This window comes from Rhinoraja longicauda, chromosome 30, assembly GCF_053455715.1.
Source record: "Rhinoraja longicauda isolate Sanriku21f chromosome 30, sRhiLon1.1, whole genome shotgun sequence".
Taxonomy (NCBI): Eukaryota; Metazoa; Chordata; class Chondrichthyes; order Rajiformes; family Arhynchobatidae; genus Rhinoraja; species Rhinoraja longicauda.
Window position 1 is genome coordinate 3,027,299 of NC_135982.1, and position 288,358 is coordinate 3,315,656.

The following is a 288,358-nucleotide window of genomic DNA, read 5'->3' on the forward strand; positions in this document are numbered from 1 at the left end:
TGAATCTACCTGATCTCCCGGTTGCTAAACACTTTAATTCTCCTTTCCATTCCCCACTGACCTTTCTGCCTTATGTCTCCTCCATTATCAGAGTGAGGCTAAATGCAATTTGGAGGAACAGCATCTCATATTTCGCTTGGGCAGTTTACAGCCCAGTGGTATGAATATTGATTTCTCTAACTTCAAGTAATTGCGGCATTCCCTCTCTTGCTCTATCCCGCCCCCACCCTAGTCGCAGCAGTTTCTTGTTTTCACCCAACAAACAGCTAACAATGGTATAAGAAAATAACTGCAGATGCTGGTACAAATCGATTTATTCACAAAATGCTGGAGTAACTCAGCAGGTCAGGCAGCATCTCTGGGAGAGAAGGAATGGTGACGTTTCGGGTCGAGACCCTTCTTCAGACTGATGTCGGGGGTGGGACAAAGGAAGGATATAGGTGGAGACAGGAAGATAGAGGGAGATCTGGGAAGGAGGAGGGGAAGGGAGGGACCTGTTTCCTTTATCATCGTAACTTTTTTGTATATATTTCATTTATTGTTCTTTATCTCTCTACATCATCAGCTATATCTCTGGTTTCCCTAATCCCTAACTAGTCTGAAGAAGGGTATCGACCCGAAACTTCACCCATTCCTTCTCTCCAGAGATGCTGCCTGTCCAGCTGAGTTACTCCAGCTTTTTGTCTATCTTCGATTTAAATCAGCATCTGCAGTTGTTTCCTACACATCTTGCCTGTAACTTAATAAACTACCTTCCTCTCTACGATAAAAATCCAGTACACAGACATTTTCCCTTCTCCCAAGATCCTAATTGTTGTTCTACACACATCCCTCAACACCAACTGCACCAAGAATGCGGGTAGTTGTGACGTCCTTGGAGCCTTAAAGATAATGCCTCTTCAGACATAATTTCTAAATTGCTGAATCAGATTGTGAAAATGAATGGGGCAATGGCAATCTCACTAATGCGTGTAGTTGACCAGCTCTAGACGGTGTCCATAATTACCCAAACTGAGGGTGAAATTAGACCCAATGGAAGACTAATTTCCCGAATGTTGCTGTTCAGAAAATGGTCGACACAAGCAGCATGTAGGTTACCTTTGCGAATCTTAGCAGTAAGCCGTCGAGTTTGGTTGACCCGAAGCGTCGACATTAGATGGATGTAACCTGCAGAGTTTCCATGTTTCTTTTCCAGCCGGGGTGTGGTCGCTCGTCCGCGGCCGATGCCAGTCGGGAATCGGGATGAACAGGAGCTGCCCGGACAAATGTTCGCCGACGGGGACCGGTATCTGGCGGGCGGCGATGCCGCCACGGCCGCCGCCTGTTACACGGCAGTTTTCGGGCGGGACGCCGAGGGGACGGTCCATCACCTGCGGCGCCTGGGGGACCCCGGCATTGGCAGTATCGTGGCCGTGCTGGAGAGCTGGTGCGTTGGACACACCTGGGTCCCGCCCCGGGCCGGGTGCACAGCGGACAGCGAGGCTCCCGTCAGCGCCGGGGTGGCCGCCGTCTTCCTCCTGCAGTTGGAGCCCGGCAACCTGGTGGCGTCGGTGCTGAGAGTGGAGGCGCTGCTGCGGGGCGGGCAGCACGACGAGGCGGTGAGCCGCTGCAACGCCCTGCTCAATGCGCACCCGCACCACTCGCTGGGCCTGCTGCTGACCAGGGCGCTGGCCTGGGTCCTGTCCGACGGCCATTCGGGCAACGGCGTCGTCGACTACCTGCAGGCCTTCGCCAAGCGCCAGGAAGAAACGGTGGCGTTCGTGAACAGCCAGCAGAAGGCCGAGGTGCCGCGCATCATCAGCGCCTTCCAACGTTACCTGTGCCAGCGGGACACGGCCCCGCGCCGGGAGCGCGCCCACGGACCGTTGCTGGGCGACTGCCGCCGCTTCCTCGCGGCCCTAACGGCCTCTGAGGCCGCGAGCGGCGTGGACAGCGCGTGCGCCGCGCGCCAGATGGCGGAGCCGCCCGCTGCGGGGAGCGCGGGAAGCGACGGGCCGCCACCACCGCCCGGCCCCGGCCTCGCCGACACCAGCCCTAGCTACCGCACCTCCGGCCTGGTCAGCCGCGCCGCCGCCCAGTTCGCCATGGGCAGTCGCCAGGGACAGGTCATTCGTGACCTGGCCTCGGCCTTCGAGAAGGACCCGGTGCTCGCCAGGAAACACCTGGAGCGGCTCTTCTCCCCGCCAGCCGCCGCCGCCCTCCTCCAGCACGTCAAGCGGTTCATCGAAGCCCAACTGGCCGAGTATCGGGAGACGGTGTGCCGCAGGCCGGACCTCCGCTCGGACGCCGGCGTCGACCTCTTGCTGCCCGTCCTCGACGCCCTGCAGCTGCGGATACAGCTGGACACACAGGCTGGCCGGGACACGCGGATCCGCCTGGCCGACTGCCGGCTGCTGACTGGCGATGTCCGCGGCTCGCTGGCACTCTGCCAGAGCCTGGCCACTGCCGACCGGGGCTCCTACCCCAACACCGTGCTGGCCCTCCGCGCCATCTGCCACCTCCACGCCGGCGAGCAGGCACTGGCGCTCGCCGACTGCCAGGCCATCGTGGAACACGAGTTGCCGCATCCCGACACTTGCGTCCGGGCCATGTGCGGCCGCGGCCTGTTGAGGCTACTGGACGGCAAGCCCTACCTCGCGGCGTTGGACTACATCACTGCGAGCAGGTTGCGGCTGAACGAGACCGCGTTCTTCGTTAAGGCTTACGTGCCGTGGAACCAGAGAGGTCTGTTGTACAAGGTGCTGCAGGAGGAGGGAGAGAAGATGGTGCGGAAGAAGCTGTGCAGTCCAGCCTCCGGCACCGGACTCCGCAGGAAGGCGGGAGAGACAACAGCCCGCGCTAGCATCAACAAAGAAAAGTAAGTCCTTAATTGAAGCAAACACGCACATTAAAACCAGCAACAGGCAATTCGATTTATTTTGGAAATTAACTTATTGGGGTGTTAGCTCAGAGTACCTTTGGACATGATTTGACACGTTAAGATTACTTGGGTAAAATCGTTTAATGAAAATATTTATGACCCTTACTGCCATTTGCTTGCCAATCCAAAAATGACTCTTCATCCCCGATTCCTATTTTCCAAATTGACTCCTCTTTCAATGATGCTATCAATGTTGCTTTCAAATCCACCAGCGACGATCAGGTAGATACAAAATGTTGGAGTAACTCAGCGGAACAGGCAGCATCTCCGGAGAGAAGGAATGGGTGACGTTTCGGGTCGAGACCTATATAGTGCCTTATCGAAATGCCGGTTTAACCATACTAAAGTTGCATTTCCTATCTTGATGATCTGTATCTCGATGGCGAATGCATTATTTGTAATTGCCAAATTACATAAATTAAGGAGAGGTCACAGGGGGTTGAAAAACTGTAAATGTACTAAATTATTCAGGAACGTAGGGAGATGGAAAGAAGGTAATCATAGGCTAGTTAGCCTGGTATTTATTGAGATAATGTGGGAATCCATTATTAAAAAGGTCTTGGCAGAACATTTAGAAAACAAGTCAAGAAGGGTAGCCATGTTTTTTAAAAAAAGTTGAGTTTTTCTCATGAGGAGGTAATAAAATAGGGTAGATAAATGGGAAGTAGTACATGTACCGATAGTATTGGATGGAGGATAACATGAGACAGGCAGAGGAGGCTGCAAAGAGATGAGAAATTAGAGAATTTCACTCTTTAGTTCAGTCTAGTTGAGTGTATCACACAATATGTGCCATAAGAATGCAGAAAGAAACCCATTAAATCTCACAGAATAACATCTTAAACCACGAGAGAAGGGAGAGATATACTCATAGAAATATTAACACCCGAAAGACGTATGACAAAAAGAAGGCCAAACACAAGCAGACAAGACTTATCAGAAAAATCGCTGGAGGCTGGCCTGTCAAATCGTGGGAGCACTGGGAATATTAAATTGTACTCTCAGCAAAGAGAAAGAACAGGGACCCTCCCACACTAAACTAGGTACTGTCATTAAAGTAGACCTCAACAAATGTGAATCTCTAGTGGGATGACAGATGGTGATGAGAAAGATTGAAATGGGAAGAGGAAGGGGGGGGGGGGGGAGGATGGTAGGGTGCATCAAGATTGAGAAGCAGTGACCTGGAGGAAAGTGTGAGAGAAATTAAGGATTTCTGCATGTTGCCAAGTTAAACTGATAGCATCTGCCTGTACATGATCCATATTTCTCTTTCTTGCACTTCCATGTGCCCATCTAAAAGCCTCATAAATGCCACGATTTTTGCCTTTGTCACCACCCCTGGCAATGCATTCCAGACCCCCACCACTCCGTGTAAAGGAAACATTTGCCCCACGCATCCCCATTAAACTTCCCCCACTCACTTTATAGATATGCCCTCTTCTGTTGGATGTTTCCTGAGGATAAAAGGTCCTGACTGCCATCTCTGTTGTGAGGGTAATCTGACATCGCCAAATTATCTAAATTTAGTCGTGAATTTCAAGATCAAGAGGTGCTCTGACAATGACCTGCCCAGATCACCATCACCCCGCTTCACTTGACTAGTCCTTGCACCTCAGCCACATGAAGAACCATTCTGCACATCCCCTCACATTTACTTGCAGCAGCTGGATGGTGTACACCCTTGGAATATACACTCAGCCTGAGAGTCTAATAGGAAAAACTTTAGATGTCACACCATTAAAAAGGTTCTGTTTCTTGAGTAGTCCCTTGTAATTGAGGATGACCAAATCTACGTTAGTTTTGTGGGTTCTGAATGGTCAATCAGATCAGCAGGGATGGGAATAGATGGTAGCTCCTCTGGATAGGTGGGTAGCTGTGCATTTGATCCATTCCTTCTGCCACGGGGTGTTTTGTGCTCCCAGATAGTATATTTTTGGCATAAGGGAGGAAAATAGAATCTAGGAAAAAGTGGGATGGTCACAGGGAGAACATGCAAACTATATAGATAGCACTGGAATTCAAGATTAAATCCAAAGCTGTGAGGCAGCAAAACTAAACAGTTTATCGCTGTCAGTCCTGAGCTCTTTATCTTCATATTGCCTTTTGTTTTGACTAAAGGATTCACCACGTTACTACAGAAGGTAGAGGTGGATGGTTTGGGGGAAATTGCATATTACCATGGATAGCAGAATGGCTAACTACTAAATGTCCAAATTGGAGTTCATGGGTCATTTTTGGATTGGTAGTCAATAACTACTGTGGTGCCACAATATGGTCCATACTAAAACTCAGTTATTTACAACATATATAATAATTTGTTGGATGAAGAGACTGTCTGTGTTGTAGTCAAATTTGCTGATGATACAAAGTCTCTACAGAGACAGTAAAGCTTGTCCTACTCTTAGGAAATTAGGAAGGACAAGTGACTGAAGTGTTGGTGGGCGAGTCTTTTGGGACCAGCGACCACAATTCTATTAGGTTTAAAATGGTTACGGATAAGGCCAGAGCTGGTCAATAAGTTAGTTCTGAATTGAAGCAAGGCTAATGTTAATGGTATTAGATAGGAATGTTGGTTGTAAGGTACCTAAGCAAAGTATGGGGTGTTGTTCCACCACTTTTTATGTGGCTTCATGCTGGCAATGGAGGAGGCACTAGCATTGGAAAGGAAGTTAAAGTGGTTAGCAACCGGGAGATCCAGTAGGGCTTGGCGGACAGAGCATAAGAGTTCAACAAAATGGTCACTGAGTCTACACTTGGTCTTGCCAATGAACAGGAATGGGAACTCCTGCAGTAGAGGAGGTGCACGTGAACTTCTGTCTCACTTGCAAGGACTGCTGGATCCTTGGAGCAAGGAAGACTGGATGATGAGAGAAATTGAGGCTCTGGTCAGGAAAAAGGAGGTATGAGGCAAGTATAGGCAGCTGGAATCAAATGTATCCCTGGAGGAGTTTTGAGAACTGAGGAACATACTGAAGAGGAAATCCGGATGGCAAAAAGGATAACTGGCAGATAAGATTAAGGAGAATCCAAAAATATTTTAGAAATACATAAAAGTAAAGAGGAAAACTAGAGAGAGAATAGGGCCCCTCAAAAACCAAAGTGTTCATCTATGTGAGGAGCTGCAGGAAATGAGCAAGGTCTTCAATGATTTTACTGTGAAGAAAGATATGAAGACTGGGGAACTTGGGACAATTAATGGAGATCTCTTGAGGATGGTCATTACAGTTGAAGTGCTGGATGTCCTAAGGCGTATGAAGGTAAATAAATCTCCCGGGACTGATCAGATATATCTGAGGACACTTTGGGAAGTTAGAGAAGAAATTGCTGGAGCTCTGATAGTGATATGAATTAATCGTTAGACACAGGTGAGGTACTGGATGACTGACGGGTAGGGTCATCACAGCGAATGGCAGGGCCCTGGGGAGTGTTGTGCAGAGGAATGCAAGTGCACAGTTCCATGAAAATGAAGCCACAGGTAGATGGGGTGGTAAAGAAGGATTTTGGTACATCAGTCAGGGTATTGAGGTTGAAAGTTTGGATCATCTGTAACAGTTATACAGATGTTGATGAAGCCGTGTTTAGAATATTGTGTTCAGGTTTGGTCACCCTGCCATAGGAAGCATCATTAAGCTGGAAATAGTGCAAAGAAGATGCACGAGAACATTGCCAGGACAAGGATCTGAACTGGGAGAGACTGGGGAAGCTAGGACTTTATTCATAGGAAGCTAGGATAAAATGGGCATTTAAAAGTGGTTTCTTGGATCATGAATAAAGTACATAGTACACTAAGTCTCTGGAGGCATGTATACAGAGCCTTTGTATGTACCAGAACCTCCTGGGGAATCACTACTTAACACTGACAGTACCGTAGTGTTTACGAAGCATTGAGCCATTCCATCTGAGAGGGCATTGAATATGTTCTGCTAATTATTTACTACCCATTAATGGAAGAAAGTTACAGAATTGCTTCTGAGATTTTGTGTGTTCCCCACAGCAAGTCACACTTATATTCATTCTAAATATTGGTCTTCTGAACTTGACCCAAGATAGTAAATATAAGGACACCATACAAAAAATGATGCAGCATATGAATTTTAAAGGAGAAAAACTTAATAAATGCAAACTTATTTTCCTTTTTTCCCCCCTCAGAGATGCACTGGGTGTTCATTATTTGGCTTTGCTGCTGTTAGAGCTGGACCCAACAGACGAGGTTTCCCGAATTTTATATGCAGATGCTCTCTACCAACTAGGCCGAATAGAAGAGGCTCATAAAACGTTGCTGGTATCACTTGGGATGAACCCTTGGTGTTCCCCGGTCTTGGCTCGGCTCACCCTACTTCAGTTGAAGAAAGGCTGTACATGTGAATCCAATCAGGTACAATATTTGATGCGCAGCCCCAAGACAGAACAATCAAATGGTAATTGCCTTATCCCCACCTTCACCTTGCATCTTCCCCTTTATACCTATGTTGATTAATACAGAATTGTCTTGATCTCTGCACAAGGATGTAGTACGGATTTTGATAATTAGCATATTCCCTGAAAACGATGGAAATTGGAAGCAAGATAATCGATTTTTTTTGTTCTGTACAAGTGCAGGAAGCAGCACCAATTCCACCATCAATGTAATGGAGAGAGTTGAGGGGGTTGGAGGTGGTTCTGTGGAATAAACTGTTCCATGTAGGTCAGAAAGCAAGTTGTGATTGAGCCACAATTTGTATTGAGTTAGAAATTGGTTTTGTGAATAAAAATTGGACAGATGCAGTACTATTGGACAAAGATTAAAGAATGCTCCTGTACAAAGGATCTAGGGATTCTTACATAAAGCAGAAAACAAAATACAACAATTAGGACTCAAATGGAACATTGGTCTTCATTATAAAGAGCATGAAGTATAAACAGTGGCAAGGCTTGTTGCATTTGTTTGTGAAACTGGAATATTGTGTACAGTTTTGGGCTTGTTTAACAAATGCTATATGTCTTGGAAACAGTATAAAGAAGATTCATTAGGTTGATTCCAGGAATGAAGGGGAATGGAAAGATTGGGACTATACTAAGGGAGCCGAGAAGAATGTGGTCATCTTGAAAGTTTGAGAGGCAGTTTCTCCTTGAGTGTTTGGGGAATGACTGTAATGAGAGTGGTCCTAGTTTTAAAATAAAGGGTCATCCATTTAAGATGGAGTTGATGAGGGCTTTCTTCTGAAGGTTGTGAATATTTGGAATCTACTCCAGAAAGCTCTGTACACCGCCAGTGAATCATGGTAGAAATATTACTATGATAGCGAAATCGGGGATTATGAAGTTAAGGCCAAGATTTGTCTGAATGGTGGAAAAGGCACAAGGAGGCATAATGCCTAGACACGAGGAACGGCTGATGCTTAAAAAATATACAAAATGCTGGAGTAACTCAGCAGGTCGGGCAGCATCTCTGCAGGACATGGATTGGTGACATTTTGGCCAGGATCCTTCTTCAGGCTGATGAAGGGTCCCCACGCAAAATGTCAACTATCCATGTCCTCCAGAGATGCAGCCTGACCCTCTGAGTTACTCTAACATTTTGTGTCTTTCTCTTTAGCCTGCCCCTGCTTAGATCTATCTGATGGTCCCAACTTGGTGAGTTGGATGTGTATTTTGATTACTCATTTGAGTTTGTGCTGTGCTAGTCTAGCTCTGTGTCATGATAGAATACTTTGCTTCATATTACTGAATTGACCTCTGCTCTTGATCAGTGTACATAAGTGGAAAAATAAGTAAGTACTTGGATTTGTTTAAATTCAAATTGGCCTGGATTGGGTCAGACGGTAATAAGATTTTTAATTTTAACCCTGAGCAGTTTCTATTTTTATTAATTCATTGACCACTAGATGGCAGCAAATCTCTAATTTCTTCAGGCAGTCAGAAATATTGGCACAGATTTGGTGGACATTGGTCTGGCATCTGAACTTGATGCCATGTTCTCTCCTCCCTTGATCATATTTAGCTAAATGTGGATGGATTCTTTTTGTTTGCCCTAAAGGTTCTGGAGTATGTGTAGGAGCAGATCATTGAATGAAATGACATGGGCATTTCATTGGCAGTGAAATTCCTGTTAGATCTTTAAGAGCTGGCACACTTCACTCCAACTTTGCTGGCTGCGGTTGTAATTAAAGTTCATTAGGTTTTGCTAATTGCTCTTGTCTGCCTGATGAAGATACTCCCTTTCTTTTGATTTGGAGCCAGTAATGGCAAAACAACATTTCCATCAGGTGGTGTCCAAGTTGCAAGGAAATTGTAGGAGGCGGGATTCCCATGCTGTTTATTTTGGCAGAGGTTGTAATTTCAGCAAATGTTAATAAAGGAGCCTTGTTATTTAACCAGTGGACTTTGTAAATGGTGCACACTATAGATGTGGTACATTGGAGAAAGTATAGGAGGCTTGGTTAATGTTAGGGATGCTGTTTCATTCTGGACGTTGTCACACTTCTTGAATGCGAGAGCAGCTTTCATTTTGTTTGCAATTCTGCAAAGTCCATTCACCCCCTCTGCACACTCGGCACCAACCCGGACATTGTGTCCCTGCTGAGAAGGGAAGTGCCACTATTTGCTTCAGACTAACCGCAATCATGCTGAGGCCAGTCGCCAGCTTTCGGACACCTCGTCATAGCCACCCATTGACCACAACCCCACAGACAAACACCAGGCCATCATCTCCCAGAGTGTAACCGATCTCATCACCTCTGGCAATCAACCCTCCACAGCCTCCAACCTTGTTCCCAGCCCTGCCCTGCACTGTCTGCTTCTATCTCCTTCTCAAAATCGACAGTCAGGCAGACTCATTGTTTCTGCCTGCTCCTTCCCAAAGAACTCTTCTCCGTATACCTTGATTCCATCCTATCTCCTGCCCCACTGTTCAGTTTCCAATAGCTTCCAATCTACATCCGAGGTACCTCGCAACTCCTCAATAACTTTCAATTTTTAGGGCCCTGTTGCCTCGCCTTTACCATTGACATCCAGTCCCTTTACACCAGGAAGGTCTCAAGGCTCTCGTGTTCTTCCTTGAACAGAGACCCTATCAATAGATTCAGGATCAGTTCCTGTGGATTGGAGGATAGCTAATGTTATCCCCCTTTTCAAGAAAGGAGCGAGAGAGAGAAAACGGGGAATTACAGAGCAGTTAGTCTGACATCGGTGGTGGGGAAGATGTTGGAGTCAATTATTAAAGAGGTAATAACGGTGCATTTGGATAGCAGTAAAAGGATAAGTCCAAGTCAGCATGGATTTATGAAAGGGAAATCATGCTTGACTCACCTTCTGGAATTTTTTGAGGATGTGACAAGTAAAATGGATGAAGGCGAGCCAGTGGATGTAGTGTATCTAGACCTTCAGAAAGCCTTTGATAAGGTCCCACACGGGAGATTGGTGGGCAAAATTAGAGCACATGGTATTGGGGGTAGAGCGTTGGCATGGATAGATAATTGCTTGGCAGACAGGAAGCAAAGAGTTGGTAATACAAAATGCTGGAGTAACTCAGCAGGTCAGGCAGCATCTCAGGAGAGAAGGAATGGGTGATGTTTCAGGGGTCGAGACCTTTCTTCAGACTTATGTCAGGGGGGCGGGATAAAGGAAGGATGTAGTTGGAGACATGAAGATAGAGGGAGAACTGGGAAGGGGAAGAGAGGGACAGAGGAACTATCTAAATTGGAGAAGTCAATGTTCATACCGCTGGACTGCAAGCTGCCCAAGCGAGATATGAGGTGCTGTTCCTCCAATTATCGGTGGGCCTCACTATGGCACTGGAGGAGGCCCATGACAGAAAGGTCAGACTGGGAGTGGGAGGGGGAGTTGAAGTGCCCAGCTTGAAGAGATCAGGTTTGTTAAGGCGGACTGAGCGAAGGTGTTGAGTGAAACGATCGCCGAGCCTGCGTTTGGTTTCGCCGATGTAAAGAAGTTGACATCTATTGTATCCGCTGCTCTAGATGAGTTACTCCAGCATTTTGTGATACCTTCGATTTGTACCAGCATCTGCAATTATTTTCCTACACTAAGCAAAGAGTTGGAGTAAACGGGTCCTTTTATAATGGCAGGCAGTGGCGAGTGGAGTGCCGCAAGGCTCGGTGTTGGGGCTGCAACTATTCACCATATATATTAATGATTTGTATGATGGACTTAGAAGTAACACTAGTAAGTTTGCAGATGACACACAGCTGGGTGGCAGTGTGAACTGCGAAGAGGATGTTAGGAGGTTGCAGGGTGACCTGGACAGGTTGAGTGAGTGGGCAGATGCATGGCAGATGCAGTATAATGTGAGGTTATCCACTTTGGTGGCAAAAACAAGGAGGCAGATTATTATCTCCATGGTGTCAGGTTAGGTAAGGGGGAAATGCAGCGAGACCTGTGTGTCCTTGTACACCAGTCACTGAAGGTTGGCGTGCAGGTACAGCAGGCAGTGAAGAAAGCAAATGGCATGTTGGCCTTCATATCGAGAGGATTTCAGTAGAGGAGTAAAGAGGTTCTTCTGCAGTTGTATAGGTGCCCTGGTAAGACCACATCTGGAGTATTGTGTACAGTTTTGGTCTCCTAATTTGAGGAAGGACATCCTTGTAATTGAGGCAGTGCAGCGTAGGTTCACGAGATTGATCCCTGGGATGGCGGGACTGTCATATGAGGAATGATTGGAACGTTTGGGCGTGTATTCACTGGAGTTTAGAAGGATGAGAGGGGATCTTATAGAGATATATAAAATGATAAAAGGACTGGACAAGCTAGATGCAGGAAAAATGTTCCCAATGTTGGGGGAGTCTTGAATCAGGGGCCACAGTCTTAGAATACAGGGGAGGCCATTTAAAACTGAGACGAGAAGGAACTTTTTCACCCAGAGAGTTGTGAATTTGTGGAATTCTCTGCCACAGAGGGCAGTGGAGGCCAAATCACTGGATGAATTTAAGAGACAGTTAGATAGAGCTCTAGGGACTAGTGGAATCAAGGGATATGGGGAGAAGGCAGGCACGGGTTACTGATTGTGGATGATCAGCCGTGATCACAATGAATGGCGGTGCTGGCTCAAAGAGCCGAATGGATTCCTCCTGCACCTATTTTCTATGTTTCTAATTTCCCTCTACTAACAGGCTCCTCCACCTGGCAGAACTTGTCTTCACCCTCAACAACTTCTCCTTTAATGCCTTTCACTTTCTTCAAGTTAAAGCTGTAGCCATGGGCACTCGCCTGCCTTACGTCGAACAGTCTTTGTTCCAAAAGCACACTGGCCCTATCTGCCCAACTCTTTTGCCATTACATCAATGACTCAGGGCTGCCTCCTGCGCCCATGCAGAACATGCTGGTGTTATTAACTTTACCATTAACTTCTACCCTGGGCACTTGGTCTATCTCTGATAACTATCTCCCCCTTCTTGATATCTGTCTCCATCACAGGACAGACTATCGACTGACGTCTAATACAAACCCACCAACCCCCTCAGTTATCTGGACTACACCTCTTCCAATTCTTCCTTTTGCAAAGATGATATCTCCTACTCTCAATTTCTATGTCTCTGCTGCATCTGCTCCCATGATGATACTTTCCATTCTCTGACATCTTTCTTTAGTAAACGTGGTTTCCCCACTGCTGTCATAGATGGATCCGTCTCCCGCGTCTCCTGTGTCCTGTAGTTCTTCTCTTGTTCCCACTCCCCATAGACAGAACAAAAGTAGACTAGTTTGACTGTCCTTCTGATAAAATTTTACTTTTTATGCCTTGTTGTCACCTTCCCCTAGCTAACAATTAACTATTCTACATTTTCCTTGACTGTCCCCTTTGATCTCTCATTTTCACACCATACCTCTGTCTCCCTCTCCCACGACTCTCAGTCTGAAGAAAGGTCTCAACCCAAAACATCACCCTTTTTCTCGCCTAATGCAAATTTCTTTCAGTTTCTCTACCCCCCTAGATCCTCTGTCCTCTAGTACATCTGGGAGATTGTGTCTTCCTTAGTGAAGACAGATCGAAGTACCTGTTCAACTCTTCTGCCATTTCCTTGTTACCCATAATAATTTCACCCGTGTCTGCCTTCACGGGACCCACATTTGACTTTGCTACTCTTTTTCTCTTAACATATCTAAAGAAGCTTTTACTGTCCTCCTTTATATTCTTGGCCAGCTTCCCCTCATACTTCATCTTTTCAGCCCGTATTGCCCGGGCTTCTCTGGTGATGCTCTGCATCCATCTGATTGCAGCCATCTTTAGCTTATGCTTGTTTTGGGTCTACTTCCCTTCAGTTTTCTCTTCAGCATATGAAAGGCATGCTCAATTGGATTCAGATCGGGTGATTGACTTGGCCACTCAAGAATTGACCATTTTTTAGCTTTGAAAAACTCCTTTGTTGCTTTAGCAGTATGTTTGGGATCATTGTCTTGCTGTAGAATGAACTGCTAGCCAATGAGTTTTGAGGCATTTGTTTGAACTTGAACAGATAGGACTTCAGAATTCATTATGCTACTTTCAGCAGTTGTATCATCAATGAAGATAAGTGAGCCAGTACCTTCAGCAGCCATACATGCCCAGGCCATAACACCCCCTCCACCGTGTTTCACAGATGAGATTGTATGCTTTGCATCTTGGGCAGTTCCTTCTCTCCTCCATGCTTTGCTCTTGCCATCACTCTGATATAAGTTAATCTTCGTCTCATCTGTCCACAAGACCTTTTTCCAGATCTGTGGTTGCTCTTTTAAGTACTTCTTGGCAAACTAACCTGGCCATCCTATTTTTATGACTAACCAGTGGTTTGCATCTTGCAGTGTAGCCTCTGTGTTTCTGTTCATGAAGTCTACTGCAGACAGTGGTCATTGACAAATCCACACCCAACTCCTGAAGAGCGTTTCTGTCGGACAGGTGTTTGGGCGTTTTTCTTTATTATAGAGAGAATTCTTCTGTCGTCAACTGTGGAGGTCTTCCTTGGCATGCCAGTCCCTTGGTGTTAAGTAAGCTCACCAGTGCTCTCTTTCTTCTTAATGATGTTCCAAACAGTTGATTTTGGTAAGCCTAAGGTTTGGCTGATGTTTCTAACAGTTTTATTCCTGTTTCTCAGTCTCATAATGGCTTCTTTGATTTTCATTGGCACAACTTTGGTCCTCATGTTGATAAACAGCAATAAACGTTTCCAAATGTGATGGAAAGACTGAGGAAAGACTAGGTGCTGAGAGCTCTCTTTTTCCTGCATTAGGGAGGCAATTAAACACACCTGAGCAATTACAAACACCTGTGAAGTCATGTGTCCCAAACATTATGGTGCCCTGAAATGGGGGGACAGCTGTAAACACAGCTGTAATTTCTACATGGTGAAACCAAAATGTATAAAAATACCCTTTAATAAAATCTGACAATGTGCACTTTAACCATATCTGATTTTTTTTTCTCTATTACAAATCTCAAATTGTGGAGTACAGAGACAAATAAATAAATGATGGGTCTTTGTCCCAAACATTATGGAGGGCACTGTATTTAACCTACATGGGTTCTTCCAGAATGCTGCACAATGTATTGGCATCCTGTTCTTCTGTCCTCCTTGTACTGAATCATCAGTATTCTACCAAACTCTAACTTTCGTCTGCTGCATTAAATTACTCTGCCATTTCACTGCAATTTAATTAGCAGCAATTCTTTAAAGATTAGCCTGTCGTTCATGAAAATATTGTGTGCTTTTATGTAGCTTTCCTGCCAATTCCCAGTGGTTTGTCATAGTTATAGAATCACATAGCAGAGAAGCATCAATGTTCTATCGATAGAGGTTCACCACTGACAGCTGGCAATTAGCTTTATTACAAAGGCAAATTAATAGAATGCACAACTTGCATTGTATACTGCCTATCAAGAATTGAGGTGACCAGTTTCAATCAGATTTGTAGTTTCCTTTTGTAAGGGGTTTCTGCGCCGAGCTTTCGCCCGACCTAAGGTCTCCGTGCCTTGCTCTGATCCCTTGACCAGGCCGTGCACACTGGTTCCCCGTGAGTGGTTCGACCCACTCACCCCTTACGGTTCTAGACACTGGACTTGGGTGCAGGAGCGTTTATGGTGCAGAAAAATTCAACCAGACCAGATTTGAAAACCAGGGTTTAAATGGAAAAGGCTTTTATTTAGCGCTTGGGACTATTGTCCATGAATACTTATACATTTCTATACGACATATCTATAAAACACATATTGAATCACATGAATACCTTTGACTTATGAATCATAAAACGCACAGTTCTACAAGACATATACACGAATACCTTATTCTCTGAATTCTTAAACACACAGTTCTACAAGACATATACACGACTGTAAGATGGGGAACGTACGACACATCGCAAAGTTGACCAACACACATTTCTTTACACACCCAACGTTTATTCAAACCACCCTCCCCTCTACACTAAACTATGTCCAGGATATGCAAGATCTGGGTGCATGCTCACCATGGGGCTATTACTGGGGTTACTGGCTGTTCGTTTTGCAGTATTTCTCCTTCAGTTGCGTGCCTGTTCCTCTCTCTTGCATCCGTTCTTCTTGCCTGTCTTTTCTTCCTCCTGCATTCGTTTTCTTGCCTGCTTGCGTTCCTTGCAGTATTTCTTCTTCACTTTAAAACCCAAAAGTCGTGGCCAGTTATACTATTCTGACCCGTCCTATCTCCCGCCAGATCTTGGAATCTCTTTGTTTAAAAAGATATGTATGAGTTTTCTCTTTGATCTGCGCTTATGTCCGGGGATACCGGGGGGTGTTAATTGGTATTTCGTTGCAAGGTGATGGGTTTAACTGGTTTCCCATCACCTACCAGGTAGTTTTCTATGGGCTATTGTGCCCCCTTAACGAGATGAACTGTTTAGGTCGGCTTGGGGCATTGTGAGTATGCTGATGTCAGTGCCCCAGTGTCTGGACTTCGACCTGGTTTCGCAAGCTTCTGCATGGCCAATACCCATCCATTGTTCTGGCCGTGGCTTTGCAGAAACCTAGAGACTGGGTTGTAAGGTTTTTTTACCTTTTGTGGCTGGTCACGAGGTCCTGCAGCCATCTTAGGACCCACAGATTGTGACATCCTTTGGTAAACTGACTGCAGCCTTTCTCCGCTATCAGCCCCAGTCTCCCGTTTAAAATGTCCAAACTGCAGCTCTTTGGTTTGGTGTTGCTTTCAGAATGAGGGAAAACTTCTCAAATCTTACAGTCCCTCCTGTTGATTTGCATAACCCCAGCTTATCGAATCAATTAAATAATGTGGTTGAGCAATGTTTTCCCGATTCTCCACATCCAGACCCCTGAGGTTTTAACTAAACTAGTGTTCCATTGCGAACGTACAGTCCCCATCTTTTAGGCTGACCTTTACTGGCCGTGTCCCGGGCAAAACTATATTACAAGTATGTACATTTTCATGTCAGACATATACACCTACACCTTGTCCCAGGCCGATGCCTCGGCCATCCTCCTACTGGTGTCAGCTTTAATGTAGGACATGAAAACAACACAACAGCAAAACGATACATTTTGTACATCCCTTCACAATCAGTATTTATACAATTTTGAAAAAGATAATACAAAACACAGTTCACTCGGTGCGGAGGGGGCCCGTCCTCCTAGCAGCTTGCAGCTGGGTCCTGGTCGCCCACCCGCACGTAACGGTCTCTCCATTCTCCTTGATATACCCGGTTAGTCTTTCAGTTTCCCTGGGGCACCACTCCGGCAACCGCACCTCGGTGAGGTTTAAAATCACCGAGGCTACTGCGTAGTGCACCCCCTGGTACAATACCTGGTCAGTAGGTATCAGTACCAGGCCATTCCCGGGTCCCGTAGTGGTTTTTGGGCACTCACCCTCCTGTGCTACTGCCAGCGGAACTGTGGGAGGTGTCGTGCGTGGTCGTGTGATGAGTTCAGTGGCGTTTACCGGGATCGGGGAAAGGGGGACCCCACAAGCCCGCGAGCTAACATCCCACCTCATCCCCTTACCGTCATCCTGCCACTGTCTCTGGAAAAATATGCTGTTGCCCGTGGGGCAGCGATACCTCGAACCCCACATACACATATAAATCCCCTCATCCGGTTCCCACCATTTGTCCCAACACACACTCAACTGTTCATTAGTCCCAGAAATAGTTCTGTGAGTGTCGTTGTCAAGTCTCTCCCACTCAACAGTGGAGTTGGCCATTGTCCGGCTTGTTTTCCTCAGCCACCACCGCCTGCTCACGGGGACCTTCCCCGTGCATACCAGGCAGATCCTTTTGCCAACGGTGGCGATTACCCTTTGGGCGATGATCTTGACTCGGGCACAATAACGAAGTGTCCCGATAAGCAAAGCCCGAGGCGCTGGAATACTCTGAAGAGTTCGATCCCAGCCACCCCGGCCACCGGCCTTCATGGAAGTGAACTGCGGTCTCCTCCGCTTCTCTCCTTCCAGTCCCATCGGTCGCGATGGGAGCCGTATCCCCGGAGCAGCCGTAAATGATGATGTCCTTGGTGCGGCCCCGATAGGCCCACCCACATCCGATCGCCGTGACAACGATCCACCATACGAGTGCCTCCTTCCACTCCAGAAAACAGATAAAATATGGTATAGCCAGTCTCTTGGGGAGCGCTTGGCTTTGTTAACGCCTCTGCGGGCGGGTCTCTTAACCCCCAGCCTGCAACCCACACCCACACATCCTGGACGCATCAACTTTATTTACAACTACCTATCCCCACAAAACTTATCTAAAATACTTATCCTTATCTAAAATACCTATCCTTATCTATATTACCTAAAATATAATACAGCGCCGCATTCCCAGGCCGGCTCAGCTAATCCCTGTCAGGGCTGCAGCGGGTCGTCTCCTGCGGCTGCACCACGCTGTCTCCCACCTTTGATCCTCCGCAGCCTGTCGCTGCCTGTCGGGGGCTAGGCCTCCTCTGAAACGTTAGCTCCCTCCTCCTTACTTGGCTCCCGTACTTCGGGGCGTGATTGACCTCTGGCCAAAACTTTCTACGTTGGGGTTTCCTGCTGGACCTACGGAGGATCACCTTAGGCACTGCCCCCTGGACAGTCTGGCTGAGGACCGGTTCCTGCCGTGCCGCAGCTCGGGTACCCCCCCCCAGCTGCCGACCCTGGCCCCTCCTCATCCAGCTCTGCCCCCTTGGTGCTGGGTATACCCGCGGCATCCGGCCTCACCCTGCCTGTACCTACAGGTGGTGAGCCTTCGCCCGCTACCCCCGCCTTCCTGGTGCTTGAGTTGAGGGCGTTACTGTCGTCCCCCTTCGACTCCTCCTCCTCCGTAATGGGATCCAGCCCCTGGTCGAGCTGATCAGGCTCTTCCTCGTTCGAGTCCCACCCAAAACGCGAGACTCTCCATTCCTGGAGAATGTCCTCCCCCCTCACGCAGGCAACCTTGCCTGTCTGCGTGACCTGCCTCATCCTTGGCTGTGAGTCCCCACTCACAGGGCTGGCCCCTGTGGTTGACCCCTGTGCTCCAGGCCACTTCATCCGGATACACTCCCATGTGGTGCGGAGTGCTCCCAAATGAATGGACAGCGGGATGGAACGCGCGCCAGCCTGTTCCTTCCCTGTGAACCCCGCCAGTGCGAAAGGGACCCCTGTGGACAGGGGAGAGTCAAAGGGTTCCTCTGTGTGGACCACGGTGCATGAAGCCCCCATGTCCGACAGATAATTGCCCCTTTGCCTCTCCACTACCATCTCCACAAGCGGCCTCTTCCACGCATCGTAGCGGAGAGGACACAGATAGGCAGGCTGCGCGGGCTGATGTCATTGGGGAATGTCCAGTGCCCCCCCCGCACCCGGGGAGTCGGTAGCGACTGCCACCTTCCCCTGTGCGGCCATGAGGGACCGCATCACCTCGATCATCGTTTCGATAATCTCGGGCTTAACTGGGACCTCGGCGCGCTGGGTGGTGCCAACCCTATCTTCCTTGGTGTGGGCCCTGCAATCCTTCCGCCAGTGCCCCACCTTACCACACCTGAAACACTTGGACTGTGCGGTAGGGTTACCCTCCTGTCGCCACTCCTTTTGGACCGGTGCAGTAGCCTCCGCCACGTGCACCTTCCCTGTTACGAGTCGGGTAGATGTGCTCCGGGTGTTCCTATACCCTACCGTGAGATGGTCCAAAACCGCCTCCTCCGTGCTATTTGTGGGATCAAACCAGGCTTTCGCCTGCTCCCTGACGGCTGCCAGGCTGTTTGATACCAAACATCGGAGCCACTGGGCTCTCCCATTCCCGACCAGGACATCCCGCGCGGGGACGTGCGGGCAGCTGCTTTGATACACTGTCCACAGTCGCGCCGCAAAAACCCTTGGGGGTTCTCCCTCCATCTGGAGGGTCCTCTCCAATCGGGCAAATGGACCCTCATCGCCCATCCCCAAGACTTCCAGGACCTCGTCCCGCAGGAGATCGTAGGTCCTGGTCCCTCTTTTACTCTCATCTGAGAGGCATTGGAGGATCGAACTGTCCAGGGAGAACAGCAACAATTTTGCCCGTTCTCCCTCGTCGCAACCGTTGATTGCGGTGGTTTGTTCTATCTCCCTAAAATGCAGCGAAGGGTCCCCTGATTCGGACAATTTAATTACATGCCCGATAATAGCTCTTAACTGTTGGGAGCTGTGGGGCACCACGATCTCGCTCTGAATGGGTCCGGCGTCCCCATTCAGCGCGGTGGGTCCCCGTCTGGTTTCCAGGACCTGGCACATGGGCGCCGGTGTGGAGTCCTCGACCGGGAGCTCCTCTCTCTCTCTTTCCCCTACACTACCCCTTTTCCAGGATGCCTTGTAGCTAGGGGAATTGTGGAGTCTGGGGGCTGAAGCCACCATGGTCTTTCTAGGGATCGGAACCGGGACCTTCGCACCCGCTAGTGACTGGCCCGCGGGGGGGTTCATCAAACAGACCAGCCCGCTTGCTTTATTTAAAGCACCCCGCAGACCCTCTATCTCCTGCAGGCAGGCCCCGTGGTCGGCCCCTTCCGACCTGTCCTCCAAAACCATTTTATAGGCTGCCCTAACTCCCTTAAGTTTCTCTTCCTGGGTCTCCAGCTGGTGGCTCAGGGAAGCGCACTGCTCCCTGAGCTTGCCCTCACTGAGTATAGTCTCAGTGATCTGACACTCCATCAGCTCTACCCTGGCTTCGTGGCGGTTGGTCACGACCCGGCGCTCCTTGTTTAAAGAGTCCAGAGCCTCAATCAACTGGTTCCCACCCGCAGCCTTCTCTACTTCCTCCTGAAGGTCCCTGATCTGGGCTGCCTGTGCCACAACCACGCGGTCCAAAAGCTGGACCTGCTTTTTATAGCAGGTCAGCCAGACCGCCTTCTCTACAGATCTCTTGTGGGCTTTACTGGCCGTCCACCGGATCGCTGCATCCAGTGGGCGCTTGTCATCTAATAAAACACACATCCATTGTTTGGTGATATTCACCTTGCTAAAAACATAGTCCGCAATGCGCTCGTCCATTACATCCCTAGTTTTAAAATCCTTTTCTGGTACACTATCATCCTGCTGCCAGTGTCCCTTCGTGGTCGCCATTATCTGTAAGGGGTTTCTGCGCCGAGCTTTCGCCCGACCTAAGGTCCCCGTGCCTTGCTCTGATCCCTTGACCAGGCCGCGCACACTGGTTCCCCGTGAGTGGTTCGACCCACTCACCCCTTACGGTTCTAGACACTGGACTTAGATGCAGGAGCGTTTATAGTGCAGAAGAATTCAAGCAGACCAGATTTGAAAACCAGGGTTTAAATGAAAAAGGCTTTTATTTAGCGCTTGGGACTATTGTCCATGAATACTTATACAGTTCTATAATACATGTCTATAAAACACATACCGAATCACACGAATACTTATAACTATGAATCATAAAACACACACAGTTCTACAAGACATATACACGACTGTAAGATGGGGAACGTACGACACATCGCAAAATTGACCAACACACACTCCTTTACACACCCACGTTTTTTCACAACCACCCTCCCCTCTACACTAAACTATGTCCAGGATATGTAGGATTTGGAGTACATGCTCACCATGGGGCTATTACTGAGGTTACTGGCTGTTCGTTTTGCAGTATTTCTTTTCAAGTTGCGTGCCTGTTCCTCTCTCTTGTATCCGTTCTTCTTGCCTGTCGTTTCTTCCTCCTGCATTCGTTTGACTTCCTTCTGACTCTCTTCTTGACTTGCTTCCTTGCATCCGTTTTCTTGCCTGTTTGTGTTCCTTGCAGGTTTTCTTCTTGCAGTTTAAAACCCAAAAGTCGTGGCCAGTTATACTATTCTGACCCGTCCTATCTCCCGCCAGATCTTGGAATCTCTTTGTTTAAAAAGATATGTATGAGTTTTCTCTTTGATCTGCGCTTATGTCCGGGGATACCGGGGGGTGGGGTGGCCAGACGGTGTTAATTGGTATTTCGTTGCGAGGTGATGGGTTTAACTGGTTTCCCATCACCTACCAGGTAGTTTTCTATGGGCTATTGTGCCCCCTTAACGAGATGAACTGTTTAGGTCGGCTTGGGGCATTGTGAGTATGCTGATGTCAGTGCCCCAGTGTCTGGACTTCGACCTGGTTTCACAAGCTTCTGCATGGCCAATACCCATCCATTGTTCTGGCCGTGGCTTTGCAGAAACCTAGAGACTGGGCTGTAAGGTTTTTGCTCTTGTGGCAGGTCACGAGGTCCTGCGGCCATTTTAGGACCCACAGATTGTGACATCCCTTGGTAAACTGACCGCAGCCTTTCTCCGCTATCAGCCCCAGTCTCCCGTTTAAAATGTCCAAACTGCAACTCTTTGGTTTGGTGTTGCTTTCAGAATGAGGGAAAACTTCTCAAATCTTACACTTTTGATCTCTGAATCCAGGATCCAAAGTGTTGTTCATAGGCTCTCGTATCATTCCCCTTTTCCGTAAGGTGCCAAGACCCATTTTTATGCTGTTCCTCTGTTCTCCTCCAATAAAGTAGTACAACCTTAATATTCCAGTCCACATCCGTCTATTTCTATTTTTTCTATTTTGTCTATCTTCGTCCAATTGTATCTGGGCTATTGGTTGCTGCACCACCATCTCCATTTTCCATATAACCGATTGTGTAGCATCTTATTTATTGTTACTGAGCCATTCAAGCACAGAGAAACATGGACACAAAATGTTGGAATAACTCAGTGGGGCAGGCTGCCTCTCTGGAGAGGGAATGGGTGATGTTTTGGGTTGAGCCCCCTCTTCAGACCCGAAACATCACCCATTTCGCTCCAGTGATGCTGCCTGGCCCGCAGAGTTACTTTGGCAGGCATTTTGTCTCTCTTCGGTGTAAACCAGCACCTGAAGTTCCTTCCTACACAGAGGAACATGGAATTGATTGCATCAGACAGCTTCTCCACAATGGTCTTGTGACCAGGTCTCACCATCGCCTTTTTCCATATCACCGATTTCATGTTCTTGTCTTGTTTATCTTTAGTTTAGAGATATCATAACCAGCTCAGCTGCTTGGTGTTGAGACCTTGCAGGCCATGGAAGAAGTTTTCAGAGAAGATCTAATACTTCATATCTCCCTCCAAACACATGGCTGCTGTCATGATGTTTTCAGTTTATTAGGTCTTTTGAGACCTTGAGTTCCAAGTGAGAATAATGTGAATGAGAGCATGTTGCTTTGCCTCTTTCCTTTTATCAAATTAAGGCCCAGCTTCAGTCTGTAATTACACTGCAGAATAGAAATGAGTGCCATCGATGGCTTCTCAAAAGAGTTCGTTTCATAATCATTATCAATCTCGTATTTTACCGGCCTTGGGAAACTTTATGGATCCTTAACTGCCCTTTTATGTGGCAAATATTTGTTCAAATTGAAAATGTTTTGTCCATTCTCTTGTTTCGGGATACATGTTTTAACCACTGTGACAACCTCATGGCAGCATCTGGCAAGTGCTTATCTATAATAATCCCATATTCCTGAACTCGGCAAGTCACCTTTTATGTCATGTTTCTTCCAAGTGTTTGTCTCAATATTTCTTAAATGTGTGAGTACCTGCCTTTCTGCCTTTTGCAGAATTCAGTCACCCTCTAGGTGGAGATGAGGAAGAACTTTTTCAGTCAGAGGGCGGTGAAGGTGTGGAATTCTCTGCCTCAGAAGGCAGTGGAGGCCAGTTCATTGGATGCTTTCAAGAGAGAGCTGGATAGAGCTCTTAAGGATAGCGGAGTGAGGGGGTATGGGGAGAAGGCAGGAATGGGGTACTGATTGAGAGTGATCAGCCATGATCGCATTGAATGGCGGTGCTAGCTCGAAGGGCTGAATGGCCTACTCCTGCACCTATTGTCTATTGTCTATTGTCTATAAAAGATTCTCCCTCAAATATCTTCATATTTTTTGTATACTTGATTCGATTACCCCTTTTTGCCTTCGCTACTCTAACAAAAATTCAGCCCATGTAATCTCGGGTAAGAACAGGGAGGAAATGGAGGGCGGAGAAAGCAGTGGAGGTGGCAGACTCGCGCCTAAGACAAAAGGCATTGGTGGGAGTCGTAGCAACTGGCAGAGCGGGCTTGGGATACTTCCCTAAGACCCATGTTGGCAAGACCCAGGGCAAGGAGAGACATCCAGGAAGAGGTCCGAGCAGGTGTGGAGGAAGAGCGTGTGAGCAGGATGGTGGGGCTCAGGCAGCAGGTAGCGTGGACAGGTGGGAGAGCATACCGCAGTGCAGGATTACCTGGTCGAACATCATGCAGGCAGATTTCCAGCGCGTCCGGTTCCTTGTCCATGCTGTCTACGATGCCCTACCAAGCCCAGCAAACCTCCACGTTTCCCCATTCTAACTGGAAACTAAAATGTATTTGCTCCCTGCGATGGCCTAATACATTTTTATCCAATCGCTTTTCATGGTTTGCCTATATTTGTAATTTTGGTCTTAAATTGGCAATAAATTAACCTTTTTAATGTCATGAACCCTTTTTAATGAAAAGGAAATGGGATTTCAGGGTTAGACTTTTCAATGGACAATATTCCTGTCCAAGGGCAACATGTGCATTAAGTCTACGGTTTAGTGCATATTTTACAAATTTTGAATTTAGTCTGTATCAAAGAACCTCACCAGATACATACATATGAGGAATTGGATAGGCATCTTAGTACAAAGTGAGAGGTGTAAAACGAACTGTGCTCAGTGGAACCATCGGTTTTCACAGCATTTGTTATGTCACCCATGACCTTTTTTTAAAATTCTATCCTTTTAGCTCGTTGGGATGGGATTTGAGTTCTTCAATGGAGATTGTAAATACCTTTAAGTCTTATTTGCATAACTGCATGAATGTTTTCAGGCAGGGAAATTATATGGCAAGGACAAAGAGTGTTTTGTATTTCCCCAGTTAAATAAAGTTGGGGTGAAAGAAAGAAAGATTTGATGGTGAGCTATAAAGGAAAATAGGATAAAATAATTCTTGGACAGGCCAGATAGTTCATCGTGATCGTTTCAGATCCTAAAAAGATGCTATTTTGTTGAGAAAGTATGGATGAATTAGTCTCTACCCATTCATTGAGATCTTTTTTTGTTGTTTTTTTCTAGTTAATAAAGAAAATTCTTAAGATTGGGGATACCTCCTGTCTTCTGCCTATAATGGACATCTTTAAAGAAGGAGATCGAGACCTACTGCAGCAACATTGTCATTCCAGTGCCATGTCAATCCTACAAAATAAGGAAGGTGATACCTATGTAAAGGAAGCAGTGGCATATCTCTCTTTGGCTATCATAACATCAGGTTAGTGGCAGTTGTATGATTTTTCTTAAATGAAATTTGTAGTAGTAACCAAACCTCAATCAAAGCATGACTACAGTTGGGGTTAGTGTATGGTGAGAGGGAAAAAAATTAATTAGTCCAGAAATACTTGGAATTTTAATTAATCCAGAAATACTTGGAATTTCATGTAGTTCAACCAGTCCAATAACTGTTGGAACCTTTGAGAACTTTATCCATTAGCCTACTTGAAAGCATGGTATTTGTGCTCTTTCATTTTGGTCACTAAGTTGGTGCAATAATCCATATTGGGAACATTTAGCACTGATGTGGTAATTCACCCCCTTAATTAACCATAGTTCAGTTAGTTCAAGAATGAATTGTCTATAGCTAACCAAGAACTGTTGATTGCTGTTTTAATCTCCATTTGTTGCAGCCTCCACTGCTTTGGAGGAGTACGAATTCTTCAGTTTGATCACCCTTGTTGTGAAAAGTAGGCTTCCTCATTCCCCTTCTGAATGGGTTAGCTTCAGTTTTAAGAAATATACTGTTGTTCTCTTTTTCTCTTGCCATGTGTGGAATTTGAAGTTCCTTCAGAGAAATAAAAATGCGTGCAAGCCACTGGAAGCAATTTCAAGAGCACGATTTATTGAAATAAGTACTTGGAGCTTCTATAGTATTTAAAAAATTAAGCCTCTACAAAATGATCTCACCAAACCATGAAGGGTTCATATTTATTTCCTGATGTGTTGAGTTTGATGCTTTAAGATTATGGCTGTGCTTGCCATTGGAGCCTCTGATTCTGGAAGAAAAATTTACCAAGAACGTGGATAACTAAATCATGAAATGATTCCTCTCAAGTTCATGCATGAATTATAAGGTTGACACAAAATGCTGGAGTAACTCAGCAGGACAGGCAGCATCTCTGGAGAGAAGAACTGGGTGACGCTGCGGGTTGAGACCCTTCTTCAGTCTGAAGAAGGGTCTCAACCAGAAATGTCACCAAATCTTTCAAGAGATGCTGCCTATCCCGCTGAATTACTCCAGCATTTTGTGTCTACCTTTGATTTAAACCAGCATCTGCAGTTCGTTCCTACTCATGCATGAATATACAGACGCTCTCCAGCTTGCGATACTTCGACTTGCGATATTTCAACTTTGCGATGGGGCAAAGGTAGTGAGCCACAGCTCGCTTCCGGCCACATGATCAGGTGTATTAAATGCATTTCGACTTACAATATTTTCGGTTTGTGATGGGTTTCTCAGACAGAACCCCATCGTAAGTTGAGGAGCACCTGTATTGGGCAAGGACAAAATGAAATGTTTTCTTGTTTTTCCCTATCCATAAATCTAATAAGTACTAGGATTCTGCAGGGAGCTGATAAAGGAATACTCCAATGTATTTTAAAACATCCTGTGTCATATTTCATCTCTATTAATTTGAAGTGTTTAAGCCTTAAATATTTGGCAATTTGTGTTAGCTTTGAGTAATGGCCGTCTTTCCAAGTAATCTGTTATGCCGTATAAGATTACCTTTTCTAACAAGCGGCTGTAATATTTGATTTTAAATTTGCCAGTGAATTGGGTATCCCTATTGAAATTTGCATCCATACCCTTGCCACTTTGCAGCAATGTGGTTCCGCAGGGAACAGTGCTAGCGCCATTCTTGTTCACCCTGTACATTGCGGACTTCAGGCACAGCTCCGCAGACTCGTATCTACAGAAGTTCTCTGACGACTCTGCCATCGTCGGCCTCATCACGGGCGACGAGGACAGGGCGAACAGAGAACTGATCAAGGAGTTTGTGGACTGGTGCCAACGGAACTGCCTCCGGATCAACGCGGGGAAAACCAGGGAGATGGTGGTAGATTTCCGCAGGTGCAGCCAGGTCCCCCCGACACCGGTGAACATCCAGGGAATGGACATCGATAGGGTGGATTCTTATAAGTACCTGGGTGTCTACCTCAACAATAAACTGGACTGGACTGGACTGAAAACACCGATGCGCTATACAGAAAGGGCCAGAGCAGACTTTATCTGCTAAGGAGACTCAGGTCCTTTGGAGTGCAGGGGGCACTCCTAAGGACCTTCTACAACACGGTGGTTGCATCGGCCATTTTCTATGGAGTGGTCTGCTGGAGCAGCAGCATCTCAGCGGCGGAAGGGAAGAGACTCGACAAGCTGGTCAGGAATGCCAGCTCTGTCCTGGGTTGCCCCCTCGACTCAGTGCAGGTGGTGGGAGAGAGGAGGATGATGGCAAAGCTCACATCGCTGCTGGACAACGACTCCCAGGACAACGACTCATGCAGGACACTGTCACTGCACTGAGTAGCTCCTTCAGTGACAGACTCCTTCACCCCAAGTGCGTGAAGGAGAGATATAGGAGGTCCTTCCTTCCCGCTGCTGTGAGACTGCACAACCAGCACTGCTCCCAGCAGACGAGTCAACAATAACAGCTAAGAACACACAGAAAACTGATGACAATTTATGTATCTTTTATTTATAATGAATGATCTCTTGCTCTCTTGCTATCCACTTTGCTGCTGTAACACTGTAAATTTCCTCGGTGTGGGACGAATAAAGGAATATATTATTAAAGCAAAGGGAGCTTTGATCTGTAACCAAAAGTTTGGGAATTCCAGTGTCATGAATCTGCATGATTTTTAACAAATGTTTTCCTTTTTGCTGCATTACATTGCCTTGAAAATGTTCATCTGAAGCTATCTTTAAAGACTGTTCATGCCCAACAGGAACGATTATTCAAATGGCACTTCAGTTCAGCCATTTGCTCATCATTTCAAATCATGATGCTAACATCCAGGTGTCATTTTTGATCCCTTACCTCATTTCATTGTTATACCTAATGCTAATGGTACTTTCAAAGCTCAAGGTTAGCTACCGTGAGAATTTAATGAGGCATTTTCAAAAGCAGGCAGCAATGACAGATCTTTCATCCAGAAAATCTTAAAGAGGGGCACTAGCAAAATAGCCATTGACCGTGCAACAGTAAGTAACCTATGGATGAAATTACAGCAGTGAATCTTCACAACTCCCACGGGTTGACATAGCTGGAAAATCTCTGAGAGGACATTATAAAGTGGGTAAATAATGCTGGCTCTGATACATAACCGGGGCAATATGGAAGGGTTCTTCAGCTCCGGAAAGAGCTTACAAAAAGGAGAGCTGCTGGAAGAAAACAGTGGGTCAGGCAGCATCTGTGGAGGGAAATGGACGGTCAACATTTCTGGTCGAAACCTTTCATCTGGAACTTTCTCGGGTGGGGGTGGAGATTGGAGTGGGTGGAGGTAGTAGACAAATCAATCGTCTTCATGTCATGTTAGCAATTAGAAATGAAAATATTGAGACAGGATAAAAGGACAGAGCAGTGTTTCCAAGAGGAAGAGGAGTGTTGGAGGCACCAGCCAGGGTCATCGGGGGGGGGGAAGGGGGTTGAGGGCTCATTGCTAAATACATAGGCATGGAGGCAGTGATAGAAGATGAACTCAACATCATGGCGGACTTGGAGTATAGGCAAATATAGTAGTCTTGGTAGAATATGGAGGGTTTGATGGGAATGTAATGCAATTTAATGTGGATAAGTGTGAGGTTATCCACTTTGGTGGTAAGAATAGGAAGGCAGATTATTATCTGAATGGTGTCAAGTTAGGAATGGTGTCAAGTTAACGTAGGTTTACTAGGTTAATTCCCGGAATGGCGGGACTGTCGTATGTTGAAAAACTGGAGCGACTAGGCTTGTATACGCTGGAACTTAGAAGGATGAGAGGGGATCTTATCGAAACATATAAGATTATTAAGGGGTTGGACACTTTAGAGGCAGGAAACATGTTCCAAATGTTGGGGGAGTCCAGAACAAAGGGCCAGAGTTTAAGAATAAGGGGTAGGCCATTTAGAACTGAGATGAGGAAAAACTTTTTCAGTCAGAGAGTTGTGAATCTGTGGAATTCTCTGCCTCAGAAGGCAGTGGAGGCCAATTCTCTGAATGCATTCAAGAGAGAGCTAGATAGAGCTCTTAAGGTTAGCGGAGTCAGGGGGTATGGGGAGAAGGCAGGAACGGGGTACTGATTGAGAATGATCAGCCATGATCACATTGAATGGTTGTGCTGGCTCGAAGGGCCGAATGGCCTACTCCTGCACCTATTGTCTATTGTAATGAGAATAAAATGGAATCCCATTTGAGTAAATTCAAATAGCTGCTTAACAGTTGTCATGGACTCAGTGGACCAAAGGGTCTGTTTAAATGTTGTAGAGCCCCATGACCAGAGTCAAGAATGTATTAATGGAGTATTTCATTTGGCTCAATATATTAGATCCACTGCAAAGGAAAGAAGTAGTGGCTACTTGTCACATAATTGACTATTGTCCAGTGATTCTCACATCCACCATCATGAAATGCTTCAAGAGGCTGGCGCACATTAATTCCAGCCTCTCTGCCAGTCCTCATCCACTGCAGTTTGCTTACCGTAGCATCAGGCCTACAGCAGACGCCATCTTCCTGACTTAAACTCATCTCTGGAAAGCCAAGGACTCCTAAGTTAGTGTCTTAATTATCGACTATATTTGTACCTTCAATGGCATAATCCCATCCAAACTTATCTCCAAACCCCTGGATCGAAGAATCAGCAATACCATTTGCCACTGGATCCTCAACTTTCTGACCCACAGACTATAATCAGGGAGGATAGGTGAGCATGCCTTCTCCACAATAATTCTCCACACCGATGCCCCGCAATGATATGTTCTCAGTCCCCTTCAATACTCCCTATGCTCTCATGACTATGTGGCTAAATTCAGCTCTAACTCCATCTACAAGTTTGCAGGACATGGAGTACTAGAAGGACATGGAGAACTTAGTAATACAGTGTCAAGGCAAAACCTCACCCTGAATTGTCAGCAAGATGAAGTTATTGACTTTGGGGAATATACTCCACCACGCTACCCAATTTGCATTAATGGTGCAGAAGTGGTAATTGATACAACAGCCAAGAAGCCACACCAATGCCTCTACTTCCTCAAGTGACTGACGAAATTTGACATGTTTTACCAACTTCTACTGATACACCATAGAGAGCACACTGTCAGGCTACATCGCCAGCTTGGTTTGGGAACTGCTCTGCCCAAGACCACAATAAATTGCGTAGAGTTGTAGATGTAGCCCAGTCCATCACATATACCAGACATCCCAGATGGACACTGTGAGATCAAGAAAGGGGAGGGAGGTGTTGGAGATCGTCCAAGTGAAATAACCCACTGACTCCCACAGTTATCTAGACTACACTTCTTCCCACCCTGCCTTTGCAAAAGACCCTCTCCCCTACTCCCAATTCCTCCATCTCCGCAGCATCTGCGCCCAAGATGAGGTGTTCCATACCAGGCCATCTGAGATGCCCTCATTCTTTAGAGAACAGGGGTTTCCACCTCTCAAAAATGAGGACTCGCACATCTCCTCTGTATTTCATAGCTCCTCTATTGCTCTCCCTCCTCCCAGTCGCAATGGGGAAAGTGTCCCCCTAGTCCTCACCTTTCACCCCATCAGCTGTTGCATACAGCACATAATTGTCAGCACATAATTGTTGCCACCTCCAACATGATCCTGCCAATCGTCACATCTTTCCATCTCCACCCCTTTTTCTGCAGAGTCCTTCCAAGTGAGGCAAAGGTTTACTTGCACCTCCTCCAACCTCATCTACTGTATTTGGTGTTCAGTATGGACTCCGATATCTCGACGAGACCCAGTGCAGACTGGGTGAACACCTATGCTCAGTCCACCTTGGCCTTTGTGATCTCCCAGTTGCCAAACATTTTAACTCCCCTTCCTAATCCCATATTGACCTTTCTGGCCCAGGCCTCCTCCACTGTCAGAGTGAGGCCACAAGCAAATTGGAGGAACCATGCCTCATATTTCGCTTGGCAGCTTGCAACCCAGTGGCATTAATATTGATTTCTCTAACTTCAAATAACCCTTGCATTCCCTCTCTTTTCATCCCTCCCCCACCCTAATAGTCAGGCTAGTTTCAATGTTTGTACCCCTTCATTATCACCTCGTTTCCAGTCAACAATGTAGGCTCCATCTTTCCTGAGTCATCGATGCAGGCTCTGCTTTGTTCGGTGCTGTCCCATACCTCTAGATTTCCCCCTCCTACACTCAATCTGATGAAGGGTCTTGATCTGAAATGTCTCTTATTCGTTCTCTCTAGAGATGCTGCATGACCTGCTGAGTTACTCCAGTATTTTGTGTCTATATTGCCACTTTTGATTCCATCTACATTTCATGGTGCCTCAGGAAGGCAGTCAACATAATCAAAGACGTCCCAACCTGGTCATTCTCTCTTCTCACTGCTCCTGTAGCGGCCAGCTTCTCGACTATCAATTAGCTCCCAAGCTGCCACTTGCATAGACCGGGTGAGCGATAAGCTTATAACTCGAGCTATCAAGAACAGAGACCCTCCTGGACATTTGAGTAGTTAGTCGTCTTTATTTGAAGGTGCAATAAACATATTGGCATATCTCGTCATCGACAGGTTATTGATTTGCTAGGTAAAATTCCATATCTTACCACAGTCTATGCGATCGATACGAATTGCCAGATATAACTTTGGCGGAATCTGTATTCATCTTCTTGGCAATAGAATCTACAACCGATTACATCTTGGCTAATGAATCTTTTGGCGGAGCCTTTGGCTGAACCTCTGTCAGCACCTCCCGGCTCACACACGCTGTCAGCACGTACCCAACTGCCCGCACTCTAGCTCCGCCCCGCCCCTACGTAAGCATCGCATTAACTCTATAGTACAGCAGGATACAAGGTAATAATAATAATATGCAAAAATAACTAATAAATGTAAAATGGCTCCTAAAGCTCCTGTTGGACAAAATGTACAGAAGCTAGAAAGTGTGCGCCATCAGACTTGGGAACAGTTTTTTTCCTTATTATCAGGCTTTTGGACAATCCTTTCCTAAGCCAGGGTACTGTCCAATTCACTTTTACCCCATTGCAGATATTGGACTTTGTTTATAGAATTATTGCGCTACAATGCCTAGAACTATATTCTGCACTTTTTCCATCATCCCCTTTGCTCTACCGGTTGTACTTGAGTTTGACATGTTTTTAATTATGTGTGGTATTATCTGATTGGATATCATGCAGAACAAAGCTTTTCACTGTCCCTCGGTACACGTGACAATATTAAACCCAAGGAAGAGTACTATTTTTCCATCATCCTTTCTGTTTGGTAACAAAGCAACCAAATAAATGTGTCTTGTCTGACGTGTTTTCTTTACAATCACAAGCCATGTTATTTTTTTATTTATAGCATGTGTAGTTATTGGCACCAAATATATAATTGGCCCTCGGGGCACCTTCACAAATACTTGGGTTTTGCTGCAAAGAGGTTGTTTCTGGAAGGGTGAATCATGAGAATTCCTTGTGATTATTGTCGATATTGGCCTGAACATGCTGATCTTAAGGCTCGTGATTCAATACAGAACTGCTAGCTCCCTTCAATACGAGGATCATTTTTTCCCCCCTCAATTATACTCCTGCTTATTGTCATACAGCAGTGAGGATAGTGCTGGAGATCTGATGCCAGTGCAACTGACTTCCTACTCTGCCAGTAGAGTTCATGGGTGAAACACAAATCTCCTACGGTGAAGGGCCACACTTAGTATACACTCAGCCCCTCAGCTTTTGAATGGGGTCACCATCCTTGATTAAAGACACCAGAGCACATCTGTGTTTCTTATTTATTTTATTTATAAGCAGAGTTTTAATTTTGAATTGTTTAAAAGTTTATCATTGGAGTTTTTTGCTAACTAAGGCTATCCTGCTTGTTGGTAGCTCTACGATACCAAAGCTTCCAGTACCACTGAATCTGCAGGGCCACCAAAAGCAATTGCACTCATGAGAATAATGTAAGCAGTGGATTGGACTGAAACTATTCCAACCTGATATCCAGTGGAAATGTTGGTACAGTGTCGCAGCTGGTAAAGCTGCTGCTTCACAACACCAGAGGCCCTGATTCGATCCTAACCTCAGGTGCTGTCTGCGTAGAGTTTCCACGTTCTCCCATGGATTTCCTCAGGGTACTCCGGTTTCCTCCCACATCCCGAAGACGTGCAGTTTTGTACATCTGTATCGGCCCCTGTATACATTTCCCATAGTGTGTAGGTAGTGTTTGACAAAGTGGAATCACATTGACCATCACATTGAACCTCACATGGATGTTCAATGGTCGGCGTGGACACGGGGCTGAAGGGCGAGTTTCCATGATGTATTCTTCAATTGATCAAATTCAATAACCAGCATATGAAACAGTTAAAGATCTAATTAATCAGCTGGAAAAGAGGTGGTGAAAATGCCTCTGGGGATTACTGTGTGTTTCACTCCCATTTCTGCAATTCTTTGAATACTAAAGTAACTTGAGTTCCATATCTGGCAACACACAGACAAATGATAAGTAATACGTGTCAGGCCTCTGTCAAAATTGCTCATGACACTGCCTTCTCACTATCTTGAATTGAAAGAAAATAAATCTTTCCATTTACTTGGTTATGTTACGGCAAATCCACTCCTGTCTCAGAATGACCTGGATCTGCTTCAATTTGCCTATTGCTATAAGTCAACAGTATCCAATCTGCTCTGGACTATCTGGATAATAGGAACACGTAACAGGAACAGGTTACTATTTATTTATTACAACTTATCGTTCAATACGATCATCCCCTCCAAACTCGCCACCAGGCTCAAGTCAAGTCAATTTTATTTGTATAGCACATTTAAAAACAACCCACGTTGACCAAAGTGTTGTACATCAGTTCAGGTACTAAGAACGAACATACAATGGCACACAAACATAACAGCACATACATTAACAATTCACAGCGCCCCCTCAGAGGGCCTCAAACGCTAGGGAGTAGAAATAGGTTTTGAGCCTGGACTTAAAGGAGTCGATGGAGGGGGCAGTTCTGATGGGGAGAGGGATGCTGTTCCACAGTCTAGGAGCTGCAACCGCAAAAGCGCGGTCATCCCTGAGCTTGAGCCTAGACCGCGGGATAGTCAGTAGCCCCAAGTTGGCCGACCTGAGGGACCTGGAGATAGAGTGGTGGGTTAGAAGATTTTTGATATGGGGGGGGCAAGCCCGTTTAGGGCTTTGTATGTGAATAGGAGGAGCTTGAAGTTGATTCTGTACCATACTGGGAGCCAGTGGAGAGAGGCCAGAATTGGGGTGATGTGGTCCCTTTTACGGGTACCCGTCAGGAGTCTCGCTGCGGCGTTTTGGACCAATTGCAGATGGGACAGGGATGATTGGCTGATCCCAGTGTATAGGGAATTGCAGTAGTCTAGGCGGGAGGAAATGAATGCGTGGATGATTTTTTCAATGTCGTCAAATTAGAGGAATGGTTTGATTTTAGCTATGGTACGAAGCTGGAAGAAACTGGCTTTTACCACAGCGTTGACTTGCTTGTCAAACTTTAATGCCTTTGAATGATTTGGCCGAGGGGGAGCATGTACAGAGAGAAGAGAATGGGGCCTAGGATGGAGCCTTGTGGAACCCCGCAGGAGAGGATAGCTGGGGAAGAGGAATAATTGCCTATGTTGATGGAGAAACACCTATTTCTGAGGTAGGAAATGAACCAGCTCAGGGCAGTGCCATCAACGCCAACCCCGTACCGGAGACGGTCAATAAGGATGGTGTGGTCCACTGTATCGAACGCTGTGCTGAGGTCGAGGAGCAAGATTGCACAGTCGCCGGTGTCAATGGCGAGAAGCAGGCCGTTGTGTACCTTCAACAAGGCAGACTGTGCTGTGGTGGGCCCTGAAACCTGACTGGAAACTTTCCAGGATGGTATTTTGGTGTAGGTAAGGCAGTAGTTTATTTAGAATTACCTTTTCAAGGACCTTTGACAGGAATGGCAGTTTGGAAATGGGTCTGTAGTGCTAGGCAAGGTGGGGTCTAGGTTAGGTTCTTTCAGGAGGGGCTGGACCACCGTGTGCTTGAAACAGGTTGGAACAGTGCCAGTGGCTAGAGAACTGTTGATAGAGAGGATGCTGGGACCGGCTATTGCAATGACATCCTTCAGAACGGCAGTGGGGACAGCGTCAAGGGGGCAGGTTGCAGGTTTCATAGCGGAGACAAGCTTTGCAAGGGAGGATAGAGTGAGGGGTTGGAAACAGTCCAATTTAGACGAACAGACCAGTGAGACAGCTAGGTCACGGGTGGGAGGGGAAATATTCATTCTAATGTTCTCAACTTTGCTAGTGAAAAATTTAGAGAATTCTTCGCACTTAGCAGGGGACCCAACTAAGCTGGTACTGGGGGCAGGACATATGACAGAGGTAATAGTGCTAAATAGGCCCTGTACTGCCTTTTGCAACTGGATCCTTAACTTCCGCATTAGCAGACCTCAATCAACGTTGATCGGTAACATCTCTTCACTGACCATCAACACCGTTGCACCTCAAAGTTGTGTGCTTAGACCCCTACTCTCTTTGCACCCTTGACTTTGTGGCAATGCAAAGCTCCAATGCCAGCTATAAATTCACTGATGACCCCACTGTGGTTGGCTGAATCTTGAGTGGAAATAAGTAAGTGCGCTGGAGGGGGCTGGAATAACTGGTTGAGAGATGCCACAATGGCAACCTATCGCTCGTTGTCTTCCAGGCAAAAGAACCAATTGACTTCAGAAAGGGAAGTTGTGAAACCAGAAACAAGTTTTCATTGGAGGTGGAGAGGGATAGCAGCTTCAAATTCCTGGATATAAATTCCATGTCAGTGCATAGAAGTAACCACGATAAAGGTGTGCAAGCTTCTCTACTTCAAATAGTTTGATAAAATTGGGCATGTCACCACATTTACAAACCTCTGCAGATAAACTATAGAAAGTAACCTAACTAGTTGCATCACAGCCTGGTATGGCAATTCCAACGCTCAGGAACACAAGAGGCTGCAGAGAGTGATGGACTAAGCCCAGTCAATCACAGGCACAGCCCACCCCATTGTTGAAAACATTTACACTGCCTCAAGAAGGCAACATCTTTCATGAATGATCCCCGACATCTATGCCATCGCCCCCTTCCTTTCTCTCTGCTACCATCGGGCAGGAGGAACTGAAGCCTGAAGTCAGATACCACCAAGTTCAAGAGCTGGTACTTTCCTACAACTATCAGGTCCCTGAATTCACCCACACAACTTTTATCATACCCAAAGATTCTAGAGGAACAAGATAAACCACTCAACCCTAAAAACAGTAGTATGTCATGACGCCATTTTAGTAGGCAGAAACTTGCAGAAACATTTAAAAAGAAAAATAACAAAAATCTGTGAATTGATAGATGAGATATATTCTGCATTTTAATGGTATAATCACACATACTGTTCCCCCAAAACACTGATTACACTGCGAGAGGCATAGCGAACGGTGGGTTTTGCCTACTAAAATGGCTCCTTTGCGTACTACACTTCAGTATAGGCGATTTCAACGGAGTGGTCCATCTTGTTTTACTCTAGTATCTTTGATCGTACCTGAGCACCAGAGCAATAGAGCACCGTGAAACTTCTCCTGTAGTACCCAGGACTTTTGTTTTCTGATTGTTTTGCACTAATGTTTTTTCTTTTGCACAATTTTTTTTCTTTTTACTTTATTCTTTTCAAAAATTGTCATTTATGTTCCTATGTGTTTGTCTGAGTCTATGTGCCTGTGATGCTGCTGCAAGTTTTTATTATACCTATCTCACCATATGTATGCATATGACAATGAACTCTGCTCATAGAGTCCTACAGCACGGAAACGGGCCCTTAGGCCAATCTTGTCCATGCCGACCAAGACACCAATCTACATTAGTCCCATTAGTCTGCAATTGGCCCATATTCTCCTAGACCTTTCCTATCCATGTAGCTGTCCAAATGTCTTGGTGATCCAAAGACGTACAGGTATGTAGGTTAATTGGCTGGGTAAATGTAAAAAATTGTCCCTAGTGGGTGTAGGATAGTGTTAATGTACGGGGATCGCTGGGCAGCACGGACTTGGTGGGCCGAAAGGGCCTGTTTCCGGCTGTATATATATGATATGATATGATACAGTACCTGCCTCAACTACCTCCTCTGACAGCTTATTCCATATTCCCACCATCCTCTAGTGAGGAAAAAGTGCCCCTTGGGTTCCTATTAAATCTTTCTCCTTTCACATTAAACCTAAGTCCTCTGGTTCTTGATTCCCCTACTCTGGGTAAACAACTGCATTCACCCTATCTATTCCTCTCACGATCTTATACACCTCTCAGATCACCTCTTGGCCTCCTGCTCTCCAGGGAATAAAGTCCTAGTCTGCCCACCTCTCCCGTTAGCTCAGGTCCTCATGTCCTGGCAACATCTTTGTAAATCTTCTCTACACTCTTTCCAGCTTAACAACAACCTTCCTATAGCACAAATACCAAAACTGAACTGTAACTTAACATCTCAACTTCTAAATTCAGTACCCTGACTGATGAAGGTCAATGTACTGAAAGCCTTCTTGACCATCCTATCTACCTGTGATGACACTTTCAAGGAACTATGTAGCTGCCCTCCTGAATTCCTTTGCCCGATAACACTTCCCTGGGCCTTCCCATTCAATGTGAACACCCTGCCCTAGTTTGACTTCCCAAATGGCAATACCTTGCATTACCTGCATTAAACTTCATTATCTAATCCTTGGCCCATTTGCCCAACATATCAAAATTCTGCTCTAATTTTTGATATCTATCTTCACCATCGACAATACCACCCACTTTAGTGTCATCTGCAAACCTACTAATTATGCCTTATACATTCTCATCCAAATCATTGATATAAACCATAAGACATAGGAGCACAATTAGACCATTTGGCCCATCGAGTCTGCTCTGCCATTCGATCGCAGCTGATCTATTTACCCTTCCCAATCTCATTCCCCTGCCTTCCCCCTGCAACCTTTGACACAACTACAAACAATGGGCCCAGTGATCCCTGAGGCACACCACTAGTCACAGGCGTGTAATCCAAATAACAACTTTTCACCATCATCCTCTGCTTCCTTCGTTCAAGCTAAATCCCTATCCCATCAACAAGCTCTCCCTGGATCCCATGCGATCAAAACTCGACTTGGTCTTGCTCAGCCACCACATATACTTTTCTAGTAAATGTTACTTTGACCAAATGTGCAATCAAGGAACCTTGAAAAACTGAAGGGATTGGGTATTGTGGGCTGTTAGTTTGAGGGGTGGGGGTTATTGGGAAGAACTTTCCAGTGGTTGGAGTAAATTGAAAGAAGATGGTTGTGGTTGTTGGAGATGTTGTTTTTCAGGAGTAGGCCATTTTCTTAAGGAACTCTTGCAAGTGCCCAGGCCCAAGCATTGTCCTTTGATCTTAAGGTTGGAGTTGTTATGTTTGCTGGTTATTGCATAATTCTAAATCACTTGATCATAAAATTAAGAAAATTACCTTGGTTACAGACCAGGTACCCGAGGAAATGGTTATTCTGTTGCCAGTGACCTGCCTCTGGATGTTCCTTTGCCTTCCCACCAAGTAGAGTCACAAATCAGGAGTGTAATGGACGACTGTCCTGTTGGCTGGAGGAGTATTGATCCTGCAAGATTCAAGAAGCTCTGTATTACTTGGGTCACAGCAGCCACTTGCTAGGCAAGCCATCTATCATCTGAACTTTCACTCCACCCACCTCTTCCCCACTGTGGCAGCAGTGTATGCTATCTACGTCATGTATGTCACACTCTATAAGTCAGCACCTCCCAAACTCTTGAACTCTGCCACCAGAACAAGTGCAGTAGGCACATGGAAGCTGTGCCATCTCATTTTCCACCCAAAACACAGACTGGCTTGGGACTACACAAAATGCTAGAGTAACTGAACGGGACAGGCGGCATCTCTGGAAAGAAGGAATGGGTGATGTTTCGAGTCGAGACCTTTCTTCAGTCCCATTCCTTCTCTCCAGATATGCTGCCTATCCCGCTGAGTTACTCCAGCATTTTGTGTCTACCTTAAACCAGCATCTGCAGTTCTTTCCTACACATACTGACTTGGGATTATATTGTACACACAAGGAACTGCAGATGCTGATTTACCAAAAAAGGCACAAAATGCTGGAGTAACTCAGCAGGTCTGCCTGACCCCATGAGTCACAGCACAACTTTGTGTCATTCTTGAAATTATATTGCTTTTCCTCCACCTCTGCTTGAAATCATGGAATTATTATTGATTATCTATATACAAAAACTCTCGTTTGTTTGTTTGTTCCTGAACCACAGCCAAAACGGTACACGATAGCACGACAATTTTAGGCCCACCTTACTCACTGTCGTACCTTTGGTGCCAACGGAAGAAGTTTCATTGAAATCGGTGTTATATTTTTTAAGTTATTCACATTTTAAAGTTTAAATCTATCTCCTAGGGGGGGTGGGGGGGATGGAGGGATGGAGGGGAGGGGGGAGGAGAGGTTTGGGCCCAACAGGTCCAGGTCTGGTATACCATAATATTGAATGGAAAAGAAGCTCTAAGCAATCATTCTCGCTCTCTAATGGCTTCAATGTGGGTGGGTGAATGCAGCTGGTTGAACTACAATTAGTGACTTATAGACTGTTAAATTGGGCTGTGGAGAAATAAGTTTTTCAATACTATCTGCAATAGCAGTCTCAATTTTAATCTGATGAAATCTGTATTAATGAGTAACACTGGTACCAAAATAATTCACTAAGCTTGCCACACTAAACAGCAATGATTGATCGGTTGTGACTTGAAATGAGGCCTCCCATCGGGTGTCTGGGACACCTGCCGAATGGCATAATAATTGCTGTTTTTAGATTAAAATGGATGTTGCGTTATATTTTAATTTATTCTTACAAGGGTTGAGAAAGGAATGAGGACGCAGAAGTCAGAAAATTGTTGCCGAGGGTGGGCTAAAGGAAGTGGGGAAAGCACTAGAGGCTAGGCAGGAGGAACAGTGTTACAGGGCTAAAAGAGATTAGAGATAAGGAAGGCTATGAAGGGCTTTGAACACCAGGATAATTACTTAAAGATTGAAGCATTGATCGACTGGGGGCTGTTTCTGGTCAGTGAGCACAGGGATCATGGGTGAATGTGTCAGGAAGTGGAGAATGTACTTCTGGACAAGCTCAAATTTATGTTGGATTGAAGGTGAGGGGCTAGCCTGCAAACCATGCAAATAGTTGGGTCATTGTCCTTGTAGCTTTAATCTGAACCATCAATCACCCACTCTTTTATGACTGGGCCACAATCTAATTACTAGCTGCACATAGCTTTTGAATTTGAAGCATTTAATCAAAACAAAACGGAAGCCAATAGAATGGAAATTGAATTGTTCTCTTATCTGCCAATGTCAGTGATTATGGCCTTGTTTGAATTTGAGTAGTTTTTAACAGCTGGCTAATGAGAGAAATGCTTCAGTTTTATGTAATGCATCTCAGCTGTCGGAGATGCTTCCAAACACTAATAAATTAGCTGCATTTAATGATGGGAAAATAAGACTAGCAATTTTTGTATGGCTGGGGTCTTGGTGAACATATTGTTAGTTAAAGTGTATGATTAATTCACATTTTGTCCATTATCTCAAATCAAATCCTTTTATAATACATTCCAAAAATGAAGATCGCCATGCTGAGGCATTCAGTTGGAAAAGCAAGATAATGCCACGTTATCTAACTTGATCAGATTTTTTGATGAGGTGACAAATGTGATTGATGAGAGTAGGGCAATGGATGTTGACAACATGGATTTTTGATAAAGTTCCCTATTGTAGGTTGATCTAGAAGATTAACACTGACTTCACCATATCGATTCGGACCTAATTTACCGATAGAAGACTGAGGGTTGTGTTGCATTTATATAGATGACTTGGACATAAACATAGACGGATTGGCTATTAAATTTGCAGATGACACCAAGATTGCTGGGGTCGGGGACTGTGAGGAAGGCTGTAAAGTATACAGCAGGATGTAAATCAACTACAGAAATAGGCAAAGAAATGGCAGATGGAGTTTAATGTGAGGTGTTGCACCCTTAACAGCAGTGATGTACAGAGGGATCTTAGGGTCCAAGTCCATAACTCCCTGAACATGGCAACACAATTAGGCAGAGTGGTAAAGAAGGCATATGGGGTGCTTGCTTTCATAGGTCAGGGCACTGAGTATGAGTCAGGAAGTCATGATGCGGCTTTTAGGACTTTAAGGCCGCATTTGGAGTAATGTGTGCAGTACTGGTTGTCCCATTACAAGAAGAATGTGGAGGCTTTGGAAAGGGTGTAGAGGAGGTTTACCAGAATGATGCTTGGATTACGGGGTGTTAGCTACTGGGAGAGATGGACAGGCTGGATTGTTTTCTCTGGAACACCGGGGATTGCGGGGAGACCTGATAGAAGTATATAACATTTTATGAGAGGGAAAGATAGGATTAACATTCAGAATCCTTATTTCCCAGAATTGAAAATTCAAGTACAACAGTGCATCTCCTTAAGGTGAGAAGGGCAAAGTTTAAAGGGGATATGCAGGGCAACCTTGTTACACAATGAGTGGTGAGTGCCTGGAATATGCTGCTAGGGTTGGTGGTTGAGGCAGATATGATAGTGGTTTTTAAGAGGCTTTTTTATATGAGGAAAATGGAGGGATATGGGTTATTTTCAAGTAGATAAGTGATCGGCACAAGCATTAGGGGCTGAAAAGCCTTTTTCTGTGCTGCACTGTTCTATGTTCTATTATAGCTGTGTCATAGTGGTGGTCAGTCAATAAACAACAGAAATTGTATCCAGAATGCTACATCAAATTAAACCAAAGCATTACAACATACCAAGGATTCACACTTGACGGCAGGGGAAGAGAAAAAGACATTCTGGCCTTCCATCACAGTGAGGAGAGGACTGGAGGAGACTCACTGTGATGGATGTTTCTTTTGTTTGGTGTTGGTTATGATTGTGTGTGTTATTGCATTTTTATTGATTATTCTTATTGGTCTTATTGTTGAACTGCGGGTAATTTTTCATTTCACTGCACATTTATGTGTATGTGACAAATAAATTGACTATTGACTATTGACTACTGGTAACTTGTTCTCCAATATAAAAGTGGAGATGAGAACTTTAGTCCCTTGTTGTCTTATTATCTCCCTCCCTTTTGAACCTTTGAATTAACTTCAGATACTCTTATGAACTTTAATTTATTTTTTAATCGAGAAAGGAGTGGGAGCAAAGCAAAATGGTTTGAAGGGTCTCAACCCAAAACATCACCCATTCCTTCTCTCCCGAGATGCTGCCTGACCTGCTGAGTTACTCCAGCATTTTGTGAATAAATGAATGATTTACAGATTGATTAAAAATGCTAAATTATTGCCAATGTAAAAGGAATATTTGAGAGGTTATATGATCCAATCCCTTCTGAAAGTCAAAGAAGATGCAACTTCTGTTGTTGTTTATAGACTGACACCACTATGACACACTCATAGTCAAATCACTTAACAAACACACCATCGCCGAGGCAGAATCAAAACGTCTGGATGGGCTTCAACGATTCCCTTCCATTAAAATGAATAACACTGCAAAATTCAACAATAATTTTCATGGATATTTAAAGATGGCAAGGTTGTTCAAATAATATTCTTGCCAAATTTTTCTGGCAACTAATTCAATTTTTGAAAACAAAGTTGTGGCACCTTCACGCCCACGTTGGTTTTGCATACAGCCTGTCACCGCTGGCGACTCGCCAGCAACCTCACGAGTAGGTCCAGCCACAAGAGCTCAATAACAACTCCAAGGTCAGACGCACTAATTGGCCTTATCTGCACACGGGTTATGATTGGTGAGAATGTAGGTAAAAGGGGCTTCTGGAGTAAACGTGACACAAGGTGTCTGGCTCAGCCAAGTGTTACTTTAAAATTTAATTTTTGTAAAGCTCTGAAACATTATATTTGTATTATTCTAGGGGGTATTGATGAAGCTTCATTACTCACCAGAGCTCGATGCTATGCATATCTTAATCAGAAGAAAACAGCAATCTTTGACTTTGGCACCATCTTAAAGGCAAACCCAGCCCATGTGCATGCAAGATGTGGACGTGCCTTCATGTATGTAGTCCTAAATAAGCAAAAGGTAATTTGAATTCTCTTATGTGGCTGTGATTAATGAAAACAATCCCGATCAATTACTAATGTTTTTTTCCCCTAAGGTTTGTACTGTTGTTTCAGAGACTCGGTTTGAAAATATAATCTTAATATGTGGATTTAACATTTTATATCTGTTGCGAAAGATCTCTTGTGCCGCATCTAAACTCCTGTATATACATTTTATGCTTATACTGACTATTTTTGTCATTCTTGCATTAGCTTTTTTTCATTTCTTATTTAAGATATCATGTCTACAATCTTACATACTCCAGTGAAATTAGTTTTGATTAAATAACTGACTGACTAAATGGTGCCAGAACAACAACCTTGCTCTCAACGTCAGTAAGACCAAGGAATTGATGTGGACTTCAAGTGGAAGAACAAGGATCCACAAACCTGTCTTCATCGACGGGACGGTGGTGGAGAGTCAAAAGCTTTAAATTCCTGGGCGTGCATATGTCTGAAGATCTGTGCAGGACCCAGCACATTGATGTAATGATAAAGAAAGCCCATCAACGCCTCTACTTCTGTAGAAGATTGAGGAGATTCGAAATGTCAACGAATACTGTCTTGGCGTCTACAGATGTACAGTTGAGAGCATCTTGACAGATTGCATGATGGCCTAGTTCAGCAACTTGAATGCCCAGGAATGAAGAAGGTTGCAAAATGTAGTCCACTGCCTAGTCTATCATGGGTACTGACCTCCCCACTATGAAAGGGATCTACAAGAGATGCTACCTTGAGACGCCACCTCAAAAAGCAGCCAGCGTCTTCAGAGACTCACACCACATTCATTTCACTCCAGCCATCAGGAAGAAAGTATAGGAGCCTAAAAACTACAATGTCCAGGTTCAGGAACAGCTTCTTCCCTACAACCATCAGGCTATTAAACACTACACCCTCCAAATAGACTCCGAACTACATAGACTTGGGGACATTATGTTTGAACTTGCACTGTTATTGTCTATTTATTTTCTGTTATTTATATATATTTAATATGTTTACTATATCTGTTGTGCTTCTACAAGTAAGAATTTCATTGTTCCATTTCTGGACATAGGACAATAAAACACTTGACTCCTCTTGACTAACCTGTTTTCAGAACTGAAGTCTTTCAGAGTCTGCAGGTATTCACCTTGATCCATCGCTGTTATAATTGTGGTTGTGTGCATAGCAGTTTATGTTTCAAGCTATGCATGTATGTATGCTTTCTGATATGCATCTGTTTCTTAACTCGGCCAATCATCAACTGCTGATACCTTGGGTGTGTTGTTTGCGCATGAAATAAATTGATCCACACCAAAACTACTTAATGTGTTAATGAGTTGCAGGTCAGGAATTATGCATACAAATGCAAAGCTATACACATTTTACATTGTGTAAGCCTTTGCACATAACAGAAACATCTGCATTACACATTCACTGTGCAAGTCGATGGCTCTTTCTACACAGGTGGCCTATAGATGCTGGGATCATGAGCAAATATCTGACTTTGAGAAACTCACTGTGTCAGATAGCATCTGTGGGGGGGAAATGGGCTGCAGTACGTGTTGGGACCTAAGATGGTAACATAGAACATAAAATGATATCGCGCAGTAAGGGGCCCTGTGGCCCACCATGTCTCTGTGAACAATGATGCTTTTTAACCAACATGATACTTCTATCAGGTTATTCCTCAACCTCCTTTACTAGAGAGAAAAAAAACAAATTTTCTCCAGCCTTGTAGCTAAATAAGACGCTTATCACCAGACTCCAATAGCTAAAAAACTTCAATCTCTGCAAAGTCCCAGTGGACCACTTCTGTACATCTTGTCTCCATATCTTTTTTATGGTGACCAGAACTGCACAAAATGTTCCAAGTGTGGCCTAGCCCCAATGTTTATACAGCTGCAACATAACTTCCTGACTTTTGATACTCCATCCCTGACCGATGAAGACAAAAGTGCTGTATGCTGCTTTTACCATTGTATCCACCTGTATTGTTTCCACTTTCAGTTAGCTGTAGACTTGCACCAAAAGATACCTCTGGACATCAGTGTTGCTAAGGGCCCTGCCATTTACTGTTTATTTTGCTCTTGCGTTTGACTTTCCTAAATGTGTCACCTCACATTTGTCCAGATTAAATTCTGTCTGCCATTTCTCTGTCCAAATTTCCAATAAATCTGTCCTTCGATATCCTTTGGCAACTTTCCCAACTATCCACAACTCCACCAATTTTTGTGTTGGCTGCAAACTTACTAATATAAATCCCAGCACTGATCCTAACGGAACACCACTAGTCACAAACTTCATTTTAGAAAACCGCCCGCCACCATTACCCTCTATCTTCTGAGTCAATTTTGTTTCCAATGTACAAACTTTGATCCCTTGTGATAGTCTTCTGGACCAGTTTGCCATGAGGGACCTTATCAAGGGTTGTCTAAAGTTCATGTATATAACATCCACTGACTTGCCCTCATCAAGCATCTAAGTCACCACCTCAAAATAAATCTCAATCAAACTCATAATTACCCCCTACACAAAGCCATGCTGGCAATCCTACGCTTCTCCAATAATTTTTTTACCATTTCCTGTCCTGTCCTGACCTTTCCTGTCCTGTCATCTCTTCCTCCAACCCTCCAAGCTATTCAATCCTTTCAATCCGCCAAGTTATTTGTACTGTTCTTTAGTCTTTAATTTTTACGCATCAATTTTAATAATCCCCATTAGAGGCCATTGTTATAGCCACCCAGACCCTAAACTTTGGATTTCCTAACGCAAACTTCTCTACCTTTTATTTCTGACCTCCTTTAGTATCATCAAGCCCATCTCCAACCAAGCCTTTGATCCCGTTAATTCTCACTGCTTGATATTAGATTTTGTCAAAACATGAGGAACGTTTTGTGCATTAGCAAATGTACAAATGTAAGTTGTAACAACACTAACACTGACTCATCATGTGAACTCTTTTCATTTCTTAAGCTTTTGAATATAGTGTATCCACGATCCTTTTCCTTTAACTAACAGGAAGCAATTCAGGACATTGCAGAAGCCTTGCAAAGAGATCAGAAGTTGGCCATACAAGAAATTTCATCTCTGAAGCAGGAAGCTCAAAGTCTGATTTGCTGTTGGCTGCATGAATATTGTGTTAATACCCTGACTGGAATGGTGGATGTCAAGGAAAAGATCAGTGAAGATGATGTTAATCTACCTGCAATTGGCCAATCTCTACTCTTGATCAATGGGAAAAATTCAACCTGGCACATCCTGTACATTGATATATTGATTGCAAAAGGTAACAATCGTTTTTTTTTCAATATGTTCAGGCACTGATAACAGGGATCACTTTATATAAAATAGACTTGCAAGAAGCCAATTAGAATCATTAAAAAACTACAGCAAAGAAATGGGCTTTATGGGCAAGCCTCAGCCATGCTGACCATGATATGTATCTCGGTGAAATCCTTTTATTCACACTTAGGCCTGGATCACTCTCGACTTTCCTATCTCAGAACTTGTCCAAATGCCTTTTAAAAGTTAATATTATCTCCCTCTACCATCACCTCTGGCACATTGTTCCAGATATTCAATTTGCCAAAAATGTGCCTCTGAGATCACCTTTAAATTTCTCTCCCCTCAGCTAAACCTGTGCCCTCTAGTTCTTGACTCCACCGACCTGGAGGAAAAATATTCAGAATAAACCAATTAATGGCCCTCATAATGTTATAAACCTCAATGAGGTCACGCTCAGCCTCTTATATTACAGTGAGAATAAACCCAGCTGTCCATTCTCTCCTTTTAATGAAGGGCCCTCCAGACAATATCCAGGAGAATGTCTTCTGAACTCTCTTTTGCAAGGTTTATTATAAGGTGTACCGAGTTGCAGTGATGAGCTTTTGCTGCATGCTTTCCGATCAATTCAGATAATACTATACATAAATAAGATCAAGCCGCACTCAAGTATTCCCATGAAGACAAAGAAAAAGATAGAGTGCAGAATACAGGATTGTAATGCAACAATTCCTGAGACCAAGTCTAATGTCCGGAATGACATAGAAGGGAAACTTTACCCTAACTTATGCTAGGTGCAATTCAGTAGCATGGTAGCAGAGGGGAAGAAGCTGTTTCTGAGTCTGGTGGTGCGCACTTTCAAGCTTCTGTATCTTATGCCCAACAGTAGCAGGGAGAAGAAGGAATAACCAGGGTGGGACGTCTTTGATTTCTTAAAGCAACCTGAAGTGCAGATGGAGTTATTGTTGGGGAGTTTGGTCTGTGTGATGAACTGGGCTACATTCCCAACTCTGCAATTTCTTACAATCTTGGGCAGAGTTCCCAAAGTAAGCTGTGATGCAACCTCACAGTATGCTTTCTGTGGTGCATCTGTAGAAGTTGTAAGAGTCTTTGGAGATCTGCTGAATTTCCTCAGTCTTCTGAGGAAGTAGAGGCATTAGTGCGCCATCTTGGCTGTCACATTAACATGGTTGGTCGTTCACCGTCACATTAACATGGTTGGTAATATTTGTGCCATGGGATTTGAAGTGCTCAACCATTTCCACTTCATCACTGATGCTGATTGAGGCATGTACTCCTCCACACTTTGTGAAATTGATAACCAACTCCATTGTTTTACTGACATTGAAAGAAAGTTGTTGTCCTGAAACCATGTTACTAATTCTCTCCTTCCAACACCAACTACTGGTGTTGTTAATCCAGCCCACCATAGTGATGTAATTTGTAAACTTGCAGAAGGAGTTGGAGCCGAATTTGGCCGCACAGTCATGAGTGTACAGGGAGTATAGTGGGGGACTAAGAGTGCAGCCATGCACGGCACTGGTGTTGAGAATTATTTTGGAGGAGTGTTATCACCTATCCTCACTGATTGTGATCTGTGGGCAGAAAGTTGAGCACCTAGTGGTCGAGGGGAAAGCAGATTCCTCGGTCCCAGAGGTTGAAGATAAGTTTGGATGGGATTATGATGTTGAAGGTGGAGCTAAAGTCAATAAAGACGTTGGTGTCCTTGTTACCTAGATTTCCCAGAGGTGAGTTTAGGCCAGGGAAATGGCGTTCACTGTGGACCTGTTGCGACGTTAGGCAAACTGCAGTGGATCAAGACTGTCTAGGAGGCTGGATGCAATGTGCGCCATCACCAGTCTCTCGATGCACTTTACAAGACCGCGTCATCGGTGCAGAATTAGGCCATTCGGCCCATCCAGTCTATGTGCCATTCGATCATGGCTGATATATTTTTCCCTCCCAACCCCATTCTCCTGCCTTTGCGAACATTTGGGTCCTCTAATTGCATTACCTTGCACTTACCTGCATTAAATTCCTTACAGCATTGCTCATCACAATTACCTAGCCGATCTATGTCCGGCTCTATCCATATACAATCTTCATCACAATCTACAACTCCATCAATTTTTATGTATTCACACAAAGTAATTGTGAGAGACCTCCTTTAGAAATTGGAGAAATTTTCATTAATATTCTCAAACAAATCTTTATTGTAGCCTCTAAATGATTATAAATGCCCTGATTTATGTAAACTATTATCATCAATGCTGGAAATCAATACATGCGAATCTTTTCTTTCTGCAGAAATGTATGATGATGCCTTGAAACATCTGCAGGAGAATTTTGGGCAACCACTTAATGATGAAGCTGCCATGTCCAGGCATGGGCTCATTCAGATGAAGATGAAGAATGCACAGCTTGCCATTCAGAATCTGAGCATTCTTGCGGAAAAGGATAACAAAGCCTTGGAATTTCTGTTAAAATTCCTGGATAACAAACAACTTCACACTGTAGTTCAGGTAATGTTTTTACTCAGGATAACATGTGTATTGACTTGAGGAGTTCGGCACTCTCACCTGTCTCTGCCACAAAGAGAATTCTACACACAAAACATAGCAAAGCAGATTTTAGTAGCTAACATTATTAATAAATAATCATTATTGTTTAATCTACTTGGTGTTGGAAGAGTTATCAAGTGTTACCTAAATTGGTTAGCTCTACTCGATTAGTGTTGATTTACTTCACTCGAAAAGTATTGTTCCCACCGTTTTCCCGTACCTAGCGATGTTTTCCAACATGTGATGGTGGACAGCACTCAGTATGAAGTTTGGAATATTGATTAGAGATCAATCACGGTTAGAAATCCAATTTCAACTGGCGTGGTTTATGACTGTCCTTGCATGTTCTGTTTATGCAGCTGGATTTTTGGTGGTTTAGTTTTTTTTTCCTTTTATCCCTTAAGCCTGCTCTTGATTCCAAATCAGTTCAGACTAATGAAAATGTGTTGTGGGTGGTCCACAGCAAGTTAAGTATACTGTATGGTATATTGGAACTGGTATGGCCTGTAGTTTCAAGATAAGTATAAATTTAAATACTATTTATAAGAACACTCCTTATAATCAGAAGTTGACACCAATTGTGGTATTCCTTGTGAATAGCAAAAACATTCAAATTCCTTTTGGATGTAATAATGGAATTGATGGAAATCCATTATCGGCAATCCGAAGATCGGACTGTATCTTCCATGTGTAGACATAGAAAATAAGTGCAGGAGTAGGCCATTCGGCCCTTCAAGCCATGATCAATATGATCATGGCTGATCATCCAAAATCAGTACCCCGTTCTGGCTTTTTCCCCATATCCCTTGATTCCCTTAGCCCTAAGAGCTATATCTAGAGTAACTCTCTTGAAAACTATCTGCAGTATAAAACGTTTGTGAAGACTGACCTTTAAGGAAAAATCTAAAGTTAGAATTATAGAAACTACAGCACATAAAAGGGCCCTTACGGTCCACCTAATTCATGCCTATCTACGCTGATCACATTTGCCGATATTAGGACTATTCCTCTTGCATTTCCCATCAAAGTATCTAAGCATCTCATCTAAGCAACTTGTTTCAATTTTTCACCACCCCCTGAGATCTCCTTTAAATTTCTCCCTTCTCCCTTTAAACCTGTGCCCTCTCATTTTAAACACCCCTACCCAGGACAAAGATTCTGATTATGCCCCTTGTTATTTTGTGAACCTCTAAGTTCACCACTCAACCTCCATTGTTCTAGTGAGAATAAACCCATGTCTCATTATAACTACATTCCTCTATTCCAGACAGCATCTTGGGAAGTATTTTCTGTCGTCTCTCTATTATTGCCACGTCATTCATGTTGTGTGGCAGCTAGAACTGTACATAGTACAACTGTACAAGTGTGATCTCACCACTGCTTTGTACAACTGCATCATGAGAGTTCCTAACTCTTATGCTCAATGCTTTGGGGAATGAAGGCAAACAAACTAAATTACTTTTTCATTATCCTATCCTACTGTTAAGCAAGGCACTTTGAATATACTATGGACATTGACCCCCAAATCTGTGCTTACATCAATACTCTTTAAGTCCTTGCTATATACCCTGCAATGTCCTAGACAAAAATGTAATGGGTTGTTGAGTAAGTTTGCTCTAACATGACAATGACCCTAAGCACACAGCCAAGACAACGCAGGAGTGGCTTTGTGACAAGCCTGTGAATGTCCTTGAGTAGCCCAGCCAGAGCCCGGACTTGAACCCTTCTCCCTTTAAACCTGTGCCCTCTCATTTTAAACACCCCTACCCAGGACAAAGATTCTGATTATGCCCCTTGTTATTTTGTGAACCTCTAAGTTCACCACTCAACCTCCATTGTTCTAGTGAGAATAAACCCATGTCTCATTATAACTACATTCCTCTATTCCAGACAGCATCTTGGGAAGTCTTTTCTGTCGTCTCTCTATTATTGCCACGTCATTCATGTTGTGTGGCAGCTAGAACTGTACATAGTACAACTGTACAAGTATGATCTCACCACTGCTTTGTACAACTGCATCATGAGAGTTCCTAACTCTTATGCTCAATGCTTTGGGGAATGAAGGCAAACAAACTAAATTACTTTTTCATTATCCTATCCTACTGTTAAGCAAGGCACTTTGAATATACTATGGACATTGACCCCCAAATCTGTGCTTACATCAATACTCTTTAAGTCCTTGCTATATACCCTGCAATGTCCTAGACAAAAATGTAATGGGTTGTTGAGTAAGTTTGCTCTAACATGACAATGACCCTAAGCACACAGCCAAGACAACGCAGGAGTGGCTTTGTGACAAGCCTGTGAATGTCCTTGAGTAGCCCAGCCAGAGCCCGGACTTGAACCCTTCTCCCTTTAAACCTGTGCCCTCTCATTTTAAACACCCCTACCCAGGACAAAGATTCTGATTATGCCCCTTGTTATTTTGTGAACCTCTAAGTTCACCACTCAACCTCCATTGTTCTAGTGAGCTTGATTTGATTTAATTTAATTTAATTTAAGGGATTTGAGTTAATATAAAGGGTAAGCCATGTCAGCTGAGATCGGCCCCGTGGTTTGCTCATCCTGTAGCATGTGGGAAATCAGGGATACTGACGGTGTCCCTGATGACTACGTGTGCAGGAAGTGTGTCCAGCTGCAGCTCATGGTAGACCGCATTGAATGGTTGGAGCTGCGGTTGGATTCATTCTGGAGCATCCGCAATGCTGAGAAAGTCGTGAATAGCACATTTAGTGAGTTGGCTACACCACAGGTAAAGGTTAAGCAGACAAAAAGGGAAAGGGTGGCCACTAGCCAGCGTAGCATAAAGAAGGTAGTGCAGGAGTCCCCTGCGGTCACCTCCCTCCTAAACAGATATACCATTTTGGATACTGTTGGGGGAGATGCCTCATCAGGGGAAGGCAGCAGCAGCCAAGTTCATGGCACCGTGGGTGGCTCTGCGGCAAAGGAGGGGAGGAAAAAGAGTGGAAGGGCTATAGTGATAGGGGATTCGATTGTAAGGGGAATAGATAGGCGTTTCTGCGGTCGCAAACGAGACTCCAGGATGGTATGTTGCCTCCCTGGTGCAAGGGTCAGGGATGTCTCAGAGCGGCTGCAGAACATTCTGAAGGGGGAGGGTGAACAGCCAGTTGTCGTGGTGCACATTTGCACCAATGATATAGGTACAAAACGGGATGAGGTCCTACAAGGTGAATTTAGGGAGCTAGGAGATAAACTTAAAAGTAGGACCTCAAAGGTAATAATCTCTGGATTACTACCAGTGCCACGTGCTAGTCAGAGTAGAAATAGGAGGATATTACAGATGAATACGTGGCTTGAAAAATGGTGCAAGGGGGAGGGATTCAAATTTCTAGGACATTGGAACCAGTTCTGGGGGAGGTGGGACCAGCACAAACAGGACGGTCTGCACCTGGGCTGGAATGGAACCAATGTCCTTGGGGGAGTGTTTGCTAGTGCTGTCGGGGAGGATTTAAACTAATATGGCAGGGGGATGGGAACAAGAGCAGAGAGACAGAGGGGTATAAAGTGAGGGTAGAAACAATAGGTAGCAAGGTGAAAAGTAAAAGTGGCAGGCAGACAAATCCAGGGCAAAAATCAAAAAGGACCACTTTGCTATATAATTATATAAGGGGCAAGAGTGTTATAAAAACAAGCCTGAAGGCTTTGTGTCTCAATGCAAGGAGTATTCGGAATAAGGTGGATGAATTAAATGTGGAGATTGTTGTTAATGATTGTGATGTAGTTGGGATTACGGAGACTTGGCTCCAGGGTGACCAGGGCTGGGAGCTCAATATCCAGGGATATTCTATATTCAGGCGGGATAGACAGAAAGGAAAAGGAGGTGGGGTAGCGATGCTGGTTAGACAGGAGATTAACGCAATGGAAAGGAAGGACATTAGCTCGGAGGATGTGGAATCGCTATGGGTAGAGCTGCGAAACACTAAGGGGCAGAAAACGCTAGTGGGAGTTGTGTACAGGCCACCTAACAGCAGTAGTGAGGTTGGGGATGGCATCAAGCAGGAAATTAGAAATGCATGCACTAAAGGTGCAGCAGTTATAATGGGTGACTTCAATCTACATATAGATTGGGTGAACCAAACTGGCAGGGGTGCTGAGGAAGAGGATTTCTTGGAATGTTTGCGAGATGGTTTTCTAAACCAACATGTCGAGGAACCAACGAGAGAGCAGGCCATTCTAGACTGGGTATTGAGTAATGAGGAAGGGTTAGTTAGCAGTCTTGTTGTGCGAGGCCCCTTGGGCAAGAGTGATCATAATATGGTGGAGTTCTTCATTAGGATGGAGAGTGACAAAGTCAATACAGAAACAAGTGTTCTGAACTTAAAGAAAGGTAACTTTGAGGGTATGAGGCGTGAATTGTCCAAGATAGACTGGCAATTGATGCTGAAAGGGTTGACGGTGGACATGCAATGGAAGGCATTTAAAGGTCGCATGGATGAACTACAACAAGTGTTTATCCCAGTTTGGCAAAAGAACAAACCAGGAAAGGTAGTGCATCCGTGGCTAACAAGGGAAATCAAGGATAGTATTAAAACAAAAGATGAAGCATACAGATTAGCCAGAAAAAGTAGCATACCAGAGGACTGGGAGAAATTCAGAGTCCAGCAGAGGAGGACAAAGGGCTTAATTAGGAAAGGGAAAAAAGATTATGAGGGAGAACTGGCAAGGGACATAAAAATTGACTGCGAAAGCTTTTATAGATATGTGAAGAGAAAAAGATTAGTTAAGACAAATGTAGGTCCCTTGCAGTTGGAAACAGGTGAATTGATCATAGGGAACAAGGAGATGGCAGACCAATTGAACAAATACTTTGGTTCTGTCTCCACTAAGGAAGACATAAACCGTCTGCCGGAAATAGCGGGGGACCGGGGATCTAATGAGATGGAGGAACTGAGGGAAATCCAGGTTAGTCGGGAAGTGGTGTTAGGTAAATTAAATGGATTAAAGGCAGATAAATCCCCAGGGCCAGATAGGCTGCATCCCAGAGTGCTTAAGGAAGTAGCCTCAGAAATAGTGGATGCATTAGTGATAATTTTTCAAAACTCCTTAGATTCTGGAATAGTTCCTGAGGACTGGAGGGTAGCTAATGTAACCCCACTTTTTAAAAGGAGGGAGAGAGAAAACGAGGAATTATAGACCAGTTAGCCTAACATCGGTAGTTGGGAAAATGCTAGAGTCAGTTATTAAAGATGTGATAGCATCACATTTGGAAAGTTGTGAAATCATCGGACAAAGTCAGCATGGATTTACAAAAGGCAAATCATGTCTGACGAATCTTATAGAATTTTTCGAGGATGTAACTAGTAGAGTGGATAAGGGAGAACCAGTCGATGTGTTATATCTGGACTTTCAGAAGGCCTTCAACAAGGTCCCACATAGGAGATTGGTGTACAAACTTAAAGCACACGGTATTGAGGGTTCAGTGTTGAGGTGGATAGAAAATTGGTTGGCAGACAGGAATCAAAGAGTAGGAATAAACGGGTCCTTTTCGGAATGGCAGGCAGTGAATAGTGGGGTACCGCAAGGCTCAGTGCTGGGACCCCAGTTATTTACAGTGTATATTAATGATTTGGATGAGTGAATTGAATGCAACATCTCTAAGTTTGCGGATGGCACGAAGCTGGGTGGCAGTGTTAGCTGCGAGGAGGATGCTAGGAGGCTGCAGAGTGACTTGGATAGATTAGGCGAGTGGGCAAATGCATGGCAGATGCAATATAATGTGGATAAATGTGAGGTTATCCACTTTGGCGGCAAGAACAGGAAAGCAGAGTATTACCTGAATGGTGAACGATTAGGAGAAGGGGAAATGCAACGTGACCTGGGTGTCATGGTGCACCAGTCATTGAAAGCAAGCGTGCAGGTGCAGCAGGCAGTGAAGAAAGCGAATGGTATGTTGGCATTCATAGCAAGAGGATTTGAGTTTAGGAGCAGGGAGGTCCTACTGCAGTTGTACAGGGCCTTGGTGAGACCGCACCTGGAGTATTGTGTGCAGTTTTGGGCTCCTAATCTGAGGAAAGACGTTCTTGCCTTAGAGGGAGTACAGAGAAGGTTCACTAGATTGATCCCTGGGATGGCGGGACTTTCATATGAAGAAAGACTGGATAGACTAGGCTTGTACTCGCTGGAATTTAGAAGACTGAGGGGGATCTTATAGAAACATATAAAATTCTTAAGGGGTTGGACAGGCTAGATGCGGGAAGATTGTTCCCGATGTTGGGGGAGTCCAGAACCAGGGGTCACAGCTTAAGGATAAGGGGGAAGTCTTTTAGGACCGAGATGAGAAAACATTTCTTCACACAGAGAGTGGTGAGTCTGTGGAATTCTCTGCCACAGAAGGTAGTTGAGGCCAGTTCATTGGCTATATTTAAGAGGGAGTTAGTTTTGGCCCATTTTGCTAAAGGGATCAGGGGGTATGGAGAGAAGGCAGGTACAGGTTATTGAGCTGGATGATCAGCCATGATCATATTGAATGGCGGTGCAGGCTCGAAGGGCCGAATGGCCTACTCCTGCACCTATTTTCTATGTTTCTATGTTTCTAACCCGATCGAACATCTCTGGAAGGATCTGAAAATAGCTATACATTGACGCTCCCCATCCAATCTGACAGAGCTTGAGAGGATCAACAGAGAAGAATGGGAGAAATGACCCAAATACAGGTGTGCCAAGCTTGTAGCGTCATACCCAAAAAGACTTGAGGCTGTAATCGCTGCCAAAGGTGCCTCAACAAAGTACTGAGTTAAGGGTCTGAATACTTATGTAAATGTGATATTTCAGTTATTTCTTTTTAATTACTTTGCAAACATTTCTAAACACCTGTTTTCGCTTTTTTAATTATGGGGCATTGTACATTGATGATTTTTTAAAAATTCACTCCATTTTAAAATAAGGCTGTAATGTAGCAAAATGTGGACAAAGCGAAGGGGTCTGAATACTTTCTGAATGCACTATAACTACCTCCCCCTAACATCTTGACCTGTCCCTGTTCAAACAATCTTAACACTTACAGAGCTGTGATCACAATCCCCAAATTCCTCTTCCATCTCAACACCAGTCACATGGCCAAGCACGTTTCCCAGTACAAGGTCCAGTATGGTCCCTCGAGTGAGACTATCCGCATACTGTTTAAGGAAACCCTCTTAGATGCACCTAACAAATTCTGCCCTATCTAATCCTCTTGCACTGAGTATGTCCCAGTCAATATTGGGGAAGTTAAAGTCACCCATGACATCAATCCAACGGTTTTTGTATCTTTCTATAATCTGTCCAATATTGGTCCTCTGTCTCCTGCTGACTATTGGGTGACCTGTAATATAATCCCATAAGAGCAATTGCTCTTTTATTATTGTTGAGCTCAACCCATAATGGCCTCTAGACAAACCTCCAGTATGTTCCATAGAAACATAGAAAATAGGTGCAGGAGTAGGCCATTCGGCCCTTCGAGCCTGCACCGCCATTCAATATGATCATGGCTGATCATCCAGCTCAGTAGCCTGTACCTGCCTTCTCTCCATACCCCCTGATCCCTTTAGCAAAAAGGGCCACATCTAACTCCCTCTTAAATATAGCCAATGAACTGGCCTCAACTACCTTCTGTGGCAGAAAATTCCACAGACTCACCACACCCTCTGAGTACTGCCATGACATTCTCTCTGAAGCAATTTCTCAGCATGTTGAGTTGTCAGTTGTGTCCCTCTCACAACCAAATTTCCCATATTTGCCTCAAAATCATAATTCCAAACACTGATACACACTCTAACTGCATCAGCTTTATCCACAATACTCCTTACATTGAAGTAAACACACTTCAATCCATCATTATCCCCATAGTCATGAACCTGTCCCTACCTGTCCTTCCTTTGAGACTCGCTTGTTATAACCTCCTCTTTCTTATCAGCCCTTACCTTTGCGACATGCTGCTCTGGTTCAAACCCTTCTGCCATTCTAGTTTAAATTTACCCGTGGCACTAGCAAGGATGTTGGTGCCTCTTGTACTGGTGACTGTCCTAGAAGAGATCCCAATGGTCCAAAAATCTGAATCCTGTCCCCTGTACCAACTACTCAGGCACTCATTCATCTGTACTATTTCCTATTGCTACCTTCACTAAAATGTGGCATTGGTAGTAATCCAGAGATTATCACCTTCGAGGTCCTGCGTTTTAACCTTTTCCCTAACTCCCCATATTCACCCCGCAATACCTCATTTCTTTTCCTACCTATGTAATTTGTGCTGATGTGCACAACAACTTCTGGCTGCTCATTAAACCCTTGAGAATGTTCTGCTGCGGCTCCGAGACATCCTGGACCCTGGCACCAGGGAGGCAACAGACCATCCTGGAATCCCAAAGATAGACAAAGTGCTGGAATAACTCAACGGGTTGGGCCGAATCTCTGGAAAAAAAAGGATGGGAGACGTTTCAGGTTGGGACCCTTTTTCAGACTGAAACTAGAGGCTTGGGAGGGGGGGGGGGGGGGGGTAATTTCTGGGGGTGAGAAAATACCAGGATTAATTTTGGCTGGCAACAAATGATCTTTGGCAAAGTGGAGCCCTGGTAGGCCCATTGTTGGCTAGTGATCTCAAGAGGGTTTCAATGTGGTGAATAGTGGAACTGGTTAAATGACTTGGGTAGAGGAAGAGGGAAATGGGGGAGGGTAGGGGAGTTTTAGTAGAAGTTACTTAAAATTAGAGAATTCAAGTTTGTACCGCTGGGTTGTAAGCTACCCAAGTGAAATTTGGAGTCAAGGATGGAGGTATTATTCTGACTGCCTCGTCCATCTATGCCTCACAATTTTATAAACATTATCATATTTCCCCTCAATCTCCACTTCAGAGAAAGCAATCAGGTTTATTCAACCTCTTTACCCTTTAATCCAGGCAACTTTCTGGTAAACCTCTGTTACACCCTTGCCAAACTTGCACATCTTTCCTGCAATGGTGCTACCAGAAGTGCATTCAATATTCTAAATGCAACCTAACCAAAGTTTTATAAAGTTACAACTTTTTCTGACTCTTATATTCAACGTCCCAATTGATGAAAGCAAGTATGGTGCATTTCTCTTACTGGCCTGCCTACTTGTGTTGACACTTTCAGGTAAACTTTCCTCTGACATTTAACTTCCTAAAGTGCAACACCTCACGCTGTATTCTTTGACAATCTTTCTCACTATCCACAAATGTTATGCTATTTACAAACCTACTAATTGACCCACCTATATTTTCATATATGTATTCCAAACACCAGAGGTTCCAGCATAGATCGCGTGGACACCACTGCTCACAGACCTCCAGTCAGAATAATACCCCTCTACCACTACGCCCTGCCTTCTTTGGCCAATTTTGAATCAAATTTACTGTATCCATGTCCCATGTGCCCATATATCTTCTAGATCAGCCTAGCATGAGGGAGCTGGTCAAATACTTTTATTACATCCATGAAGACAACATTTATTGTCCTATCATCTTTGTCACCTTCTAAAAAAATGTCATTCATATATGCAAGACATGACCTCCATTGCAAACCATGCTGATTATCCCTAATTAGCCATGTATTTTCAGAGGTGGGTTAATTCTATACTTAAGAATCTTCTCCAGTAATATCCCTACCATTGATATGAGGCTCATCGAACTATAATTTGCTGGATTATCCCTATTACCCTCTTTAAATAAAGAAACAACATTAGCGATTTTCCAATCCTCTAGGTGCTGGTGTACAATATGCAGCCTTTGTCCTTAAATAGAAAGAAAAACCTTCATTGGGGGTCAGTGCAGATGTGTTCTACATTGATATTCCTGGAGAGAAGGGATTGATGGTTGAGGAGAGATGAAGCAGACACTTGATGGGTCTGTACTTGGTGGAGATTAGAAACGAAGATCTAATGAGAAGATTCAGGAGAATATACAGCATGAGTGCTGAGAGAATATTTTCCCTACGGAGCAGTTTCACAGTAAGAAGTCATCCATTTAAGACCGAGATGTGGAATTATTTCTCTGTCAAAGGGTTGTAATTAAATTTTATACCACAGAGAGCTGTCGAGTGGGTATCATCGTATTCAAGACAAAAATTAACAGATATTTGAAATACAAAGGAGTTGATGGATATGGGAAGAAAGAGGTGAAATGGTATGGAGCCAAAGGTTTGGTCAGCTAGGGCCTCGTTGAATTGCCGAGCAGACTCTAGAATCCATTTGACCAACTATTTCTTGCTTGTGTTCTTTTGTCTTGGAGAGTGGCTAAGTTTAAAGTTTATGAAGCTAAACAAACCGCCTGCTGATATCATCAGCTCAACTAATCACCAACATCCATTTCACTAAAATTAAGGGCGGCACGGTAGCGCAGCGGTAGAGTTGCTGCTTTACAGCGAATGCAGCGCCGGAGACTCAGGTTCGATCCTGACTACGGGTGCTGCACTGTAAGGAGTTTGTACGTTCTCCCCGTGACCTGCGTGGGTTTACTCCGAGATCTTCGGTTTCCTCCCTCACTCCAAAGACGTACAGGTATGTAGGTTAATTGGCTGGGTAAATGTAAAAATTGTCCCTAGTGGGTGTAGGATAGTGTTAATGTACGGGGATCACTGGGCGGCACGGACTTGGAGGGCCGAAAAAAGGCCTGTTTCCGGCTGTATATATATGATATGATATAGAAACAATTAAAAATAGGTGCAGGAGTAGGCCATTCGGCCCTTTGAGCCAGCACCGCCATTCAATGTGATCATTGCTGATCATCTAAGATCAGTACCCCGTTCCTGCTTTTTCCTCATATCCCTTGATTCGTTTGCTTTCCCCAGCAACTGCAGGGGATGCAACAACTGTCCCCATACCACCTCCCTCGACTCAGTCCAGGGACCCCGACATTCCTTTCAGGTGAGCCAGAGGTTCACTTGCAACTCCTCCAACCTCATCTACTGTATCTGCTGTTCCAGGTGTGTGCTCCTATATATCGACAAGACCAAGCGAAGACTGGGCAATTGTTTTGCTGAAAACCTTCACTTAGTCCACCTTAGAAATATAGAAAAATAGATGCAGGAATAGGCTATTCGGCCCTTCGAGCCAGCGCCATCACTCAATATGATCATGGCTGATCACCTAAAATCAGTACCCTGTTCCTGTTTTTTCCCCATATCCCTTGATTCCTTTAGCCGTAAGAGCAAAATCTAACTCTCTTGAAAACATCCAGTGAATTGGCCTCCACTGCCTTCAGTGTCAGAGAATTGTACAGATTCACAACTCTCTGGGTGAAGAAGTTTTTCCTCATCTCACTCCTAAATGGCCTACTCCTTATTTTTAATCTGTGACCCCTGGTTCTGGACTCTCCCAACATCGGGAACATTTTTCCTGCATCTAGCCTGTCCAATCCTTTAAGAATTTTATATGTTTCTATAAGATCCCCTCTCGTCCTTCTAAATTCCAGTGAATACAAGCCCAGTCGACCCATTCTTTCATCATATGTCAGTCCCGCCACCCCGGGAATTAACCTGCACTCCCTTAATAGCAATAATGTCCTTCCTCAAATTAGGAGACCAAAATTGCACACAATACTCCAGGTGCAGTCTAACCAGGGCCCTGTACAACTGCAGTAGGACCTCCTTGCTCCAAAACTCAAATCCTCTCGCAATGAAGGCCAACATGCCATTAGCTTTCTTCATGCCTGCTGTACCTGCATGCTTACTTTCAGTGACTAATGTACGAGCACATCCAGATCTCTTTGAACCTCCCCTGTTCCTAATCTGTCACCATTCAGATAACTTCCTGTTCTTGCCACCAAAGTGGATAACTTCACATTTATTCACATTATACTGCATCTCCCATGCATCTGCCCACTCACCCAACCTATCCAAGTCACCCTGCAGCCCCATAGCATCCTCATCGCAGCTCACGCTGCCACCCAGCTTTGTGTCATCTGCAAACTTGGATATGTCACATTTAATTCCCTCGTTTAAATCGTTAATATATTTTGTAAATAACTGGCGTTCCAGCACCGAGCCTTGTGGCACCCCACTAGTCATTGCCTGCCATTTTCAAAATGACCCGTTAATTCCTACTCTTTGCACCTCCCCTTAATTCCTACTCTGTCTGCCAACCAGTTCTCTATCCATGTCAATACCCTACCCCCAATACCATGTGCTCTAATTTTGCACACTAATTTTGCACACTAATTTTGCACACTAATCTCGTGTGTGGGACCTTGTCAAAGGCTTTTTGAAAGTCCAGATACACCACAGCCACTGGCTCTCCCTTATTCATTCTACTTGTTACGTCCTCAAAAAATTCCAGAAGATTAGTCTAGGAATAGACTAATGAAAAGATTAGTCAACCCTTCATAAATCCATGCTGACTTTGACCGATCTTGTCACTGCTTTCCAAATACGCTGCTATAATATCTTTAATAATCGACTCAAGCATCTTCCCCACTACCGATGTAAGGCTAACTGGTCTATAATTCCCCGTTTTCTCTCTCCCTCCTTTCTTAAAAAGTAAGGCTCCCCTCCAGTCCACAGGAACTGATCCAGAGTTGAGAGAACATTGGAAAATTATTACCAATGCATCCACGATTTCTAGGGCCATCTCCTTGAATACTCTGGGATGCAGACCATCAGGCCCTGGGGATTTGTCCTGACTAATGTGGATTCCCTTCAGTTCCTCCCTCCCACTAGATCCTCAGTCCTCCAGTATTTCTGGGAGATTTCTTGTGTCTTCCTCAGCGAAGTCAGAACCAAAGTACTCATTTAACTGTTCTGCCATTTTTTTGTTTCTCATTATAAATTCACCTGTCTCTGATTGTAAGGGACTTACATTTGTCCTCACTAATCTTTTCTTTTTTACATATCTAAAGAAGCTTTTAGAGAGTTTTTATATTCCCCGCAAGCTTTCTTTCATGCTCTTTTTCCCCCTCTTAATTAACCCCTTTGTTGAGTTCTAAATTTCTTCCAGTCCTCCGGTTTGCTGCTTCCTCTGGCCAATTATAGTTAATTAGTGTGCCCCTTATGGTTTAGACTAATGTAAATGGATAATAATCTTTGAGAGATTGATCATTTGATATAGATTAAACCATTGAAATGTAAAAACGGTTGTTTCTTTATTTGGGTCTCTACAAGCAGAGGAATTATCTGCTACTCTGCACACATTGGAGACTAAGAAAATGGAGATGACAATATTAGCAAAAAACATTGTTACATTCAATCATATCAGTCATGTTGAAGTTTATTTCTGCTTAAGCCACCAGAGGAAAGCACAGCCCTTGTCTTCAGGATTTCGTTCTTTGTAAATAAGAATGCTATAATCCATTCCAAAAGCAAGATTACATAATGGAAATCTTGCCAAATTGCCAATCTTAAATGGCTTCAAGGAATTTTTTGCTGTAAATATTTTTTCTTCATCACAAAAAATGGGTGTTGATGGGCTTAAATCCATTAACCAGTAAAATAATATTTCATATTGTATTGGCAAGAAAGCTCATTTTACTTTGCACATTGTTCTATCGTGACATTGATCATGAAGACAAAAGCCACGTGGCCGCCTCATTAATCATAAAGTCTGAAGCTACCACTTTAACCTTAATATGAAATGCTTTTTTGATTATCTCATTGCAATGCTTTCAGTTAACAACTTGTAATAAACAGAAATAATGAAAAGTGCATTATCTGGCATAGTAACTCAGTGCCTTAATGGAAAAGCTGCAACAAGTTTGTTTTCAATAGCTGACAAATCTGGAAAGCCTTATTCTATCACTAGATTTCAGCAATTCTGTTTTTTCTGCTTTTCCACCACTGATGAAGCTGTGTTGGACTATATTCCGGGCTTTTCTTTAAAGTGGGGGTGTAGTGGTATCGGTGCTGATATTGATTTTGGATTTTGTGGCAGAAATAGTGGCTTAGGGGTACAAGTGGACTATCAATTTTTCAAAGGAAAGCTACTATGTCCACAATGTGTCTTTTGTCAAGAATGTCATGTTTGAGTCAGATGGGCCATTAGTTGCAGTGAACTGAATTTTGTTGTTTTTTATTGTCCTTAAATGTTTCTCATAAGTGGGGAGGAAATAGGTGGGGAGGGAAGAAGGCAAGGAAGGATTTGATTTATTAACTCCTTAGCTTTGATACTTAAGCTGTAGATAGTTCGTATCAGAATTGTCTTTGAAGCTGCCCCTACTCCACTGTCCAACTACACACAGTTGAAGTTTGTTACCTTGGGGCTAAGCTATTACAAAAAAACTAGATGATATCATTTATCATAACAAAAAACAAGTAAAACATGAGCCTTGAATACTCTTCAATCATAATTGCTAAAATAACTTGATTTATTTTCCTTGGATATGTAAGATGTTTATATGGAGAATGGGTCCATATCTGGTGCTAAGAGGTTTCCTGTAAGGATGGTCGGCTTATATATGTATTAAATGTTGGTGTGACTGCAAGAAATTTTGGATTTTTAAGCTAACTTGAAGTAACTTCAATATTTTTAGCAGTCCACATATTTCAAGTTCAAATGCAGTGTAACTTATTGGTAAAGAAAGATCCCGACCCAAAATATCACCTATCCATGTTGTTTAGAGATGTTGCCAGATTTGCCGAGTTATTCCAAAATGTAGTCTTTTTTTGTAAACCAGGATCTGCAGTTCCCAGTGTCTAATTTATTTGTGCAGTGATTCAGACCATAATACATGAGTGGGTTCTTTGCTTTGGCATCAAGGATTCATGAGAAGACTAATTCACAATTAATACAAATAGTTACTACCAAAAGTATACTAATCAACCCTAGAGCTAGAATAAGAAAAATAACTCATGATACTGATTGCCTTGAGAATAGTGACTGTACACATTGATGGTTATCGGGTAATGTTGGCAAATGAGGTAATCAAGTAACTAATGTAGTAAGCTGATGGAGGAGCTTCTGATAAAGCTGACTATGACAGAAATCTCTTTCTATACGTTTTGATTATTCTATGGCACTGTATATATCTTTTGAACAATACCTTAGACCAAGGTCTGATGCTCATAGAAACATAGGAAAATGGATGCAGGAGTAGGCCATTTGGCCCCCTTGAGCCAGGACCGCCATTCAATATGACCATGGCTGATCATCTAAAATCTGTACCCCGTTCTTGCTTTTTCCCAATATCCCTTGATTACTTTTACCCTAAGAGCTAAATCTAACTCCGTCTTGAAAACATCCAATGAATTGGCCTCCACATTCTTCTGTGGCAGAGAATTCACAGATTCACAACTCTCTGGGTGAAAATAGAATGCTCACAATAGAAAAAAGTATTGTCATGTTATTTTAAAGAGGAATTCAAAATCACCAGATGTCCTTGCTGGCTTCCTTTAATTTTGCCTCTCAGCTGAGGGAAACAGGTTTGATTCTTACTCCAAGTGCTGCCTTTGAGAAGTTTACCTGCTTTCTCCATGATGGCATGGAGTTCCACCGTTTACCTCCCCACGACCCAAAGAAAAGTTGGTAGGTTAGTTGTCCAGTATCAAATATCCCTTACTGTATTTAGGTAATTGGCAAGATCGAAAGATAGATGGGCGCCTAAGAAAAAAATAAGGAAAACCAGGAGATGAGGAGGGAATGAGACTGGGATTACGATACAATACGATCCGATGGAAGTTTATTCATCCTAGGAGGGAAATTGATCTGCCAACAGTCATAAAACACAAGAAACATGAAATTAAAGTGACGAGTGTAAAAGATTGGGGACGTGCAAAGATTTGGGGTGGCGTGGGGGGGGGGGGGGAGTCAGTCTATCCAATGACAGAAGGGGGAGGAGTTGTACAGTTTGATAGCCACAGGGAAGAAGGATCTCCTGTGGCGTTCTGTCCTGCATCTTAGTGGAACCAGTCTGTTGCTGAAGGTACTCCTCAGATTGACTAGTGTGTCATGGAGGGGGTGAACTGTATTGTCCAAGATGCTCTGCAGTTTGAGAAGCATCCTCCCCTCCAACACCACCTCCCATGAATCCAACTCCACTCCCAGGACGGAGCCATCATTCCTGATGAGTTTGTTAATCCTGGTGACGTCCGGGACCTTCGCCCTGCTGCCCCACCACCCAACAGCGAAGACAATGGCACTGGCCATCACCGATTGGTAGAACATCTGCAACATCTTACTGCAGATGTTGAAGGAGCGGAGCCTTCTCATAAAGTACAGCCGGATCTGTCCCTTCTTGTACATGGCCTCAGTGTTCCTGGACAAGTCTCATTTACTGTCCAGGTACACTCCAAGGTATTTGTACTTCTTGGTAAACTGCACTGATGGAGACAGGGGACAGGGGTGTTCCTCTCCTCCTAAAGAACACCACTAACTCCTTAGTCTTGTCGGTGTTGAGCTGCAGGTGATTCACCCCACACCGCTCAACAACGTCGTTGACTACACCTCTAAATTCAGCTTCTCTCCCCACACTGATGCAGCCCACAATTGCAGTGTCATCCGAAAACCTCTGCAAGTTTGAGTTTTATCTGAAGTCCGAGGTGTAGATGGTGAACAGGAAGGGAGGAGGACCGTCCCCTGTGGGGCCCCTGTGTTGTTCACTACCATGTCCGATACACAGTTCAGTAGCCTGACATATTGTGGTTGTCCACTCAGGTAGTTGGTGATCCAGGACACCATTGGAGCATCCACCTGCATCTTCGTCAGTTTGCTCCCTGGCAGTGCAGGCGGGATGGTGTTAAAAGCACTGGAGAAGTAAGAAAACATAACTGTTGGGAGCCAACAAGGATCCTTTTGGCTTAATGGTCTCCTCCTGAGTCATAGATGAAAACATTGTCAATGTCACTCAAAACAGATTATCTCATTGTTAATACCTTCCTATTTGCATGGGCCTTTCTTGTGCAAAATGGCTGCCTTTCTTGCATGTAGTAATAATGATTACTTCCTCTGTTACGGGGATGCCAATTAATCCCACACTCCTGCTTGTCCACCATATCCCTGCCATTCTTTTATCTCAACTATTCAATTCCATTCTGAAAGCTGTTACTGACCTTGTTTCTTTCACCTTGAAGATTTTGTTTTCCCCTGTGGCCATCCCTGCAGAAGATCTATGCTTTCTGGATTTCAAACCTTATTTAATTTGCTCTAAGCTTGTCATGATTTAAAGTATCTCAATCTAATCACTCTTTAACTTTCTTTAATTTTAAAGATGAGATGGGCCAAAATAGACCAAGTTAGGCCTTTAAGTTTCATGATGAAACCACCCTATAAGTGGAAGCCTGTAGTCTCTTGGACAAGAGGCAGAAACTTTTAAAAGGCGAGTGAAATTTAACTTGGTTAATAGTATATAGAGCACAAATGTAGTCTTTAAAGTGCTTCTAGTGCCTTAAAATACCGAAGTGAAATGATTTATTAAGGAATTGACACAGGAGAGCTGACGTTTGACAACTCTGGAATATATGCTAATTGGTTTCAGGGTTTTAGTTCTGGTGAACACTAGCCTTCCCCATGGACTAACAATCATGAAATCTGTAGTAAACCCACGACCTGTTGTTTTCAATGGGAAGTTAAGCTGGCGTGGAGGATAGACCTGAGAATTGAGTCGCTACTATTGGAACCCTGTAGCTGGCTTCCACTTTTTGGCAGCTCATTGTCAGCTGCTGTAAGTTTATCTATTATCGATCCGCAACATCTTTGGCCCTGTTTTTCTCTGCCATTAGCACAACCTAATCTGCTGAGCATGTCCTACAGCCTTGTGCTTCGCAATATTTTTAATTCCCTTGATTGTATTTTCAATCTTGAACTTAATATCTTTCATTTTTTCTCTCCCTAACTGCCCCATTAATATATTGAGTGGATGACTTCCACAACTTATCTCCATAGTAACCATGGCCTCACTTAATCGGGGATATTTCCTATGTCCTATCCACTCTGCTCTCCCACTTGAAACTAACTTGTTTTCTCAGTTTTCCAATTCTGACAGAAGGCATTTAACCTGAGAGATTAAATCTGGTTTTTTTCCATGGCAGTTTTTCTAATTTTACTTGAGATTTCCAGTGTCTAGTTTATCTGATTTCCTTCTTGGCAACTCAACTTTTTCACTGGGAATTTGCAGTTATATAGAATCATTATTGTAATTCCCCAGTTGTAACACGTGCATTAGAACCATGAGTTATAAATGTAAACCATTGTTTATTAACGGAAGTCTCTTCTACTCAGTGTGGATTTGATCACTATCTCTTTCAGTATCATGCAGACATGTACTATAAGAAAATAACTGCAGATGCTGGTACAAATCGAAGGTATTTATTCACAAAATGCTGGAGCAACTCAGCAGGTCAGGCAGCATCTCAGGAGAGAAGGAATGGGTGACGCTTCAGAAGGGTCTCGACCTGAAGCGTCACCCATTCCTTCACTCCTGAGATGCTGCCTGACCTGCTGAGTTGCTCCAGCATTTTGTGAATAAATGCAGACATGTATTCATCATTGACATGGGACAGTAAGCTTCAGAATTCTTCCTACCTAGAAGCAACACATTACCTGTTGGTCAAGGTCTCTGTCTTCCTCCGAGGTTGGGCAGCGTAGGTTCACGAGGTTAATCCCTGGGATGGAGGGACTGTCATATGAGGAAAGACTGGAAAGACTAGGCTTGTATTCACTGGAGTTTAGAAGGATGAGAGGGGATAAAAGGAGGGGATAAAGGATGAGAGACGTATAAAATCATAAAAGGACTAGACAAGCTAAATGCAGGAAAAATGTTCCCAATGTTGGGAGAGTCCAGAACCAGGGGCCACAGTCTAAGAATGAAGGGGAGGCCATTTAAAACTGAGGTGAGAAGAAACCTTTTCACCCAGAGAGTTGTGAATTTGTGGAATTCTATGCCACAGAAGGCAGTGGAGGCAAATTCAATGGATGAATTTAAAAGAGAGTTAGATAGAACTCTAGGGGCTATAAGAAAATAACTGCAGATGCTGGTACAAATCGATTTATTCACAAAATGCTGGAGTATCTCAGCAGGTCAGGCAGCATCTCGGGAGAGAAGGAATGGGTGACGTTTCGGGTCGAGACCCTTCTTCAGAGCTCTAGGGGCTAGTGGAATCAAGGGATATGGGGAGAAGGCAGACACAGGTTACTGATTGTAGATGATCAGCCATGATCACAATGAATGGCGGTGCTGGCATGAAGTGCCAAATGGCCTCCTCCAGCACCTATTTTCTATGTTGTCCCAATACCTGAATTACCTGCTTTGTACTCATACATACAGCTGCTCATCTGTATACTTGCTCTTTCTCGGCATTCATGCAATTTTTTTCCTCCAATTATTATACATTAAATGTTATCCTGAAGAATTAAGTCGAGGTTCGTTTGCTATCTGCATTAGATCATTCTTGTTCCAGGCAGTATAACATAGAATAGTTTATTTTGTGCTGTTTTAAGTCTTCATTGAGGAACACTGGCTTTATTTCATTTGATATCCTACAAACTGAGGACATATCAGAGAAAATCTTGGATTATAAACTTGTGCATGCATTTGTGCGCCTCTTCTACATTTACTTTTCTCGTCTTGATAGTGCCACCATTTGCTTTGATTGTGTTTCATTGAATTTCAGCAGGCTTTTCAAAACCCCAGTGTAATCCACATGAGCACCAAACAATTTTTAAATTGCTTCAATATTGAATTGTCAGTTTTGAATTATTTTCTAATTCTCTGCCAGACTTGCAGATTAATAAAACCTGTTCATGCAGTGACTACTTGTGCATACATTCAGCTTATGTATAAACCTTTTAAATTGCATCCTAGTTAGTTGCTGCTTTGTAAAATTTGCAAGTTACAGTTGCCATTTCCATTCCACTAAAGGCAGGGAGAAACATGTTTACACATAATTGCCATAAACAATCACTCAGGCTTCCTCCGATGGATTTCGAGAGTGCATGTGGACAAGGCAAAAGTAAATGGATTTGTAACCATGGTGTTGTGGCTTTCCCTTACCACCCAACGGTTGATATTTTGGAACATGTTATGTGATCAATTGGAGATGGAGCTCCAATTGATCACATGATTCACAGGTGACAGGGCATGGAACAACTTTCAGTGAAGACTAACTTCAGAATAAGCAAGGCCTCCCTGAGTAACGGACAGATGAGCAATTCTGGACCAAGCTGTAGCAAACCCAGCTTGTATTTTCAACTCTACATTGGTGAGAGCAGGTAGAATTTTCAACTCTATAACAATCTTGGTCCCCTTGCCATTGGACGAGTCATTTTCTATTAAGGGTTAGGTGAAAGTAGTTGCACAGCCACCCATCAACATTTTTAAAGGAACAACATCTGCCAATATTTTTTCTTCAGACCTTCATTGATAGGCTTCTGGTGGGAGCAGAATTTAGGTTCCAGATGCTGCTAATCGCAAACTGCGACTAGGGCAGCAGTGAAGAAGGCTGTCCAGCATTTAGATGAATTGGCCATGTTTCTCAGCAGCTGTATTTGCAGCTGAGCAGGCCTCTTCACAATCTGTTCTGAAAACTCTGCAAAGGAGGGTGTTAATAAAATATAGTCTCATCTTTTTCTGACTGGTTAATTCGACTGAGGTCACCTTTGCCATGATCAAAATTAGTAAATTGCAAATTCTTCAGTGAGACCTTGAAGATTAGGATCTTCATGGGCATCTCTTGTAGTGAATGCCTAGAGTGCAGTGATAGACACAAAGTACTGAATTAACTCAGTGGGTCAGGTGAGGTTTCGGGTCGAGACGCTTCTTCAGACCCGAAACCTCATCCATCCCTTTTCTCCAGTGATGTTGCCTGACCCACTGAGTTACTCCAGCATGTTGTGTCTATCTTCGGCATAAACCAGCATCTGCAGTTCCTTTCTGCACCCAGAGTGTAGTACTGCAAAAAGCTTTAGTTTCCAATCAGATCAGAAACTACTGTACATAAATACAATCAAGTCAAACTCAAGTACAATAGAGAGAGTAAAGGGGAATATAAAGAATGCAGAATATAGTTTAAAACATTGTAGCACATCAGTTCCATAGACAAAGTCCAATGTCCACGACGGGGTTGAGGTGAATTGCACTGTACAGAAGCCTGAGAACAGAGGGGAAGAAGCTGTTCCCAAGCCTGGTGGTGCAAGCTTTCAAGCTAATTTCCCTTTGGTGGATGGTAGCAGCGAGAAGGAATGGCCAGGGTGGGACGTCTATGATTATGTTGGCTGCTTTTCTGTGGCAGTATGAAGTGTGGATGAAGTCAATGATGAGATATCTGATCTGTTTGATGGACTATGCTACATCTACTACTACTCTACAATTACTTGCAGACGGGCATATCTGTTCCCCAACCAAGCTGTGATGCAACCTGATTGTATGCTTTCTGCGGTGCATTTGCAAGAAGAAATTTGTAAGAGTCTTTAGGAAATGTGCCGAATTTCCTCAGTTACTGTACATAAATACAATCAAGTCAAACTCAAGTACAATAGAGAGAGTAAAGGGTGAGCCATTGGTGTGCCTCTGGCTGTAGCTTCAATGTAGTTGATTCCCGACAGGTTGTTGGTAATATTTATGCCAAGGAACTTGAAGCTCTCAACCATTTGCACTTTGATGCTGATTGGGACATGTACTCCAGCATGCTTTGTGAAGTCAATAACTAGCTTCTTTGTCTTGCTGACGAAAAGGAAGAAGTGATTGTCCTGACAACATGTTACAAAATTCACTATCTCCTTCCTGTACTCTGTTTTGTCATTGTTCATCATCCAGTCCACCACAGTGGTGTCATCTGTAAACCTGTAGATGGAGTTAGAGCAGAATTCGGCTTCACAGCTGTGATGTTATAGGGAGTATAGTAGGGGATTGAGAACGCAAACTGCGGTGTTGAGAGTTACTGTGTTATCATTTATCCTCACTGATTGCAGTCTGTAGGTTATAAAGTGGAAGTTCCAGTGGCAGAGGCAGGTGGGGGTGTTGAATCCTATTTCCACGAGATTGCAGAAGAATTTGGATGGAATGATGGTGTTGAAGGCGGAGCTATCGTCAATAAATAGGAGTCTAACATAGGAGTGCTTGTTGTCTAGGTGTTCCAGAGATGAATTTAAGGCCAGAGAGATGACATCTGCTGTGGACCTGGTGGACTTTTTGTGAATTATCAGAACTATCTCCTCCCTTTCGGTGAAACAAGGAACTGCAATGTTGCTTCTTCAGTCTGAAGAAGGGTCCCGACCCGAAATGTAACCTATGTTGTCCAGAGATGCCGCCTGACCTGCTGAGTTACTCCAGAACTCTGTGCCCTTTTATGTTTCCTTTTTTGTTTTGGTCCTTTTAAAATCATGAAGTGCGTTGAAAGACAGGCGATGGGACACATTAACTCCAGCCTTCTAGCCAGCCTTGATCCACTGCGGTTTGCTTACCCTTGCAACAGGTCTGCTGCAGATCTTCTTGACTCTTAAACAAATCTTTGGAACTCCCAGGCAGCAGGCACCACCAAACTCATGAACAACTTCTGCTCCTCAGTTATCAGGCTTCTGAACGGCCCTTCTATCAGCTAAGGTACTGTCCGATTCACCTCTACTGCATTGTGGTCATTGGACTTTGTCTGTGGAACATGCGCCACAATGCGGAAAACTACATTCTGCACTTTGTATCTTCCTCTTTTCTCTTTATTGTATTTGAGTTTGACAGTTGTATTTACGTATAGTATATCTCTGCATGGATAGCGTGCAAAACAATGTTTTTCACTGTACTTAGGTTTATTATTGCCACATGTACCGAAGCAAAACCTAAAAATCATGAAATTTATTCCCAACCTTGATCAATTTCAAATTACGCCTCTAGATAATGGACATAGCTATATCTGTCTATTAACTGTCTATATCTGTCTATGTTAGATAGAGCTCTAGGTGCTAGTAGAATAAAGGGATATGGGGAGAAGGCAGGCACGGGTTACTGATTGTGGATGATCAGCCATGATCACAATGACTGGCGGTGCTGGCTCAAAGGGCCGAATGGCCTCCTCCTGCACCTATTTTCTATGTTTCTAACTCTTGTGAATTTTGATGTAAAGTCCTTTGGTTTTACTTTCTGCTATTTTTCCCCTTGTCACTTGTCGTTAATGTTCTCTTACCTTTAAAGTACATAAAATTATGAGAAGCATATATACCATCTGTATTTGTTTACGACGTCAGGGGTGTCTAAAATGAGAGAACAGGTTTAAAGTGCGAAGAAGGAAGTTTAAACGCAATCTAAGAAGTAAATTATCTTATACAGAGTAGTTGGTATTTGCAATGAGCTGCCAGAGGTGGTGGAGGCAGGAACAGTAACAACATTTAAGAAGCATCTTCCCAGGTGCTTGAATAAGCAGGGCATATAGGGATCTGGAATTAATGCAGCCAAGTGGGATTAACAGCAGCAGGCATGATGGTCAACATAGACATGGTGGACCGAAGAGCCCACAACTCTGTATAACTCTGACTCCAGAACATGTATAAAAAAAAAACCCAATCGCCTTCTCCAATCAAATACAAACATTGAAACAATGATCATCCTACATTAATTTCTCTGACCAGCCATTGTCCAGACTTGTGAAGCGTGCCCTTTTTTTGCTGATCTTAATCATAGTGTAAACTTGGAGAAATTACTAAACACTGAGGGTGTTCTCAAGGCATGCCTGAATGCAGCCTCAAAGGATCTTCCTAAATGGACTGGGAATGCTGAGAGAATTGCAACACCTTGAAACATGTCAAACATAAATCCATAAACTATGTGGAGTGGGTGAGGTTGTAGGCCAACCCATAAACTTAAATAAAAAATGCATGTCCAAGTTGCAACAGAATCTGGAAATCCCAGATCACCTTTTGCAGTTGCAGGTGAAATATTTCAGGAGAGCTCTCAGGAAATTTGTGATGAAAATTTGTGATTTGGATTGGACAGGCTTAATGTTTTGGGAACAGAATTGGTAATAACTTTGAAAAGGGAACAGATAAATGACAGAGTCTGACGAAGGGTCACGACACAAAATATCACCTATCCATATTCTCTAGAGATGTTGCCCAACCCATTGATTTACACCAGCACTTTGTGTTCATCAGATAAATTACTATGGGGAAAGAGGACCAGAATTGGTGTGTGGTATTTAAATTTAGATTTATTGACATTCTAATCTTCTACAAAAAGCTCTTTTTATTTCACTGGTCTTTGTTTTAAATTTTGAGGTGCCAATTGTTTGCACATTGTTGAAGGACTGCTGCCCAGAGAAAACACAAAAGTAAGACTGAAAGAATTATAAAGACTTATTTGTTTAGAGAAAGTTAATTTTTATTCTCTTGAATTTTTAAACATAATGATATCCTTTGGCAGGAAGATGCAAATCTGTTGAATAGATTGGCCTCTGAGCAGTAATTACTGCTGCTCTGCTATTCTTGATGTGGTAATGGACAATGGTTAACTGTAACTTATAAATATTGTAGTCGAGTAGCAGCTGGTTGTTTTGATTTGGAATATTTACAAATGACCTCTGTATGATTGCTGCTTTTAGCTTAGCCATCTTTCTGCATATTTGATTTGTTGGTGAATGGATATGTTTCCCTGCTCTCCTGTTTTCCCAGGGGAATGAGTCAGGTAAACATCTTGAAGACCGTTACAACAGTGCTGTTCTCTAAAAGGTCTGTGCTTCATTTACCATTATCAACATTTAGATGACAAGATACAAGGAACTGCAGATGCTGGTTTACAAAAAAGCCACAAAGTGCTGGAGTAATGCAGCGCGCCAGGCAGTATCTCTGGATAACATGGATAGGTGATGTTTTGAGTTGGGACCCCTCTTCAGACTGACATTTATTTAGTTGAATTACTAGCTTAGTTATGCAATGGCTTGCTACTCCATTACATGGGAATTTGGGGTATGGAATGGGGCCCATAGTTTTTTTTTAAGTCATTCTTTCCAATTTAATCGCTGAAACTCAAACAGAATTCCAATCTGACAAGAATCACAATTTCATATCCATTCAATTTAAATTCTGTTTGAATTTAATCACAGAATGGTGCCATATGGTGACAGACTGTACGACCATGATGAGTGAAAACTGCTAAGAGCATTCATGTCAATTTCTGCCTGCCGTCTATAGTACAAACATTGAAAGGGTTGATCATCCTACTGACCTCCTCCGACCAGCATTGTCCACTGATAGTATCAGGGAGAGGTCTACATTCTGATCATCCCACAATGGCATGGTAAAGGGAAGATGTGGGAGAGCAGGTGCAGGAAAGGCTGGAGGAATAAGAAAATGCTTTGTTCTGTTTGGGGAAAGGTTTGCCACAAAAAAAGACAAGCTAATTGTGATTTGGAAAATGGAATTGCATTTTATCTATTCAAAAACCTGTAACCTTATGAAGTTTTTTTTGCCCTCATGCATCTACAAGCAGTATGCGCAGTAAGAATAGAAAAATCTTGCTTTTTTTGGTCCCCTAATAAAAGGTCATGAGAGGAATAGATCGGGTAAATGCACAAGAGTCTCTTGCCCAGAATAGGGGAATTGAGGACATAGGTTTAAGGTGAAGGGGAAAAGATTTAATTGGAATCTGAGGTGTAACATTTTTCACACAAAGGGTGGTGGGTGTATGGAACGAGCTGCCAGATGAGGTAGTTGATGCAGGGACTATCCCAAGTTTTAAGAAGCAGACAGATGCATGGATAGGAATGGTTTGGAGGGATATGGGCCAAACACAGGCAGGTGGGACTCTTATAGCTGGGACATGTAGGCCGGTGTGGGCAAGTTGGGTTGAAGGGCCTGATCTACGCTGTATGACTGACTATGACTATGAGAAATTTGAAAAATATTTTTACTCCTTGTTGGCTCCTTATTCCTTTTTCAAAAGCAGAAAAATGGCTATTGCATTGCTGTCCTGGGATACTATGCATGAATGCCTTCTCATGTAATTTTCTACTAGCAGGAGGCTAAGAGTGATGTATAAAATCATGAGAAGAATTGATAAGATGAAAGCACAGTCTTTTACCCAGGTAGGGGTATCAAGAACTAGAGGATAGGTTTAAGGTGAGAGGGGAAAGATAAGAATTTGAGAGGAAAGTTATTCACTCAGAAGGTGGTGGGTATATGGAACAAGCTGCCGGAGGAGGGAGTTGAGGCAGGTACAATAACAACATTTAAAAGATACTTGGACAGATGCATGGAAAGGAAAGGTTTAGACGGATATGGACCAAATGTGGGAGAATGGGACTAGCCCAATGGGACAAGATGGGTCATCTTGGTTGCCATGGGTGAGTAGGGCCGAAGGGCCTGTTCCTTGCTGTATGACTCTTACTCTTATTTCACTGTTATTTATTGCGTGGAATAAATTTTGAGATTTGAGATAGAAAATACTAAATAAATACTTTAAAAAATATGTTTGTTAATTATTTCTCTTTGCGCCATGAATGATTTCAGAGAACTATACCTGTTTGAAAATTCAGTTTATAAACAATTTTGTGGTCTGTTGAATGAAAGTAAATGCATTTTCTGGTTATTAAATGGTTAGCTGTGCCTCAAATGTGGCAGCAGAATTATTATTTTTCATCCTTTACAACCTCTAATTTAGTACTCATTTTTGGTGTGAAAGGAAAGTGTGCCTCCTTTTATTTTCCCTTCTGCCTGCCAATAAATTATCTTTCATGGGAAAGGAATGATGCGCTGTCACTTTCTTTTACAGATAGCATCACAGGAAGCCATTGCCTTGGCCAAAGGGAATCAACAGGAGAAAGCACTGAAACACTATACACTGGCTGTCCTTGCAAGTAAAAATAAAGCCAAATATGTTCGTCTGCGTGCAGCATGTCTGACCAGACTGAAGCAATATGAAAGAGCACTAAAGGACCTGCATGAGGTCGTCATAAGAAGCACCAACAGAAACTCCTCAGACTTGGTAGAAGATTATTGTTCCATAGGATATATCCAACTCCTTACCCTGAGGGATGAAGAAGCTTGTGCGAACTATATAAAAGCATTGCAGTTAGACCAGTCTTTAGCATTAACCAACATCTCCAGTAGGCCAGGGCAGTTCAGCTTGTCTCAACACTTCCAGCGAAATGCTCTCCAAAACTTTGAACAGCAGCATTATGAAGAAGCTTGGAATTTAGCAGAATATGGACTGATGATTGATGAAAATAACAGCGAATTGAAGAAACTGAGAACTAGGATTAAGCGAGAGGCATCAGGGTGTATTGTTCATTAGCATTGTACATCATTCAATAATTAACAAAATATTTGGACAATGTGCCTTTATGGTGGCATACTGTTACTCCATGAAAGGCTGAGGTCAAAATTGGAATTTTAGTAATTACATTTTGGGCATAGATTGCAGATTGAGCTGGAAATGACAGTATTAAGAATCATTATGAGCATGATGTGAGCAAACAGAAACATTTAAAAGAGAGTGCCTTTATATAAATTGCCAGATCAAAATTTTCTTTCAACGAACTCCTTGAATTCAAATTTCCTTTGAACTGGTTCGGACGGTACGTCAGAATATTGTTTGATACTGCACTTCCGGTGAAATTATGGGAGTGGAATGCCAAGGAAATCTTCTATGTTTCATTGCAATTCAATTTTAAGATGTTTTAATCTACTTTTAAACAGGAAATGGGATGGTTTCAAGTTAACACGAGGCTAAAGAAAGCCCTTCAACAAACTATCTGCTTTGCATACATATGGGCAGTCATTTGTGGTCTATTAACTTGTTAGGAATTTGGTACTGATCTTTGCAAAATATTACTTTTTAAATAAGGTAATTTTAATCTCCTCTTGCCATTAAAATGCCTGACATTCACTTTTAAAGAGCTGTGTTGGTATAATTGAAGGAAAGGCTTAATGGCATATTCTGTGACAGAATATACAGAGGAGTATAAACTAATGAGTAGCATTGGAGTCTAAAGTTGGCTACTTCATTAAAAAAAAATCCTTCCTGTACATTTTGGTCCTTTGTATTGGAAACATAGGTACTCTTTCACCTGGGGTCTTTTAGCACAGGGAAAGAGATTGTGAATATTGCTATTACATATATACGTTTTTGTTATAAGTACAATAAACTGCATATTTAATTAATTTTATTAAATTATAACTTTGCTGGATTAGTAATTGCATTTGGAAATACAACAAAAGTAATAAGAATAAATATGATTTAATATACAGTGCCCTCCATAATGTTTGGGAGTTTAATGCTGATAAGTGTGAGGTGCTGCATTTTGGTAGGACAAATCAAAATAGGACGTACAGGGTAATTGGTAGGGAATTGAGGAATGCAGTGGAACAGAGGGATCTGGGAATAACTGTGCATTGTTCCCTGAAGGTGGAATCTCATGTGGATAGGGTGGTGAAGAAGGCGTTTGGTATGCTTGCCTTTATAAATCAGAGCATCGAATATAGAAGTTGGGATGTAATGATGAAATTGTACAGGGCATTGGTGAGGCCGAATCTGGAGTATGGTGTGCTGTTCTGGTCGCCAAATTATAGGAAGGATGTCGACAAAATGGAGACGGTACAGAGGAGATTTACTAGAATGTTGCCTGGGTTTCAGCACTTAAGCTACAGAGAGAGGTTGAACAGGTTGGGTCTTTATTCTTTGGAGCGTAGAAGGTTGAGGGGGGACTTGATAGAGGTTTTTTAAATTTTAAGAGGGACGGACAGAGTTGACGTGGGTAGGCTTTTCCCTTTGAGAGTGGGGAAGATTCCAACAAGGGGACATAACTTCAGAATTAAGGGACAAAAGTTTAGGGGTAACATGAGGGGTAACTTCTTTACTCAGAGGGTGGTGGCTGTGTGGAATGAGCTTCCGGTGGAAGTGGTGGAGGCAGGCTCGATTTTATTATTTAAGAGTAAATTGGATAGGTATATGGATGGGAGGGGATTGGAGGGTTATGGTCTGAGAGCAGGTAGATGAGACTAGGTCAGAGAAAGTGGTCGGCGTGGACTGATAGGGCCGAACGGGCCTGTTTCCGTGCTGTAATTGTTATATGGTTATATGGTTAAGACCCATCATTTATTTATTTGCCTCGGTACTCCACAATTTGAGATTTGCAATAGAAAAAATCACATGTGGTTAAAGTGCACATTGTTAGATTTTAATTAAGGCCATTTTTATACAGTTTGGTTTAGAAACACAGAAACATAGAAAATAGGTGCAGGTGTAGGCCATTCGGCCCTTCGAGCCTGCACCGCCATTCAATATGATCATGGCTGATCATCCAACTCAGTATCCCGTACCTGCCTTCTCTCCATACCCCCTGATCCCTTTAGCCACAAGGGCCACATCTAACTCCCTCTTAAATATAGCCAATGAACTGGCCTCAACTACCTTCTGTGGCAGAGAATTCCACAGACTCACCACTCTCTGTGTGAAGAAATGTTTTCTCATCTCGGTCCTAAAAGACTTCCCCCTTATCCTTAAGCTATGACCCCTGGTTCTGGACTTCCCCAATAACGGGAACAATCTTCCTGCATCTAGCCTGTCCAACCCCTTAAGAATTTTGTAAGTTTCTATAAGATCCCCCCTCAATCTTCTAAATTCCAGCGAGTACAAGCCGAGTCTATCCAGTCTTCATATGAAAGTCCTGCCATCCCAGGAATCAATCTGGTAGAAATTTCACCTTGTAGAAATTACAGCAGTGTTTATACATAATCCCCCCATTTCAGGGCGCCATAATGTTTGGGACACAGCAATGTCATGTAAATGAAAGCAGTCGTTTAGTATTTTGTTGCATATCCTTTGAATGCAATGACTGCTTGAAGTCTGCGATTCATGGACATCACCAGTTGCTGGATGCCTTCTCTGGTGATGCTCTGCCAGGCCTGTATTGCAGCCATCTTTAGCTTATGCTTGTTTTGGGGGCCAGTACCCTTCAGCTTTCTCTTCAGCATATGAAAGGCATGCTCAATTGGGTTCAGATCGGGTGATTGACAAGAATTGATCATTTTCTAGCTTTGAAAAACTCTGTTGCTTTCGCAGTATGTTTGGGATCATGATTTGCTGTAGCATGAACCACTGGCCAATAAGTTTTGAGGCAATTGTTTGAACTTAAGCAGATAGGATGTATCTGTACACTTCAGAATTCATTATGCTTCTACCATCAGCAATTGGATCATCAATGAAGATAAGTGAGCCAGTACCTTCAGCAGCCATACATGCCCAGGCCATAACACCCCCACTGTTGTGTTTCACAGATGAGGTGGTATGCTTTTGATCTTGGCAGTTCCTTCTCTCCTCCATACTTTACTCTTGCCATCACTCTGATATAAGTTAATCTTCATCTAATCTGTTCACAAGGCCTTTTTCCAGAACTGTGGTTGCTCTTTTAAGTACTTCTTGGCAAATTGTAATCTGGCCATCCTATTTTTTCGGGTAACCAGTGGTTTGCATCTTGCAGTGTTGCCTCTGTATTTCTGTTCATGAAGTCTTCTGCGGACAGTGGTCATTGACAAATCCACACCTGACTCCTGAAGAGTGTTTCTGATCTGTCAAACAGGTGTTTGGGGATTTTGCTTTATTATAGAGAGAATTCTTCTGTCATCAGCTGTGGAGGTCTTCCTTGGCCTGTCAGCCCCTTTGCAATCGCTCACCAGTGCTCTATTTCTTCTTAATGATGTTCCAAACAGTTGATTTTGGTAAGCCTAAGGTTTGGCTGATGTCTCTAACAGTTTTATTCTTGTTTCTCGGTCTCATAACGGGTTCTTTGACTTTCATTGGCACAACTTTTGTCCTCATGTTGATAAACAGCAATAAAAGTTTCCAAAGGTGATGGAAAGACTGGAGGAAAGACTACGTGCTGAGAGCTCTCTTATACCTGCATTAAGGAGGCAATTAAATACACTTGAGCAATTACAAACGCCTGTGAAGCCACGTGTCCCAAACATTATGGTGCCCTGAAATGGGGGGGACTATGTATAAACAAAGCTGTAATTTCTACACGGTGAAACCAAAATGTATAAAAATACCCTTTAATAAAATCTGACAATGTGCACTTTAACCACATGTGATTTTTTTCTATTAAAAATCTCAAATTGTGGAGTACAGAGGCAAATAAATAAATGATGGGTATTTGTCACAAACATTATGGAGGGCACTGTACATAATTAACTTCTTGGAAACAAGTTACTGGGACAAATAGTTTAAGTGCAAAATTGATGTGCTGTGTTAGATTTTTAAATAAAACTTTTTTATCATTATTAAATTGTTTTCCTTTTTTTTCTGAATTTCAATATTTCCCTTCAGTAGGCTTAAGTGTTTTCTTTCAGAGATGTCAACAGCATCAATAAATTCTATCACATTGCTCTTCTACATGTGATTCCTGAGACCTGATGTTAGCAGGCATTCAGTGGTAGGAGATGTTACAGATGTTACAGACCTTGGCCTTGATTGGATGTTCACTCTCACACATTATTCTGCAGTAGTCGCTGGTCAGCAATCAGTTATTCAATTATTCCTGTAGAATTTTCACGATGACAGAGAAATTTCAAAACAATTTACCTTGAAAATGTTACCCTTCATTGTTTCCTACTTTAAGAATAAAAATATCCATGATGGAATTCATAGTAGATTGTATGTCAATGATGAGCAGAAGAGTTGTGGTTTTGAGGACCTAACATTTTCTCAAATATTAGCGAGACTGGTGGCAGGTATTGTTCATGTGACTTTTGCTCTTTTGTTGATTCATTGATTACTCTTCCACTGAAAACTGCCTAACACTGGGAGAATGTGAAAACGCCATCTATTGTAGTTAGGAATATATCTAACGTATTTAAGATAATGGATTTACATAACCTTTGTGTTGGAAAAAAAACTGCAGATACTGGTTTAAATCAAAGGTAGAAACAAAATGATGGAGTAACTCAGCGGGTCATGCAGCATCTCTGGAGAAAAGGAATGGGTGACGTTTCGGGTCGAGACCTTTCTTCAGACTGAACCTTTGTGATGATCTTAGTAGGACTCTTAACCTAATATGTGCAATGATTTTTTTTTAAATAGACATTGCATTATCCCATATACAATTTCCTGGAAGGAACAAGGAACTGCAGATGCTGGTTTACAAAAAAACAAACGACAAGGTGCTGGAGTAACTCAACGGGTCCAGTAGCATTGCCAGAGAACATGGATAAGTGATGTTTTGAGTAGGGACCCTTCAGACTGATTGTAGGGGGCATGAAAGAAAGCTGGAAGAGAGGAGGGGCAGGACAAAGTCTGACAGGTAGTAGGTTGATACAGGTGAGTGGGGTTTTGATAGGCAGATGATGGTTGGACAAAGGCCTATCACATCTTTCCATCTCCACCCTTTTCCGCCTTCCTCAGAAACCGCTCCCTTCCATCATGTTAAGGAAATTAATGATGGGCAATCAATGCTGAACTGGCCAGCTAAGCTACTATCTTGAAAAATTAAGTAAGGTACAGAAACACAAATCAATAAAAATGATTATGGAATGGAATACTTTATGTAATGGAATGGAATACTTTATTGTCACATGTGACAATGCACAGTGAAATTCTTTGCTTGCATACCCAATGTATACAAAGATTAGGTTAATCCATTTAAAAATAAAACATTATGTCTGGAAGGATACAAAATAAGAAAAGGATTTGTTAAAGTTGTATTGAATCCTGGTTTGTGCACGATGTGTTCTGCATCAGTCTTGTTTATATTTGTAAATAACATGACTCGGGAGCTGTCAGAGATGTTTTACATATCAGGAGAAGTTGAACAGGCTGTGGCTTGTTCCCTTTGAAACAAGAAGGGTGAAGGTGACCCAGGGAGGGACTTTAACATTATGAATGTATTTGATAAAGTAACTATTGTGAAGATATTTTCCTAAGTGGGAGATCAGTACCATAAATGTAACATATCCAAATTCAATCAGAAATTCAGGAGAAAGTTCCTTAACATAAGAGAGGGTGGCACGGTGACACAGCCGTAGAGTTGCTGCCTTGCAGCGCTTACAGCACCGGAGACCCGGGTTCAATCTCAATTATGGGTGCTGTCTGTATGGAGTTTGTACGTTCTTCCCGTGACCGCGTGGGTTTTCTCAGAGAACTTTGGTTTCCTCCCACATTCCAAAGACGTACAGGTTTGTAGGTTAAATTGGCATGGTATAAATTCTCCCCAGTGTGTGTAGGATAGTGTTATTGTGCGGGGATCGCTGGTCGGTGTGAACACGGTGGGCCGAAGGGCCTGTTTCTGCGCTGTATCTCTAAACTAAACTGAACTAAGAGTTAAGGTATAACTTACTACCACCAAAAAGTAGGTGAAGGAAGTACACTGATACAATTAAAGAGAAGGCTGGATAAACACACGAGGGAGAAAGTAATAGGTTATGCCTTGTCACGCTTAGACATGGGCAGGTGATGGTTGGAGCAGAATATAAATTCCCATTAATCAGTTGGGAGAATGATCTTTTACTTCACTTTATATTCTATGCAATCAGATCTTTTAAATAAATGTTTACGTGTGAATTAAAATATACATATAATGTGTAAATATTTAAATATGTCATTACTCACATTTATTATCCTGATGTTTTAATTGATCGTCGTAATCGCAGGCAGCTGTGGAGCCTCAGTAATTCAATCTAATTACAGTGAGTGGCAAATGGGGCTAATGAGTTGCATGGCCTCAGCACAGCAGAGGAAAGGGCAAATCAGTCACAGCATAGACAGCAAACGTGCTGATCCTACATTTTGTTTTCTCTGTGAGAGAAATTTCTTTGTCAAAATGAATCTATCGAGCAAACGCACAAAGAAACAAAACAGTTCAGATGAGCTAAGGGTTGTTATTTGATTATATTGGATTGTGTCAAAGCTATGCATTATTAGATAACCCACAGCTGTACATGGGTCCCAATTAGAGTAAAACCATTGTGTTTAATGAATGTTAAGCATGAGTTGGATTTCAGACACCAATAATTTAGAGCAGAAACCTTTTTCTCGTAGTACAACAAAACATACTATTCCATCTGCCTATTCTCCTAACTAAAGAAATGATAACTGAGTCTTAAATAAATGCATGTACATTTCCTTACAAAAACCCAATATTGATGAGGAAATACAATTTTATCCTCGACATACTCCGGTTTGAACCATCCTGTTGGGTAGATGTGACCTGTAATATGCCAGCATCCGTTCAGTCGATAATGCAAGTACCCTGTTATATAAAACACATTGGCTATTTGGGCAGTTTGGTAAATTCCTAATCTGATTTTAACAAATAAGAAATGATGATTCAATTTACAAGAACCACTTGCATTTTTATTGTACCTTTAATCTGGTGCTTAAGCAGGAATGGTGTTCATTTTTTAAGTTGGAATGTTAAATGTAGCTTTCAATGGAGCAGGGATCCTAGCAGGAATGACGGTGGAACAGCAATGGCAGGAATTTCTGGGCATAATCCGGAAGATGCAGGATCATTTCATTCCAAAATGGAAGAAAGATTCTAAGGGGAGTAGGAGGCAACCTTGGCTGACAAGGGAAGTTAGGGATGGAATAAAACTAAAAGAAAAGATGTATAACACAGCAAAGAATAGCGGGAAGCCAGAGGATTGGGAAACTTTCATAGGACAACAGAAGGTAACAAAACGGGCAATACGGGCTGAAAAGATGAAGTACGAGGGGAAGCTGGCCAAGAATATAAAGAAGGACAGTAAAAGCTTCTTTAGATATGTTAAGAGAAAAAGAGTAGCAAAGTCAAATGTGGGTCCCTTGAAGGCAGACACAGGTGACATTATTATGGGTAACAAGGAAATGGCAGAAGAGTTGAACAGGTACTTCGGATCTGTCTTCACTAAGGAAGACACAAACAATCTCCCAGATGTACTAGAGGACAGAGGATCTAGGGGGGTAGAGGAACGGAAAGAAATTTGCATTAAGTGAGAAATAATATTGGGTAGACTAATGGGACTGAAGGATGATAAATCCCCTGGGCCTGATGGTCTGCATCCCAGGGTCTTCAGGGAGGTGGCTTTAGAAATAGTGGATGCATTGGTGATCATTTTCCAATGTTCAATAGATTCAGGATCAGTTCCTGTGGATTGGAGGATAGCTAATATCCCACTTTTCAAGAAAGGAGCGAGAGAGAAAATGGGGAATTACAGACCAGTTAGCCTGACTTTGGTGGTTGGAAAGATGTTGGAGTCAATTATTAAAGAGGTAATAACAGTGCATTTAGATAGCAGTAAAAGGATAAGTCCAAGTCAGCATGGATTTATGAAAGGGAAATCATGCTTGACTAATCTTCGGGAATTTTTTGAGGATGTGAGAAGTAAAATGGATGAAAGGGAGCCAGTGGATGTAGTGTATCTAGACTTTCAGAAAGCCTTTGATAAGGTCCCACACGGGAGATTGGTGAGTAAAATTAGAGCACATGGTATTGGGGGTAGGGTGTTGACATGGATAGAAAATTGGTTGGCAGACAGGAAGCAAAGAGTAGGAGTAAACGGGTCCTTGTCAGACTGGCAGGCAGTGGCGAGTGGAGTGCCGCAAGGCTCGGTGTTGGGGCCGCAACTGTTTACCATATATATTAATGATTTGGAAGAGGGAATTAGAAGCAACACTAGCAAGTTTGCGGATGACATAAAGCTGGGTGGCAGTGTAAACTGTGAAGAGGATGTTAGGAGGTTGCAGAGTGACCAGGACAGGTTGAGTGAGTGGGCAGATGCATGGCAGATGCAGTATAATATAGATAAATGTGAGGTTATCCACTTTGGTGGTAAAAACAAGGAGGCAGATTATTATCTCAATGGTGTTAGGTTAGATAAGGGGGAGGTGCAGCGAGACCTGGGTGTCCTTGTACACCAGTCACTGAAAGTTGGCGTGCAGGTACAGCAGGCAGTGAAGAAAGCTAACGGCAGGTTGGCCTTCATAACGAGAGGATTTCAGTATAGGAGTAAAGAGGTTCTTCTGCAATTGTATTGAGCCCTGGTAAGACCACATCTGGAGCATTGTGTACAGTTTTGGTCTCCTAATTTGAGGGAGGACATCCTTGTAATTGAGGCAGTGCAGCGTAGGTTCATGAGATTGATCCCTGGGATGGCAGGACTGTCATATGAGGAAAGATTGAAAAGACTAGGCTTGTATTCACTGGAGTTTAGAAGAATGAGAGGGGATCTTATAGAAACAAAATTATAAAAGGACTGGACAAGTTAGATGCAGGATAAATATCCCCAATGTTTGGGGAGTCTAGAACCAGGGGCCACAGTCTTAGAATAAAGGGGAGGCTGTTTAAAACTGAGGTGAGAAGGAACTTTTTCATCCAGAGAGTTCTGAATTTGTGGAATTCTCTGCCACAGAGGGCAGTGGAAGCCAAATCACTGGATGGATTTAAGAGAGAGTTAGATAGAGCTCCTGGGGCTAGTGAAATCAAGGGATATGGGGAGAAGGCAGGCACGGGTTATTGATTGTGGACGATCAGCCATAATCACAATGAATGGCGGTGCTGGCTCGATGGGCCGAATGGCCCCATCCTACACCTATTGTCTATGTTTCTACGCACAGGTTTTCAGTACATGCTGTTGCCAGTGTGGTTCTTCTTTATTTCACAAAAGTACACTGTGCATACTCGCACATATTCACGAGACTGATGATATTGAATATATTACATGGCACAAACATACCTTTACAGCACTCAGTTCATAAAGTTACAGTTACCATTGTGTACAGATGCTCCCGGCTTACGATGTTTCAACTTCTGATATTTTGACTTTAGGATGGTGCAAAATTCATACACATTAATTAGAAACCGTATTTTGAATTTTGATTTTTGAGTGAGCAGCGTCACTCAAACAGCCTCCCGGGTGCATGCGCTGGGTAGCGAGGAGGCTTCTGGGAGTATTAAATGCATTTTTGACCTACGATATTTTCGGTTTACGATGGGTTTGTCGGAAACGTAACCCCATCGTAAGTTGAGGAGCACCTGTACACTACAGCACCTTGAGTATTGTGTGCAAATTTGGTCTCATTTGAGGAAGGACATTTTTGTTATTGAGAGAGTGCAGCGTAGGTTCACCAGGTTAATTCCCGGGATGGCGGTATTGACATATGATGAAAGAATGGGTCAACTGGGCTTCTAGTCACTGGAATTAGAAGGATGAGAGGGGATCTTCAAGTGTTTTATTGCTATATGTCCCAGATAGAACAATAAAATTATTATTTTTTAAATGTTCAGTGTGTATATACACATACAAGTACACACACATGAGCCAAAACATTATGACCACCTGCCTAATATGCTGTTGGTCCTCCGTGTGCCGCCAAAAGAGCGCCGACCCGCCGAGGCATAGACCCCTGAAGGTGTCCTGTGGTATCTGGCACCAAAACATTAGCAGCAGATCTTTCAGGTCCTGTAAGTTGTGAGGTGGAGCCGCCATGGATCGGACTTGTCGATCCAGCACATCCCACAGATGCTCAATCGGATTGAGATCTGGAGAATTTGGAGGCCAGGACAACACCGTGAACACTTCATCATGTTACTCAAACCATTCCCGAACAATGTGTGCAGTGTGGCAGGGCGCATTATCCTGCTGAAAGAGGCCACTGCCATCAGGAAATACCATTGTCATGAAGGTGTGTACCTGATCTGCAACGATGTTTAGTTAGGTGACACGTGTCAAATTGATGTCCACATGAATAGCCGGACCCAGGGTTTCCCAGCAGAACATTGCCCAGAGCATCACACTCCCTCTGCCGGCTTGTCGTCTTCCCACAGTGCATCCTGGTGCCATCACTTCCCCAGGTGAACAGCGCACACAAACAGCTCTCCCCACGTTTTAAGAAAGAAGGGAGAGAGAAAACAGGGAATTATAGACCAGTTAGTCTGACATCGGTGGTGGGGAAGATGCTGGAGTCAATTATAAAGGACGAAATTGCGGAGCATTTGGATAGCAGTAACAGGATCGTTCCGAGTCAGCATGGATTTACAAAGGGGAAATCATGCTTGCCTAATCTACTGGAGTTTTTTGAGGATGTAACTAGGAAAATTGACAGGGGAGAGCCGGTGAATGTGGTGTACCGCGACTTTCAGAAAGTCTTCGACAAGGTCCCACATAGGAGATTGGCGGGAAAAATTAGAGCACATGGTATTGGAGGTAGGGTACTGACATGTATTGAAAATTGGTTGACAGACAGAAAGCAAAGAGTGGGGATAAATGGGTCCCTTTCAGAATGGCAGGCAGTGACTAGTGGGGTACCGCAAGGCTCGGTGCTGGGACCGCAGCTATTTACAATATACATCAATGACTTGGATGAAGGGATTAAAAGTACCATTAGCAAATTTGCAGATGATATAAAGCTGGGTGGCAGTGTGAACTGTGAGGAAGATGCTATGAGGTTGCAGGGCGACTTGGACAGGTTGTGTGAGGGGGCGGATGCATGGCAGATGCAGTTTAATGTGGATAAGTGTGAGGTTATCCACTTTGGTGGTAAGAATAGGAAGGCAGAGTATTATCTGAATGGTGTCAAGTTAGGAAAAGGGGACATAAAACAAGATCTTGGTGTCCTAGTGCTTCAGTCACTGAAAGGAAGCGTGCAGGTACAGCAGGCAGTGAAGGAAGCCAATGGAATGTTGGCCTTCATAACAAGAGGAGTTGAGTATAGGAGCAAAGAGGTCCTTCTGCAGTTGTACATGGCCCTAGTGAGACCGCACCTGGAGTACTGTGTGCAGTTTTGGTCTCCAAATTTGAGGAAGGATATTCTTGCTATTGAGGGCGTGCAGCGTAGGTTTACTAGGTTAATTCCCGGAATGGCGGGACTGTCATATGTTGAAAGACTGGAGCGACTAGGCTTGTATACACTGGAATTTAGAAGGATGAGAGGAGATCTTATCGAAACGTATAAGATTATTAAGGGGTTGGACACGTTAGAGGCAGGAAACATGTTCACAATGTTGGGGGAGTCCAGAACAAGGGGCCACAGTTTAAGAATAAGGGGTAGGCCATTTAGAACTGAGATGAGGAAAAACTTTTTCAGTCAGAGAGTTGTGAATCTGTGGAATTCTCTGCCTCAGAAGGCAGTGGAGGCCAATTCTCTGAATGCATTCAAGAGAGAGCTAGATAGAGCTCTTAAGGATAGCGGAGTCAGGGGGTATGGGGAGAAGGCAGGAACGGGGTACTGATTGAGAATGATCAGCCATGATCACATTGAATGGCGGTGCTGGCTCGAAGGGCCGAATGGCCTCCTCCTGCACCTATTGTCTATTGTCTGTCTATTGTTTGTGGTGATATGGGCTCAATATAAATGAGATAAGCAGAGCAAGTTTTTTTTTACACATAAGAGTGTAATGGTTGAGCTGACACAATAGTGGCTATTACAATAATGGTCTTTTAGATGGCATTAAAATATGCAGGGCTTTGAGGGATATGGATTACATGCAAACAGAGGAGATCAGTTAACTTGGCATGGTGTTCGGCCTAGACATTGTGGGCCAAAGGCCTTAATGCTGTACTGGACTGTTCTAGGGAACAGCTTGTGGAGAGAATGAAAGGCAATGAACTGGCGTTGAACCATGGAGAATGAACTATGTTTTGTTGAGGAAACGCCCTCTTCATTTGAAAACAGCCGAGTCAGATCTGTCGCAGGATCCAAGCTTTCATTGTTGTCTATGTGGAGTGTTGGGCAATAATTGGGGAGGCAAGCAAGTTATTTTTAAAATATTTTAAATTGTGTACAAATATTTTTGTGCATTTTTAGATAACATTTTGATATTTTATCTTTTTAATATTTACAACTATGTGATCAAATCATGCTTAGGTGGCGAGCTTCGGTGATGTTATTGGCGTCAAGGGCCACAGATAGGTTGCAATGGCCAAGGACATTGTGAGCAACATAAAAGAAGATCTGCAGTCCCAATATAAACATTATATTTGCCATGAGTTTTCAATGTTCCATCTTTTATTCAGAAACATCTTAGAACACATGCCTGTGACCACCAGGACATTCTGGTTCATTATCCATTCTCCGAGGTTCCATTGGTCTTAATTACTTTGTTTCTTTGTTATGATAATATGCATTCATATTGATAGTAAAGTAGAGCTGAAGAAAGCTTACAACTTCCAAAATGTCTGTTTAATTCTGCAGAGGTTTGGCTGCCCTGGATAGTCACAAAAAGCTGGAGTAACTCAGCGGGACAGGCAGCTTCTCCAGAGAAAAGAAATGGGTGACGTTTCAGGTCGAGACCCTTCTTCAGACTGCCCTGGGTCAGGTAAATGAACAAGAAATTAGCCCGTATTCCTGCTCATCACTATACAACAACTTAGCAAGAATAAATGTTTACTAATTTTGGGTAGGAACAGAATTGGGCTGGACCATGGTCAAGCACAGTCAAATAACTAACTCACTGTCTGATTACACCTCTCAAGAATGGCCATGTTGGCAAGGATTACTTGCTCTTGTGAAATAAAATAACTGTTTGATTTGCCACTTTAGGAGTTAAAATCAAGCTAACAATGAAATAAACTACATTAAAAACGCTATTAAATACCCAACAGAGAGTTTATGTTTTTGTTTGTAAATGCATTTGGCACTTTAATAATAAGGTACTAAGTGTGTGCAGGCAAGTGTGACAGACACAAAGCCACTGTACTCATTACAGTATGTGTAAATCATTTCAACCCATCAGCCGAGCCCTCAGTCATTACACCCAGAGTTCACTTGGCATTCTGAGCCACCTGAACTGAGTAGCAATCCGCTCTCCCCTCACAACATAACTTGCTGAGGCAAGGTTGTTAGGGGATTTACATTTCAAGACGTGTGCCTAATTCATCACCATTAGTGATCAACATCAAAGGGAACTGGACTGATGAACTGAATACTCTGAGAGTATTGCGCTAGAACACATACCCTTCTCCATTTGCAGATTCCTTCTACAGGCAACACCACGGCAGCCCATGTGAGTACAGAGATCAAAATGATTTTTTTTTATTGTAGTTTCTCTCTTTTCCTTCCTCCCCATCCCATTTCTCTTTTTTCCTATCCGCTGCTCCGGAACTGTAGAACACTGTGCTCTGTTTTTGCAGATTGCATTAAACACTGTGCAGGTTAGTTTTTATGAAAAATGTATAAAATAATCCTCCACATGAAGTTGAAAAATGATTTGGTGCAAACTGTGCAAAAAATTGCCATCATATTAGTGACTCCAGATATATTTAATCTTCGAAAATTTAATCCATTATAAAAATAGCAGACATTTGTTGAAGGTGCGATCGTGGAAGTACAGCATTTGATGGCTTGATCATGGTACAGTACAGTTTTTCTGACAGATGCACTAATAAACTCATAGTATTTTATAGGAAGCAAAACTATATTTAGCATGAATGATGGAACTTAAGATGGTCCATTAAATTGTATAATTCCTATGTCTCACTGTGATGTTAGTTCTCAGCGATAATAGAGGCTGTAAATTTAACTCTGAACAGCAGATAAAAATGTTCCATCAATGCAGGGTTCAAACAACAACATAGATGGGACGTTTCCTCAGGCAATGAATCACTTTTGGTGTTCTGCACTTAATCTACAGCTGCAGTTACTGCTAGAACACTGATAGCAAGATGAAAGTGTTTAATTAAAGAACACAGAAGAAGGTGATTCGGCCCATTAGGTCCATACTAACTCCCAGAGGAGCAATCCCATTGTCCGACTATCCCTCACCTTATTTACCTGTATCCCTACAATTTATTCTCTCTCATGCCATTCAACTACCCTTTGAATATTTTCCGCATTAACCGACAATAAGAGGCAATTCACAATAGTCAATTTGCCTGGCAGCACATTTTTGGGATGTGGGAAAAGACCAGAGCTGAAGGAAAACTATATTCTCCAAACAGAAAGCAACTCAGTAATGATTAAACCAGCATCCCTGCATTAGTGTCTGCCGCAGAGATCTTCACTGACCCCGAGCTTTTGTGAGTGTTCATGATTATTCCACGATCTTTTCCAGAGTTGCAGCACTTTTCCTCTGAATCAAAGAAGTTGTGTGTTCAAGTGCCATTGAAAGTACAAATTTCAAGCTATACTGATGCTACTCCATCAAAAGGCGCATCATTCAGGTGAGAAGTTAAACTGAAGCACCTCAATGTTTATTTCTCAACCAACATCAACATAAACAGGTTTTCCGTTAATTATCATGTTGCCTTATTGCTGTTGTGGAATCATGCTGGTTGGTGACTTATATATAACTGTGATTACACTTCAAAAAGATCCAATTGGCTATGTTATTTTCAGATGTCCTGTGAAGGGCACTGAATAAGTCGAATTCTTTCTTTCAGCCATGTTCTTTATATCAAAGCAAAGTAGGTAACATGACATCCAGCCATTAATATCCAGAATATATCACTGCCTGTGTGTTCACTCTCATCCTGAAAAGATTAATTAACTCAATATAATCTAAGTAGCCACACATTTCCATACTGAACAGTAGTGTTGCTCAGTCTTCAGGCAACATATGCCTAGATATTGTATTAAATGCTTACAAAGATATGTTTACAAATTAAAGAAACTCTTCTACCACAATGTTGAAGGTAGCCCAGAATCTTGTTGATATTCAACAATGGCCATTTTTTATATGACAGTTTCTGCACTAAAAAACATTTTTTCCAATAAACCTTTAGCACATAACCTTGGTGGAAAGATGTTTTGTTTTCAAACAGACGTGAAACATGTTTATAAAATAGATAACAGTGCAGTAACTAACGTAAAGTATCCCAATACACTTCACGTGATAGGAAGGGTTTTCCTCTTCCCATTGATGCAGTCTGACCTGCTGTTTCCAGCATTTTCTATTTTTTCTTCAGACTTCACAGGAGTTGTCAGTGAACAAAAGTCTACACTGATCTTTGTACGGCAACAGTAGAATAAGTGGCCACAGAACTGCATTTTAGGAAGCATTATAAACGGTGAGCATGAGATGGAAAGGTTTAAAGACAGAGATTGTAGTGCTTTGGCGTTACTGAAGAATGAGCTACTAATGAAGAGCTTGTGCACACGAAGAGCTCCAGATATTCATTTAATCATAGGAAACGGCAAAAGTTCTATATAGTTGTTGCCATTATATTAATTCTTCTGAATAGCTATGAATCTTCCTCCTTATACATTCCTTTGGGATGATGTTTGCATGCTTGTTATGTGGGTTAGGAGATGGCTGATGAAAGTGATGTGGACTATTTTAGGATGTGGTGCACTCCTTACACAGAGATACTCTCCGCTCCCGGTGCATGGAGTTGAGTTTTGATTCCCATTCCAAATTCTCCTCTACTTTGATAAATCATGGGCCAGAGGTTCCAGGAGTCGGTGGGAATGTTGCATTTCTTCCAGGAGGCTTTGAGTTCCTCTGGATCGTTTTCCCCCTGTCCATCTGGTAATTTTCCCTGCTGGAAATAGTATTTGATTTGGTGTCCAACAAGGGCAATGCCAATAGCATCCCTGCCCAATATAGCTGACTGAGACTAGGTGGGATATTGGCCTGGGTGAGGACACTGACCATGGTTTGCTTACCCTTCCAGTCAATATGTAGGCATTTGCAGAGACACGGTTGATGGCATCTCCCCTATGCTTTAACGTGCCCGCTGTGCACAGTCCAAGCATTAGAAGCATATGCAGCAGCATGGGTCACTGTAGCCCAGTAAACCACATAGCAGTCGTAATAACAAAATAATTAAATCTTGTGGCAATAGACAATAGACAATATACAATACACAATAGGTGCCGGAGTAGGCAATTCGGCCCTTCGAGCCAGCACCGCCATTCACTGTGACCATGGCTGATCATTCTCAATCAGTACCCCGTTCCTGCCTTCTCCCCATATCCCTTGACTCCGCTATCCTTAAGAGTTCTATCTAGCTCTCTCTTGAAAACATCCAGAGAATTGGCCTCCACTGCCTTCTGAGGCAGAGAATTCCACAGATTCACAACTCTCTGAGTGAAAAAGTTTTTCCTCATCTCCGTTCTGAATGGCCTACCCCATTTGATGTAGAGCATGGCCATGGTCCAGGTACTTTCACGTAATGGTTTCATCATTGCCTGATGGATGGCTGGATAACCATCTTACACATGCCATCTGTGGTACCACTTTTAGATGAGTTCTTAAACTGAGATTTTGTCTTCTATTTCAGGTGAATTTTTTAAAAATGCCCAAGAGGCTGTTTTGATGATGAGCAGAAGACCTGTCCAGCCCAGTTATCTGGTCATTATTACACCAATTTTTTTTTAATATATGGGATCTTCCTGTGTACAAATTGGTTTTGGATTTCCTTTATTCAAATGACTACACTTAAAGGAACTACAGTTGCTGGTTTACAAAAAAAGACAAAGTTCTGGAGTAACCAGTTCAGACAGCATCTCTGAAAAAAATAGATAGGTGAAGTTTTGGGTTGGGACTCTTCTTCAGACTACACTTCATAAACTACCTGATTGATTATGAAGTGTTTTGTGATGTCCAGAGGTTATGAAAGGTGTTATAGAAATGCAATTATTTATTTATCTTTTTTGAATTACAGCAGCATTAAAATATCCTAAGCTGCAAGCTTTCTGGTCATTAATGAACTCATCACAGGAGAGGCTGTGCTCCTAATGATCTCCATTTGTAGCAATGATGGGTTATTAAGCATGAATGTAAGATTAAATTGGGTCTTTCTTAAAGCAACATTACCACTCGACTCCATTGGATGGACCAAGCATAAAAAAACACCATTTTTGCAATTCCAGACCCAGAATGGATTCAGGATAAATCCTGCGAGGTTGTATTTATTGAAAAACCCATAGTAGCATGATATTCCCCAGCTTAATTTCTTCTATATAGAATTGTAACAAAATGTCATGTAATATTCTAAAATTATCAGACTTTGTGGCCTAACCCATACTGAACAGGCAACATCCCACAGTTACTGAACTGTGGAAAGATTAAACTCCAGGACAAGCTCGAAAATTAATGAAGGAACAAGGACCTGCAGATGGTAGTTTACAAAAAGAGACACAAAGTGCAGGAGTAACTCAACGGGTCAGGCAGCATCTCTGGAGAACATGACTAGATGATGTTTCAGATCAGTCTGAAGAAGGCTTCTGATCCAAAACGACACCTATTGTGTTCTCTCGGGATGTTGGTCTGACCTGCTGAATTACTCCAGCACCTTGTGACTTTTTTAATGGAAACATTAAACTTCAGGATTAGGTCAAAAAAATAATGTCCCGTATTCATTGAGCTTTAGCTGCTTCTCTGAATATTGAACGGTATTTTCTAATATTTGTTTGCAAATATGAAGAAATAAAGGCTAAAGAAAACCTAAACGCAAATAAATGGGTAACCTCCTTTTACTAATCTTCCCTCAGAGTCCTGGTGGGGATCACACTAACTCCTGCGGTCCTGGACTATCTCAAGCTATTGTATTGGACCAGATAGTTGAATAATAATAATAAGCAGCTGAAAAAAATATTATAGACAATAGACAATAGACAATAGGTGCAGGAGTAGGCCATTCAGCCCTTCGAGCCAGCACCGCCATTCAATGCGATCATGGCTGATCACTCTCAATCAGTACCCCGTTCCTGCCTTCTCCCCATACCCCCTCACTCCGCTATCCTTAAGAGCTCTATCCAGCTCTCTCTTGAAAGCATCCAACGAACTGGCCCCCACTGCCTTCTGAGGCAGAGAATTCCACACCTACACCACTCTCTGACTGAAAAAGTTCTTCCTCATCTCCGTTCTAAATGGCCTACCCCTTATTCTTAAACTGTGGCCCCTTGTTCTGGACTCCCCCAACATTGGGAACATGTTTCCTGCCTCTAATGTGTCCAATCCCCTAATTATCTTATATGTTTCAATAAGATCCCCCCTCATCCTTCTAAATTCCAGTGTATACAAGCCTAATTGCTCCAGCCTTTCAACATACGACAGTCCCGCCATTCCGGGAATCAACCTAGTGAACCTACGCTGCACGCTCTCAATAGCAAGAATATCCTTCCTCAAATTTGGAGACCAAAACTGCACACAGTACTCCAGGTGCGGTCTCACCAGGGCCCGGTACAACTGTAGAAGGACCTCTTTGCTCCTATACTCAACTCCTCTTGTTACGAAGGCCAACATTCCATTGGCTTTCTTCACTGCCTGCTGTACCTGCATGCTTCCTTTCAGTGACTGATGCACTAGGACACCCAAATCTCATTGAACATCCCCTCTTCCTAACTTGACACCATTCAGATAATAATCTGCCTTTCTATTCTTACTTCCAAAGTGAATAACCTCACACTTATCTACATTAAACTGCATCTGCCATGTATCCACCCACTCACACAACCTGTCCAAGTCACCCTGCAGCCTTATTGCATCTTCCTCACAATTCACACTACCCCCCAGCTTAGTATCATCTGCAAATTTGCTAATGGTACTTTTAATCCCTTCATCTAAGTCATTAATGTATATCGTAAATAGCTGGGGTCCCAGCACCGAACCTTGCTGTACCCCACTGGTCACTGCCTGCCATTCCGAAAGGGACCCATTTATCCCCACTCTTTGCTTTCTGTCTGTCAACCAATTTTCTATCCATGTCAGTACCCTACCCCTAATACCATGTGCTCTAATTTTGCCCACTAATCTCCTATGTGGGACCTTGTCGAAGGCTTTCTGAAAGTCGAGGTACACCACATCCACTGACTCTCCCCTGTCAATTTTCCTAGTTACATCCTCAAAAAATTCCAGTAGATTTGTCAAGCATGATTTCCCCTTCGTAAATCCATGCTGACTCGGAATGATCCTGTTACCGCTATCCAAATGCTCAACAATTTCGTCTTTTATAATTGACTCCAGCATCTTCCCCACCACTGATGTCAGACTAACTGGTCTATAATTACCCGTTTTCTCTCTCCCTCCTTTCTTAAAAAGTGGGATAACATTTGCTATCCTCCAATCCACAGGAACTGATCCTGAATCTATAGGACATTGAAAAATGATCTCCAATGCTTCCACTATTTCTAGAGCCACCTCCTTAAGTACCCTGGGATGCAGACCATCAGGCCCTGGGGATTTATCAGCCTTCAGTCCCATCAGTCTACCCAAAACCATTTCCTGCCTAATGTATTCAGAGTATGTTTCATGAAAGTTCACCTTTTTTTCTTCCTTTACCTTGAGGTTTGTGACCATTTCTGTACTTTGGAATTCATGAATGGAATTATGTGCTATTTGAAGCATTTTGAGAAATGAAGGTGCATTATTTACAATGACATAGGTACATAAATTAATGAAGGAGCTGAATTAGGCCATTCAGCCCATCTAATCTACTCCACCATTCAATCATGGCTGATCTATCTTTCCCTCATAACACCTTTCTCCTGCCTTCTTCTAGTAACCTCTGACACCCTTACTAATCAAGAACATGTCAATCTCCAGTTTAAAAATACCCAAAGACTTGGCCTCCACAATCATCTGTGGCAAGAAAACCACAGATTCACCTCCTCTGGCTAAAGAAGCTCCTCTTCATCTCCTTTCTAAAGCTGTGCCCTTTTAGTCTGAGGCTGTGTCCTCTGGACCTAAACTCTCCCATTAGTGGAAGCATCCTCTCCACATCCACTGTATCCAGGCATTTCATTATTCAGTAAGACTCAATGAGACCCCCCCCCCCAAAAAAACCTTCTAAACTCCAGTGAATACAGGCCCAGAGCTGTCAAACTAATCATCCCCATAAACCTCCTCTGGATGCCCTCTAAAGCTGGCACATCCTTCCCCAGATGTGGGGCCCAAAACTGCTCGCAATACTTCATATGCAGTCTGGCCAGTGCTGCCTTATACAGCCTCAGCATTACATCGTGCCTTTTATACCCCACTCCTCTCAAAATGAATGCTGATATTGTATTTTCCTTCCCGACTACCGATTCACCCTGCAAATTAACCCTTTGTGTTCCTTTACTTTTGCATGTCTTTGGGGTTCATGTCATGTCTGCATGCACCAAGGGAATTGGAGTGCTGGGTACAGCGTTACAAAGAAACCAGAGCACAGTCATGAAGAGGTGATCTTCATTTATGCATAAATGAAACTGGAGACATTAAACTGCCAGTACATCGCTTGATATCCACACCCACATTTAACACGCTTCAAAGGAGAAATGAAAAACAATTTACCTGTTCGGAGAGTTGTATTTATATTTTTTAAAAGGACAAAAATTGATAGAGTAACTCGGCAGGTCAAGCAGTGTCTCTGGAGAACATGGACAGGTGATATTTCTGGTTGGGACCCTTCTTCAGTCTATTTATGACTTTCATGACTTTAGAACATCATAGCATTTCACAAAATGCTGGAGTAACTCAGCAGAATTACTGCTGAGTTACTCCAGCATTTTGTAGAAAAAAAACTGCTGAGTTACTCCAGCATTTTGTGAATAAATACCTTCGATTTGTACCTGCATCTGCAGTTATTTTCTTACACTGTCATAGCATTTCAGCTCTTTTCATAGGTACCCACTATTACAATGGGGCAGCTGCAGCCAATTTGGGAAAGCAAAGTCCCAAAACATGGATAAGTATGAGTGATGTTATTTTCACTTGGAAGATTTGTTGGATTCGGGTGGATTTAAGGTGAATGTTTCTAACGGTATAGTTTTAAATTGCATCAACAAACAAGTAGCATTTGTCTAACGTGCAAGAGGTTTGTGAGAGCAGTGATGGCAGAGTGGGTGAATAAACCTGCACGCTGTTACACAAAGGCCTTTAAGCAGGGGAGGCAAACAAGGTGGATGAATTATTGGTCCATATAGAAACAAATGTGTACAATACGATCATCATTGTGCAACCAAATCTTTGTAATGGCACGGGCGGCACGGTGGCTCAGTGGTAGAGTTACTGCCTTACAGCGAATGCAGCGCCAGAGACTCAGGTTCGATCCTGACTACGGGCGCCGTCTGTACGGAGTTTGTACGTTCTCCCCGTGACCTGCGTGGGTTTTCTCCGAGATCTTCGGTTTCCTCCCACACTCCAAAGACGTACAGGTTTGTAGGTTAATTGACTGGGTAAAATGTAAAAATTGTCCCTAGTGTGTGTAGGATAGTGTTAATGTGCGGGGATCGCTGGGCGGCGTGGACTCGGTGGGCCGAAGGGCCTGTTTCCGCGCTGTATGTTTAAATCTAAAAAAATCTAGATTGGGAATGATATATTCTTAACTTTTGGAGGAGTTGGGCAAAGGAGGTGGTATAGTCCTAATTTTAAAGAATGGTATGAAAAGGAAACCTTGCTCAGTACTCGTGTAGAATCAGTCTGACGAGCTAAGAAACAACAAAGGGCAGAAAACGTCGGTGGGAGATGTAAATATGCTCCCATACATTAACGATAATGCAGGGTATAGTATAAATCATGAAAGCAAGTGTTTTAATAGTTATTATATAATAATGATGTGAATTTTGATCTATGCATAGATTAGGCAAATCCAATTAATAGTAACAGTGTAGAGGACGGATTCATGCTGTTTCAATGATGTTTTGAGGTCAGAATATTGAGAAATTGTGGAAAGAATTTAGATCAAAGGTTAATTGACAATCAGATAGGTTAGCAAACAGCGATCATAAAACGCTAATGTTTTATTTAAAGACTAAAAGTGATTTAGTTCAATCTGAAAATAGGGTCTTAAATCTTAATAAAGCCAAATACAAAGGCATGATTTGAGTTAGCTATGGTAGAATAGGAAACCACATTAAAAGGCAACAACTATTTTTTAATTTACAAGTAACATTTCTCCCTTTAAGGTTAAAATCATAATAGAAAATGGTGTTTGGGCACGGCTATCAGAAAAGGTATAAATAGTTTTAGATCAAATGAAAATGCTTGTAACATTGCCAAAGAAAAGCAATAAATCTGGTAATTGGGAAAACATAAATTTAACAAAGGGAAGGGGATATAATAATAAAGATAAGCCTTGCCTTCATTGGTCAGAGCATTGAGTTCCTGACTCAGACTTATGCAGCTCTGTAAAACTTTTTTTAGGTAGCATTTGAAGTATCCTGTCAGTTCCGATCATCCCATTATAGGTATGATGTAGAGACTTTGGAGAGGATACAGGTTTACCAGAACGCTGCTTGGATTATTCAGTGTTAGCTAGATGGTGACGTTGGATAGATTGTTTTCTCTGGTGCACAGGCAATTGAGGGAAGCCCTGATAGATAAAGTTCTGAGAGACATAAATAGGGTAGACAGTCAGAACCTTTAATTGTAAGGTTGGAGCAAGTAGAACTAATATTGTAAGTAAGAACCAGGTGAAGTGATATATTCAGGCTTTTAGAAGGCATTTGATAAAGTCATGCACGATTATTAAACACACTTAGATCCATGAACTGGCTTGGATTGAGGATTACCTAGCAGACAGAAACAGGAAGGATTAAATGGATCACTTTGTGTTGGGGGACTTGGCCTTTGTGGTGATAGGATCCCACTCAATCTAAAGAATGGTAATGGATGAGGGGTTCATGTTCAGTAAGTCCAGGTTTGCCGATTATACAGTGCTTGTGGCATTAGTGACTGTGAAGTGGATGCAGAGATGCCTCAAGAGGATATAGAGGGGCTACGTAAATGATGAAGTTAATGTGGAAAAATTCTAGGCTATCCACCCTGGTAGAAAATAGAAAGGCTGCATATTTCTTAAATGGAAACATAGAAAATAAGAGCAGTTCTACTGTTCAATGTGATCATGAAATTCTCTGTTCCTACCTTCTGTCTGTATCTCATGATCCCTCTAACATTTAAGAAATATAATTACCCACCTTTATATGATCAGCCATGATCAAAGTGAATGACGGTGCTGGCTCGAAGGGCCGAAAGGCCTCCTCCTGCACCTATTCTCTATGTTTCTATTTTTCTATGATTAGTAATTTGATCTTTCTCTGGTAAGTTTGAAGAAATTTCTATTGATCTTAATCCTAAATTCCATACTCTGTTCCTTGAGGCTGTGACCCCTAATTCTGGACTCCCTCCCACTGTGATCTGTCTTCCATTTGTTTAGATTTGCTATAATTTTCCAGGTTTCCATCTCGTAAAGGATTGATAGTTGTTGGTGTTCAGAAGGACCAGTTCAGTGAAAGTTAATATGCAGATTCAGCCAGCAATGAGGAAGGCAAATCGTATATTGACCTTCCTTGTAAAACGTTTGGGAAAATAGTAAACTGTGTTCCTCCAATTATATTGGGCTGTGTGGAAACTGTACTTAGAACATCGTGTACAGTTCTCAGGCCGTTGCTTAAGGAAAGATGTGATGCAGAGAGTTAAGTGTAGGTTTACCAAACTGATTCTACTCTCAAAAAATGGCATTTAATTTCATTTAAACTCTCAAAATTCTCAAGGAGCTTGATAAGTCTTGAAACTGTGTTGGTTGCTAGCATGCCCACAATATGCCTCAAAGTCTCAGTCTCATATTAAGAGGTTGATCAGTCAGAGATGATGAGAAGGAATGGATCTTTGGGATTCTCTACACAATGAGCTGCAAAGACTCAATTGCTAAGTATATTCAAGACAGAGATCAATAGAATTTTAGGTAGTTAGTGGACCAAGGCAAATGTGCTGACTGTAGGAAAATGGTGAAGTAATATATATATATATATATATTTTTGCTGTTGATTGTTTTGTTGTGAAAGACATGAAGACTGCGGAACTTGGGACAGTTAATGAAACGTATTGAGGATGGTCACTATTACGGCCGAAGGGGTGATGCATGTCATAGGTTGTATGAAGGTGGATAAATCTTCCAGGCCTGATCAGTTATATTCGAGGACACTGTGGAAAGCTGGAGAGGAAAATGCTGGCGCCCTTGGTTGAAATATATGTATCATCATTAGATATTGGTGAGGTGCTGAAAGACTGGAGAATGTCTAACGTGGGGCCTTTACATAACAAGGGCTGCAAGGAAAAGCCTGGGAACTATAGACCAGTGAGCCTAACATCTGTGGTATGCATGTTACTGGAGAGTATTCTGAGGGGAAAGATATTTATGTATTTGGATAGACAAGCTGATTAGGGATAGTCAGCATGGTTTAGTACATGGCACATTGTGTCCCGCAAATCTGGTTGAGATTTTTGGAGAATTAACCAAAATGTTGATGAGGGCTAAGCTGTAAATGTTGTGTATATGGACTTCAACTTGGCATTTGATGAGGGACCACACAGTAGGCTATTCTAGAAGGTTAAATAGCATGGAATCCAGAGACAGCTGGCTGACTGGATAGAAAATTGACATCATGGTAGGAAATAGAGGGTGATGGTGGAAGGTTATTTTTTAGACAGGATGCCTGTGACCAGTGGTGTGCCTTAGGCATTTGTGTTGGGCCCATTGCTTTTGATGTGGTTTATATCAATGAGAATGTATAAGGCATGATTAGTAAGTTTGCAGAAGACACTAAAATGGGTGGTATCGTAGATAGCAAAGATGGTTGTCAAAAATTAAAGCTGCCCCTTGATCATCTGGACAAGTGGGCTGAGAAATAGTTAATGGAGTTTAATGCAGATATGTACAAGCAGGGGGATCTAGGAGTGCAAGTACATAATACCTTGAAAGTAGCAGCAAAGGTAGACAGCGTGGTCAGGAGGCGTTTAGCACAATGGCCATCAGTCAGGGTATTGAGTACAGAGGCTGTGATGCCTTGTTATAGTCGTATAAGATGTAGGCTAGGCCACGTTTGGAGTATTTTGTTCAGTTTTGGTCACCCTGCTTTAGGACAATTGTTGGTAAGCTGGAAAGAATGCAGAGAATATTTACGAGGATATTGCCAGATTTGATGGCCTGAGCAAACGAGAACCATTGGGCAGATGGATGAGGGACAATCTTATAGAGGTGCATGTGATCGTGAGGGGAACAGATAGTGTAAATGCACAGTCTTTTACGTAGAGTTGGGGAATCAAGAATCGGAAGACATAAGTTTATGGTGAAAGTGCTAGGATTTAATAGAAAGCAGAAGAGAGCTTTTTCACCCATGGGGCGGTGGGTATATAGAACAAGTTGCTAGAGGAGGTAGTTGAAGCAGGTACTATAACAACATTTAAATTACATTTGGGCAGATACATGAATAGAAAAGATTTAGAGGGATAGGGGCCAAATGCAGGCAGGTGGAACTAGTGTAGATCAGGCATCTTGGTTGGCATGAGCAAGTTGGGCAGGTTTCTGTGATGATTGCTGTTTCTGTGTGACCATGAATGGCAGAACAAGTAGGAAGGGATGACTTACCTACTGTTTCCATTTCCCATGTTGACAGAATCACCAGCTGCACATTTGGGGTGACTTGTTATTGAATTCCATAGGGTTTAGAACATGGGAATCTTGCACATTGCGAATGACCAGATAGATCCAAGACAAATAACACAAACTCTCCAGGGGTTCATTGGGAAATCAAGGCACTGTTCTTTTTTTTCTGGAGTTACTATTTGTTACCTCTGAAAATATTTTTTCCTCATTTTGACTTGCTTTAAACTGTGCTAAATAATTGCACCTTAGAAAATAGTCTCGGATACACACGTGCATGAGCGTGTCCTTATTTTATGTGGACTTCTTCAGAGATTGGTTTTCAATTAATATGTATATGTTCTACTCATTTTCAATGTTGTATGGGAGTGCTTCAACTTCTGTCTCACCACCCTTTTTTACTTATCGATGGTACTAATAACCTTCTATTCCACTAAATAATATTTTATAAAGTCTCCTAACTGGTTAATATAATTTTCAAGCTTTTGCTTTTACAGCAAATGTAGCTGCAAAATGCAGTCAATTTCCAGTTCGCCACAGTCAATTTCCATTAATGACTTTTTAAATTACAGCATTATGTCTTTCATGGAACAAGATCACAATTCCTTGAAAAGCAATTTAGCTTCTGCACATCCTCTTTAATGAGCTCGGTGAGCAAACCTTGTAAGAACTCTGGAGCAGTCTTGTGCATCGTGATCGTTCAAATCCCTAAGATAGAGTTACGTATTGCATTAAAATACCTTTTAACTACAAATATGAACAAAATGGATATTGAAAGTATCTTTTTAGCCATCTTTCACCTTTCTTTTGCTAATGGTGCGATTGTTCCACTACCAGTCCGTCTACAGCTGCTGAGAGACCTCTAGATGTCAGTCTCTATTCGTGTTCTTCCATTGTGAATGTCAAACAGATATTTAACAGCAAAGGGCATCACGATTGTGCCCAATTTTGATCGCATCCAGATATTTAGTCACCTGCATTTTCTAGCACAACTGTACATTCTCTAATTTGTCTCGTAGTTAAATGATATAGGTTTGCTAAATTAGGTAAATCCCAAATCAGAACCCCAGGTCTGAGCATCCACAGCTGAATACGAACGTGAATTTGTATATGGGTCCAAAAGAACTTAAAGGTATGATGAAGACTGAAGGCTTGAACATTCCCAAAATAAAACCAATCTGCATTAATCTTTCCGGCAGACTTAAGACAATATGAATACATCATTACACTGAAACAATGCACTGAAGTAGCTGTTTAAGAAATACCTATGTAGTGGATTGTCACCTTGCTGTGGTGGAGAAGCTTGTGTGGTCCTGAGATCCTGAGAGCGATGCCGTCTGGAGCTATACTGCTGGTAGGGTCACTCATGGTGGTAAGGTCGAGGGGGAGGTCCCTGACAAAGAGCAATCCAACCAAGACAACGACGGTGAAACAGGCGGAGGATGATGGCTGACTTTAGTGGAGCGTCACAACGGCTGGGAAGGCGGTTGAAGGCTGCAGTGGGCAGGTGCTCTAGACGGGAAGGTAGACGCTCCCACCCCCACGAGTCTCGGGCAGATGAGGATCATCAGCCTGGGAAGGCAGTCCATCTAGGAGAGGGAAAACTCTGTTCTAAAATCTCCACTGCCTTGTGGCCATATCCAGTCATGGAAAAGGCTTCAGGAGTAAACCTCAAGAAAAATCTGGAGCCGGAGTCCCTGGAGCAGTTGGTCGTTGTCTACAACCACGTTCTGGCAGCTCCTGCGACGGCGCTGGTGCCAAACTGTAACGGCTCTGCTGTTCCTTTGGATCGATCAGCGATGTGGAGAGGGTGGACGTGCTGCATGGGCAACAGCCTGTCCTTCATATGACATCGCCCAGGCTTGCATCCCACCACACATCAACGCTGCTCTAGCCGAGGTTTGGAGCAAGCAGCCAACAACCAGGATGCATCACCCATGGTCAGCCATGACCGAGAGGGCCTTAGAAGATGTAGTAACAGACTTCATGACTTGCTCATGCTGGAAATCCAAAGGTACTTTCAACTTATTCAGGGAGCAAGTGATATCAGGCAATAATTTATTTTAAAAGCTTGGGTGAGTGAGTTGACAAATGTGATATGTTGTGTTTCAGTTAATTGTTTGCAGTTAGGGAACAACAGGGACACCACAATTGGCCTCAAAATGGTGCGGTTGAGTAGCAAGAAATTCAGGCTGAATACTCCAACATGCTCTACTCTTGTACCTTGTAGATGAAGGTTTTGAGATTTCAGGAGGTGATGGCTCTGACCTGCTGTTGCAACTTCAGTACTTATGCGGTTGGTTCAGTTGAGGTTTTGGGCCAGCGTTGACCCCCAGAATGTGATGGTGACTGACTCAGTGATAGTAATGCCATTGGATGCCAAAGACGGATGATACGATTCTCTCTTGTTGGCGACAGTCATTGCCTATCATCAGCTTGTAGACACAAAAAGCTGGTGTAACTCAGCGGATCAGACAGTATCTCTGGAGGAAAGGAATAGGTGATGTTTCGGGTCAAGACACTTCTACAGACTGAGAGTCAGGGGAGAGGGCAATGAGTGATATGAAATGGTCCATAGAACAAATGAGTGAAAGGTATGCAAAAGAAAAATCAAAGCCAGCAACGATGATCAATGAAAGGTGGAGCTCACAATGGTCCATAGTTGGCCATGGAGAAGGTGATAACGAGTGATCCAACAGTGAAACTTGGCAGGACGACAGTGAAACTAGTAAAACAACTAGGGTGGGGGAGGGCAGGAGAGAGAGGGGATGCAAGGGTTACTTGAAGTTATCATTGCTGGCTTTGATTTTTCTTCTGCAAACCTTTCATTCATTTGTTCTTTCTACCTTTTCATATCTCTAGATTCCCTCTCCCCTGACTCTCAGACTGAAGAAGGGTCTCGACCCGAAACGTCACCTATTCCTTCCCTCCAGAGATGCTGCCTGGCCCACTGAGTTACTCCAGCTTTTTGTGTCTCTCTTCGGTGTAAAGCAGCATCTGCAGTTCCTTCCTACACATTGAATAGCTTGTGCCTTTGTGTTGTCTGGGTCTTGAATACACACATTGATTGCTCATTTGCTGACGAGTTGTGAACAAAACTGAACATTGTGCCGTTGTCAAAGAGAATTCCAACTTCTGACGTTATGATGGAGGCGAGATCATTGAGGCAGCAGCTGACAATAGACAATAAACAATAGACAATAGACAATAGGTGCAGGAGTAGGCCATTCAGCCCTTCGAGCCAGCACCGCCATTCAATGCGATCATGGCTGATCACTCTCAATCAGTACCCCGTTCCTGCCTTCTCCCCATACCCCCTCACTCCGCTATCCTTAAGAGCTCTATCCAGCTCTCTCTTGAAAGCATCCAACGAACTGGCCTCCACTGCCTTCTGAGGCAGAGAATTCCACACCTTCACCACCCTCTGACTGAAAAAGTTCTTCCTCTTCTCCGTTCTAAATGGCCTACCCCTTATTCTTAAACTGTGGCCCCTTGTCCTGGACTCCCCCAACATTGGGAACATGTTTCCTGCCTCTAATGTGTCCAATCCCCTAATTATCTTATATGTTTCAATAAGATCCCCCCTCATCCTTCTAAATTCCAGTGTATACAAGCCCAATCGCTCCAGCCTTTCAACATACGACAGTCCCGCCATTCCGGGAATTAACCTAGTGAACCTACGCTGCACGCCCTCCATAGCAATAATATCCTTCCTCAAATTTGGAGACCAAAACTGCACACAGTACTCCAGGTGCGGTCTCACCAGGGCCCGGTACAACTGTAGAAGGACCTCTTTGCTCCTATACTCAACTCCTCTTGTTACGAAGGCCAACATTCCATTGGCTTTCTTCACTGCCTGCTGTACCTGCATGCTTCCTTTCATTGACTGATGCAATAGGACACCCAGATCTCGTTGAACTCCCCCTCCTCCTAACTTGACACCATTCAGATAATAATCTGCCTTTCTATTCTTACTTCCAAAGTGAATAACCTCACACTTATCTACATTAAACTGCATCTGCCATGTATCCGCCCACTCACACAACCTGTCCAAGTCACCCTGCAGCCTTATTGCATCTTCCTCACAATTCACACTACCCCCCAGCTTAGTATCATCTGCAAATTTGCTAATGGTACTTTTAATCCCTTCGTCTAAGTCATTAATGTATATTGTAAATAGCTGGGGTCCCAGCACCGAACCTTGCGGTACCCCACTGGTCACTGCCTGCCATTCCGAAAGGGACCCATTTATCCCCACTCTTTGCTTTCTGTCTGTCAACCAATTTTCTATCCATGTCAGTACCCTACCCCCAATACCATGTGCCCTAATTTTGCCCACTAATCTCCTATGTGGGACCTTGTCGAAGGCTTTCTGAAAGTCGAGGTACACCACATCCACTGACTCTCCCCTGTCAATTTTCCTAGTTACATCCTCAAAAAATTCCAGTAGATTTGTCAAGCATGATTTCCCCTTCGTAAATCCATGCTGACTCGGAATGATCCTGTTACTGCTATCCAAATGCTCAGCAATTTCGTCTTTTATAATTGACTCCAGCATCTTCCCCACCACTGATGTCAGACTAACTGGTCTGTAATTACCCATTTTCTCTCTCCCTCCTTTCTTAAAAAGTGGGATAACATTTGCTATCCTCCAATCCACAGGAACTGATCCTGAATCTATAGAACATTCAAAAATGATCTCCAATGCTTCCACTATTTCTAGAGCCATCTCCTTAAGTACCCTGGGATGCAGACCATCAGGCCCTGGGGATTTATCAGCCTTCAGTCCCATCAGTCTACCCAAAACCATTTCCTGCCTAATGTGGATTTCCTTCAGTTCCTCCATCACCCTAGATTCTCCGGCCCCTAGAACATTTGGGAGATTGTGTGTATCTTCCTCAGTGAAGACAGATCCAAAGTAATGGTTTAACTCGTCTGCCATTTCTTTGTTCCCCATAATAAATTCCCCTGCTTCTGTCTTCAAGGGACCCACATTTGCCTTGACTATTTTTTTCCTCTTCACGTACCTAAAAAAACTTTTGCTATCCTCCTTTATATTATTGGCTAGTTTACCCTCGTACCTCATCTTTTCTCCCCGTATTGCCTTTTTAGTTAACTTTTGTTGCTCTTTAAAAGAGTTCCAATCCTCTGTCTTCCCACTCTTCTTTGCTATGTTATACTTCCTCTCCTTAATTTTTATGCTGTCCCTGACTTCCCTCATCAGCCACAGGTGTCTCTTACTCCCCTTAGAGTCTTTCCGTCTCTTTGGAATAAATTGATCCTGCAACCTCTGCATTATTCCCAGGAATACCTGCCATTGTTGTTCTACCGTCTTCCCTGCTAGGGCTTCCTTCCAGTCAATTTTGGCCAGCTCCTGCCTCATGTTCTAGGGGCTGGAGAACCTAGGGTGATGGAGGAACTGAAGGAAATCCACATTAGGCAGGAAATGGTTTTGGGTAGACTGATGGGACTGAAGGCTGATAAATCCCCAGGGCCTGATGGTCTGCATCCCAGAGTACTTAAGGAGGTGGCTCTAGAAATAGTGGAAGCATTGGAGATCATTTTTCAATGTTCTATAGATTCAGGATCAGTTCCTGTGGATTGGAGAATAGCAAATGTTATCCCACTTTTTAAGAAAGGAGGGAGAGAGAAAACGGGTAATTATAGACCAGTTAGTCTGACATCAGTGGTGGGGAAAATGCTGGAGTCAATTATAAAAGACGAAATTGCTGAGCATTTGGATAGCAGTAACGGGATCGTTCCGAGTCAGCATGGATTTACGAAGGGGAAATCATGCTTGACAAATCTACTGGAATTTTTTGAGGATGTAACTAGGAAAATTGACAAGGGAGAGTCAGTGGATGTGGTGTACCTCGACTTTCAGAAAGCCTTCGACAAGGTCCCACATAGGAGATTAGTGGGCAAAATTAGGGCACATGGTATTGGGGGTAGGGTACTGACATGGATAGAAAATTGGTTGACAGACAGAAAGCAAAGAGTGGGGATAAATGGGTCCCTTTCGGAATGGCAGGCAGTGACCAGTGGGGTACCGCAAGGTTCGGTGCTGGGACCCCAGCTATTTACGATATACATTAATGACTTAGACGAAGGGATTAAAAGTACCATTAGCAAATTTGCAGATGATACTAAGTTGGGGGGTAGTGTGAATTGTGAGGAAGATGCAATAAGGCTGCAGGGTGACCTGGACAGGTTGTGTGAGTGGGCGGATACATGGCAGATGCAGTTTAATGTAGATAAGTGTGAGGTTATTCACTTTGGAAGTAAGAATAGAAAGGCAGATTATTATCTGAATGGTGTCAAGTTAGGAGGAGGGGGAGTTCAACGAGATCTGGGTGTCCTAGTGCATCAGTCAATGAAAGGAAGCATGCAGGTTCAGCAGGCAGTGAAGAAAGCCAATGGAATGTTGGCCTTCGTAACAAGAGGAGTTGAGTATAGGAGCAAAGAGGTCCTTCTACAGTTGTACCGGGCCCTGGTGAGACCGCACCTGGAGTACTGTGTGCAGTTTTGGTCTCCAAATTTGAGGAAGGATATTCTTGCTATGGAGGGCGTGCAGCGTAGGTTCACTAGATTAATTCCCGGAATGGCGGGACTGTCGTATGTTGAAAGGCTGGAGCGATTGGGCTTGTATACACTGGAATTTAGAAGGATGAGGGGGGATCTTATTGAAACATATAAGATAATTAGGGGATTGGACACATTAGAGGCAGATAACATGTTCCCAATGTTGGGGGAGTCCAGAACAAGGGGCCACAGTTTGAGAATAAGGGGTAGGCCATTTAGAACGGAGATGAGGAAGAACTTTTTCAGTCAGAGGGTGGTGAAGGTGTGGAATTCTCTGCCTCAGAAGGCAGTGGAGGCCAGTTCGTTGGATGCTTTCAAGAGAGAGCTGGATAGAGCTCTTAAGGATAGCGGAGTGAGGGGGTATGGGGAGAAGGCAGGAACGGGGTACTGATTGATAGTGATCAGCCATGATCGCATTGAATGGCGGTGCTGGCTCGAAGGGCTGAATGGCCTACTCCTGCACCTATTGTCTATTGTCTATTGCCTCTATAATCCCCTTTGCTATACTGTAATACCGAAATTTCCGATTTTCCCTTCTGCCTTTCCATTTGCAGAGTAAAACTTATCATGTTGTGATCACTGCCTCCTAATGGCTCTTTTACCTCTAGTCCCCTTATCAGATCAGGATCATTACACAACACTAAATCCAGAATTGCCTTCTCCCTGGTAGGCTCCAGTACAAGCTGTTCTAAGAATCCATCTCGAAGGCACTCTACAAACTCTCTTTCCTGGGGTCCATTTCCAACCTGATTTTCCCAGTCTACCTGCATGTTGAAATCTCCCATAACCACCGTAGCATTACATTTTTGACACGCCAATTTTATCTCCTGATTCAACTTGCACCCTATGTCGAGGCTACTGTTTGGGGGCCTATAGATAACTCCCATTAGGGTCTTTTTACCCTTACAATTTCTCATTTCTATCCATACTGATTCAACATCTCCTGATTCTATGTCACCCCTTGCAAGGGAATGAATATCACTCCTTACCATCAGAGCAACCCCATCCCCTCTGCCCACCTGTCTGTCTTTTCTATACGTTGTGTACCCCTGAATATTCAGTTCCCAGCCCTGGTCCTCTTGTAGCCATGTCTCAGTGATCCCTACAACATCATACTTGCCCATGACTAACTGAGCCTCAAGCTCATCCACTTTATTTTTTATACTACGCGCATTTAAGTACAACACTTTAACTTCTGTATTTACCTCCCCTCTCACATCGGTCACAATTGGCCCTGCCCTTAATTTATTTTCCCCTCTAGAACTTCTGTTCCCATTCTTCCGAGAGTCTTTTGCAATATCTCATGTATTCCCTTTTACCTCATCTTCATATTCACAATTTGTTAACCCCTCCCCCCCACTACTTAGTTTAAAGCCACAGGTGTCACACTAGCAAACCTGCCTGCCAGAATGTTTGTCCCCCTGCTGTTAAGATGTAACCCGTCCCTTTTGTACAAGTCACCCCTAGCCCAGAAGAGATCCCAGTGGTCCAGAAATCTAAATCCCTGTTCTCTGCACCAGCCCCTCAGCCATATATTCATACCCTCTATCTCTCTGTTCCTGGCCTCACCAGCACGAGGTACCGGTAGCAGTCCAGAGATAACCACCTTCGACGTCCTACTTCTCAGTGTTTTTCCCAACTCTCTAAACTCCCGCTGAACGTGGTTGTAGAACACCTGCAGTGATGTCCTGGTGCTGAGATGATTCACCCCTGAGAACCACAACTATCTTTCTTCTGATTTAGGAAATCAGGAGTCAGAAATGTCCCTTGGCAGCTTTATGACTTTTCAGCCTTTATTTTATAAACTAAAAGATCATGCTAAATGTCGAATCCAGATGGGCGTGTAAGATTCCTGAAGTATTCTGCAGCTGACAAGCATCTCGATATTCTACATTACTTATTCAATTTGAGACCCAGTATTTGTATCTGGAGTTCCTCAAGCCAGTGGTTTTACTCCTAACCACGTATTTTCCAGATTTAGATTTAGATTATAGATTTAGAGATACAGCGCGGAAACGGGCCCTTCGGCCCACCGGGTCCGCGCCGCCCAGCGATCCCCGCATACTAACACTATCCTACACACACTAGGGACAATTTTTACATTTACCCAGTCAATTAACCTGCATACATGTACGTCTTTGGAGTGTGGGAGGAAACCGAAGATCTCGGAGAAAACCCACGCAGGTCACGGGGAGAACGTACAAACTCCGTACAGACGGCGCCCGTAGTCAGGATCGAACCTGAATCTCTGACGCTGCATTCGCTGTAAGGCAGCAACTCTACCGCTGCGCTCCAAACTGCTGGAGAGACTCAGCTGGACAGGCAGCGTCTCTGCAGAGAAGGAATGGGTGACGTTTCGGGTGGAGACCAGATACAGGTCCACCACCGAGTTGCCGACAACTGGAGGTCCGGCACCTCCTTTAATCTGGACCAAATTATGAGACCCACGTGAAATCCCCTCCCCCGAATTCCTCCCAAAAATGTGCCGCCTTGGTCGGGGTGAGGCGGCCGATCTCCACCTCATTGGGATTTTGTGCTGATCGGTGGGACAAATGCGCCCCCTGCAGCGGGGCTCTGGAACTGCGGTCAGGTTGGACCCGGCAGATCCGTTCCCATAGCCAATTTTGTGGGCCGGTATCTTCGGCCCCTCGGTGGCCTAGGCGGACTGTTCCGGAACTGTTAGACTCCATTCTGAGGCCGTGGCCTCTGCTGGTCCAGCAAAACGGACAACCCAGAAAGATTCTGGAACGAAGGATGGTGGAAAATCAGTGGTGGACAAGTAATATGTTCTCAAATTTCCATCATTAGCATTCTTTGGCTTTTCAATATAGTGTTAGAGATTCCATTCTTATGCTTTGCACTGACCCATTTGATATAACCACCATAACCATAACCATACACGAAGTGTTCAGTAAAAGATAAACCTTTACAAAATATTTCTACAGTGAAAATAAACAGGTTTTCAGAAATAAAGTTGTGGAGGAAGAAATTTGCATAATATGCACACTAGAATTTTATAAAATAGTCAGGATTATGACAAATAAATTGCTTGAGCACTTAACATATTCATGAGACATTCTCTTCCTGACTATTTAATCTTGTGTTTTAATCAATATTTTAAATGTATAAAATTCCCATTAAATATAGAGATAACCTAAATCTTCATACATAACACTAGGCTCCAAATTGCATAAGTAAATGTAGAATATGGAGGCTTTTCAGATCCAGGATAAAATGTTACCTCTAGAATCCTATAAATGTAACATGTCCACATGGATCAGACATTCATCATCATACTTTACTTTCCAAAATATAGTCAGAAAAGTAAAACTGCCAAATGACATTTCTGACCCCTGATGGTCACAACCCAAATAAAACAATTAAACTATTTTCATTAAACTTCGGGGTTAAGTATTAGTTTCTGGAATGCTTCCACTGCTTTATTTACTGCTTGTTGTTCTATATGACCCCAGCACAATGGCCAAGATCATGTTTTTCCATTCATTTATTAATTGCGCTTGTCTTACAAAAGTTCAAAAAAACATTATAGTCAAATAAAACTTCCAGGAAGCTCCCAAAGGTGATCGCTGATGGATTATTTCATTTTTCGGAAATATGTAAATAGGACAGAAAAAAAAGCGGGTGACTCCAGGAGAATCATGTCGTTCATCTGCTGATTTAGCCCAATGTATTTGGTCTGATCTCCTCTAGACTGAAGAGTCCAAACATAGATTGGTTGACCGATTTACAGAAAACCTCAGTTGAATCGAAAGGGTGATCCTGAACTTCCAGTTGCCAGCCACATTAATTCACCAATTTATTCCCATTCTTGCACCTCGGGTTCCTATCTTTCCCCTCTCACCTTAAAAAAACAGCATCTGTGGTGACGGAAAAGAATTATGGGCTGAAATCCTGCATCAGTGGAGAGGGAACATAGGCAGTTTAAAGAGAAGAGGGGAGGTGGTGAGACAGGGGACAGTGGGCAATTGACAGACTGAGGGTGTGGGATTACAGATAGATCTTGCCAGGTAGACCGGAAGTGGTGGAGTAGAGTCAGGAGACTGGCAGCTGGATGATAGATGGAGGCAGGCAAAAAGGAAAGCTGGAGCAAGGGGAGGGATACAGCTATGAGGATGATGAGCAGGTACTCAAATAGCTACCGGTGCTGGATTCACAGTAGGGGAGGAGATAATGGGAAGGGTATGGGGAGAAGTGTAGGGAAGATGAACCAGGACCAGATGTGGGGTGGGGGGGGGGGGGGGGGTATAAAACGTGTGGGTAATGTGGATGGAGGGAAGGGGATGTAAATGGGTAATGGGGGTCTGTAGGGAGGTGGAGGGTATACTTTAGATTTTGGCCTTTTGAGATTTTAGAGATACAGCGTGGAAACAGGCCCCTTGGCCCACCTAGTTCATGCCGACCAGCGATCACCCCGTACAGTAGCACTGTTCTACACACGAGGGACTATTTACAGTCTTTACTGAAGCCAATTAACCTACAGACCTGTCTGTCTTTGGAAAGTGGGAGGAAACTGGAGCACCCAGAGAAAGCCCATGCAGTCACATGGACAATGTTCAAACTCTGCACTGACAGCACCCAGAGTTGGGATGGAACCCGGGTCTCTGGTGCTGTAAGGCAGCTGCTCTTCCACTGCACCACTGTGCCACTCCGAAATAGGTGTAGGAAAAGAGCACCTGTGCTCTCTGTGCAGTGGCCATCCTGAATCTTTTGATGCATCCCATTTCCGTTCTCTTTCCATTCCCACATTGACCTGTCCATGTGGCCATCTCCACTGCCAGGGTGCGGTCCATGTAAGCCAGAAGAGCAACACTTTGTAATCCGCCTGGGAAATCTTCAACCCAATGGAATAAAGGTTGAATTTTCCGATATCTTCGTCCACACTGCTGGTCCGTGCCCTCCCATCTAGACCCAAAGGGTCTCAACCCGAAAGGTCACCCATTCCTTCTTCAAAGGGTCTCGACCCAAAACGTCACCCATTCCTTCTCTCCCGAAATGCTGCCTGACCTGCTGAATTACTCCAGCATTTTGTGTCTACCTTCGATTTAGACCAGCATCTGCAGTTTTTTTCCCTACTCCTCTTCCAGGGATGCTAACTGACCCACTGAGCTATTCCAGCACTGTCTTTTTCACTGTACTTTCTCAGACACCATGAACAGTATCTGTGTCACCTGCATTCTGTCGGTTTGCACCCCAACACAGGTATTGCCCCTCTCAACTCCTGCCCCTTCTCTGCAACTTAAAACACACTTTTCCCAATTCCAATGAAAGTCCATTGATCTCGAATGTTAATTCCATTTCTCGCTCCACAGATATGCCTGGCCTGCTGGGCATTTCCAGCGCTTATTGCTTTAAAAGTCAGGAAAGATGTTACTCTGCAATTCTTGCATCAAATTCATTGGCAATAATCTTTACCCTTAAAGAATGGTTGTGCTAGTAACATTCTAAAATGCAGGTGTTGGAACATAGAAGAAAGGGGGTGTAAGGAATAAAAGGGAAATGTTAAAGTTCGCTTCTTCTTAAAACAGACAACACACAATGGGTTAGGTAAACCAACACAAGCTTTACTGGTTGATCGGGATGTACATCAATCAAGTATCCAACAAGCACTTGACTGTCCCGAGCCACCACTCCCCAGAACAAAGACCTGACCGGATGTTTTCTACTGTAAAGATCAAAAAGACACATTCCTTAAGGCATTAGTCATGGTCCCAAAATGCTGTAGTTCATTAGCACCTTTCCGGAAAGTCTGAGATTGTCTCTCTTACATAGCCAGGTACATCAAGGGAAGAACAGGAAGGACAGATTTCTAAAGGCATTAGTCCTGGTTCCAATATACAGCAACGCAAGCCCAGCAACCTGGGTTTGTCTCTTCTCATCAGTTAGCACTACTGTGTAGATCAAGAACAATGAGTTGATAGTACATCAAGGGAGGAACAGGAAGGATACGTTTCTAAAGGCATTAGTCCTGGATCCCCTCATGCATCTATTATGTATTTAAAGCATTTAACCCTTTCAAAATGTATTTGGACAGTTGTCAATGGGTTTAATTACTAAATAAAATCAATAAAGTAAGTTTGAGGTGGGATAACATATTCAGTTTTTTAAATGTATTCATGGATGTGAATGTCACTGGCAATGACAGCATTAATTATCTATCTGTAACTGAAGGGACGGTTTAAGGAGATGACCACATTGGTGGATATTGGTATCAGTTTATTCTTGTTGCATGGACCGAGTTACAATGAAAATCTTTGTTTGCCTGGTGTTCAGTCGTACCAGATATCAGTACAATCAGGCCATAAAAAAAAGTGCAACAGGTAGTGCAAAGAGAAAAATACCAGAGTGCAAAATTTAGCATTACAGTTACAGAGACAGTGTTGATTAAAAAAGTGCGAAGGCTGCAAAGAAGTAGGTTGAGAGATCAGGAGTACATCTCTGGGTTATGAGAGGACCATTCAAGAGTCTGATACCAGCGGAGAAAAAGCTATTCCTGAATCTGGTGGTTCATGATCTAAAACTGTATCTTCTACCTGACTGAGAGGAGTAGAGAGAATGATCAGAGTGTAGGTAGCATTTTATGTTAGTTCCTTATCTGTGATAGCGTTAAGTGTATATGAGGTTTATTTTAAGATACAGCACGGAGACAGGCCCTTCGGCTGACAAATTCACATTTGATTTGAGTATAGGAGTAAAGAGGTTCTTCTGCAGTTGTATAGGGCCCTGGTGAGACAACATCTGGAGTATTGTTTACAGTTTTGGTCTCCTAATTTGAGGAAGGACATCCTTGTAATTGAGGCAGTGCAGCGTAGGTTCACGAGATTGATCCCTGGGATGGCGGGACTGTCATATGTTTCTATGTTTCTATGTCCATCGATCAACCATTCATATTAATTCACTCTTATCTCATTTTCTCATCCACACCCTACACAAGTGTGCAACTTATGGAGGCCAATTAACCTACAAACCTGCACGTCTATAGGATGTGGGAAGAAACCGGAGCACCCAGAGGAAATCCATGTAATCATAGGGAGAATGTGAAAACCACACAGACAGCACCCATAGTCAGGATCGGATCCAGGTTTGGGTGTTGTGAGACAGTGGCTCTACCAGCTGCTCCACTCTGCCTGTTGATTGGGGGGTGGGGGATGTGTGACTGGTTGATGATATAAATTAGGCTACATCCACAACTCTACAATTTCTTGGGGTCTTGGGCAGAGCTGTTGCCATACAACAGTTGTGATACATCTCGATTCCTTCTCTCCAGAGTTGCTGCCTGTCCTGCTGAGTGACTCCAGCATTTTGTACCTATTCTTGATTTAAAGCAGCATCTGCAGATCTTTCCTACACAGATAATATCCTTTCTACCGTGCATCTACAGCAGTTGGTAAGAGTCGTTGGAGACATGCTGCACTTCCTTTGTCCTCTGAGAAAGTAGAGAGATTTGTCTGCTTTCTTGGCCACAGCTTTAATGAGGTTGCTTGAAGATCAAATTCTTGGTGATATTTACGACAAGGAACTTGAAGCTCGTGACCATCTCCACTTTGGCACCATTGATGTTGCCTGGAGTATGTAAAACCACTTTGCTTCCTGAGTCACTCACAGTTCAGAACAGGTAGGAATGGCAGATGAGAGGCACAAGAAACAGTAGGAATGTGAGCAAGAAACTAACTGGTGGAGTGCAGAGTCTGAAGAAGTGACCTGACTCCAAACATCGCCTATCCTTTACCCTCCACAGATGCTGCCTGGCCTGCTGAGGTCCTCCAGCACCATAATTTTGCTCAAGAATGGCAGATTCACCTGCAAGGTCATTATTAATCCAAATGGATTTTCACAAAGCTCTGGTAGTTTCATGGTTAATGTTAGTGCCACATGCTTGTTTGATGTCGTATATGAAGTGTATATGAGGTTTATTTTGAGATTGAGCATGGAGACAGCCCCTTCATTTAATTAACATTAAAACATGTTAACGAGACATGTTTTACTGCTGCAGCTTTGGTGCAAATTTAGAGCTATTAACTGGAGTTGAATTTCTAGGCAATAATGTTTGACCGGGATTAGAAGGATCGCAGTCTTTTGGAGATGCTGTCATTCCAGTGAAATGTTAAATGGAAGACCAGGCAGTTCCCCTATTAAATATGTCACAGCTCTGTTTGAAGAGGAACCAGTTTTCCTGTTATGTAAACACTTTGTGGTCCATGCCAAGAAAAATATAATCAATTTACTGTTATGAGATCTAATTTTTCACAAGAGTTAACCATGGCTGTCAAGGGAAGTTAGGGAGGGAATAAAACTAAAAGAAAAGATGTATAACAGAGCAAAGAGTAGCAGGAAGCCAGAGGATTGGGAAACTTTCAAAGGACAACAGAAGGTAACAAAAAGGGCAATTATTCACAAAATGCTGGAGTAACTCAGCAGGTCAGGCAGGGAGAGAAGGAATGGGTGACGTTTCGGGTCGAGACCCTTCTTCAGACAAAAAGGGCAATACGGGCTGAAAAGATGAAGTACGAGGTTAAGCTGGCCAAGAATATAAAGAAGGATAGTAAAAGCTTCTTTAGGTATGTTAAGAGAACAAGATTAGTAAAGACAAATATGGATCCTTTGATGGCAGAAACAGGTGAAATTATTATGGGTAACAAGGAAATTTCAGAAGAGTTGAACAGGTACTTCAGTTCTGTCTTCACTAAAGGAGACACAAACCATCTCCCAGATGTACTAGAGGATGGAGGATCTCGGGAGATAGAGGAACTGAAACAAATTTGCATTAGGCGAGAAATAGTATTGGGTAGACTGATGGGACTGAAGGCTGATAAATCCCCAGGGCCTGATGGTCTGCATCCCAGGGTACTCAAGGAGGTGGCTCTAGAAATCGTAGATGCATTGGTGATCATTTTCCAATGTTCAATAGATTCAGGATCAGTTCCTGTGGTTTGGAGGGTAGCTAATGTTATCCTGCTTTTCAAGAAAGGAGCGAGAGAGAAAACAGGGAATTACAGACCAGTTAGTCTGACATCAGTGGTGGGGAAGATGCTGGAGTCAATTATTAAAGAGGTAATAACGGCGCATTTGGATAGCAATAAAAGGATAAATCCAAGTCAGCATGGATTTATGAAAGGGGAAACCCTGCTTGACTAATCTTCTGGAATTTTTTGAGGATGTGACAAGTAAAATGGATGAAGGAGAGCCAGTGGATGTAGTGTATCTGGACTTTCAGAACGCCTTTGATAAGGTTCCACACAGGAGATTGGTGGGAAAAATTAGAGCACATGGTATTGGGGGTAGGGTGTTGACATGGATAGAGAATTGGTTGGCAGATAGGAAGCAAAGAGTGGGAGTAAACGAGTCCTTTTCAGAATGGCAGGCAGTGGCGAGTGGAGTGCCGCAAGGCTCGGTGTTGGGGCCTCAACTATTTACAATATATATTAATGATTTGGATGATGGAATTAGAAGTAACACTAGCAAGTTTGAAGATGACACAAAGCTGGGTGGCAGTGTGAACTGCGAAGTGGATGTTAGGAGGTTACAGGGTGACGTGGACAGGTTGAGTGAGTGGGCAGATGCATGGCAGATGCTGTATAATGTAGATAAATGTGAGGCTATCCACTTTGGCGGCAAAAACAAGGAGGCAGATTATTATCTCAATGGTGTCAGATTAGGTTATGGGGAAGTGCAGCGAGACCTGGGTGTCCTTGTACACCAGTCACTGAAAGTATGTGTGCAGGTACAGCAGGCAGTGAAGAAAGCTAATGGCATGTTGGCCATAAAGGGGAGGCCATTTAAAACTGAGGTGAGAAAAACTTTTTCACCCAGAGAGTTGTGAATTTGTGGAATTCTCTGCTACAGAGGGCAGTGGAGGCCAAATCACTGGGTGGATTGAAGAGAGTTAGATAGAGCTCTAAGGGCTAGTGGAATCAAGGGATATGGGGAGAAGGCAGGCACAGGTTACTGATTGTGGATGATCAGCCATGATCACAGTGAATGGCGGTGCTGGCTCGATGGGCCAAATGGCCTCCTCCTGCACCTATTTTCTATGTTTCTATGTGAAAATGGTTCATTGGTTGTAAAGGGTGTTGGGACAAACAAAGGCATCATAAAGCCTGGCAGAAGTTTAAATTGTTTCCTTCCAACCGCAAATGAATGTGCCAGGAATGACTCATTTCTATATTAGACAGGCTTTGTATGCAAATACTATAATTGGCAGTTATAAGAAATCACGTTTACGCGCGGCACAGTGGCGCTGCTGCCTCACAGCGCCAGGAATGCAAGTTTGATCCTGACGTCGGGTGCTGTCTGTGTGGAGTTGGCACGTTCTTCCACGTTGGCGTGGCTTTCCCTCCGGCTGCTCCGGTTTCCTCCGTGCGGGGTTTGTAGGTTAATTGCCCTTCTGTAAATGAGCCGCAGTGTTAAACGAGTGAACGACAAAGTGTGATAACATAGAACAAGTGGTATAAATAATGTGGAGCTGCAGATGCTGGTTAAATAGGGACACAACATGCTGGAGTAAGTCAGCAGGTCAGACTGAAGAAGGGTCGCCTGTTCGTGATCTCCAGCGATGCTGAGTTCCTCCTGTACGTTGTGTCCTTTAGTGTGAACGGGTGATCCATGGTGGGCGTGGACTCGATGGCCGAAGGGCCTGTTTCCATGGTGTATCTCAATAGACAATAGGTGCAGGAGGAGGCCATTCGGCCCCATCGAGCCAGCACCATCATTCAATGTGACCATGGCTGATCATTCTCAATCAGTACCCCGTTCCTGCCTTCTCCCCATACCCCCTGACTCCGCTATCCTTAAGAGCTCTATCTAGCTCTCTCTTTAATGCATTCAGAGAATTGGCCTCCACTGCCTTCTGAGGCAGAGAATTCCACAGATTCACAACTCTCTGACTGAAAAAGTTTTTCCTCATCTCTGTTCTAAATGGCCTACCCCTTATTCTTAAACTGTGGCCCCTGGTTCTGGACTCCCCCAACATTGGGAACATGTTTCCTGCCTCTAACGTGTCCAACCCCTTAATAATCTTATACGTTTCAATAAGATCTCCTCTCATCCTTCTAAATTCCAGTGTATACAAGCCTAGTCGCTGCAGTCTTTCAACATATGATAGTCCCGCCATTCCGGGAATTAACCTAAACTAAATTAAACTAAATAAAGTCTTCAGTTATTTTTGCCTTATATTTTCTATTGAGGGATATCTGCTTACTGGTTCCATTCTCCCTGTTCAATTTGGCAGCGTTCTGCTTCTGTCTGCAAGCCTGGATGTTCAGATCTCACTCCAGAGAATCCAGGTCGCAAATCCCAGCGGCGTGAGGAAAGAGCGAGGCACGATCCGCACTGTTCCCCACACCTTTACCTGCTCTCTCTGGTGCCCACCAACCCCCTCACCCCCCCCCCCCCCCGTGTAACTAACTCCTCAAAGAACAGATGACTTTCCGCTGCAGTTTCGCCAATGGTTTAATCTTCACGCATCCAAACAATCGAATGATTTGATCATTTTTGAGACCTGATTTTGTAGAAATTGTCACCAGACACAAGGTGCTGGAGAGACTCAGCGGGACAGGCGGCATCTCTGGAGAGGAGGGATGGGGGACATTTAAGGGTCGACACACTTCTTCAGTCCTTCTTCAGAAACTGGCAGTCGTGTTCTTCACACTAAAACAAAACTGTTCCCAGAATTGGATATTTCACTAATCTATGATAGTGGAAGTCGGGACAGCACGGGTTAAGGTCTGGAAAAGATAGTCCTCTGACGGTGCAGTATTCTCCCAGCTCTCACGGACTATCCCCTTACATCACACGGCCACTCTGGCATTTCGCAGTGAGCCCACACTCCCCAAAAGCGAAATGTCTTCCAATTGACTTATTTTTCTCTATCTTTACCGAAGGGATTTTGAATCGGACCTTTACCTCAAACTTCATATAGTTCATAAATTATAGGAGCAGAATTAGGCCATTCGGCCCATCAAGTCTACTCGCGGCTGGTCTATCTATCTCTGCCTCTCAACCCCATTCTCCTGCCTTCTCCCCGTGACCCCTGGCACAAGACTGGATCGGGAAACAACTTAAATTCAGAAACTGAGTCTTTCATGTCCCTTCAGCAGAAGACAATGTAACCGGGGACCGAGTGAGATGTGGAGTTAATTGATAAACAGGTTTCCCGATCCAAGTAGGTCAGGTTTGCTGTGATATCATGCTGTGATATTCCCGCAGTAACTGTTGCCATAACATCTCAGTGTCGGGTCTGGCTTTAACGGGTTCCTGTGAAATTCCTGCAGCTGCTGTTTAAACCGAGGGGTTTAACATATTTACTTGCGCTCCTCCAGCGACCGACACGACTATTAGTATTAACATGGACATTAACAGTCTGTGCAAGCGCTCCACTGGCAACGATGTGCTCCCTTCCTGAAAATGCCGCATTTCCACCGGCTCTCCATTCCTTCCAAATAAAACTTCAGTAAACTGCATTGCGGTGACCGGGCATCGCCGGAGCTCAGACACTTTGGGGGGTGGTTGGATGAAGGGGACTGACTAGTACACAAGCTCAGGGCACGGGCTACACTCTGCCACTTGCCTTTCTCGCTCCACTCCCTGCCTCGGGACTCGAGAAGGCGTGAATCCACCAAGGAATGAATGCGCTCCGTGTTGCTGATATCCTCCCTCCTTCCTTCCAGGATTGAATGCGGGCAAATCCCCCTCTCTGGGCTGACGAAGTATTCCTCTAGACTCTCAGTCTGAAGAAAGGTCTCGACCCGAAACGTCACCTATTCCCTGTCTCTAGAGATGCTGCCTGACCCGCTGAGTTACTCCACCACTCTGTGTCTATCATCCTCTTCCCTCTAGATCGCTGTGTTCCAAGTCGCTCTTGCGTTTCAGCCACAAGACACTGCCCTGCAAAGGGACTTCTCCAAACTTGTGTGGCCGCCACATCCATCCCGCTTCCTTGCCCGGCTCCTGGTCCGAGAGAATCTTCCATTCAATGGTAACTGCGGAACCCCAACGCGACCAGAGTCCGTGCATCAATAGGAAAGACATCGCCCATCGTTAACAGGTTGTGGGGTTTTCCATGGGACACCCATAACGATGGAAGATCAGACCAAAGTCCAGATGTAAAGTAGTTCATGTTTTGTTCGATGCGATTGCAGTCTTCTATTGCCCTTGTTGCCTGTTGTATAACGGTACCCGCTCTCTGTATCCCTCTAGAATCACCATAATGGGCAAGTCGGAAAGCCAGATGGACATTGTGGAGAAATCGACAAAATTAATGAAGAAAAGTTGGACCTTCATTGAAATCGCGCTCAGTGTGTTACTCCTCCTGATGACCACGACAGTGGTGGCGTTGGTTGTCTTGTATACAACTTACAAAGGTAAGAACACACCTGGTTATAAACTGCCCATTGTACTCTGAAAAAACTAACCTTTGATGTTTCACGTGACAGAGGATCTTTCTTCAAAGTTACTTCAGAATGGTTCTCAGGTTATGGCCAGCTGGCATTTACTGTGGGGAGATGGTGGGGAGTTGGTGGGGAGTTGGTGGGGAGTTGGTGGGGAGTTGGTGGGGAGTTGGTGGGGAGTTGGTGGGGAGTTGGTGGGGAGAGGAGGGCAGAGGGGTGTGTGAGCTGCTGTGATTTTCATTGCGTTGTTTGCTAGTTCAGAAGGTAGTTGAGATTGGAATGTGCTGGCATGTGGCAGATTCTTTGTTTATTTCTTTAATCAGGTGTAGTGAACTGGACCAGGTAATGTTGGAGATACAAAGTGCAAACGTTGGAACCTTGAACAAAATGCAAAGTGCTGGAGTAAGTCAGTAGATCGGGCAGCATCTGTGGAGGGAATCGACATACGATGCTTTGAGTCTGAAGAAGGGTCCTGACACGAAATGTTGTCTGTCCAGTCCCTCCACAGATGCTGCCTGACCCTATGAGTTTGCCCAGCACTTTGTGTTCTGCTCCAGGTCTGGTTGGCACTGGAGTTATGTTCATTGTCCGTTAGTGAGCTCTGCTATGAATTGTGCACTAATGTGATTTGCTCCGTCTCAGTATGGGCTGTCGAGTATCCCCCACCATCTACCCCCAACTCTGGTTTTAGCAAAACCCTAGTTTGGGGCTGCACTCCAGAGACACAAGTACAAATCCCCACTGACGCCTGTGTCCATTACTGAAGCTTCGCTGCACTGCAGAAAGTGTTCATGTTGAATTGAAGCTTCACCTGCTCCTTTAGGAGGGTGTGAAAAGCCCAGAGGCACTATTCCTGAAGAGCTGTAGAAATATCCAGTGTTTAGCTAAATATTTATTCCACGATTAACATCACTTCTTTTTAAAAGACAAGGATGGTCATTATATTTCATAGTTTTGATGGAAAATGTGTGCATAATATGTGTTTTTTTCTTGAATTATAGTAGTAACTGTGTTCAGGAGCACCTTATCAATACATATTACTTTTGAAAAATGAATGACTATGTGTGAGGGTCTGAGGTGTCAGGCAATTATGGAACCTTAAGCCCATTTTGAATCAAGGGGCATTAAGGGTTGGAAAAGAAAAGGAACACTAACACAAGTTTTAACATGATTCCTAAAGTGATTTTGATGATCAATATGTCTCATTCCAGCGTTTCATAGAATTTAAGTTCAAAGTCTCTTCATTGGAACTGGGAAAGAAAACAAGTCCAATTTAAAATGCAGAGAAGATGGGGGTCGATCGATAGAGATGAAATAATACTTTTGGTCAATTCATGTCTTTTGATTGAGTCATGCCATGGGGATAAGTTGTAGAGATCATTCGATTGATGGGCTCGAGGAGAAAGAGATGAATGACCAAAACTACAGAAGCAGGAGCACTTCAAGACTGAGAGAACCACAATGAAAAAGCTGGAAGATGCCTGATGGTAAAACAAGCACAGCTGGTCAGACGATGGCCATGGAACAAAGAAAACGCAGCCAATACCATGGATGGGTAGCTCACAACAGAAATGGCCGCCGGTGATACAAACGGGGAAAGCAAGTTGCCTGAAGTTGTAGAAGTTGACATTGAGTCCTTTAGATTGCAACTTGTCCCGACAAATTGACGATCTGTTCCTCATGCCTCGTTATAACTGCACCTCATTCTCTGGACTCAATATCAAATTCGATAGCTTGAGGTAACTTTTCTCAGGCTGTATCACAACTAACCAGTTCTTCTGTGAAACATCCATTTATAAAATTGGCTCTGCATATGGTCATTAGAATATATTCCTTTATTCGTCCCACGACGCACAGCATGACTCACTGGGTATGTTCTAGAACCCTGCATTTCACAACTTTCATTTGTATTTGCAGTTTTACTTTCTAATGTTTGTTCACATTCTTTTCACTGAATGCAATAACCCATCAACTGGACGGCCTGAACAATTTCACAATGATTGTGTATCAGAAATATTCCCTTTATTCTCTCTCTCCCTTCCTTCTCTGCCACAGAAGGTAGTTGAGGCCAGTTCATTGGCTATATTTAAGAGGGAGTTAGATGTGGCCCTTGTGGCTAAAGGGATCAGGGGGTATGGAGAGAAGGCAGGTACGGGATACTGAGTTGGATGATCAGCCATGATCATATTGAATGGCGGTGCAGGCTCAAAGGGCCGAATGGCCTACTCCTGTACCTATTTTCTATGTTTCTATGTTTCTATGCTTCCTCACCTCCTCGGTAACTTCAACTGAACTGTTTTTCTCTTGTTCTCAATTCTGATGAAGATTTGTCAACTCTCAACATGAAGTTTTTGTTCAATCACATGATGCTGTTATGCTGAGTGTTTCCAGTATTTTCTGTTTTTGTTTCAGATTTTCAGCATCTGTAGATTCTTAATATTTCTTGGTTATCAAAAAAAACCCCAACTCTGTAGTCAGCTGTGTGCCACGCCAAGTGATAGAGATGTGACCTGTGTTTCAAGGTGTAGGAAAAAATCTGTAGATGCTGGTTAAAATCGAAGGTAGACACAAAATGCTGGTGTAACTCAGCGGGTCAGGCAGCATCTCGGGAGAGAAGGAATTTGTGACGTTTCGGGTCGAGACCCTTCTTCAGACCCATTCCTTCTCTCCCGAGATGCTGCCTGACCCGCTGAGTTACTCCAGCATTTTGTGTCTACCTTCTGACCTGTGTCTCAAACCTAGTTCGGTATATTTGTGGCCAGGTACAAAGTTATAGGATTGACAAATTTCTGCCTTCTTTGTAATCTAACTGGTATTTTGAAACCTTTCCATTGTCACTGAGTGAGATCCATCATGTGCTTCAGTTTCCTCCCACATCCCAAAGATGTGCGGGTTTGCAATTTTGTAAAATTGCCCCTGGTGTCCATGGTAAACGGCACAACATAGAACTAGTGTGGTCAGCATCGACTCGGTGGCCAAAGGGCCTGTTTCTATGCTGTATCTCTAAACTAAGAATGCCAGCTCCACCACATTCCAGCCTGTAAAATAGCACTCTGAGACTTTTTCTTGCAGTGTGACAGGTCTTCTATTTTCAGCTGACTATTTTTCAGTGACCAGCAAAATATCCTATTTACATCTTTTCACTTGTGCTTATTAAAAGTTACGTTGCATTTATTTTTATATTGAGTATAAATAGAGAGAAAGGGGGGGGAGAGAGAGAGAGAGAGAGAGAGAGAGAGAGAGAGAGAGAGAGAGGGGGAGAGAGAGAGGGGGAGAGAGAGGGGGAGAGAGGGGGAGAGAGAGAGGGGGGAGAGAGTGAGAGAGGGGGGGGAGAGGGAGAGAGAGAGAGAGAGAGAGAGAGAGAGAGAGAGAGAGAGAGAGAGAGAGAGAGAGAGGGGGGAGAAAGGGGGGAGAGAGAGAGAGAGAGAGAGAGAGAGAGAGAGAGAGAGAGAGAGAGAGAGGGGGAGAAAGAGAGGGGGAGAGAGAGGGGGAGAGAGGGAGAGAGAGGGGGAGAGAGGAAAGGGGGGAGAGAGTGAGAGAGAGGGGGGGGGAGAGAGTGAGGGGCAGAAAGGGGGAGAGAGTGAGAGAGAGGGGGGGAGAGAGTGAGGGGGAGAAAGTGAGGGAGAGAAAGTGAGGGAGAGAAAGTGAGGGAGAGAGAGAGAGGGAGAGAGAGAGAGAGAGAGAGAGAGAGAGAGAGAGAGAGAGAGAGAGAGAGAGAGAAGAGAGAGAGAGAGAGAGAGAGAGAGAGAGGAGGAGGAGAGGTGGAGAGGAGGAGGAGAGGTGGAGAGGAGGAGAGGTGGAGAGGTGGAGAGGAGGAGAGGAGGAGAGGTGGAGAGGTGGAGAGGAGGAGAGGTGGAGAGAGAGGGAGAGGGAGAGAGAGGGAGAGGGGAGAGAGAGGAGAGAGAGGAGAGAGAGGGAGAGGAAGAGGGAGAGGGAGAGGGAGAGGGAGAGCAGGATATAGAGAGAGGGGGGAAGAGAGAGAGTGGGGGAGGGGGAGAGAGGGGGGGGAGAGAGAGAGTGGGGAGGGGGAGAGGGGGGGGGGGAGAGAGAGAGTGAGCATAGGATTTGAATGTTGGATTTGAATGAATAACATCACAATTAGGGCATATAGACAAACACTAACATTGGGAGATGTTGTTGACTGTGAGCAATACCCCTCCTGCAACTTTCAAAGCAGCCTGGTATTTAAAGAGTTAAAATGGCTTGGAGTTAACCTTGCTTTTTACCTATTCCATTATTCTCCCTGCAGTGATGAAACAAGGAGAGTTCATTCGTGTTTGTTTATCCCGTAGGTTTACAGCCTAATCTATTTTTAAATAGCAATTCCTGGTATCCATGTACTCAAGGGCCAACCGTGGCCACAATGTTGTCAGAAAGTAGGCATTTGTTCCATTAAGTGTTTCATAAAGAGGCCCCCCAACGTCTGGTTGGCATTTCCAGTAAGTAGAGTGGGCCTTTTATATTATTTACTTGCAATGGCTTCATCAAACTGTTATTCCTTTAATGTGTTGTATGTTTCCAGTAGCATAGCAGCAATCAGCAGTAGCAGCAGCAGCAATCAGCAGTAGCAGCAGCAGCAAGCAGCAGTAGCAAGCAGCAAGCAGCAGCAGTAGCAAGCAGCAGCAAGCAGCACCAAGCTGTGTTGCTTGGGAAGTGGTGTGTGGGGATTGTGTGGGGATTGTGTGGGGATTGTAAGGAGTAAGACCTGTGTGATCTCCCGGACTAGTTTCGATCGCCTAGCTTGGGGTCGGAGAGGAATTTCCCGGATTTTTTCCCAAATTGGCCTGGGTTTTTTATCCGGTTTTTCACCTCTCCCAGGAGATCACTCAGTTCTTTTGGGTGGGCGGTTGGAGCGGTTGGAGTAGCGGCCGGGCGGTAGGTTTAGTAACCGAGCGCGGGGCTTTGTTTGGAGAGTATGACTGCCAGGGCAGTTTTTTGTTCTGGGTGTCAGATGTGGGGAATCTGGGAGTCTGATAGTCTTCCAGACATCCACATCTGCGCCAGGTGTGACGAGATGGGGCTCCTAAGGGACCGTATTAGGAACCTGGAGCGGCAGATTGATGACCTCCGTCTGATCAGGGAGAGTGAGGAGGTTATAGATAGGAGTTACAGGGAGGTGGTCACTCCTAGACCACGGGAGGTAGACAAGTGGGTCACTGTTAGGGGGGGCAAGGAACAGAGGCAGGGACTAGGGAGTACCCCGGTGGCTGTACCCCTTGGAAATAAGTACTCCTGTTTAAGTACTGTTGGGGGGGACAGCCTACCTGGGGGCAGCGACGGTGCCCGGGCCTCTGGCAAGGAGTCCGGCCCTGTTGCTCAGAAGGGTAGGGAAAGGAAGAGGAGAGCAGTAGTAATAGGGGACTCTATAGTGAGGGGGTCAGATAGGCGTTTCTGTGGACGCAGTCGGGAGACCCGGATGGTGGTTTGCCTCCCTGGTGCCGGTGTCCGGGATGTGTCTGAGCGTGTCCAGGATATCCTGAAAGGGGAGGGAGAGGAGCCAGAGGTCGTGGTACATATAGGTACCAACAATATAGGTAGGATAAGGGAAGGGGTCCTGAAAGGAGAATTCAGGGGGCTAGGAAGAGAGTTAAAAAAAAGGACTTCCAAAGTAATAATCTCAGGCTTACTGCCTGTGCCACGCGATAGTGAGAATAGGAATGGAGTGAGGTGGAGGATAAATACGTGGCTGAGGAACTGGTGCAGGGAGCAGGGTTTCAAGTTTCTGGATCATTGGGACCTCTTCTGGGGGAAGTATGACCTGTACAAAAAGGACGGGTTGCATCTGAACCCGAGGGGAACCAATATCCTGGCGGGGAGATTTGCTAAAATAACTGCGGAGACTTTAAACTAGTACGGTTGGGGGGAGGGACTCAAACACAGATAGCTAATAGGCAGTGTGTGAGGCAGGAGGCAGAAAAGGGAAACACTCAGACCCAATATGTAGGAGAGAAAGAAGGGAAAAGAAATAAACTGAGAATAAGAAATGATGGGTCCCTTAAATGTGTATATTTTAATGCTAGGAGCATTGTAAGAAAGGTGGATGAGCTTAGAGCCTGGATTGACATCTGGAAGTATGATGTTGTGGCGATCAGTGAAACATGGTTGCAGGAGGGTTGCGATTGGCAATTAAATATTCTAGGATTTCATTGTTTCAGATGTGATAGAATCGGAGGGGCAAGAGGTGGGGGTGTTGCATTGCTTGTCAGGGAGGATATCACAGCAGTGCTTTGGCAGGACAGACTAGAAGGCTCGATTAAGGAGGCTGTTTGGGTGGAACTCAGAAATGAGAAAGGTTTAGCAACACTTATAGGGGTGTATTATAGACCGCCAAATAGGGAACGAGAATTGGAAGAGCAAATATGTAAGGAGATAGCAGATATTAGTAGTAAGCACAGAGTGGTGATTGTGGGTGATTTCAATTTTCCGTATATAGACTGGGAATCACATTCTGTTAAAGGGCTGGATGGTTTGGAGTTTGTAAAATGTGTGCAGGATAGTTTTTTGCAGCAATACGTAGAGGTGCCTACCAGAGAAGGGGCAGTGTTGGACCTCCTGTTAGGAAATGAGATGGGTCAGGTGACGGAGGTATGTGTTGAGGAGCACTTTGGGTCTAGTGATCATAATGCCATTAGTTTCAATATCATTATGGAGAAGGTCAAATCTGGACCAAGGGTTGAGATTTTGGATTGGAGAAAGGCTAATTTTGAGGAGATGAGAAAGGATTTAAAAGGAGTGAAATGGAAATTGTTGTTTTATGAAAAGGATATAATAGAGAAATGGAGGATATTTAAAGGTGAAATTTTGAGAGTACAGAGTCTTTATGTCCCTGTTCGGTGGAAAGGAAAGAATAATAATTTGAAAGAGCCGTGGTTTTCCAGGGAAATTGGACACTTGGTTCGGAAAAAGAGGGAGATATACAATAAATATAAGCGGCAGGGAGTAAATGAGGTTCTTGAGGAATATAAAGAATGTAAAAGGAATCTTAAGAAGGAAATTAGAAAAGCGAAAAAAAGATATGAGGCTGCTTTGGCAAGTAATGTAAAAGTAAACCCCAAGGGGTTCTACAGATATGTCAATAGCAAAAGGATAGTGAGGGATAAAATTGGTCCATTAGAGAGTCAGAGTGGACAGCTATGTGCTGAGCCGGAAGAAATGGGGGAGATATTAAACAATTTCTTTTCTTCGGTATTTACCGAGGAGAAGGATATTGAATTATGTGAGGTAAGCGAAACAAGTAGAGTAGTGATGGAAATTAGGAGGATTAAAGAAGAGGAGGTACGGACACTTTTGAAGAATATAAAAGTGGATAAGTCTCCAGGTCCTGATAGGATATTCCCTAGGACATTGAGGGAAGTTAGTGCAGAAATAGCAGGGGCTATGACGGAAATATTTCAAACGTCATTAGAAACAGGGATGGTGCCGGAAGATTGGCGCATTGCGCATGTTGTGCCGTTGTTTAAAAAAGGTTCTAAAAGTAAACCTAGCAATTATAGACCTATTAGTTTGACGTCTGTGGTGGGAAAATTAATGGAAAAGATACTTAGGGACAATATATATAATTATTTGGATAATCAAGGCCTGATTAGAAACAGTCAACATGGATTTGTGCCTGGAAGGTCATGTTTGACTAATCTTCTTGAATTTTTTGAAGAGGTTACCAGGGAAATTGATAAGGGCAAGGCTGTGGATGTTGTCTATGTGGACTTCAGTAAGGCATTTGACAAGGTTCCACATGGAAGGTTGATTAAGAAGGTTAAATCGTTGGGTATTAATAGTGAGGTTGCAAGATGGATTCAACAATGGCTGAATGGGAGATACCAGACGGTAACGGTTGACAATTGTATGTCAGGTTGGAGGCCAGTGTCTAGTGGAGTGCCCCAAGGATCTGTGTTGGGTCCACTGTTGTTTGTCATTTACATTAATGATCTGGATGATGGTGTGGCAAATTGGATTAGTAAATATGCAGATGATACTAAGATAGGTGGAGTAGTTGATAGTGAGGTAGATTTTCAAAGTCTACAGAGAGACTTGGGCCTTTTGGAAGGGTGGGCTGAAAGATGGCAGATGGAGTTTAATGCTGATAAGTGTGAGGTGCTGCATTTTGGTAGGACAAATCAAAATAGGACGTACAGGGTAAATGGTAGGGAATTGAGGAATGCAGTGGAACAGAGGGATCTGGGAATAACTGTGCATTGTTCCCTGAAGGTGGAATCTCATGTGGATAGGGTGGTGAAGAAGGCGTTTGGTATGCTTGCCTTTATAAATCAGAGCATCGAGTATAGAAGTTGGGATGTAATGTTGAAATTGTACAGGGCATTGGTGAGGCCGAATCTGGATTATGGTGTGCAGTTCTGGTCGCCAAATTATAGGAAGGATGTCGACAAAATGGAGAGGGTACAGAGGAGATTTACTAGAATGTTGCCTGGGTTTCAGCACTTAGGCTACAGAGAGAGGTTGAACAGGTTGGGTCTTTATTCTTTGGAGCGTAGAAGGTTGAGGGGGGACTTGATAGAGGTTTTTAAAATTTTGAGAGGGACGGACAGAGTTGACGTGGGTAGGCTTTTCCCTTTGAGAGTGGGGAAGATTCCAACAAGGGGACATAGCTTCAGAATTGAGGGACAAAGGTTTAGGGGTAACATGAGGGGGAACTTCTTTACTCAGAGGGTTGTGGCTGTATGGAATGGACTTCCGGTGGAAGTGGTGGAGGCTGGCTCGATTTTATTATTTAAGAGTAAATTGGATAGGTATATGGATAGGAGGGGATTGGAGGGTTATGGTCTGAGTGCAGGTAGATGAGACTAGGTCAGGGAGAATGGTCGGCGTGGACTGGTAGGGCCGGACAGGCCTGTTTCCATGCTGTAGTTGTTATATGTTATATGTTATATGTTTGGTATGCTGTAAAAAAAATGTAGCAAGCATTTTACTAAAGTGCATGGAACTTGTTCATGCCTGGCACATTTTTGCATGTGAATGTTGTGCTGCTGATGGATCTGGACGATGCCAGACCAGGTATTTGACAATATCAGCTTGGCAGCAAATAATGGATGTTCCTGCATTTGGAATCAGATGTGAGAGCTTCACAGAGGTTGATATATCTTTGTTGGGTAAGGGGATTTGGGGCAAGGCTGGTAAATAGTGAAGCGATACAAGTTCCTCCATGATCTCATTGAATGGCCAAACAGATATGAGAGCCAAATGGCCTTCACTTCTTACATCAGCTTGGACTTTGGCCAGAAGGTACATGTCGGAGGTACATGAGTGAGAGTGGTGTCGGCACTACGAAAACACGGGTTTGTCGATGTGCAAGATACATCTTCTGGGTGCACTGGGACGCATCCTCAGTGATGTGACCTGGGGTCATCGGGTGTTTCGGGTCTCACAACATCAGACACCCTCGCCCAGGCGACCCAGCCGGGGTTTATCAGGCCCCGACTTGCGTCCCAGCAGCAACTGCCCACGGATCAGCCCTCTTAATCCAAAGCCATCTGGTGGCTTTCTCTGCGGCTTCGCTTGATTGAATGGCCCTCTTCTTTGCCAGCCCCGTAATGCCCAACTGGTTGAGGACTTTGCAGAGTGAGCGTCCTGCAAAGCCTCTGCAGCCCACCTCTATGGGTTCATAGCGTGTCTTCCAGCCTCTGTGCCGGCACATCTCCACCAGCCCCTGGTACTTTGCCATTTCCTCTCATTTGCTTCTTCCATACGCTCTTCCCAGGGCACTGTCAGCTCCAGAATGATCAGCTGTTTTGTCACTCCGGAGGTGATGATCATGTCTGACCGGAGTGATATTGCTGTGATGTGTTGTGGACATTTCAGCTGTTTGCCCAGATCGACGTGCAGCTGCCAGTCAGCGGCCGTGTAGAGGAGGCCCGCCAATCTATCATAGATGAAGAGAGACCATTTGACCAAGGCGTAATAAGTTCATAGGTTCATAAGTTATAGGAGCAGAATTAGGTCATTTGGCCAATCAAGTCTACTCCGCCATTCAATCATGGCTGATCTATCTCTCCCTCTCAATCCCATTCTCCTGCCTTCTCCCCACATCTGTACTAACCAAGTATTGGGGGAGGTAGTTCACAACTTTGTCGATGGATCCCAATATAACACATGAAAGATGGAGAGAAACGACAACAAAAATAACATCCAGATTCATCACAAATGTATCTTGTTACTTATAATTAACAACGCAAAGGTTAGTTTTTATAAATGTTCATAGTGTGATAAAGATTGCAAATGTGTTGATTGTTGCTATCTGTGGTGGTAAGCACACATTACAGGGACTCTGGAGAAGGACTTGGACAGGTCAGGAGAGTGGGCAGAGAAGTGGCAGATGGAACATAGTGTAGTAAAGTGTGGAGTCATGCATTTTAGTAGTAGGAATAAAGGCATAGACTATTTTCTAAATGGGGAGAGAATCCAAAAATCGGAGGTGCAGAGGGACTTGGGAATGCTGGTGCAGGATTCCCCAAAAATTAACTCGCAAGGCGAATTGGAGTAAAAAAGGCAAACACGATGCTGGCATTTATTTCAAAAAGGGCCAGAATACAGAAACAGGTATTTAATGCTGAGGCTCTATAAGGTGCTAGTCAGGCCACATTCGGAGTATTGTGAACAACTTTGGACACCATATCTGAAAAAGGATGTGCTGGCCCTGGAGAGGATCCAGAGGAGGTTTACAATAATGATCCCAGGAATGGGTGGGTTAACTTATGATGAGTGTTTGACAGCACTGGGCCTGTACATGCTGGAGTTTAGAAGAATGAGGGGGGACATCATTGAAATGTACCGAATAATGAAAGGCTTGGATAGAGTGAATGTGGAGAGGATGTTCTCCCACTTGTGGGAGAGTCTAAGCCTCAGAATGAAAGAATATTCCTTTAGGAAATAAATGAGAAGCAAATTTTCTTTAGTCAGAGGGAGGTGAATTTGTGGAATTCTTTACCACAGAAGGCTGTGGAGGCCAAGTCAATGGATATTTCTAAAGCAGAGATAGATATATTCTTGATTAGTACAGGTGTCAGGGGTTATGGAGAGAAGGCAGGAGAATGGGGATAGGAGGGAGAGATAGATCAGGCATGATTGAATGGTGGAGTAGACTTGATGGGCCAAATGGCCTTATTCTGCTCCTATCACTTATAGCCTGATGACCTGATGACAACATCTTTTTCAGTTGTAGGAATATCTTTTCCTTCCTCCTCTGTATATACTTGTGATGTTTAGTTCTGTAGCATTTGTGTAAAGTGCAACGAGGAAGCACACATGAAGTGATTGGCATTACAACACACTACACACCCCCTTGACCTTATCTGATGGTTCTCCAAAATTTTAAAGCACTTTTGTTTAAAATTTCAGATCCCTGAAATCTATTGCTAACATGACTTGGGATATAGTTGGGAAAAGACGGATGAGCCGGCAGAGGAGACCAGGTTTGGGTGAGAGTGACCTTCATCCTATTACCCTTCTGCATAAGTGAGCTGGGAGGGTAATAGGATGAAGAATAGCAGTGGGAACTGGGGCAAGAAGAAGGAAGTATCAACTGGATTAAGAGAGAGAGCCACAGGTTGATTAAAAATCAGTCGGCCCTATTTCTTCTATTTTAATAGAGGATTGTAGCAGGTATTTTAAATTAAAAGTAAAAAAATGCTCGGAATCTTCAGCAGGTCAGCCAGTATCTGTGGCATAGGAAACAGTTAACATTTTGGGTTGATGACCTATTATCAGATCATTGATGTGGAAACAAGGAACAGCAGATGCTGGTTTATACCAAGCATAGACGCAAAGTGCTGGAGTAACTCAGCAGGTCAGACAACATCTCTGGAGAAAAGGAATGGGTGACATTTCAGATCTGAAGAAGGGTCCCGACCTGAAACCTCACCTATCCTTTTTCTCCAGAAATGCTGCCCGACCTATTGAGTTACTCCAGCACCCGGTGTCTATCGTCATTATCAGATCATTTTGTATTATTCGCATTATTTTATTGTAGATTAGAACTGACTCTTTTTTTCCTCTCTGTTTTGCAAATGAAATATACATTTGCACCTGTGAGATTGTGACAGTGTAAGTTTGGCAACTTAGTCAACAAACCTTTAATCTTACAGCTATATCCTTTGGAATATTTTATTGCATCCCAGTTTTATGTGAGGTTGATATTTGTGGCGCTGTGACTGTTTAACCATGGGGTAGGATAAGTGTAAGACATGATGCGAGTGTGTATTTTGTTTAATTTGTGTTAAACACGCTTAATTAATATAAAGTGTTTGTTGATTTTCAGCTCCTTCATGTAGTCAATCCAGCGCATGAAGGCATACAGAGAGTGCATCCACCACCTGAATATTAAGTAAACGTGATTAATTGCTTCGCAGTTGACCAGAGTACAGATGTAATTTATGCACGATCACTCTCTGTGATGCCCACCTCTCTATTATCTTGTCACAGCTTGCGAGAGGCCAGGGAGGGTTGATTTTTGATGAAGAGTGTACAGGTGTCACTGTGCTATGGTGTGTGCTTGAAAAATTATATATGAGCAAGCAGGTTGATCAAGGTGTGCACAAGTACTGGAGCAACCTCTGGGCTGGTTGATTGAGATGCTGAGGACATTTCAAAGTAAGTGGGCAAATGAGTGCCAAGAGTGTCTGCTAGTGATCCCACTGGCTTTCTTTAATATTTCATTACAAAATGGGGATCATTGCGAAGGGATTAGCATTCATAGTTACCGCATGGAATCATGGATTAAACAGATGCTTAGAGCCACTGCACTGGTTGTAGAAAATGTTTTTGTTCCAATATCCATTATACCTGCCACAGGGATATGCAGAAGCAGTGTATTCAGATTGTGAGATCACCACATTTAGTCAAAGGGATTCTCTAAGTTAATATTTGTCAACCTACCTGCCTTATGAAAATATCATAAATATTTATAACTTTGAAAAATGAAGAGAGAAACAGAGTTGACATTTCTGACCAATGATCTTTCACCAGGTTTGGAAAAGTGAGGAAACAAGTGTGTTTTCAGTTGCAGACAGAGTGAGGGGTGGAGAGGATGGAGGGAACTCCTGTCATTCGGTGCCGACCAAAATAGATGGTCCATTTAGTAGATCATTGTTGATTTAGACTTAGAGGTACAACACAGAAACAGGCCTTTCAGCACACCAAGTCCACACTGACAAGCAATCCACACTAGTACTATCCTACACACTAGGAACCATTTATAATTTTACTGCAGCAAATTAACCTACAAACCTTTACGTCTTTGGAGTGTGGGAGGAAACTGGAGCACCCAGAGGAAATCCACGTGGTTACAGGAAGAACGTACAGACTCTGTTCAAGCAGCACCGGTAGTTAGGATTGAACCCGGGTCTCTGGCACTGTAAGGAGGGATTGCCTGATGAGGGCAGGTTGGAGAGGCAAGTCTCATTCCTGCTGCAGTTGGTTACAATGAGAGCTGTGGCTCTCTGCCTCTCCCAAATACCACCAGTTAGAGATGGAAAAAAAACAAAGAAATGGATTGAAACTGAAATGTCAGCAACATTGTGGAGGGGGCGAAGGAAGAGGGTGCATTATGTTCCAGGAAACTGCTCCCAAGTGACTTGTATCCTCATTTTTACGGTTCTTATGAAGGGCCAATAACCTAGAACATTGATTCTGTCTCTCCCCCACTCTCTCCGCACCCACCCCACACCGCCTCCATATTGTTGAGAACATGCCAACATCGTAGCTGAAGTGGAGTGGTTTGGTTTGTGGAGAGACTGGGAGAACACCAGCTACAACACAGCAGCCAGAATGTCTGTTTTTCGACCCATTGCCTTTGCCGTGTCCAATGAACTAACTCAGTGTAGTTAAAGGACAGTGTCTAAATTGTGTGTGTGGAAATTTCAAAAGCAGAGTGAGTAGGTTTATCCACTTGTCATTTTTATCTGCATGAAATGATCATTATTTTATTCCTCATTCCTCCTGTATTCATCTTCTCTCTTCCACTCTTGACCTTTACTCCACGATGATTTTACACAAAGCATTGTCCCACCAGTAATGCAGCGTTTCCTCAATAGATTCCCTCAAGAGGTGTCCAAAACCAGAGGGCACAGACTTCAGGTAAAGGGCAGGAGATTTAGAGGGAATCTAAGAAACAATTTCGATTCCACCGGAGCGTGGTTGGTCCCTAGAGCACTCTGCCTGAGGTAGAGACTCACCCAATGTTTATAAACCATCTATACGCACACTTGAACCACCAGAACATTCGTGACAATGGGTCAGGTATCACAAAATGGGAACAGGGTAGATGAATCCTTGAAGGTATTTATTCACAAAATGCTGGAGTAACTCAGCAGGTCAGGCAGCATCTCAGGAGAGAAGGAATGGGTGACGTTTCGGGTCGAGACCCTTCTTCAGACTGATATGGGTGCGGCAGTCCAGAGACCGTGCTTCTGTGCTGTATGTCTACAATAAATTACACTCTCATATCCTGAATAACCACAGTGGTTGTTTATGTTTATAAAGAACCCTCAGGAGTGCAGATAATCAATATTTAGTTCAAAATGTCTCCAGAAGTTCAAAAGAAGGAAAATGAATGCACTATTCTCTCATCTTTTAACTTCAAAGACTTCCTCTTTCAAGTTTCCTCGTGAAGTGCATGCTGCCTAGCTAGTCCGGAGAATAATGCAGCTCCCTGTTCCCACACAGCAAGACCATTGGGGTGAATGTCCAGTTTATCATTAGTCATGAGTCGGGTGATGCATGGAAGCTGTCCGGAGAGACAGCTCATGGCTCTACTACAAATATTCACACTCATTTGCCACCACTTGAGCTGACCTCACCATCAGTATTAATGCGCTTAAAACAGAAGCAAATACAAGCAATTGTAGATGCTAGAATCTTCAGTCGAACAGAGTGCTGGAGTAACTCAGCGGGTCAGGCAGCATCACGAGAGAGCAGGGATTGGTGACCTTTTGGGTCAAGGCCCTTTTTCGGACTGATTGTAGTCGGTGGGAGAAAGCTGGAAGAGAGGAGGGGAAGGGACAAAGGCTGGCAAGTGATAGGTGGATATCCAGTAGGTGAGGGAGAGTTGACTGGCAGATGGGTGGACAAAGGCTTGAGATGGGAAGAAAACAAAAGGTTGTGAGATAATGAGAGGTGTGAAAAGTGTAACTACTCAAGCGGAATATGTGGTGATGTGCCTCTTGTTTATGTGTGGCCTCACACTGGCAATGGAGGAGGCCCAGATCAGAAAGGTCAGTGTGGGAATGGGAAGAGGAGTTAAAATGGTTGGCAGCCGGGAGATCCAGCAGGTCTTGGCGGACTGAGTGCCAGTGTGCGGCAAAATGGTCGGCGAGTCCGTGCTTGGATTCGCTGATGTAAAGGAGGCCACATCGAGAACATTGAACGTAATATGTGAGGTTAGGGGAGGTGCACTTGAATCTGGTTGAGCTGTCTAGGTCCCTGGACAGAGTCGAGGGAGAAGGTACTGGGACAGGTGTTGCATCTCCTATGGTTGCAGGAGAACGTACCTGGGGAAGGGGAGGCTTGGATGGGAAGGGATGAGAGAACCAAGGAGCTGAGAGGGGCAGTGTCTACGGAACGTGGAAAGGGGTGGGGATGGGAGGATGTGACTGATGGTGGAATCACATTGGAGATGACGGAAATGTTGGAGAATGATATGTTGGATGCGGACGTTGGAGGGGAATGACCCAGGGAACTCTGACCGCCAAGGCCTGGTGGATCTCCTGGGTGCAAACCATTTCATCTCCATTTTCCATCCCCATACCGACCTTTCTGTCCTGGGCTTCATTCACTGCTACAGTGAGGCCAGACACAAACTGGAAGAATAGCATCTGATATTCTACTTGGGTAGCTTATGACTCGATGGTATGAACCCACCTATGACACCCCATCTGTTTTACTTGCCCCTCTTTTCACTGTGCCCATGTGGATACACTCCAAGTTTTCCCACCATCCATCCCCAGTGGTCTTCCACCTATATCCCTTCCCCTGGCTTCCCGTTTTTCACCTCCTCTCCTTATAGGGATAGATAGATTCTTGATTAGTACGGTTATCAGAGGTTATGGGGAGAAGGCAGGGGAATGGGGTTAGGAGGGAGAGATAGATCAGCCATGATTGATTGGCGGAGTAGACTTGATGGGCCAAATGGCCTAATTCTGCTCCTTTCACTTATGATCTTATCTCACACTTTAGTCTTCCCATCTCTGATCTTTGTCTACCATTTGCCAATCAAAAGCCCTCTCACCAGTATCCACTTGCCTAATTTTGTTCTCCCCCTCCCCACTTCTCTTCCAGCTTTTTCCCTCCCACTGCAATCAGCCTGAAGAAGAGTCCCAACCCAAAATGTGGCGTATCCACATTTTCCAGACATGCTACCTGACCCGCCGAGTCCCTCAAAAAGAAAAGTAGTACAGCAGGGCATTAGGGGTAGGGTGGTGCAGCGGTAGAGTTGCTGCCTTACAGCCAATACAGCGGCAGATATCCGGTTTCGAAAACAGTTTGTACGTTTTCTCCGAGATCTTTGGTTTCCTCACACACTCCAAAGACTACAAAGGTTAATTGGCTTGGCATAAATGTAAATTGTCCCCAGCGTGTGTTGGATAGTGTTAATGTGCAGGGATCGCTGGCCGGTGGGCCGAAGGGCCTGTTTCCGTGCTGTATCTCTAAACTAAACTAAACTAAACTAAACTAAACTAAACTAGTATGGTTCTGATGACTGTTTCTATCATTGATATATTGGAGGTCACAATGCCACGAAGCGCAGAGAAAACTGTTTCACGCTTCATTAACTTTGGTGTCACCATGAGTAATGACACATTAGATATTTTTTCTCTCATGTATCTGTTGGGGCAGCATATCATGCATTTGTGAAAACAATTAATCATATCATCAATCATGTCTCATACTATAGTTTTTGTGACAGTTTTATTATCCTAATAATAATAATAATAATACATTTTATTTATATAGCGCTTTTCATATACTCAAAGACGCTTTACAGAGATTTTGAGAACATAGGGAAATTAATAAATAGATAAATAAGTAAATAAATAAATGAACAGAGAAAGGAGACAGTAGGTGAGGTGACCTTCAGTGGTTGAAGGCAGTACTGAACAGGTGAGACTTCAGCGATGTTTTGAATGTGGTGAGTGTGGGGGAGTCTCTAACGGTTTGGGGTAGTGAGTTCCATAGGGTGGGAGCAGCGATGGAGAAAGCCCTGTCCCCCCAGGATCTGAGTTTAGTCCGGATGTGGGGGGATAGGAGATTGGCAGCGGCAGAGCGGAGGGTGCAGGTGGGAGTGTGCCTGTGGAGGAGGTCGGTCAGGTAGGATGGGGCCAGGTTATGGAGGGCTTTGTAGGTTATGAGGAGGATTTTGTACTGGATTCTCTGGGGGATGGGGAGCCAGTGGAGTTTATAAAGGACGGGGGTGATATGGTCACGGATCGAGGTGTGTGTGAATAGACGGGCAGCGGAGTTTTGAATGTATTGAAGTTTATTGATGATTTTTGAGGGTGCGCCATAGAGGAGGCTGTTGCAGTAGTCCAGACGGGAGGTGATGAAGGCGTGGATGAGGGTTTCTGCAGCTGTGGAGGAGAGGGATGGACGGAGACGGGCAATGTTTTTGAGGTGGAAGAAGGCTGTCTTTGTGATGTGTTTGATGTGTTTGTCGAAGGAGAGGGTTTGATCAAGGATGATTCCAAGATTCCGGATGTGAGGTGAGGTGGATACTGGGAGACCATCAATGTTGAGGATGAAGTTTTGGGTGGATTTGGTGAGCATTTTTGGACCAATGATGATGATTTCAGATTTGTTGCAATTGAGTTTGAGGAAGTTTGATTGAAGCCAAGATTTTATTTCAGTAATGCAGTTTGTCAGTGTAGAGTGTGTGGTGGAGGAGATTGACTTGGTGGAGATGAGGAGCTGGATATCATCGGCGAAGCAGTGGAAGTTGAGACCATGACGGCGGATTAATTGACCAAGGGGGGACAGGTAGAGGATGAAGATCCTAGCATAAACTTTTCTAATAGAATAGTTTGGTCTCCGTCCTTTGGACGACATGCAATACATTTTTAATGTCTATAGATAATGCTTTCACAAACTGTTCTCCTGGTCTTCTTGGCAACAGTATTCCTCATCAAACTCATGATAAACAGTTAATAGGTCCCTCATCTGCCTTGCCTAATGTCAATGCCCAATGGTGCTTTTATTGTCACGTGGGTGAAATGATAACACAGTGGAATTATTTTTCATACAAACAGTCCAATAGAGTATTGCCATACCCCCAATCCTCAATTAGCAAGTGAGCCCACGCTTCAAAGTCCACGCTCTAGTTCTTATGGTCAGTGCCTGTTCCAGACAAGTCCCAGGCTGCTCCAGGCCTACAGCCGTCGCCTTCCATCGACGCCACGTCCCTCTCCTCGCCCGTCTACCTTTGTTCCACGGGGGGTGAGAGCCTCCCACAGCCGACCTCGAGGGCGCGGTACTCCGGTTCCTCTTCTCTCCTCCTGGCCTCGCTCCTCGCCCGTCATGTCCATCGTCACCAGCTCCATTCTCTGGTCTTCGGGGGATGAGCAAGGTCCAGCACGGCAGCTTCCCCCTCCCAGGCCAGTGGTCCGCCTGGTCCAACGAGCGGGAGACCGGCTCAGTGGCTTCCTCCTGCAGGCTGTGATCTGTCGGGTCTTCCCTTCAGCCACGGAGGACCAGCTCGGCGGGCTACCCCTGAAGCCATGACCCGCCAGGTCTTGAGATCGGCTGCATTCAGCGTGTCAAAAGTAAGTTTAGTTTAGAGATACAGCGCAGAAACAGGCCCTTTGGCCCACCGGGTCCATGCCAACCATAAATCCACACACATTAACACTATGCTACGCACACTAGGGACAATGTTTACATTTACCAACCCAATTAACCTACAAACCTACACGTCTTTGGGGTGTGGGAGAAAACGGAAGATCTCAGAGAAAACCTACGGGGAGAACGTACAAACTCCGTACAGACAGCACCCGTAGTCAGGATCGAACCTGTGTCTCCGGCGCTGCATTCATTGTAAGGCAGTAACTCTACCGCTGCACCACCGTACCGCCCTAATTTGTATCAGAATAATTGACACCAAACATGAGTGACTATCTACAGCATGCCGACCAGGAGAGGGAGAAATGTTGCAGCAATTTTCTTCTCAAATTCTGGAAATATTTTGAGACAAGTGTTGATATAAATTCTGTGGGCAGCATTTGAACGTGGGGAACATCCACACAGGAGATTATTTACAAAACCCAGCAATTCAGGGCCAGAACACCTGGCACTGCAGCTTGGATATTTTAACTCATGCAATTAAGTAACGTGGAATTAAACTGGCATCAGTTAGGGTGACCCTGATGATCCTGAAACACTCGGGAGAAATAGCATCGGGTTCACAAACATCCTGAAGGAAAGGAAGGCTGTGGACACTGGTCAGTGGGCCCAGACGCACAGCAGTGTGGTTAAGACTTAGCTGCCCTCTACAGCAGCTGAGAAACCCACTTGGTTGTGCCAAACTGCCATATAAATAACAGAGATGGTCTACCTGGAATCAGTGGAGGCACTGTACTCAGACAGGACAGGAGAACACGTACCACATCTCACAATCAGCTGGGGACAGTGCTTCAATTAGGAAATCTGAGACAAACCTGTGCTGTTCATTATCCAGAATCCTTCGTAGTGATCACATGATAAATTGTCTTCCTCCACCCAGCAGAGCCACCAGAACATCCCGACTTGGAAAGACTCAAAGTTCTGGAGTAAATCAGCGGATCATAGATCCATAGAGTCTTGTGGTGTGGAAACAGGCCCTTCAGCTCAACTTGCCCTCACCGTCCAACGTCCTATCTACACTACTCCCACCTGCCTGCATTTGGCCCATATCCCTCTAAACCTCAGGCAGCATCTCTGGATAAAATGAATAGGTGCCGTTTTGGGTCAGGTCGGGGCAGACTGAAGATGGGCTCCGACCCGAAATGTCACCTGTTCTTTTTCTCCAGAGGTGCTGCCTGGCCCGTTGAGTTACTCTAGCATATTGTGTCCAACCCAACTTGGAAATGTGGCGATTCATTCTTCATCACTGAGTTTAAAATCTCAGAACTCCTGACCGAATGTAACTGTGGGCGTAGCTTCAGTCTAGGATTGCAGTGGGTGAGACATTGTAGAATATTGGCACTGCCAGTGATACCCATGTCTCATGAGATAATTGTTTCAAAAATCAGAGAACTTTTGATATTAGACGGACTTAATATATTGCCAGAAATAAGTTTAAAAAAAATAACTTGCACATCTAATGAGGTTAAAATATAATTGATAAGGAGTAGGTAAAATAATTTAAATAAAAAAATGGTTCTGATTGATTTTTGTACAAAGACCTAGTCGTGGGTCTAGGCTTATAGTTAAGCAGTATATGTAAGGTTAAAAAATGTGGGAAGAATTCTTGGATAAATGTGCCATTAATGGGCAAGATTAATGTCCATCTGCTAAAAGAAAAGCAAATTAAATGGGTTGCACAATTTTGCCGACTTACTTGCAAGAGAAAGTAGTGTTATGTTAGTTTTCTATTGGGCAGTTTGGTTTTAATGACTTGGAAACCGGGATGGGTTTGGGAATTGTAGAAGGCTGCAGAAGATTAAATAAAATCTAAAGACAATAGACAATAGGAGCAGGAGTAGGTCATTGAGCCCTTTGCGCAAGCACCACCATTGACCATGATCATGGCTGATCATCCACAATCAGTACCCCGTTCCTGCCTTCTCCCCATATCCCTTGACTCCGCTATCCTTAAGAGCTCTATCTAACTCTCTCGAAAGCATCCAGGGAATTAGCCTTCTGAGGCAGACAGTTCCACAGCTTCACAACTCTCTCAATAGCAAGAATGTCCTTCCTCAAATTTAGAGACCAAAACTGCACACAGTACTCCAGGTGTGGTCTCACTAGGGCCCTGTACAACTGCAGAAGGGCTTCTTGGCTCCTATACTCAACTCCTCTTGTTATGAAGGCCAACATTATGAAGGCCAACATTCCATTGGCTTTCTAAAACTGCCTGCTGTACCTGCATGCTTACTTTCAGTGACTGATGAACTAGAACACCCAAAGCTTTGAAAATGCTGGAATAGGAATTCATACAATGCTTAGGATGAGGTAAAACATATACACTGCTGCTTATAGTACTCAGAAGAGGTAACTACAGGAAGTTCAGAGGAATAGTGTTCAGATTAATGTTGATAAAATAAAAGGAAACTTGGAGCGTCACTTCCTAAGATTATCTCAATGCTTTTCACAGCTAATAAAGTACTTTGGAAAAATAATCCCTCTTGTGCAAGCATGACAACTAATTTCACTAGAGTAATGCTGACAAATAAAGTGAAATTAATGACTGATATGGAGGATTTGTTTAGTTTAGTTTAGAGATACACCACGGAAACTGATCCTTCGGCCCACTGAATCTGCACCGACCAGCGATCTCTGCACACTAGCACTATCCCACACACATTAGGAACAATTTGCAATTTTAGCTAGCCAATGAGACTACAATCCTGTACAAGTTTGGAGTGTGGGAGGAAACCAGAGCACCCAGAGAAAACCCACACAGTCACAGGGAGAACGCACAAACGCCACACAGACAGCACCTGCAGTCAGGATTGAACCCGGGTCTCTGGCGCTGTTAGACAGCGACTCTACCGCTGTGCCACCATGCTGCCATGGCTTTGAGAAATGTGAAACAGAAGATAAAATGTTCTCGCTGTCCTTCAAATATCTGTTGTGCCTTGGAGGGCAGAGGAGAGTGCAGTGGAGGTGCTGCATGGAGTGTGGTCTGACATTGTGTCTTTCTCTGTGCATTTTGCTTTTCAAACAGAATGGATGCTACAGATGTTTGACTGTTATTCCTCTCTCTGTCCCCAGACAAGCAGTTCCCCAGCGGCACCGACAAAGTGTGCATGACCACGGGCTGTGTGGCAGCTGGTAAGTGTGGCTCCCAAACCTTCAACATCGAAAGAATATTTTGTAGTAACGTCATCCATATTACGTACCGAATAGTGAAAGGCCTGGACGGATTGGATGTGGGGAGGATGTTTCCACTAGTGGGAGAGTCCAGGACCAGAGGGCACAGCCTCAGAATTAAAGGACGTTCCTTTAGGAAGCTGATGAGGAGGAATTTCTTTAGTCAGAGGGTGGCAGATCTGTGACATTCATTGCCACAGAAGGCTGTGGAGGCCAAGTCAATGGATATTTTTAATAATAAATTTAATAATAATAATGATAATAAATTTATTTGTCATATGTAGGTTGGCACAGGGTCAATGGTACAATGAAATGTATTTGACAAGACAACGGGTCACCACAGCAGTAATATTCTAAGGATAAATAAGATTTAAAAAATGACATTAGTAAGGTAAAAAGACAATATTAAAAATAATCAACATATATGATGTGAAATGTGTTTATGAGTTCAGAAGCCTGATGGCCTGATGGTAGAAACTGTTCTTAAGTCTGGTGGTACGTGCTGCCATACTCCTGTATCGTCTGCCTGACGGTAACAAGGAGAACAGCCTGCGTGCTGGGTGGCTGTGGTCCTTGATGTTGCTGCGTGCCTTCCGCAGGCACCGCCGGTAGAACATGTCCTGAAAGACAGAGATAGATAGATTCTTGATTGGTATGGGTGTCATCAGTTATGGGGAGAAGGCAGGAGAATGGGGTTAGGAGGAAGAGATAGATCAGCCATGATTGAATGGTGGAGTAGACTTGATGGGCCGAATGGCCTAAATCTGCTCCTGTCACTTATGTACTTGTGAATTCAAATTCTATTCAGTGGAAATTATTCATTGATAATAATGGATTCATTTCCTTGCGATCAATAATTAATGGAAAGGTAAACCACAAAATATGATCTGAGACCACAATTCAGCTTTCCACTAAGCTTAATGATTTGAGGAAAATATTCAGGGAAATGGTAACGGCAGTTCACAAGTTCATATGTTCCAGAAGCTGAATTAGGCCATTCAAGTCTACTCTGCTATTCAACCATGGCTGATCTATCATTGCCATAGAAGCCAAGTCAATGGATATTTTTTTAAGTCAAGTCAAGTCAATTTTATTTGTATAGCACATTTAAAAACAACCCACGTTGACCAAAGTGCTGCACATCTGATTAGGAAAAAAAAAAAAGAAACAACATAGAGTGGCAGGCAGCCAAACACAACGGCGCGGCCATCTTGAACAAAATGTTTAACTAAAGCAGAATGGTGTCCCACGGCCGAGGCAGTGATAGATAGACTCTTGATTAGTACGGGGGTCAGGGGTTATGGGGAGAAGGCAGGAGCATGGGATTAAGAGGGAGAGATAGAAGATAATAGCGGTTCATAAGTTCATAAGTTCCTGTAGCAGAATTAGGCCATTCAACTCATCAAGTCTATCCCGCCATTCAATCATGGCTGATCTATCTTTTCCTTTCAACCGCATTCTCCTGCCTTCTCCCCATAACCCATGACATCCGTACTTAATTATAACTGATATCTCTGAGAATCATATACAAGAAAACTGGAACTATCTGCCCCTCTATGACTGAGCCAGCTCTTTGAAAAACAAATTCAATTCATCCCCCCCCCATCCTTTTCGAATAACGCTGCCATTTCTATACTTTGCATTATGGTCCAATCCTCTTAGAGTCATTCAGCATGGAAACAGGTCCTTCAGCTCAACCTGCCCGCACCGACCAACAAGTCCCATCCCACCTGCCTGTGTTTAGCCCATATCCCTTTAAACCTATCCTATTCATGTACCTGTCTAAATGTTTCTTAAACATTGCGATAGTTCCTGCCTCAACTACTTCAGCTGGCAGCTTGTTCCATACATCCACCACCCTTTGTGCAAAAAAAGTTACCCCTCCGGTTCCTATGAAATCTTTCCCTCCTCACCTTAATCCCATGTATTCTGGTTCTCAATTCCTCTGCTCTGGACAAAAACACGATCTATTCCTCTCATGATTTTGTAAACCTCTGCAAGACCACCGCTCATCCTCCTGTGCTCCAAGAAATGGGGTCCTAGCTTGCTCAACCTTTCTCTACAGCTTAGGACCTCCAGTCCTGCCAATTTCCTTGTAAATCTCTTTGCACCCTTTCCAATTTAATAACACCTTTCCTATAATATGGTGCCCAAAACTGGACACAATACTCTAAATGTGGCCTCACCATCATCTTATTCAACTGCAACATGACCTCCCAACTTCTATACTTAATGCTCTGACTGATGAAGGCCGATGTGCTGAAAGCCTTACCTGTTACACCTCATTCAAGGAACTATGTACCTGAAGAGTTTCTTGGAACTTCTTCTGAGAGTCTCTGTTGAATGCCAGGCATTGCCAGTACGCTGGCTGTCAGCACATTGTGGGGCTGAGAGCTGGCCTGTAGCACACCACGTAACAATTTCACTATTGAGTCTCCAACTCGTCGTAACATTGAATGCAATTCTGGCTGTGTGTTTAAAACAAAAACTAGCTGGTTGGTGTAATAGACCTCACCTTTGCAGTCATAGAGATGTACAGCATAGAAAGGTTATCCACTTTGGCGGCATAAATAAGAAGGCGGATTATTATCTCAATGGTGTCAGATTAGGTAAAGGGGAAGTGCAACGAGACCTTGCTGTCCTTGTACACCAGCCACTGAAAGTAAGCGTGCAGGTACAGTGAAGAAAGCTAATGGCATGTTGGCCTTCATAACGAGAGGATTTGAGTACAGGAGCAAAGAAGTCCTTCTGCAGTTGTATAGGGCCCTGGTGAGACCACATCTGGAGTATTGTGTGCAGTTTTGGTCTCCTAATTTGAGGAAAGACGTCCTTGCTATTGAAGCAGAGCAGCGTGGGTTCACGAGGTTAATCCCTAGGCTGGAGGGACTGTCATATGAGGAAAGATTGGAAAGACTGGGCTTGCATTCACTGGAGTTTAGAAGGATGAGAGGGGATCTTATAGAGACGTATAAAATTATAAAAGGACTGGACAAGCTAGATGCAGAAAAAATGTTCCCAATGTTGAGGGAGTCCAGAACCAGGGGACACAGTCTAAGAATAAAGGGAAGGCCATTTAAAACTGAGGTGAGAAGAAACTTTTTCACCCAGAGAGTTGTGAATTTGTGGAATTCTCTGCCACAGAAAGCAGTGGAAGCCAATTGACTGGTTGAATTTAAAAGAGAGTTAGTTAGAGCTCTAGGGGCTAGTGGAATCAAGCGATATGGGAAGAAGGCAGGCACAGGTTACCGATTGTAGATGATCAGCCATGATCACAATGAATGGCGGTGCTGGCTTGAAGGGCCAAATGGCCTCATCCTGCAGCTATTTTCTATGTTTCTATGAAACAGACCCTTCAGCGCACTGTGCCTAAGGTAGACACAAAATGCTGAAGTAACTCAGCGGGACAGGCAGCATCTCTGGAGAGAAGAAATGGGTGACCCTTCTTCAGTCTCGACCCAAAAAGTCACCTATTCCTTCTCTCCAAAGATGCTGCCTGTCCCACTGAGTTACTCCAGCATTTTGTGCCTATCTTCGATTTAAACCAGCATCTGCAGTTCTTTCCTACACATGGTGCTTATCTATATTGATCCTATTTTCCTGTATTGATTCTGTATTCTTCCATGCCCTCCTTATTCATGTCATGTTCTGTCATGATGTTGTTTCTATAAGATCCCCTCTCGTCCTTCTAAATTCCAGTGAATACAAGCCCAGTCGACCCATTCTTTCAACATATGTCAGTCCAGCCCTCCTGTCCCCGCCTCCTCCTCTCCCAGCTTGTTCTGTATACGAGCCTCTCTTTGTGTGAAAAATGTACCCCTTAGATCCCCTTTAAATTTCCCCCTCTCACCTCAAACCTTGCTCTTTAGTTTTAGACCCTACCATGGGACGAAGACACCCGATCTGTGCTCTCTTAATATTAGATACCTTTATCCTAGCATTGTTCAGGTTACTTTGCTTTGGGGAAACAGACCAAGCTAATCCAATCTGTCCTGATAACTTACACCCTCCAATCCAGGCAACATCCTTGTGAATCTTATTTTGCATCCCCTCCAACTTGATCATCACTGATCCTAGCGGTGACCTGCTCTTTTTGCCCTTAATATTGCTTTTTGCTACCCTTTCATTCTTCGTATATTTATAGAATCTTTTAGGATTTTCCTGAACAAAACAAAAGCTTTTCACTGTACCTCACTACATGTGACAATAATTAACTAAACTAAATTAAAAGGGATGTCAAACCGAGGACCCAAGAGTCCTAGTTTTATGTATAGTGTGTAATAGTTTATTTTTGTTTTTAAGCTGCAAGGCTAATCCAGAATATGGATTCATCTGCTTCACCATGTAACGATTTTTACAAGTATGCTTGTGGGGGGTGGCTGAACAGGCACATCATACCTGAAACCAGCGGCAGATACAGTATATTTGATATTCTGAGAGATGAGCTGGAAGTCATCCTCAAAGGTAAAGGACGGAATCAACCATGGTTGTATTTAAGTCAAGAATGTTTAAATGTCATATGTACCAACAACATAACAATGAAATATTCTAACTTACAGCAGCACAACAGGCCTGTAAATGCAATACACACAGATAATAAATAACAAACCAAAATGTATAAAATAATTAATAATCCTAATATTAGTGCAAAAAAGCCCAAAGTCCTCAATACAACCAAAGATTGTCCATAGTTCATAGTTGAGATTAGTATTGTGTGGAGTTCAAGAGCCTGATGGTTGCAGTGAAGAACCTATTCTTGAACCTTATGGTCTAATTAAAAATCCATATTCAAACCAGGCATGAATACAGGTGTGAGAAAACAAACAGCTGGAAGAACTCGGCGGGTCAGGCAACATCTGTGGAGGGAAATAGACAGTTGACATTAAAGGCCGATACCCTTCATCTGGACCAGAAAATTCAACGGTCCATGACCTTCCACAGATGCTGCCTGACCTGTTGAATTCTTCCAGCTGCTTTTGCACCAGACTTCAGCATCTGCAGTCTCTTGTGTCACAAGGACACAGGTGTTGACTCTGCTGCTGCACGCTCCCACTTACTAACTTGAAATATTAGACGATGCTTGGCAAGGGGAGTAATGGCCAAGAGTGCAGCTTTTTCAACTGACCCTACCCAGTGGCAAACTGACAGGATTAGATTCTCATCCCATTGTAATCTTGCCTTCTCCTACTCTCTGTTTACAGGTTCGTGTGCCAACAGGCTGCTCCAAACCTGTCAGTTTATTCCAGTGGATAATAGACAAATTACACTCCAATTTTTCCATTTTATATCGATGCATAATACTACACAAAGATGTTCCTTATTGAACTACACTGTATGTTTCCTTGTGTGTAAATATATCCAGTAAATAGTTTCCATGCATTTCTTCAGATCTTCTCATTCTGATGAGCACAAGCAGAGATCCAGTGCCAAACCCAGGCGTCAGAGCCTGCAGCAGCAGCGTGTAATTCTGCATGAAAATCATCACAAATTAACACAAATGTTTCAATCGCACAGACAGGGCTTACTATGCGAATCTCAACTTGTGAGCTTTCACTTATTCTATCACATTAACTGCAGCAGAATGCAATTCATTACCAATTACTACAGTTAAAAGCAATTTGTGAAATGCACAGATGTAGGGCTGGAATATGAGCCCGTGTCATAAGGTCATTTTCTTGCAGCTGAATAGATTGTTTGTTTGAACAGTTGTGTTTAATTTGGCTCTAATTTTACTTCTTTCACATTCTAGGTGTCTTGGAGAGACCGGATGATGGAGACCGTGATGCTTTTAAGAAAGCCAAACAACTGTATAAATCCTGTATTAATGACAGTAAGTTCAACTACTTATCATATGTTTTATTTCAATAAACCATTCCCATGGTGAGTATAGACACAAAATGCTGGAGTAACTCAATGGGTCAGGCAGCATCTCTGGAGGCAAGGAATAGTTTAGTTTAGCGATATAGCGCAGAAACAGGACCTTTGGTCCACCAAGTCCGTGCCGACAATTTACATTTATACCAAGCCAATTAACCTACAAACCTGTATGTCTAAATAGTTGACTAGGTGACATATCAGGTTGAATCCCTTTTTCAGACCATATACATACTTATATATGGAGTCACTCGATTTCTTTTGGATATTAGCCATGGCTCAGATGAGGATTTTCACCTCTGACTAAGAAGGTTATAGGTTGAACTATGAGATCGGAGTACTCTAACTATATTAAGAATGAAAGGGCTTCGAGGAAGAGAGTAAGTCCTCTTTAGGATCAGTGTGGTGATTATGTGTGCAACGCTAAGAAATGGTCGAGGTTGTAAATGAATGCTGCTCATCTGTATTTACCATGAAGAATGACTTGGAAGCTGGTGAGTTCAGGGGAGGGATCAGGGTAGGGACTTTAGCAAGGCCTCTGACATGGTCTCGCATTGTAGGCTATTAAGAATGTGAGAACACATGGAATCCAGGCTGAGCTGGCAAGTTGGGATACAACATTAGCTTGGTGTTTAGAGGTAGAGGGTGTGAGTGGAGGATTGTTTTTCAGATTGGTGGCCATTGGGATTGCTGCCTCATGGTTTGTCATGTATATTAATGATTTGGATGCGAGTTCAGTTGGCATGGTTAGTAAGTATGCATATGACCCCATTATTGGAAGTATAGTGGACAGTGTTAAAGGTTGGATAAGGTTACAATAGGATATAGATCAAGTGGGAAAATGGGCAAGAATGCATTTAATTTGGACAAATGGGAAGTGATGCCATTGATTAAGTTAACCCACGTGAGGACATGCACAGTGAATGGCAGGGCCCACAGGAATGTTGCTGAAGAGGGAAACCTTTGGATACAAGTACAAAGTCCCTGAAAATTGGAGCACAAGTAGAATGGGTGGTGAGGATGCACAGGAAGTGTCACTAGCCTAACGATCAATTGCTATGAAAGGTTGCTGTCCTGATCATCAAATAATACCAATCTACTCTTTGAGCCAAACCTTCACATTTTTGGTATAAACATAGTAGTTTAGTGTTAATGTAATTGAACAAACCTACTTCTGAAGGCAGACTCAAAGTGTTGGAGTAACTCAGCGGGCCAGGCTGCATCTCCGGAGAAAAAGGATGGGTGACATTTTGGGTCGGGACCCTTCTTCGAACTGAAAGTATGGGGGAGAGAACTGGAGGTAAGAAAAGGCCTGAACAAAGCAGGGCCGGCAACAGATGACCAAGGAAGGGTGGAGCCCACAATGGCCCATTGTTGGCTGGGGAAGAGGTGATGACGATGGGATACAGGGATGTGAAGAGTGGAACTAGTAGGATGACTAGGATGGGGGAGGCAGGTGTACAGGGGTTACTTGAAATTAGAGCAATCAACTTTCATACCACTGGGTTGTAGGCTGCCCGAGCGAAATATGAGGTGTTGTTCCTCCAACATGCATGTGGCTACACTCTATTTCTGACTTTTAATGCCTCTCCTTCACACAGTGAATTGCCTTTTAAATCACTGCCTTTATTCAAAACTCATTTTATAATCTCATCTCAGAAACCCTATCATCCCAGCTCCACATCCCCCCATCAACCTTGTGCTTCTCAAATTCCACATCACACTCTCGCCCTCTGGAATCTTTGGTCAATGTACCGGTAGACTTGCCTATTCCCCACCAAGAACTTCCAGCACCTTAACTCCCAATACAAAACTGTTGTTTGTCATATACATTAATGATCTGGATGATGGTGTGGCAAATTGGATTAGTAAATATGCAGATGATACTAAGATAGGTGGAGTAGTTGATAGTGAGGTAGATTTTCAAAGTCTACAGAGAGACTTGGGCCTTTTGGAAGGGTGGGCTGAAAGATGGCAGATGGAGTTTAATGCTGATAAGTGTGAGGTGCTGCATTTTGGTAGGACAAATCAAAATAGGACGTACAGGGTAAATGGTAGGGAATTGAGGAATGCAGTGGAACAGAGGGATCTGGGAATAACTGTGCATTGTTCCCTGAAGGTGGAATCTCATGTGGATAGGGTGGTGAAGAAGGCGTTTAGTATGCTTGCCTTTATAAATCAGAGCATCGAGTATAGGCGGCACGGTAGCGCAGCGGTAGAGTTGCTGCTTTACAGCGAATGCAGCGCCGGAGACACAGGTTCGATCCTGACTACGGGTGCTGCACTGTAAGGAGTTTGTACGTTCTCCCCGTGACCTGCGTGGGTTTTCTCCGAGATCTTCGGTTTCCTCCCACACTCCAAAGACGTACAGGTATGTAGGTTAATTGGCTGGGTAAATGTAAAAATTGTCCCTAGTGGGTGTAGGATAGTGTTAATGTACGGGGATCACTGGGCGGCACGGACTTGGAGGGCCGAAAAGGCCTGTTTCCGGCTGTAGATATATGATATGATATGATATGATGATATAGAAGTTGGGATGTAATGTTAAAATTGTACAGGGCATTGGTGAGGCCGAATCTGGAGTATGGTGTGCAGTTCTGGTCGCCAAATTATAGGAAGGATGTCGACAAAATGGAGAGGGTACAGAGGAGATTTACTAGAATGTTGCCTGGGTTTCAGCACTTAGGCTACAGAGAGAGGTTGAACAGGTTGGGTCTTTATTCTTTGGAGCGTAGAAGGTTGAGGGGGGACTTGATAGAGGTTTTTAAAATTTTGAGAGGGACGGACAGAGTTGACGTGGGTAGGCTTTTCCCTTTGAGAGTGGGGAAGATTCCAACAAGGGGACATAGCTTCAGAATTGAGGGACAAAGGTTTAGGGGTAACATGAGGGGGAACTTCTTTACTCAGAGGGTGGTGGCTGTATGGAATGGGCTTCCGGTGGAAGTGGTGGAGGCTGGCTCGATTTTATTATTTAAGAGTAAATTGGATAGGTATATGGATAGGAGAGGATTGGAGGGTTATGGTCTGAGTGCAGGTAGATGAGACTAGGTCAGGGAGAATGGTTGGCGTGGACTGGTAGGGCCGGACAGGCCTGTTTCCATGCTGTAGTTGTTATATGGTTATATGGTTATATGGTTAGAGGCCACAGTTTTAAGGTGAGAGGTGGAAACTTTACAGGAAATGGGCACGGCAAGATTTTTATACAAGTGCCTGGAACATGCTGCCAGGAATGGTGGTGGAGGCAGATACGATAGAGGCTTTTAGATAAGTGCGTGGATACAGATAGAGTAGTGGAATATGGATCACGTGCAGGCCAAAGGGATTTGTTAATTTGACATCATGTTTGGTTCCTGTGCTGTGCAATGGTCCAAATCATAACTGCTCCACAACCCACCATGCAACCTTCCAAATGTCCCAGCCCCACCTCACTCTCCCCACAGTTATTAATTTTTGATTCTTTTTGTTATTACCAACAGCTTTTGCGTTAAAAAAACTCTTGCAAATACTGCATGAGTACAGCACTGTTCCCATTCCCCCTCAATCATCCCAAAGGTTTTGCATCCAATTAAACACGGGCATCGTCGAGCTCCTGCTGTGTGGATGCAGCGTTTTGGGCAAACCGCACACGCTGGTTTGCCTCTGAGTGGTTAAGCTGCAGTGCACAAGTCAGCTTGTGGATGGATGCCAAAGCAATTGACGTCCCACTGGACTCCACGCTGTCCAGGGGCTGGAGCTCCTGTGGCCCAGGTCCCCAGACGCAAAGCCAGGATGTCAGATCTACTTAGCACAACTTGGCAGATGATCATTTTTCCAGAGTAAAAAAGTGCGGCACTGTGGCACAGCAGTAGAGTAGCTGCCTTACAGTACCAGAGACCCAGGTTCCATCTGTGCAGAGTTTGTACGTTCTCCCCGTGACTGCGTGGGTTTTCTCCGGGCGCTCCGGTTTCCTCCCACACTCCAAAGACGCACAGGCTTGTCGGCTAATCTGATTAGGTAAAATTGTAATTTGTCCCTAGTGTGTGTAGAATAGTGTTAGTGTGTGGGGATCGCCGGTCGGCGTGGACTTGGTGAGCCAAAAGGCCTGTTTCTGCACTGTATCTCTAAAGCTAAAAGCTAAGTGGGTTAAGTTTACTTTCCCTATATATTATGTAATCTCGATGTTTTCCATTAATTTCCAGTGGGTAAGTATTTATAAGTCCAAATTATTTGAAGAAATAATAAATTTGACAACTATTTAAATCCTTCCGACATGTTTTTGAATGCCTCTGTTGTTCAGGAGACAAAGGTCTGTGACAGCAGTAAGCTGCCAATAGGCTATGGTAATGTTCCTGGCTGAGACCCAGTCTCTGTGTGATATGTAGATAGCAACAGCCAAGCCATGAGGACAGTTGGACCAATACATGCAAATCATACCTCTTTCCCACCAAGAACTTCCAGCAACTCAACCCCCAAATACTAGAGGTCAACTTGTCGTCAATAGTCACGAAGATAGACACAAAATGCTGCAGTAGCTCAGCGGGTCAGGCAGCATCTCTGGGGAAAAGGAATAGGTGATGTTTCGGGTCGAGACCCTTCAGACTGAGAGTCCTGGGAGAGGGAAAGGAGTGATATGAGAAAGGTACAAAGAACTAATGAATGAAAGACATGCAAAAGGACAAATCAATTCCAGCAACGAAGATCAAGGAAAGGTGGAGCCCACAATGGTCCATAATGAGTGATAATGAGTGATGCAAACAGTGAAACTTAGCAGGACGACAGTGACACTAATACGATGGCTGGGCTGGGGGTGGAACGGAGAGAGAGAGATGCAAGGATTACTTGAAGTTAGAAAAATCAATACTGCTGGGTTGTAAGCTGGCCAAGCAAAATATATGGTGTGGTTCCCCCAAGTTCCATTGTCTGCCTAACCTTTGTGGGGAACAACACTGTTGTGGTGAAGTTCACCTAAAGATCATGATACAGCTTCTTTGGCAAAGCATGCTGCAGTTTTGCAACTTAACATTGAGGTCAACAATTTAAAATAATCAGCATTTCTAGTTTTGAATTTGTGGTGTCCACACATACGAAGTGAGTGTTGTTTCAACTTACACTTCCTCCCATCTGACATTTTGCTTCTTGTCCAATTACTGCTCTGTTTCACTTTTGTAATGTCAAGGTTAAAAAGGCTTTTCAGCGAAAATTGAGTTGTCTGCTAACAGGGCCACATCAAGCCAGCAGACTCGCTTAGAAAAACAGTGAGTTGCTTTGGGAAATGCTTGGCCTCACTTAGAAGAAGCAGTAAGTCATGAGTCCTCTGACCTGCAGAATTACCTGGAAGATAAGATAAACCTTTTTCTGTCAGAGTCATTTGAGATGGCCTGGTGCAACAAATGACCTTTGTTTTCAGCATGAAGAAGAATAGTCAACTCTTGTTTATAGATTGAGACTAGACCAAGTGGACCCGTTGGGCCCAAACCTCAGGAGAGTTGGTGCTACATCTCTCCTCCCACACTCCCCCCTCCCCTCTCCTCCCTCCCCCACCCCCCTCTGCCCCTCCCCTCCTCTCCCTCCCCTCTCCCTCCCTTCTCCCCCTCCCTCCCCCTCTCCTCCCCTCTCCTCCGCCCCCCTTCCCCCTTCCATCCCCCCTCCTCCCTCCTCCCTCCTCCCTCCTCCCTCCTCCCTCCTCCCTCCTCCCTCCTCCCTCCTCCCTCCTCCCTCCTCCCTCCTCCCTCCTCCCTCCTCCCACCACTCCCCCTCCCCCTCTCCTCCCCCTTCCCTCCCCTCCACAGTTCCCCTCCCCTTCCTCTCCCCCCACTCCATCCCCCTCAACCCCCTATCCTCCCTCCCCCCTCCCTCCCTCCCTCCCTTCACCCCCCACCTCCCTCCCTCCCTCTCCCCCTCCCCACCCTCCCTAGGAGATAGATTTAAACTTTAAAATGTGAATAACTTAAAAAATATAACGCCAATTTCAATGAAACCTCTTCCGTTAGCACCAAAGGGACGACGGTGAGTAAGGTGGGCCTACAATTGTCGCGCTACCATGTACCGTTTTGGCTGTAGTTCAGGAACAAACAAACAAACAAACAAACAAGTGTTTTAGTATATAGATGGAATTGCAGGTGATCTCACTTCACTCCAGACCTTGAGTCCCGAATGGTACCAGGACCCCAGACTTTAGAATGTAGCTGCTGTAATGAGTTTAGTTTAGTTTAGTTTGGAGATACATTACAGAAATAGGCCCTTCAACCCACCTGGTCCGCCTGACCAGCGAATCCCACACACTTGCACTATCTGACTCATACTGAGAACAATTTACAATCTTTACCAAAGCCAATTAACCTACAAATCTGTACTTCTTCAGAGTGTGGGAGGAAACTGGAGCACCTAGAGAAAACCCACAAGGTCACTTGGAGAATGTACGAACTCTGTGCAGATTGCACCACAGTCAGGATCGAAGCCGACCCAGGTCTCTGGCGCTGTAAGCCAATGACTCTACCGCTGCACCTGACAAGCGTTTGAAACAAGCTTTCCCACGAGCTTTTGCAGCTATGAGACTCACTGTTTATTTGTAGTTTTATTATTATTTTAATAAATGTTTTTTTCTATTCATTATATATTGTTTGAGTGCTCTTCCATCATTGATGCGAATCCTCGAAAAATGTTCCTATCCTGTTCCGACGTTGCACTGTCTTCTGCTTTGATCTCTCCTCCCTCTCACAGCATCACAGAGCTTGCCTTGTGTTCTATTCCCTTCAGCCAGCAACACCCCTCTCTGTATCTTCACTCCTGTTTATTTCTAACATTGCTGAAATATAGTCTGATACCATACAATATGATACGATAGAACTTTATTTATCCCAGGAGGGAAATTGATCTGCCAACAGTCATATAAACACAAAATACATGAAACATGAAATTAAAGTGATGAGTGGAAAGGCTCGGGGGATGTGCAAAAATTGGGGGGGGGGGGAGCGGAGTCAGTCTCAGTCCACCCCATGACAGAAGGGGGGGAGTTGTAAAGTTTAATAGCCCCAGGGAAGAAGGATCTCCTGTGGCATTCTGTGCTGCATCTTAGTGGAACCAGTCTGTTGCTGAAGGTGCTCCTCAGGTTGACCAGTGTGTCATGGAGAGGGCAAGCTGTATTGTCCAGGATGCTCCTTTTACAGATAATGCTCAACTTTAGACTTTAGCGATACAGCGCAGAAACAGGCCCTTCGTTCACTGAGTCGGCGCCGACCAGTGATCACCCTGTACACTAGCACTATCCTACACACCAGGGACAGTTTACTAGACCAGTGATCACCCTGTACACTAGCACTGTCCTACACACCAGGGACAGTTTACAATTTTTACCAAAGCCAATGATTGTACAAACCTGTACCTCTTTGGAGTGTGGGAGGAAACCAGACCACCTGAAGAAAACCCACGCGGTCACAGGGAGAATGTCCATACGTCCATACAAAACTGTGTACAGACAGCACCCGAGGTCAGGATGGAAGCAGGTGGCTGGCACTGTAAGGCAGCAACTCTACCGCCGTGCCGCCCAACTGTTGAGCATTTTCTGTTGTGATGTAGATTCCTCTTTTTATGTTGCAGCTGTAATTGCCGAGCGAGACTCTGAACCTCTGTTAACTCTGCTGGATGCTGTTGGAGGATGGCCAGTTGCTGCACCCGACTGGGACGTTGTGGAGGGTATGAAGACTACTCCTGATTTGGGGAGACGTGGAATTGCAATGCTTTGTGATTTTGTGTTATTGCAGTACTGTAACTTACAACAGTAACTCTGATCATCAGCAATTCCAGCGATAGTCTACAGCACCAGAGGCACAGCTTTCACATGAGGGGTAATATTTAAAGGAGATGTGTGGAGCACATACTTTACACAGAGGTGGCTGCCTGGAACACGCTGCTGGGGATTACAGTGAAGGCAGTTGCAAAAGTGTCATTTAAGAGCCATTTGGATAAGCACATGAATGTGCAGGGAATGAGTGGATGGATATGCATTATGTACAGGCAGATAAGAGTTGGTTTTTGCATTAAGTCAGCACAGACATCGTGGACTGTTCCTGTGCTGTACAGTTCTATGTGGTACAACACTAGAATATCTTGGAAGAGAAAAGCGACAATTGTGGTATGAAAACCTTAAACTTGCAGCACAATTCCTGGTGATTTATTATTCCAGACATCCTGGTGAGAACATTGGGAACAAGCTCAGGCAGAACTGGCAAAGGGAAAACCTTTCCGGTTGAAGACCTTTCATCGGTTGTGTGTTTCCAGAAATGTTTGTGGTTACTTATGCCTTCCAGGATCTTGCAATTCTCTTCTAAACTGTAGCAAGGGTAGGCCAATCGTCTTCAATTTCTCTTCCGATCACAACAACTTCATCCAAGAACCTTGGTGAATCTCGGCTGCACTGATGCCAACATTAGTTGATCCTTTAGAAACAGAAAATAGGTGCAGGAGGAGGCCATTCGGCCCTTCGAGCCAACACCGCTATTCAATGTGATCATGGCTGATCATCCACAATCAGTACCCCGTTTCTGCCTTCTCCCCATATCCCTTGATTCCGCTAGCCCGAAGAGCTCTATCTAACTCTCTTTTGAATGCATCCAGCGAATCGGCCTCCACTGCCTTCTGAGGCAGAGAATTCCACAAATTCACAACTCTCTGGGTGAAAAAGTTTTTCCTCATCTCAGTTCTAAATGGCCTACCCCTTATTCTTAAACTGTGGCCCTTGGTTCTGGACTCCCCCAACATTGGGAACATGTTTCCTGCATCTAGTTTGTCCAATCTTTAAGAATTTTATATCTTTCTATAAGATCCCCTCTCATCCAAATTTCAGTGAATACAAACTCAGTCGTTCCATTCTTTCATCATAGGACAGTCCTACCATCCCGGGAATTAACCTAGTGAACCTACACTGCACTCCCTCAATAGCAAGAATGTCCTTCCTCAAATTAGGAGACCAAAACTGCACACAATACTCCAGATGTGGTCTCACCAGGGCCCTGTACAACTGCAGAAAGACCTCTTTGCTCCTCTCGTTATGAGGACCAACATGCCATTAGCTTTCTTCACTCCCTGCTGTACCTGCATGCTTACTTTCAGTGACTGATGAACAAGGACACCCAGGTCTCATTGCACTTCCCCTTTTCCTAATCTGACACCCACTAATCTCCTGTGTGGGACCATATCAAAGGCTTTCTAAAAGTCCAGATACACTACATCCACTGGCTCTCCCTTATCCATTTTACTTGTTACATCTTGGATATGGAGACCTGAACTGCACGCAGCACACCAAATGTGGTCTGAGAAAACAATCTCAACATGGCATTTTTATTTTTGTTCACCAACTCCTTTGAGTGACTTGGGCACTCAGAATGAGAAGTGATCCAAATGGCTTGACTGAATAGATATTGTAAGAATGTTTTCTTGGTTGTGGAGTCTAGTGCTACATGTAGAATAGAATAGAGTCATACAGTGTGGAAACAGGCCCTTCCACCCAACTTACCCATGCCGACCAACATGTTGCATCTACACTAGTCCCATCTGCCTGTGTTTGGCCAATGTCCTTCTAAACCTGTCCTATCCATGTATCTATCCAAGGTAGACACAAGATGCTGGAGTAACTCAGCGGGCCAGGCAGCATATCAGGAGAGAAGGAATGGGTGACGTTCCAGGTTGAGACCCTTCTTCAGACTCTGAAGAAGGGTCTCGACCCAAACGTCACCCATTCCTTCTCTCCTGAGATGCTGCCTAACCCAATAAACAATAAACAATAGACAATAGGTGCAGGAGTAGGCCATTCGGCCCTTCGAGCCAGCACCGCCATTCAATGTGATCATGGCTGATTATTCTCAATCAGTACCCCGTTCCTGCCTTCTCCCCATACCCCATGACTCCGCTATCCTTAAGAGCTCTATCTAGCTCTCTCTTGAATGCATTTAGAGAATTGGCCTCCACTGCCTTATGAGGCAGAGTATTCCACAGGTTCACAACTCTCTGACTGAAAAAGTTTTTCCCCGATGAGTTACTCCAGCATTTTGTGTCTATCTTTGATTTAAACCAGCATCTGCAGTTTTTTTCCTACACAAATGTATCTATCCAAATGTTTTTTTGTAAACATTGTGATAGTACCTGCCTCAACTACCTCATCCAGCAGCTCATTCCATATATCCACCTCCCTCTTTGTAAAAAAAGTCACCACTCAGGTTCCTAATAAATCTTTCCCACCTCACCTTAAACCAATGTCCTCTAGTTCTCGATTCCCCTACTACGGGCAAGAGACACTGTGCGTCTAGCCGATCTATTCCTCTCATGATTTTGTACATCTTTATAAGATCACCCCTCATCTCGTGTGTTCCAAAGAATAGCCCTATCCTGCTCAACCTCTCCTGCTGACCTCTGGAGTTCATTCCCTAAACATGACACATTTTCCCTCAGCTCCTTAAAGGTCTACAAAGTTAACCTATTTGACCAAGTCTCCAGAGATCTGTTGCAATATCTTTTTGCACAGCTAGCAGTTGGATTTGGTTTGGTCGTACTCTTGAAATATTCCTTCAGCAATGACGAATGTGAAGGATCATCAAGACTACATGGATTGAATAGAAGAAGAAATAAGGGACCATGAGGCTACTGGACTAGCATGGGCCCCAGTCTGAGGGAGATAGAAGAACAAATATATAAGCAGATGAATAGATTAGGCAGAAGAATGGGATTGCAAGGGAAAGGTAGATCAGCCATGGAAGAATAAACTTAATGAACCAAATAGCCTAATTCTGCTCCTATGAGCGATGAATTAGTAATAATAGAATTTCAACTTCCTGATTATTAATTGGGGTGGAATCAGTGCTTCGGATTAAAGGAAACTGAATTCTTAAATGCAACCAGGAGGTCATTTTTTGCTAGTATTTAGCAAGCCCGATGAGGAAATAGACTCTTCTCATCATAAAGACTGAGGTTCGGTGGCAATGGTACCGAGTGAGAGAGTAGAGAAAGCTCAGAGGAGATGGAATTAAGGTGCAACAAGTGATGAGGGGCCAAATGGAAGGATTATATTTTTCATGACATGCAGTTGGGGTCTTGCCTGTAAGGGTGGATGAGACAGAGATGCTAATTGTGTTTAAAAATGCTTGGATGAATGTCTGAGATGCCATTACCTATGAGGACTGAAGGCTGGAAAATGGAATTGGGCCAGATTAGTGTTTCCGAATAGCCTGAACACAATGGGCATTGGCTGTCGTCTGTGCCGTGAACATTTGTGATTCTATGTTTATTGTCTAACTGCCTCGTGTCCTGTGAAATCTTTGCTATTGAAAGGAACATTGTTTAGGAAGGTATGAACTTTATATTGGCTCTGCTGACATGACCATTATGCCAAGTTATTTTCAAAGCCCCGCCCCTCCCCACTTTTGATCTGTGTACTGTGTTAAAAGTCATCCGCGTTAAAATACTTGCTCTTATTTTCCTGTTTGTTCAGAGCCTGGTTGGAGTTTGGAAATCATCCTGCGACTGCTGAATGCAAACTACAGTAAGAGAGTAGTTGTGGACATGTCCGTGTGGACAGATAACAGGGACTCGAGTAGAAACATCATTTATGTAAGCCATTCATTCATTTTCGCCTTAATTCATTGATTTGAATGTTTGGATATTATTTTTCACATTGTGCAAGGAGGCAGCTTCTCTGGCCTTCTGCAAAGGCATGTGAGCAATACTCACATCCACGGGTACCTTGTACCTTGCTGCCTACGTAGGAAGGGTTTTAGAGTATGTAGTATATATATTTTTTAAAGCTTTATTCCAATGGGATCCAATTTTCCATTATTATACTTTTATCTAATGTGACAGTACTTATTATAAAAGCAATTTAATATGTTTAAAACCAACAATAAGCAACTTCCACATCATAACCTGGACATTGTCCATCCTGTTTCTTGGCATTTAAACCATGCAGTGGATCATTCCAATGCTGTTTGTGAATGTTTCGTGTGTTACGAGAGATTCAGTTGTGAGCTTCATATAACAATGTTCTTGGGATTTAAAAGACAAAATTTAAAAGACATTTGGACAGGTACGTGAATAGCAAAGGCGTGGAGGAGGCAGACACTGAGTGCTGGAGTGGCTCAGTGGGTCAGGCAGCATCTCAGGGGATAAGTCTCAAGAAGCGTCCCGACCCGAAACTTCACAAATCATGTTCTCCAGAGATCCTGCCTGACCTGCTGTGTTACTCCAGCACTCTGTGTCTTCTTTTGCCAACCAGCATCTGCAATTCCTCATTTCTACAAGGCTTAGAGGAGTATGGGCAGGCCGGTGGGACTGGTGTAGAAGGGGCATCTTGGTCGGCATGGACACATTAGGCCGAAGGGTCTGTCCTTTGTGCTGTACGACTCCATGACTCTCCATAATGCCATGCTGAAGTTGATGTGATCTGTTTCAGCTTGGGGCTCCCTACTGATATGCTCCAAGTCAGTGCTTCGTAAACTATTTCAGTGTCATTCACCCTTGAGTCTTTATCACAAAATTTCATTCACCCTCGACTAAATTTTCTTGGTAATTTTTGTCTTATTCTCCCTTAAGGATAGCGGAGTCAGGGGGTATGGGGAGAAGGCAGGAACGGGGTACTGATTGAGAATGATCAGCCATGATCACATTGAATGGCGGTACTGGCTCGAAGGGCTGAATGGCCTCCTCCTGCACCTATTGTCTATTGTCTATTGTCTATTGTGTATAGTTTTATATATAATTTATTTCGTCACACGAGCAAAAAACATAAATCAACTCATTTCTTATGTGTTTATTTTATTCAACTTTTTGAACATCCTAAAAATATGTAAAGAAAACTAGGAGTGAAAAAAAAGTTTAATTACCACTGGAGTTGGAAAATCATTCTATTAGAATGATTAAAAAAAAACATTCCAACGTCTAAACACTGGGCTTCAGCCCTATCCTACCCTTTCAGGATTTGACTACTTGGAAAAGTAACCTTTTCTTGGAAAACTAGCTCAAAAAACCATGGAGTATGTGATTTAATATATTAGTATCCAACTAATATAACTTTCTATAACTCTCCCCAATGAAAGCTCACAATACCTCCAAATATCAACGTGCCATATTTGGTACACTTCTCTCCAGAAGCTGGCTCTTCCAAATCCAAATATATTTTAAAAGTTGTGCATGTGTACAGACATGTATCTGTCACATGCATGTTCACAACATCATCACAACATTGTCCTATTCTCCAAACTAGGAGTGACAAAAATATTAAGAACAGAAAAATTATTAGAATTTTTCTAGTTTCCGTAAAGTAAAGTTAGTAAACAATTGTCTTAGAACTTAGAATTCGATTCTTAGAAACAATGTTTTCTTATTGTGTATGTTTACCACAAATAAATGACAAGCAGTATACTTCTACACATATCATCAATGACTAGGATGTTCCTGTATTATTATTAATATAATATAACATGTTGAAAGGCTGGAGCAATTAGTCAGAGAGTCAGAGTCAGAGAACTTTTTCAGTCAGAGAGTGGTGAAGGTGTGGAATTCTCTGCCTCAGAAGGCAGTGGAGGCCAGTTCGTTGGATGCTTTCAAGAGAGAGCTGGATAGAGCTCTTAGGGATAGCGGAGTGAGGGGGTATGGGGAGAAGGCAGGAACGGGGTACTGATTGAGAGTGATCAGCCATGATCGCATTGAATGGCGGTGCTGGCTCGAAGGGCTGAATGGCCTACTCCTGCACCTATTGTCTATAATATAATATAACATAATATAATATAATATAATATAATATAATATAATATAATATAATATAATATAATATAATATAATATAATATAACATAATATAATATAATATAATATGTATTATATATATATATAATTAAATATATATTTTTTAATATATTTAAATATAGCAAATATATAAAAACATTTGCTATATTTGCTCCTAGCAAGTTATATTATGCTAGGAGCAAATATAACTAGCAAATAATTATATTTGCTATATTTACCAGTTAAATGTAGCACATATAACTGGTTGCTATATTTTAGACTGGAAAACATGCACTGTGTAGCGGCCAGCTTCTCGTCTATCAATTAGCTCCCAAGCTGCCACTTGCATAGACCAGGCGAAACGATAAGCTTAATGACACGAGCAAATAATAACAGAGACCGTCCTCGATGTTTGAATAGTTAGTCATCTTTATTTTGAAGGTGCAATAAACATATTGGCATATCTCTTGTCATCGACTGGTTATTGATTTGCTAGGTAAAATTCCATATCTTACCACAGTCTATGCGATCGATACGAACTGCCAGATATAACTTCGGTGGAATCTGTATTAATCTTCTTGTCAATAAGATCTACAACCGATTTCATCTTGGCTAATGAATCTTTTGGCCGAGCCTTTGGCTGAACCTCTTGGCTCACACACTCTGCTCGCACTCTAGTTCCGCCCAGCCCCTACATAAGCATCGCATTAACTCTATAATGTTCAAACTACAGCAGGATCAAGGTAATAATAATAATATACAAAAATAACTAATAAACGCAAAATGGCTCCTACACACCGGCCCCTAATTGTTATAAGTGTATAGCGCAACAATTACTAATACAAAAAAAAGGAGGAGCCAAAGAAAAAACTCCATACATAATCAAAGCATGCACTATACATTGGCATCTAATTTATTACAGTATTTATTCAATCAACAAAATCATCAGTCCATGTTAAGTCAAGTATCAGCTTCCAGTAGCAGACACATCTTGGTTATCGTTCTTTCCAAGATATTGTTCTTAGTCTGCAGCCGACCAGTGTGCACGATCCCACATGCGTCCGGTATGGTCTCCAAAATTTTGCCCATCAGCCAGAAGGTTCAGCCTCCTTCTTTTCCAGTTTAAGAAGCGGTCTGCCATTAGTCCACCAGCTTCATCTGCGGGATTTTCCTTTGTACTAACATATCTCCATTGCGATACGTCAGTAACATCCTTCTCGAAAGCGATTCTGTTAGCTACAAATGTCTGAAATCATTTGTTTTCATTGTTGATGTATTTAAGCACTGTTACACTTACCCATTACAAATGTATCATGCACTTTCTTACTGTGATTTTCCAGTCTCAGATATGAAACAGTGCCGTAACCACTTTCACTTGCGTCTGAGAAGTGGTGTAGCTGTACATTTCTGATTTGTCCAAAGTTGGTAGGCTTTATGCACTGGTCCACCTCAAACTCCACAATCTTGTCAAGATCCGTCAACCATCCTGCCCACTTCTGATGGAAAGTTTGGGGTATATTGTCATCCCAACCAAGCTTCTCCTTGCAGAGTTCCTGCATAATCAACTTAGCAGGCAGAGTAAATGTTGCTAGAAATCCTAAAGGATCGTAAATAGAGCCAACTACTGACAGGATGCCATGTATGTAGCATGGTCACTCCTGTATAGCAATTTTGAACTTGAACCTATTCTGCTCTCTCCATCGGCAGATTGTCCTGATCCAAGTCCAACTCCATGATCTCTTTAGCCCTACTTGCTTGAGGAATGGATGCTAGTACAGCACGGCTATTACTGATCCATTTCCATAGCGTAAATCCTCCCATTTGGCAGATGTCAGTCAGGTCTTTTACCATCCGGACTGCTTCTAGTTCCGAAGGCATGGACTTCAAACAGTCATCTACATAGAAGTTGCTCTTCACCATGTCTACCACCTCTTCCGAAAAATGTGCTTCGTTGTCCTCAGCAATCTTTCTCAATGCAAAGTTTGCACAACTTGGTGATGACACGACTCCGAAAAGATGTAACTTCATCCGGTATTCCACAAGATCTTGCTGCACATCACCGGCGGGCCACCACAGAAATCGCAGATAGTCAACATGCTTTTCCGATACCTTGACCTGATGAAACATTGCTTCAATATGCGCCATCAAAGTAAAGGCTCTTGTTTGATGAGTGAGTTAGTTAGGTCTGGACCCTGTAGCAGCTGGCAGTTAAGTGATGTCCCCTTAAATACTGCCGCACAGTCAAAGACCACTCTTAAGGTTCCTTTCTTCGAGTGATACACCCCGTGATGAGTGATGTACCAGAGTTTCCCATTATTACGGTTCAGCTGGTCCATTGGTACCCTTTCAGCATAATCACTATTGATAATTTCCGTGAGGAAAGATGTGTATTCACTGCAAAATGTTTCATCCTTATTAAACTTGCGTTTCAAGCTCTGGATACGCTGCTCTGCAATGCAACGATTGTTAAGCATGCTGGTATTCTCCTGCTTGAAAGGTAAGTCCAAACAATAATGTCCATCTGCCATCATTGCCGAACGATTCATAATATCCATGAACTTTACCTCTTCTCTCGACATTTCTTCCTTGTCCTTACTGGATTCTTCATTGAAGTCATAGTTGTATTGTTTGACCAGAAGTTCCTCCAGATTAACAACGGATATTTGATCAATAACCACTGTAGGAAAGCCTTTTCCAACGCTGTTGTCATGGTCCTCTCTCAGTGGACCACAAACAACCCATCCCAACAAGGTTTTTATGGTGAATGGTCCATCCTCTTTTCTGTGGACCACTTCCCAAGGTTCCAATACCATGGAAGCATTAGCTCCGATGAGTAAGTCAATACCAGAGTCTATTTCAGTTATCTTGATATTCTTCAAATAAGGTCATTGCTCCAGGTCTTCCTGTCTAGGAATGTTTGACCGTGAGACAGGAATGGTCTTACTGGTAAGCACGTCTGGTAGTTGAACAAAATCATTGCTGTCCAGACCAGATATTTCCAAACCTGAAATAACACAACTGGTTATAGACTTCTCTTGATTCATGGTATGCAGGGTAAACTTCTTCCTTTGTCCTGAGACCTTCAGCCTTCTTACCAGGCTTTCGGTGCAGAAAGTAACTGAACTTCCACCATCCAAGAAAGCGTACGTTTGCAACACCGTGCTCCCATTGTAGCTCTTCACTTGCACTGGTACGATCGAGAAGATGCAAGTTTCTTCACCGGCCTCGATATGTCCACACATCGGAGAAAGAGGAGTGGCGTCACTCTGGCTCGCCTTTTCCTTGGCTGGCTGCTCACGTTTCCTTTCTTTGTCCTTCTGTTCAAAATGAAGTATCTCAGGATGGTCTCCTTTGCATACAACACAAGTCAAACGATTCTTGCAATTTCTGCTCATATGACCTTCTTTCAAACATCCAAAACAAATTCTATTCTCCTTTATAAATTCTCTTCTCTCCATCGAGATTTTCTACCACCTGCCGCATCCATTTCTCTTGCTTATCCTGGTCTTCTGGTGCTAACTGTAGCAGCCTCAATGTTCCATGGATACTGTAGATTTTGTCCTTGAGGTGGTTAAGGTGATCCAGATTGAGCTGCACCTCTGCCTTCTTTCCTGATCTTATTAGCTCTTTGATGTTTTCCATGGTCTTCACAGCCATCTTATATTTATGTTTCTTCAGCTTCTCATTGCTTTCATAAGCCATGTCTTTGCCAATTTGAGTAAGCTTAATGGCCCTTTTTCCCACTTTAGGCCGTGTTCCACTATCACCACCTTGTGACTGAACATCGGATTTAATTTCAGACATTCTGGGCTTGATAATGTAAGCCAGATGTGCTTCCTTTTCCACTATCTGGTATTTTTTAAACAAGACTTGGTAACCAGGGACTCCCAAGGCCGTTGCTACGCTGTCCGCATTCCAAGCTATCGATCATTCAAAAACAGCTTTTGTTATCTCACACAGAAAAAAACAATTTAAAGAAGACTACGATTTCTGCTGTTTTTTCCCACAGTCTCTATCCAAGAGCTAATTTTCAAATAACTCTAAGAGACAGATATAATGCTTCAGCTTTTGGCAATAAATCTCTCCCTGGTCAGTAAACTTTCGTAGCCTTCGTCTCTTGCGAAGACAAGCTTTCTGAACATTCGGAAGTGTAAATTCCAATAAATCGTTCCAGCTTAGGCAGATTTCGCCATGAATCACTCCAGTTCAGATAAGATCTCACACGTCATCTCTTGTGAAGGCAAGTTCTCTGAACTTTCTGAAGGAGTGGATTCAAGCTAATCGCTTCGGCTTAAGAAGGAATTTTACGCGATGTAGCGGCCAGCCTCTCGTTTATCAATTAGCTCCCAAGCTGCCACTTGCATAGACCGGGCAAAACGATAAGCTTAATGACTCGAGCAAATAATAACAGAGACCCTCCTCGACGTTTGAATAGTTAGTCGTCTTTATTTTGAAGGTGCAATAAACATATTGGCATATCTCTTGTCATCGACTGGTTATTGATTTGCTGGGTAAAATTCCATATCTTACCACAGTCTATGCGATCGATACGAACTGCCAGATATAACTTTGGCGGAATCTGTATTAATCTTCTTGTCAATAAGATCTACAACTGATTACATCTTGGCTAATGAATCTTTTGGCCGAGCCTTTGGCTGAACCTCTGTCAGCACCTCCCGGCTCACACACACTGCCAGCACGTACCCAACTTCCCCCACTCTAGCTCCGCCCCACCCCTACATAAGCATCGCATTAACTCTATAGTGCCCAAACTACAGCAGGATACAAGGTAATAATAATAATATGCAATAATAACTAATAAACGCAAAATGGCTCCTACACACTGAGTTGAGGGAGTAGGGCTTGTTAGTTCATCTTGGGGAAGGACAACGGCATAATTGATATACTCTTCGTTCCATTTTCTTTTCTAGAGTTTTGAGGAGAGGGTACTTTGGTCCTGGTATTTTCTCTTGAGATTAAGTTTTTCCTTGCCCGTATCATTAACAGAGTCATAGGTAGGAAAAAAAACCCTTCAGATGGTGGTTTAAATCGAAGATAGACACAAAATGCTGGAGTAACTCAGCGGGTCTGGCAGCATTTCTGGAGAGAAGGGATGGGTGATGTTTCGGGTCGAGACCCTTCGTCAGACTCATCTGACTCATACAGAGCCATCATCTGCGACATACATAACTGCATTTTTAAGTTCGTTATCCTCAGTTTCCTTGTCACCCTTCACAAATGAGTTGCCTCCTGACCATACCTCCTCTTGAGTCCTGTAAGAAAATAACTGCAGATGCTGGTACAAATCAAAGGTATTTACTCACAAAATGCTGGAGTAACTCAGCAGGTCGGGCAGCATCTCGGGAGAGAAGGAATGGGTGACGTTTCGGGTCGAGACCTTTCTTCAGACTTCCTCTTGAGTCCTGTTTGTTTCACTTTCTTTCAGAAATGAACTACTTCCTCCTGCACACTCTTCCTATAGAACTGGTTTCTTTAGGTACTTCAACAAAGACATAGTCTTAATCTGCAAATCAAACTCACTAAATACTGAAGTCGCTAGAATAGAAAATGCAGAATATCACTACAAGAAAATGGCACAATCTAACTTTAGATTGCTTAAAAACAGGGCTCAAATCTCCTTAATATAGCTAGAATTCATGTTGCTTGATGCAAATAAGTGCTGGTAGATTTTACAGTAAATAAACATAGCACAAAAAGTAAGGGAATTTGTGTTTGGTAGATTATTTCTTTGTTGTAACAATGCTTCTTGGCAATAAATCTTTTCCGTTGGAAAGCCCGTTTATTTCCCTTTTAAATGGTGCCACATTTGTAAGGAACATGCATTTGTGGGATGAGCAGCAGAGCTGAGTATATGGGTTGCGCCCATGAAAAATTTGCCAAATCTTCTCTGCCAATGCCAAACAGCTTATTCTGCCATTGACTCTTGTTCGGTGTTGTTTGGTGGATTGGATGATTGAAGTCTGAAGAAACAAGACATATTGGCAATTTAACAATTTATTCATTTAATAAACAGGAGCCACAGTAGCGTGTGGAAGAACCATACACAGCCATAACAGCCTGGCACCTCCTCCTCATGCTGGTCACCAGCCTGGTCACACACTGTTGTGGGATGGCATCCCATTCTTGTCAGCACCTGGGGGTACCAGAAGCTCAAAACAAGAGTCAATAGCAACAGCAGAATAAGCTGTTTGGCATTGGCAGAGAAGATTTGGCAAATTTTTCATGGGCGCAACCCATATACTCAGCTCTGCTGCTCATCCCACAAATGCATGTTCCTTACAAATGTGGCACCATTTAAAAGGGAAATAAACAGGCTTTCCAACGGTATAAGATTTATTGCCAAGAAGCATTGTTACAACAAAGAAATAATCTACCAAACACAAATTTCCTTACTTTTTGTGCTATGTTTATATATAGAATTCTAGTTCTAGCAGAAAAGTAGCTTAATTGGCAACACAAAGTAAAGTTGCAGTTCAACAGTTGCCGACGGCGATCCTCCAGTGCTGTAGTGGAGATGCTTGCTGATGATTGAACAGGAATCAATCCCATCTGAAAACCTTTAACGGGTGACTCAGTATGTGCTTGCCGTGACCAGACCTTGACCTTGGCAGTGGTCAAGCATGGGCTAATTAGTGGCAAGTGACATTCACACCACCACAGTGCCAGGCAAAAACTACCTTCAATGTCGAGTCATCTTTTAACCACACTCCTAGACTTTCAGTATTATTACCAACACCAGGTTCCTTCCTATCAACTCTCTGAAGATCCAACATTTTATCCGGTCCAGCCACATAAATATGGTGGCTATGAGAGTAGGTCTGGGCACGATGTGGGGTGACCTGCTCATGACATCCCAGAGCCTTTCCATCGCCTACAAAGTCCAGGTCAAGAGGATGATGGAATACTGTCCATTTATCTGGATGGCTGCAGCTGCAATGGCATTGGAGAGGCTTGACTCCATCCAAGAGGAGCCACCACTCTAAACATTCATTATTCCCATCACCTGCTGTTAGTGGCTACAAGAGGTCACCATCTAATAAATGGATTGCCATGGGCTACACTGACACCATATCCCAAATCCCAAATCCCCAACCATGACCTTCCTGAGGGGCAAGAGCAGTAAATGCAAAGGCAGGCAAGCTCCCGCTGTTTCCTCCGAGCAGCACGCTTGCCAGCTCGTCATGGTCCTCAAGGGTAATTAGAGAGGGAAAACTAACATGGGCACTGATCAGTCAGTCAGTCCCACGTGCTGTAGAGTGGATATAAACAATACTGCTCCAGGTCGAGGGAAGCAGTACTCTTCAATGAATGGATGCTACAATCATGGTTGGAGTTGGAGGGTACGCCAAGGGGCTGAGAGGTACCTGGGCAAGCTGGCAGAAAAGTGCCCACAGGACTCATGGTCTTTGTGCCTTGCCCATCCCTCCTCCACCACTCCAACCCCATCAAGGTACAACCAGGTGGTCCAGCTCAACGATACTAGAGGAGCAAGATGAACCACTTCGTCGAAATCGCCTATACTGAAGTGTAGTACGCAAAGGAGCATAATGTCCGCCATTTTAGTAAGCAAAACCCGCCGTTCGCTATGCCTATCGCAGTGTAATCAGTGTTTTGGGGGAACAGTGTGTGTGATGATACCATAAAAATGCAGAATATATCTCATCTATCAATTCACAGATTTTTGTGATTGTTCTTTTTAAATGTTTCTGCAAGTTTCTGCCTACTAAAATGGCGCCATGACATACTACGATTCTTAGGGTCGAGTGGTCTATCTTGCTCTGCTCTATTATCTTTGGTCCAGGTTGGAAGCTACCAGGAGGTTCGCTGAGAAAACCTGTCCTAAAGTTTCTTCAGAGCTTTGTTGGAGGTTGACAACTATCCTGCCACACTCAATATCCATTACAGCCTGGGAATGCCTTGCTTTCAGGAAGCCTGTGAGCAAGGAAAACCCCACTGTTTATTCTGACTGCTGTAAAAGCAAATGAAGTCTTCTCTCCTTTTGTGGGGAATACTCTGTCATACACCAGTGTGTAACAAATTATTTATCAAAGATCAGCAGGGGCATCTTGCAATGACCTTTAACGCTGAGAGCAACTGATCTCCGCGAGTGAAGCTGCAAAAACGTACATGAAGTTGTGTCTGACGTTTAAATAGGTCACAAAGCTCAGCGAGAACAAAGAATGCAGTATGAGTATTGACCTTTCAGACAGCACTGTTTCTCGGAAAACTTTGTCAGTAAAACTTGATTGTTCTATGAGTAAATAGGTTGAAAATCTCACTGCTAAAACGTTTTGTAAGTTGCAACTCTATCCACACCATATGGAGGTGTTTTAAACATGAAACAATGTATTGAGGGGAATGAAAGTTGAAAAAGGTCCCGGGGAAGTGGTGGGAGTCGGCAGCTGCGGCAGTTTCGGTGGTCCAGGCCTGGGTTCAGCCGGGAGGGTGGTGAAGGTCCCACAAGGTATTGAGCCTAAAACATTGGCTTAGATTTTAAAGGAATTGACAGATTAGTGATTCGAGTGGTGAATCTGTGGAATTCTTTGCCTTCTTTTACCTTGCCGGAGATACGATTGTTTTCCGGATCGTATCTCTGGTCGCTCTGCGGCCTAATATGATGGAGCTGGCGGCCTCACTTGAGACTGACTTTGAGCCCCACCGTGGGGCCGTGGACTTACATTGCTCCAACTGCGGCCTGCGGATCGACGCTCCAACAGCGGCCTGCAGATTTCACCATCGAGGAGCTCGCAGTCTCGGGTAGAGTCTGATGTCAAGTCAAGTCAAGTCAATTTATTTGTATAGCACATTTAAAAACAACCCACGTTGACCAAAGTGCTGCACATCTGACTAGGAAAAAAAAGAAACATACAGTGGCAGGCAGCCAAACACAACGGCGCGGCTGTTGTCGGGAAGCTCCAAAGTCGCAGGAGGTTCGAGTAGCCCTGACCCTGAGTCCAATTGCTCGGCGCGGGAGCTGAGATCCCCCCGATGTGGGAGCTTGATTGCCCCGACACTGAGGGATCGACCGCCGGCCATGGGAGCCAAGATCGCCCCGTCAACGGAAGGTTCAAGGCCCCCGACCACGGGAGAACAAAGAAGGGAAGCGATTGAACTTTTTTTTTGGCCAGTGAGGAATGTGGAGGAGTCACTGTGGTGGATGTTCATGTTAAAATGTACTTTGTGTGTCTTGTCGCTTTTTATTGGTATGACTGTACGGCAAATCAAATTCCTCGTATGTTGCAACACATACTTGGCTAATAAAGTATGATTATAATGATGAGAAGGCTGTGGAAGCCCTCAATGGATATTTGTAAGGCATAGATAGATAGATTCTTCATTAGTAAGGGTGTCAGGGGTTATGGGCAGAAAGCAGGAGAATGGGGTTTGGAGGGAGAGATAAGTCGGTCAGCCATGATTGAATGACGGAGTAAACTTGATGGGTTTTGAATGGCCTAATGCTGTTCCTCAAACGTTTGAACTTATGAATGATTGTAGAGGCCACGTTGCTATATGTATTTAAGTAGGGAATCAATTTCTAGATGCAACGAGCATCAATATATGTGAAGTGCAAGTAGGAATATATTATTGAGACAGAGGATCAGCCAGGATTATATTAAATGGTGGCCAATGCTTGTCCAACTCTTGCTCCTGTTTTACTGCGTTTGAATCATGAGCAAAAATACATTCCACAGTTTATAACTGAAAATTGCACTGTGCAAGGTTTTATTAAGCATTCCAAAAGGCAAAGAGGTCATGTATTTACACTTAGTTGGTGAGCTAAATGATGAAAAATGCTTCCAACGTTAATGTTCAAATTATCAGAAAACAAAGTTGTGCAACGTTATAATCCTTTCAATTGGTTTCAGTGCAGAATGCGTTCTGATTGCTGATCCCACACAAATCATTTAAATCCCCCCCAGGTTGTGATATTCACAATCTGTGCTTTCTGCCCGAAGCCTACATTTTTTTTGTAGAGTTTATTATTGTCAAGTTTTACGAGGTGCAGTGAAAAGATTTTGTTTGTGTTCTATCCAGTCAAAGACGACATATGAATACAATCAAGCTGTCCGCAGTGCTTAGGTAACGGGTAAAGGGTACAACATCCAAGATATAGCATTGAAGTCCAATTAAAGATAGTTCAAAGGTCTCCAAAGAGGTAGATGGGAGGTGAAGGCTGCACACTGGTTGATGAGAGGACCGTGAGTTACCAGCTTACAGCTGGGAACAGACTGTTGCTGAATCTGGAGGTGTGCATTTTCACTCTTCTAAACCTTTTGCCTGATGGGAGAGGTGAACAGACGGAGTGACTGGGGTAAGACTGGTCCTTGCTGGCAGTCTTGCTGTGTAGACGGAGTCTGTGGAAGGGAGGCTGGTTTGCATGATGGTCTGGGCTACGTTCACAAGCCTCTGCAATTTCTTGCGGTCTTAGATGGAGATGTTCCCAAACCAGGTTGTGATGAATCTGAATAAGATGATTTCTATGGTGCATCTACAGAAGTTATTGAGGGTTGTTGGAGACAAGCCAAAGTTAGAAACATAGAAAATAGGTGCAGGGATAGGCCATTCGGCCCTTCGAGCCAGCACTGCCATTCAATATGGTCATGGCTGATCATCCAGAATCACTACCCTGTTCCTGCTTTCTCCCCATATCCTTAGATTCCATTGGCAATAGGTATGCCTTCTTTTGGTTTTCATATGGTCTGCAAACCTGTAGATTGAGTTGGTTTTGTATTTGGCTGCACTGTGGTGGGTGTATAAGAAGTTTAGTCGGGGGCTGAGAAAGCATCCTTGAGGGGCACCAGTGTTAGGGAATGTTTGTCAGAAAGTCGAGGACCCAGTTGCAGAGGGGAGTGTTGACCAAGTTCCAGGATTCCCATGAGCTTGTCATCACCGATCATGGAGCTGGGAAAACACACACAACAAACGTCCAAGCGTTACACATATGGCTTGTCATCACAGATCTCTTGTCATTTTTATGCAATACACGTTGTATATTCTCCTTGAGTTGTGGGGAAGCAGCAATAATTGAAATAAATCAGTTTGTTGAATCAACATTCATTGGATGTTCTTCCAGCTTTTGCTTCATGCACTGTCTGTTCCTCTTGCAGATCGATCAACCCAGCCTGGGAATGCCCTCCAGGGATTATTACTTCAGGGATGGTAACTACAAGAGGGTGAGCACTGAGACCATCAATGCAGAACATATCATAGATTCTCAGAGTACTTTAGGTCGGCACATTGACCCAGCGGTAGAGTTGTTGCCTAACAGCGCCAGAGTCCTGGGTTCGATCCTGACTGCGGGTGCTGTCTGTACAGAGTTCGTATGTTCTCCACATGACCTGCTTGAGTTTTCTCCAGGTCATAGAGTCAGAGTGTTGAAACAGGCCCTTCGGCTCAACTTGCCCACAACATGTCCAAGTTACACTATTTCCACCTGCCTGCGCTTGGTCCATATCCCTCCAAACTTGTCCTTTCCATGTTCCTGTCTAACTGTTTCTTAAATGGTGGGATAGTCCCAGCCTCAACTACCTCCTCTGGCAGCTTGTTCCATACACCCACCACCCTTTGTGTAAAAAAGTTATCCCTCAGATTCTTATTAAATCTTTTCCCCTTCACCTTGAACTTATGTCCTCTGGTCCTCGATTCCCCTACTCTGGGCAAGAGATTCTGTGCATCTACCCGATCTATTCCTTTCATGATTTTATACACCTTTATAAGATCACCCCTCATTCTCCTGCACTCAAAGGAATAGAGACCCAGCCTACTCAACCTCTGCTATAGCTCAGACCCTCTAGTCCTGGCAACATCCTCATAAATCTTCTCTGAACCCTTTCAAGCTTCACAATATCTTTCCTATAACATGGTGCCCAGAACTGAACACAATATCGCAAATGTGGTCTCACCAACGTCTTATACAACTGCAACATGACCTCCCAACTTGTATATATTCTATACTCTGACTGATGAAGGCAAATGTGCCAAAAGCCTTTTTGCCCACCTTATCTACCTGTGACTCGACCTTCAAGGAACCATGCACCTGCACTCCCAGATCCCTCTGCTCTACAACGCTCTCCAGAGGCCCACCATTCACTATGTAGGTCATGCCCTTGTTAGACTTCCAAAAATGCAACACCTCACACTTCTCTGTATTAAATTCCATCAACCATTCCTCAGCCCACCTGGCCAATCGATCCAGATCCTGCTGCAATCTTTCACAACCATCTTCACTATCTGCAAAACCACTCACTTTTGTATCATCTGCAAAGTTGTTAATCTTGCTCTGTATGTTCTCATCCTAATCATTGATGTAGATGGCAAACAGTAACGGGCCCAGCACCGAACCTTGAGGGACACCACAAGTCACAGGCCTCCAGTCCGAGAAGCAACCTTCCACCATCACACTCTGCTTCCTTCCTTGAAGCCAATTTGCTATCCATTCAGCAATCTCTCCTTGGATCCCATGCGATCTAACCTTGCAGAGCAGCCTACCATGGGGAACCTTGTCGAATGCCTTACTGAAATCCATGTACACGACATCTGCACCTCTGCCCTCATCAACCTCTTTGGTCATGTCAGATTTGTGAGACACGACCTCTAACGTACAAAACCATGCTGACTATCCCAAATCAGCTCTTGCCCATCCAAATGCCTGTATAACTTATCCCTCAGAATTCTCTCGTAACTTTCCAACTACAGATGTTAAGCTCACCGGCCTATAGTTCCCAGCATTTTACTTGCAGCCCTTCCTGAAAAGAGGCACACCATTTGCCACCCTCCAGTCTTCCGGCACCTCTCCTGTATTTAAGGACGACTCGTAAATTTCAGCCAGGGCTCCCGCAATTTCCTCTCTGTTTTCCCACAATGTCCTCGGATATATCTGATCTGGCCCTGGAGATCTATCTAAATCCCTGCCCCCTGCACCAACTCCTCAGCCACACATTCATTTCCCCTACCTTCCTGTTCTTACCTTTACTTGCACGAGGTACTGGAAGCAAACCAGAGAAGATGCTCCAGTTTCCTCCTACACTCCAAAGAGGTGCAGGTTTATAGGTTAATTGGCTTCGGTAAAGATTGTAAATTGTTCCTAATATGTGTAGGATAGTGTTGGTGTGAGGGGATCGTTAGTTAGTGTGGACTTGGTGGGCCGAATGGAGCTGATTCCACGCTGTATCTCTAAATTAAATGAAGTTCATCTAAACTTTCTAATTTCATTTATTCATGAGTTGCCCAGTGTCTGTGTTTTGTTCTAAGGCAGAATTACCATCACCTGTTAAACAAGTTTAATGGAAAGCTGTTCTGCAATATGATATTCACATAAAATAGTTTGCTGACATTATTTCCACGATAAAATAAATGGTCATTTGACAACAACATATAACCCGGTGAATTGAAGGCAGGGTGACATAGGAGTCTGGATTACATTAAAACAAGAATTATTTACTCATCAGTCAGAACCTATTTAAAGAATCCCAATGAACTGCAGCAAACAGAATGTGCAACAGTTATAAGATGAACAAAATATGGTGGATGGAAAATAGTTTGATATTATTTGAAATAGGCACAGAATCAATTGTGATCATTTACAGTAATGTAATTCCCAGCAGTGGTTCATGAACAGATTACACAAACATCTAGTTTAGTTTCACCAACGTCTTATACAACTGCAACATGACCTCCCAACTTCTACATTCTATACTCTGACTGATGAAGGCCAATGTGCCAAAAGCCTTTTTGACCACCTTATCTACCTGTGACTCGACCTCCAAGGAACCATGCACCTGCACTCCCTCTGCTCTACAACGCTCCTCAGAGGCCCACCATTCACTGTGTAGGTCTTGCCCTTGTTAGACTTCCCAAAATGCAACACCTCACACTTCTCTGTATTAAATTCCATCAACCATTCCTCAGCCCACCTGGCCAATCGATCCAGATCCTGCTGCAATCTTTCACAACCATCTTCACTATCTGCAAAACCACCCACTTTTGTATCATCTGCAAACTTGTTTATGTTGCCCTGAATGTTCTCATCCTAATCATTGATGTAGATGGCAAACAGTAACAGGCCCAGCACCGAACCCTGAGGCACAACACTAGTCACAGGCCTCCAGTCCAAGAAGCAACCTTCCACCATCACCCTCTGCTTCCTTCCTTGAAGCCAATTTGCTATCCATTCAGCAATCTCTCCTTGGATCCCATGCGATCTAACATTCCGGAGCAGCCCACCACGTGGAACCTTGTCGAACGCCTTACTGAAATCCATGTACACGACATCTACAGCTCTGCCCTCATCAACCTCTTTGGTCATGTCAGATTTGTGAGACACGACCTCTCACGTACAAAACCATGCTGACTATCCCTAATCACCCCTTGCCCATCCAAATGCCTGTATAACCTGTCCCTCAGAATACTCTCTAGTAACTTTCCAACTACAGATGTTAAGCTCACCGGTCTATAGTTCCCAGCATTTTACTTGCAGCCCTTCTTGGAAAGAGGCACACCATTTGCCACCCTCCAGTCTTCCGGCACCTCTCCTGTATCTAAGGACGACTCGTAAATTTCAGCCAGGGCTCCCGCAATTTCCTCTCTGATTTCCCACAATGTCCTCGGATATATCTGATCAGGAGATCTGTCTACCTTCATACATGACAGTACCTTCAGTACATCTTCGACGGTAACACTGACTGCTCTCAAGACACTTCCAGTGACTGCCCCCAGTTCCTCCGTCCTACTGTCTTTCTCCTCGGTAAATACAGAGGAGAAATACTCATTGAGGACCTTGCCCATCTCCTGTGGCTCCACACAGAGGTGACTGCTTTGATTCCTGAGAGGTCCCACTCTCTCTCCAGTTACCCTTTTCCCCCTTATGTTTTTATAAAATATTTTGGGACCCACCAGAGTTATATCCTGGCCCTTTTTGCCCTTCTGATCTCCTTTTCAGTTTACTCGTTAGTCCCCGAAACTCCTCCAGGGATGCACTTGATCTCAACTGCCTATACCTGTCCCATGCATCATTCTTGTTTTTGACCAACGCCTCAATTTCCCTCATCAGCCAAGCTTCCTTACGTTTGCCTGCCTTGCCCTTCACTCTTACGGGGACGTACATATCCTGAGCTTTCATCAGCACACTTTTAAAAACATCATACTTGGCCAAAGTCCCTTTCCCCTCAAATAACCTGTCCCAGTCAATTTGAGTGGGACATTCTCTCATACCCTCAAAGTTCCCCAGTTGAGCATTTTAACATCGTCCCGATCCATAACTATCTTAAACCTAATCGAACTGTAGTCATTGGTCCCAAAAGGCTCCTCCACAAATACTTCATTAAATTGCCCTTCCCAATTTCCAAAAACTAGATCCAGCGTTGCCCTTTCACGTGTGGGGGCTTCTACATACAACTTAAGAAAACTCTCCTGAACACTTGAGGAATTGCACCCCATTTAAACCCTTCACACTATGATTTTCCCAGTCTATATTGGGAAAGTTAAAATCCCCTACTACACCAACCTTATTTGACCTGCAGCTGTCTGCAATCTCCTGACGCATTTGTTCTTCTAATTCCCATTGACTATTCCGGGGTCTGTAGTACACACCCAACAAGGTGATCATCCTTTTCTTGTTCCTCAGCTCCACCCATATAACCTCACTAGACGAACCGTCTGTAAGATTACCTCTGATCACAGCCGTGACATCCTCCTTAACCAACAATGCAACCCCCCCTCCTCACCCCTGTCTCTCCTGAAGCTACTGTACCCCGGAACATTGAGCTGCCAGTCCTGCCCCTCCCTTAACCAGGTTTCAGTCATGGCTACAATGTCCCAGTCGCTCGTACCCACCCATGCCCTCAGCTCATCTGCCTTACCCGTCAGGTCCCTTGTATTAAAATACATGCAGTTTAAACCGACCCTCCTTCCTCGCTCTCCGCTTTTTACCGGCCTATTCTGTCCACTAACCTTTCCCACACCACCCTCCATACCAACATCTAGCCTCTCACCTGCCTCTGTCCTGTATGAGGTCCCACCCCCCTGTCAATCTAGTTTAAACCCACCCATATAGCATTTGTAAAAATGCCTGCCAGGATGTTGTTAACCCCCTTCCCCCACCCCCCAAGTTAAGGTGCAACCCATCCCTTTTGTACAGGTCACCTTTGTCCCAGAAGAGATCCCAAAGGTCCAGATATCTAAATCCCTGCCCCCTGCACCAACTCCTCAGCCACACATTCATTTCCCCTACCTTCCTGTTCTTACCTTTACTTGCACGAGGTACTGGAAGCAAACCAGAGAAGATGCTCCAGTTTCCTCCTACACTCCAAAGAGGTGCAGGTTTATAGGTTAATTGGCTTCGGTAAAGATTGTAAATTGTTCCTAATATGTGTAGGATAGTGTTGGTGTGAGGGGATCGTTAGTTAGTGTGGACTTGGTGGGCCGAAGGGGCTGATTCCACGCTGTATCTCTAAATTAAATGAAGTTCATCTAAATTTTCTAATTTCATTTATTCATGAGTTGCCCAGTGTCTGTGTTTTGTTCTGAGGCAGAATTACCATCACCTTTTAAACAAGTTAATGGAAAGCTGTTCTGCAATATGATATTCACATAAAATAGTTTGCTGACATTATTTCCACGATAAAATAAATGGTCATTTGACAACAACATATAACCCTGTGAATTGAAGGCAGGGTGACATAGGAGTCTGGATTACATTAAAACAAGAATTATTTACTCATCAGTCAGAACCTATTTAAAGAATCCCAATGAACTGCAGTAAACAGAATGTGCAACAGTTATAAGATGAACAAAATATGGTGGATGGAAAATAGTTTGATATTATTTGAAATAGGCACAGAATCAATTGTGATCATTTACAGCAATGTAATTCCCAGCAGTGGTTCATGAACAGATTACACAAACCTTTAGTTGAGTTTAGTTTACTGATCCAGCGAGGAAACAGGTCCACGCCGATCAGCGATCCCCATACACGAGCTCCATCCAACACACTCTTTTTAAACAATCCTTATCGAAGCAAATTAACCTACAAACCTGCACATCTTTGGAGTGTGGGAGAAAACCTGAAGAAGGTACAAACTCCGTACAGGCAGCACCCGTAGTCAGGATTGTAGTCTCTGGCGCTGTAAGGCAGCAACTCTACCGCTGCGCCACCGTGACACACATTTTTGATTCTGGCTGGGAAAAGTAGCTAAAACCCAAGACTGAATTAGTGTACAATAACACGGATTGTGTGTGGAGTCTACGATTTCTTTATGTGTAGTTCATTTTGGGTATACCTACTGTTGTTGCAGAGTAGTAAAACAGGATGTTCTCTTTATAAGAAGATAACTGCAGATGCTGGTACAAATCGAAGGTATTTATTCACAAAATGCTGGAGTAACTCAGCAAGTCAGGCAGCATCTCGGGAGAGAAGGAATGGGTGACGTTTCGGGTCGAGACCCTTCTTCAGACTGTTCTCTTTATAGTTTGTGGGACCTTCACAAAGTTAACAAAGGCCATTCCATTAAGCAAGGAGCTAAACCCCAGTGTGCAGGAGAGCAGAGGAATTGATATCTAACTAAACTAGTTATTTAGAACATTGGTAGCTGAGCTCCTCGAAGGTTCTGGAGTTCAGGAGGAAGGGAAGACTTCTAGTTGGCAGTTCACCTACTTTGTTTCGTTGAATAGTTTACAGTTTGATATTTAATACATTCACATAAATATTAACATTTAATGCTGATGAAGTAGAAACAAACTGTTAGGACCACATGCTAGAATTCAGGAAGACATGTAATTTATGGTGCTGTCATTCGTTGTATGTTGCTATTGGACATGTGCCCAATTTCCCAATATTGAATGCTACGGTATGAATCAGGAAGCCAGAAGTCGTGGGTTCAAGTCCCTCCATGGCAAATTGTAAAACTGAATTTAAAACATCTGTTAATTTTGGACTGGAACCAAAAAGTGTGCATAAAAATGTCATTAAAACAGAATGTTCCAGTAACATGCCAACTCTATCTTGTCAGACTAAGTTGTGACTCAATTCCACACTTTAAATATCCTTGGGGCTCTGCTATTCAGTAATAAGTACCAGTTTTGCCCACATCCCAAGTAAATGGATTGTTGGCACAGAGTATAAGGAGTTTGCTCGGCAATGCTTTACCCTTCTAGCCCAACACCATGGAAGGGTGAGAAGGCATTTTGTGGTTGTATCCACTGTATCTAACAATTGAAAGATGTTACCTTTTATTGAAGGTACGTGAGGCCTACTTACAGTTTATGATTGGAGTTGCTAAGATGATCAGAGAAGACAGAAACATGACAAAAAATGACTCTTTTATTGAAGACGAAATGATGAAAGTGCTGGAGCTTGAAATTGAAATGGCAAATGTAAGTATTTGGTTAAATCTTCTGTACTCTTTACCCAGAATTAGTCTGAACTAAAAACAGAACTCGTAACTGTTAAGAAATGAACTATGTTGCTCCATGTTTCCCAGAATGCAGTGCCTCACTGCCTTCTGACAAAGGTGGAAAATTTGTTTACCCGGCTGTATTTACACCTCACATTAAAAGAGAGCAGTCAACAACTGCTTGGTCTATTAAGCATCAACAGCCCTCTCATCACCAGTAAATCTGTCTGGAACAGTATCCACCTTGTCTCTGTGGCGAAGCCAAACTTTCACACCATCAATGTGATTTTGGGCAGTAAATAAATATTTCAGAAAACCGAATGTATCAGAAAAAGGTAAGTTGCATTAAAAACATGGAATGACGAAGTTTCAAGACTGTGAGATGCAATTTGACTAGACAATCAAATGTTGGAGTCAGTTTCTCAAACATTCATGTATACTGGTACTGCATAATTGTTTCCCTAATGTTTATGAACCTAAGTAAACCTTTGTTATAATGGTATAAGAAAATAACTGCAGATGCTGGTACAAATCGATTTATTCACAAAATGCTGGAGTAACTCAGCAGGTCAGGCAGCATCTCGGGAGAGAAGGAATGGGTGATGTTTCGGGTCGAGACCATGTAGGGAGGTGGTGAATGGTGTCCGTTATTGCCAATTGTCTGCTATAACAGGGTAAGGGATTATGAGCCATAGAGTATCAAAAATAGAGCTGATAGAGCTTCTCTTTACAGCACAATCCCTCCAGTGAATAAAGTCCTGGCAAATATCTTTTTCACCCTCAACCACCACCCCAGTCTCCCGCTGCCTGCACCCCCGGTACCATCTACCCACCAACCCTCCTGCTGCTTCTGCACTTTGCTCTTCATGGTGCTTTTAATCTGATCGCATTATTTGCAACCCTCTGTCTTCTCTGCTTATCACCTCCAGCATTGGGTACTATCTCGACTTGTTCTATTCTACACCTGACTCATCTGCCAGTCGATCACTTCTTACCTGGACCACCTATTACTTGCCTGGCCATTCCCCAACCCCTTCCCCTCACCCCTTTTGACCAGGTTCACTCTCAAGAAGGGTCCAAACCAGAAACGTTGTCTGTCCATTTCCCTCCTGGCCCGCTAAGTTCCTCACGTAATCTGTTTTTTGCTCAGGATTTCAGCTTCGGCGGTCTCTTGTGTCGCAAGAAACCTGATAGGTGGTTTCACTGCCACGACCCAAAGTTTGTCATTTCTCTTATTTTGTACATTTGGTTTGAATGGCTTTGGATGCTAAATGGGCCATATTGTGATTAACCCTTTTAATCAGAAATGGGAGTCAAAAGATACCAACCATCCATTTAGACAGTCATGCAGCATGGAAACAAGGCCCTTCGGCCCAACTTGCCCATGCCCCATCTACACCAGTCCCACCTGCCTGGGTTTAGCCCATATCCATCTAAACCTTTCCTATTTGGCCCATATCTCTAACCTCTCATATCCATGTACCTGTCCAAATGTATTTTTAAAATGTTGTTCAGAAAGTGTGGCGGTGATGTGAAGTGCTGAAGTGACGGGCAGGAGAGGAGTCATGAGTCCACTGGTGACTGCCTGAGATCTCCAATATAGGAGATTCAGTTCAAGCAAGCAGCAACTGTAATTGGTTGAGTAAAGTAAATTGGAAGTGCAGATACAATGCGGGTGTCTTCCAGCAGACTGTTCATATTTCCTGTGACAATAGGCGACCACAGCTCCAGAGGAAAGGCATGACGTTACACAGATGTACAACAAAATGACACTTGCTCAGCTCCAAACAAACTTTGACCTCCATGTAAGTCATTCTTCGTGCTGCTATTTTCATTCATTGCTTATTGTAAATAAACAGGTTCTGGTGCTAAACACCACATTTTACTTAATGCTGAGCAGATGCCTCCTTTCATTGTTGTCATTGTTTGGACTGCTTCCTTGTCTCAGTAAACCTTTTGTGCATGTATATTATCCAACTGTAGATAGCTCTCTTTGTTGATATAATGTACGATAACTCTTCAGTAGTTTTCGTTTAGAGATACTGGCTCTTCAGCCTACCGGTACTCGGCGCCGATCAGCGATCCCCGCATCCCCACACATTAACACTACCCTACACACACAAGGGACAATTGGGCATTTATACCAAAGCCAATTAACCTACAAACAGGTACGTCTTTGGAGTGTGGGAGGAAACCAAAGTTCTCGGTGAAAACCCACACAGGTCACAGGGAGAATGTCCAAACTCCGTCCAGACAGCACCCGTAGTCAGGATCGAACCCGGGACTCTGGCACTGTAAGCGCTGTAAAGGCCCTGTCCCATTTAGGCGTTTTTTAAGGCAACTGCCAGTGACTGTCATAGTCGTAGAAGGTCGCCGAAAAAACGGCGACTGGACCCCCCCTATGACAATGTCTACGACAAGCTACAACAACCTACCACCTAGTCGACGTCAAGCTACCGACAACCGACGACACAATCGTCGCAACCACCTATGACTGCACCTACGACAACCTACAACAACCGAAGTCAACCTCCGTTTACCCGCGACAAGCTATGACCCTGAAGACTGAAGACAATTCACGTTTCACCCAGTTTCCCTATAATAGGGGGTGTATGGTAGGGTTTCCAATCATTCTGCATCATGACTATTTGAAAGTGATGCCATGAGAAACTACTCTGAAATACAATAACTTCATACATCAATTTTTCATCAAAATGTGAAGAATTCCCTTTATTGATATTCAAACAAAAATTTTCAAAAGGTTGATAAGAACATACAACAGTGCATACAAAAATATTGTAATAAACTTCAATAAATTTCAATAAACTTCCAACTTCCAACTTTAAAATTCAAACTTTAAACAGAATACAAGTGCAAAAACGTACAAAACCTTACATCATTTATGGACACATTACACTGATGGAAGATCAGATCATGTCCACACTTGGAATTCACCGAAGTCAGCACCGGCGACAACCTACGTCACCTGGTGACAACCTGGCGACAACCTACGTCACCTGGCGACAACCCACGACAGCGCCTACGTCAGGAGACGTCAAGCTACGATCATTGGCGTCAAAATAACAGTCGCCGAAATTTTTTTAACATTTTCAAAATCCAGCGCCTCTTTGGAGATGACTCACGACCGTGCCCGCGACACCCCGGCGACCGTGTGGCGACGGCCTAGTCGGCTGTAGTCACCTAAAACATCGCCGGTGGGACAGGGGCTTAAGGCAGCAAACATCCCGCTGTGCCACGGGGCCGCTGTGCAGCACAGGCAGTTCGGGTGTTTTCCCAAAACTGTCTATAATTCAACAACTCCTTAATGTCAGAAACTGTTGGGTGATCTCAAACGTTGCATTAACAATTTAATTAGCTGCGGATTACAACTGTTTATTTTTCGATCTTAATTTGAATGAGTGAATTAGTACATGTCGATACTATGGATTCAAAGCACGCAGGACCACTGGAGTCACCACAACACGGAATGGCAGACCAGGAATTTCAACCTGCACAACCACGGTGGCACAGCGGTAGTAACCGCCTTGCAGTGCCAGACGCCCGGGTTCGATCCTGACTACTTATGCTGTCTGTTTGTATGGTTTTCCGGTTGCTCCGGTTTCCTCCCACATTCCAAAGACATCCAGACATATCAGTTAATTGGCTTCGGTAAAATTATAAAATAGTCTCTGGTGTGTAGGATAGTGCTAGTGTAGGGGATCGCTGGTCAGCATGGACTTGGTGGGCCGAAGGGCCTGTTTATGTGCTGTATCTTTAAACTAAACTAAACTAAGCTAACATAATGCTGAAAGAGTTACCAAAGATTCCATAAAAATACAGGCATTTATTCTATTTTCTAAGAATTGTGAGTTAATTAATTTTATTTGTGTTGCATAGCGCTGCTGCCTCTGAGAAGGTTTATGCCAAGTTTGCCCGTAGCATGCGAACCAGTTTGGGCATTTTAATAGCCAGTTTTCTCTATGGTGTTCTTAACAATTTAAATAAAGGACAATGTCTTTTTTTAAACTGTGTGCCTGAGGGCATGCCTGGATGCTGGGGGAATAGTGGGGGGTAGTTAAGTCCCCACTGGGGAAAGCCTCCACTGTTAATAATGATAAGGGCTGATTATCCTCATTGATGTGCCTCAGGGATTTAACTGGATGCAGTTCATTCAGGGGGTCATGTCAAGTGTCAACGTTGAAGTCCATCCAGAAGAAGAAATTGTGGTCTATGGCACTGAATATCTTCAGAAACTTAAGTACATCCTCCCCAAATATTCCAAGAGGTAAAACCATTGGAGTTTTAAATGTGCTTGTGCTGCATGCTTGCTTTTATATTTTAGGTGAGAGATTCTCGATTCCCTGGTTCTTACCAAAATGGCCTTGAACAATCAAAATGTTGCATTCTCCAGCTAAGAAAGAAAACCGTTTTAACCAGGAGCATATTATTTGCAGACCAAATTGAATAGGTTGATAAGAGACTGCTGTTTTCAGACCAGCAAGGCAATCCCACCTTCTCTTTGAAGTCATCTGGTTTCCATTTGGATTGGGAGGCACCATCAATAACGGGGCTGTGGCAGATTTGCCAGATTTCTCCCATTGTCAGCGCTGCCAGAATTTACAGGGTTAGCCGAAGGGAACAGCGTTCACATGAGGGAGGCCAGGAAAGGGGAACTCTTTGCCAACCTTAGGTAGGTGCTTATTGGATGCATCAACACCCGACCTATTATACAAGTGGAGAGTTGTCCAAAGTCCCTGCCCAGCAGGAAAATTATTTGGCAAATATAATGCTCCATCTTCCATACAAATAATCTGCTCAGAACCACAGTTACATAAATAGGGTTGAAACCTTTAAATACCTTATGTGTAAGAAGGAACTGCAGATGCTGGTTTAAACAACAAGCTGGAGTAACTCAGTGGGTCAGGCAGCATCTCAAGAGAAAAGGAATGGGTGACCTTTCAGATCGTGGCCCTTCTTCAGACTCGCTGAGTTACTCCAACTTTTTGTGTCTATCCTTAAAATGCCACATTTTGATATGCCTGTATAATCAGCATGATTTCATTTCATACTGTTATTTAAATTGGAATTAGGTCTGGATTCATCAGACGGTAATTTACTTTCATGACTAATAGAACATAAAACAGTACTACACAATAAAGGCCCTTCAGCCCACAATGTCTGTGCTGAACTTGATGCCAGGACCGACTCTAAAACATTGAGTGTTCATGACGTTCAAGCAGAACTTGGAAATTTCCCTCCAAACCTTTCCCATCCGTGTACCTGTCCAGGTGTAGTTTAAGAAAATAACTGCAGATGCTGGTACAAATCAAAGGTATTTATTCACAAAATGCTGGAGTAACTCAGCTGGTCAGGCAGCATATAAGGAGAGAAGGAATGGGTGACGTTTCGGGACCCGAAACGTCACCCATTCCTTCTCTCCTGAGATGCTGCCTGACCTGCTGAGTTACTCCAGCATTTTGTGAATAAATGTCCAGGTGTAGTTTATATGTTGTAACAGTGCCTGCCTCAACTACCTCCTCTGGCAGCTGGTTCCATGTACCACCACCCTTCGTGTGAAATGTTGCCCCTCAGGTCGCTTTCCCCTCTCACCTTTAGCCCCTGCCCCCTATTGTTTGACTTCCCTACCCTGGGGCAAAGGCTGTGGCTATTCATGTATGCTCGTCGTGGTTTTATAATTTTCTGTAAAAGGTCACCAGCAGACTCCTGCACTCCAGGATAATAAGACCCAGCCTGTCCCGCCTCCCTTTCCACTCAAACCTTACAGATCCAGTAACTTCCTTATAAAGCTATTCTCCATCCTCTCCAGTTTAATAACATCCTGCCTGTAGCAGGGTGACCAGAACTGTACACAGGACTCTAAATGTGGCCTTTACTAACGTCTTGTATAGCTGTACACAACCTCCCAACTCCTGTACTCAGTACACTGACTAATGAAGACAAGCATGCCAAACGCTGCCTTCACCACCTTTGCTTCATTCATGGCACCGTACACCTGTACCCCTAGGTCTCTCTGGTTCGACCACACTCCCCAGGGTCCCACCATTTACTCTTCAAGTCCTGCCCAAATGCAACACCTCATTTTAATCTGAATTAAACCTGCCCTGCCCAGTAGGCTTGAAGATTGGATAGTTCCATCAGTTCAATAGAGGAAGTTGGAAAGAACTCAGCCAGTCAAGAGAAACAACTTGAAATGTTATCTGGTTTCTCTTTCCACAGATGCTGCAGACTGGCCGAGATCTTCCAGCATTTCTGTTTATGTTATGATCAGCTTTTCTGTTTCAAGGCCCAACCTCAGCAGCGATTCCTCATGAAGATGCCTGGAAAAAGGACAAATGTGGAGGTTTTAACAGCCAGTATTTTTAATGCTGTTTTAAGTCTTTTCTCTGCTGGATGTCCAGGAGTGAAACTCATGAATTTCACTCTAATGTTTACAGCACTCTTCAGAACTATCTGGTCTGGCGGCTGGTTATAGATCGTGTCAGTAACCTGAGCAGGCGATACAAGGATACCCGCGCAAACTACCACAAGGTATTAAATCGTTCAACATTTTCATTTGTATTTTATTTGGTTTACTGGTTATTCTTTCGTCAGTATGGCACTGAAGGTCATATTTCTTATACTTCACACCTCGTCTTGTTTTTACAGTTGTCAAAAGTGATAATCATAATTTCTTGAGTCCACAGACTGCCAATGAAACGTGATCATGGCAGAAGCAACTGTGCCGGAATCTGACTCAATAATATCCATCACTGTCAACTCCGCCAGGGTTTGCAGGATTAGCGGAGAGGAACGTCATTCACACTAGGCCTGATGGTCCGTGCCCACTGGCCTGATTCCTACAAGGCCTCTGATACTGTGTGTGTTCATCTGGTGTGTTTGAGAATCAGGCTGAACCTTGGCAAGAGACACAATGTTTCATATCCCAGGAGATATTATATCATCTCCAAAGCTTTCAGGCTGTCAATTTTGGCTTTATGTTTTTATGAAAGATGAGAAGACAAGGAGAAAGAGAAAGAAAAGAGATGTACTTGTCCAAAGAGACAGATTTATTTCTTTTTTTCCTTAAGACGTAAAAGGAAGCCATTCTGCCCGCTGTGTCCATGTTACCTCTGAGCTATTCCACCAATATAATTCCCCATTTAGTCCCCTGTAGCCTGTTCTCCCACACACTCCAAAGACGTACAGGTTTGTAGGTTAATTGGCTGGGCAAATGTAGAAATTGTCCCTGGTGGGTGTAGGATAGTGTTAGTGTGCGGGGATCGCTGGGCGGCGCGGACCCAGTGGGCCAAAGGGCCTGTTTCTGCGCTGTACCTCTAAATCTAAATCTAAAATCGCTTTAAACTCTTCTGTTCGATCTCCCTTATACACAAGGGTAATATGCAGCAGCTAATTAATCTAGCAATCAGCACGTCTTTGAGATTTAAAATAAAGATATGCTTTGGCAATATAATGATGTATCTTATCATGCCAATAATTTTTTTAAATTGAAAATTGAATTAAATTGAAAATTGATATGCAGAGCTACAGAATGAGAAGCAGAGGTTTCATGTCTCTGATAATGGTTTAATGTTTAGTTTAGTTTAAAGAAACAGTGCGGAAACAGGCCCTTCGGCCCACCGAGTCCGTACCAACCAGCGATCCCCACACATTAACATATGCCTACACACAACTAGGGACAATTTACACTTATACCAAGTATACAAACCCAAGCCAATTAACCTACGAACCTGTACGTCTTTGGAGTGTGGGAGGAAACTGAAGATCTCGGAGAAAACCCACGCGGTCACGGGGAGAACGTACAAACTCCGTACAGTCAGCACCCGTAGTTGGGATGGAACCCGGGTCTCCGGCGCTGTATTCGCCGTAAGGCAGCAACTCTACCATCGCGCAGGGCAATGGGTTTATTTAAAATTCCATATTGAAATATATATACGTGACACAGGAGGTAATTTAGTCCTTCATTACTAAAACCATGCTGAATTTATCCCACGACACCAGTTTTAACTTATCATCCTTTATTGTCCTACTATTCAAATATTTATCCAATATTCCTTTAAAAATTAGTAATGAATTATTAATTCATAAATGGGTAGTTTATGTGGATTATAACGTGGGGACTTGAGAGGTCAAGCACTTGGTTCACCTATTTTGGTATCGTTGGCAAATTTGGAAACTGCAGTTTTCCTTGCTCCAGGAATGACTGCAATGAAATAAACTGCGAGAGGTATAGAATGCAGAAAAAGAATGAGGGCGATCCAAAATGTAGAGGTTGGTGGGGTTGTAAACAAAATATAGAGTGGAGCAAAGGAAAGGGACATTGCAGAAAGAAAGAGGGCCATTTTTCTCAGGATAACTGACAGCAAGGCTCAGCAACATTTGCTCACAGTTTAAACAAAGATGTAGCCACCGCAGCCCAAACAAAGTGGCCATCTGTTATTCTTCAGCAATTATAATAATTAGAGCATTTCCGCAGAGTACAAAATGTGGTGCTAGTTTTAATCCTCGAATGTTCAACTTTTAACATGTGGTTTCATTTAATGTTAACCACCTCTCCACCCCATACTTAATTACTTCTTCAAAATAAGAAGACTTGGGTAATTGTGAGTGATTTGCTTTCCATTCTGGCTTTTCTCGATCGTCACTAAGTTTCAATGCCTGCTCATAGTGGCTCTCCTGCATCCTGGGAATCAGTTTGTTTAAACGTCTGTGGCCTCTCTCCTGTCCAACAGCTTTAACTGACCAGATTGCACACTTGGCCTTTGTGTTGCTTGGGCTGATTGGATGCCTACGTGCAGAGATGGAGAATGTGGATTTTTAAATTAATCATTGCTCCTCCCGGTGTAGACTGACTTTCACTTTCTCAGTGTCGAGTGGCAGGAACACGAATGTATGCAGCCTGTACCTGGCCTACACGCCCATCACAAGATCTGTCTTGACCAGACCACAATGACTACCTGGCCGCACTTCCATAAGATCACAAACAATGCTGGAAGCACTTCTGCATCCGCAGAAAGAGAAATCAAGTTAAGACTTCCCTTTAATGCAGCCTGACCCATGGAGTGTTTACAGCATTTTAGAACGTAGAACAGTACAGCACAAGTATAGGCCCTTGTCTGTGCTGAACATGAAGCCAAGACCAACCCTTATCCATATCCCTTCATTCCCTGCATATCCACGCGCCTATACAAAATTATCTTAAACGCCGCTATTGTATCTGCTTTCACCACAACCATGATAGTGCTTTCCAGGCACCCAAAACACTCTGTGTAAAAAGAATATCCCCGCACACCTCCATTAAACTTTACCCCTCTCACCTTAAAGCTATGCCTTGTAGTATTTGATGCTTCTAACCTGTAAAAAAGATTCAGACTGTCTTCCCTATCTCTGCCTCTGCTGCAGTTGTACAGGGCCTTGGTGAGACCGCACCTGGAGTATTGTGTGCAGTTTTGGTCTCCTAACCTGAGGAAAGACGTTCTTGCCTTTGAGGGAGTACAGAGAAGGTTCACCAGATTGATCCCTGGGATGGCGGGACTTTCATATGAGGAAAGACTGGATAGACTGGGTTTGTACTCGCTGGAATTTAGAAGACTGAGGGGGGATCTTATAGAAACATATAAAATTCTTAAGGGGTTGGAGAGGCTAGATGCGGGAAGATTGTTCCCGATGTTGGGGAAGTCCAGAACCAGGGGTCACAGCTTAAGGATAAGGGGGAAGTCTTTCAGGACCGAGATGAGAAAACATTTCTTCACACAGAGAGTGGTGAGTCTGTGGAATTCTCTGCCACAGAAGGTAGTTGAGGCCAGTTCATTGGCTATATTTAAGAGGGAGTTAGATGTGGCCCTTTTTGCTAAAGGGATCAGGGGGTATGGAGAGAAGGCAGGTACAGGCTACTGAGCTGGATGATCAGCCATGATCATATTGAATGGCGGTGCAGGCTCGAAGGGCCGAATGGCCTACTCCTGCACCTATTTTCTATGTTTCTATGTCTATGTTTCTACTAACTTATAATACGTCTATCAGGTCTCCCACAACTTCTGGTGTTCCGGAGATAACAATCCAAAACTGTCCAACCTCTCATCTATATATTAATACTCTCGTTTGTTATCTTGTTTGTGACTGAACTTCAGCCAAAACGGTACACGATAGCGTGACAATTTTAGGCCCAACTTACTCACCATTATCACTTTAGTGATAATGCAAGTAGTTTTATTGAAATCAGTCATATATTTTTAAAGTTATTCACATTTTAAAATTTAAAAGGAGGGGAGGGGGGGAAGGGGGGAGTGGGGGAGAAGGGAGAGGGGAGGGGGGGTTGAGGAGAGAGGGGAGGGGGGGTGGACAGGGTGCTGCACCAATGCAGGAGAGGTTTGGGCCCAACAGGTCACTTGGTCTAGTTGTAGCTAATATCCTCTAGTCCAGCCATCATTCAGGTAAAGCTCCTGTGCCCCCTTTCCAAAGCACCCACATCCTTCCCGTAATGGCGTGACCACAACTCAAGAGTCAGAAGTTAATATGTTCAACTGTCATCTATATACTAAAACTCTCGTTTGTTTGTTTGTGATTGAACCTCAGCCAAAACGGTACAAGATAGCGCAACAATTTTAGGCCCACCTTACTCACCGTCATCGCTTTAATGGTAAAAATGGTAGTTTTATTGAAATTGGTGTTATATTTTTAAAGTTATTCACATTTTAAAGTTTTTAAAAACCAGCGCATGCGCAGTCGGGGCCGGTCCTCACGTAGGATGGCCGCCAGACCAGCGCCTACACTTATGTAAGATGGCCGCTGGGTGACTGCGCGTGCGCAGTTGGGAGGGTCGTAATATTCGTTCAACTCCCACTTCCCGCCAGATGCCCGTTTGGCCCCGCGGCCCAAGTGGGGGGAGCGTCACCGCAGCTGCACCCACTCCAAACCCTGGGCGTCTCCATCATGGCCGGTGCTCCGGAGCCCCCGCCATCACCGCAGCCGTCACTCCAGAGCCCCCGCCATCACCGCTGCCGCCGCTCCAAACCCCGGGTGTCACCATCATGGCCGCCGCTCCGTCCCGCCCTCCAGCTCCCGCTGAGCCATCACACAGCCGCCGCCCCCGCTCCAAACCCCAGGAGTCTCCATCATGTCCGCCGCTCCACCACAGAGCCCCCGCCATCACTGCTGCCGCCACTCCAAACCACGGGCGTCTCCTTCATTGCAGGGCCCCGGAGCCCCACTGATCCATCGCGCTGCTTCTTCTTCCCGCTCTAAACTCCGGGCGTCTCCATCATGGCCGCCGCTCCACTCTCCAGCTCCCGCTGAGCCATCACACCGCCACTGCCGTCGCCGATCTAAACCCTGGGCGTCTCCATCGCTGCCATCACCGCTCAGCCCTCCAGCTCCTGCTCAGCATCGCCACTCCTACTGCCGCTCTCAGCCACGGGCATCTCCTTCACCGCTCAGCCCTGGAGCCGCCACCGAGCAGTTAAAGGTCAGACTAATTAGACCTAACAGACCCGCTGGGCCCAAACCCCTCCCGCATTTGCGCAGCGCCCGACCCTCCTCCACTCCTCTCCCCCCTCCTCTCCCCCCTCCTCTCCCCCCCCCTCCTCTCCCCCCTCCCTCCTCTCCCCCTCCCTCTTCTCCCCCTCCCTCCTCTCCCCCCTCCCTCCTCTCCACAGCAGGAACATGTTGTCAGCAGTGGTTAAAGACTTCTTTGTGATACTGATGTATTATGCATTTAACTGATTTAATCTACCGGTACTAATCGACTCACCCTTTTTCTTACCGGTATGCTGAGCCCAAGCAACTTACTCTGGAATGCCAGAGGCTGCGGGAAGATCTGATAGCAGAAGTAGATAAAATTATGCGAGGCATAGATAGGGTAGACAGTCAGAACCTTTTTTCCCCGGATGAAAAAATCAAATACTAGAGGGCATAGCTTTAACCTGTTCAGTGTCACCCCTGAGTACACTTGGGTCATGGCCAATAGTGTAAAAAAAACTTGGCAGTGAACAGGTTTGAAAGACAAAGCTTAAAAGAGATGTGAAGAGCAAGTTTTTTTACACTGGTGAGTGCGTGGAACATGCTGTGGTGGAGGCAGATACGATAGAGGCATTTAAGAGACTTTTCAATAGGCATATGGATATGCAGGGACTGGAGGGATATGGATTAGGTGCAGGCAGCTAAGAGATGGTCTTAGCATCATGTTTGGCACAGACATTGTGGGCCGAAGGGCCTGTTCTTGTGCTGTACTGGTCTATGTTCACTTCTGGTTCTCACTACTTTACAGGCGAATGACCAGTTTGGTCTCCATTTCTACTTTATCATCAAAATTAACAAAGCCTAGTTGCAGACCTCCATTATGAGTTGCTGAGTCTTTGTTATGAGAGGAACTGGAATAATCTGCATAGTTTGAGTTTGTTTATTTTAGTTTAGTTTAGAGATACAGCGTGGAAACAGGCCCTTTGGCCCACTGAGTCCACACAGAGCAGCGATCCCCACACATTAACGCTATCCTACATACACTAGGGACAATTTTTTACATTTATACCAAGCCACTTAACCTACAAACCTGTGCATCTTTGGAGTGTGGGAGGAAACCAAAGATCTCGGAGAAAACCCACGCAGGTCAAGGGGAGAACGTACAAACTTGTTGTGTTAAGGGAAGGTGAAATATGATTAATGTGATCAATTTATTGGAGGACAGAAGCAAGGAAGATCAGTGAAGGCAGTGCCTTTAATGTGATTGTCATGGATTTTAACAAGGCCTTTGTTAAGGCCAAAGATAGCAGGTTGCTGAAAATGAACAAGGGGATCTAAGGGGAAGTGGCAAACCAGACCCAAGGACACGTTCTTAGTAGGAAGCAACGTGTCATTGGTGTATCTGTGAGCTGAAGCCTATTAATGGTGGAGTTCCACTCAGCTCAATATTTGGCGCCTGCTTTTTGTAATGTGTACTTATGATTTGGACTGAATACAGGAGGCTTGACAAAGCTATTGGCAGATGATGCTAAAGTTGACCCAGTGGTTAAAAAGGGATGCTGTTATCCCCAAAATTACTGGTCATAGATTGTCCAAACTGGGTACTAACGTAACACAAAAATGGTATACAATGCTAACTAGGACATAATTTGAGTACTTTGTACAGTTCAAGCCAGCGTATTCCAGGAAACATGCAATTACACAGAGGATATATAGGAGTTTTAAGAGGGTTGAGGAAGATTGGATGAACTGGGCATGGTTTCTTTGCAACAGATTTTATAGTATAGTTACAGTTTACTTTATTGTCATGGGTACAGCGAAAAGCTTTTGTTGCCTGCTATCCAGTGAGCAGAAAGACAATACATGATTACAATCGAGCCATTTACAGTGTCGAGAAACATGATAAGGGAATAAAGTTTAGTGCAAGGTAAAGCCAGCAAAGTCCGATCAAGGATAGTCCGAGGGTCACCCAAGAGGTAGATAGTAGTTCAGCACTGCTCTCTGGTTGTGGTAGGATGATTCAGTTGCCTGATAACAGCTGGGAAGAAACTGTACCAGAATCTGGAGGTGTGCGTTTTCACACTTCTGTACCTCTTGCCTGATGGGAGAGGGGAGAAGAGGGAGTGACTGGGGTGCGACTCGTCCTTGATTATGCGGCTGGCCTTACCGAGGCAGCGTGTGGTATAAATGGAGTCAATTGAAAGTCGGTTTGTGTGATGGTCTGGGCTGCGTCCACAATTTGCTGCAATTTCTTGCGGTCTTGGATGGAGCCGTTCCCAAACCTAGCTGTGATGTATCCTGATAAAATGCTTTCTATGGTGCTGTAGACGTTGGTGAGAGTTGTTGGGGACATGCTGAACTTCCTAAGCCTTCTGAGGAAGTAGACCAGGAAGGAAGTAGGAAACCGTGGAGGCTGAGTGAAGATTTGAGGTCTATAAAATTATAATGGGGTTCAATAGAATGGATAGAAGGTCACATTTTCCATACACAGAAGATCGAGTTGAAAGTAATTGGTAGAGATTGGGGTGGCACGGTGGCACAACGGTAGAGTTGCCAATTACAGAAGCCAACTAACCTACAAACCCGTACATTGTTGGAGTGTGGGAGCAAGCCAGATCACCCGGAGAAAGCCCGTGTGGTCACAGGGAGAACATACAAACTCCGTACAGTACGGCATCCACAGTCAGAATTGAACCAGGGCGCTGTAGGCAGTAACTCTACCGCTGCACCACCGTGCCACTCAGTGTGTCACTGTTGTTAAATGTTGTTACTGTTCCTGCTTCAGGGAGCTCATACAAGATATCAACCACAGTGTATGGAAAAATTGATAGCCCAAATCCCCGTTAAACCTCTCCCTCTCACTTTAAGTAATGACCTCTCGTTTGAAACTCCTTACCATGGGAAACAAGCACTGGCCGCTTACTCTATTTCCATAATCCTCTAGACCTTCATCATGTTGCTTCTCAGCCTCCTTCACTCCAGGAGAATCAAATCCTTTGTCTATCCAATCTCTCTTTATGACTCAAACCCTCTAACCCAGACTACATCTTTGTGAATCTATTCGGCACTCTCGCCAGCTTTATTTCTGTTTATATTTGAGGTGTTAAACGATGGCAAATGTCATACTGCTTAATCTACCCATTGCAGTTTGGTGACTCTTTTGACCAGCGCACATACAATAGGCTGAATAACCTCTTCAACTGTTGTAAACTTTTTATAATCCTTCGATCAGACTATAATTAATTATTAATTGTGAAGGTAGAAGCTCTGACCAAGGTCCTGCTCAACAATGCTCACTTTGGGCTTTATCAAGATCACTCATCCTCAAGCCTGAGGTCTGCTTTGTTCAGCAAGCAGTGTGTTGGGAGTGGTTTATTGCTGAAGTCTTCATGAACAAGATACACTTCCCACCTAAAGTGCCAGAGAGCCTGGTTCGTTCCTGGCTACAGGTGCTGTCTGTACAGAGTTTGTACGTTCTCCCTGTGACCTGCATGGGTTTTCCCAGGGATCTTCGGTTTCCTCCCACACTCCAAAGGCATACAGGTTTGTAGGTTAATTGGCTTGGTATAAATGTAAGTTGTCCTTAGTGTGTGTGCGTAATAACGGCAGTGTGTGGGATCGCTGGTCAGTGGGGACTTGGTGGGCCAAAGGGCCTGTTTCCGCGCTGTATCTCTAAACTAAAATTAAACGTCAGGAACTCGGACCAAAAGAATCTTCCTGCTAACTTTACAATGTTGCTGACCGAGAGGAAAATGGATACGTTACTTCTTTGTTGAACCAATCTATTGACTAAAGATTAAAATTGGGTACAACAGAGTTTGACAACTATGCTGCACTTATAGATTTTAGTTATCTAGACTGTTACAATAACGCAATAAAAACTGCAATAGATCAGACACTATTTTGTATAGTTTTGTGATACATCATAGAAAGAGGCCTTTCAGCCCATCAAAGCTACGTTGACCATCTAGTGCTATGTTATCCCACTTTCTCACCCACTCCCTGCACACTGGGGGTTATTTACAGAGGCCAATTAACCAACAGACCCACATGTCTTTGTGATGTGGGAGGAAACCCATGTGGCCACAGGGAGAACATGCAAACTCCACACAGGCAGCACCCGAGGTCAGGATCGAACTCTGGCGCTGTATGCTGGAAGATGTGCTATCATTTTGGCCACAATCCTTTGTCAAATCAGGCTAGGAGAAGCTGCTGTTGGAATCAGTTACACGATCACGCCCTGTTGAGTCAGCAGGTTTTCTGTTTATTAATAAGTTACAACTTAGGGATTTTACAAGTGTATATACAAAGTAGCCTCTGCATACTTTTGTGCATTATGTTTTCAATTAAGATATGAGTGAGGAGATGAAAAGCCATTGTTAATCCTGGAGCCAAATAACTTTGGTCCATTATCGTCTTCCTATTTACATGGTCTCAGACACCAGAGGATGTCATAAAACAGCTTGTGTAAGCTGATGAGTTTATTGCTCAAAGTAAGATGGAAAATCCAGTGAGTTGACCATGCAGATTATTGTGAATCTGTAAACACAAAGCAGCCTATGGCAGGCGGCAGCCTTGGGAACTGTGTTTCCATGAGTTGTTGCTCAGTTTGATCTGCTGCACTTTCAGCAGCATAAACAGCTCCAGCTTCGGACACTCTCTTCTGTTGTTCTTGCATCTTATCTTTCCCTTTCATGCCAAGATACTGGTCTGTTTGGATTTTCAAGAGTGGCACTAAGGATATTATATGATGTTTGTTGTCATGTGGTTTGACCACAGGAGACTCTGTGGAGAAAGATGCAGAAGCAATCTGCAACTTTGTCGTAGCTGCGTCCTATCTTGTTATCCTACCTTATCCTATGACGCCAAATTCTGCTATGTCATTGATGGCACCTCCTAGCGTGCAACAGGAACACCTCACAAATGCAAATTATAAATGTACTGTGCTTCAGAAGGATTTGATTTGAATTGGATTGGAAGATACAGCATGGAAACAAACATTCTCTCTCCATCTACATTCATGTTTACTGTTCGCGAGAACTGTTAGATAATATTGCCTCTCTAATCATAAGGTCATAAGGAATAGGAGTAGAATTAGGCCATTCGGCCCATTGCCTACTCTGCCATTCAATCATGGCTGATCTATCTCTCCCTCCTAACCCCATTCTCCAGCCTTCTCCCCATAACCTCTGATACCTGTACTAATGTTTCATGTTTTAAAAATTTATGTTACAACTGATACCATTGAATTGTTTCCAAACATCATGCAAAATCCGGTGATCAATATTTATGAATATAACAGTTACTTTCATCTTAATCAACCACGGCAGGCATTGTATGGTACCAGCGTGGAAGAGGCACGGTGGCGAGAATGTGCCAGCTACATCAATGGCAACATGGAAAATGCAGTGGGAGCCCTTTACGTCAGGGAGGCATTTGCTGGCGGGAGTAAGAGGATGGTATGTATTTGTCCTGGTTTATTATTGCCACATGTGCTGAGATACAGTGAAAAGCTTTGTGTGTGGGCTATCCACACAGATCATGACATACAAGAGTACAGCTGGCACTGCAAAAGAGAAAATAAACAGAGTGCAGAATCTGGTGTTACTGCTACAGAGAAACTGCAGGGAAACAGAAAAGTGTGAGGGCCGCTACAAGGTAGATTGGAAGAACAAAAATACATCCTTACCATAAGAGCGGTCTATTCAAGAATCTGAGGGCAGCAGGGAAGAAACTGTTCTTGTATCCGGTGGTATGTGCTTTCAAGCTTTTGTGTATTCTGCTCAACGAGAGATAGAGAGAGGAGCGAATGAGCAGGGTGTGAGTGGATGTTGGCTGCTTTCCCGAGGCAGCGTGGTCTGGAAGGAGTCAATGGGAAGGAGGCCAGTGTTTGATTTCTTGTGGTCTTGTGGTTGTTCCCAAACCAAGCCGTGATGCAACGCAGTGATGTGCTGCCCATGGTGCATCTGCAGGTGTTGGGAAGAGTCATTGGGGACGTGAACAGTATCCACAGTCATCCTAGAAAGAAGAGGCATCAGTGTGCTTTAGTTTAGTTTAGGTTTGAGATACAGCACGGAAACAGGCCCTTCGGCCCACCGGGTCTGCACTGACCAGCGATTCCCACACATTAGCACTCTCTTACATCCACTAGGGACAATTTTTACATTTACCAAGCCAATCAACCTACAAACCTGCACGTCTTTGGAGTGTGGGAGGAAACCGAAGATCTCGGAGAAAACCCACACAGGTCACGGGGAGATCATACAAACTCCGTACAGACGGCACCCGTAGTCGGGATGGAACTCGGGTGTCCGGCGCTGCATTCGCTGTAAGGCAGCAACTCTACCGCTGCGCCACCGTGACCTTTCTTGGCTGTATAATCGATGTGAATGGAGCAGGTCAAATTGTTGGTGATATTTACACCTAGTGGGGCTTGCAGGTAGTGCAGTGTCAGCAAGTCTTGTACAGAGCAGTGCAGACAAAGTTCTTCACTGCAAGCAAAAAGAAACGCATTCCATCTGTCCACTTATGATTGAGGGCCATATGTTGGTTAGAACATTGGGAGATACATCGTGGCTGAGATACATCGTGTCAGAATTGTGTCACCAGGCTGAGATACATCGTGTCAGAATCTTTTCAGATACTGTTGAATTAGAGGCACGGAAACAGAACCTACAGCCGGCCCTGTCCATACAGGCCTTGTCGTACACCTCTACACTCATTCCATATTCTTGCAGTCAGCCCATTGCCATTTATTCCATGGTCACAAATAGTTCTAACACATCCATTGCTCACAAATCATTTTACTTTAGTTCAGAGATACAGCGCAGAAACTGGCCCTTCGGCCCACCGAGATCCCTGCACACTAACACTATCCTACACACACTAGGGACAATTTACAATTCTAGCAAGCTAATCAGCCTACAAACCTGTACGTCTTTAGAGTGTGGGCGGAAACCAGAGCTCCCGGAGAAAACCCACGCAGGTCACGGGAAGAACCTACAGACTCCGTACAGACAGCACCCATAGATCGGATTGAACCCGGGTCTCTGGCGCTGCCACCACCACAACCTCAGGAAGTGCAGTAGATCTCAAGACACTCTGCCACCCTCCAATACATGTCATCATACCATTGCCATTCATCCACAGTGCTCAAATATAAACTGGGCAGTCATGTAAGACAAAAACCACTCAGCTGGTCAAGCATCATCACTGGAAAGAGAAACAGAGTTAATGCTTCAGATTCAAGACTCCTTTAGGATGTACCTTTAGAAAGGAGATGAGGAGGAATTTCTTTAGTCGGAGGGTGGTGAATCTGTGTAATTCATTGCCACAGACGGCTTTTGAGGCCGTGAATGGATATTTCTAAGGTGGAGATTGACAGGTTCTTGATTAGTCCGGGTGTCAGAGGTTACGGCGAGAAGGCAGGAGAATGGGGTTGAGAGAGAAAAATAGATAGGCCATGATTGAATGGCAGAGTAGACTTGATGGGCCGAATGGCCTAATTCTGCTTCTGGAACTCATGAACTCCGCTGTCAGCCCTCCATGATAACATCTCTCTGAAGGATGGCATTCCCAGCAGTGTAGCCCTACAGCGCTGCAATGAAATTCCTGTTCACATTTAACTCACAGAATAAGCAGCGTAAATACAGCAACATGCACAACCCGCAGACTAGTGCGAGATTGTGGTGCAAATCTGAAGCAGTACACAAAAAGTGCAATAACGGCATAACTGAATGAGGTGGAGTGCATGGCAGCACCTCTGCGATGGAGGTGTGAAAGGGGTGATTGGTTCTCGAGTCGATAGCAGTGAGGAAGAAGCTGCCTTAAGCTTTGACTTCCAGGCTTTCAAGCACCTCTACTCCCTGAAGAGAGATGAGAGAAAAGAGAATGGCCAGGGTAGCAGTTATCCTTGGCGGTACCTCCAGCATTCCTAATTGATCACATCGCGAGGATGGAGTGGAAGGGAGGAAGTGATGAGCCTGTGATGGACTGGGCTCATCACTCTCTGCAGAGCAGTTGCCACACCAGGCTGAGATACATCATGTCAGAATACTTTCTCTAGGGCTTCTGCAGATATTTGAGAGAAACCTCTCACACTGAATATTCTCAGAAAGTGAATACGCTGATGCACGTTCTTGATCACAGTCCATAGAGCTCAGAGGACCATCGGGCACAGCTACCAGCCTTGGAGGGCATCTACAACACACGATGCCTCAGAAAAGACACCAGCATCCACAAAGACTCCTCACACCCCTGCAACAGTCTGTTTGAACTTCTACCATCGGGCAGACGATATAAGTCCTTCTACGCCAGCACCTCCAGACTCAGGAACAGCTTCATCCCCAGGGCCATAGCTGCTATGAACTGGTCCTGCTGAGCCGGATGGTCACATCGCACAGCAAACCGGCACAGATCTACTTGCACTTTATTCTGTTTTAAAACTGTTACAATTTGTTTCATTGGGTTGTTTAAATTAATACTGACTGGCTAATTAATTTATTGCATCGTATGGGAGGCGCATTCCCAATCTCGTTATACCCCTGTACAATGATAATAAAGATATATTGTATTGTATTGTATTGTATTGTGTGCAGGGACCAGGTTAGATTGTTGATGATATGGGAAGCCTAAGAAGTTGATGACCATCTCTACAGATAACTTCAGGGTTGTGTTCACCCCTTCACTTCCTTGGGTCAACAACCAGCTCTTTCATCTTGCTTCTGTTGGGTGATGCCTCAAGTGACTGGGTAATGCCTCAAGCACCTTCAAGGTCAGCGCCTTCGGGACACCAAGATGGCCGGGCAAGGAAAGGAATGTCGTATCGTGGGCCCATCCGAAGGTGACGGAGGAGCTTGGAGCTTCCTGGGATCAGGAACTGCTCCAGTAGACTGAGCGTGCGACGGACCGGACTTTGGACTTTGGAAATGGCGCCAGAACATGGTGGCGCCCGCATGTGTGAATGCGCATAAAGAATTTCACTGTGCAGTTGCGTATGTGACAAATAAAGCACCATTGAACCATAATGCCAAGGGCTAGGTTGGTGTCCTGACACCATGACACCAGATTCTCAATCCCTTTGCTGTATTTTGCCTCATTGTTGTTGCTCTGGCCAAAAACTTTGGTGTCATCATTCTGACCCAGAAGTAAGAGAGCTACCAAATCAGTCACAGATTACAGTTAAACAGCTATTTGATATGATAAGATATGATAAATGTCAGGGGTTATGGGGAGAAGTCAGGAGAATGGGGCTCGGAAGGAGAGATAGATCAGCCATGATTGAATGGTGAAATAGACTTGATGGGCCTAATTCTGCTCCCATCACTGATGATCATATAATTATTGTCTCATAGATTGTGTTGTCTATTATTGGCATCTTTTATTGAATACATTTCTCACCTTCAGGTAAAGGATTTAATTGATAAAATCCGAGAAGTGTTCATTGAAACTTTGGACGAAATGGAATGGATGGATGCAGCTTCTAAGCAGAAAGCACAGGAAAAGGTCAGTGTCTGCTCATCGTGTTTAGTATACAGCTATAACTCCTGACAAAAGCTAAAGGTTATCGGGCTTCCTCTACATTTAGAGGAATTTTCCACTCACTGAGATAGTGAATAGATTTGTGCTGGTTCCAGAATGATGCTACCTCAAGGATTTAAATTTGTTCTTTACATTTATTCATAGGGGGGGGGGGGGGGGAAAGCAGACTCCTGAGGCCATGTTATGGGGTGTTTAACTACTGCACCACACAATGTGTGATTGTGGAGAAGGATGGTCCATGAATAATCCTTAGATTACCACAACTAGGGTAACTGGTGCAAAAGTGACTGGATGGAAAAATGGACAAGAAGCAACCAGGATGATCTCTTTTTCTTTGATTTTCATTATTCTACTCTTAGAGGCATCCAACCTTCGGGATCTTCAAATCTTCAGCCAATTAAGCCCTCGGACAGGGGGATACATTAAGACTATAAGACATAGGAGCAGAATTAAGCTATTCCGCTCATCTAGCCCACTCCACCGTTCAATCATGGCTGAACTATCTTTCCCTCAACCCCATTCTCTTGCCTTCCCCCCATAAACATTTATGCCCTCACTAATTAAAAACATCAATCTCTGCTTTAAAAATACCCAATATATTGGCCTCCACAGCCGTCTGTGGCAATGAATCCCACAGATTCACCTCCCTCTGGCAAAAGAAATTCCTCCTCATCTCCATCCTTTTATTCTGAGGTTTTGCCCTCTGGATCTAGACTCTCCCATTACTGGAAACACCCTTTCCACATCCACTCTATCTAGGCCTTTCATTCTGAGATTCCCCCTCATCCTTCGAAACTCCAGCGGTCATGTGCCGAGAGCCATGAGAGCTTCTCATTTGTTAAAACATCATCCCCGGGGTGATTCTCGTAAACCTCCTCTGGACCCTATCTGAGGCCAGCACATCCTACCTCAGATATGGGGCCCAAAACTGTTCACAATATTCCAAATGTGGCCTCACCATTGCCTCACAAAACCTCAGCATTACATCCTTGCTTTTATATTCAAGTCCTCTGAAAATTAATTGCATTTGCCTTCCTTGCTAATTACTCCAAAACCCCCTGCTGCTGCTGCTCCACTGTGATTCCTGTTAGGGTCCCTTTTCAATTAACTTTAGCCAGCTCTTATGCCATGTTATCACCTTTACTCAACCTTAACACTGATACATCTGATTTCAGCTGCTCTCTCTCAGATCCATCATATGATCACTGCCTCCTAGGGGTTCCTTCACCTGAAGCTCCCTAATCAAGTCCTGTTCATTGCTCAAAACCAAATCCACAATTGCTTTTTCCCCAGTGGCTCAACCACAAGCTGCTTTAAGACACCATCTCAAGGGGAATCTACAAGTTCCTGCTCTTGGGATCCAGTGCCAACCTGATTTTCCCAGTCTACTTGCATATTGAAGTCCCCCTCCCCCATGACCACAGTAACATTGTGCTATTCTTGAATGGAGTGACTCACAGCCAAGATGCTGCCTCACCCCACGATTGCCCTGGATTTGTGGTGCTTCCCTTGAGGTGCGTTGTGCGGGCTGGGTCTGAAGAGAGGGGTTGTGCACCCCATCAGTAGGTCAGGGCACGGCTAAGTTCAAGCAAACAGCCAGAGGTGGAGTGTTGAGTGTTGGTGAGGACCAGACGCGGGCAGTAGGTCTGGCAACCTGCATCAGGCCCTGGGGAGGTTGGTAACCAATATCATATCAGGGCCTGGAGAAGGTGAAGTGATGATTGGGTACTTGGGGAAAGGGGGCTCGAAGTTTGTAGGCATCTGATAATGGGGGGAAGCTTGTGGGTGGGAGAGTGGGTGGTGTAGATTATCAGAATGGGAGAAGGTATATCAGAAATATAACATGAAAGTATGCAGCTTACCTTTGTGGGACCCAGGCTGACATGAAGCGTACATCATGATTGTTAGGGAATGGTGAGGAGTCGACATCCCGGGACAATGAGGACTAATTTACCCAACAACATTCTGATAGAGAGTTAGCCCGGGCGATGAAATCACAAAGGCCAGAAATGGCCAATATTTCATTTCACTGTAAGGAGAGTACATTTATCAAAGTGCTGGAGTAACAGCGGGTCAGGCAGCATCTCTGGAGAACATGGATAGGTGACGTTTCACAGAGTGCTGGAGTAACTCAGCGGGTCAGGCAGCATCTCTGGAGAACATGGACAGGTGACATTTCACAGAGTACTGGAGTAACTCAGCGGGTTAGGTAGCATCTCTGGAGAACATGGATAGTTGACGCTTTGGGTTGGGACTGCTCTTTAGACCCGAAATGTCACCTATCCATTTTACCCAGAGATGCTGCCTGACCCCGCTGAGTTACTCCAACATTTTGTGTCCATCTTTGGTATAAACCAGCATCTGCAGTACATTTTTATTACATTGAGTACATTTATCAACTGCGTAGCACTGAAATGACTAACACCATGCAATCAGATTGCTGGCACAACACACATCCAGCAGCAGTTCTACAGAACCATTCATCAGTGTCAGATCCAGGGGGCTTCTTCTTCTTAAGCCCTTTGCTCCTCTAGGGAGCATAGGCCATTGACGAATGTCCACCACCTCACTCAGTTGTTGGCGGTTCTTTCGAGATCTCCCCAGTTGAGCCCACTCCCAGACATTTCTGCCTGGACACCTCTTCTCCAGCTGTTCCTGGGGCGACCTGTTCAGGGGGCTGCGGAAGCTGATTTACATCATCCCTCTCTCTGCACCGAACCTTTGGAAAAACCCACGGTGGGCATGAGAGTGCAGATGGGTAAAAACTCTTGCTAATTATTTCAAACGTCTCTTTCTATTTATATGTCTCGAAGGCGATGGCAATAAAAGAGCAAATTGGATATCCAGACTACATACTGCAAGAAGACAATCCCAGTTTGGATCAGGAGTATGCACACGTGAGTGATGATGGGCCGACAGAGGGTGTAACCTTGCGCACTTTGCACGGAACTATTTTTTAAGAAATCCAGGCGGATGCATTTGATAAAATGAAGTTGGAATTACAGTGATCTGTTTAGTTTAGAGATACAGCGCTGAAACAGGCCCTTCGGCCCACCGATTCTGCACCGACCAGCAATCCCCGCACAATAACTCTACCCTGTCCTACACAGACCGGGGACAATTTTACATTTATACAATTATACCAAGCCAATTAACTTACAAACCTGCGCGTCTTTGGAGTGCGGGAGGAAACTGAAGATCTCGGAGAAAACCCACGCAGGTCATGTGGAGAACATATAGACAAGCACCCCTAGTCAGGATCGAAGCCGGGTCTCTGATGCTACATGCCAGTAGCTCTACCGCTACGCCACCATGCTGCCGTAACAGACCATTGGTGAGGCAGTTAACAATATCTAAGATGATTCACTGGAGCCCCCTTCACTGATAGAGTCCATGTTCATATGACTTCTAAGCCACATACTGTGATAACTACACTTTGGCCTCCCCCATCTTGTACATGTAGCATGGACGGCAAGAGATGCAGATGCCCAGACACAGAAATAAGATAGTACCTGGCTCAAATACCTCCTCTGGCAGCTCGTTTCATATGCCCACCACCCTTTGAGTGAAAAGGTTGCCCCTCAGGCTCCTTTTAAATCTTGTCCCTCTCACCTTAGACCAATGTCCTCGGGTTCTTGATTCTTCCACCCTGGGTAAAAGACTCTACATTCACCTTATCTATTCCCCTCATGATTTTATAGACTGCTCTAAGATCGCCCCTCAAGCCTCCTGTGCTTCAAGGAGTAAAGTCCTAGCCTACCCAACCTCAGGTCCCGGTCACACACTCAATATCCTGACTGATGCAGGCCAATGTACCAAAATACATTTTTATCACCCTATCTAACCAGGGAGGCCATTTTCAGGGAATGACACCACATTATTTTCATATATTTGCCCAGATTCATCCATTTTTTGGGGGGGAGATTCATGTGTGTTTTGGCACAGGGCAAGAGCACCAAAAGAGAGTGAAACACAATGTCTAAGCCAGAGGAATTTGTAGAAAAAAACACAAAGTGCCGGAGTAATTCAACGGCTCAGGCAACATCTCTGGAGAACATTTTGCATCAGGACCCTTCTTCAGACTGATTGAAACACTTAATGTCTTTTTTTGTACATGTCACCTATCCATGTTCTCCAGATATGCTGCCTGACTCGCTGAGTTACTCCATCGCTTTGTGTCATTTCTTTTGTAAACCGGCATCTGCAGTTCCTTGATTGTGTATTGTAGACACAGGCCACATGCACGGGCCTCACGAGCAGCTCCATGAGGACCTGGGAATTAACGTTCAGACCGCCTTCAGATCTGGGCATTTTCTAGCTATCTGATAATCAATCATTTTATTCTCCAAGCCCTTTAAAAAAGACTCCTTTATTTAAAATAATTTCAATGTTGATCCAACTGCACATTCTGGGAAATAGACTCAAGCTCTCCCATTGTTAGAAAAACGATTTGAAATGGCAGAATTAAGTGATTGTAAATAGAGAAATAAATAACATATTATGCAGTGACTATGAGATACTTGTTTCATTCGGCTCATGAAAACTGTTACAACCATTATCAAAACAAAGAGATTATCACTTTAAAATTGATCTGATAAGTCCCTTGTCTTTCATAGTACAGGTTCCAAGGTTGTCGGAAATGTTTTACACTTTCTTAATCCCTGCCTTGCCATGTTTCTGCCCAGAGTGATCATTGTTTGTTTGTTGGATACCCCAGTATGGGAGTGATGGTCCACAGAGCATTATCAAGGTTACATTTCACTGACACAGGCTTAAAGATCTCCATTATGCTCATGGTCTTTCAACAGATTAATGTTCATACTGGACAAAAATAGCAACAAACGTAGCAACATCATAGCAATAATACATTTTCTACTCTATCCAGTTAAACTTCAGTGAAAGCAAATACTTTGAGAATATTCTTGAAAATTTGATGGCCGGAGCACAAAAGGGTTTGCGGAGATTACGGGAACGTGTGGATCAAGATGTGTAAGTATGGAGCACGTAGTAATCTTACCCACAGCTCCCTCCACTGCTTTAAACCCTTGCTTTCTCTGTCGCTTCCAACAGTCCTAAATATCCGTGATCTCCACACTCCTCCAATTCTGGCCCTTTGTGCATTGCTCATTTACTTTTGTTTCACCCATGTTACCAGAGCACAAATCACCAAGACCTGAGCTCTGAGACTCCCATCAGTTCAGTCACACCCTTCCTCTCTCTTCTCTCCTGGGATCCACATAGAATCATGCAGCATAGAAACAGACCATTTGGCCCACCAGGTCCATGCTGTCATTCAAGTACCCATTAAATCTAATCCCATTTCCATCAATCCCATGTCTGAAGAAAGGTCTCGACTCGAAACGTCACCTATTCCTTTTCTCCAGAGATGCTGCCTGTCCCACTGAGATACTCCAGCTTTTTGTGTCAATCTTTGGTGTAAACCAGCATCTGAAGTTCCTTCCTTCCCATTTTTATTCCTTGGTGATTTAAGTGCTCATTCAGATACTTTTCAAGTATCTGCTTCCACCATTTTCTCGGGTAGTGCATTTCATCTCGTTGACCATGCTTTCAATCATCTGTCAAAATGGGGAAGCTATCAATGGAAATCCAAGGTATTTCTCTGGGTATTCAGCCCCAGATTCCAGCAGTGGTGTTGGTCTTGGTCAGCATGGACCTTCTCCTTAGCCCGTGCTAGCCACAGCTCTTTACCACGCACTCCTCAAACAGGATGGCAAGATTTGCAGACTTCCCACAAAATCTGCCCGCTGAGCCCGAGCCAGTTTAAACATTGCAAGCATCGCAGTCACCATCGAAATTAATCGGAAACATTAACTGCTCGGGAAAAGGTGCGAGAGTGTGCTTTTTTTTTAAAGCACCAAGTGCTGTATTAACTCAGCGGGTCAGGCAGCATCTCTGGAGAACATGGATAGGTAACGTTTCAGGTCAGGACCTTTCTTCACACTTTTATTATTTGAGTGGCTGTGCTTTTTAGCATTAAAATGTACTAGTTAACACTTTAGTTTCCACTTGAGGCAATGTTTGTGTGTGTCACGCAGTGTTGACTACCTTAGTTGCACTGACATCTTTGGCAGCCTGTGAGCATGGAAGTGAAGCATCAAGACCATTCTGTGAGTGCAGTGCTGGCTGTACTGACACCAGCCCCATCCTGCGCTCCACAGCACCAGAGTGCTGGGAATGTAGCTCCCGATGGAGCAAGCTGCCTGGTCCTTGGATAGATGACCTGCACCTTTGAGGCAGTGAAGGATTTCTGCCAATTTTTTTTTGATGCCCTGTGTCAAATTTTGACTAATAACACTCCTGTGAAGCACCTTGGGATATTTATATAATATTGGAGGCGTGTGGGGCTTTGAAATTTAATCTTTTAATCTTGATGAGGCAACCTTCCAACATACACAAGTTAATAACATGCAGCAATTGTAAAACCTGGCCCAGACTTCTGATCACAACAATATCTTCATCTCATGCTGGAGTAACTCAGCAGGTCAGGCAGCATCTTGGGAGAGAAGGAATTCCTTCTCTCCCGAGATGCTGCCTGACCTGCTGAGTTACTCCAGCATTTTGTGAATAAAAACCTTCGATTTGTACCAGCATCTGCAGTTATCTTCTTATAATATCTTCATCTCCACTATTTCAGATGGATCATTGGTGCTGCTGTTGTAAACGCTTTTTATTTGCCGAGCCGCAATCAGATAGGTACGTCATAATTACATTGCTGTAACATTAATACTAGTTGCAATGTGATAAAGAATTTTTAAGGTTCTTCTGTTTGTTAAGGTTATTTCAAGCAGTGAAATACAAAGGATATTTTTTTTAACTTTAGTTTAGAGATACAGCGTGGAAACAGGTCTTTTAGCCCACTGGGTCCGCGCCGACCAGTGACCCCACACACTAGCACTATCCTACACACTGGGGACAATTTACAATCTTTACCGATGCCAACTAATGTACAAACCCATCTGTCTTTGGAGTGTGGGAGGAAATTGGAGCACCCGGAGAAAACCCATGTGGTCATGGGGAGAACTTACAAACTCCATACAGGCAGCACCCGTAGTCAGGATCGAACCTGCGTCACTGGCGCTGTAAGGCAGCAACTCTACCATTGTGCCACTGTGCTGGGTGGGGTTCAATTTCACTAGTCGTTATTTGCTTTACATGGCTGATCTCAACCAGATAGTTATGAAGGGGAACTGGCACAACATCCAGGTGTAATGAAGAACCATCAGTGCTCCTGCAAAATTCAGCATCCTCTGATGGAGCATTGGATCAGGTATCTGGCTGTGTTATCTTACAAGTAGGAATGTACATATTTTTCGTGGGCTACAATATTGCTGGTGTTAGTGCCTGCAAAAAATTGAGTTCCCCTAAAAAAGTAAGTAAAACGTGTTTGAAATAATGTTAGGGAGGTCCATGCATGAAAATAATCTGTTAAATATTATCTGCAAACAGCGGACAGTTTGCTATGCTTCCGTCATTGAAAGGCATCGGTCCTTTAGGATCATCCTTACTGCAACCAGCCACAGAAACACAGCACTGAGGAGGGAGGAGGTGGGTGGCAAGAGAGGCAGCATTCGAAGAGCAGGGGACTCAAGTTGCTTTAGTTGCCTCCTCCAAGAGTAGAAATCCCTGCATAATGGAGCAATGGTCCAAGAAATCTCGCAGGATAGAAAATTAGCTTCATGGAAGAAAGCAGAGGGTGATGGTGAAGGTTGCTTCTCGTACTGGAGGCCTATGACTAGTGGTGTGCCTCAGGGTTTGGTGCTGGGCCCGTTACTGTGTTTGACATCTATTTCAATGATTTGGATGAAAACATACATGGCAAGATTAGCAAGATGATGATACAAAAGTGGATGGTTTTGTAGATAGTGAAGATGGCTGTGAAAAATTGCAGCAGGATCTTGATCAATTGGCCAAGTGGGCTGAGGAATGGTTGATGGAATATAATGCAGAAAAATGAGAGGTGTTGTATTTTGGGAAGTCTAACATAGGCAGGACCTACACAGAGAATGGCAGAACGCTGGGTAGTGTTGTGGAGCAGAGCGATCTAGGAGTGCAGGTGCATAATTCCCTGAAGGTGGAGTCACAGGTGGTCAAAAAGGCTTTTGGCACACTGGCCTTCATCAGCCAGAATATTGAGTATCGAAGTTGGGAGGTCATGTTGCAGTTGTATAATACGTTGGTGAGGCCACATTTACAGTATTGTGTTCAGTTCTGGGCACCGTCTTATAGGAAAGATGTTGTCAAGCTGGAAAGGGTACAGAGAACATTTACGAGGATGTTGCCAGGACTAGACGGATGAGCTATGTGCAGAGGCTGAGTAGGCTGGGTCTCTATTCCTTGGATCGCAGGAGGATGATCTTATGTGTATAAGATCATAAGAGGAATAGATCGGGAAGATACACAGAGTCTCTAGCCCAGAGTAGGTGAATCGAGGACCAGAGGACATAGGTTTAAGGTGAAGGTGAAAAGATTTAATAGGAATCTGAGGGGTAACTTTTTCACACAAAGGGTGGTGGGTGTATGGAACAAGCTGCCAGAGGAGGTAATTGAGGCAGGGACTATCCCAACATTTAACAGTTTGACAGGAACATGGATGGGACATGTTTGGAGGGATATGGATTAATTGCTGGCAGGTGGGACTAGTGTAGCTGGGACATGTTGGTTGGTGTGGGCAAGTTGGACTGAAGGACCTGTTTGCACGCTGTATCTCGCTATGACTCTATGTCACGGTGAGGTGCAGATGCTACTTCCTGCATACATGCGCACAGACACATGCTCACTATAGAAACATAGAAAATAGGTGCAGGAGGACGCCATTCGGCCCTTCGAGCCAACAGCACCATTCATTGTGATCATGGCTGATCGTCCCCAATCAATAACCCGTGCCTGCCTTCTCCCCATATCCCTCGATTCCACTAGCCCCTAGAGCTCTATCTAACTCTCTCTTAAATCCATCCAGTGATTTGACTTCCACTGCCCTCTGTGGCAATTCCACAAATTCACAACTCTCTGGGTGAAAAAGTTTTTTCTCACCTCAGTTTTAAATGGCCTCCCCTTTATTCTAAAACTGTGGCCCCTGGTTCTGGACTCGCCCAACATTGGGAACATTTTTCCTGCATCTAGCTTGTAATTTTATATGTTTCCCCTCTCATCCTTCTAAACTCCAGTGAATACAAGCCCATGTATTAGTCCTTCCACACACCACGCTCTCTCCTAAACTACCCACACCCTCATACTATCATTGACCATAAATCACATTTCCCTTCAAAGGTTTAGGTTTATTATTGTCACGTGTACCGACGTACGGTGAAAAGCATTCTGCATGTTATCCAATCAGATCAGATATGACATACATGAATGTAATCAAGTCAAACTCAAATACAATGGAGTTGTACAAGAGGAGATACAGAGTGCAGAATACAGTTCCCAGTATTGCAGTGCACCAGTTCCAGAGACAAAGCCAATGTCCACAATGGAGTGGAGATGAATTCAATACTATCCAAGATTATGGAAAAACCATTTAGACATCTGATAATTTAGTCTAGTGGTGCGCATTTTCAAGTTTCTATACTTTCTGCTGGACAGGATTCATGAGAATGAGGAATGAGCAGGGTGGGACTTCTTCGATTTTGTTGGCTGCTTTTCCGAGGTAGCATGTGTAGTTGGAGTCAATGGTGGGAAGCCTGGTCTGTGTGATGAACTGAGCTACATCTACAACTCTGTCATTCTTTGTGGCCTTGGGCAGAGCAATTCCCAAAGCAAGCTGTGATGCAGCCCACCATGATGCATTCTATGATGCATTAGTAGACGTTTGTAAGAGTCATTGGAGACATGGTGAATTTCCGCAGTCTCCTCACGATGCAGAGGCATTGGTATGCCTACTCATATCAGTGTGGTCGGCCCATGACAGATCATTGAAGCTCTCAACCATTTGCACTTCGAACTATTGATGCTGATTGGGGTATGTACTCCACGACACTTCCAGACATCAATGACTAGCTCCTCCATCTTGCTGACACTCAGGGAGAGATGGTTCTCCTGACTCCATTATAGAGGTCAAGGCTTCAAAAGGAGTATAATGAGAAGGTCACTCAGATCATTGTGTCTGCAGAGATTGTCTCAAAGAGCTTTAAATTAATCCCTTTACCTCAACTCACGGTCTTGGAGGATTATCCCTTCAAGAATTTATTCACTGCCCATCTGTAAGATGTTTTTGAATCTGTTCCCTTCAGTAATAATAATGTCCTAATACCAATTTCCTGCACAAAACATCCTCAACTCCTCTCTGGTTCTTTCCAATCTCATTAACTCTGCGTTCCCTGTTTACCAATATCCCTGTCACTGGGAATAGTTTGTCCTAACTTATTTCAAAAAATAACTCCAGAATGAGGCTCAATCTGAATTGAGCTTTTTGACTGTGAAAGATACAGCATGGAGACAGACCCTCTGAGCCACTGGGCCCACACTGACCATCGATCGCCCTCCACACTAGTTCTACGTCATCTCATTTCTCATCCACCCTATACACCAGGGTTAATATACAGGCACGCTTTTGGGATGTGCAAGGAAACCAGAACACCTGGAGGAAACCCACATGATCACAGGGTGAATGAGTAAACTCCATGCAGACAGCACCTGAGGTCAGAATTGAACCTGGGTCTTTTTTTTAGAGATACAGCGCAGAAACAGGCCCTTCGGCCCACCGGGTCCGCGCCGCCCAGCGATCCCCGCACATTAACACTATCCTACACCCACTAGGGACAATTTTTTTTAAACATTTGCCCAGCCAATTAACCTACAAACTTGTACTTCTTTGGTCTCTGGTACTGTGAGGCAGCAGCTCGACCAGCTGTGCCACTGTGCCAAAAGATGCTGATGCAGTCTTTCTTATTTCATTTCCAATTGTTTTCATTCTCTCTGTCAATGTTTATTGCGTAACATGCAGACGATAAAACAGCTTTTCAAAACATATGCCCCCAGTTTTGACGTTGGTACTGGAGCAGATTGTTTGTTCCTCACAGTGTTTCCAGCTGGAATTCTGCAGCCTCCGTTCTTCAGCACACACCAGCTTCAAGCTCTGAACTTTGGAGGGATCGGGATGGTGATTGGCCATGAGATCATACATGGATTTGACGATAATGGTAGGCATGAATAGAACCATTATCTAAATGCAGCTTCCAAGCTATTTGCCACACCCTCAATTTTCCATCTGACATTTTGTGCAACAACACCTCCAAGCAAGTCTTTGCTCGATTAGATAACTTATTTTATTTGCATTTATTTTTACTATTTGCAGATTATGTACTTTTCCCATTGCTTTTACATTTTCAATAGTTCTCTTTCCTTTGCCCAGGGCAATGCTGTAATATGCGGGCAAAATTGTTTTTTATAGACAAAAGAATATCTCCAAATATAGTATTAACTTGGACCCAAACCTCTCCATCATTGGTGCAGCACCCTCTCCTCCCCCTTCCCCTCTCTCCCCCCTCCCCCCTCCCCCTCCCTCCCTCCCTCCCCCTCCCTCCCCCCTCCCTCCCCCTCCCCCTCCCCATTCCACCCTTCCCCTCCCCCAACTCCATCCCCATCAACTCCCTTTTATCCTGCATCCTCTCGCCCCCTCCCTCCATCCCCTCCCTTCCTCGGAGATAGATTTAAACTTTAAATTGTGAATAACTTTAAAAATATAACACCGATTTCAATGAAACTTCTTCCATTAGCACCAAAGGGATGACGGTGAGTAAGGTGGGCCTAAAATTGTCGCGCTATCGTGTAGCGTTTTGGCTGTAGTTCAGGAAGAAACAGATCAACAAACGAGAATTTTAGTATTTAGATTACTGAGAATGATTGCTGTTCTGCTTTAATTATGATTTTGTTTCAGCAAAAACATTTTTCGTTATCTTTGTTAACCTCTAGGAAGAAACTATGACAAGGATGGCAACATGTATGACTGGTGGAGTAATTTTTCAGCCACGAATTTCGAAGAGCTGTCTGATTGCATGGTGCATCAGTATGGAAACTACACATGGGATTTAGCTGGCGGACAGAGTGTCAGTATTACTTTTGTCTGTTTACTTTGTTAGTTGGAAGCAAAAGGCAATAAATGTGGAGGAATTTCCACCAAGCTAATAGCTGTCAATAGTAGTGAGATGTTACCTGTCGTATAACTCACACGGGGAATGCACTCACTGTTGGGTCAGAGATGTTCTGAGGATGGCAAAAAGCACCAAATAAACAATGTCTAGTTCTCTCTTCACACTTTAGTTATTTCTTCACACTTATTTTTAATTTACTTTTGGTCATTTTGAGGGAAAATTCTGAAGAAGGGTCTCGACCCGAAACGTCACCCATTCCTTCTCTCCAGAGATGCTGCCTGGCCCGCTGAGTTACTCCAGCATTTTGTGTCTACCTTCGATTTAAACTAGCATCTGCAGTTCTATCCTGCACATTAAACCCACGGGTCGTTCACCATTCACAACCATTATGTCAGTGATGATGTTTTGCCTGATCTTTCTAAATTCCCCCACCTTCTGATGTTGGTGTTGGCCCCAACCCAATGCCTCCATCCTTCAGGAGAACTTCACAACGTAAAGCAGGCACCTTGTGCAGGTCCAATGTCCAGAAGAGAGTCTGTTCTTGCAGTGATGGAAGTATTAACACTTAACTTAACTCGACTTAACTCACTCAACACCTTCGCTCAGTCCGCCTTAACCAACCTGATCTCCTGGTGGCTGAGCACTTCAACTCCCCCTCCCACTCCCAGTCTGACCTTTCTGTCATGGGCCTCCTCCAGTGCCATAGTGAGACCTACTGGAAATTGGAGGAACAGCACCTCATATTTCGCTTGGGCAGCTTGCAGCCCAGCGGTATGAACATTGACTTCTCCAACTTTAGATAGTTCCTCTGTCCCTCTCTTCCCCTCCCCCTTCCCAGTTCTCCCTCTAACTTCCTGTCTCCACCTATATCCTTCCTTTGTCCCGCCCCCCTGACATCAGTCTGAAGAAGGATCTCGACCCGAAACGTCACCCATTCCTTCTCTCCTGAGATCCTGCCCGACCTGCTGAGTTACTCCAGAATTTTGAGAAGAAGTATTAACACTGATGAGACACCGGTATCTTAATGAAATAAAAGTGCACTAGGGATTAGTAAATGTGTCCAACTAAAACATTTCTAACATAACCAGTTAAAAGTTTGAGGACAGACTTGTGGGAAAGGCAGAGACTAAGAGATAGTGAGAAATTAGCAATAAGGTATATTAAAAAAATGAACAGTTCACCATGGGTAAAAAATGAGGACCTATTTCTTTTGGCTGAAAAATCAATGATGGGCAACATAGATTTAATTTTAAAATGGGAACGAAATGCTGGTGTAACTCAGCGGGTCAGGGAGCATCTCTAGATAAAATGGACAGTGACGTTTTGGGTCAGGACCTTTAAGAAGTCTGAAGAAAAGTTCAGATCTGAAACGTCACCAATACTTTTTCTCCAGAGATGCTGCCTGACCTGCTGAGTTACTCCATGATTTGGTATCTATCTTTGGTACAAACTGGCATCCTTTTCACCACGTTATAGATTCCAGTTAATTGCCAGAAATTTAAGAGGGGAAGTTCAGGAGAACGTTCTTTCTCTCAATGAGTGGTGGGGTTCTGTAGCTTGTCACCTGAGAAGTACCTGAATGACCATTTGAAGAACCATTTCCAGCAGGCCTGTGTGCTGAGCATGTCCATTTGGCAATGTTTGTGCATTGGCTGCTTTCAATGCTCTCTGTAACGCAACCAGGTGACAATGGCCAGCCTTTTCCATGGTCTGAGACAAGCCCAACAAGCAGGTTAGAAATGCCTTTGCCTCGAGGATCAGGCAGTGCATGGTGTGTTCCGATTAAGCCACCCAATAAATGAATCATCTTTATTCAAGCTTATCACTTGAATGAAGACAATCCATTTGTTTTAAACCCGTTAGTAGGTCCATTAGAAGCAAAACATAAACAGATCACTTCTTTTGATCATAAATCTTTTATAACTGAGGACAGAAATGACATTTATTTTCCTAGCTGCCAGCCACATTTTGCTTCCCCACGTCTGCAAGTGTAATGTTTCACTTCACCCTGGCAATTCTTTTTCACGCAGGTAAGTGGGATCAGCACTCTGGGTGAAAATATCGCAGACAATGGAGGCGTCAGGCAAGCGTACAAGGTAAGGCACTCAGCAGCCTGCTTGACAGTCACAAGATGCTGCTATCCTACACATATTGAAAGGAGACCTCCCCAATGGTGGAAACTATGGATTGAAATATTCCAGGACAATTTTCCCCAATATCCCGTGAATGTAATCACACAACGAACGCCAGTTTACACGATGTCATTTTATAACTTGAAATCCATTTTTCGATTTGTTTCAAAAAAGTATGATTGAGTTTGCTGCATTGGTCAGTTTTCATATTTACATATATCCTCTTTTTTCAGGATAGGAGTTTCACTGGCAATCCCTAACTATTCTTGAGAAGAGGTTGTAAGCTGCCTCCTTGAACCATTCCTGTATTCCGGGCCAAGGTCCTCCCGCAGTGCAGTCAGGAGGGAGATTCGGGATTGAGATCTAGAGACAAGGTCTTTGCCAGGTCTGGGTGGCACGTCATTTGGAAGGGAAATTGCTCCTCCTTCCCTTCTTGGTGGTAGATCTCCTGTTAGAAGAACGAGGCAAGTAGCTGCAGAGGACACACAATGACAGCCAGCAGGTCTGCTTCATCCTTGCCAGTGTCTAATTCCTTTATTGTTGCTGCTGCTGCATTCAGTTTATCAGTTAGTTTATTCTCACGTGTACCAAAGTACAATGAAAAACTTTTGTTACGTGCTAACCAGCCAGCGGAAAGACAATACATGTTTACAATTGAGCCATTTACAGTGTACAGATATATGATAAGGAAATAATGTTTAGTGCAAGGTAAACCCAGTAAAGTCCAATCAAAGATAGTCGGAGGGTCACCAATGAGGTAGATAGTAGTTCATGACTGCACTCTGGTTGCAGCGGGGTGGTTCTGTTGCATGATAACGGCTGGGAAGAAACTGTCTCTGAATCTGGAGGTGTGTGTTTTTACACTTCTATTCCTTCTACACTAGTCCAAGCCTGTGATCCCACGGTGATTCCAGGATGTAAAAAGTAGGGAATAAGCAATGATCATGCCATTGAATATCAACGGTGTGTGGTTGGGTTCTCTCCTGTTGGTGAGAAGGTTACTTCTCTGCCACCTATCAGCCTATCCTCACCATCTTTTCGATCGTTTCGCTCAACACCTTCGCTCAGTCCGCCTTAACCAACCTGATCTCCCGGTGGCTGAGCACTTCAACTCCCCCTCCCACTCCCAGTCTGACCTTTCTGTCATGGGCCTCCTCCAGTGCCATAGTGAGGCCCACTGGAAATTGGAGGAACAGCACCTCATATTTCGCTTGGGCAGCTTGCAGCCCAGCGGTATGAACATCGACTTCTCCAACTTAGAGTTAGGAAATGTCCTGAGGAAGTCCTGCACTGATGTGTTTGATCTGAGATGATGGCGTCCAGCCGTCACAGCCATCTTCCTTTGCAAAGGACGTCTTCAACTATTGGTGTGTTCCCCTTGATGTCAACTGTCTGCAGTTTCTCCAGAGCTCCTTAAAGACGCACTCTGTCAAATGTAACAGTTATGTCAAGGGTGGTCATTTTCACCTCTCTACTGGAATTCTGTCCAGGTCCATGCATGGATCAGGGTTGTGATGTGATCTAGAACTGAGTAGTCTTGGCAAAACCCAAGAGTAGATTATTGGAGAACAAGTTCCAGTTGAAAGCATTGTCAACAACACCTTCTCGCATGTTGCCGATGAATTGAGACGTGCAAGATCTAATTAGCCAGATTGGATTTGTTTTGTGTTTATGGGACACACATGGCCGGTTTTCCAGATTGTCAGATAGATGCCAATGGTGTAAATTTACTGAAACAGCTTGGCTCAGGTGCTGCTAGTACTGGACCAAGTTTTCAGTACTACAGCTGAGATATCATCTGGTCCTAATGTTCCCGGCTGCATTCAGTGTTCGCAGCTGACTCTTGATATCATGAGAAGTGAATCAAATTGGCTGAAAACTGGCTTCAGAGATGGAGGGGATCTCAGCAGGCACCGTTCAATGGCACTTCTAGCTGAACATTGTTTGTGTCTCATAGAATAAAATAACACAAAGGGAATTAAATGGCAAACTGCCTTGATTGCGCTAAGGTCTTCATGCTTGGTTTTGTTTTTCTTTGCATTCTATTAGGTTTTTTATTTATTGAACTTTAAAAAAATATTTGTTTATTATATTTTCTATTGAAACATACTACTGCATTTACAAACCTGTTGTGCTGCTGTAAGTAAGAATTTCATTGTTTCATTTTGATACATATGACAAAACACACTCTTGACTCCTGACTCGAAGGCAATTACGCCTGAGCCTTCAATGCCGTCTGAGCCTGTGACATCTATGTGCTAAACAATGAATAAAAATAGGTCAATTGCCCATAGAGTCATAGAGTGATACAGTGTAGAAACAGGCCCTTCGGCCCAACTTGCCCACACTGGCCAACATGTGTCAGCCTGTGCTTGGTCCATATCCCTCCAAACCTGTCCTGCCCATGTACCTGTCAAACTGCTTCTTAAACAATGGGATAGTCCCTGCCTCAACGTCCTCCTCTGGCAGCTTGTCCCATACATCCACCACCCTTTGTGTGAAAAAGTTACCCCTCGGATTCCTATTAAATATTTTCCCCTCCACCTTGAACCTATGTCCTTGTTGGGAAAGGGCGATGAAAGGATATTGGGATGAAATCAAGATGTATGGATAAAACGATCGCAGTGTCTCATCATGGGTGAGCACCAATACTCCTGTGAAGCTGTGCGAGTCATCTTGCTCTGCTGGAGGGGCTGTATTAACACAAGTTGCCGCATTGTTGAATGTATGCTCATTGTAAGATCTTGTGATTGCAGATTATCTGATCTTGCAAGGGCAAGTTGCCAGAATGTTGTATTTAGAAATATATATATTTTTAAGTTTGGCGAGGCCACAGTCATTATTCTCTTCACCCATAAGCTTGTGGTGTGGGTTTGGGTGGATGAGTTTTATTGACTCGACCCTGTGTTTTCCAGGCCTATTTGAAATGGGTGAAGAAAGAAGGAGAAGAAGTGGAACTACCTGGCCTGAATCTGACACACAAACAACTTTTTTTCCTTAACTTTGCACAGGTAAAGTGAAGACAGAAATTCACTTGGTGATAGTTTATAAATGGCAAGAGGGAAAGAGGTTGCAACTTAATAAATGAAAGGGCACTTCAATTGGGTAGAACTGAATATAAAGATAAGTGGGAGATAATGGTGTGGCTCTTGGGCATTATACAGTCTGTAATTTTGTATATATACACCAATGTCCAACTTTTTTATGAAGTAGTTCTTGATTGTCAGCCAGTTTCAGATTGCCTCACGAGATAGATACAAAATGCTGGAGTAGCTCAACGGGACAGGCAGCATCCCTTGGAGAGAAGGAATGGGTGATGTTTTGGGTTTCGACCTGAAACGTCACCCATACCTTCTCTTCAGAGATGTTGTCTGTCCCGCTGAGTTACTCCAACATTTTGTATCCATCTTAGGTGTAAACCAGCATCTGCAGTTCTTTCCTACCTAGGATAGTTTCCTGAACAGCTGAATTTCCTATTAGTGCTCCTTGTCTTATGTAACCTCTGTCAAGCAATCACAGCGTCCAAGAGGAAAATGTCCTCCCTACACATTTAGATTACCTCCTCCCTCTTAGCTGGGTCTGAGATCCACAGTGGCGCAGCGGTAGAGTTGCTGCCTTACAGTGCTTGCAGCGCCAGAGACCCAGGTTCGATCCTGACTATGGGTGCTGTCTGTACGGAGTTTGTACGTTCTCCCCGTGACTGCATGGGTTTTTACCGAGCTCTTAATGATAGCGGAGTCAAGGGATATGGGGATAAGGCAGGAACGGGGTACTGATTGTGGATAATCAACCATGATCACGGTGAATGGTGGTGCTGGCTTGAAGGGCCGAATGGCCTACTCCTGCACCGAGTTGTCTATTGTCTATTGTCTATTATCTTCGGTTTCCTCCCACACTCCAAAGACGTACAGGTATGTAGGATAATTGGCATGGCTTATGTGTAAATTGTCCCTTGTGTGTGTAGGATAGTGTTAATGTGTGGGGATCGCTGGTCGGTGTGGACTTGTGGGCCAAAGGGCCTGTTTCCTCGCTGTATCTTTAAACTAAACTAAACTAAAACTAAACACGTGCAGATCTGAAACGATCATATTTCCACATCCATGGAAGGATTCGTAGAAAGATTGAGCTGATTTTTCATTTCCCAGTTTATGCTGCTGTGCACTGATTCTCGCTCAGAGGCAATGAGCCAGCAGCTGGATGCTTACCTCATCCAGAGACACTGGGATAATTGTTGAGGCTCTCCACTTGCAGCACGACAACATCACCCATGATCAAAACTATAATCAACTCTCTTCTGTAAATATCCAAGACTCTCAGATTGCTTAGCACTATTAGCACAATTCCCAATAGATCATACATTCTCCAACTTTAGATAGTTCCTCTGTCCCTCTCTTCCCCTTCCCAGATCTCCCACTGTCTTTCTGTCTCCACCTATATCCTTCCTTTGTCCCCCCCCCCCTGACATCAGTCTGAAGAAGGGTCTCAACCCGAAACGTCGCCCTTTCCTTCTCTCCTGAGATGCTGCCTGACCTGCTGAGTTACTCCAGCATTTTGTTAATAAATACATTTACAATATGTCTCCACTCACTTAGATAGTCCATTTCATTATCATAAGATCATAAGAGATAGGAGCAGAATTAGGCCATTCGGCCCATCATCTACTCCGCTATTCAATCCTGGCTGTTCTATCTCTCCCTCCTAACCCCATTCTCCTGTCTTCTTACCATAACCCCTGACACCCGTACTAATCATGAAACATATACTAGAGCACTAATCATAACATGCTTGCAAACTGTTGCCTTACTGTTTATAACTGGTTAACACTAATATATGTGTAGGAAGGAACTGCAGATGCTTTACACCGGTTTACACTAGTTTACACCGGAGACACAAAATGCTGGAGTAACTCAGCGGGTCTGGCAACATCTCTGGCAAAAAGGAATAGGTGACGTTACGGGTCGAGACCCTTCGTCACACTGAGAGTCAGGGGAGAGGGAATCTAGACGTATGAAAAGGTATTGAGCAAATCAGAGCCAGCACCAATGACCAAAGGGCCCGTAATGGTCCATTGTTGGCTGCCGAGGAGGTAATAACGAATGGATACGTACAATGAAACCAGCAGGACGACCAGGATGAAGGAGGGAGGGAAAGAGAGAGAATGCAAGGGTTACTAGAAATTATAGAAATCAATATTCATAGCGCTGGGTTGTAAACTATCTGTCTAACACTCACCTGTGTTCTCCAGGTATGGTGTGGCTCCTACAGGCCTGAGTATGCCAGCCAGGCCATCAAAACTGATGTTCATACCCCTCTGCAATTCAGGTACGTAACCTCTGCTCACAGAGACATCTGTGGATTCATGTTGCAGGGTGACTTAACTGATTTCTTATCTGTTTTATGTTTTTACTTCAGCCACAGAGATGGCACAGCGTGCTATCTGTGTGTGCATTAGCTTATTGGGGCACTGGACATATTTTAGTGCATTTATTAGCTGACTGAGGGAAGGAGAGTATGATTTTTTTCTTGCACCTTAAAACAGCAACTATGACCGTGTAAAATGGCCTTGCTCCTCGTTAGTGGTGGGTGCTGGGCCTGTTACAGCTCAAACGGTTGAACTGTCAGCAATGAGTCATAAATGACCAAGAATGTACGGCAGGTTTCTCTATATGCGCACTAATCATTGCAAGGCATGGACAAAGACCACGGCCTTGCATTGAACTGACATTAAGCAGATACCGATGAAACTTAAATATTAACTGCTGCCTGTCAGGGGAGTTTTATTCCCCTGATGTGAAGCTGTTCATGGAGATGAAGGTTCGCACTAAAGATGAAATGAATGAGAAGCAATTAGATGCCAGTGGAGATGAAGAGAGCATGCTGTGATCTTTAAATTATCATGGGTTTGATGATGCGACTGTTTGGGAAGAGATTTCTTTTTTTGGAGGAAGTCCAAAACTAGGACCATTAATACGATCACGGATAAATGCAATGCAGAGCTCCAAGGAAGAACCTCCAGAAGCTACAGAGACAAACGTTATCGGGAGTATTTGGAGTATTGTGAGCAGTTTTGGGCCCCTTATCTGAGGAAGGATGTGCTGGTGTTGGAAAGGGTCCAGAGGAGGTTTATGAGCATGATCCCAGGGATGATGGCATTACCGCTTTAGTTTAGAAGGATGGGGGTGAGGGGGGAGGGGATCTCATTGAAACATCGAATAATATAAAGCCTGGATAGAGTAGATGTGGAAAGGATGTGGGGAAGCCCCTGGTTCATCTAACCGGCCAATTGTTTCTTTAGCCAGAGGGTGGTGAATCTGTGGGATTCATTGCCACAGACGGCTGTGGAGGACAGGTCTTTGGGTACTTTTAAGGTGGAGGTTGATAGGTTCTTGATTAGTGCGGGTGTCAAACGTTATGGGGAGAAGGCAGGAGAATGGGGTTGAGAAGGAAAGATAGAACAACCATGATTGAATGGCGGAATAAACTCGATGGGCCGAATGGGCCCAATTCTGGTCCTGTGACTTATGAACTTACAAACTTATGAACTTATTATAACTGAAGTCATGATGGAGATGGGAATAATAAAGTTACATAAAATAGAGTGGGAGGTGGTTTGTGATGAGCATAAGATTCACCCTGGGCCACTCGGTCAAATGGCAATTCTCCACGTGATGTAAAATGTGCCAAGGTGCAATAGGTGATGCTAAGGATAAGTTGTAAGTTTGTTGGTTGACCCCAAATTGTCCAAAGGAGAGAAAGAGAACGAGGCTTGCCTAAATCAGACCCTAATTATCATGCAATTTCAGAGTGTTGGACATAGTCAGTAGCAGTCAGCGTGCCAGTAACATGGTCCAGCTACAAGGCTGTGCCCTGTTGCAGGCACAGTGAATGTGTGCTGTAGACCAGGGATCTCCAAACTATGGCCCACGGGCCACGTCCGGCCCGCCACGAGATTTTATCCGGCCCGCAGCAAGCTCTTAGGCTGCGGGAACAGGAGGCAGAAGCTGCCGGAGAGCGGATCGCCACCGATCCAGAGCCAGGACAAGGCGAGAGATCGCAGCGCCCCCTCGCAAACAACAAACCCAAGGAAACTTCCCTCCTCACCGCTCACCCCGGGGAGAGAGAGGGGGGGGGGCAGAGAGAGAGTCGGGGTAGAGGGAGCAGCGGGTGAGAGCGGGAGCTCGGGGAGGGGGAGGGTGTCGGAGGGTCCAGTGAAAGAGCGCCGCCACTTGCAGGTGCTCCCTCCCTCCCTCCCTCCCTCCCTCCCTCCCTCCCTCCCTCCCTCCCTCCCTCCCTCCCTCCCTCCCTCCCTCCCTCCCTCCCTCCCTCCCTCCCTCCCTCCCTCCCTCCCTCCCTCCCTCCCTCCCTCCCTCCCTCCCTCCCTCCCTCCCTCCCTCCCTCCCTCCCTCCCTCCCTCTCCTCTCTCTCCCCTCTCTCTCTCCCAGCATCAGCGAGATCTGTGCTCTCTTTCCCGGCTCCGTCTCCCTCTAACGCAGTGAAATAAGATCAAACACATGAAACTTTGCTCCTCGCCACTACCGCCACTCACCCCGGGGAGACGGGGCCGGGGAGACGGGGCCGGGGAGACGGGGCCGGGGAAGAGAGTGGAGCAGCGGCGCAGATCTCACTGGCTCTGGGAGAGAGGGAGAGGGGAAAGGGAGAGAGAGAGGGAGGAGGCAGCCCCCGCAAGTGATGGCGCCCCTTTACCAGACCCTCTAATACCTTCCCCCTCTCCGCGCTCCCGCTCTCACCCACTTCTCCCTCTAACCCCGACTCTCCCCCCACCTCCACTCTCTCCCCACCCCCCCCCCCCCCCACCCTTCCCTCTCCTCTCTCTCTCCCCCCCCAGTGATGGTCACTATATTTTTTCTGGTTTATAAATAATTGTATATATATATTCCAATATTTCAAGCTCTTTTTAAAAATTGAATATTATTTATTAGTTGCCATATAAACCTAATGTAAACTAACCTAATCTAACCTAACCTAGTTTAACCTTTCCTATCTAATCTAACGTAACCTAGTCTAAACTCTTTTGAGTTCAGTAATTTATAAAACTCACACTTCTTTATTTTTTTCCTATGTGGCCCTCATGCTGACGAGCTTGTAGGCCCCTGGTGTAGACAGACGGTGGCTGTGGTGCTCTGTAGCTTAGTTCTGACATGCATTGGGATTTATTGCTTGCTGATTATCTGTGGCTATTGCCATATGTGATTGAACTGAGCAGAATACAAAGGATATCTCATACTAGAATTACCAATGTGAACTGTGAACATTGGCTAAATTCCCGTAAAAAGGACAGAAATGTGCAAAGACAGACGTGGTGAAAATCACAAATGTTTCCATTGCGTCAAAAATTAGAGGGCGGCACAGTGGGGCTGCTGTAGGGCTGCTGTAGGGCTGCTGCCTCACAGCGCCAGAGACCCAGATTTGAACCTGACCTCGAGTACTGTCTGTGTAGAGTTTGCCCGTTCTCCATGTGACCGTGTTGGTTTCCTCCAGAGGCTCCAGGTTCCTCCACATTTCAAAGGCGTGCAGGTTTGTAGGTTCATTGGCCGCTGTAAATTGCCCCTGGTGTGTAAGGAGCAGATGTGAAAGTAGATTAACAGAGGCGATGGATGGTCGGTTTCCACGCCGTGGACTGAAGGGGCTGTTTTCATGCTGTATCTCTAAACTAAAATAAAGAAAAAAGCAGAAAAAAACATGAAAACTGTGAGATTCGAAATGCAGAAAATACTCAGCCGGTCAGCCAACATCTACGCAGAGAGAAAGAGAGTTGAGGTTTGACAATGAATAGTTATGGGCATGTAGCATGAACTCTGTTCCTGTCTTCACCGACACTGCCTGAGCAGATCACGTCCAGCTTTGCCTGCTCTGTGGGACTCTGACAGCCCTGCTTTAGTGGCAGTGCCAGGGTGACACTTGTGGGTTCAGGTTCCACACAAAGCTTTTGTGCATATCCCAATGACACTGTGTTACAGTGCGTGTGGATTACAGCACCATCGTGGGAGCTGCCTTTCTAATGCGGAATTAAAATGGAGGCTCCGTCCCCTCTCCCAGCTGAAAGCAAAGGATCCCCTCCCACTATTTCACAGAAGAGTTCCCTCCAGTGTTATAGAGTCGTACAACACGGAACAGGCACTTCAGCCCAACCCATCCGTGCCACCCAAGACCCTCCATCTCAGCTCACTTCATTTGCACGTATTGGGCCTACATTCCTTTAACTCTTTCCTATCCATATCAATAGACAATAGACAATAGGTGCAGGAGGAGGCCATTCGGCCCTTCGCGCCAGCACCACCATTCAATGTGATCATGGCTGATCATTCTCAATCAGTACCCCGTTCCTGCCTTCTCCCCATACCCCCTGACTCCGCTATCCTTAAGAGCTCTATCTAGCTCTCTCTTTAATGCATTCAGAGAATTAGCCTCCACTGCCTTCTGAGGCAGAGAATTCCACAGCTTCACAACTCTCTGACTAAAAAAGTTTTTCCTCATCTCAGTTCTAAATGGCCTACCCCTTATTTTTAAACTGTGGCCCCTTGTTCTGGACTCCCCCAACATTGGGAACATGTTTCCTGCCTCTAACGTGTCCAACCCCTTAATAATCTTATACATTTCGATAAGATCTCCTCTCATCCTTCTAAATTCCAGTGTATACAAGCCTAGTCGCTCCAGTCTTTCAACATATGACAGTCCCACCATTCTGGGAATTAACCTAGTAAACCTACGCTGCACTCTGTTCAAGTGTCTTAAATGTTGTTATTGTACCTGCCTCAACTACCCCCTCTGGCAGCTCGTTCCATACACCCACCACTCTCTGTGGAGAAAAAGTTGCCCCTCACGTTCCTATAAACTTCCTATAAACGTTTTTCCCTCTCACCCTAAACCTGTCCTTCGATTCTTGATGGTAGACACAAAATGCTGGAGTAACTCAGCGGGATAGGTGGCATCTCAGGAGAGAAGGAATGGGTGACGTTTCGGGTCCAGACCTTTCTTAGGACTGTATAAGAAAATAACTGCAGATGCTGGTACAAATCGAAGGTATTTATTCAAAAAATGCTGGAGTAACTCAGCAGGTCAGGCAGCATCTCAGGAGAGAAGGAATGGGTGACGTTTCGGGTCGAGACCCTTCTTCAGACTGATGTCAGGGGGGCGGAACAAAGGAAGGATATAGGTGGAGACAGGAAGATAGGGGGAGATCTGGGAAGGAGGAGGGGAAGAGAGGGACAGAGGAACTATCTAAATTTGAAGAAGTCGATGTTCATACCACTGGGCTGCAAGCTGCCCAGGCGAAATATGAGGTGCTGTTCATCCAATTTCCGGTGGGCCTCACTATGGCACTGGAGGAGGCCCATGACAGAAAGGTCAGACTGGGAGTGGGAGGGGGAGTTGAAGTGCTCGGCCACCGGGAGATCAGTTTGGCCAACGCGGACCGAGCGCAGGTGTTGAGCGAAGCGATCGCCGAGCCTGCGCTTGGTTTCGCCGATGTAAATAAGTTGACATCTAGAGCAGCGGATGCAATAGATGAGGTTGGAGGAGGTGCAGGTGAACCTCTGTCTCACCTGGAAAGACTGTTTGGGTCCTTGGATGGAGTTGAGGGGGGAGGTAAAGGGACAGGTGTTGCATCTCATGCGGTTGCAGGGGAAAGTGCCCGGGGATGGGGTGGTTTGGGTAGGAAGGGACAAGTGGACCAGGGAGTTACGGAGGGAACGGTCTCTGCGGAATGCAGCGAGGGGAGGGGATGGGAAGATATGGCCAGTGGTGGGGTCCCGTTGTAGGTGACGGAAATGTTGGCGGATGATATGTTGGATACGCTGGCTGGTGGGGTGGAAGGTGAGAACGAGGGGGATTCTGTCCTTGTTGCGAGTGGGGGAGGGGGAGCAAGAGCGGAGCTGCGGGATGTAGAAGAGACACTAGTGAGAGCCTCATCTATAATGGAAGAGGGGAATCCCCATTTCCTGAAGAATGAGGACATCTCTGAAGCCCTAGTGTGAAACACCTCATCCCGGGCGCAGATGCGGCGTAGACGGAGGAATTGGGAGTAGGGGATAGACTTTTTGCAGGGGGCCGGGTGGGAAGAAGTGTAGTCCAGATAGCTGTGCGAGTCAGTGGGTTTATAGTAAATGTCCGTCACTAGTCTGTCTCCTGTGATGGAGATGGTGAGGTCCAGAAACGGGAGGGAGATGTCGGAGATAGTCCAGGTATATTTAAGGGCAGGATGGAAATTGGAAGTGAAATGTATGAAGTCAGTGAGTTCTGCATGGGTACAAGAGGTAGCACCAATGCAGTCGTCGATGTAGCGGAGGTAGAGTTCGGGGATGGGGCCGGTGTACGCCCGGAACAGGGATTGTTCGACGTACCCGACAAAGAGGCAGGCATAGCTAGGGCCCATGCGAGTGCCCATAGCTACGCCTCTGGTTTGGAGGAAGTGGGAGGAGTCAAAGGAGAAGTTGTTAAGGGTAAGAACCAGCTCTGCTAGGCGGAGGAGAGGGCCTCCTCCAGTGCCATAGTGAGGCCCACCGGAAATTGGAGGAACAGCACCTCATATTTCCCCTGGGCAGCTTGCAGCCCAGTGGTATGAACATCAACTTCTCTAACTTTAGATAATTCCTCTGTCCCTCTCTTCCCCTCCTCCTTCCCAGATCTCCCACTGTCTTCCTGTCTCCACCTATATCCTTCCTTTGTCCCGCCCTCCTGACATCAGTCTGAAGAAGGGTCTCGACCCGAAACGTCACCCATTCCTTCTCTCCTGAGATGCTGCCTGACCTGCTGAGTTACTCCAGCATTTTGTGAGTAAATACCTTCTTCAGACTGATGTCAGGGGAGGGGGCGGGACAGAGATAGAATGCAGTAAGACTGGCGGGAGAACTGGGAAGGGTGAGGGGATAGAGAGGGAAAGCAAAGGTTATCTGAAGTTAGAGCACCGACTTCATCAACTCCACCACTAATTTCCATCCTGCTCCCAAATTAACTTGGATCATCTCTGACATCTCCCTACCGTTTCTAGATTTCACCGTCTCCATCACCGGAAACACCTACATATTTTGCCGCTTGGATTCTTGATTCCCGACTCTGGGTAAAATAGTCAGATGACACACAAAACATAAATTATACATGCATAGCACCCGTGGGTCTGAAGAAGGGTCTCGACCCAGAAAGTCACCCATTCCTTCTCTCCTGAGATGCTGCCTGACCCGCTGAGTCATTCCAGCTTTTTGTGACACCTTCGATTTGTACCAGCGTCTGCAGTTACTTTCCTGCTTAGCACCCAAAGTCTACAAGGTAGTTAAAAGAAAAAGACCGCAGAAAGAAAACTATGACATTAGTGTGAAAATACACATTTAGAAATCAAGGCATGGTGATGCAAGACTGGTCTGCAGCAGTCCGTAGCTGAGGTAGGATTAGGCTGAGGTTGTGTTCATGAACATGGTAGTTGTATGAAAGTAGCTGCTGCTAAACCTGGTTGTTTGGGACCTCAGGACTCTGTACCTCCCGACTGTCTGTAGCAGGGAGGAGAGGGCAAGGATGGTTGGGATCCTTGATGCATTCACTATGTCTCAGTTTAGTTTATTGTCACGTGTACCGAGGTACAGTGAAAAGCTATTGTTGCGTGCTAACCAGTCAGCGTAAAGACAATACACGATTACAATCGAGCCATTTACAGTGTAAACAGTAAACAGTGTACTGTCTATTCTGCTCGTGATTTGATACATGACCGACATTTATTCCCGACCCAACATCACTAAAATAGTTTGTATTAAAAGTTAATCCATGGGAGGAGGACGTCTGCTCTGTGGAGCTGTGGGCAGGTGATCCCCTTAATGGACTCTCCCACAGTGGCAGTAGCTATGCAGCCACAGGAGGCCACCAACAAGCACGATCTTCCACATGTTTCCCAGCACTCAGGAAGGGAACATGAGGTAAAGCCAGCAAAGTCCGATCAAGGATAGTCCGCGGGTCACCAATAAGGTAGATGGTAGTTCAGCACTGCTCTCTGGTTGTGCTAGGATGGTTCAGTTGCCTGATAACAGCTGGGAAGAAACTGTCCCTGAATTTGGAGGTGTGCGTTTTCACACTTCTATACCTTTTGCCTTGCGGTCTTGGATGGAGCTGTTCCCAAACCAAGCCGTGAGGCATCCTGATAAAATGCTCTCTATGGTGCACCTGTAGAAGTTGGTGAGAGTTGTTGGGGACATGCTGAACCTCCGCAGCCTTTTAAGGAAGTTGAGGCATTGGTGCGCTTTCTTGGTCGTTGTTTCAATATGTGCGGTCCAGGAGAAGTTGTTGGTGATATTGATTCCAAGGAATTTGAAGTTTTCAACCACCTCTACTTTGGCACCATGAATGCAAACTGGGGTATCTGTCCTGCCTTGCATCCTGAAGCCGATCATTATCTCCTTTGTCCTCCTGACATTGAGAGAAAGGTTGTTGTCTCGACACCAGGTCACGAGGTTCTCAATCTCCTTCCTGTGCTCCGTCTCATCATTATATATTTGATATCCGGCCCACAATGGTGGTGTCGTCTGTGAATTTGTAAATTGAATTAGATTTGTACATGGCAGCACTGTCGTGGGCGTACAAGGAGCAAAGAAGGGGCAGAGAACGCAGCCCTGCGGAGCACCCCGTTGAGGATTATCGTAGAGGACGATGCTTTGTGTCTTTTCCTTAACCCTGTAAATGCAGTTTTGTTCTTTTTGTTCCCTCCTCTCCACAGAGTCATTGGTTCCCTCCAAAACTTTGAAGCTTTTGCCGAGGCCTTTCAGTGTTCAAGTGGGGAAGTGATGTACCCAGCCAAGAGGTGCCGTGTGTGGTAACCAAAGAGCAGCTAGCACACACCTTCGAAAACCTGTCGCTGAGCTCTGAAGGTGGCTGAAGCCAATAGATGTGCCTAATAACCCTTCTCCAATTAGTCAGTGCCAAGGTTGTTGCTCTTGTTCGCTGTTGTTGTGGGTATGTGCAGACCAAAGAATGGTTGTGGGCTGGTTAAACACATCCTGCAAACAATCACAGTTTTATACCTTAACACGACTGTTACCTGTTACTTACATTCAGTAATAACATCAAGGTGCTTTAGTCAGCATAGAATTCCTTATTTAAAGTGAAACCATTTTGTAGTTCCAGGAGTCTGTGCAAATTGCCAGCTCGTGAGATGGTTCAAGGAGAGGTGGCCAGTTTTTTTAGTGGAAGGTACATTAAGATTAACTGGGCCTATTGTTACACTGGTAGAGTCTGTCTCATAAGCAGTGCTTAATGATTTTTAAAATTCCTGCATGCCAAGGCTAAAACTTGTTACAATGAAGTGTCCTAGTTGCTTGAAACCCGTTTCAGCTTCTATTTCCCAACGCACTCATAGCTCAGGTGTATTGTGTGAAACAATGTGAGATTTTTGCGATGATATTTCTTTAAAAAAATAGTTCCCCAGTGTTGCTGTACAGAATAAACCTTCAAAAAGTGGTATTTGAAGACGTTTTTTGATAGCATTTGGTTCAATGTGCTTTAGTCCAAGTATGAAATCTTTTTCAAGCTGCACCTTATTTTTAATATATTTAATCATGTATTAATGATTTATATTATATTGTTTGTATCCAAAAAAAACAATCATTTGAGAAATCATCTTTTAATGGTCTATTTAATCTTGGTGAGTTGTGTTTGATTTTAATATATTCCTGTTCTGTCAGTATTTCCAAATAAATTCTTTATGACTGTTACAGATGGTTGTTATATTTTATGGAGGTGGGGTCCTGATGACTCCCCCTCCTCATTCCCTGCTCCTCCCTCTGCCATCCCTCCAGTGTCTGGGTAGGGTTTAAACTCAGTGGGAATGATTTGGCAGCAACACAATTTGTAACTCGGTTATGAACTCATTTGTTTTGAGATGGTTCCTTCACTGGCCCCTCAGCTGTCTGCGTATCCCATTGTAGCAAGGGATGGATGAGCTGTGGATGCAAGCCTTTCCATCAGTACAGCGCACATTACTTACACAAAAGTGGCACCTGCTGCCAGAATGAGTCAACCACTGGCCCAATCTCAATGGTATTGTAAATCTAAATAAGGCAGAGATAGGAGACTTGTGTTGTTACTTCACACTGGACTGGAGATCAGAAACAACATCAGAAGAGGCAAAGTAACGAGTGAGGAGCCAAATCAAGACTGGAACTGAAGCCAAGTCGAATCGTGTTTATTTCCATCTGCACTAGTAGGTGCCATGAAAACCTTTCCACAGAAAATGATACATAATGTATACACTGCAGGCAGCCATGTAGGAGCTGCTGTACGGGTCCACCACTAATTTTCCAGAGCCCTTGCTTCCAGGGCCTTGCCGGATTGCCCATTTTGCCGATCAATAGAGGTCATTAATAAGTGTAAGAAAATAACTGCAGATGCCGGTACAAATCGAAGGTATTTATTTCACAAATTTCTGAATTTCTGACATTTCTGAAGAAGTGTCTCGACCCGAAACGTCACCCGTTCCTTCTCTCCTCAGATGCTGCCTGACCCGCTGAGTTACTCCAGCATTTTGTGAAATAAATACCTTTGAGGTTGTTAATAATGTTACAATACACCTCTGACCCACTAATTATTCCCCTCCCACGATCCAAAGCACCATGGACTGCTAGAAACATAAATAAAACCAATATTCAATGTAATTGTAACGTGCTTGCACTTGACACCACCGCAGTCACTTGGACAAAATAAACCAGGAATTGCACAAAACTGAGGGGTCTCCACCAACTGCAGATGTAAACAAATAACTCTTTCCAGGATGGAGGGACATGCTGGAAAGAGAGACACACAGCGCCATCTGTGGCCGCCCTCTGAATTTCAAGTGCACGCTCATAATTTTGTCCAGATTAAAGGAGGTGTCGGAGCCCATGATGCAACCAGTCAGGATAGTTTCCTGAACAGCTGGATTTCCTATTCGCGCTCCTTGTCTTATGTAAACCCTGTCGAGCAATCACAGCGTCCAAGAGGAAAATGTTTTCTGTGGCCCTATTTATTCCCACTTTTCTTCTGCACTTTAGGAAATCTTTATCAATTTGTTTTGACTTCAAAACCACTCCCTTTTAACTTTAGAGCACTTTTCATAATCTTTTATGATTTTTCTCCCAATGTTATCCAGCGGGCTCCCAATGTGACTTCAGGAGGAGCCGAGCGAGGCTTTGTGTGCGCCAGGGTGGTGGGGAGAGAGGGCCATCTGGGATAGATCCAGCCATGGCCTGGGGAATAGAAGGGTGGGATGGGGCAGGTAGAGAAGAGTACTCAAACTAGACACAAAAAGCTGGAGCAACTCAGTGGGCCAGGCAGCATCTCTGGAGAGAAGGAAAGGGGCCAGAGAAGCTGCCTATCACGCTGAGTGACTCCAGCATTTTGTGTCCATCTTTGGTGTAAACCAGCATCTGCAGTTCCTTCCTACAGACTCAGCGAAAAACTTGCTGGACATCGCAGAGCCAACATCTAAACCAAATTTGGTAGCGTAAACTAAGCAGTAAAAAACAATTGATGGTGAAAATTACAGATCAATTGAAGGGAAGTGACATTTGGTTTTGGCTGCGGTGATCACATGCTGTAGAATAGACTGCCTTCCACCTGGAATACTTTGCTGTGACATTTTATAAATACTTTCACGGTGCACTGTTCATATAGATTTCACAACACTGATTATTTTTAAAGTGGTGGAGCAGCCATATCCTCACAAAGGGATCTGCTGGTGCTGTTGGCTAGGATTTAATCTAATCTGACAGGTAGATCGGTAGATAAAAGTGGAATCAAAAGAGGGAAAGCAAATCGTGAAAGGCCTGGATAGAGTGGAGAGGATGTGGAGAGGATGTGGAGAGGATGTGGAGAGGATGTGGAGAGGATGTGGAGAGGATGTGGAGAGGATGTGGAGAGGATGTGGAGAGGATGTGGAGAGGATGTGGAGAGGATGTGGAGAGGATGTGGAGAGGATGTTTCCACTAATGGAAGAGTCTCGGACCGGAGGCCTCAGAATATAAGGACGTACCTTTGGAAAGGAGACGAGAAGGAATTTCTTTAGCCAGAGGCTGGTGAATCTGTGGAATTCATTGCCACAAATAATAATAATAATAATAATAATACATTTATTTTATATAGCGCTTTTCAAGATACTCAAAGACGCTTTACAAAGCAAACAAGACATAAAAACAAACAAACAAACACAAGCTTTGTCCTGACGGAGAAGCGGCGAACAAACAGCGCCAGCGTCCTCTCACGTCAGGGTCCGGCAGTAAACAATAAAGAACACAAGACACACAATTACAATTTAACACAAACAACCATCACAGTGATTGTTCCAGGCACACCCTCACTGTGATGGAAGGCAAAGTCTTAAATTCTCCTCATTCTTCTCCCGTGGTCAGGTAGTCAAACTGCTGCCTCGAGGCGATCGAGGCTCCTGACTTTTGAAGCCCCCGCCGGGCGATGGAAAGTCCCAGGGCCGAGCCGAGCAGGCCGGTGAAGGTCCTAAGCCCCCACCGGGCGATGGAAAGTGCCGCGGCTGAGCCACACAGGGTGATGAAGGTCCTGCAAGCGGGTCGATCAAACCTCGCTCTTTGGGGCGGTCAAAGCTGCTACGACTGGAGCTCCCGAAAGCCGGTCGCCAGCCAGGGACCTGCGAGCTCCCGATGTTGCAGTCTGCAGGGCCCACGGCCGAAACCTCTGAGATGGTATATCCAGGCCCTGCGACCGGAGTCTTCATGGTCGATCCCAGCTGGAGGCCGCCAACTCCAAGGTGTTAGGCTGTAGCGCGAACGGAGATACGACACGGAAAAAGGTCGCATCTCCGTTGAGGAGGAGATTAGAAAAAAAGGTTTCCCCCACCCCCCCACCCCCCCCACCACTCCCCACATATGCAGAGCTAAAGTCTTTGGATATTTGTAAGGCGGAGATTGACAGATTCTTGACTAGTACTGGTGTCGGGGGTTATGGGGAGAAGGAAGGAGAATGGGGTTGAGAAGGGACAATAGATCAGCCAAGATTGAATGGCGGGAGTAGACTCGATGGGCCGAATAGCCTAATTCTGCTCCAATCACTTACGAACATGAAAAGATGGAAAATACAGGCATCAGCGCATCAGACAGCATCTGTAAAGAGAGAAGCAGAGTTCACTTTTCAGAATGAACACCCTTTGACAGAACTGGGAAATTGGAGAATTGGTTTATAGTAAAGTTTTGTTTTGGAGAAAAACTAAGTTTAACTAAAACATCAAGGTACAGGTGAAAGGGGGGGGGTGGGGGGGGGGGGGGTGGGGAGGGGGAGGGCTGTAAGGTGAAGGCAATGATGCAGGGCACAGTTTAACATTAACCAGAGTGTGTCTGGAAGGGCAAACAAACAGGGGTCAATTGCAAATAGAATCAGAGTATACTGTAATTCATTAAATTATAGCTCTTTATCTGAATGCATGCAGCATTTGGAACAAGATGGATGAATTGATGGCACAAATAGAAAAAATGGCTTTGATCAGACGGTCTTCACAGAGACATGATTGGTGACCAAGCTCGGAAAACAATTATTCAGAAGATAGATACAAAATGCTGGAGTAACTCAGGCAGCATCTCTGAAGAAAAGGAATAGGTCACGTTTCGGGTCGAAAACCTTCTTCGGGCTGAGAGTCGTTTGTGTCTATGTAAACCAGCATCTGCAGTTCCTTCCCAAACAATTATTCTGGGCTGTTTGACATTTTAGAAAGATAGGCAGAAAGGAAAAAGAAATGGATGGGTCCGTTTTTAAAGGATGAGATTGCTGACGTGACAAGAATGATGTAGACGCATGAAACTGCGGATGTGGGAACCATGCATTGAACACACGGTGTTGGACTAACTCAACGGGCCAGGAAGCATCTCCCGACCCAAAGTACTGCCCATCCATGTCCTCCAGAGATGCTGTCTGACCCACTCCAGCACTATATATGTTCTGACGGGGAGTGATATTAACTCAAGACGTTTAAGTGGAAATAAGAAATAGTAAAGGTGGTAAATCACCAGTGGGAGTTGTACAGAAATTAAAACTGAATATATGAGTCAAAAGGATTAAAGAGTGGTGAATTGTGAAGGAGTTGGAAGAGATATATAATTGGGAACCAGCTGGGTACAGGAGAGGTGGGGGGGAAGGGGTAGGGGTGGGAGGGGGGTGGGGGAGAAAGCAAAGGGAGGGTGGGATTGTAGGGGTTGCCTAAAATTAGAGAATTCAATGTTCATACTGTTGGGTTGTAAACTACCCAAGTGGAATATGAGATGCTGTTCCTCCAGTTTGTGTGAGGCTTGGCCCTGGTAATGGTGGAGGCCCTTCACCAGTTTGTAAATGAATAAAATTCAATATGAAATCACAAAAGGAGATATTAAGGAGGTGATTTCATTGACAGACTTTAAGGAGAAACTTAAAGGAGTAAAAATTGTGAGGTTTGGGGAATAGTTTGACCTTGGCATCAAATAACCTTTTTGTGGGAAGTGCTCAAGAATAGAATGTTAGATAGAGCTCTAGGGGCTAGTGGAATCAAGGGATATGGGGAGAAGGCAGGCACATGTTACTGATTGTAGATGATCAGCCATGATCACTATGAATGGCGGTGCTGGCTCGAAGGGCCAAATGACCTCCTCCTGCACCTATTTTCTATGTCTATGTCGATGTTTCTAGAATACTTCCACACAAGGCATAATGAGAGCAAATTGCTCGAGGGAACAAATTATTCTGGATATGCAGTAACATCAGTAAGATGGTCGTCTTTCCATAGTCTGTGATGGGACACCAACATTTGAAAATGGAAAAGGTGTACTAGGAATATGCAGCTTCCGGGCAGTGCTGTGGTGTAGCAGGTAGAGTTGCTGCCTCACAGCACCACAGATGCAGGTTCAATGTTAACCTCTGGTGTTGAGGATGATGAGTTTTCACATCCCCCTTGTGACGGCCCAGGTTTCCCGTGAGTTCTCCATGTGTAGGATGTGAGTGGGGATCGCTGGTCAGGGCGGACTCGATGGGCCGAAAGGCCTGTTTCTGCGCTGCGTCTCTAAACTAAACTAAACTTCTCCCACATCCCAAAGACATGCAAGTTGGTAGGTTAATTAGCCACTGTAAGTTGTGTTCCCTGTGTGCAGATAAGTGGTAGAATCTGTGGGTTCCTTGATAGGAGTGCATCCTAACACATAGCATCCCTGTGTGGTATCTCAGCTGCACGGAGGCAGAGAGGAAAGCTCTTCAGCGGGTAGTCCGCAGAGCTCAGAGTACCATCGGAACACAGCTACCAGCCTTGGAGGGCATCTACAACACACAATGCCTCACAAAAGCCACCAGCATTCACAAAGACTCTTCACACCCCTGCAACAGTCTGTTCGAACTTCTACCATTGGGCAGACGATACAAGGCTTTCAACGTCCGCACCTCCAGACTCAGGAACAGCTTCATCCCCAGGGCCATAGCTGCCATGAACCGGTCCTGCTGAGCCGGATGGTCACATCGCACAGTGATCCGGCACAGATCTACTTGCACTTTATTCTGTTTTAAAACTGTTTTAATTTGTTTAATTGGGTTGTTTAAATTAATACTGACTAGATAATTGATTTATTGCATCGTATGGGAGGCGCATTCCCAATCTCGTTGTACCCCTGTACAATGATAATAAAGATATATTGTATTGTATTGTATTGTATAAGAAAGTGGGAAGAATACAAAATGAAATTAATGTAGAGTCAGTGTTAAAGAATGGCTGATGGCCAACATGGACTCAATGGGCTGAAGGGCCTGTTTTCCATGTTGTAGTCCATTTTGATTCCTTAAGTACATGGTCCAAACACCTCACTCTCAACAGCTTGCATCACTAGTGAGTGAAATAGTTGAAATGAAACACATCCCTCCAACATCACAATGTGCAGCATTTTGAAAATACTGAGTAAAATCAAATATGCCAATATTTCTGGTCAGGACCTGGTGGTCTTTAGCAAGGCAGCGACTTCTGGTTGTTAAGCAGTCTGCAGTGCGAGCTTCCTGTGGCTTGTATTTTTCTCCAGTGTATTTATCTTTCAGCAGCTTATCATCGAGGATAAAACTTCACCAGCACAAACAAGGCCATGAATCCAGATTTGTTACTTAACTCTGACACCAGGCCCTGACACACCCATTCCATCTAATGACATAACATTTTGAACAAAGCACATTATTTTCTTCCATTATTGCCAATATTTATCCATTCTCAAAGTTTAGCTGGAACAGCTGCAGCTTTTATAAACCTTTCATGTGGAACTTGGTCAAAACATTTTTGAAAAGTCAAGTAATCAGCCACGATCTAACCTTCCAAATCCATGCTGGCACTTGCCAACAAAACAGTTGGATGGATGACCACCCTCACACTTGATATAATATAAGAAAATAACTGCAGATGCTGGTACAAATCGAAGGTATTTATTCATAAAGTGTTGGAGTAACTCAGCAGGTCAGGCAGCATCTTGGGAGAGAAGGAATGGGTGACGTTTCGGGTCGAGACCCTTCTTCAGACTGATGTCAGGGAGGGCAGGACAAAGGAAGTGTGACCCCCACCCTCACACTTGATGTGGTAACAACTTACACAGAATGTTGCAGCTGTGTAAGACGTTGGTGCATTGTGATTTAGAGCATTGTGTTCAGTTCATGATCACTATGAATGGTGGTGCTGGCTCGCTTCATAGGAAAGATGTTGTCAAGCTTGAAAGGGTGCAGTGAAGATTTACGAGGACATTGCCAGGACTCCAGGGCCTGAGCTACAGGGAGAGGTTGAGCAGGCTAGGACGCTATTCCTTGTAGAGCAGGAGGATGAGGGGGCATTATACAGCAGTGTACAAAATCATGAGAGGAATAGATTGGGTCTCTTGTCCAGAGTAGGGGAATCGAGAACCAGAGGACATAGGTTTAAGGTGAGGGGGGGAAAGATTTAGTAAGAATCTGAGGGGTAACTTTTTCACACAAAGTGTGGTGGGTGTATAGAATGAGCTGGAGGAGTTGAGGCAGGTACTATCGCAACATAACATTAGACAAATACATGGATAAGATAGGTTTAGAGGGATATGGGCCAAACACAGACAGATTGGACTAGTGCAGATAGGATATGTTGGCCAGTGTGGGCAAGTTGGGCTAAAGAGCCTGTTTCCATGCATTAAGACTCTATGATATAGATTATCTGCCTATATCCTAAAGACAATAAAGGACATAGCTGTCTTTATCTTTGGAGTATCCCTCTTTGAATGAGTGCACACTTGGGGTGGTTCCTTGTTTACAGATACCTCCCATATGCCCACTGACTCCTTCATAATTCTCATTCCACATTCCCCTTGATTACCCATCCATTTATCTGGAAATCTTGTTTCCTCTATGTTCTTTCTCCACCATCAATTTAATCTTATTAAACCAGAAAGTGTCAGGAAACTGAAATTTAAGGTTGAGATATAAGGAACTGCAGATACTGGAATCTTGCCTAGAACACAAAGTGCTGGAATAACTCAACGGGTCAGGCAGTATCTCGAGAGAACATGGATAGACGATGTTAACTAAGGTCATCGGCCTCATTAATTCTCTATTCCACTCCGTCTCTGAGTCTTCAATGTAGCTGCAAAGTTAATTTCAAAGAACAGTAGCCCATCTTCTGACTAGACACCTAACACCCATCTGGAATTACACAGGGATTAACAACTTGAGGTCATTTCTGTTATCCCCCCACAGATAGCTGTGCCTTTGTTTCAATTTGTCTCTGTGTCATTATTCTGACTGCAGGTAATTGTTAACTTAGCAACTTTGTTCTCCATCATATCCTCATGTTCCGTCGAGTCTGCACTGACTGAGCAATCATTGTCTGTACGTTAATCCCATGTTATTCTCCCTCCAGAATCTACTCTTTGCCCACACACCAGGAACGACCGACAACCTCTGCGTTTTTAGGATGTGGGAGTTGAGCAGAACGCACAGAGGAACCCAGCGGCATGAGAGAGATACGTGCAAGCTCCACACAGCCGCTGCCCAGGACTAAACCTCCCTCACCGTGACTGTGAGGTAGCAGCTCTAACAGCTGCACCATTGATATTGGGGGCGCGGCGGTAGAGTTGCTGCCTCACAGCGCCAGGAACCCGGGTTCAATCCTGATTATGGGTGCTGTCTGTACGGAGTTTGTGCGTACTCCCTGTGACCGTGTGGGTTTTCTTCGGGTGCTCCAGTTTCCTCCCACATCCCAAAGACACACAGGTTTGTAGACTAATTGGCTTTGGTAAAAATTGTAAATTGTCCCGAGTGTGTAGGATAGTGCTAGTTTACATGGTTATCACTGGTCAGTGCGGACTCGGTGGACCGAAGGGCCTGTTTGCACATTGTACCTCAAAAGTCAAAAGTGAATTTCACTCCTTCGAAGTATCTTGGATTGGTTGAGGAGTTATATAAATGCCACTTGCATTACCTGGTAGACAGAGTTGTGGCACACATAGATATTCACTTATAATATCACCGCCCCCAGGAAAGGAATTGTCAGATTAAGACACTGGTCATGTCATACTGGCGTTGCAGATTAATCCCATCGATCTGCCCATCACTTACCAGCGTTGTCCTGCCCCTCCCCTCTTCCAGCTCCCTGGCCCCATTACAATCAGTCTGAAGAAGGATCACCTACCCATGTTCTCTAAAGATACTGCCTTACCCACTGAGTCACTCCAGAAGTTCTTGCCTTTTTAAAATGTTATTGATCTTGTTTTGTTGTACATTAGTACAGTGTTTACAAACATGTGATGCTGCTGCAAGTAAGAATGCGATTGTTCTGTTTCGGTACATATGACAATTAAACATGCTTGATTCATGACTTGACTATAAGTCTATAACTAATTGATTAGTATCTAAATTCATAATCATTCAGTAAACTGGAAAATGCACCTCTGTCCAAGTTGTCCTCTCTGGATAGACAGCTCCCTTTTTCTGTGTTGTGAGACAATGATTTGCGATGGTTATCCAATGTGCAGTAGTACTGCCTGGCTTTGTGCTGGTCAATACTTGCGTTGTTTAATAAGTGGAGATGTTTCTTTCATCTTACTTTAATTCACTGCTTCATCCATGGGTCCTGACATTGAAGAATGTTCTATGAAATTGTTGAAAGCGTGCACATCTCATACGTGCAGCTTGTTCATGATGATGTGGTTCCAGCCAACAGTGCAGCAGACTTTAGAAACAAAGAACTGCAGATGCTGGTTTATACCAAAGACAGGCGCAAAGTGCTGGAGTAATGGCGGCGCTGCCCTAGCAGCTGCGGCTTACCTGCGGTCCGTTTGTCTTTGTGTTTTTTTTGGGTTTTTTGGTCTTAATTGTAGATGTGATATCGTGTTTTTGTGGTTGTGTACTATGTGTGTGTGTGGGGGGGGAGGGGGAAACTGTAAAATTGTAAATTTGTCCCTTCCGAACCTTTGTTTTCTGGGTCGGGTCTCCGTTCCTGCTGCGGCCTACCATCGGCCAAACTCCTGGAGCTGGCGGCCTCCAGGGCTCCGGTTCACCATCAGCGGAGCCGACCGGACTCACCATCAGCGGAGCCGGCCGTCCTCGGAGGCTGCGGGAGCGGCTGCGACTCGCCTTAGGCTCGGGCCGCGTGGATGCCGACATCCGGAGCTCCGGCAGCGGCAGCGTGTTCGCCCGCCCCGGATCGCGGACCTTTCACCGTCCGGCGCGGCCTGGAACGTGGCAACGACAACAGCCTGACCGTGGGAGAAGATGGCAGGGGAAGAGAAAATACATTCTGGCCTTCCATCACAGTGAGGAGGGGACTGGAGGAGACTCACTGTGATGGATGTTTCTGTGTTTTGTGTTGGTTGGGGTTGTGTAATTTGCTTATTTTATTGCTCTTATTGTTGGACTGTGGGTGACTAAATTTCGTCCAGAAAACTTTTTTTTTGGATGACAAATAAAGATATCCTGAATCCTCCTGAATCCTGAACTCAGCGGGTCAGGCAGCATCTCTGGAGAAAAAGGATGGGTGACATTTCAGGGTCGGGAACCTTCCTCAGTCTGAAGAAACGTCCGGACTGGAAGAAGAAGGGTCCCGAGCTGAAACATCACCCGTCACTTTCCTCCAGAGACGCTGCCTGACCTGCTGAGTTACTCCAGCACTATCTGTAGTGTGGCATGAGTTAACAGGTACAGCTGTTGAAGGCAGAGCAGCAACGTTCTGTGAATGATGCAGTTGTGATATAAACCCAAAAGAACTTAATCACAGGCCAGAACAATGGATTTAAGGACTGTGTATTTCCAGATTAAAAATGCGACGAGCTCCACTAAAGCCCCATTTATTGCAGTATCACCCACACGGCAACGGTGGGACATTGGACAGCAGCGGCCTGTTGTGGTTCAGCATTTTAACTGGTACAAACATCGGTACACTGAAAGAAGCAAACGGAACAAATACTCAGCATTAAAATCCAGCAGAGAATAAAATAAAATGGAACAATATAAAATTGGTTTGAATAGATTAGCTTCACTGTAATTGTATCATTGCAATCAGAAATTAATCTTTAGTTTGAGTGGGAGAAGGAAACACGTTCACTGGGGGAATGCTGCCCTGCTGTGGTGCATGTAGACAGGTTCACTGGGGGAATGCTGCCCTGCTGTGGTGCATGTGAACAGGTTCACTGGGGGAATACTGCCCTGCTGTGGTGCATGTGAACAAGTTCACTGGAATAATGCTGCCCTGCTGTGGTGCATGTAGACAGGTTCACTGGGGGAATGCTGCCCTGCTGTGGTGCATGTGAACAAGTTCACTGGAATAATGCTGCCCTGCTGTGGTGCATGTAGACAGGTTCACTGGGGGAATGCTGCCCTGCTGTGGTGCATGTAGACAGGTTCACTGGAATAAAGCTACCCTGCTGTGGTGCATGTAGACAGGTTCACTGGGGAAATGCTGCCCTGCTTTGGTGCATGTGAACACGTTCACTGGAATAAAGCTGCCCTGCTGTGGTGCATGTGAACAGGTTCACTGGGGGAATGCCACCCTGCTGTGGTGCATGTAGACAGGTTCACTGGGGGAATGACGCCCTGCTGTGGTGCATGTGAACAGGTTCACTGGGGGAATGCCACCCTGCTGTGGTGCAGTCAGGCATGTGCTTTTTGAAAGAAGTGGCTCCATCTTTCCCCAAGTCCACCTCAAATGTTCAAGTCCATCCGAGAGCACCATCTTCCATCCCAACACTTCCAGACACTCTGGTCCATCTCTTGCACTTCCATGGACTTGTTTTTTTCTCCTAATTAGGCTTTTGCAAAGTCTTCTTTCTTTTAGAAATTCTATGTGTAATCTATATATACTTTGTTTTTTCCTGAAAAACTGTCAGGGGCAGTGGTGGAGCCCAATACAACAGTGGCATTTAAAAGACTATTGGTTAGACACATTGATGTGCAGAGAATAGAAGGACGTGGATTATGTGCAGGCAGCTGAGAGTTGGTCCTGGCATCTTGTTTGGCACAGACATTGTGGGCTGAAGGGCCTGTTCCTGTGCTGTACAGTTCTATGTTCTGTGTGTGTGTGCATGAGTCTAGTTGCTTGTGATGCTGTTTTGTTGTACCTGTACATAATTGTACTTATGTATGTGGCAATTAACTCCATGTGACCTGACAAATGGAAAGTGTGAAAGCCAGGCATGGAATGGCAGCCAGCATCAGAGTGAGAGTGGGCGCTGTGTCCACCCGACCTCTTCACCAACAATGACATCTGATACAGAGGCGCAGTAAGATGTCAAAGTGTTAGAGTTCTCACTCATGCAATATAGCCGGCTCGCGTTATCAACCTTTCCCACAAAATAATGAGGTCAATTTGTGATACTTCAGAGTACGTACAAGTTGGTCTCTGTTCCTGCATATGGATTTGTCCATGCACAAGTGTATTCTTGTGGTTGTTGACATGTGCAGGTCAACAAATGGAAGATGTATATGTGTGCAGATGTGTGTGCATGCATGTGTATCTGCGATCTAAAGATTTATTATCTGGGGAAAGGCAAGTCTATAAAGATCTGTCTGGAAACAATTTTGTTTTCTTACCTGGGGCAGTGTCACCTCTCCAGCTTCAGCTGTAATGCCCAGAGCCTGGCGGATGGTATCTAATGGAACATGGTCACCTGGAGAATCTTGCACAAAGTGAAACAGCACCTTCTCTCCACCTGAAACATGCAGCCAGCTTTAACTCAGTGATGGGTCTAGTCAAAACGTCACACTTCCTTGCCATTAAACCATAAGGATTAATGTTCCCGGGTGGAAGTGTGCAAGCAAGCCAGACTAGCAACCCAACATGGAATTGAATGGCTCCAGCATTGCAGCAAGTGCAGTAACATTAACAATATGTTCCACGCCTCAACTTTAACAAAGCAAAACAACCCAAGACACTTCATAAAACTGTTATTGCACAAAATTTGACAACAAGGTCCTAAGGAAATATGAAAGATGTTTTCACTAGTATAAGAGTCTAGGATCAGAGGCCATATCCTCAGAATAAAAGGATATACCTTTAGAAAGAAGACGAGGAGGAATCTCTTTCGTCAGACGGAGGTGAATCTGTGGAATTCATTGCTACAGTGGGCTGGGGAGGCCAAGTCAGTGAATAGTTTTAAGGTGAAGATTGACAGATTGTTGATTAGTAAGGGTGTCAGGGGTTATGGGGAGAAGGGGTTGAGGGGGAAAGGATGGATCAGCCGTGATTGAATGGCGGTGTAGACTTGACGGGCCAAATGGCCTAATTCTGCTCCGAGAACTTATGAACTCATGTGAAAGCAGAAGAACAGTGGCTTGGCAATATAATAAGATTTTAGGGAGAAAAGAGAAATAGAAAGACAGGTACTGAAAAATGCTACACAGTCTGAAAAAAGCACCTCAGAGAATGATGGTGAAGGCTGTAATTAACTGTTTAAATGAGTCGATCTCAGTCACAGTGCCATTGTTGCCACCTGCCATTATCCCTGAACCTCTCCTGCAGCTTTGTTTAGTTAAGTTTAGAGATACAGCACGGAAACAGGCCCTTCAGCCCACCGAGTCCGCACAGACCAGCGATTCCTGCACACTAATAGTATCCTACGCACACGGGACAATTTACAATTTTACCAAGCCAATTAACCTACAAATCTGTACATCTTTGGTGTGTGGGAGGAAACCGGAGCTCCCGGAGAAAACCCACGCAGGTCTCGGGGAGAATGTACAAACTGTGTACAGACAGCACCCACAGTCTGAAGAAGGGTCTCGACCCGAAACATCACCCATTCCTTCTCTCCTGAGATGCTGCCTGAGATGCTGCCTGACCTGCTGAGTTACTCCAGCATTTTGTGAATAAATACCTTCGATTTGTACCAGCATCTGCAGTTATTTTCTTACAGCACCCGTAGGCAGGATTGAACCCGGGTCTCTGGCATGGGAGGGTCGAAACTCAACCACTGCGCCACCGTGCTTCTCTTGCTGTTCCTGGCCCATTATCTCAGCTGTAGTTGGGGCTTTAATGTGTGCAGGCGGGTAAGTCTGCCATCTTGTGGCCAGAAAGTATCATTGCAGCAACATGGCTGACATCCGTTTAATTTTGAAATTAACTTACCAATTTACTTATCACATATATGGTTTAAAATTCCATCTAAATCTCTTGTTAATGAAGCCCCTTTGTAAAAATAAACACATTTTGAATTTTAATATATTTTAAAACCGTGTCAGCTACAACTGAGTGCACAGGGAAGTGCTGGAGAAAGTCAGTATGGTCAGGCAGCATGGAGAGAACTGGACAGTGATGTTTTGGGTCAAGACTCTTCTTCAGCTATTAAGCATAAGCTCATTAAAAACAGTACTAACTTGCATGTATTCAGCAACTTTCACCGTCAGTTTAATGCGGATAAATGCAAGATGTTGCATGTCAAACCAGGGTAGGACCTTCACAGTGAATGGTAGGACCCTGGGGAGTGTTGTAGTGCAGTGGGGTCTAGAAGCGCAGGTATATAGTTTCCTGAAAGAGGCATCACAGGTAGATAGGATGTAAAGAAGGCCTTCGGTACATTGGCCTTCGTCAGTCAAGGTATTGAGTTTAGAAGTTATGATGTTATGTTACAGTTGTAGATGTTGGTGAGGCAGAATTTGGTCTATTTATGTTCCGTTTTGGTCACCCTCCTATTTGAAGGATGTTGCTAAGCTGCAGGGAAGATTTATGACAATGTTGCCAGGACTCGAGTGCCTGAGCTACCGCGAGAGGTTTGCCAAGCTAGGACTTTATACCTTAGAGCGCAGGACGCTGAAGGGATGTGTAAATTCATGAGAGGATTAGACAGGGTTAATGCACAATCTTTTACTCGGAGTAGGGGAATTAAGAACCAGAGAATGTAGGTTCAAGATGAAATGGAAAATATTTAATAGAAACCTATGGAGCAGCTATTTCACACCGATGGTTGGTGGCTATGTGGAACGAGCTGTCAAATGAGATCGTTGAGGCAGGTACTTTCACAGGATTTAAAAGAGATTTGGACAAGTACATGGAAAAGAAAGGTTTAGAGGGATGTCAGTCAAACGTATAAATGGGACCAGCACAGATGGGCCATCTTGGTTGGCATAGACCAGCCGGGTCGATAGGCCTGTTTCTGTGCTGTTTGACTCTATGATCAGGCATGGCTTGAACGCACATCCCTCTGAATGGAAACGTTAAATCACTCAGATCTGAAGGAGTTGCTCCCCTCATCCACACAGGGAGGAATCTCCCAGCCCGCACATAATAAGCTTTTCCAGAATATTCCGAGGTGCACATTTACCTTTGCTGACAATTAGCAAACCTCCATTCTGCATCACGTCACCGGAGTAATTCCCAGAGATTCCGTCCTTATTTGCCTGAGGGGGAAAAGAAGATTGTAACGCAGGCGTTTCTGCAGATTGCAACTTCTTCAGAGAAGGCCGGACGCTGAGACCCTGGTCAGATACATCCAGTAATGCAGAAACTATAACATGATACTTCCAATGATTAAAGGTGTCTCCATATCACCTGGTGAAGGAAGTGGAAGATGAGCTTAAAAATGCATCAGGGCGATTTGAACTGAAATGTGGATGCTTGCTTTTCACATGGGAGATTGTGGAACTTTGTAAACCTATCCATCAATGAGTGTAAATACTGAAAGCTGAGTAGAGTTTTCATTGTATTAGTGGGTCGGAGGCAAGGAAGAGAGGCTCATCTGACCTGTGAAACATTCTTGAGAGGCCTCCTCCTTCTCTAAGGTCCATGCAGCAAAGACACAAATATCTTGCAGTTACTTGATAAATAGAGAGCAGACTTACTAAATTGAATTAAAAATATCATTCCAAACTCTTGCAATTATTTTCAGACATTGCTCCCTCTGCTGGCAACAAAGCATAAAACACAGCAAGGGGCTGGTTTCACACATTAAAACATCTTAAACACAGGGCCAGACTCTACAACGATTGTCAATAGTGTCTGATAAGAGGGCAGCTCCAGAGATAACATTGAAGCAGATTTTTAGTCATCTTGTGATCTAAATGTTCACTCCAGATATCAAATTCCAAACAGATAGACACAAAAAGCTGGAGTAACTCAGCGGGTCAAGCAGCCTTCCTGGGGAATAGGAGACGTTTACCCCGAAGATAGCAGGGAGAGAGGGTGTTGTAGAACTCCCATTGTGGAGAGGGGAACATCTTCAAAGTCAGCATACCTGGGGGAGATTTCACAGTAGATGGTAGTTCTGCAACACTCTCTCTCACTGATCATACATACATCTAGTTTTCCTCTCTGTCTCTCAGCCTGATGAAGGGTCGAAGCCCAAAACGTCACCCATTCCTTCTCTCCTGAGATGCTGCCTGACCTGCTGAGTTACTCCAGCATTTTGTGAATAAATACCTTCGATTTGTACCAGCATCTGCAGTTATTTTCTTATACCAAAATGTCACCTATTCCTTTCTTCCAGAGAGGTTGCCTGACCTGCTGAGTTACTCCAGCAAATTGTGCCTATCTTTGGGGCAAACCTGCATCTGCAGTTCCTCCTTAAAAAAAGTTCAAACCCCCCATTCACAAACCAGGCCACAGTCAAGGAAGTGTTGGTTCAGACCAGATAGTGCAGTACAGCTCACCTGCTTCGCAATCTGCTGCACCTTCTGACCCAGAACGGCTGGTAGCAGGCTCAGAGCGTTGTACCTGGGAGGGAACATCAATAGCATTGTTTGCCAGGATGCTTTTCCTTCTCTTTACCCTTCCCTCTCAGCAGAGATGCATGAAGCTCACGAGGTTACTGACCCAATCCGCACCCCAACTTCTCATTCGCAGCTCCTGAACCCCAAAGACCAACTGCATTCATCACTGCCCATCTGAGACCCCGAGGAGTTGACCTTTCTCCAATGACTGTGTCATTGTCATGGAACATGACAGAACAGTACAGCACAAGCAGAGGCGGGCAGCACGGTGGCACAGCGGTAGAGTCGCTACCTTACAGCGCCAGGGTCCCGGGTTCCATCCTGACTACGGGTGCTGTGTGTATGGAGTTTGTACGTTCTCCCCGTGACCTGTGTGCGTTTTCTCCAGAATCTCCACATTCTTCCCACGCTCTAAAGACGTACAGGTTTGTATGTTAATTGGCTTGGTATAATTGTAAATTGTCCCTAATGTGTGTAGGATGGTGTTAGTGTGTGGAGATCGGTTGTCGACACAGACTCGTTGGGCCAAAGCGCCTGTTTACGAGCTGTACCTCTAACCTAAACTAAACTAAGAGGTCCTTCTGCCCATAATGTCTGTGCCGAACATGATGTGAAGACCATCACTTATCACTTATCTACCCGCACATAATCCATATCCCTCCATTCCTCGCATCGCCATATGCCGATACAGTTTTGTTACTAACACGTCTGCATCAACTACAACCCCAGGCAGCACCTTCCAGACACTCACCACCCTCTGCACATCGCGTTCAAACTTTGCCCTCATCCTCCATTTACCATCAATCTTCTTGCCACCCCATCAACGTTGCTAATCCCAATCAATTTATCCCAGATTTTTGATAGAAAAGTCAAACCGGGCAACTGATTTCAAAGCCTCCATTCACCCCTGGACTCTCACCAATCTTCAGGAGGTGCTGAAGATCTGTCTCATTAGAAAAAGAGAAGAGTTCTCTGAATTAAATATTCCTCAGCGATATTAGTGATGGAGTACTCCTCCATTGTGGCATCTGGAGGGCATCGAGAGCCCAGCCTTTGACAAATACTGCCGTGCCAATACCCTGACACCCAACCGAAGCATCTCTGAAGGAAGATGGACACAAAATGCTGGAGGAACTCAGCGGGTCAGGCAGCAGCTCTGGAGAACATGGAGAGATGACGTTTCGGGTCAGGACCCTTCTTTAGTCCGAACCCAAATTGTAGTGTATATAATGGTAACTGGAACTTTAAGCACTGAGTACTAGAATGGTATAATTTGTGTCATGTGATATATTCAATATCTTCACATAGTCTCGTAAATATGCGAGCATGCACAGTGTACTTTTGTGAAATAAAGAAGCCCCACACTGGCAACAGCGTGTACTGAAACCCTGTGCTTGTTCCTATCTACATGCGGAAGCTGTAATATCTTACACAAATCGTCACCTATCCATGTCTTCCAGAGATGCTGCCTGACCCGCTGAGTTACTCCAGCACTTTGTATCTATCTTTGGCACAAACCAGCATCTGCGGTTCCTTTTCATTACCTCTGAAGAGGTGGTTCCCTTTGAAGATCGTTACAAAATCTGTTGTGGCTATGTTAACCAGATGCCCACCGTGTCTCGGATTCCTACCTACCTTTTATACCCCAAGTCCTTATAGCACTGTTTCTTCTCATCAATATACAGATCTGTAAAGACAGAACAAAAGGACTTTAGACACATATCCACATTGGAAGGAATTGGAGGTAGACACAAAATGCTGGAGTAACTCAGCGGGTCAGGCAGTATCTCAGGAGAGAAGGAATGTGTGACGTTTTGCAAGGGTCTCGACCCGAGTTATTGGCTGTTACTCCAGCATTTTGTGTCTGCCTTCGATTTGAACCAGTATCTGCAGTTATTTTCCTACAAATCTTGGAAGGAATCAGAATGTCAGTCTCCAAATCAGAAATGATTACCGTTTGGGTACAATAAGAAAATAACTGCAGATGCTGGTACAAATCGAAGGTATTTATTCACAAAATGCTGGAGTAACTCAGCAGGTCAGGCAGCATCTCAGGAGAGAAGGAATGGGTGACGTTTCGGGTCGAGACCCTTCTTTAGACTGAGGTTGGAGTACAAGCTACCCAAGCAGAATACGAGGTGCTCTCCCTCCAATTTGCACGTGGCCTCACTGGCAATGGAGTCAGTATGGGAATGGGAAGGCGCGTTAAAATGGTTGGCAACTGGGCCTTGATGGTCTGGTAAACCTCCTCTACAGACTTTCAAAGCTTCCACATCCTTCCTGTATTGGGATGACCAGAACTCCACAAGCAACCTAAACAAAGCCCTATAAAGCTACATCATGACTTCCTGACTCTCATACTCAATGTGCCGACCAATGAAGGCCTTCTTTATGCCTTCTTTATCACTCTATCTACCCTTGATCCTGTTTCATGTTTGAAATGATTCTGAGAAGTCCGGACGTATGAACTGCTGTGGATGCAGTCTTCTCTAGCTGGGGACTTTAGAACAAGGAGGCAAATCTTTGGAATTCTTTTCTTCAGAGGGCTGTCAGTCATCTAGTATACACATAGCCAAATTAAAAATTAAACAGATTTTGAAACGAGGATGTCAGTGATGTAGGGAACGTGTGGGAAAGTGAGATAGGAACAAGATCAGCCATAATCCTGGCTGTGGCTGGATCACACCCATTCCCTATGTTCTCAGTGCCGTTTCTAAATCAAATGATTGTGAGTTTGACCCCCATTCTAAAGAGATGAGCACAAAGGTCTCAGCTGGTCTCCCACCACCAAAGCTCCCACATCACCACCCGCCCTGTCGCTAGAAGGTGGATGCTTGTGTGAAACATGAGAGAGATAGTATAAGGGTGGCACGGTGGTGCAGCTGGTAGAGCTGCTGCCTTACTGAGCCAGAGATCCTGTCCTTGAGTGCTCTGTCTGTGTGGAGTTTGCACGTTCATCCTGTGACTGCGTGGGCTTTCTCAGGATGCTCTGATTTCCACCCATATCCCAAAGATGTGAGCTTTTGCGGGTTAATTTGCCTAAATTGCCCTTCGTGTGCAGGGAGTGGACGAGAAAATGGGATAATATAGAACCAGTGGGAACGAGTGATGGATGGTCGGCACGGACTCGGTGGGCCGAAGGGTCTGTTTCAATGCCGTATCTCTAAACCGAACGGGCGGTACGGTAGCGCAGCGGTAGAGTTGCTGCTTTACAGCGAATGCAGCGCCGGAGACTCAGGTTCGATCCTGACTACGGGTGCTGCACTGTAAGGAGTTTGTACGTTCTCCCCGTGACCTGCGTGGGTTTTCTCCGAGATCTTCGGTTTCCTCCCACACTCCAAAGACGTACAGGTATGTAGGTTAATTGACTGGGTAAATGTAAAAATTGTCCCTAGTGGGTGTAGGATAGTGTTAATGTATGGGGATCACTGGGCGGCATGGACTTGGAGGGCCGAAAAGGCCTGTTTCCGGCTGTATATATATGATATGATATGATGAACTAAATGTAGAAGCAAGCAGAGATATTCAAGGGTGAGCTAGATATTCAAGAGAGAGCTAGATAGAGCTCTTAAGGATAGCGGAGTCAGGGGGTATGGGGAGAAGGCAGGAACAGGGTACTGATTGAGAATGATCAGCCATGATCACATTGAATGGCGGTGTTGGCTCGAAGGGCCGAATGACCTCCTCCTGCACCTATTGTCTATTGTCAGAGGCTATTATATCCCTCCGACGTACTGCACGTTTCAATGGGTTCATGGCTGATCTTTTGCCTCATCTCCATTGTCGGTCTGTCATTGGGAGGTGACTGCAAACGTTGAACCCCTGGGTTACATTGCAACTGTTCAGACACGCCAATGAGACAGTGGGAGTTTCAACTTAGTTCTGCTATCTTAATGCACATAAATATGTTGGAAGCAGACTTTTGCCCTTTAGGAAATTCATTTACTTTCTTCAAGCCTGCTGTGTGTCGACAGACCACAGAGGGATCAACCAAAACGCCACCTGCAATGATAAGCCCATGATATCACCAAGATCTCTGCTCGCTTAGAAGAGAACAACCACTGACTGTATGTATTCATAAAAATTAATTGGTGCATAAATTATAGACATTACCACAGGGACATTGTTCAGGGAAATCAGCAATCCTGTTTAGTTTAGTTTAGTTTAGAGATACATCATGGAAACAGGCCCTTCGGTCCACCGAGTCCATGCCGACCAGCGATCCCCGCTCATTAACACCACCGTACACACACTAGGGACAATCTTACATTTACACCAAGTCAATTAACCTGCAAACCTGTACGTCTTTGGAGTGCGGGGGGAAACCGAAGATCTCGGAGAAAACCCACGCAGGACACGGGGAGCACATACAAATTCCGTACAGACAGCGCCCGTAGTCAGGATCGAACCCAGGTCTCTGGCGATATAAGGCAGTAGCTCTACCGCTGCGCCACCGTGCCGCCCATTCTGTTCTGTTAATCTGACCTCTTGAATCCCGCTTTTTCTGTGACCTCCACAAACAGCATTGGGAGTGACCCACAATGTGTCTTAAAGCCAGAATGGTGGGTGCAGCACTCCCTGGGTTGCCACCTTGGAGACCAGTCATCGAACCATGGCACCATCTACTCTCCCAACTCCATGTCAATGACCCACTGCATTGATTTTCAGATCTTGTGATTTCTAGGATCTCATTCTAATCTGAATAATTACATAGAAACATAGAAACATAGAAAATAGGTGCAGGAGTAGGCCATTCGGCCCTTCGAGCCTGCACCGCCATTCAATCTGATCATGGCTGATCATCCAGCTCAGTATCCCGTACCTGCCTTCTCTCCATACCCCCTGATCCCTTTAGCCACAAGGGCCACATCTAACTCCCTCTTAAATATAGCCAATGAACTGGCCTCAACTACCTTCTGTGGCAGAGAATTCCACAGATTCACCACTCTCTGTGTGAAAAAAAAACTTTCTCATCTCGGTCCTAAAAGACTTCCCCCTTATCCTTAAACTGTGACCCCTTGTTCTGGACTTCCCCAACATCGGGAACAATCTTCCTGCATCTAGCCTGTCCAACCCCTTAAGAATTTTTGTAAGTTTCTATAAGATCCCCCCTCAATCTTCTAAATTCCAGCGAGTACAAGCCGAGTCTATCCAGTCTTTCTTCATATGAAAGTCCTGCCATCCCAGGAATCAATCTGGTGAACCTTCTCTGTACTCCCTCTATGGCAAGAATGTCTTTCCTCACATTAGGAGACCAAAACTGTACGCAATACTCCAGGTGTGGTCTCACCAATGCCCTGTACAACTGCATTCTATTATTCTGACCAATAATTTTCCTCCAATTAATAAAAAAACTCACAACATCTTAAATTGTGGAGGTCATTGTAATACAGCACTAACAAGGGAATTGCAAGGCTTCCCATTATCTAGCTCATTGTCATAGAATCATACAGCACAGAAGCAGACAATTCTGCCCAACCTCTCTAGACCAACCAAAATGCCACATCTATGATCCTCCCATCTGCCCGCATCTGGTTCATATCCCTCTAAAGCGTTCTTATTTGTAGCGGCACAGTGGCGCAGTGGTAGAGTTGCTGCCTTCCAACGGCAGACACCCGTGTTCGATCCAGACCCTGTGATTGTTTGCGTTTTCTCCGTGTGCTCTGGTTTCCTCCCACACTCCAAGGGAGTAGGTTAATTGGATTGGTAAATTGTAAATTGTCCCTGATGTGTGTGGGACAGTGTTAGTGTGCGGGGATTACTGTGGTTGGCGTGGACTCCGTTGGCCAAATGGCCTGTATCCACATTGCATCTCTAAACTAAAGTAAATCAAAATGCCCCATCTATGCTAGTCCCACCTGTCTGCATTTGGCCCAAATCCCTCTAAACCTTTCCTATCAATGTACCTGTCCAAATATCTTTTGACGGTCATTGAAACATATTGTGATTTTGAGTGGTGCTAAAAGCCTTGGTACTTGGCAGTGACCTTGGTGATAAGCTGTTTTCAAAGATGGAAAATATGTCAATTGCTACTATTGGGGAGAGTCATTGCCCCTTGTATCAAACCAAGAAATATCAATGCGAGAAATGTTCGCCTCAATGCAGGTTTACAGTCAGGTCTGAAGGGGTTTGATGGTAATTGTAATTGGAGTACGTGGTAACTGTATCATAGAGTCATAGAGTTGTACAGCGGGGAAGCAAGCCCTTTGGCCCACACCGGCCAACGTGTCCTAGCTACACTAGTCCCACCTGCCGGCATTTGGCTATTATCTCTCAAAATCTGTCCTATCCATGTACCTATCTAAATGTTTCTTAAACATTGCGATAGCATCTGCCTCAGTTACCTCCTCCAGCAGCTCGTTCCATACACCCACCACCATTTGCATGAAAAAGTTACACATCAGGTTCCGATTAAATCTTTACCACATCACCTTAAACCTATGTCCTATGGTTCTCAATTCTCCTACTCTGGGCAAGAGACTGTGTGCGTCTACCCAATGATTTTATACACCTCTGTATGATCACCCCTCATCCTCCTGCGCTTCAAGGAATAGAGTCCTAGCCTGCTCAGCCTCTCCCTATAGCTCAGGCCCTCAAGTCCTGGCCACATCCTTGTAAACATTTTATATAGTTTGTTTAGGTACGTGCATGCACTGAACTCTTGTCAGCACACTTCTAAAAACATTCCACTTTCCTGGCGTTCCTTTTCCTCTGTGACACCGTTCTACTGTGACTGGTATCTGGTCCGGTGATTGTGGCTGCATGGACTGGGACTAGTGGGTAGGGAGGAGATGGTTGACTGGGAGTCAAGTGTGTGGAAGAGGAAGTGTAAGAATATCTTGAGGACAGAGTGTGGTTGATCTTCTGAGTTGGAGGACTGAATGTTCATGAATGGGAGTTCAGTTTGATGTGGTAAAATGTTTCCTTGCCCCGGATGCAAGGATAACTAGAGGGACTTGCGTTTAGATGGGACCTCTTTCCAGTGTGGCATTAATAAAACATGCCTGATCAATAACTGTGGAAAGATGGTAATTCAATTTCACGCCAACATGAGATTAAATTTCATTACGCAATATTGCAAATGAAAGACCGGACAAGATTAGATATTGTGCAAGGGTGAAATGTGGATGAAACTGATTCAAAAGTGATTAATTATATCCGAAGCACAATTTTGTCACTTAACAAGTCAGAATAGATCCTGGATGCCAAATATCCAGGTAATTATCAAGACATTCTCACAAAGCAGGGCTTCACTGAGCAAAGATTATGTCTCTATTAGTAATTTCACTTCAAATATCCAGTTTCACTGTCTAGCACTTTATGAATTGTTTGCCATATTTAGCTATAATTCCCCATCTGGAACAAACTGATTTCATCCTCAAATCTCCCAAAGTAGAAGGACTGTAGGCAGGTCCACCACCGATTTTCCGGAACTCTTAGTTACAGAGTCTTGCCGGTCCCACAGAGGTCACATAATAATGATACAACAATGCAGCAACTGGATGAACAGATCGTGTAGTGGAACCAAGAACCAGGCGATATAGGTTTAAGGTGAGGGAGGAAAGATTTAATAGGAACCTGAGGGGTAATCTTTTCACACAAATGGTGGTGGTTGTATGGAACGAGCTGCCGGTCGAGGTAGCTGAGGCATGTACGATCGCAACATTTGACAAACATTTAGACAGGTTTAGAGAGATATGGGCCAAATGCAGGCAGGTGGGAATAGTGTAGATGGGACATGTTGGTCAGTGTGGATAAGTTGGGCCAAAGAGCCTGTTTCCATACTATGACTCTACGACCCAACTGACACAAAGCTTTGACCTACTAATTATAGCCCTCCCATGCCTCCAAAGCACCATATTCTGCTACAAACTTAAATAAAATAAAAATGAAATGTTAATTATATGTGCTTACGCTTGACACCATGATTGTGACTTGGGGGCTTACTTACAAGCCGTGGCTCGGGTTAAATGTGAGCAAAATACGCTCAGAATTGCACAAAACCGAGGGTTCACCACCAACAACTATAGATGTAAATGAATAACTACACACGGCGCCATCTGTGGCTGCCCAGTGAATTACAAGTGCATGCTCGTAATTTTGTCCGGGTTAAAGGAGTTTAGTTTAGTTTAGTTTAGTTTAGTTTAGAGATACCGGACCATCAGTTGCGAGGAATTAGTGATGGGACTGATGTTTTTTGCCAATTGTGTTTTTCCTCCAGTATCTTTTCTCCTTTTTACTTTCATTAAGAATTTTATGTGCAATTTATGTACAATTAGTTTTTGTGTGTTTGTCCGAGTCTCTGTGTCCGTGACTTTGCAGCAAACAGGATCTCTCATTGTACGTGTGCCGCACTATTCTCTACATTACAATGTGTTTTATGGTTCATGGCACCAATTTCTTTGGAACTCACCTCCTTTGAAATACTGCCCGTCCATGAACTCCTTTACTCCCAGCTCCTCAGGTCCCACCCCCACCAAGTGCACGTCGTTCTGGTCGAAGACCTCCTTCAGTTTGCTGACCTCCTTCGCAGTCCAGCGACACACCTGACATCCAAATCTTCTCAGGAAGAGGATCACAGAGACTCGCTCCTTCCACACGGACCTCAGCTCCACAACCTACACGGATGTACATGTACAAAGAGATTCTTACCCCATGACACACGCGTGTTTTTCCTTTGGGTGGTCAAGACTTTGCAGAGATTCAAGGTGATATCTCACGGATTATACAGATCACAAAGGGAGGACCAGCAGCATCATCTCCAGAGCCATGGGAATGAGCCTACAATTGGCAGCTTCCACAAACAATTACATGAACTTCATATCAACTGGATGGCATTTAGTCTTTGGACTTTAGAGATGCAGCGTGGAAACAGGGCCTTCAACCCACTGAGTCCGCGCTGCCCAGCAATCACCCTGTTCACTAACACTCTCCTACACACAAAGGATAATTGACCATTTACAATTTACAGAAGCCAATTAACCTACAAACCTGTATTCCTTTGGAGTGTGGGAGGATTATACAGAATCTCTGCAAAGTCTTGACCACCCGAAGGAACACCCGGAGAAAACCTGTGCAGTCACAGGAAGAATGTACAAACTGCGCACAGACAGCGACTGTAGTCAGGATCGAGCCTGGTTCTCTGGCGCTGTAACACAGCAACTCTACCGTTGTGCCACCACACGTCCTAAGATATCATTAAGTCATTAAGATGAAATAAATATTCTTAGATCGAGTAGACGCACAGTGTCTCTTAGCCCAGAGTTGGGGAATCAAGAACCAGAGGACATAGGTTTAAGGAGAGGGGGGAAAGATTTAATAAGAACCTGAGGGGTAATTTTTTCACACAGAGGGTGGTGGGAGCATGGAACGAGCTGCCGGAAGAGGTAGTTGAGGCAGGTATTATCGCAATGTTTAACAAACATTTTGACAAAAACATGGGAAGGACAGGGCCTTTTTATATGGTACATTTATACTCATTCACATCTGGACTGAACCAGCTGATATTCTGTAGGTAACCCTTATGGTTATTAAAAAATTGTTATTATCTGAATGGTGGCCGATTAGGAATATTATCTGAATGGTGGCCGGTTAGGAAAAGGGGAGATGCAACGAAACCTGTGTGTCGTGGTACACCAGTCATTGAAAGTAGGCATGCAGGTGCAGCAGGCAGTGAAGAAAGCGAATGGTATGTTAGCATTCATAGCAAAAAGATTTGAGTATAGGAGCAGGGAGGTTCTACTGCAGTTGTACAGGGTATTGGTGAGACCACACCTGGAGTATTGTGTACAGTTTTGGTCTCCTAATCTGAGGAAAGACATTCTTGCCATAGAGGGAGTACAGAGAAGGTTCACCAGATTGATTCCTGGGATGGCAGGACTTTCATATGAAGAAAGACTGGATAGACTCGGCTTGTACTCGCTGTAATTTAGAAGATTGAGGGGGGATCTTATAGAAACTTACAAAATTCTTAAGAGGTTGGACAGGCTAGATGCAGGAGGATTGTTCCCGATGTTGGGGAAGTCCAGAACTAGGGGTCACAGTTTAAGGATAAGGGGGAAGTCTTTTAGGACCGAGATGAGAAAGTATTTTTTCACACAGAGAGTGGTGAATCTGTGGAATTCTCTGCCACAGAAGGTAGTTGAGGCCAGTTCATTGGCTATATTTAAGAGGGAGTTAGATGTGGCCCTTGTGGCTAAAGGGATCAGGGGGTATGGAGAGAAGGCAGGTACAGGATATTGAGTTGGATGATCAGCCATGATCATATTGAATGGCGGTGCAGGCTCGAAGGGCCGAATGGCCTACTCCTGCACCTACTTTCTATGCCTATGTTTCTATGACAGGTTCAGAGATATGGGCCAAACGCAAGCAGGTGGGACTAGTGTAGACGGGACTTGTTGGTCGGTGTGAGCAAGTTGGACTGAAGGGCCTATTTCCACAGTGTATGACTATGACCTAACTAACACAAAGCTTTGCATCCTGTCATTTTAACTCTCCATCCCACTCTGACCTTTCTATCATTGGCCTCTTATACTGTTCCAATGAAACATTTTTATATGGTACATTTATACTCATTCACATCTGGGCTCAACCAGCTGATATTCTGTAGGATAACCCTTATGGTTATTAAAAAATGGTTATTAAATGGTTATTAAACATTCTGTAGGATAACCGTTGTTACACAAATAATCCTGCAGTGACCCGTCCACATTACCCGTAACCCTGGCCCTGACAGATTAACAAACAGAACCCGCTTTACACAATCAGATTCGATTTTTAACTAAGATGATATTTGATGACCTCCCTCCTTCCCACCATGACCGAAATATGAGCATAAGAGAGCCCTTCAGTTTCTGTCACTGGATTAAGAACACCACTCACCATGACCGGTTTACAGTACAATTTACTCCTCATGAACAAATATAGTTAATCTGAAATTATCCCAGCTCTTCTACTTTGTATTCATTTCTTTCACTTAACCTATTACTTCAAAAACGCAAAACCAATTACCCCCAATTAGAAAGAAACCAATGATTTGCAGGAGCAGTGCTTCATAGTCCGCTTGGGCATCTTACAACCCAACGGTATGATCAGTGAGTTCTCCAGTGTTATGTCACTAAACCCCACCTGTGCTCCCTCTTTTTCTCTCCCTTCTCTTCCCTGGGCCACATCTGGATGTGCACCCATTTCTAACACTGTCCCACCCCTCTTTCCCTTCCCCTCATCGCTTTCCACCCAAATCCTTTCCTCTGGCCTCACAACTCAAGTCTCTTCTCTCCTTATCTCACACCCTATTGTCTCCTTTTCATATCTGGACTTTGCCATTCAACCTCCCTCACCTGTATCCACCCATTCTGAAGATATACCCCTCCTTTCCCTTTCCCCTGACTCTCAGTCTGAAGAAGGGTCTCCACCTGAAACATCACCCATTCCTTCTCTCCAGAGATGCTGCCTGTCCCGCTGAGTTACTCCAGCTTTTTGTGTCTACCTTCGGTTTAAACCAGCACCTGCAGTTCCTTCCCACCCATTCTGTCTGCTCCATGTGTCCCACCCCACCTCGCTTCCATCCCCCTCTCACCCCCCACACCACGACATTCAGTCTGAAGGGGCTCGGCCACAAACGTCGCCCCTGCACGTTCCCCAGAGATGCTGCCTGGATAACTCGGGCACCAATTTTGGTTCAAGGTTTCCTACATCTGCGGCTCCCAATTACCTCTCCCGTGCGGACACATCTAACGAGGTTGCTGCCCACTGCAGTGAGGTCCATGTTGGGAGGTGAATGTTACAGGTTACAATGGGTTGCAGCTTCTCACTGGTCAAGTTGCACAGCTGCAGATTTCAACACGGATCAATCACACCCTGTTGTGTTCCTGCTCGGTGTTCGCAGCCAGACTGTCGATATTGCTTGTACAACTGACCAACCCCTCCCTGTGTGAACTGACGCTGGTCCCCTGAGCCGAACAATTCCAGTGCAATGTCTGTCTGTCAGAGTCTGTTGTATCAGCAGTGCGGACTGACAAAACAACCCACGTTGCACAATCCCGGAAGTGTACAACAATAAATACTTTACATAAGGCGATAATTGCGAAATGTTGTCCATGAACTCAGTAAATACAGGTCGAGAAGGGTGTAACACGAGCGATAGTATCTCAAGGGGGTAAGAAGGGACCGCGGATGCTAGACACGATGGGCACACGCTACTCAGCGGGTCAGGCAGCATCTCTGGAGGAAAGGGACAGAGACCCTTCTTCAAACTGACAGTCAGGGAGGGGAACACTATAGGTTTTACTTTCCTCCAGAGGCGCTGCTGCCTGACCCGCTGAGTTCCTCCAGCATTTTGTGTCTGTCTTCCATTGCATTTTACTTGCATTGATCGAGTAATCAATGATTACTTGAGGGTCCACGCTCAGGTTCATTGCCCTCAAGGTTGGATACAGCAAAGGCGAAGCCTGCACAGAACAGTACCATCCCCTTAGCATTGTATTCCTGGAGTGGTCCGTTTGGTGAGAAAATGAACCAGCAATCGTGGTAGATCTTTCAAACCAAAACTGTTAACAAACACTCCAAGATTCAACAATAAGCATACCATTAGAAATTAGATTTACTTTTGAAAAGTCTTATAGAGGTGATCATACAGAGGTGTACAAAATCACAAGATGAATAGATCGGGTAGACGTACAGAATCTCTTGCTTAGAGTAAGGAAATCGAGAACCAGAGGACATCGGTTTAAGCTAAGGGGGGAAAGATTTAATAAGAACCTGAGGGGTAACTTTTTCACACAAAGGGTGGTAGGTGTATGGAATGAGCTGCCGGGGAGGTAGTTGTGGCAGGTAGTATCGCAACGTTTAAGAATCATTTAGACTGGTACATGGATAGGACAGGTGATAGAATATGGGTCAAATGCAGAAAGGTGGGACTACTGTAGATGGAGCATACTTGCCATTGTGGGCAAGTTGGGCCCGAGGGCCTGTTTCCACGCTGTATGACTCTATGAGTCTCTGAGTCTTTTACTTGAAGCTGGTGGGTTAAAGCAATTACAGTCCTTCCATCTGAGGAACATTCAATGTGGTCAGATATTCAGTTGCTGTTCCAGCAAGAATGACAACTGAACACCACCCACTAATGTTCACACTGTTGATGACAGGAGAAGAGGTGGAATAACAGGGCTCAGGGGTGAGAACTAGGCAGCAGATTAACTGACTTGCCCTTTCCAAGATGCAACATGGCACTGTGGCCATTGCAGAGAGTTGTAGATGTAGCCCAGCCCATCACACACACCAGACCCCCCACCATTGTCTCCACTCACACTTCACGTTGCCTCAGGACAATGGAATCATGGGCTGGTCCCACCCCAGCCATTCCTTCTCCCTGCTCCCACCGGGCAGAAAATACAGAAGCTTGAAACCGGGCACCAGTAGACTCAGGAACTTTACTATCAGGCTTTTGAAAGGTCCTTCCAGGAGCTAGGATACTCTCCGATTCACCTCTATGCCTTTGTGGACATTGGACTTTGGGTGTGGAACTGGTGCACTACAATGCTGAGAGCTATATTCTGCATCTTCCCCTTACTCAAGTACTTGAGTTTGACTAGATTGTATTTATGTATAGTATTATCTATCTGATCAGGTAGCATGCAAGACAAAGCCTGTCACTGTAACTCGGTACAAATGTAAACATAAACCTAAATCAAATAGCCTCAACGTGCCACAAGAGAGTTTCATTCATGCCACCAGCCCCGGTCCCAGCTGAGAAACCAAACTTATGATTTATTTTCTCATTTGTTATAATGCACCGATTTCCAGGCTTTAAATTCTACTCGGTGGCTGAGACTGAGTTTGTCGGTACATGTTGTCAGAGTGAGTGGGCTAAATGGTTTCACCCATGATTACAAGCACAGAGTCACTGATTGATTGCCACTGCATAGCCAGGTTCCCAAGTACATAAACAGAGGTGAACTTCACCGGCTCTTCACCAAGTGCAGTGATGTGGGTGAAAATCATTTACCACAGAAATTTCTCACTGAAAACACTTGGAGGTTCCATTCACCCAACCAGATTTGTGCATTGGTCACAGAATGGATCCCATTGCATGGACTCAGTTAGACTCAGGGTGGACGATGGCACAGCGGTAGAGTTGCTGCCTTACAGGGCTCGTGACCTGGGTTTGATACTGACTACGGGTGCTGTCTGGGTGGAGTTTACATGTTTTCCCCGTGACCGTGTGGGTTTTCTCTGGGCGCTCCAGTTTCCTGCCGAACTCCAAAGACATACAGGTTTGTAGGTTAATTGACTTTGGTAAAAAAAAACTGTAAATTGCCGCTAGTGTAAATTGTCCCTGGTGTACAGGATAGTGCTAGTGTACTGGAGTTGCTGATCGGTGCGGACTCGGTAGGCCGAAGTGCCTGTTTCTGGGCTGTATCTCAAGAGAGTTCAATGAGAGCTCAATGCTCTCAAGACAGTGTAACTAATTGTAGACTTTCGAAGAGATCCCCCTCCCCTCCCCCCACTCACCATCAACAACACCACAGTCACATCTGTGGAGTCATTTAAGTTCCTTGGAACCATCATCTCCAGGGACCTTAAATGGGGGGCCACCATCGACTCCACAGTCAAAAAGGCCCAACAGAGGCTGTACTTCCTGCGGCAACTGAAGAAACACAATCTGCCACAGGCAATGATGGTCCAATTCTATACTGCTATCATTGAGTCCGTCCTCACCTTCTCCATCATGGTCTGGTTTGGCTCAGCCACCAAGCACGACATCCGGAGGCTGCAACGGATCGTTCGCACAGCTGAGAAGGTTGTTGGCTGCAACCTTCCCCCCATTGACGAACTGTACACTGCAAGGGCCAGGAAGCGAGCGGGCAAGATCATCTCTGACCCCTCTCACCCTGGTCAAAAACTCTTCGAGGCACTTCCCTCTGGAAAGCAACTCCGGACTGTCAAAGCAGCCACAGCCAGACATAAAAACAGCTTTTTTCCACGAGTGATAGTTCTACTCAAAGTCTGTAGTCTCTTTCTTGCTCCGGTTTATTTTCACCCACATGCTTAGACCGTAATGTTGTATCCTTATTGTTTTGATGCGTTTATGCTTTATTCTTAATTGTTAACTGTATGTTTGTGTTGTCATTTGTGAGCGGAGCACCAAGGCACATTCCTTGTATGTGCACATATTTGGCCAATAAACTTATTCATCCATTCGTTCATTCATCTCTAAACTAAACTAAACTAAACTTGGAACTGATATTTACAGTCAGATTTATTCTAGCAGTCAGACATTGCATAAACACAAACATCGCACCTATTTGCACAGCACACCATCACAAGGAACGTGTTCTTCATGGCATAACCTATGTGGGAATCATTCTGCTCTCATCGTTTGCAGCTCTGCCTCGAATTATGACTTTTTCTGTTCCAGGACATTTGTGGCATCCTGGAAGACAGTTACATGTCCCAGACAATCATCACCAGCGTCATCTTCCTACATCAACCTTTATGATAAATTTACCCAAAGGTAATTGTACCCAACAGGAGCAAGAGAAAGCTTTGCTGGACTTGAAATGAGAATTCTGTTTTGTAACAAACCTGCTGTAATATTGCAGCTCCCTCTTCTGTTGGCTTCGAGCCATTTACCAATCATCCCCCTTTGAGAAATAACTCCACCCCCTTGTGGGCAGTAAGTGTGGTGTCGACAATTGTGTTGCAATGAAGATAGAATTATATAGTGATCATAACACACAAGCATTTGATTCAGCTAGTCAGTCCCCAGTGAGTTTCACCAGTTTCTTTTTGTGTTGTCACCCTTTTTTTTAACCCAAAATTATGTAATCAATTATTTACAATAATATTTACAGGACGAAATAAATCAAAACAAAACCCACCGTCATAATACAAGGCAACCAAATATACTAAACACACTACTATACAACTATATTACAATCCTAGTCAAGGATGCATCCAACCCCCGCGGTGCCCAGCGGTCCCGGAGATCCCCCAGGGTGCCCGTGGACAGCGCGTAGTCCCTCTCCAACACCACCCGGGCGCGGACGTAACCCCGGAAAAGGGGCAGGCAGCTGGCTCGGGCAGAGCCCTCTTCCGCCTGGCGCCGTGAGTCGCGGATGGCCAGCTTGGCCAAGCCCAGGAGCAACCCAACCAGGACATCGTCGTCCCCACCCTCTCCCCTATGCACAGGGTGTCCAGAGATGAGGATGGTGGGTGAGAAGTGCAGCCAAAAGGCAAGGAGCAGCCCCTTTAGATATTGGAACAGGGGCTGCAACCTCACACACTCCATGTACACGTGGTACACAGACTCACACACTCCATGTACACGTGGTACACAGACTCACACACTCCATGTACACGAGGTACACACACTCTTCCAGCCTGCAACAGTGGCAGGCAGCTGGCGAGTCTGTGAACCGCGCGAGGAACAGGTTGCAGGGGACTCCTTGGTGCAGTCGCCCCCACCCCAGGTCCCCGATGGAGAGGGGCAGAATCTCTGCGTAGAGGGACCCCCTCACGACTGGAGGGCAACACCGACCGCTACTTAGTGTCCGGACGGTGGACCAGGGCGAGGAAGTGCAAGGTGTGGAGGAGAAGCCGTACAGGACACGCCTCCCTGCGTCTCGGAGGGAGATGAAGGGTGTCGAGGAAATGCGGCTCATGTTGTGTGGGACCGGCTCCAGGGGAGGCCCGGTCGACAGCAACCAGGTTCCAGACTCTCAGCAAGTCCCGGTAGAAGCCGGGCATCTCCAGCAGGACAGCACGGCTGACGCCCACCATCGGGATCCGCATACCACCTTGAAGGCAGCGGCCCCGTTGGAAAAAGTGCGTCGCCAGCACGTGCCACCTGGGAGGACGCTCCGAGTACAGGTTTCTCTGCAGGGTCCTGAGGCGGAGAGCCGCCAACTGGGTGCGGATGCACACCAGCGACTGCCCGCCCTCCTCAATCGGGAGACTCAGGACCGCTGCACAGACCCAGTGCTTTCTGTTGCCCCAGAAGAAGTCCACCAACTTCCTCTGGATGATCCCAGAAAAGGTGGCTGATGGGACCAAGGTGGTGCGTTGTCACCCTTGAACTAGATTTTGGGAAAGTCTTTGATTTATTGAAATTATCTGTACGGAATTGAAGTAGCAAACCCGTTTGTAATGTCCTCTGTTGTTGTGGCTAGCACAATGAATATACGCCCGACATCTTGTAAGAAGATTTTATTACTGATCCTTCACCAGGAAACTTCTAGAAGGTCACCTGACCTCAGTCACAAGGCACATTGGCCAGCTGCTGCTCTTGGCCTCAAGGGGGCACTCGCATTTATATTACATATACATCACACCGTTCACTCATGTCGTGGTTACCGGTGTGCATAAAATAATATTCTCCCATACTCACTGCCCTGGTTTTTAAATCCTAAGATCTGTGGGCGGCTGAGTTGCTGCCTTACAGCACCAGAGACCCGTGTTTGATCCTGACCACGGGTGCAGTCTGCATGGGGTTTGTACGTTCTCCCCGTGACCTGTGTGGGCTTTCTCCGGATACTCTGATTTTCTCCCACAGTCCAAAGACGTACAGGTTTGAAGGCTATTTTGCTCGGTAACATTGTAAATGATCCCTAGTGTGGATATTGTTAGTGTGCACTGGGCCGAAGAGCCTGTTATTCACGCTGCATCTCTAAACTAAAACCAAACAAAGATGGACAATCTAGTAGAGTGGAGGATATTGTGTCTGCAAAGGGATAATGTTCATAAGTTTGATAGAGGCATGATATGGGAAAATGTGAGGATAACTGCCTTGGTATTGCCAAATTGGCACAGTGGTGCAGGGAGTAGAACTGCTGTCTGCTTGATCCTGATCTCAGGTGCTGACTATTTGCAGGTTTCTTTCCACATTCCAAAGACTTGCGGGTTTGCAGGTTAATTAGCCTCTGTAGTTTAATTTAATTTAGAGATACAGCGCGGAAACAGGCACTTCGGCCCACCGGCTCCACACCGACCAGCGATCCCTGCACATCAACACTATCCTACACACACTAGGGATAATTTACACATACACCAAGCCAATTTACCTACATACCTGTACTTCTTTGGAGTGTGGGAGGAAACTGAAGATCTCAGAGAAAACCCACGTGGTCAATGTGAGAACGTGCAAACCCCGTACAAACAGCACCCGTAGTCGGGATCGAACCCGGGTCTCTGGCACTGCAAGCGCTGCAAGGCAGCAACTCTACCGCCCCTCGTGTGTAGGGAATGGTTGCAAAAGTGGTATAACATAGCATTTGTGTAAATGGGTGATCGATAGCCAGTGTGGGCCGAAGGACCTGTTTTCATGCTGTTTCATCCACTAAACTATGTGGATGTATGTGAGGAAGAAAAGTTTGGAAGTTAGTGGGGAATGGGTTGAGAAATGGGACTGAGTGGCTCGATCCTCAAGAGAGCTTGCATGAGCTTGATGGGCCAAACAATCTCTTTAAAATTGCAATGATCCTCTCATCGTTATCACGTTGTTTGGGACAAGTTACTGTGAACAATTAGACCTATTCCTTCTTTTACTTTTTAATGAATTTCATTGGCGTCAAAGTGCTGAAGAAGGCTCTGTTTCATCGTAAGTCGGTCTTTGCCTCAGCAGTATTTGAATTTGATCACTTTTCTTGACAACGTTACCTTGGTGTGAAGTAGTTTTGGCTTCTGTAGCTAGACTAAGGAGGTTGGTTAATGGTGAGACTGTTCTGATGAGCATAAAACTGATGCAAAACATGTCAAATTAGCACAGGGAAAGTCTATGCTCAATGTGCATACATTTGTGAGGTTGTTCTAAGGTCATAAGGGATAGGAGTAGAATTAGGCCATTTGGTTCATCAGGTCTACCATTCAATCATGGCTGATCTATCTCTCCCTCCTAGCCCCATTCTCCTGCCTTCTCCCCATAACCTTGGACTCCTGCACCAATTAAAATATCTATCTATCTCTGACTTTAAAATATCCACTGACTTGGCCTCCACAGCCTTCTGTGGCAAATAATTCCACAGATTCACCACCCTCTGACTGAAGAAATTTTTCCTCATCTCCTTCCTAAAAGAATGCCCTTTAATTCTGAGGCTATGACCTCTAGTCCTAGACTCTCCCACTCTTGGAAATATCCTTTCCACATCCAAAATCTCCATTTGGTCTGAAAAAAGGTTCCTTTTGGATGTTCCTTCAATATATTAATTATCCCCAAACTGCCCATACATTAATTCAAGTTTCAAGGGTGATATCATCTGAATTGAAACTTAGATGGCACCTAGAGTGTTGTAAATAACTTGGTGGAAAATAACACAGAGCCTTTGATAGTTTTCTGGTGGTCTTGTACTCCTATTTCAATATAAGTCCAGAATGGCTAAAGTATATGAATCATAATCTTGACCCGAAACGTTCTATCCATGTTCTCCAGAAATGCTGCCTGACCTACTGAGTTACTCCTGCACTCTGTATCTGTCTATGAGTCAGTTTACACTGAACACGTTGTATTTCTGATTATTTTATTTTGTTTCTCTATTTGCAAGACTGTGATTTGTAATCAAATAAAACTACGAGGGTTAACGTTATTGGTTTGACAATTTGCAAACATTCTGTTGGTGTTAGCAGGAGATTCACTGAATGGCAAGGTCAGGATGTGGCCTTTCATTACGAACTACAAAACCTGTCCTGGATGTCACCATGTAAGCGGCCTGAACTGATCCTTCCAATGATTAAAACCATTGCGGGATCTCACTGGAGTCTGAATCTCTCGAGTTCAAATAATGAGTTCACCTTTTTTGTTGTTGTTTTTTTTTGTGTGTGCGTATGTGTGTGTGTGCATGTGTGTGTGTGTGCGTATGTGTGTGTGTGCATGTGTGTGTGTGTGCGTGTGTGTGTGTGCATGTGTGTGTGTGTGTGCGTGTGTGTGTGTGCGTGTGTGTGTGTGTGTGTGTGTGTGTGTGTGTGTAGAATACACACAATCTCGTACACCTTCATCAAATCTCCAAAGAAACCTATGGCTCCAAGGAGAACAATTGCGGCTTCTCCAGTCCAACTGTACTGCCTGCTCTCCACCCTGGAGCAACTGCACAAAATGTCTTCTGCACTGGATTCCTGTGCTGGGATTGTCAGTCACAAGGTGGCTACTGATGCTGGTGTCATTTTAAAGGGAATTAAATGCTCAAGAGAGTCAAGAGTCAAGAGTGTTTTATTGTCATACTAGACCAAGTGGACCCATTGGGCCCAAACCTGCATTGGTGCAGCACCCTCCCCTCCCCTCCTCTCCTCCTCCCCCCTCCACTCTCCCCCCTCCCCTCTCCCCCCTCCCCCTCCATCTCTCCTCCCTCTCCCTCCACCCTCCCTCCTCCTCCCCCTCCCTCCACCCCCCTCCCCCTCCCCCCCTTCCCCTCTCCCCTTCCCCGCCCCCACTCCATCCCCCTCAACCCCCCTTATCCTCCTTCCCCTCACCCTCCTCCCCTTCCTCCTCCCCCCTCCCTCCTCCCCCCTCCCTCCTCCCCCCTCCCTCCCTAGGAGATAGATTTCAAATCGTTTGGAGATAATTGAAGAATATATTTTATAGTCCACATTTAGAATTGATATCGGTCTGTAGTTGGTACAATTTTCCTTGTCTTTGTTCTCTTTGGGGATTAATGTTATATTTGCCTCTTTCCATGATGGAGGTGTCTTGCCTTCTTTGATGATCCAATTAAAGGTTCGCAGAAGAAGTGGGTTCAGCTCATTCCAAAATATTTTATACCATTCTATAGGGAACCCGTCGCTGCCTGGGGCCTTGTTTGTATTCATCCTACCAATTGTCTTCTCTATCTCCTCCAGTGATATTTCTGCTGTGATTGTTTTATTTTGTGTCTCTCCAATAGAGGGCAGTTCTATTGGACTTTAAAAAGTCCTCATTGATTCCCCATCTACTGTAGAGGTTTGTGTATATAATTCTTTATAAAGCAAAGAGTGGGGATAAATGGATCCCTTTCGGAATGGCAGGCAGTGACCAGTGGGGTACCGCAAGGTTCGGTGCTGGGACCCCAGCTATTTACGATATACATTAATGACTTAGACGAAGGGATTAAAAGTACCATTAGCAAATTTGCAGATGATACTAAGCTGGGGGGTAGTGTGAATTGTGAGGAAGATGCAATAAGGCTGCAGGGTGACTTGGACAGGTTGTGTGAGTGGGCGGATACATGGCAGATGCAGTTTAATGTAGATAAGTGTGAGGTTATTCACTTTGGAAGTAAGAATAGAAAGGCAGATTATTATCTGAATGGTGTCAAGTTAGGAGGAGGGGGAGTTCAACGAGATCTGGGTGTCCTAGTGCATCAGTCAATGAAAGGAAGCATGCAGGTACAGCAGGCAGTGAAGAAAGCCAAAGGAATGTTGGCCTTCGTAACAAGAGGAGTTGAGTATAGGAGCAAAGAGGTCCTTCTACAGTTGTACCGGGCCCTGGTGAGACCGCACCTGGAGTACTGTGTGCAGTTTTGGTCTCCAAATTTGAGGAAGGATATTCTTGCTATGGAGGGCGTGCAGCGTAGGTTCACTAGGTTAATTCCCGGAATGGCGGGACTGTCGTATGTTGAAAGGCTGGAGCGATTGGGCTTGTATACACTGGAATTTAGAAGGATGAGGGGGGATCTTATTGAAACATATAAGATAATTAGGGGATTGGACACATTAGAGGCAGGAAACATGTTCCCAATGTTGGGGGAGTCCAGAACAAGGGGCCACAGTTTAAGAATAAGGGGTAGGCCATTTAGAACGGAGATGAGGAAGAACTTTTTCAGTCAGAGAGTGGTGAAGGTGTGGAATTCTCTGCCTCAGAAGGCAGTGGAGGCCAGTTCGTTGGATGCTTTCAAGAGAGAGCTGGATAGAGCTCTTAAGGATAGCGGAGTGAGGGGGTATGGGGAGAAGGCAGGAACGGGGTACTGATTGAGAGTGATCAGCCATGGTCGCATTGAATGGCGGTGCTGGCTCGAAGGGCTGAATGGCCTACTCCTGCACCTATTGTCTATTGTCTATTGTCTATTCCTGGAAGATATGTTCTATTTCTTTTGGATCACTCTTCAATTTCTGTGTACAGGGGTCCTTAATTTTGTGTATGGTGTTGTCAGCCTGTTGTTTACGTAGCCTCCGGGCAAGTAATTTAGTGGATTTAGGGCCTAGCTCATAATGTGCCTGTTTTACAAATCTTGCTTTTTTCTCCACCTCTTGACCCGATATTCCATCCATTTGTCCCCTCAAATCTTCTATTTGTTTATAAGTTCTCTGGTCCTTATTATTTTTGTACTTCTGTTCTAAATCCTTCAGGTCTAATATCAACTTATTATATGTTTTCATTCTGGCCTTTTTGATATGTGATGCCCTAGCTATTAACCGACCTCGTATTACAGCCTTCAATGAGTCCCATAGTATGGATGGGTCCACCTCCCCATTGTCATTCTCCTCTAGATATCTTTTGATTTCCAATTTAATGTCATTCACAGTTGTTTTATCATTCAGTATTCCAACATTTAATCGCCACTCTGTGTTTTTCCTTCTACTGTCCATTTGAATTGTTAGGTATATGGCATTATGATCTGATACATCTGCCATGCCAATTCTACAATCCATTACCCTATAGCAGTCTTCTTTCTGCATTAAAAAATAGTCTATTCTGGGGTAAACTGAGTGCAGTATTGAGTAATGCGTATAGTCTCTTTCTTGAGGGTGAAAATTCCTAAGACGTCAAGAAAACCAATTTCTTCACAGGTAGTGTTTAGTAGTTTTGTGAACTGGTTCTTATTCTTCTTTTTACTTGTTGTATCAAGACTATGATTCAATACAACATTCACATCCCCCCCACATATACAAATTCCTTCTGCTTCCATTGCAATAATATCAAATAAGGATTTGAAAAATGTTTATCACAGCATAGATATTCACCAGTGTCAGGATATTATTATCAATTTTGCCCTTTACTATGATATACCTTCCTTCTTTGTCTAATTTAACTGAGTTTGATATCAAGATTGCCGCTCCTCTTTTATGACTACAAGTATGTGAGCTATAAATAGTATGTGTTTTTATATCCAAATCTTTTCAGCTTCTCGTGCTCTTGTCATGATAAATGGGTTTCTTGTAAAAAAGTAATATGCATCTTCTCTTTTTTCAATTTAGTCATGACTTTGGCCCTCTTAATTGGATTACCCAAACCATTAACATTTAAAGACATCAGCTTAAGTCCTTGACATTGCATCATTATACTTAGTATGATTGATTTCACTGTATCCCCTCAACTCAACACCAGAACCATTCTGAACAACAAACCGGAACAGATCAACAAACAAAGGTGTTTTGCCTGGCAAAACAAAACAGAACATCAAAACATAGATGGACTTCCAGAAAAGGGTACCTCTCTACACCATAGATCCCGAATCTCTTTGTGAATTGAGGGGGGAAGCCTAACACTAAGAAAGGGCCCTCTCCTGGATAAGGGGAATAACCCTCTATGGATTCCTCCACTCATTCTAGCTCAATATATTTCGCTAATCTCCCTAACAGTCCGATTTATCTAGTGCAGAAAGTTGTATTAAATCAACATTAATTACACTCACATGAGGTCTGTGATGCTTGGTGATATTCCTAGAACCAGGCTTATAGACGGATTTGTCTATGAATATGCATATCCATGCACTTATTTGTAAACCTAGGATTCCATAAGAACTCAGTATCTACCATATTGTGGCGGAGACCACTGTATTATCCATGTCTATGCGTACCTTCATAATCATATCTCAGTTCAAGCATGACTCTTTGGTTGGAATTCTTGGAGGTGCTCCCATGCCCGTCTGTCTGTCTCTGATTCTCCGTGTCCCCGGCGAGCTGCCACGGCGCCGTTTGGTGGAGTTGTTCAAGCAGCGGCGACGTGTCCGTGTCTCCCCGCGGCTCTTCCACTTTGTAGCCTCTCCGTTGTAGCTCTCGCACGGCTTCCCTTGCGTTGTTGTAGGGTTGGGGTCCGCTGCCCCAGTGAATACGTATCTTGGTGAATGGGGTCTGAAAGCGGATTCCTTCCTCTTTTAGGATGCTTTTAACATGTTTGTATGCTTTACGTTGTTGTACTACAGCAGTAGTATAGTCGTGGTCAAAAGACAGCTTTCGTTCTCCAAGTTGAATCTTCTTTTGCCATGCCTGTTTGAGAACCATCTCTTTAACTTTAAACTGGAGAAAGTGGACAATTATGGGTCTCGGAGGTGAGCTGGGGCTTGGTTTCTGTGCCAGGGCTCTGTGTGCTCGTTGAATCTGTAACTCTGTCGTTTCAGGGATTGACATTTCACTTCTGAGCAGTTTCTCCACAAACTGAGGTACTGAGCTGCCTTCTGCACCCTCCGGCACACCATATATCCGCAGATTATTTCTTTGGGATCTGGACTCCAGATTGTTCAGTTTGTCGACAAGTATCTTCTGACCTTTCAGTGTTTGTTGGAGTACGTTGTTTGCAGCAGTATTCCATGTTTACAGCTCCTCTCTTCGGGCGGCGGCCTCTTCCGTTTTTTAATTTTGGTCTTGTGTGTTCGTCGCCATCTGATGATTCATTTCATGTTTAAATTCGGCCAGCTCTTCCCTCATATCTCGCTTGAATTTGTCTTTGAATGATATGAAGTCCACTTTTAATTCTCTTCTCAAGTTGCTGATTTGTACTTATGCTTTTTAATCTCTCATGAAGGGCCTCTGTTGCATCGTCTCCGCCAACTGGTTTGATTTGTCTTCGTTTGTGTCGCTTCGAGCCTGTCCTTCTGTTTCTTGCTTTTCTTGCATCTTTCTGCTCTTTGTTTTGACTCCCCACTCACATTGTACTCACTTAAAACTGAAACACTCGCTTACTTTGAATTCAGGGGAGGTTTATTTGTCCGACTGTACGGAGCTCTTTGTCTAATCAACCACCAGGCTCTGCTGTCTACCAACACTCTTGACTCTTGACTCTCTTGAGCATTTAATCTATAAACTAAAACTCTTGTTTGTTTGTTTGTTCCTGAACTGTAGCCAAAACTGTACATGATAGCGCGGCAATTTTAGGCCCACCTTACTCACCGTCGTCCCTTTGGTGCTAATGGAAGAAGCTTCATTGAAATCGGTGTTATATTATAAAAGTTATTCACATTTTAAAGTTTAAATCTATCTCCTAGGGAGGGAGGGAGGGAGGGAGGGAGGGAGGGAGGGAGGGAGGGAGGGAGGGAGGGAGAGAGGGAGGGAGGATAAGGGGGGGTTGAGGGGGATGGAGTGGGGGGGAGGGGAAGGGTGGGGGGATGGGGAGGGGGTGGAGGGAGGGGGAGGGAGGGGGGAAGGAGTGAGGGCAGAGGATGGAGGGGGCAGGGGGAGGGGAAGGGGAGGGGGGTCGAGGGGGGAAAGGGAGGGGGGAGTGTGAGGGGAGGGGAGGTGGGAGGGGGGAGGGGGAGGGAGGGGGGAAGGGTAGAGGGAGGGGGGAGGGGGGAGAGAGGAGGGGGAGGGGGAGGAGAGGGTGCTGCACTAGTGCAGGAGAGGTTTGGGCCCAAAGGATCCACTTAGTCTAGTTCCCTTTAAAATGACTACATCAGTGGCCACCTTGCGCCTGACAATCCCAGCACAGGAAGCCAGAGCAGAAGATGTTTTGCACAGTTGCTCCAGGGTGGAGAGCAGGCAGTACAGTTGGACTGGAGAAGTTGCAATTGTTTTCCCTGGAGCCACAGGTTTCTTTGGAGAGTTGATGAAGGTGTACGAGATTGTGAAGAGCTCAGATAGAGTAGATGGAAAGAAACCATCTCTCTTTGTAATTGTGGAGGAAGGAACTGCAGATGCTGATTTAAACCGCAGATAGACCCAAAAACCTGGAGCAACTCAGTGGATCAGGCAGCATCTCTGGAGAAAAGGAATGGGTAATGTTTCGGGTCGAGACTCTTCTTCAGGGTTTGAAGAAAGCTCTCGGCCCGAAACGTCGCCTATCCTTTTTCTCCAGAGATGCTGCCTGACCCACTTAGTTATTCCAGCTTTTTGGGTCTATCTTCTATTTGCAATTGGTTTGGTGATCAGAGGACGCAAGTTTCAAATGAAGGGAATGAGGTTCAGAGAAAACTTGTGTAGAATAACATTTCTATGCTAGGGTGGTGATGATCTGAAACTCTAGTCCAGCAAGGGCTTTGGGAACAGCCAAAAGGGAATTCTACTGGCATGAGAGAAATTAATTTGCAAGGCGTTGGGAAGGTGGGAAAGAACTGGTGAATGGGGCTGAATAAATTGCACAACTTGGAGGTAGGATGGAGTTGATGGGCCACATGGCCACCTTCTGTTTGGAATGATTCTGTGAACTCTTTGGGTGAGGGAGGGATGGATCCCTCTGTTGATTTGTGTGGGACCACGCTTAACGCTCAGTTACTTCGCAAATGATGTTCCAGGTACTGGATCAATGCCCTTTGGAGACGGATTATCCCAGTGATGCAAAGGGTTATCAGTGCTGAGGATTGTGGGCCCAGGTTTAACCAGCAGAACCCACATGATAGCATAGGGAAGGAAGGATGAAAGATTGCTGCCGGCTCTTTAAAAACACTTGCAGTATAGTAAATGTATTCACCCAGAAGGTTCCGGAGCACAAGAAACAGCACGACAGAATTAAAACGAGCAGTAAGTGGATCATCCAAATGCTTTTGTGAATATTATTACCTGGAATACACTGTAGACCAACGCCGACATTGTGAGTACTGCCAGTGCTTGCAGATGCAACGATTTACACATTGTCACTCTTCTGTCAACGGACTGGATATGATTGAGTCATGGAGTCATCGGGTCTACCGCACTCACACAGGCTCTTCGGCCCATCCTGTGCATGCTGACCATCAAGTACTCATCTACACTGGCATTTACCAGCACCTGGTCCATAACCTTCTACGCCGTGGTGATTCAAGTCTCACGTAGACATTTGTTAAATGTTGCGAGAGTTTCTGCCCCAACCATCCCCTCAGGCAGGACATCCTGACCATCGATGAAGGATTCTCTCTTATTTTTTCTCTCAACCTGTTTTTCCATTCCTTAAATCTTTGTCCACTAGATGGAGGTATTTTGTCAACATGGTTTGGTCAAGTAGAAGGTGGTTGTGGAGGTCAGCTCTCCAAGGTGATCAGCCTAGGGCCATGGAGGAGCAAAGTACAGAAAGTGTGCACAGTGCCCGAGAGTTATACAGCATGGAAACAGTCCCTTTGGCCCAACTCGTCTGTGCTGATCAACATGCCCCTTTTAAGCTCGTGCCAATCGCCAGCATTTGGTGCATATCCCTGTAAACCTCTCCTCTCCATATACCTTTCCAAGTGTCTTTTAAATACTGTTACAGTACTCGCCTCGACTGCCCACTGGCAGCTCAGTTCATACACCCACCACTCATTGAGTGAAAGGTTACCTCTCAGGTTCCTATTAAATCTTTCCCCTCTCACCTTAAACCCTGTTTCTTAATTCTTCTACCATGGGCAAAAGAATCATTCATAGAGTTATTCAGCATGGAAACAGGCCCCTCAGCCCAACTCATCTGTGCTGATCAAGATGCCCCATCTACACTAGTCCCACACCCGTCCCATCTCTCTCAAAACCTTTCCTAACCATTTGCCTGTCCGAATGTCTTTTAAATGTTGTTATAGTACTACTCCCTCTATAGGGGATCTCATTCCATATATCCACCACCATCTCTGTGCCCCTCAGGTTCCCATTAAAACTTTCCTCTCTCACCTTAAACCTATGCCCTCTGCTTCGTGTTTCCCCTTTTTTCTGGGGAAAAGATTATGCGCAGTTATCCTATCTATTCTCCTCTTGATCTTACACACCTCTGTAAGGTCATCCCTCATTCTAGCCTGCCCAAACCCTCCCTATAGCGTAGGCCCTCAAGTCCTGGCAACATCCTCGTAGGTCTCCTTGGCACTCTATCCATCTCTTTCCACTCACCCTATCTATTCCCCTCATGATTGTATGTACCCCTATGGGATCGCCCCTCAGCAATATTTGACAATGTCAATATGAAATGAATGTGCCCAATAGTCCCCTCAGTTCTGATGAGTCAGATAAACCGTGTTTGAGTCAAGTCAAATCGCAATCCGGTATTGAAATTTGTTTTTTAATATAAACAACACATGCCCTGGATCATTTGACGAGCAACCATTGCAAATACTTGTAAGAAAACGTTTGTTACTATTAAATTTTAGGACAACTTTACGGGGACCAAAGTCCATTTGCGCAGGGCAACACAACTGTCACTGATATGTGTCACCAAATTTACAAATGCAAAATACATAGGAGAAAGGATGGTGTTTGGGCTAGCTCCCCCCAGCCCAAAGAATAAATCCATTGTCCTCTACATCCGCTGAAACAGAATACACCAAATATCCAAAGTGTATTAACAGATGAACATGACCTGGATTGACCTCTAGTGCAGAAGCCATTTTACAATTTGGAAGTTTTTAAAAAATATAAAAATTTCCTCCTTTTTCCAATTTCATACATCCATCTAAACAGCATCAGTCCCACAGGAATGCCTATTAACAGCGTTACCCCTTAAAAATTATTCACCTTAAAAAAATAAAAATAGAAAACGACAGTCAGTGGTATCAATGATATTTAGGCATTGGCGTCAGATTTTTCCAGTGCACTCTCAATCAATCTCTAAAATAACTCTTTACCCCTGTAAAGGACATGAAAATATTTGACCGATTCTTTGGTGCGTGACTCGTTTCTTCCCGTGTGAAGTATAAAATTCCCTTAGTAGTAAACAAACGTAGAAACACCATGAACACTGGGGAAGGTCCACACGCACTCCTAGGTTGTGGATCCAATGGAGTCAGAGTGGAAAGTTACGTAGCCCGATGAGGCAGAAGGTGAACTTAAAAAACTGTTGGTGCTTCCTTTACTTTCCACTTTCCTCAGCCTTTCCTGATTGTCCCAGGAGACACAGAGGTCTGTCCGAAAACGCCTGGAGGCTCCCTCCTTAATGATGGGGGTGGTGAGGGTGGACAAGCTACACTGGGCCCCTGCTTTCTTTGGGGCCATGCTAGGGTCTTGGGGGAAAGAGGTCACCAAGTAACCCCGGGGTGCACTGCATTCCTTACTCGCTGACAACCGGTGGAGAACGTGAGGCTCCCTCTCGAAATTGGTGAGAGGGAAGTGGGAAAAAGTGACCGCATACTGTTCGTATTTATCCGGGATGAGGGTTATCGATGATGATCGCAGCGGGGTCTTCATTGGACTGGGTACCGGAGTTTCATCAATGTAATTGATGATTTCATCTCGGCTGAAACACTTTAGGTCATCGGAAAAATATTCCTCCTTGGGCAGCTGCTTTGGAGAAATGACACTGTCCACAGATTTCCGTCTTTTATGGAAAGACACGCATTCATCGTGTTGGGAGATCAGGCTGCTCCTCCTCCTCTCGTGCCGTGGGGAGCTGTAGTGCAGAACTCGGGCGATATCCTCTGAAGACCCCCATCTGTGAAGGTATGAGGTGATCTGCTTTGTTGCCCATACGTCTGTCTCATCGTGGGAGTAGCGCCTGCTTGGAGGAACCTAAGAGACATAGAGGAGAATGTGGCAGGATGAAGGAAGTCTTATTGTCCTCTCAATCAATGGGCTGGCTTGGGTGCCCCTACCAGCTCCGCACAATCCCATGTACACTCAATCAACACATAGGCAGCCCTGCCTTGCCCCCCCCCCCCCCACCTCTGCCACCAAGGTGGGTCAAGCTGAAGCTACTCTCCTGGAGGTTGAAGTACTGAGCAAACTAATCCTGAACTTCCTCGTTCCATTTGCTGAGGTCATTTGTCAGATGGCACAGAAGCTAAAGGGTGAGGGGGGTGGCGAGAGGGGGCATCACATTTATTGTACGGCTGTGTGCCACTTTGTGCCAGTACCATCCCGGTGTGGAGGAGTTATGATAAACATGCAGCACACGGTTGTGTCTTTGGAAGGTGATGGAAATATGAACACAGAACAAGCAGGATATGATAGGCCTTCCTTGTATTCCAAATGTAGCCACAGGCATTTCACCATCTCTTTCCCCATGTACCATGCATCTGCTAATGACCAGTGGGCACGACTTACAATGTCAATTATGATGGTGATGTCTTGCTACCCCTATTGAATTTTTCCGTACTTATTTCCAATTAGCCTGGACAATGTGCTCTCGCAGTTGTCAGTATTTTTATGCATCATTATAGTTGCAACAAGATAATTGGACAAACAAAAAACAAAAAAAATCAGCACAGCAAAAACAAGTAACCTTTCACAGAAGTGAGAGCAGGCACATTTGACAACCCGCAGAGGAGATATGAGAGGGAATGCCCAGAAGCTTGGTCAGGGAAGCAGAGGTTAAGGTGATCTCGCAGGCAGAGAGGATGGTGAGGCGGGAGGAGGCCAGAGCTGGAGACCCAGACTGCTGAAGGCATATCTGCCAGTGGTAGATGCACAGATACTGTGGGAGGGGGGGGATACAGGATTTTCAATAGCATCAATAGTTGAACTGCATTGGTTGTACTGCACATTGAGGTGTTCTTTGGGACGTGACAGGCTGCCAGCTCCATCTTAAATTAGTACGTGCTTCTTAAAACGTATGACCCAGAAATCAAGAGGAGAATTCATAACACATTACAGCTAATATAGTAACTGAAGTGCAGCCTCTGTTGTAACATGGAAGACAAAAGCTCTCAATGAATAATCATGTGATACTGATCACATCACATGCTTTCTGTAGAAAAAAGGAAATGAAGATGTACAAAAAAAGACACAAGTGTTGAAGTGACTCAGCAGGTCAGGCAGCATCTCTGGAGAACGTGGATAGGTGATGTTTTGGGTCGGGGTCCTTCTTCAGACTGATTGTAGGAGTGGGCGGAGAAACTCTGGCAAGAGCTAAATGGATACGGGCCAGGTGTTTTCCTTGATGGTCATGTCATTAAGCCGGAAAGAGTGCAGAGAAGATGTATGAGGATGGTGCCAGGACATGAGCTACAGGGAGACTGGGCAAGCTAAGACTTTGTTCCTTAGAGCACAGGAGGCTGAGGGGTGATCTTCTAGAGATGGATAAAGTCATAAGGGTAATTGACAGGATGAATGCACAGAGTCTTTTACCCAGGGTCGAGGAAACAAGACCCAGAAGACATAGGTTTCAGGTCAGAGGAGAAATATTTAATAGGACCTCATGGACAGGTTTTTCACTCAGATTGTGGTGAGAATATGGAATGAGCTGCCAGAGGAGATGCAAGTGAAAGAACAACATTTGAAAGATACTTGGACAAATACATGGATAGGAAAAGCCAAGGGGGATATTGGCCATTCGCAGGCAAATGGGACTAGCATAGATGGGGCATATTGGTCAGCATGGATGAGTTGGGCAGAAGGGCCCATTTCTGCATTGTGTGACTCTAAGAATATATGCATTTGAAAGCTCTTCTTCAAAATGTCCGGAGATGAGGTCTTATATGAATAAAGGTAAGCTGTGTGGCACTCTGTCAGTACTGCTCTGAAGTCTGAATGTGAATATTCCTGTAGAACGTCCTTAGAGTGAGACTTGAAGTCGCACTCCCCTGACTCAGAAGCAGCAGTGCCCCGTCCTGAGTCACACAGTGGCTTGTGCCAAGCATCTGCCGCCTGGATCTTAACTCCAATACATCATGTTCACCCAGCATGTCTCTTCTTTAATATTCCCATTCCTTATTCTCAAATCGTTTCAGCCACTGCTCCCTGCCTCTGTGACTTCATCTAACCTCTATCTGTTCCAGTCTCTGCATTCTTCTAATTCTAAGGCCTAGTGAGTGCCAGTTTTTAAAACCACTCTAGCATCGGCAGCCACGTCTTCCCTAAACATCGGCCTCTCCACCTCCTGCTCCTGCTGTAGAGAGAAGCCTCCTCTCCGACCACGCTTCAGTTCATCTGTTCTCATATCTCCATGTGAGGCTTGATGTCAAACACTTTTGTCTTCAATAACATTCGCATGATGAGCCTTGGAGCTTTTCCAAATGTTATCAGGGACATTTAAATGCAAGCTTTTGTTGGAGGGTTGACAGACTTAAAGGTCATCCATGAGAAAGACAGCCTATAAAGACCAGAAAACTCGCTCATTGGCACTGAATGAACCGTTCTCACCTCCATGAGGTGGACTCGTGACCAAAAGTTCCTCAGGGAGAAATTGGTGAATGACCTTATTTCTGGTTGGCATTCAGTCATTTCTAGTTGAAGTGAGATGATGCATCGATATTTTCCTCTATTGTGAACCATACCTCCCAATCAAAATGGGCAGCTACTCAGTGTTGGGAGTGAAATATACATAATGGACATGTGGCCAAGTTATCAGAGAGCTACAAGTGCCTAAAGCATTACTATCCTAGAGACAGACACCTTCAGGGGAAAGAGAAGGGAAAGCAGAACTCAATCACTTGCTTTCCTGCAAGAAACACAACTTAAAATACATCTTTAAATCATCGATTGTAAAACACGGTAATAAAGTTATATTGGACATAGGCTATTGTGTTTGGTCTTTCAGAGGACAAAGTTATTTCTTAACCAATTTAAGAGCAGCTTGTGGATTGTCTGCTGATCATTGTATTCTTGTTCTATCTGGAGATTTCCAGTTGACCAATTTTTAGAGAATCAGAGAGAGGAAGAAGACAGCTGGTCGATTTTCCCAGATTGCACTTTGTTCTGGAAAATGATTTTATTATTTGAAGAGCTAGGTGCACCACACTTTGAGATATCCATGGGCAATTCTCTCAGGCCGTCCACAGCAGCTTGCATTTACATGCCACCACCAATCACGTCACGAGATGAAAACTGACATTGAGTCAGAGAAGGTGCTATTGTTATGGTGTGACTCACCGGTCATGGGTTTAAAGTGGGGACAGGAAGTACCAAGGTTTAGGAAGGGAACCCAGGTGTCAAGTGCATGCAGTGGCAGAGATAGTGAAGGAACACATGGTATATTGTGATTTTATAACTCGTCAGTCCCAGGTAGATAAAGTTTGGGCAATGTGGCGTAATGACTGCACCTCACCATCAATGCAGTTTGACGACTTAGTAATTTGTGAAAAATTTGGAACATATTCCATCTTAAAAAAACACGACGTTCTGGAGTAACTTAGCGGGTCAGTCAGTATCTCTGGAGAACATGGGATAGGTGATGGTTTGGGTTGGGACCCATCTTCAGACCCGAAACATCATCTATCCATGTTCCCCAGAGCTGCTACCTGACCCACTGAGTTACTCCAGCATTAGTGTCTTTTTTTGTAAGCAGTATCGACAGTTCCTTGTGCCAACATATTCCATACCCTCATCAATGTGATTTGATACAGTACAATGGTGAGGGTGCAAGTGAAAGCCTAGAACCTCAATGATTGGACCCATGACCTGACGTTTATTGAATATGAATGGAGTAGACCAAGTTTTGTGCTGCCAGTCATAATCTTTGTGCACTCTTGAAGTACAGCTGAATCACATCTCATTGTGCAGGAATAGAACTTCTCATCCAGCTTTGGGCTTAGATGGAGGAAGGCACATCCAGCAATTGTGGGGCATGGGGAGGAATCAGAGGTCTGAATTGGAGAAACACCAAATTCTCAGAGCTGCAGTGGATTCCAGAAATAGGGAGGGCACAGATTTCAAAGAGGCACGGTTAAGAGGGAGATGTTATTTTGAACGTTATTGGACTTGACTGTTATTTTCAGCGAATACAGAAGTGATGTGTAAACAGGACTTGGTACAGGATAGGATGTTGACCACACTGAGAGTGGAGGAGAGGTCTCGGACCAGCAAATCCTCGAGGCAATAAAGGCACGCGTACAAACGTCGGCAGCAGATGAGCTGTGGGGAGGCGGAGGGAGATGGGCAGTGAGTGTTACAAGGGGCAGTCTTTGTAACGGAGCTGAGATGTGCTTAGATGCTCAGCAAGGTTCAAATTAATGGCATATTGGCACCTTCTCTGTGAGTCATGCCTGTTTATTCTAGCATCTGCAAGGCCATTCCAATTCATTACAGAAAAGAATGCAGCACAACAGAAACACAGCACATAATCATATAGACGTGAATGAGATAGTCAAACAATAGTTGAAATATACACGGGGGTGACGTTGGTGAGAAGCAGCTATGGAGCTGTTGGAACCAAGTGGCATTCCCTTTCTTATCCCCAACCGCATATTATTAATTTCCATAGAGAATGGATCATTCTTTTAACATGCGACATGACATTAAAATTCATGATCATAAATAATCTTTGTTGGCTGGGTACTTATGATAGAATACAAGACTGAGGTACGGATCATGAAAAAATAAACCCTGAACAAGAGATATAGTACTTCATCTCTCCTACAACACACAGATGGTTAAGGGAGATGGTTCCACATTATAAATTTGCTGACACTTTGCATCCCTTTCTGTCCATCTTGGCCTGCCGCCACTTGTTCTGGGAGTTGCCCTAGTGGTGTCTTCCCGTGGCTGGTCTCTGAGTCTTGATGGGTGGTTAGGTCAGGATGATGGGTCATGGTGCTTCTTTGCATTGGCAGAGAGCTTGGTGTGGAGAATACTGATGCTAATTGATTTCAAAGGGGAGGAAGAAGCACCTTCGGTGTTGGGACCGTTTTTTTGCTGGGATGGGAAGTTGGGTGGGTTAAAGCCGTGCCAATCTGTACCTCCATCAGTCTTGCATTCCTTATAATCTTCAAGCCTTTAAAACCCAACCTTGGCATCACCTAATGACCTCTTCCTAATTTATCTCGACTTCTTTTCAATTTCGACAGTGTCCTACACTAAGGGTCTTGGCCTTTATTCTCAGTTTCTGAACAGTCGCGAGGAAAGAAAGCGCATTTATAGTGCCCACTCCAGGTAGAAAGAACCCTGAATAAAGGCAGCCTCCTGGATGTGCACCAGAGCAACACTCCTGGGCACTTGACAGTCCATGACATGACCTTGGGGCTGCTTCTCATCATCTGGCAGTCCATTAATGAATGACATGAAGCAGCTAAGGATATCTCAAAGGAGGAAAATTAGGTCAATCTTGTCCAAATCTTTTGCTGCAATTCCAATTTTCCATAAAAACAGATAATCCTCGGTAGGAACTGAGTGAAGGAGCACACAGCGGACTTAACATAGCGCCGTGAAAGTGTGCCAAACGACAAGCCCCGGCACAAGGGGGTATCTCACGGGCTCACTGGGCAATTCATTTTGCTGGCAGTTTTGAGATTCGTGATTGTCTTAGCATCTGTAAAAACAGTATAAAAGCACATTTTTATTCTTCGGTGTATCGAAATAAAACTGGAGCAGCCAGCTCAACCAGATAAGATTCCAAAATGTTATACTCCGCTCCCTCCACACCCCGTCCACATCCATGCCCCTCCCCGCAACCTCACATTTGGCTCTTGTTGTGTGTCGTTTCTGTCGAGTCCAATTAAACCATGGCCCCCCCCCGCCCCCAGTTTCCAAAGATCCTCGAATTAAACGCCACTGTGTCTTGAGGGCAAAGGAATGTTACTGTATGAATTGTGAAACATCAAATAAAATAATCATCATTCTTCATTGACCAAAGTCATGGAGGAGCTAAGGCTTGATAGGGCATGGATGGTATCCAATCTGTGCAACTATTCATTTAATACTTTTAAATAATGAAATTATCCTTTAATTGAGAAGCCCAGCTCAATGGCCCCATAGGACCGCACAAAAAGGCAGTGAAGAGTTGAGGTTTAATCCCAGTCTGTGGTCTGCTGGAGTTATACCTGGATCTTAATAGGTTATGGATCATGAAGGGAATGGAAGTGGTATTCCAGTTTTGAGACCCAAATATAAGTTAGTCCAAAACATAGAAGAATAAACGTGTAGGAAGGAACTGCAGATGCTGCTTTACACCGAAGATGGACACAAAATGCTGGAGTAACTCAGCGGGACAGGCAGCATCTCTGGATGACACACAAAAAAACTAGTCTCGACCTGAAATGTCACCCATTCCTTCTATCCGGAGATGCTGCCTGTCCCACTGAGTTATTCCAACATGTTGTGTCCATCTAGAAGAATAAGCTTTGTTTTAAGCAGAATGAAGACACAGTTATGAGCAAGGAGTCAGTGTATTAGGAACTTGAATGAGTGAATCAGTAAATTGTTCTTAGTGGAGGAATGATCCGACGGAGATCAAATTAAAGGCATGGGAACTGGATTCAGACATTTGAAATGGGTGTATGGGGAAGTAAAGTTTGTTGAAGGTAAAGTTTTGCTCAAGGTGTGTTTGTTCCATTTGACACCAGAGAGGACACCTAGGTCAGGACGATCCCCAGAGTGGAGCACAGTGGAGCAGCAGTGTCTTACAGCACCAGAGACCCGGGTCCAATCTTTACCACGGGCACTGTCTGTACGGAGTTTGTATGTTCTCCTCGTGACCTGCGTGGGTTTTCTCGTTAATCTGGTTATTAAAGATCTGTACATTAATTGGCTTCGGTAAAAATTGTAAACTGTCGCTGGAATGTATAGGATAGCGTTAGTGTGCGGGGAACGCTGATCGGCACAGACGCGGTGGGCCTAAGGGCTTTTTTCCACGCTGTATCTCAACTAAACTAAACGAAAGATTATGGTTGAGGGTGTCAGTGAATGAAGCAGGAGGAGAAAAGCTGAGCACAACGAAGGACGATCTGGAGTGATGGTGGAGGAGATACACAGATTGATTTCAGTTTCATGCAAAGCCTGGGTGATCGTATCCTCGTGTGTAGGAAGGAACTGCAGATGCTCGTTTAAACCGAAGATAGATACAAAAAGCTGGAGAAACGGAATAGTTGACACTTCGGGTCGAGACCCTTCTTCAGACTCAGAGTCTGAAGAAGGGTCGAGACCCAAAACATCACCTATTTCGTTTCTCTATGGATGCTATCTGACCCACTGAGTTACTCCAGCTTTTATGTCTATATATTTGTTCGTATCCTCAGCTTGCTTTCGTAAATCATTGCAGATTCAGTGCCAGAGACCCGGGTTCGATCCTGACTACGGGTGCTGTCTGTACGGAGTTTCCACGTTCTTCTGCGTGGGTTTTCTCCGCCTGTGGTTTTCTCCGGGTGCCTTGGCTTCCTCACACATTCCAAAGACGTGCGGGTTTGTAGGTTAATTGGCCTCTTTGTTCAATTGTCTCTAGCGTGTAGGATGGAACTAATGTACGGGGTGATTGTTGGTCAGCGAGGAGTCGGTGGGCTGAAGGGGCCTGCCTCCAAGCTGGATCTCTAAAACTAAAATTACATTCTTGGCATTAGCACTAAATGATCTTATTTCACTTCTAGCAAACTTAATCAGCAGTCACCACTGTCCCCTCTCACTGGCCCATGTGCTCAGAACGTAAACGGTTGATTTGCAAATCTTAAAGGACGACTGGGAGATGGGTCACTCCACCACATGGAGACGTTGTAATCATTTCTTAAACAGAGTTGAACTTGAAAAGAGCAGAACACTCAAATCCTATCAATTTAAACTGTCCCTGTGCTCAATCTGTGGTTCCAAACCTCCAATCCTTTTTTGAAAACTTTGTTATGACTAACTCCTTTCTAAAACCAAATCAATTCAGGTATCTTTACCAGAAATCTGCGAGGAAAATTAATATATTCTCCTCTCTTTAGCCTTGGGTCTAATGATGGAGCTGCTGAAGGTGGACTATTACCACAACACGTGTTCACCTGACACCTCATGACTGACCAAAATCTCGCATATAGAAAGAAGCCTTGAAGCATGTGTCTTTTGGTTGCTTGAACGATTTTTTCTCTGCATAACTGCATGGACAACCCAGACAAGACTGTGTGTGTGTGCGTAGGGGAAAGTTTGGGAGTGAATTTTTGTGTGATCTTGAACACAAGGTAAAGCATTAAATGAAAACCAGATAAGATTTTCTTCTTTCCTGACCTGACCGAAATCCATTTGCAGAACATTGCACTGACACCAAATGACGCCTGATATTCACACTCAACCAGTAGTGACCAGTTTTGGTATAAGCCAGAATCTGTAGTTTCTTTTTATTACAAGAAATAACCACTGTTGGCCTGGTTCCATTCGTGCCTAAACATTTGCAGCCACACAAATTGTTGCCTATACGTCCACTGCTCACTGTCTTACTTCTGGTGCTCTTCAAGGATCTACCCTCCGCCCTCCTGTTTCTCACTGATGTCCACCATACATCAACATCATCCAAACAAGATGATGTAACTTGTTAATTTGTAGAGGGATGAGAGAAAGTCAGAGAAAAACAGTTTTACCCAAAGTGTAGCCAGGTTCTGAAACTCACTTTTTCAAAGAGTAAAGGAGGCAGGAATATTTAATAGTCACAGAGTCATGGAGCACGCCAACAGGCTCTTCGGACCAACTTGCCTATGCTGACCAAGATGCTCCATTTACACTAGTCCCACCTGCCTGCGTTTGGCCTATATACCTCTAAACCTTTCCTACCCATGTACCCAATCAAATGTATTTTAAATGTTGTTATAGTACCTGCCTCAACTACCTCCTCTGGCATTTATTCACAAAATGCTGGAGTAACTCAGCAGGTCAGGCAGCATCTCAGGAGAGAAGGAATGGGCGACGTTTTGGGTCGAGACCCTTCTTCAGACTGAAGAAGGGTCTCGACCCGAAACGTCGCCCATTCCTTCTCTCCTGAGATGCTGCCTGACCTGCTGAGTTACTCCAGCATTTTGTGAATAAATACCTTCGATTTGTACCCGCATCTGCAGTTACTTTCTTATACTACCTCCTCTGGCAGTTCATTCCATACACTCATCACCCTCTGTATGAAAAGAATTGCTCCTCAGGTTCCTATTAAACCTTTCCTCTCTCACCTTAAACCTCTGCCCTCTGGTTCTTGATTCCCCTACTCTGGGCAAGAGACTTTGTGCCTTCACCCTGTTTATTCCCCTCATGATGTTATATACTTCTATAAGATCACCACTCAGCCTCCTGCATTCCAAGGAATAAAGTCTTAGCCTGCTCAACTTCTTAGTCTTAAAGTCTTAAAATCTCAAAGTCTTAGCCTGCTCAGACCCCCAGGTCCTGGCAACATCCTTGTAAATCTGCACACTCTCTTGTTTTACAACATCCTATATAGTAGGGTAACCAAAACTGAACACAACAATCCATATACAGCCTCACCAATGTCTGTACATCAGTAACATAACATCACAATTTCTATACACAATAGCCTGACTGATGAAGGCCCATGTACTGAAAGCCTTCTTGACCACCATATCTCCCTTTGGCACACTGTTCAATGAACGACGTACCTGTACTCCTAGATCCCTCTGTCTCACTACACTCCCCAAAGCCCTGCCATTCACTGTGAAGATGCTGTCCTGGTTCGACTTCCCAAAAGAAACTTACCCTCATGGGCATTAAACTCCAATAACTATTCCCCAACCCATTGCCAGCTGATTAAGATTGTGCTGTAACTTAAATAACCATCTTTGATACGACCCACACTTGTTTTGCCTTGCAGCTCTTCTTCAATAGAGGCACAACGTCAGCCTCCCTCCATTATTCCTTCACCTCACCAGTGTCTAATGAAGATTCACATATCTTAGCCAGATCAGCTGTAATTTGCTCTCTAGCCTTCCACAGTCCTCGGAGATATCTGATCAGGCTGGGAGATTTATCTACCTTCCTATGCCTTAGCAAGTCCACCACCCCCTTGGCTGTAACACAACTGTCCTCAAGACATCTCCATTAACTCTCCTATGTTCCCCAGTCTTCATATTTTTCTTCATGATAAAAACAGAAGAGAAATACTCACTGAAGACATTACCCATCTCCTGCAGCTCCACACATAGATGACCGCTTTGGTTTCTGAGGGGCACTATTCTGTGTAGTCACTCTCTTTCCCTTCAGGGTCTTATAAAATATCTTTGAAAGGTCCTGAACATTATCTCCCAGAGCCATCTCCTGCCTCCTTTTTCATCTCTTGATTTTCTTCTTAATTATGCTCCTTAGTTCCTGAAACTCCTCTCGGGATACACTTGATCCCAGTGTCTATACCTGTCCTGTGCGTTTGTCATTTTTCTGACCAGACCCTCAATTTCTCACATCATCCAGCCTTCCTTATGTCCACCTGCCTTGCCATTCACTCTAACAGGAACATGCATGCCCTAACCTCTTGTCACCACTCTTTTAAAACCACCCCATTTCCCAGACGTTCCTTTGCCTGCTAACAACCTACTCCGATAAACTTTAACAAGTTCCTATCCAATACCATAAAAATTGGCCTTTCCCCG

At 44.4% G+C, this 288,358-nt stretch overlaps 4 protein-coding genes across 6 annotated transcripts in view; 2 read left to right on the forward strand and 2 right to left on the reverse strand.

Annotated features, from left to right (window-relative positions):
* The first annotated feature begins 1,952 nt into the window (after window positions 1–1,952).
* ttc34 (tetratricopeptide repeat domain 34) lies at window positions 1,953–75,758 on the forward strand. The gene is made up of 7 exons (XM_078425433.1): window positions 1,953–2,857; window positions 7,070–7,295; window positions 24,426–24,618; window positions 42,569–42,735; window positions 45,756–46,023; window positions 48,327–48,541; window positions 75,204–75,758. The coding sequence occupies exons 1-7, from the start codon at window positions 1,953–1,955 to the stop codon at window positions 75,723–75,725; spliced, it is 2,496 nt and encodes an 831-aa protein (XP_078281559.1). The 3' UTR covers window positions 75,726–75,758.
* Window positions 75,759–89,260: 13,502 nt separating this feature from the next.
* Window positions 89,261–231,585, forward strand: mmel1 (membrane metallo-endopeptidase-like 1). 3 transcript variants are annotated; one of them, XM_078425052.1, is made up of 24 exons: window positions 89,261–89,406; window positions 90,454–90,562; window positions 121,502–121,665; window positions 143,602–143,661; window positions 148,000–148,161; window positions 149,447–149,527; window positions 157,147–157,242; window positions 161,030–161,148; window positions 174,446–174,511; window positions 181,572–181,706; window positions 183,442–183,531; window positions 185,875–186,011; window positions 188,182–188,275; window positions 198,532–198,660; window positions 202,607–202,705; window positions 205,555–205,638; window positions 207,627–207,730; window positions 209,397–209,455; window positions 213,781–213,900; window positions 214,673–214,806; window positions 216,882–216,947; window positions 219,899–219,994; window positions 222,229–222,305; window positions 230,698–231,585. In XM_078425052.1, exons 3-24 carry the CDS (start codon window positions 121,512–121,514, stop codon window positions 230,795–230,797), a joined length of 2,262 nt encoding a protein of 753 aa, XP_078281178.1. In that variant the 5' UTR covers window positions 89,261–89,406; window positions 90,454–90,562; window positions 121,502–121,511; the 3' UTR covers window positions 230,798–231,585. The 3 variants fall into 3 exon arrangements, with proteins under 3 accessions (XP_078281178.1, XP_078281177.1, XP_078281179.1); XM_078425051.1 differs by lacking the exons at window positions 89,261–89,406; window positions 90,454–90,562 and adding an exon at window positions 120,861–121,407; XM_078425053.1 differs by lacking the exons at window positions 89,261–89,406; window positions 90,454–90,562; window positions 157,147–157,242 and adding an exon at window positions 120,861–121,407.
* A 10,658-nt stretch (window positions 231,586–242,243) lies between these two features.
* On the reverse strand, window positions 242,244–260,134 carry prxl2b (peroxiredoxin like 2B). Its single transcript, XM_078425231.1, has 7 exons — window positions 259,834–260,134; window positions 256,534–256,738; window positions 249,756–249,807; window positions 248,061–248,124; window positions 246,737–246,812; window positions 244,011–244,129; window positions 242,244–242,362 (listed from the first exon to the last, which is right to left on the reverse strand). The coding sequence occupies exons 1-7, from the start codon at window positions 259,885–259,887 to the stop codon at window positions 242,339–242,341; spliced, it is 594 nt and encodes a 197-aa protein (XP_078281357.1). The 5' UTR covers window positions 259,888–260,134; the 3' UTR covers window positions 242,244–242,338.
* A 16,119-nt stretch (window positions 260,135–276,253) lies between these two features.
* Window positions 276,254–288,358, reverse strand: part of gpr153 (G protein-coupled receptor 153) — a 131,574-nt gene continuing 119,469 nt past the window's right edge. Inside the window, exon 6 of the mRNA XM_078425019.1 lies at window positions 276,254–277,670. Within this exon, the coding sequence (XP_078281145.1) occupies window positions 276,927–277,670 (744 nt within the window). The 3' untranslated portion in view covers window positions 276,254–276,926. The remainder of the gene's footprint in view (window positions 277,671–288,358) is intronic.

Excerpts from the sequence above, each read along its gene's own strand:
- ttc34 (XM_078425433.1), top strand. The coding sequence starts at position 1,953 with ATGGCGGAGCCGCCCGCTGCGGGGAGCGCGGGAAGCGACGGGCCGCCA. Across the intron at positions 24,619-42,568 it reads TTTGGCTATCATAACATCAG|GGGGTATTGATGAAGCTTCA; the intron begins GTTAGTGGCAGT and ends GTATTATTCTAG. Across the intron at positions 46,024-48,326 it reads TGATATATTGATTGCAAAAG|AAATGTATGATGATGCCTTG; the intron begins GTAACAATCGTT and ends TTCTTTCTGCAG.
- mmel1 (XM_078425051.1), top strand. The coding sequence starts at position 121,382 with ATGGAAGATCAGACCAAAGTCCAGAT. Across the intron at positions 121,666-143,601 it reads CTTGTATACAACTTACAAAG|ACAAGCAGTTCCCCAGCGGC; the intron begins GTAAGAACACAC and ends CTCTGTCCCCAG. Across the intron at positions 214,807-216,881 it reads ATTTAGCTGGCGGACAGAGT|GTAAGTGGGATCAGCACTCT; the intron begins GTCAGTATTACT and ends TTTTTCACGCAG.
- prxl2b (XM_078425231.1), bottom strand. The coding sequence starts at position 259,887 with ATGGACCTCACTGCAGTGGGCAGCAACCTCGTTAGATGTGTCCGCACG. Across the intron at positions 248,125-249,755 it reads AAGGACTTGGGGTATAAAAG|GTACAACGCTCTGAGCCTGC; the intron begins GTAGGTAGGAAT and ends GTTCCCTCCCAG. Across the intron at positions 244,130-246,736 it reads TTTGCTAATTGTCAGCAAAG|GTGGAGAGAAGGTGCTGTTT; the intron begins GTAAATGTGCAC and ends TGCATGTTTCAG.